Below are 279,514 nucleotides of genomic sequence, written 5' to 3' on the forward strand. Positions count from 1 at the left end.
ATGCCACACAGCCCATATGTCGTGTGAGGTGGTGCAAGCTGTAGGGTTGAGCCTAAACATCTTTTCTCTTTGTCACATCCAGGCAGGGTGCTGGGTGCTGGTGCAGATGATGGTGGCTGTGCATCCTCATGTGTAATGGTACAAGCCAGACTGTTGCTATGGTTTCAGTGGTAACGGATCAGGTTGTAGGAGGCAAACAACCCTTTGGAGAAATAAATCAGTGCTGCTTTGGGAAGGGATTATTAAATATTATTTTGTTATTATTATTGCTGCTTGTTTTGTTTCTGCAGCTGCTGGGGTTTTGTAGGGGTGGTAATTACAGTTTGTACAATGCTGCCTCCAGTCCTGTAACCACTGTTGGGCAGAGCCCGGGACTGGCTGATAACAGTCTCCGTGACAAATTCCCATTGACAATCCCACTGCTTCGCCAGCACCTGAGGTTAGTCTGGCTGCAGGTGCTACCCCACAGGAGGACAGTGTCTTCAGCCCATTGTACAGAAGGCAAAACCAAAGCGCAGAGCTGCAAAGGGGCTCACCAGGGTCTGCAGGGGTTCAGAGGCAGAATCAAAAGTCATCTGCGTGTCATGAATCTGAAGTCAGGGCTGTATTCATTTCATTCAGCTGAGCATCTCTCCAGTCTGTGTTAGCCGCTGCCCATAGGTGTAGTTCAACGATTTAGGCTGTTTTAGCCTTGGAAGAGTTTTATCCAAGATACTTCTTCACACTTTGGCTAGGATCTTGGCATGATCTGGCCCAGTGTTTCTAAGTGGGAACCTTTAATCCATCAGTAAATGGTGCATCCCTGCAGCAGCCTGTCACTGACCCTCTCACTGCTTATTTACCTCCATGTATGCTTATGAAAGAAAAATAAATGCTGAGGGATTACTTCCCTAATGCACAGGCCCGTGTGTGCATGCATGTAGTGCAGTATCTTACAAGTCCATCTCAGTAGTTTTTAGGTCTGAGAATGAAAGTTATAATGAGTAAAATATTGATTTCCCATAAAAGGGTTTTAATCAAATGCCCTGACACCCCAAGGGGGACAGAACTCTTCTACAACACCAAATTGCACTTCATACACCATCTATTTTTCAAACACTGTATAAATGAGCCTGCCCACTGCACATATGAGAGTTCCCAGATGTCATACATCACAGGGAATGGGGAGAGCTCTAAGGAGAGCCAGAGCTGTGTGGCTCAGGAAGGGCATGGTCTGGCAAACCACTGGGGAGCTATGGGGAAAGTGGGGCTTCTTATTTTGTCTGGCTGACCTGCAGCCCATGTAGAGGTATGACAGTGAAGTGCTTTCACAGGCCTTTGAAGTCCTCATGGACCTGTTTCTCCTGAAGTGAGGATATTTGGTTTTCCTTGTTGGGCACCAGCCAGGCATGCACTGTGTGAGGAGCAGGAGCCCAGTGTGGGGGGACATCAGCAGTGAGTGCTCCACCACACTGGAGGTGCTGTTACCACCAGCATCGCCCCACAAGACTTTTTACTTTCATAATACATTTGGCAGAGACCTCAGGATGCATTTTGTAAATGCTGGCTGGTAAAGGCAGGAGGAGAGAACCCTAAACCCCTGGGGCATGGGATTTTGCTGCTGTTGCCTGACAAAAGAGTTTCTCTCTGCATCTTGTCTGTTTAACATCTCTTCATATTAGAAACTTGCTGCCTTGCCCCCTAGCTCCTGAGACCCAAGGTGGATGTGCGTTCACACACAGCAAGCCCAGTAGCCTGCCCATGCAGCAGGTTCAACTCAGAGGTTTCTGAGATAGGTGGTTCCAGGACCCAGGGCTCGCCTCACCTTTACTATGAACTCTTAAGATCCCTTTCATTTATCTCTTTTATTTCAAATTGGATTAAATTTTGATCTCCAAGATCATAAGACTCCACTTTTTGGAAAGTGTCCAATACGCTTCTTGACTGATGGAAGTATGTCTATGTTGACTTCAGCTTACACTGGAAATCTCCTCACCAGGCCAGTCCTAATGTTATACAATTGGTGTGCCCCAACTTTTCTGCCAGTGTGAACTGTCATGACACAACTAAAGCCACCAGAGGTCCAGCAGCTTGCATCAGTAAAGCATCTGATCCACAGGTCTTGATACTTAGATTTCCAGTAGGTTTCTGTTTCTTGTATTTTCATCCATATTTTCATATTTTCATTAGTCATGAGAATCGTGTGTTTTGGAGGGGAACTTTTTAATAATAAAGTTCTGCTAGAAGCAATGTTTGTAGAGTAAGTTATGCAAAGGGAAGTATCAGGCTGCAGCCTCAGTCTCTTGCAGGGTTTGCCAGCCCTTGTGGTTCTGCCATGGGCCTCAGGTCTTAATTTCTTATAACCACAGTTCTTACAGGAATATCAGTTGTGAACATCTTCACTTGCAAAAGATCAGTAGTGTATTTCTGAATATTGAATAGTCAGCCTCAAGTGGCAGAAGGCCAATGCAAACAACTCAAAGATACCTTTTTAAATTGATCAAGAGTCCAAATTCTTCATGGGATTTTGGCTTGTGGAGGGAACTGGGAGATGATGGGATGGCAGAGATGGATCTGCATCCACGTTGCACAAGCAGGCTGGGAAAGGATGTTCAGTGTTTTGTCACTTCCCATAGCAGACCCAGGTATGGGATTGAGGTTTCAAAATGAAAGGGGTTGTCTATGCACTGTCCTCTCCTTGTACACAGCCAGAACATGAGGACTTGGGCAAGACACATGAGGTGAATGTGGAAAAAGAACATAGAGCTGAACTTAGGTGCCCAGCCCTGCCCACAGCTGCAGAGAGCCTGAAAGAGCCGCTCGGCCAGGGCAGGGAGCCCACATGAGGACAGTTGGGCTGCCCCAGCAGCCAGCACCAGCTCCCATGCCCACTCCAGCTCTGGCAACCCAGAGCTAGTGCAAACCACTTGTCTGCCCAAGCCATGTGGGATCGCAGGAAATACAAAGAGAGACTGGGTCAGGAAAACTGGCTCAAGAAATATATTTTCAAAACAACAAACAATAAATAGAATGAGCTACACAGCAAAAAAAAACCCTCTTGTTCTTACAAATACAACTCTTCGACCTAAAACTACAATGATTCTACCTAAAAGTACAAGAATTCTTCTTAAAATTACAAATGTTCTTCTTAAAAATACAACTCTTCTTCTTAAACCTATACCTATCCTACCTACAACTGTAATTCTTCTTCTGTAACCTACACCTATCCTACCTAAAACTGTAATTCTTCATCTTAAACCTACACCTATCCTATATAAAACTGTAATTATTCTTCTTAAACCTACACCTATCCTACCTATACCTACAATTCTTACGGAAAAACAACAATCTTCTGAAATAACAACAATCTTCTACGAAAAACAACTCTTCTTAAGAAAACTCCTTCAACCGCCGCAAACCTTCCATCTTCCATCTCCACCATCCCTGGAAAGAAGCAGCACAAGGTCATTTCAGTGAGGCTGCTGATGGTCATTGTGTTTGCCACACACACGCTGTTGAGAGAGGGACTTTGGCGTGGGGCTCAGGCCTGGCTGGGGCTGGGAGCCGGGCTCTGCACCATCAGAGTGGGCTCCCGTGCCCCAAAGGCAGCGCAGGGCAGCGCGGTGGTGGTGCTTGTGCTGCCAGGATGAGGCCAGCGGGCAGCGTGTCCCTGCAGCGGGGCTGTCGCACACAGCCCCAGCCCCAGCGCAGCAGCAGCCGACCCAGGCTGAGTGCCAGCAGTGGATGGGGGGCACGTGCTGCCTTACCACTGCTCAGTTGGTATCCATAGCCTCATCCTCCTCCATATCCACCTCCATCTCCTCCTCCTCCTTCTCATCTACCTCCATTGGTTGCACATGCAGCCCCAGTTGGGTCCCGCTGGTGGCCTGATCCTCCGGCTCTCGCAGGTGTTGGAATAGCCTAAGGCAAAAGGCAAGCAGAAGAGTGCATTGGTGCTGGCCTGACCAGCGGAGCGCAGGTGTGGGACAGGGCTCTGGGTACCCCGGTCCCCTCTCAGTGCCCGGGCAGAGCCGGGGGTCACTGGGGCCCCCCGCGGGCACATCCCCAGCAGGAGCTGGTGGGAGGCCGGGGGCTCCTTGTCCAGCAGCACCCACCAGCTCTGACATCCTGGAGCCTGCAGCCGGAGGATCATTTGGCGCCTGCGCTTCAGCACCTTGCAAGGAGGCAAGGGCTTGAGGACCTGGGAGAGCAGAGAGGGCAGGGGTGAGCGGCCGTGCTCCCAGCCTGAGGGGCCAGGGCACAGAGCCAGCCCCGCGCCTGCCTCAGCCCCCACCGGCTCCTTACTCTGGAAAGGCAGTCCTCTGCGTCCTCGCCTCCGCAAGGGCTGAGCTGGGCCACCAGCAGGACACGGGTGGTTTTCTTCTGGGGCTGCATGTGCTGGAGCAAATTGAGGTGCGAGGGGCAGGGCACAAGGCAATAGGGATGGGAACGAGCGGAAAGGGCTGGGAGCAGGGCAGAAGGGCAGAATGGGAGCAGGGCAGAAGGGCAGAATGGGAGTAGGGCAGAAGGGCAGAAAGGGAGCAGGGCAGAAGGGCAGAATGGGAGCAGGGCAGAAGGCACTGGTGGACAGAGGTGGGAGCACAGGAAAAGTGTGGGCTCAGGGCTGAAGGGCTGTGTTGGTGTCTGGGCACGGGCGGTTGCCCCCGTAACACTGGCCATGACAACACCCCAGAGTTCCAGAACTGCTGCGAGCAGGGGATGGGGACGAGCCCCAAAGGGGCTGCACCTCCGTGGGGGACATTGGGCAATCGTTACGTGACCCCCTAAGATGACAGAGACACTCTTGGGTGCTTAAATACTCAATACAATGGGTGAAGGCTGCGCTGGCCAAGCACACGTGGCCAGGAGCATCTCCTTTGCTCCTTCCCTGCCCCACAAGCAGTCAGTGAGCGAGCTGAGCAGTGTTCATGTGCTGCAGTTGCCATGTGTCCTTGGGCTTGGAATTCAGCCGTGCCCAGCCATGTTCTCCAGATGGGCTCATCAAGGCTGGGCCTGTGCGAGAACCTGCGCCCCACGTGCAGCAAAGGCTGCGAGGGCAGCACAAGATGTGGTGCCAGCAGCGTGTGTCCAGGGCTGCCTGCTTCAGCAGGGATCCGCAGCAGCTGCGTACCTTGAACTCGTGTGTCCCCGTCTGCATTTGCTCGCACACCTCATGCACGCAGCAGCTCCCCCTGCACCCTGCTGCCATTCTCCCGCTGCCAGCTCCCCCTCCCTCCCCGCTTGCAGGCTCCCACATGACAGCAGCGGCAGGTGACCCTGGCTCCAGCTGCAGCCGCCAACATCTGGTATCCCAAAGCAGCTGCGGCCCCAGACCCTCTTCCCACCCTGTGGGATGGGGACCAAGGGACTCACTGGCAGGAAGGGGTGCAAGGAGGTAAAAGGCTTGGTTTGGGCAGCAGCATCCAAGAGGATGCCAGGTGCAGGCTGCTCCCTGCAGTGACCTGAGCCTGGGCAGGCTGTGATCCTGTGATTCCATGAGTGATCCCTTGTACGTGGCCGTGTTTCCCCCAGCTTGAGGAGCAGCCCAAGAAGTTTTGGTCAGGTCTGGCACAGGCTGTGCCCTATGGCAGCACCAGGCCTGGGGCCCAGCAGCCACCAAGGAGTTGGTGTGAGCACCCTCACCTTAGGTCCCTTGCCTGTGCCCACCCCTGCCCACAGCTGCAGAGAGCCTGAAAGAGCCGCTCGGCCAGGGCAGGGAGCCCACATGAGGACAGTTGTTCCTTGTCATGGAGAAAGGCAAAACATTAAAGAGCTTTTGCAGCAGGAACTCCTCTCTCCCCACCTAGCATGGTCTGTTTGGTTCTTTGCTTTCTCCAGGAGGAATCAATCAGACTTAATACCCAGCTGGTTTCTGGAAGAACTGAAGGGAAACAGACTCAAAACGTAAGGAAAAATGTCAGCATTCAGATCACTGTGAGCATTCCAAATGGTCTGATTTAGACTTAGGTGGTGTCTAAGTCTTTGTTGTATGATCTGAATGGAGATCTGGATCTCTGTTTTGTCATTTCCTATATCTTGGATCTTCTCTGAACCTGTTCCCCCAGTCAAGTTTTTGACAGGGGCTACTAACTGATCCCCAAGTAGGGATTATGGCCTAACTGCAGACTAGTTTGGACTGATAACATATCCTCTCCTTCCACCACAAGAAGATAAAATCCTCTCTGGGTCTGGGGTTTGCTCTCTGCCAGCACAGTAGCAAAAGGGATTTCACTGCTGCTCAGGGCTCAGCTAACTTGGGAGGAGCTCCAACGTGATGCTGTTGACCCCGAGGTTCACACTTCAGGAAACAAACAGTGCAGTGGAGATTCAGATGAAAGCTTTGCCATTGGGAACCGTTTCAGGCATGTCTGGGAACCAGCCATTCTCAGCAACTTGCATTATTAGCTTTGTTTTCATTGCTTCTGTATTTGCTTTCCAACCTCTTCTTCTGCCTCACCTCATCTACAGTTGAGAATTTCCCATGTATTTATGATGCTTTGACTTAAATCACATCACCTTGGCTTTGTAGAAGGGAGCCAGAAAATACTAGCACTGGGGAATCAGTATTCTGGAGGTACACTGCTTGCTTTCCGAGTACTTATTTATGCATCCTGGAGGAGGTGAGGGTGTGCAGTGTCCGTGTCTCCTCGTCCTGCCAGGAGCATCCTCCCAGCTCAATATCACCCTCCGCATGGAGCTGGGTGCCCGTGACAGGGTTCTTCCAGGAGTTATCTGCTGTTGTTTTGATCAGAGCAGTTTGTCCTTTCCTGTCACATGTAATTTCTGTTATGATGGCTCATTTTTCTTGGCTGTAAATGGAATTGCAGAAAACAGGTAAGTTGTCTTGCTCTTCCCCACTGATGAATCATGCTGCCTTCCATCCCATGTAACGCTCTCTCGGTTCACTCTCGCCTCTGCTCCACAGTAAATACTCTTCTATTTCATTCAAAGCCTGGAAAGTTTTGTATGTGCTCTGCTAACTCACTCTGTCATTGCTATTAGAGCCAACAGAAACCGTGCCCAAAGGAGGAGCATCTCAGCCTCCTCTGACTCAGTGCATTTCTCTGCCCAGGCTGGAGCTGAGCACTGCTGGGTCTGTGCACATACTCAGGACACACTGGCAATGGGAGAGGCATGAGAACCACCCGCAGGGCTTGCACCCAAGGGAGAAGGGGACTCTGCTCAGCCAGTGATGGTCGGTGCCACTTGGCACTTGTAGTGGAGACACCGTGTTCATCTCACTTGTGGTAGAGGGTGCTGCCTCTCTGAAGCTAGAGCCCACCAGCACCCATTGCCTTCACACCACTATGCTCCCCAGGAGCCACCAGCAAGTCCTCTGCAACAGTGAAGGCTGCTTGGAAACTAGTAGGTGACAACCCTAGAAATAAATCAGGAGCAAGTCCTGGAAAGAGCAAAGTTACACCACTTCCAAAATTAGGGTAATGAAAGAGAGCACTGCTAGGGCATGGTTATAGTGATTATTGATTGTTCTGCGGGATTGAACTGCAGATCAGATCAGGAATTACAGCCCCTTTCTGCAATGCATAGTACAAGTGAACCAAGGGACAATCTGACTTCAAAAACCTTATGACCAGGTCAGGCTGTTGGGAACTGGAAGCCTCAGTGGAGCATCCTTGTTGGCTCTGTGGCTGGGATTTTGTAACTGAAACACCTGAAACCACTGAATTCCATTAACAGCCCTAATCTCTCTTAATTTCTTTCAGCTTCACCTAGGGCTTTTGAAGTATAAGTAGATTAACAGGTTTAATGCTCCAGTTCATACCTCCTGGCATGGACCTATTTTCATGAGGGTTTATGAAGCTGCAGGGGAGGCTGAACTGCGTAAAATGTATGTCACAATTTACACCTCTCTGCACCCCTGTTGCTGCTTTAAAATAGAATCTAAATTATCTGTTTGTAATGGGTTGGTTGTGTGGGTACACAGCTGAGAGACAAGGGCATCAGTGTGGCCTTGAAGTGCTGAGGGATGTTTAGCTCTGCTGCTGCTTTTAGCATTGGTGCTGTCTGGGACCATCAGTGGACAGATATTTCCTTCAGTGGGGTTGCACATAGCACACCTATGATTTGCACCAGGAGGAGACTTAATGCTGTGTTAACCACATGGGCTATTTCTCTTTTGATGTCCCATTTGGTGTTCACTCTGTACCAGAGTATCTGGATGTTGGATGTTCTTTATTAGCAGAATGTGTGACTCCAGTTCTGCTCTGCAAGGGGTAAGTTGGTTGCAGCTGGATACATCACAAATTAGTTTAACTGATTTGTTTATCAGGGTTTTTGCATGACTGTGACGCAACACCTCTCCTCCTCCTGATCCAGCCGCTGGAGTAACTCAGAGGAGCTCCAGGCCTTGTAGATGGTTGCAGTGCCACCACTGCAGTGCTCTGCCCTGGGACCATCTACCCCATGGCACAGAGACTCCAGATTCAGTTGCACCAACTTTCTATGGCTTGAGGAAATAACTGCATTAGGAGACAAGCCCTTCATCCACCCAAACCTTGTTTCCATTTGCTTTGCATCTCACAAGGATGGATTCTCCTTTCTGATGTATGCCAGCATTGTGTAGCTTGAGCAGAACGAGTCACCTGTAGTAAAGTACCTTTAGCCCTATGTGTATTAATCTCCCTTTTACCATCTTTGGTTTTCATGACAAATGCAAAGGAATCTGAACACTCTTTGGTATTAGGCTCATGCGTGGTGGTGGACACCAAACTCCAAGCATCTCTTCTGCACCAAGAGGTGCAGGGCTGTCAGAAGCACCCTTGGGACCTTGGCCATAAGTGATACACAAGCAGAGCAGATGCCTGCAGATGTTGGGGCCCTTTCAGACTGGCTCAGATGTATTGCAAACAGGGGGTTTGGTGCTGAGATCTGAAGTTTTGAGAGGGTTTCTAGAAGTGCTGTAGCTGTGAACAATCTTGGGTCTTCTTGTAGCTGTGCACAATCTTATTTTGTAGAGACAGCTCTACGAACCCATGAAAATGAGGCTTTCACTGGAGGCACATGCTGCCTGGCTTTCTGGTGATACAACATTATTTGGGGTGCACGGGTCAGTGGGGACTGAGGATGGAGAAAACCATGCTTGAAAGAGCCAGCACAGAAAGACACCTACACTGGGAATTGCTTCTCCTTCTGCAAGAGCTGCATTCAGGGCCAAGGAGAACAAGCCTGGGTAGAATGTCTTCTGGGAGGCTGTACCCAAGGCAGGAATCCTCCAGGCTCTGCAGGTTGCTCAGCATCACCCATCCTGCCCTTTCCTTTGATGGGTCTGTGCCTCATGAGAATGGAAAGGGAAAAAACGTTTTCTTGATTGTAAATCCTACTTTGGAAAGCCTTCAAGGGCTCTTTCCACCCCCTGCTTTTTATAGCCTCAGTTTTAACCAGGGCAGACCCAAGCTACCAGTTAGCATGGCAAACAGCACGTCCCTCCTGGGGCAGGGATGGGAGTGAAAGACAGCAGAAAGCTCAGCAGGGTGTTGCCAATACTGAACTATGTATGTGTATGCAAAACAAGATATCTGCACTTTACTCTTTCTGCAAGTGTTCCAGTGGGACTTTTTGCATGCTTTGGGAGTAGTGTTCAGCCTACCCTGAGATACAATTTTTAGTCAATGAACAGCTCATCTGGAAAAGTGCTTCCCAGCTTTACTCTAGCAGTGATAGAATCATAGAATCTTAGAATAGTTAGGATTGGAAAGGACCTCAAGATCATCTAGTTCCAACCCCCCTGCCATGGGCAGGGACACCACACACTAAACCATATCAGCCAAGGCCTCATCCAACCTGGTCTTGAACACTACCAGGGATGGAGCATTCACAACCTCCCTGGGCAACCCATTCCAGTACCTCACCACCCTAACAGTAAAGAATTTCTTCCTTATATCCAGTCTAAACCTCTGCTGTTTAAGTTTCAATCCGTTACCCCTTGTCCTACCACTACAGTCCCTAATGTGTAGTCCCTCCCCAGCATCCCTGTAGGCCCCCTTCCGATACTGGAAGGCTGCTATGAGGTCTCCATGCAGCCTTCTCTTCTCCAGGCTGAACAGCTCCAACTTTCTCAGCCTGTCTTCATATGGGAGGTGCTCCAGTCCCCTGATCATCCTCGTGGCCTCCTCTGGACTTGTTCTAACAGTGTGATTTCGTTGTTGTATTCATAACACCATATTCTCTACCCATCCCACTAAACCTATTCACTCTCTTCACCTAATTTGCAGAGGAGCAAATGAGGGATGCCTTTGTCTCTGCACCGTGTAAAATACACATTAGTACTTTCACATGGAACGAGCCAACCACTTTACTGGTCAAATAACCTTGCTTCAATATAAATTTTCCCACTTTCCTGTGGGAGAAAGTCCTCACTCTGTTCACTTTTTAAACATCCCTTGTAAATTAAGACCTTGGTATTTTTTAAAGCCTTTCCCTGCCTCATCTTCTGTAAACCTCTAATCCCTTTAATCTTTCCAGTCAGGAGATGTCCAGGCAGCAGGGAGCTTTGTAAAGGTGTGGAAATCTCACCAAATTCCTGTGCAATGCCCTGCTCCATGCTCTGGGTTGAGCCTGAGTTAGCCTCTGTGGCTCCCAAACCTCTCCTCTGGATCTTGCCTCTCCTTACCTGCTCTCAGGCTCTAAACCAGGTCTGTAATGCAGATGTACAGGTGAAGAAGATACTGTCTGCTCCTGCTCATGCATAGCACAAGAGACCTGTGCCATTCGTTGCAGCCCATTTGTTATCCCAAAGAGAAATTAAGCTGCAGGGTATATGCACTGCACATGCTGCTTCCCAAAAGTAGGGCTGTGATTGCATGCAGTTTGATATCACTGTGTATTTAGCACTTCATCTTCTGCTCTGCAGCCAGGAGGAACCACAGCTGAATTGATCCCAATGCAGGACTGTAGAGTGCAGGAAGAGATGGCATCACACAACGTTTCAAGCAGGAAAAAACCCAATGAAGTCATAATGGTAATTCACATATTCCCACTATATGTTTGCTAGTGATCTCAATGGAGCAGTGATAGTTAATTGCAGCAGGAACCAGTCTCTGTGTGGGCATGTAGGAGGGGAATTGTTCATGAGTCAGGAAAGGAGCAGCTCAAAGCACCCATCTTTATTGCATAGCCGGCCACGTGAAGTTTAAGCTAACAGGGTTTTGTTCATGCTGAATGAGAACTGAACCCTGAGTAAACACTGGAGTGTCTCTTCCCTGCTCAATTTTAGTGATACCAACAGCACCACTGGGGCTGGACTGAAATCAGGATTCATCTGGTGATAGCGACTGAATGAAAATGTGGATTTCATTTCAAAGAGAGTTGAAAGTAAGACCTGAACAACTTTTCATGGGAAAACAGCCAAAGGGGCACATTGTTATAGATTTTAGGACTCTAGATAAAGTGTTACAACTAACATTACCTTTAGCAAGCCAACGGGATCACATCCTGCCTGTGAAAGCATGTCCTGGTGGTAGTGAAGGGAGAGCTTGTCTGGCAGTGAAACAAATACAGCATGTGCATGAGCAGTCATGTGTATGGTAAGGTGCTGAATAAATTTATTAAATCAAATTATCCCCTAGTTTGACCACCTATACAAATAAGGCCCTGGGGTGGTTCTGGATGCCATAATGAACTAACACACAAACAGTAGCAGGCTTTTTAGGAAAATAATCCACCTTGCTTTAAAACCAGTAGAAGATTTATCAAAACAAGGAGTCTCTCAGGCTGATTACCCACATGATTAAGCATTTGTACCTTGTTTATCACCTCAGTTTGTCTAGTAGCTTCACCTTCAGTCACTGGCTGCTGTCATGGCTTGGTCTAGCAAATTGATAAATTCTCTTCTGCACTTGTGCTGTCCATCATTACAGCCCCTGGCCAAGCCACCAGGTATGTTCTTCTCTGTCAGCCAACAAAGATTTTGTAAAAAAAGAGTATTTTCCAATACTTGAGTAGCCCCAAATTGTCTGTGACTTCCTTGGATTTTGACCAGGAATTAGCAGGATTATCTGCCTCCCAAAAGCAATACCTGGTCTGATCACTCCAGGACTTCATAAGCCATTTGGGTCCAGTTAGTTTTCCACAATAAGCTCAAAAACTTCCCGTAGTTTCTGTGTCCAAAAGAGGGTGCCTTACCATGTGAATCTAGCCCATGTGTGCTCTGCTTCAGTACTATGCATTTTGCTGTGACCCACTCGCTTATTCATCTCACCTGCAGACAGCAGCGCTGATGGTTTAATGCCTTCCTCCAGATCATTAGTAAAGATAGAAAACAGGATGGGTGCAGAAACTGGCTGTGGTGGGGCCCTGACAGCAGCTGTGTGATGATGGTTGGAGAATTACCTGTTTAGCCGGGTCTTAATCCAAGCTGATGTTTTACTGTTCAGGTTTCTAGGGGAAACATGTGCCCCAAATCAAACATCTTAAAGAAGTCTGAATGTATTGATACTATTATTACCTCTATAAACCCAGCTTGGGATCTTATTGTAAAGTGATCTCCCTTTACTTTGACAAGGTGTATATTCCATAGATGTGAGCTGATTGGCACTAATGATCTTCCAGACATTATATATAGCAGCTATCACTGTCATCATTTGCATTTACAGGTTGCTTTTCATCAAGGTAATTTGCAGCAATGAGCAAATCTTCATGACTTTGTATTGAGCCCAAAAAGCAAGCCCTTTATGCTGATGTGGACTATGGCACATAGAGGTTAAAGATCATAGTGAAAGAGAGGATTCCTCCATGCTTTCCTATGTAAGTTGTTCTTGTGGGTGCTTCAGAGGGGAAGATTTTTACCTCCTTACATGAAGGATGATCAGCACCCTTAATAGAGAGCCCTCCCAGTTTTAGCCATCATCCCCAGCTGGAAGCCAGTTGCAGCGTATCTGAGCCATTGAAACAAGTTAAGATGTTAAATAACTGCAAAGGAAGTGACTGCAGTGATATTTACCCCTCTGTGCTCAGGAGCTATAGGTCAGCTGGCCAGGTAGCACTGTGGGAGAACTCCTCAGCAAAGCCAGAAAGAACACAACTGTTTATGAATTCTTCCTTTGAGAAAAAAAAAGTGATGTTTTAAATAGCCTCAAGTGATAAGAGCTGACTTGGTGCCCCATAAGCTGCAGGTATCAGAAAACAAGCCATCCTTTTTTCCCGTCACATCTCTGGTCCTTCCCAAATGCTCCCATGGGGCTCATTCAGCATTTACACATGAGCACTAACTAGAAGAATCAAGTGTGGGTTGGTTGGCCAGGGTTTATCTGTTTGGGTCAATAGCAGGTTTCCTGGGGAGGGGTTCATCATCCGCCACACTGGTGAAGTCCTGGGCATCTGAGTGCTAACATCAAGTCTTGAGCGGGTGTGAAAGATGCACGAGGCTCTCTCTGCAGCAGGAGCAATGTGGTGTCTGTGTTCCTAGGGGATGCAAATAATGCAGGCAAGCTCATCCAAGCAGGGCAGGGGGAGCTCAAGGTTATGAAAATTAAATCATTCTTTTGCTTTTCCAATGACTGCTACTGTTAAAATGAGTAATTGTGGAGCAGCCGTGTCCAGACAGATCTGTTGCTGCTCACAGTTCTTGGTGATAGTCAAAGATGCCCTACACAGCAAGGAAAGCAAACAGCAGCTGAAAGTCATGCTGGCTCGGGTGAGCGTTGGTAGACACAGACCCAGGCAGCCAGTTTTGCTGAGGAAAGATCAGATTTGATAAGGTAAAACAGGATAAAATATGGTTCAGAGGATAAATGCCTGCCTGCATGGTGAGGGAGGGTGAATGAAAGACAATCAGGCTTTGCATGTGAGATTGTCAGCCACACTCTTCAGGGGACCTGCAGGCAGTTCTTTGCACTGAGTGGGCACATTAGTCCTCTGCTGGTGTTACAGGCAGTGCTAGGTGTTGGCCAGTGCCAGATGCAGGATACAAGCTCCAGACACAGTCATGACTGCAGTCGCTGCTCTGGTTTGGTGAAGTGCTTTCACAGGCCTTTGAAGTCCTCATGGACCTGTTTCTCCTGAAGTGAGGATATTTGGTTTTCCTTGTTGGGCACCAGCCAGGCATGCACTGTGTGAGGAGCAGGAGCCCAGTGTGGGGGGACATCAGCAGTGAGTGCTCCACCACACTGGAGGTGCTGTTACCACCAGCATCGCCCCACAAGACTTTTTACTTTCATAATACATTTGGCAGAGACCTCAGGATGCATTTTGTAAATGCTGGCTGGTAAAGGCAGGAGGAGAGAACCCTAAACCCCTGGGGCATGGGATTTTGCTGCTGTTGCCTGACAAAAGGGTTTCTCTCTGCATCTTGTCTGTTTAACATCTCTTCATATTAGAAACTTGCTGTCTTGCCCCCTAGCTCCTGAGACCCAAGGTGGATGTGCGTTCACACACAGCAAGCCCAGTAGCCTGCCCATGCAGCAGGTTCAACTCAGAGGTTTCTGAGATAGGTGGTTCCAGGACCCAGGGCTCGCCTCACCTTTACTATGAACTCTTAAGATCCCTTTCATTTATCTCTTTTATTTCAATTTTGATCTCCAAGGTCATAAGACTCCACTTTTTGGAAAGTGTCCAATACGCTTCTTGACTGATGGAAGTATGTCTATGTTGACTTCAGCTTACACTGGAAATCTCCTCACCAGGCCAGTCCTAACGTTATACAATCGGTGTGCCCCAACTTTTCTGCCAGTGTGAACTGTCATGACACAACTAAAGCCACCAGAGGTCCAGCAGCTTGCATCAGTAAAGTATCTGATCCACAGTTCTTGATACTTAGATATCCAGTAGGTTTCTGTTTCTTGTATTTTCATCGATATTTTCATATTTTCATTAGTCATGAGAATCGTGTGTTTTGGAGGGGAACTTTTTAATAATAAAGTCATGCTAGAAGCAATGTTTGTTTTATGAATAAATGATTGTAGAGTAAGTTATGCAAAGGGAAGTATCAGGCTGCAGCCTCAGTCTCTTGCAGGGTTTGCCAGCCCTTGTGGTTCTGCCATGGGCCTCAGGTCTTAATTTCTTATAACCACAGTTCTTACAGGAATATCAGTTGTGAACATCTTCACTTGCAAAAGATCAGTAGTGTATTTCTGAATATTGAATAGTCAGCCTCAAGTGGCAGAAGGCCAATGCAAACAACTCAAAGATACCTTTTTAAATTGATCAAGAGTCCAAATTCTTCATGGGATTTTGGCTTGTGGAGGGAACTGGGAGATGATGGGATGGCAGAGATGGATCTGCATCCACGTTGCACAAGCAGGCTGGGAAAGGATGTTCAGTGTTTTGTCACTTCCCATGGCAGACCCAGGTATGGAATTGAGGTTTTAAAAATGAAAGGGGTTGTCTATGCACTGTCCTCTCCTTGTCCACAGCCAGAACATGAGGACTTGGGCAAGTCACTTGAGGTGAATGTGGAAAAAGAACATAGTGCTGAACTTAGGTGCCCAGCCCTGCCCACAGCTGCAGAGAGCCTGAAAGAGCTGCTCTGCCAGGGCAGGGAGCCCACATGAGGACAGTTGGGCTGCCCCAGCAGCCAGCACCAGCTCCCATGCCCACTCCAGCTCTGGCAACCCAGAGCTAGTGCAAACCACTTGTCTGCCCAAGCCATGTGGGATCGCAGGAAATACAAAGAGAGACTGGGTCAGGAAAACTGGCTCAAGAAATATATTTTCAAAACAACAAACAATAAATAGAATGAGCTACACAGCAAAAAAAAAACCCTCTTGTTCTTACAAATACAACTCTTCGACCTAAAACTACAATGATTCTACCTAAAAGTACAAGAATTCTTCTTAAAATTACAAATGTTCTTCTTAAAAATACAACTCTTCTTCTTAAACCTATACCTATCCTACCTACAACTGTAATTCTTCTTCTGTAACCTACACCTATCCTATATAAAACTGTAATTCTTCTTCTTAAACCTACACCTATCCTACCTAAAACTGTAATTCTTCATCTTAAACCTACACCTATCCTATATAAAACTGTAATTATTCTTCTTAAACCTACACCTATCCTACCTATACCTACAATTCTTACGGAAAAACAACAATCTTCTGAAATAACAACAATCTTCTACGAAAAACAACTCTTCTTAAGAAAACTCCTTCAACCGCCGCAAACCTTCCATCTTCCATCTCCACCATCCCTGGAAAGAAGCAGCACAAGGTCATTTCAGTGAGGCTGCTGATGGTCATTGTGTTTGCCACACACACGCTGTTGAGAGAGGGACTTTGGTGTGGGGCTCAGGCCTGGCTGGGGCTGGGAGCCGGGCTCTGCACCATCAGAGTGGGCTCCCGTGCCCCAAAGGCAGCGCAGGGCAGCGCGGTGGTGGTGCTTGTGCTGCCAGGATGAGGCCAGCGGGCAGCGTGTCCCTGCAGCGGGGCTGTCGCACACAGCCCCAGCCCCAGCGCGGCAGCAGCCGACCCAGGCTGAGTGCCAGCAGTGGATGGGGGGCACGTGCTGCCTTACCACTGCTCAGTTGGTATCCATAGCCTCATCCTCCTCCATATCCACCTCCATCTCCTCCTCCTCCTTCTCATCTACCTCCATTGGTTGCACATGCAGCCCCAGTTGGGTCCCGCTGGTGGCCTGATCCTCCGGCTCTCGCAGGTGTTGGAATAGCCTAAGGCAAAAGGCAAGCAGAAGAGTGCATTGGTGCTGCCCTGAGCAGCGGAGCGCAGGCGTGGGACAGGGCTCTGGGTACCCCGGTCCCCTCTCAGTGCCTGGGCAGAGCCGGGGGTCACTGGGGCCCCCACGGGCACATCCCCAGCAGGAGCTGGTGGGAGGCCGGGGGCTCCTTGTCCAGCAGCACCCACCAGCTCTGACATCCTGGCGCCTTCAGCCGGAGGATCATTTGGCGCCTGCGCTTCAGCACCTTGCAAGGAGGCAAGGGCTTGAGGACCTGGGAGAGCAGAGAGGGCAGGGGTGAGCGGCCGTGCTCCCAGCCTGCGGGGCCAGGGCACAGAGCCGGCCCCTCGCCTGCCTCGGCCCCCACCGGCTCCTTACTCTGGAAAGGCAGTCCTCTGCGTCCTCGCCTCCGCAAGGGCTGAGCTGGGCCACCAGCAGGACACGGGTGGTTTTCTTCTGGGGCTGCATGTGCTGGAGCAAATTGAGGTGCGAGGGGCAGGGCACAAGGCAATAGGGATGGGAACGAGCGGAAAGGGCTGGGAGCAGGGCAGAAGGGCAGAATGGGAGCAGGGCAGAAGGGCAGAATGGGAGTAGGGCAGAAGGGCAGAAAGGGAGCAGGGCAGAAGGGCAGAATGGGAGCAGGGCAGAAGGCACTGGTGGACAGAGGTGGGAGCACAGGAAAAGTGTGGGTTCAGGGCTGAAGGGCTGTGTTGGTGTCTGGGCACGGGCGGTTGCCCCCGTAACACTGGCCATGACAACACCCCAGAGTTCCAGAACTGCTGCGAGCAGGGGATGGGGACGAGCCCCAAAGGGGCTGCACCTCCGTGGGGGACATTGGGCAATCGTTACGTGACCCCCTAAGATGACAGAGACACTCTTGGGTGCTTAAATACTCAATACAATGGGTGAAGGCTGCGCTGGCCAAGCACGCGCGGCCAGGAGCATCTCCTTTGCTCCTTCCCTGCCCCACAAGCAGTCAGTGAGCGAGCTGAGCAGTGTTCATGTGCTGCAGTTGCCATGTGTCCTTGGGCTTGGAATTCAGCCGTGCCCAGCCATGTCCTCCAGATGGGCTCATCAAGGCTGGGCCTGTGCGAGAACCTGTGCCCCACGCGCAGCAAAGGCTGCGAGGGCAGCACAAGATGTGGTGCCAGCAGCGTGTGTCCAGGGCTGCCTGCTTCAGCAGGGATCCGCAGCAGCTGCGTACCTTGAACTCGTGTGTCCCCGTCTGCATTTGCTCACACACCTCATGCACGCAGCAGCTCCCCCTGCACCCTGCTGCCATTCTCCCGCTGCCAGCTCCCCCTCCCTCCCCGCTTGCAGGCTCCCACATGACAGCAGCGGCAGGTGACCCTGGCTCCAGCTGCAGCCGCCAACATCTGGTATCCCAAAGCAGCTGCGGCCCCAGACCCTCTTCCCACCCTGTGGGATGGGGACCAAGGGACTCACTGGCAGGAAGGGGTGCAAGGAGGTAAAAAGCTTGGTTTGGGCAGCAGCATCCAAGAGGATGCCAGGTGCAGGCTGCTCCCTGCAGTGACCTGAGCCTGGGCAGGCTGTGATCCTGCGATTCCATGAGTGATCCCTTGTACGTGGCCGTGTTTCCCCCAGCTTGAGGAGCAGCCCAAGAAGTTTTGGTCAGGTCTGGCACAGGCTGTGCCCTATGGCAGCACCAGGCCTGGGGCCCAGCAGCCACCAAGGAGTTGGTGTGAGCACCCTCACCTTAGGTCCCTTGCCCGTGCCCAGCCCTGCCCACAGCTGCAGAGAGCCTGAAAGAGCCGCTCGGCCAGGGCAGGGAGCCCACATGAGGACAGTTGTTCCTTGTCATGGAGAAAGGCAAAACATTAAAGAGCTTTTGCAGCAGGAACTCCTCTCTCCCCACCTAGCATGGTCTGTTTGGTTCTTTGCTTTCTCCAGGAGGAATCAATCAGACTTAATACCCAGCTGGTTTCTGGAAGAACTGAAGGGAAACAGACTCAAAACGTAAGGAAAAATGTCAGCATTCAGATCACTGTGAGCATTCCAAATGGTCTGATTTAGACTTAGGTGGTGTCTAAGTCTTTGTTGTATGATCTGAATGGAGATCTGGATCTCTGTTTTGTCATTTCCTATATCTTGGATCTTCTCTGAACCTGTTCCCCCAGTCAAGTTTTTGACAGGGGCTACTAACTGATCCCCAAGTAGGGATTATGGCCTAACTGCAGACTAGTTTGGACTGATAACATATCCTCTCCTTCCACCACAAGAAGATAAAATCCTCTCTGGGTCTGGGGTTTGCTCTCTGCCAGCACAGTAGCAAAAGGGATTTCACTGCTGCTCAGGGCTCAGCTAACTTGGGAGGAGCTCCAACGTGATGCTGTTGACCCCGAGGTTCACACTTCAGGAAACAAACAGTGCAGTGGAGATTCAGATGAAAGCTTTGCCATTGGGAACCGTTTCAGGCATGTCTGGGAACCAGCCATTCTCAGCAACTTGCATTATTAGCTTTGTTTTCATTGCTTCTGTATTTGCTTTCCAACCTCTTCTTCTGCCTCACCTCATCTACAGTTGAGAATTTCCCATGTATTTATGATGCTTTGACTTAAATCACATCACCTTGGCTTTGTAGAAGGGAGCCAGAAAATACTAGCACTGGGGAATCAGTATTCTGGAGGTACACTGCTTGCTTTCCGAGTACTTATTTATGCATCCTGGAGGAGGTGAGGGTGTGCAGTGTCCGTGTCTCCTCGTCCTGCCAGGAGCATCCTCCCAGCTCAATATCACCCTCCGCATGGAGCTGGGTGCCCGTGACAGGGTTCTTCCAGGAGTTATCTGCTGTTGTTTTGATCAGAGCAGTTTGTCCTTTCCTGTCACATGTAATTTCTGTTATGATGGCTCATTTTTCTTGGCTGTAAATGGAATTGCAGAAAACAGGTAAGTTGTCTTGCTCTTCCCCACTGATGAATCATGCTGCCTTCCATCCCATGTAACGCTCTCTCAGTTCACTCTCGCCTCTGCTCCACAGTAAATACTCTTCTATTTCATTCAAAGCCTGGAAAGTTTTGTATGTGCTCTGCTAACTCACTCTGTCATTGCTATTAGAGCCAACAGAAACCGTGCCCAAAGGAGGAGCATCTCAGCCTCCTCTGACTCAGTGCATTTCTCTGCCCAGGCTGGAGCTGAGCACTGCTGGGTCTGTGCACATACTCAGGACACACTGGCAATGGGAGAGGCATGAGAACCACCCGCAGGGCTTGCACCCAAGGGAGAAGGGGACTCTGCTCAGCCAGTGATGGTCGGTGCCACTTGGCACTTGTAGTGGAGACACCGTGTTCATCTCACTTGTGGTAGAGGGTGCTGCCTCTCTGAAGCTAGAGCCCACCAGCACCCATTGCCTTCACACCACTATGCTCCCCAGGAGCCACCAGCAAGTCCTCTGCAACAGTGAACAGTTCTTTGCACTGAGTGGGTACATTAGTCCTCTGCTGGTGTTACAGGCAGCGCTAGGTGTTGGCCAGTGCCAGATGCAGGATACAAGCTCCAGACACAGTCATGACTGCAGTCGCTGCTCTGGTTTGGTTCCTGTGGGACACCTTCAGTGGAGTCTCATAGAGAAAAGTTTGGAGAGAAACCCATCTCAAAGATTTTAGTAATAGGTATTGTTGCCTGGGAAAGCAAAGTTTGTCACTGTGAATGCTCCCTCCACCATGCCCAACAAATTAAAGCCAAACAGGCAGTAAACTTCCATGGGCCATTACCCCTCTCACATGGAGGTTAAGCGTGATGAGGGCCAAATTGACATTTAATGTGATCTAATTGATTTTATAAGCTGTTGTGTTAACAAGAAGCTCCGCAGTGTTTCCCTGGCATCACCCAGATAGTTTGGTAACACCTGATGCATGCCCTTCCCCTGCAGCAGATGAGCACTGAGAGTCACTGATAGGCATAGGCTTTGTGTGTAATCTGCACACTGGGGCTAGTCCCCAGGGCAAGGACAAGAGAAAGGATGCTACAGAGACCTGGCCAAGGCTGTATTGGGCTTTAAGCAATCTGCTCTAGTGGAAGGTGTCCCTGCCCATGGCAGGAGGTTGGAACTGGATGAGCTTTAAGGTCCCTTCCAACACAAACCAGGCTGGGATTCTGTGATGACCTGAAGAGCTCCTGTCTTCCTGCCATGACTCAGGGGCCAGTATCTTACCTGTATGACTGAGAGGAAGAGTGGTGCAGAAAAACTCTTCAGCATCCCATGGGAAGGGCAGGGTTGAGTAGCACATGTTGGTGGGAAGCTGCAGGGTGCCCAGAGAACTGGGCAGTTCTTGGTGCCAGCTTCATCAGAAGTGGCAGACAAGGCAGCACAGCACTTGGCACTAACTGTATCCTTTGCCACTGTGCTGCAAGCAAGAAAAATGAGCAAGCTATTTGTTCTATTTAGTTTTTGACTTGACTCTTGAGCTCTTCTGGCCCCATCCTGCCACCCAGTGCTGGTCATGTCTCAGTAACCCCAGCCCTCAGCTCCTGCAGCCCTTTAGTCTTGTCTCCCGCTTGGGAAGGCAGGTGTTGATCCAGCTCCCCAAAGGTTTGCCCAAGGCAACATTGAGGTTGATAAAGACCCATGCAGTAGCCAGTGATGCCCTGCATGCACTGAAGTGGTTTTAGTCCTGATTCCCTCTCAGCCTGGTGCCGTGAACCCTTCTGGCTCTGACTAACGGTCCCAGCAGCTGTGCAGGATATTTGAGTTGCTTTTCATTTATGGATTTGGTGGGTCCCTGGTAATTGGAACATGGCAACTTCTAACGTGTAACAGATGATATGGTGGTGGAGAGAATTTGTCATTGCTTCACTCCCCTGCAGCAAGAAGGGCTCATAAGTCACAGCTGACAAATCTTTTAATGACTTCTAAACTTCATTTACAGCAAAGAATGAGCATAATCAACAACAATGATGGGGTACTAATCATCTTGTATTATTAAAAAAGGGGTCGGTGCCTTTTGCCTCCTCTGTGGTAGCTTAACACTGTGAAGGGTGTTGCTCTCCTGGAGAAGGGCCGGCAGAGTGTGAAGGGATATAAATGGCGTCAACGGCTAGCCCCAGGAGTCCACACAGTCCACACATAATCAGGGTATGCAAGAGAGGCATGAGGATATTGATGGAGAATGAAAGCAGATGAGGTACTTTCATCTCTGGCTTTGATCCAACACTTGCTGACATCAGTGGGAAAATCACCAGATCATCTAAACCACACTAAACCATTATCACCCAAGGCTTCATCCAACCTGGCCTTGAACACTGCCAGGGATGGAGCATTCACAACCTCCCTGGGCAACCCATCCCAGTGCCTCACCACCCTAACAGTAAAGAATTTCTTCCTTAGATCCAATCTAAACCTCTGCTGTTTAAGTTTCAACCCGTTACCCCTTGTCCTATCACTACAGTCCCTAATGAAGACTCCCTCCCTAGCATCCCTGTAGGCCCCCTTCAGATACTGGAAGGCTGCTATGAGGTCTCCACACAGCCTTCTCTTCTCCAGGCTGAACAGCCCCAACTTTCTCAGGGTGTTGGGTGAGGAGAAGCTCCCCGTGACCCAGCTTCAGTGTATGCTTGAGCCCAGAACCCCCCATGTGCTGGGCTGCACCCCCAGAGCATGAGCAGCAGCTCAGGGAGGGGATCCTGCCCCTCTGCTGTGCTCTGGGGAGACCCCCCCTGCAGTCCTGATCCAGCTCTGGGGCAGCAGCACAAGAGGGACCTGGAGCTGCTGGAGAGAGTCCAGAGGAGGCCACAGAGATGCTGCGAGGGCTGGAGCAGCTCTGCTCTGGAGCCAGGTTGAGAGAGCTGGGCTGGGGCAGCCTGGACAAGAGAAGGCTCCTGAAGGGGAGACCTCAGAGCAGCTCCAGTGCCTAAAGGGGCTGCAGGAAACCTGGAGAGGGGCTTGGGACAAGGGCCTGTAGGGACAGGCCAAGGGGAATGGCTTTAACCTGCCAGAACAGGGGAGACTGAGATGAGCTCTTAGGCAGAAGCTCTTCCCTGTGAGGGTGCTGAGGCGCTGGCACAGGGTGCCCAGAGAAGCTGTGGCTGCCCCATCCCTGGCAGTGTTCAAGGCCAGGTTGGACACAGGGGCTTGGAGCAAGCTGCTCCAGTGGAAGGTGTCCTTGCCCATGGCAGGGGGTTGGAGCAAGATGGTCTTTAAGGTCCCTTCCAACCCAAAACATTTTATTCTACGGTACCAGTAAAGTTCAGGCTGACTGACAGCAAAATGTCTTCCATATAATTCTCCCAGGACCTTTCTCAACAAGCCTGAGAATTTGTTTTGCATATTCTGGGCTGGAAAACATGAAGGGAACTGGTGCTTGATTCTATTTCTATGATTCTATGACCTGCCACAGCTTCAATTACTTAGGTAAGATATATGAGCACTCTGGCCATGGCAGAAGCCATGGAGAGGAGCAACACAGTTGCATCACTATGCTCTTTGTTAGCTTCCAAGCTCCGCCCCAACTATTCAAACACAAATTCCATTCTGCTCTGTGTTTCAGTACCTAAAAAAAAATAAATCTGGCTCCCACATCTCCATCTCCACACAGCCAATTTTCAGCTCACAAAGCATGGAGGAACACTGTTTGTCTGCCTCCAAATACATGCCTGCATGCAGATACAAGGCAAAACTACCACCTTACTCTAGTACTCCAGCCTTAGCTGCTTACTTAGATTTCACTTAAGTACAAAACCCTATTGGCTCTGAACGCACAACTGCACTTCAAACTTACACCACCTTTACAAGCAGCAAGAAGTACTTGTGTTCACAACCAGCCTTGTGGCAAATTATATCCACTCTGAATGTGGGCTGGAAGGTAATTTAAAAACATTAAAAGCAAATCAACTCTACTCCTAAACACAGAACTTCTCATGCATCAGTGAGGTTATTCCACATCATTAAGAGTCTACAGCTCAGGATATTGCACTGAAATACTAGTTATCCAAACCTTCAGGATTTCATGCAGACTCAAAATACATCTTTAAGATATACCTATAAAGCTCTTCTGTGAGCTAGGAGAGCTCACAGGGTTGAATATTTATTGATTTACTAACTTCATCTTTTTGATCCAAATATACTTTAAGTGAAACTTCGTATTTAATGCACTAACTACAGCATAGCCATACTTTCTAAGGTATGTTAAAGGTATCTGACCCAGGAAAAAGCAAGCATTTAAAAACAGAAAGTATCATTGGCCTCAGCTATTTTCAGTGTGCCCCAATAGCAAGTCAGTGAAATGAAAAGGGAACTAGCATTTCTCCAAATGGTTTTACTTCCAACAGGAGAATGCCTATTTGCTAGAGAAAAAAACAATACAACAATAATGTTACAAGAGGCACTGATCCTGACTTTATTCACTTAAAGATACATCCAACATTAGTTATAGCTCACTTGAAATTCAAAATGCTTTTAAAAAACCAACCATAAATCCTCGATTTTTGCCTTACAGTGCTGTCAGGTTTTCAAATAGCAAGTAGATGACATCCCGGCAAGACTGTGTTCTGTATTAATATACATACAAAGATTGAAATTTGGTAGAAACACTTCAGTTTCTGGTATTTATGTTCAGCAAATGATGACGGTTTTCTCTGGGGAGGCTACTCTGCTTACCTGCAGGGATGGGTGCCCGGGTCCTGAGCTACTACACCATATCCTTGGCAATTCTAATGAAAACTGTCCCACTCAGGGTACCCAACAGGGACTTTTCTCCCTGGTTGCATCTTTGTACTTGGCAGCTGTAACAGAATCTCTACAGCACTAGAAGAAACTAGTTAGGACAGCACTGGGCATGTCCTCTAGTAGTGATAGTGGCTGCTAGCAAAGAGAAGTGCGCATCAGGAGCAAGAAGCATAATTTGTTAGTTTACAACTCAAACTACTTGGCAGTATCTTCTGTAAATTCAAGTTTTACATAAGACAGTGTGCTGCAGCCATCATAAAATGATGTTACTGATATTTAAGGTTTTTTGCTGCATTTAGTTATTCTTTTCAAAGTGAAGAGTGCAGGACTTAAACAGAAACATTTCTTCTCTTTTAGAAATTGCAAAATCGAGTACTATGACACTATGAAAGCTTACAGTACAGTTCAATTCTGTTAAAATTCAGCATCAATATGGTGTCTGAACTATTTCAGAGCTACATTCTGCCTGATAAAGCAGTTATCAACAAGTCCTGATGTCACTTTTTGTGCAAAATGCATCCCCTATAAATGTGACTATAAAAGCATGCACAGTTCTCTCAGGTTGGTGTATCACCCCTGTGGTTTTCTGTGACTGGTTTCTCTGTTCAATGACAGCCTAAACTAAAAATAAGCTTGTTATGTAAAAGCAAAATAACCTTTATCTTAAACTTTATTCTGGGTCTTGGACATAGTTTCAATTATATGATCTGCAGAACAACACACCAACTATTCCCATGAGCTGTTTAAAAGAGGAAACTGAAGGAAAAATCCAAATCATAGACACTCACTGTTATAGTATCTTTAATTTATCTTGTGTTTTACAGAACTCCGAATGGATTAAAAAGCACCTCCTCTCCCATCACGTTTCTTACAGTTGGTAAAATATATTCAATGAGCAAATGTATGTGAACAGCTTTGAGGATCTGCATCTTGCAAGGATTTCACAGACCAAAAGCCAAATTTCTTGTCATTTTTACAATCTTGTTTTAATACAATGGTAAATCCATTCCGATTGTAAACCTGTCCAGTCATATCTCCCCAGAACACTTCGCAAAATCCAGTGTTGATTAGCAGACTAGTTAGCTTTGGCACGGAGCTGTGCTCTCTTGCCTGTGACAGCCTGGAAACCAGTTTTGATGCTGGCGACAGAGCAGCGAGAGTGGCAGGTCTCACACTGCAAGAAATATAATCTGGTGTCCTTCTGTAGGATTGTGTCCGGTGACCGACACGTATGACAGGTGACATACTCCTCTGTAGAAAAGGAATTGAGTGGCAGTTAAAAGATCATGCATTGTCAGCAGACAAGTCACCACTTCTTCAGCCTTTAGTTTAACAGTTGCCTTAAAAGGCTGTTCAAGTGCATTTACTCAGAAGTGGCTTACTATGAAAATCACGGAGGCTGAGGCAACCTAAAAATTCCCTTTAGTTCCCAAGTTAATAAAGATTAGGTTTCAGATGGAACATTAAGTGCTGACACTGGTGCTTTAAAAACAACCACTAGTTAAGATTTCCCACTGGTGTTCCATAACTTCCTCTGCTGAAACAGCAACTCTGGGACAGAGAGAACATTAAAGAAGTACATTTTGTTACATATTACCTGTAGTACTTTGAACAGCAGTCTGTGACAGGCACAATGTATTTGTTAATTAGTGTGCACAACAAATTAAAATTAAACAGTTCAAGAACAAAAAATTAACATTAAAATTAACAATCACTGTTTTCCATAGTCTGCAATGCAAATAAATGAAAATCAGGAGCAAACAAGCAATTCCCAAATGTTCTTACTGTTTTCCTTGGTGTGTTTTAGTGCCAGGATAGAGTACAACCTGTGTGCTTATTAGAACCAGGATAGAACCACCTGTACTTGCATTATTCAATTATAAAGCTGCAACAAAGTTGTAGCTTCTTAACACAGAAACTCCACAGTATTCACACACACATGGGCCACTGGTCATCAAAAAGGCTCAGAGAAAATCAGTAATGGATAAAGGAGTTCTACTTACTGATATATCTTCTCAAGACATTTTCTATCTGTTTTTGCTGGAATCTCCCTTTGATTACAAGTTGGTTGTTACCATCTATTGAGCCACTAATTTGAAAGAAAAATCAATTACTTAATTTGCAGAAGATATCAAGCCATAAAAGAAGTCATGAAACAAGTGTAAACAACATGAAGCAAGATAATGATGCATTCTTCAAAGTAAAGTGTAAGCCAGAACTACATTGGGAAAAAACTGCAAAATTCTGAAGGCACTTAAAAGCCTACAGCAAGTTTTGCCCAAACATAACCCTCACTGAAGTAAAGGCAAACTCCAGCAGAGATCAGCTTCATAGTTAACCACATCAGAAGAGCTTTACAGAATTGGAAATTAATACCTGCTTAGAAGTGACCAAGACGACCCTCTAGTAAGGTTAATATGAATAGTAAGACCCTCTTCTAGCCATTTGGGTGTAGTAAGTTCAATTTTTTTTCACATTACGGTTTCTAAGTCATCTGGAGCTGAAGATATCTCAAAGCCCAATCAAACGGGCATTTGTTATACACGTGTTGCAATTAGACTCCTTGATTCTCTGTATTTACATATAACAACACTGTAGCCTACAAAAGAGCAATGACTAGACAACCAGAAAGTATACTACCACAGCATGAGATCTTCAATAAAGTTTCATGCTAAGACAGATGGATTTAACTGCTGCATTAGACAGAATAACTAGCAACAGGCCCCCAAGACCCACCATCAGGCAGTCAGGCATTCTCTCTTCCTTAGCTACCCGCCATTGGCCTCAGCTTGAAACAAGCCACAGAGACGTCCTCAGCAATTGTGACAAACAGCTCTGCCACCACAGCATCTTTGAGAAAGGTCCCAAAGAGGGAATTCAAAGCCTTATCCAGACTGTTCCCTGGGTATAGTTTGTCTCTGTACCTCTTCCCAAAGATGGTGTCTCTTCAATCACTCTGCACAGCATCTAAGTGCAGGGAACAAAAGCCTGAAGTACATATAGAAACCCAAGACAATGTGAACCATCCTGCCCTTGTTTCCGACATGCACAAACACATACACAGCCCAGTAGCCTTACCTTGTACCCAATTCTGCCAACAAAAATGCCAGGAGATGTTTTGGCTGACGATGTAATCTAAAAATAAAGTAAGAGTATGTTTAACCTTCCGCTTTCAGAGAAAACTGGTATTTACACAGGACTGGCAGGCTAAAATGACCTTAAATTATCAAATTTAAACAGAGGCAGTGTCAGAAGGCCTGCACCAAAGAGCATAGGCAGACAATGACTGAGAAAGCTGAACAGTCCACAATAAAAAAATAGCCACCACCACAACCCCACCCCCCATTATAGTAACTATTGAAAGTAAGTTTTCTATTTGAGATTTTTCCATTTTTACTCTCCAGTTCCCCTGCCATTCCTTGAAACAAGTACTACTAGCTATCCTTAAAAATTCACTTTAGTGTACTACCTAGCTCTTCAGTATGATTTTACCAGGACTATTTTCTGGTACACTTATGAAACAAACCCAGTATGGATTCCTGTAAGTACCCACCAAGAACAGAGCTGTCTTTGCAAGAAATAATTAAGACATAGAAAGCACTGCAGAAACCAGTGGCCAGGGGGAGGGTGGGGAAGGGGGAAATACTGATTTCCATAGCATTTACCAAGAGAAAAGTATTTGGAGCCAGCTCAAAGTATTTTCCGCACCCTCTTGCCCATGACTTGCAAATAAGTATCAGCTACACTTGACAGGAGGCAGTGAAATCACAAAAGGTTTAGTTTCAGTCCATGAGGCCCATGTAGCAAGTCTACCATTTTCATGATGTAAGTATAAAATAAGAAATTATCCAATAAACCACCTTCATAAGTATGTTCTCACAGAGAAATGCAGAAGCAATATGCAGTATGATTGAAATTACTGTGAGCTTACATCTGGTTTGCCATCCTCTGGCCAGGAAACATATACTCAACACAACAGCCAACAGCACAGAAAAGAGCATTTATCTGCTACTCCTGGGAGTAAAAAGGGAAACTTACAATTTGCAGATATCTGTGAAGTTGACAAAAGATGTTTTCTTGGTCCCTACTCTTACAACCTGCGGAGGCTTCATGACAAATTTCCGCTTTTCTCCAGCTACCATATCCGGGTTTTTTTCCCGCATGATGTTAAATACTCTATTGAGCAGCTGCCAAAAGAGGGATTCACATCAAGTTGAGTATCTTGTAGTTCTCAAATCAAGTATATCACTTCTAAAAAAACACCTGAAACAGTGTTCACAGTGAGTATTGGACTGTCTGCCCATTAGCATTTCCCCACATGCTTTTTTTAACACACGCTTCAAAATGTTCTGATAAATGCGAAACATAAAAGCCGTTTTCCCAAGCGCTTACTTCATATCTAGAGCCTATTAGCAGAGGTGTTTTAGCTATCACTAATATTGCCCTATACAAAAACAAACTGTGATATGAGCTTCTGACTACAAGTCGTTCAAGTTAGAAATAGGACATGAGCATAAGGCTCTGCTCTACTTTTGCACATCAATGTGGAAAAAGACTCTTGAACACTACCTCATCATATGTGTAGTCTCTTTCTGAGCCTGCCCATGCAGGTCCTGACTGAAGGCTAAAAGAAATTCCATCATCTTTTTTGCTATCTTCGTCCTCAAAAGCTGTAAAAGAAAGTTGGTATTCATTAACAAAAAAACAAAGGAGAAAAGAAACATTCTTTAACCTCCTGCTTACACCATTTCTAAAGGAGCAAACATCAAACAAGATTCCACTACGATGTGGACACAAGTCTTCTCTGTCTGCCTACTTCTGACACCAGCAGTTACAGAAAATTTGAAACAAAAAAGGCACTTTAACAGAACTTATTAATCTACAACATGGATTATGCTTCACTTTCAACATCACACTGAGCTAGATTACACCTTTACCTTCATCCTTCTCCATTATCTCATCTTCATCTGGAAACTTCACATTCTTCTTCTTCTTCTTTTTATTGCCCAGCATGATATCAAGGTCATCTTCAGGCTCTACTGCCTCTGGCGCATCTCCTTCAATTTTCAAGTCCTGCAAAGAAACAGTAACACTACAGTTCACAGTATTAAAACAAAAATTTCCATTGTACAGCATTAGAAATAATACTAGCAGCACACTGTATCAGATGAGTACTAATAATATTCATCACAATCCTGATACTACTGCACTACTACCATGAAGCAGGGCCAGAGTTTTACCTTCTGATCTAACTTTTGGCAGGTCAGCAACAAGGTCGTGCTATACTTACCTAGAGGCATCAGCTATTTTAGGGCACAAGAGAACAAAACACTCTACATGCCAGGCAGTAAGGTAAGGCACACCTGTGCTACTACCTGCAGCTAGTCCAACTTGCTATCACAATTCTGCACATGTACAGAACTCAGAGCAAGTATTTTGTTTGTCTGGAGCAGATCAGAGAGACATTTTCTTCCCCATAATGCAGAATCTAAAGAAGAGGTTTACGCATAACATTTTGCTGTCCTGTTGCTCTCTGGGCTTGCTAAGTACACTGACACATGGTACAAAAGCACAATCTGGAACAAAACTTGGGAAACAAAACTATTTCATACACCTTCTGGAACACAGAACAGTTGCTAATCACTTCTAAAGGAAACATCAGAGTAAAACCAGATTTTTTAGCAGATATATACCCTTTATTTAAAGGGCTGGCCTTTAAAGGACTATTCTGAGCATGCCTTCTAACATCCATTTATTTCTCTCACCCCAAAGACAATTAACCTTGATGCTAGTCAACACTTACTACAGAAGGCAGAATTACTTGCTCATTGTGCAGATCAGTTAGTTTTTTCACTCCCTGAAGGGGCAAATTGTTCAATAGAACATACTACATATGAAAGACATGGAGAAATCTAAGTGATGAACTGCACTAAGACACAATGACAGACTCAAAACAGCTCCTGCACTGCCAATCCTGAGAAAATGAAAGCAAGAAAGTTTTCAGCCATAGAGGAGATGGCCTAGTTATAGAAACAAACCTTTAAACCTTCTTCTGCTTCATCTATATCAAATATCTTTTTTGTTTTTTTCTTCTTTTTCTTTTGATTGAAGAAGTTTAAATCATCCAGGTCATCTGTTGCATCTAAAAACAGGATTGCCAAAAGAAGTGTAACTGCAGGAACAGTTTAGGCATTAAGGTTTTTAATTTACATCCAAATGTTCAAAACATTACAGTAAATGATAAGCAATGGTCTGTAGCCCTTACAAATATATCCTTCAGGTTTTAAAGAGGTCATTCCATCTACCCCAAATACCTCAATGCTATTTTACAGTTTCTGCATCTGCTAAGTGTATTTTCGTATTTTTTTGTGAAATGCTTAATCCTTCTTTCTGCTGTACAGGAGAAAGCAGTTACTTGACATTAGAGAAGCCTGAAAGAAAAGGAAACTGTAGGAGGAATGTACAGTTTCCCTGATCTACTGTAGGAGCCAATTTTACCAACAAACTGGATTTAAGTTAACAGCAATCCCTGAATCAGGTCATCTTAAGTGACACTGGCCTCAATTTAAAAAGCAAGGTTATATCCACAGTCACAAGCTTATTTTCTCAAAGATTCCAAAGAACACATTAGTTATCATACTTATAGTTATCCAAAACCCAGAAACCCTTTTAACCATATTTCTGTCACCCACACTATTGCTAAATTGTTCAAATGAAAACAACTGTAACTGGGGAATTACTGCAACAAACTGTGAGTGGAAGATTTAAAACTTCACGCTTACTTTAGGGATTCTCCAAATAGGCAGCAGGGTATTTATTACTCAAGCCTCCAAAAACTACAACCCCAGCATTATACACTGCGATGCCAAATTCTTGAACTGGGGCTCACAGTCTCAAAATACAGAAACACTACTTTTGAGAGTTTATCTGCATTGATTCACTTTACCTTTCTTCCTGCTGTCTTCTTCATCTGCTTCAACATCTTTGTCTTCTGTTGGCTCTGGTTCAACTTCTTTTGTTTCTGACTGCTGAGTCTCTTCCGCCTGTGTATCCCCTCCTTCCTCATCCAACATAAAGGGCTTCTTCTTTTTCTTCTTCTTCTTGCTCATAGTGGGATCAAAAATCATCTGTAAAAGTCAAAGAGTTCCTTAGCAGCATAATAATCACCTACCACTAAATATTTATTACACCCTTAAGTTTCTCTCATTCCTTCAGTTGCCCAAACTGTTTCTTGGTTTCAGTCCCCAGCAGGGACTTTTCTAGAGCTGTAACAACGTAATACAAGTTAGTTGACTCAAACCAGTGATTAGAGACTGCTTTAGGAACATTGCAGGCCCATCCCAAGGTATGACTGATGTGAAGAATTAACAAGGCCACTTGACAAAGTAGAGCTTCTGCTACTTCTCCTAGAATAGTCCAAGTTTCCTGCCATTTACTCACTAGTTCAGGTGAAAACATTGAAGTCTTTGACAGACCAGTTACCAACTACTTCTACATTTTACTACCACTATGGACTAGAGTTTTAAAGACTGTGCCAAGCAATCACTGAACCCCTCAGCATTAGGAAAAACTTCAAGCACATCTATACCCCTAGAGCCTGAAAAACCCAGAAGGGGCTGATGATACAGCAAGACCTGTATTGGCTCTCAGTGCTATGGAAGTAGCAACGGTCTTGTAATTTTCCCCCACAGGTGGGAAACAATCTCAGGTCAAGTGATTAAAGCTCTTAATGAGTTCTGTAGCCAGTGAAGCAGCTTCACTCAGCTAGGCTGACCGTGAAGAAGACACTAACCCCAAGACTCACTTTGAACCTATTCATCACCTGCAGACCTGGATATTTAACACATGAGCAATTCAGTTTTCCAACACAGGAACTTTTTGTACGTTTTTTTTTCCACTTAAGATGGGAGTCTGACATCATAGCCATTGGTCAGCTTTGTTACATACATCTGGCCATATTTTTACACCACTGTATATATTTAACACATTAAACCATTTTAGAGACTTTAATGAGACTCTTTCTCCAGTTTTGCTTATTAAGTAATTGAAGAGTGTTCTCAGAGACAGTTAAAATTCAGCATCACAAATACCCTCACTCCTCAAAATACCACCACTTCATCAGAGGAGCAGCTTTCCAACTTCTTGGTCTGTTGCAGCCTGACAGTCCAGCAGTTTCCCTCCCCACACAAACAATCTTTTCCTCACACTTGTCATTCTCCTATATACGGTATTCTAGTGATATTCTTCCAATTTTCTGAAACTTATATGTTTCATAAAGGCTCTGTTCAAGGAAGTAAACTGCACCTATGAGTGTATGAAGCACAGCATCATGGGACACTGACGCTTGAGGCATTCGAACTGCTGAGTGTGTTTTAGTGGAACACACAGTGCTAAAATGATTTTCAAAGCAGTTCTGCCAGAGGGTTCCCTCTGCTGCTCAGACATATCACACATGAATCATGTTCTTGTAATGCACAGTGATCAAAGAATATGCACAACCAGTTATACTGTCTGCTGCCTTCCTCTTGTAACCTCCACAGTCTGCTGAAACAGAAGGAAAGCTGTCTGCACCAGCAAGAGTACACAGCCTTGGGAGCAAGAACATGAGCACCACTTTCAAGATCATGACTCATTTCAAGGAAGCTTTGCAAGACTATGAAGAGTTTCATGTTTGCTTAGCCACATGAGAACATGTAAGATTATGTTTGGATCTTAATTTCTAAGAAAGAATCAGCCCACCAGTAACAAATCACTCTTCTCTGGGAAGAGAAAAACATCTTTCATTCTGAACCACCGTAAAGCATATCTTGTGTCTACGAGAGGCACTGTGTCTTCAGTAGTACCACACCTGAAATAACCTGAAGTTAACACACAAGGACAACTTCTGGATGCAGGAGATAGTTATAATGTTGAAAAAACAACGTAGCTGGCCTTGAAAAGTGCACTGCTCTGAAGGTCCACTCCATCCAGTCAGGTTAAGCCAAGCTTCTGCAAACTTAAGACCTAGTCATCACATGCTAACTGCTCTCAGAAAACTAATTTAGGAGTTCCACAACCTGAGAAGGAGGCCTGTGTTCATCAAGGCCTTCAATGAAAAAGCAGGGGTCTTGGGTCACACACACTTTAATAAATCATGATATAAACTAACCAGCCTGATAACCAACTAGCCTGTCATATGCCTTCCTGACATACACACGTCAGAAGTTTCTTTATTCCTAATGTCTGTGCAGTATGTTTGATGAGTCGAAGCACTATGATACCATTTAAGCACTGAAAAACTGTAGAAAGTTGCAGGCCCTTTGCTGAAAAGCCTGTAGCTCCCAACCCAAACACACCAAACCCATGCTTTTCCTGGGTAGACACAGCTACAAATTTCATTCTTGTTTCTGCCCTCAAAGCTAAATTCCTATACAGGGTCATCTGTAGACCACATAATTCCTTCTCATAGAAAGCTCTCTATATGCCTACTCCTTATTCCAAATGTCTACAGAGTCAAAATCCCAACTTAGAATCATAGAATAGCTAGGGTCGGAAAGGACCTTAAGATCATCCAGTTCCAACCCCCCTGCCATGGGCAGAGACACCTCACAATAAATCCCATTTCATCAGTCTGAACAAACATGCATGTCTACAGGCGTGTCTACAAAGCAGATAGCAACTCTGCCCTGATCAAGTTAGTTCAGGTATCCTTACACTATGCTGAGCTGATGTCTACAATGGAGCACAAAGTTATTAAGACCAATTAAGACTCAAACCCTCTGGCTGCTCAAAACAGCATTATTTGCTATTATTTCCTGAAGCTTCACAAAACTACAGGGCAAGAACTTCTAGAGATCTATAGGATTTTTAGCAAACCAAACAGGGCCTGTATTGCTTCTTCCGTGCCACACCTGGACAGTAGAGGTTTCTACCAGGGATTCTTGTACACACCTCTGAAAATTTTAAGCTACAGTCCAGTGCAACAAAAAAAGGTTTTGAAACATCTATACCAGTTCAAGGTGCAAGTCCGTCTTCATGTGTCTTCACCCTCCTCAACTTTATAGGTCAGTTGGCTTTAAAGCTGCACCAACTTAATGTCAGTAACAAACTATTTGGTTCTTAAGACCCCGAGATACAGAAGTTCCAGAAGGCCTATGCACTTACACATATATTAGCCAGAAGAACTAAGAGCAACACTTCAACTATGATATCTGTTACCAATTTTACTCTGTCAGACTGCTACATAAGCAATCCAGAGATGTAATTTTACTAACAGTGTTCAAGGCCAGGTTGGATGGGGCTCTGAGGAACCTGGTCTAGTGGAAGGTGTCCCTGCCCATGGCAGAAGGCTGGCACTGGATGAGCTTTAAGGTCCCTTCCAACCACAACCTTCCTGTGATTCTATACTAGGTATTCCTGATGATACCTCAATGTCAGAACAAATGCATTATGCAAGAAAAATAATTTTCCTGACAAAGTAAATCCAAACCAGAAACTAGATGAACTTCTTCATGGACCTGAGACAGAAAGCATCTGATGCAAGGATTCCTGGGTTTTAATTTCCAGAACCAGAGTGCAACCTAGGAATTAGAACAGCAGTTCCAAGGACATAATTAAGCATAAAAATGCTGTACATTCATTCTAGATGCTAAAGCAGCTGAATAAGTCAGTCCCAGCTACCATTAAGTAATTATTACACTAGTTCTCCTTTATTATGTAGGACATACCATGACTTGCCTGTGTCCAAGGCTAGAGCGATCACTTTGCTCAGAAGGGAACAAAACACACAGGTATTTTGAACAACACCAGAAAGAAGATACAAGAACAACAATAGCCATCTCAATCCAGTTTCCCACACACTATACAGTCACCCAGCCAGGGTGTTTATAATCTCATACATGAAAAGCTTTCCCCTTCTCCATAAGGGCAATAGAAATGAGGTTAGTAAACGTGCCAACACCTACAACACTTGAAAGACTTCTCAGACTGATGTATTTACTTCCCTGGAAGTGTGCCTGAGCAAACACCATCAGATGCGGAAAACCTGAAGTTACCGTCTGTTAAAAAGGAGATGTTTAGCTCTCAGGGTTAAAACACAAGATATTAAAACTTCAAATAGTCACAAGTAAGCTGACTAAATGCCATGTATCGCTAGAAGAGCGCGAAACACACTGAAAAAGGAGTGGCGGGGACCCTGCCTTCCTCCCCGGCCTCGCCCCGCAGAGGCGGCCTCCAGCAGAACTCGGGGACCTCCCGGCGGGCTCGGGGCCTCCGCACAAACCGCGGAGAAAGGCCACACCCGCGGCCAGGGGGAACCCGCAGCGAGCTGAGGCCGGGAGAACCCGGGGAAGGCGCCAGCCCCGCACCCGTCCGATCCTCAGCCCCCTCTGCTGGGGGCCGGCGCCTCCCAGTGGGGCTGCGGGACCCGCACACCGCCGCCCTCCCGAGCTCCGGGGAGCCGGCTCTGCACCAGGGGCGGGGGCCGCGCTCGCTGCCGGCTGCAGGCCTCAGGCCCGGTCGCCCACATGGCGGCGGCCCCGGACGCTGCGCAGGCCTCAGGCCTGGCTCCCCCGACTGCGGCGGTGGCTGCCGGGTCTCACCTCGTCGCCCGACATGGCTGCGGCCTGGCGCTGAGCGGGGCACAAGGAACAGGCGGAGCAGGGCACCGGACACCCGGAGATCAGCCGTTACCCGCGACCGCCGCGCTCGCCTCTTGCATCAGCGCTCCCCTCCCCCGCCGCCCGCGCCTGCGCGCCCGCCGCGGCGCCTCGCGGGAGTTGTCGTTCCCGGGCTGCGCCTGCGCCGCTGCCGGCTGCGGGAGGCGGGTGCTGAGGCCCGGCTCTGCCCGGGCCGTCGGGGCTGTCAGCTCAGCGCACCGCAGCTGGCCCGGCGGCAGGGTCCGGGGGTAGTCGGGCAGCGGTGGATGCTGGTGTGAGGCGGGGAGCAGCGGCGGCAGGGCCCTCAAGAAGTAGTGTGCTCTGAAGGAGCCCTTGCTGCTCACAGGGCCCCTCTTCCTGTGGTTTCTCGGGCCCAGGAAGCGCATTTTTCCCAGCTTTATGGCATACAAAAGCATGAAGGGAAAAGGAGGAACGAGAGAATGACTGAACAGAGGCAAGGGGGAGAATTGAGTGGTGGCTCTGATCCGAGCAGGGGGGAAATGCAGTACTGCTGTTTCCGTCATTAAAATAGCAGACCTACCTTGCTTCCTCAGAATTACAGGCTCCTTGGTGGAAGAAAGGACTTGAGGAGAGCGCCTGGTCCAACCTGCTTGCTCAGGAGCTGTAGCCAGAACAGGTTGCTCAGGACCTTGTCCTGCTGGGTTTTGGGTAACTCCAAGGATGGGGACACCACAACCTGTTCTACCATCTACATGAAGAAAATGGAGTTTCTATAAGGGGAATTTCCTATACTTCCACCTTGCCTGCTGCCCCTTGTCCTGTCATCCAGAAGAGTCTATCTCTTGTCTACTTTATTTCCCTCTGTGCACATTGATTAGATCCCCTCAGAGCCTTCTCTTTTATAGGTTTAACAGTCCAGGCTCTCAGCTTCTCATACATCACATGCTTTAATCCCTTTAGTCTTTCCTCATTCAATTTCCATAGTGCTAGCTAATACAAGAACATGACACTAATATACCACAGAATGACTTACGACAAAGTGTGTGTTAAAATTATGCCTCCCAAACAACTCTGATATCAAAAGGTCATCCATTTCATGCAAGAAAGTGTTAAAGCAGGGACATCCACCCAAATATTGTTAGGGGGTGTTCTACATTTTAATAGTTCCTGAACATTTGCATTCTTGGAGTTCTGTAACTTCCTATTGTGTGGTGTAAACTTGTACTATTCTTTTTACTAGTGGGAGATTTTACACACTATATAATTTAACTGTTTTTAGTCAGCTACAAGAAAAGAATGCCCATCTCGTCTGTCCTTGGTCTTTCTTTCACCCACCTTTTGTGCTTGCCTCAGCTGAAAATGAGGACACCCAGCATATTGTACACAAAGCCTTCAGTTTAGAGACATAATAGCACCCAGACAGGATCAGTTCTAGCTTTTCCTGGTATGACTACAATGCTTTTCTATTAAACCTCTGAAACACAAGTACAAAATATTACCTTTCTTGCTTACTTCAATACCAGCACATTCCCCTGGGGTTTTGCAGCATTTGTGTCTTTATTACTTGTATTATGTTGCAGAGATACCATAGATTGTCAGGTACTGCAGGCAGCTGTTATTCAATGCTGTTGATAAGTTGAGCAGACATGTTTGGTGTTGCTGTAACACTGAAGATGGTCTCCCACCAAATTCTTATTTTCTTCGCTGCAAGTGTTTGCTTCAGCATCCCTGTCGTATGAGACTGTTAATGCTGAAACAGTTCATTAGCATGAAGCTCATGGATTGGCAATGACCATACCTGCACTGACCTAACCACAGCCTGACACCCACCTCACCTCCAAAAGCTCACCCAGACCAGCCTCCTGTCCTGAAACAGGATAACCATATTTTTATATCACCCCAATTTCATTTGTCTAAGCTGGTCTTAAAACCCACCATGGACAGAGTTTCTCTTTGCAGCCTGTTCAGGTGCGGACAAAAACATGTCTTCATCTTCCTTGCTGTGATTTAATCCAATGCCTGTTGTACTGTCTGCTGAGGATGCAAAAGTTCACTGTTCTGTGTGTGACAACCCACAGACCTTTGGAATATCTGTGTGCCCATTCTTGTCTTGCCCCCACAGTCTTCTTTTTCAGAAGATGTAAATCCAACCCCTCCAACCTTTTTCACAAGAAGATAATTTTTTGTTCATTTCTCATTTTCATTGTTGTCTTCTGCGCCTCACTGACTTATGTACTTAAGCACAGTGCCCAATACTAGCCATAATACTTTCATTGGATACCTTGGTGGTACCAAATAGAGGAGCATAATTCCCCCAGTATCTCATCCATAATGTATCTGTTTATACATTCTAGAATAAACTTCACCATTTTGTCAGTAATAGTTGGGGACCAAGTATTGGTGATAAATGCCCTGAGATACCTGGTAATGACAAACCCCAGTATTTCCTCCTTTTGTGCTGCGTAATGTATAATACATAACATATAATGTTGTGCACATACATAATACACAATATTTGGAAAATACAAAAGGAAGAGCTGATGGGAGCTGCTGGAAGTGCTGTCCTGGAGTTATGACCTGATCTTCAGATAGAAACCAAAACACTATCTTTGAAGCTCCTGGCTGCAGACACTGCAACATCAAAGGCATGCCTGGGAATCAAGTTCTATTAATTTTAACCCCTCCACTGCTCACATTCAAGATGCAGAACTTCACGGTTCTGTTTTCTTCTTTGCTTTCCTTGTGAATTAAATAAGTTCCAGAAATTTAAGAGTGCTGCTGCATTACTTGTTTATTATTAGTTGTTACCAACTGCAACATTTGGCCAAGAACAGCTGGAACTAGTGCCTTTGATCTGCTACTTGGGTAAAAAGTCCCACATGAGTTTTTTGTTAGGAAGGCACAATCTAGGTTAAAGGATTTGCAGAAACACACAGTGTCATGACATATTAAAAAAGAGGCATATGATGCAGTAGAATTTTAACTTTACTAACTAAAATTCAGATACTTAAAGCTCATAAATTGGGTGCACTGGAATTGTATGCAGTTCTCCAAGTTGGAATCTGAAAGTGATGAGCAATCACAGCCTGGCATGAATAGACTTCAGCTGACACCCTGAACTGAGGGATGGCACAGTGAAAATCCCAGTCATGTGAAATACACTTGTGGGGGCTGTGGAGATGTCTTCCCCCTGAGTATTACCCACCCCTCCAGAAAAAGACCTTGCGAGTTTACTTCTCTGTGTTCTGAGCCCTGCTGTAGAGCTCCCTGTGGTGCTGAAGCCATACTTTCACACTGTGTCAGAAACTGAAAACATTGACATCTATTTTAAGCAGCTATTGCACACATAAACTATGACTAAAGCATGAGCATCACACATGGCTGTTTTCATCTGAGCTATGTTTGTGTGATTTCCTGAGGAGCAAAAGGAAGAATTTCATTCTGGCTGCTGTCAGGTGGTGGCCAAACATCTCTTTTTTTACAGAGGGGAGTTCTCTCTTCCATGGTGTTGGTGTGAGTCTGGGCACAATTTAAGCCTTATGTGAGCATTGAGTTTTAAAGCTGATTTTGCTTTACATTTTGTGTAAGACAGTTTTTACTAAGTCTATGCATAGCACTGAATTCTGTTCTCAGCAAGTAATTTCATGTTAGAATGTCTAGTCTAAAGATTGTTGTAGAATAAGTGAAATAAGCTGGGCTTAAACTCACTGACACAGGTTTAACCACTGCCCTTTTCTTGAGATAACCATAAGATAGAATTGTGGCCCTATGTCCACCCAAAAAAAATGAAACAGCAAGAAGAATCAATGGAAATCTTGAGCAAAAAAGTCTGTGCTTTTAGGGAAGCCTGAAAAATGGATGATGTAGGCTTGGTTTGGAGAAGTAGCTGTATGGAAAAGGATACCTTTCTAGTAAAGGAGCCCAGACAAACAGGACCCCTGTGAGAAGGCATCAGACAGAGGAAGCTCTCAGGACTTGATCGCAGCCTGGGGGTGAGGACAGAGAAGGATCTGCAGCACAGCCAAAAGCCAAGCTGACAGGGATGGGGGTGATAAGAGTTCTGGAGAAGGAATAGTCAAAAGGGGTGTCCTGGTTTGAGCAGCAGCAGTCATTTTTCTCCTTCTTGGTAGCTGGTGCAGTGCTGTGTTTTGACTTTCGGGCTGGGAACGGTTGCTGATAGCAAGTATGTTTTGAGTTACTGCTTGGGTGTTTGGTTTGTCCAAGGCCTTTTTTCTGAGCTCATGCTCTGCCAGGGAGGAGGGGAGGCTGGGAGGAAGGAGATACAAGACACCTGACCCAGGCTAGCCAAAGAGGTATTCCATACCATAGCACGTCATGCCCAGGATGTAACCGAGAGTTACCCGGAAGGGCTGGGGCTCTGGGGGGATGGAGGAGGTATCGGTTGGTGCTTGGTCAGGCAGGGTGGAGTGAGTTATGGGTCGGTGGCTGGTGAGGTGTTGTATTCTCTTCACTTATTATTGGCTTTATCATTATTATTTGTAGTAGTAGTGGCAGTAGTGATTTGTGTTATACCTTAGCTATTAAACTGTGCTAATCTCAACCCATGGGGGCTACATTCTTTGGATTCTCCTTCCTAACTCTCCGGGAGTTGGGGGAGCAAGGGGGGGAGTGAGTGAACGAGCTGTGTGGGATTGGTTTTAAACCACAACAAGGGGAAGGGAGGATTTCAAACCCTCCCTGTGGCCTTGCCCTACATTTCTTTTTGAATAGGCAAATTTGCATTTTAGTCAGGCCATTCATACAGTGGTGAAAGTTCTTCCCAAGGGGATATAGCCCTTGGTCAACATGCCTACTTTTGGGGTTTCTGCCAGCCCGCACTCTAGCATCATTCAGGTTGAGTGCAAGTTTTCTTCTTTCTGTCTTTCATCATGCTTTTATCTACCCAGCATGTGAATTCCTCAGTCACTTCAAAACCAGTCTCCAAATCCATCTTTACTCCTCTTTGTCACAGGAAAACATAGCAGTGCTTAGGCTGCTGATATGATAGATTCACTGATATTTTCTTCCTCATCTCTCTGCTGTTTCTTGTGCTTTTTCCTAATTTCTGTTATTAAATAATAAAATAGGTTCAACACTTGCTTTCTTTTGAGGCAAAGTGTTCAACAGTGTTTGGAGAGAAAACATTTAAAATCACTTCCAGAGGACTGTTAGATCACTTATGAGGAAGTGGAATGTGCCATAATTAGCCATCTTAAAATCCATTTTCCACTCCAAAAATGATCCTGTATTGTTGCAAACTGGAGTAAATAGTAGAACCACTCTCAAACAACCTAAAACAATTAAGGGAATGTTACGTTGCACTGCGGTTTGTGTGGAAACACACACAAAAGCAGAGCTTTGAGCCTCTTGGCAAAATTTTAAGCAGTAGGTTTAAATTAGGTAGTCACTTTTAGGCTGCTTGAGAAAGACACAAGCAGCATAAAAAAGGGTGAAAGCTATAGTTTAAAGCTGAACTTCATGGTAACTGACAGTCTGAGCAAAACAATAAGCCAAAGGCTGAAGTCTTAAAAGGGAAAACTGCATGCAGTTCTGTTATAGGAATATACCATGTCTGCTCTCTGGAATCCAGGAGAGAGTCAAGCTCTGGTCCTCCTTCCAGTCCATCTTTGCCTTGCTTTTCCCTTTCAAAACCTTTTAGTCTTTATTTCCTTTTGTTTTCTTTACACAAAGCATTTCTGTCCAAATGCTTTCTTGGGATGGGAGAAATCCGTATTTTCTCATGACCAGAGATTATTTTCCAAACCCTGCCACTATACAGTTATATAAAAAATTATCTTTTCCTGAAAGTCACACTCCCATGGCCAGTAGATGTATTTACTCCATGTGGAGCAATCACATCACCGTTGTCTTCTAGTAATGTCATGTGGCTTTTCTCCCAACTATAGTCCTAAAGAGACTTGATCCTGAGGACTGTAGTGCTTAAGGGCTTATTGAAAGTGGTTTACTACCAAAAAAGTGTTGTTCTTAACTAGGGTGTAACCCTGGCAATCAGGACCTCAGTGATACGTCTGTTTAAGCTGCTGATAGGTTGTTTGCTACTTCTCTGTGGTAGTGTTCCCTGGGATGATGGCTATCAACTGTCTCTATAGGGAGGAATAATAGAGACTGAGGTGATCATCACTTCCACTTGGACCATTTTCTTCCTGGACTGAGTTGTTCACTGAACCTTTTCCAGTATTCAACCCCAGATCATCTGTGAGTCAAGAAACAAGAGATTGCTTTCTTCCCTCCATTTCATGCCCTAAGGGATGGGAAATGCCCTCTGATATTGAAAGCCAGATGTCCAAAGTACATCATCCCTGTCGCTGCACTGTTCAGACAGTCTGCTCAGCTCTTTGTGTTGTCAGCTGAGAGAGGTCAAACAGTACAATGATTTCCAGGCAGAGATGGAGATGATATAACTAATTATAGATTAAATGATAGGTTGCATCAAGATTTACGATGAGACAGCAAGGTTGGTTGGCATGAAGTGATGAGAGTGTGTAGCTGGATTGAAGCTACATCTTTTGTCTCACAAAAAGGCATTTCATGTGGAGCTGCCCAAAGCACTATCATCCATCTGGCAGTCAGTCCCCACTGCAACCCTGAGCAGCAGCGCTGTGCCCGGCAAAGCACCTGCATGGAAGAGAAGGTTCTGCTGGGAAAGCCTGTGAAAGAGTACGTTCTGTCTGAGGAAAAGCCAGTTGCTCACCAGCATGACCCAGTGTCGGAATCTGCCCTTCGCCTGCACATTCTTCTCTCACCTCCCTCTATTTACCTCGTCGTCTCGTACCCTTGCATCCTGCATCCCTACAGATTGCGAGGAGGGAGACTCGCGCCCTGCCGTCGCCAGAGGGCGCGACGGGGATGGGCCGATGGCAGCTGCGGCCGCGCTCCCACCGTCATTCCCACGGGAAGAGCCAGAAAGCCTTGGAAAATAGCGAGACAACAGGAATTGCGGATCCAATGAAAGAGCTTCGGGGGAGCGGGGAGGCGGTGTTTGCTTTTCGTTGTTTTACCGAGATAAGCAAATGCACAATGAAACGTGGTCAGCCCCAACTAGTACACCCCATGGAAGACAGTGCTCAAAGTGCTTTGTAGGCGTCTGAAAAGTTCCAGGAGCCTCAGGCCTGTTTGGACAGTTTGCTTTTAGGGTAATATGAGGCAGGACATGTTGATGTCACGCAGGAGCCCCATTCCATTCCTCCTGCACCCTTTTTTGGGAGAGGGAATAAGCAGGGAGTATGGAAAAAGCAGGAGTATGGAAAAAATCCCATTTTTTTTCCAAAACACTGGAAGATGAGCCAGATCTCCCTTTAAATCTGCCAGAAAGAGCTAAATACAGAGATTTATGCTTGAAACCTTCTGCCCAATACTTGCAGAGGAAACTTTAAACACACCATTCACTATTTCAGATGGGGGGCTAAGGCAGGACTTACTTCTTCTAACTGCCCCCAACTCTGCTATTTTGAGCATGGTGTTTGTAAAGATTTTAGGTGCTTGCTAAACAAATCAGGTACTCTAATTCCACTGAAAACCATGGGTGCAGAGAGCCTAACTCTCTTGTGTCACAACTTAGAATCATAGAATCACAGATTGGTTTGGGTTGGAAGGGACCTTAAAGCTCATCCAGTTCCAGCTGCCTTCCATGGGCAGGGACACCTGCCACTAGAGCAGGTTGCTCTAAGCCCCATCCAGCCTGGCCTTCTGAACATTCTGCCTGAATAACTGTCCTTTGAAATTAAAAGCTTTATTCAGTGTGTGAGAAGTTCTCAGGTAGGAACTGTAGTCCTTGTATTGTAGCTTTTATAGTCAGATTTCTGCTTGCCTGATTTGGTAGCCATAATCTAGAGCCTGTCCAGGAGCTCCCTGGAAACCTAAAGCACATGCTGTTGCTGTTCCTCCTGTTGCTTTACATGACAGAAATCACAGACAAATCCATTTGGGAATGAAATAACATGCAGACAGAGGTTTTGCTAGATACTGTTTTCAATACAGATGGAAAATAGGAGAAGAAAGAGGGGAAACCCCTTTGGGCATCAAAAAAGCCATGAAACTGTGCACAGCCTGGACAAGCTCTAAATGATTGCAAGCAGGTGAAACAAGGCTTTGTCCTGAAAGCCAAGAGCATGGTTCATGTTCAGTCCTTCCTGTATACACAAGGACTTTGTGCCTTTGTACATGAGCAAAACTGCTTCAGTGCTACCTGTCTCCATCAGCATTTTTATCTCTTACAGAGATGCACAAACCACCTGCAAGATACCATTTGAAGAGGTGTCACTTTTTTCATTGAAGACTTCCCTACATTTGAGAGTCAATTGAGATAAAAGGCATTTAAAGCACTTGAGTAGAATGTCACTCAGGAAAAACTGTCAACACGTTTGATCAAGAATACCGCCATATGTACAAAAGATTTTAATAGCATCCTTTTCAACAAGGAGTAAGTGATAACCCAGTTGCCTGAAAACACTCCGTTCCATGTCTGCATTTCAAAAGCATGAAAGGTATGTCTAGAAACTATACAAGACCATAAGCAACCTTTTCCAGATCTGATGGAAATGCCACCTTCTCTCACAAGGTTTGATCAGGCAAATACAGGAAGTAAATGGATACACACAAGCATACAGCTTAGATTATTTTCTTATCATAGCCTCTTAACTGGAAGTAGACACATACCTCTTAGTGGTAATTTGCAATAGAGATCAACACAGGTTTTTAAACATTGGCACATCCAAATTTCATCTCAGTTCTGGAATCCAAAGTGCTGGAAAATAAAGATGAATCAATTAGATCTGTTTCTAAACTGACACATAGGCTCAGATCTGAATGCATGTAAACTTCAGCAGCAGTTTATCTTTCTGTTAGCCAGATTTATAAGTGATTGACTTAAACCCAATCAAAATAAATCTCTCATAAGGAAAAGGTGAATGCTAAGTGGGTTTAAAAACCCCATTTCAAGCAATCCACCATCTCACACAGGCCAAAGTGCAGTCTTGCCATTGTAACTGCACCAGCAATAGAAGTTTTGCAGGGACAAATGTACCGGTCAGACAAGATAACTGATTTCAGCATAAGCTGCACAAACAAAAGCATGAAGTAGGCTGTGGTAGGAAAATCAGAGGGATTAGTAAAAAATGCTATTGAGTCTTGTTTTAATTAACACATTATTGCACAAGCTAGGAAAGTTTTTCAAACACTGGAGCACTCAGCTGGGCTAAGTTACACTGTGCAACTCATCCACATTCCTAAAAGAATTTCTGTAGAGTTGTGGTTGTAAAATGGAGGCCCAGTGTCCTTCGTAGTTCTCTGATTCTTGGTACACAGGAAAAAGAAAGAAAAAAATGAAAAAAGAAAAAAGTGCTATTCTAAGCATACCGTAGCATTGCTTAAATATAAAGTTGTTGTTGCCTTCAGCATCCTGAAGGTCACTTGCTGGTCTTAACTGAAGGTTAATTCTTGTCAATCTGCCAATAAGGATCTGATTTTGATTCTGTGGATTATTTAGGTATCACAAAGTCCAAAGTAGTATTTAATTCCTTGATCTTATTTTCAAATGCGAATATAACAAAAACAAGCTGGAAATACCCTTCCTTCACAAGGTGAGAAAAACTGTTCAGTCAATAAAGATCAGCATATTTGGAAGGCTGACAGCATCACAGAGTCATAGAATGGTTGAGGCTGGAAAGGGTCACAGCGAGTCATCTTGTCCAACCTCCCTGCTCAAGCAGTGTCACCTAGAGCACATTGCTCACAACTGTGTCTAGACAGCTCTTGAGTATCTCCAGAGAAGAAGACTCCACAACCTGTCTGGGCATTCATTTAAGAGCAAATTCCTTAGCTTAATGCAAATCCACAGTGAGGATCAGAGCCACTCAGTAAATTGCAAAGGAGCTGATCTGGGTAATATGGGAATGGCTTCATTAGTCATACTATTTGATAGACTCAAGTGCTTTGGCAGTCACTGTCATGAATGATCAGAAAAAGACTTAAGACTCCCTGTGAGACTGTACATAGCAACATACCCTCTCAAACACAAAGAACATTGCTTTTTTGCCTTTAGAAACATGGAGCCAGAAGGAAACACTTGGGCTCTAAGGTACTGATGACATTGAGGCCATCTTGAAAGATCTTCAGATGCCTTGCAGAAGAAGCAGCACTTCACTTTCTGGGTTTCATATCCGCCATTACCTTGCTTCTCTGTACAACATGAAGAAAATGACCTCGGGCTGGACCTAATGGGACTCTCTGACCCTACTTTGATTTCCAGTCTCCCAATGCAGTGCATAAGCAGACCAGGAGCCTTGAAACCATACCACCATGATATGACCAAGGCAACAGTTCTGTCCCTCACAAATGTAGAGTCACAGCACTGGGGTTATGGGAAAGCAAATGGGCTCTGTTCTGCTGACATTTCATTTTGCCCCAGGCTATGAAAAGATACTAAGTGCCCTATTCCCATTAATTTCAGCACTGGAATATTGCTAACTCGGGTCTTTGCTTTTGCACTTTTCCCTTATCAACTCTTCTGTCCATAGGAGTAATGAATGTGTTGGAAGAAAGCCTGTTCCTAGGCATGTGTGTAGGTTGTGCTTATTGCTGCAGGACTTGCTGGTGCTCTACAGCTGCTGTAGCAGATATGCACAGTGGTCAGCCTTCACTGATGTTCTGGGTTCAGCAGTAGCAGTCATTTTTCTCCTTCTTGGTAGGTGGTGCAGCGCTGTGTTTTGACTTTCAGCCTGGAAACAGCACTGATAACACCAATGTTTTTAGTTGCTGCTCAGTCATGTTTACTCTGACCAAGGACTTTCTGAGTCTCATGCTCTGCCAGGGAGGAGGGGAAGCCGGGAGGAAGCAGAGAAAGGACACATAATCCAAACTAACCAAAGAGGTATTCCATACCACAGCACGTCATGCCCAGTATATAAACTGGGGGCAGTTACCCAGAAGGGTGAGATCACTGCTGGGATCGGGCTGGTTGGCAGGTGGTGAGCGGTTGTATTCTCTTCCTTTGTTATTTCCCTTATCATTATTATTATTGGTAGCAGCAGCAGTGGTTTGTGTTATACCTTAGTTACTGAAATCTTTGTATCTCAACCCGTGGGAGTTACATTCTTTTGATTTTTCTCCCCATCCCTCCAGGAGCTGAGGGAGGAAGGGGGGAGTGAGCGAGTGGCTGCGTGGGTCTGGTTTGCCAGCTGGGCTTAAACTATGACACCTGAGAATGAGCACTCACAAATGGGCAGTTGTTTAATTGTTCAATAATAATAAAAAAGAAGTAAGTAATCATTTTTTGAGTTATCCAAGAATTCAGATGGATCTCAAGTGATTGGGTGGGCAGTGCTGAAAAAGTGAAAAATAGCTTTGTAGAACAGCCAGGTGATTCAGCAATGCGACGAAACAGGATACATCTGATGAAGATCAGACATGGTTTTCTTTACAAACAACAATATTTTTAGACTGTTAGCTGCATAAAATCACTTACAAGCCCTTATTTCAGACCAACCTGTTTTCAAGATACTCGAAGAATTAAAAAATGTGTTGGTCTCAGAATGCTGCTTCTGTTTCTTAGAAGCAGACTGAAAAGAAATTCACAAAGGTGATTGTCTATAACCTGAGCATGCAGGGCATATCTATGTGTCGTGATAATAGGAAATTAAATCACTGTCAGTTCCCAAAGATTAGCATATTCTTAGAGCACTGATATGTGCTGTAACTCAGGGACACAGATGCTGGGCAGAAGATAACAGACAATAGAGCAGAGCAAGCACAAAGCAGGGAGCTGTTTTGAAAGAGGTAGCCAAGAAGGACAGAAGCTCCTGATGTCTGTTCTGTACAGAAAGAGCTGTGAGTCCCTGCTTTGTTGAAAGATTTAATCAATCAAATAATTGACTCAAGTCTTCTGTCTCTTGCAGTAATCAGTCTGCTGCCCTGAAGTTACTTCAGTATGCTGTCTATTGCTATCACTCCTTTTTCTTGGAGGAATGGACAGCCCTCTGTTTCATTTACAACTTCTGTTATTGCTGCAGCAATGAATAAACCAAACCACAGTAAATGGAAGGGATTAGCAAAGACAAAGATAAATAGAGCCTGCATACAAAAGTCATGATTAGCTCATTAGATCACTGTTAACTTCTGAGAAGTGTATTTCATTTGCCTCTGACACTTGCCTTTCCCTTGCACATGCCTCTCTTTTAAACACAATCTGGAACTTTCCCCCACCTACTGAGATGAACAAGTATGGGGTGGGTTGACCCTGTCAGGATGCCAGGTGCCTGCCAAAACTCCTGGAAGTGCCCAAGACTGCATCCATGTGCAGCAACCCATAGTGTGATTCATCAGATCAATTCCCTTGTGTTCACATGGCTTTTCATACTGTGGTCTCTGCAAACATGTAGGAAGATGACTCCTACCCTGAGAGATGTAGGAGCAAAGCTGTAGAGTAAGTCTGACCATTTTCTCTTTGGATTTGTCTTTCATCCATGTGTTTCATTCAGGTCTGATCCACAGGCATGAAGCCTGGAGTGTGGCAGTTGCTTTGATCCTGAAGCGATGGATGTGTTGGCCAGAACTCAAGTCAACAATGCGTCTCAGAAGCCAAGACCATCCTGCTAACAGCCCTCAGCCATTCCCAGGTGCCTGAATGCAGCTCACCCAGTCTTTGTCCACCCAAGACATTGCCCTGCAATCTGCCTGCTCTACCTGAAGTGGCATTAAAAGGAAAAGAGGTCAAATGATTGCTGTGTTTTTTTGACACATTGTGAAGTTAAGAAAATCCAAGTCAAAAGCTGCGCTCTTTGTGAACAGACAACAGCAGACAGATTGTAACTGGAGAACCTAGAGCAAAGTCTTCTGATATCACAAAATAAAAATCCCCTTTGATGGAGATAATTAAAGCCATCTTGCTGGAAGAAACTTGAATTTGTACTGGAAGTAGAAATAACATCTGGATCGCATACTGCCCTGGAAAAGTTCAACTCTTTCTACAATTCAAACAAATAGCAGATCTTCTTGAAACCATAGCTCCTTCCCACACACGTGCCGCCAATATTATATTTTAAACTTTGAAAAATTGCAACTCAATACAGTTTTACAGGAGATCTGAGAATTCCCAGCAAATGGTATTCAGCAGCTGGTAATGAAATCAATACCAAATTGGTTTTAAAGGAACAGTTTCATCGCTTTTGTTGTCATCTCTGGCCTCACAAGATAGCTTCTTGTTCTATCATTAGTACATATGTAATTTTAGTGGGGTTTAAGTGCAACTCAGAGTCCTTACAGAAGAAAGACAAACTGTTTAAGGAAAATTTGAGATAATTTACTCGTAGTAAGTACACTTCCCATACTCTGAAACTACTAACACTATATGAAAGGCAAAGACTTGATCTGTTTCCAGAGCATTATTTCTGCCCATAATAGGATCATGTCAGTGCAGAACTCCCCATTGTATGTTTCAAGCAGGATCCCTGCAATAACAGGTTCTTTTGATGATCTTTAACAACTATCACACCAGTGAAGCATGAAGATCAATAACCATCCATTCAGCCTTTGACCTCTAATGGAGCATTACTTCTGCCTCAAAATTTCGTCTTTTTGTCCGCTTTAGTATTTTTGTATTGCAATATAGAGACATTTTAGAGGGTGCTTTTGTGAATAAGAGACATACAGCTGAGAAACCAGACACCTGAGTAATTTAGGGAAAAGTAGCAAGCTGCCACACCTGCTAAGCTACTGTTCGCTAGACCACATCTACTAAATTGCAATAACTGTGTGTTTAGAAGTTTAGCCAATGGTAAGTGCAAAGTGATGCACTTCAGCTGAACATTCTCCAATGACAGATGAAGAAAGGCAGCAGCTTCATGGGTAGAGTGCACACACAATAGTCATTGTGCCTCAGTGATGCACAGTTTGCGATCGCCTGCTTGCAGAGTTAACTGCTTCAATTAATACTTCAGTCAAAGCAAGTCCTGAGAGGGGGGAAAAAGGATCCTTACAGTTGTTTAAGAGTCTTTCCAAACTCTTTACATCATCCTGCACCAGAGCCTGACTCCTCACAGGTACACATCAGCTCAGTGTATCCATACTGGTGGCTTCTTCTCAGCTCAGCCCTCACAGAAAGAGCATAACTTTTACTGAGTTTTCTAGTGCTGGTTTGTCTCATACTTACATCCAACAGCATTCATCTGTTTCAAGAATTCTACTCAAAACCAAATCAAACAAATGGAGAGGGACAAAATAGAGAATGTGAGCAAGAAACTACTCCTTTAAACTCACCAAAAGTTAAGAAGTACCTTATTCAAGTTTGTTTTAAGACAAGACTCATAATGTGTTTCTATGATGCTGTGGCAGCAACTAAACATTTTCAGAGGCTCTGCTATGGCTTTATACTGTGCTTAACCGGATTCTTGTGAAATGCCCAGGATGTTAAGCACTGAAATGACACTTTTTTCTAAAGCAGTTACAGAAATACAGACCAATGCAGAGCTGTATCTTCTCTGGCAGCTGTGCAGGAGTAACATTCAAGCTTCACGATATATCACCATTTGTCTTTGTTGGAAACCATACGTGGTGCACATGTAGCCATTTAATCTTTCTACTCATTTTATATTCACATCCTTGTAGTTGGATGCCAGGTGCTCACCTGGCATTACTGCTGTATTACTTCCTTTCCTCAACAGGACCGGGGAGAGAAAACATAGCAAAATACTATTTGGTCAAGGTAAGGACAGAGATCCCTCAGCAAAACAGACTTGACATTATTGCTGATCAAATCAGGGAAGGGTAATAATGAGAAATAAAACCAAGCCTTAAAACACCTTCCCCCAACCCTTCCCTTCTTCCCAGGCTCAGCCTCACTCCCAATTTTCTCTACTTGCTTCCCCCAAGTGGCACAAGGAGAGAGAGAATGAGGGCCATGGTAAGTGCATCACACACTGTCTCTGCCACTTTCTTCCTCACACTCTTTTGCTGCTCCAATATGGAGTCCCTCTGTCCTGGGTTCAGCAGTAGCAGTCATTTTTTCTCCTTCTTGGTAGCTGGTGCAGTGCTGTGTTTTGACTTTCGGGCTGGGAACGGTTGCTGATAGCAAGTATGTTTTGAGTTACTGCTCGGGTGTTTGGTTTGGCCAAGGACTTTTCTGAGCCTCATGCTCTGCCAGGGAAGGAGGGGAGGCCGGGAGGAAGCAGAGACAGGACACCTGACCCAGGCTAGCCAAAGAGGTATTCCATACCATAACACGTCATACCCAGGATGTAACTGAGAGTTACCCAGAAGGGCTGGGACCCTGGGGGATGGGAGAAGTATTGGTCGGTGCTCGGTCGGGCAGGGTGGGGTGAGTTATGGGTCAGTGGCTGGTGAGGTGTTGTATTCTCTTCACTTGTTATTTGCTTTATCATTATTACTATTATTAGTGGTAGCAGTAGTGATTTGTGTCATACCTTAGTTATTAAACTGTTCTTATCTCAACCCATGGGGGCTACATTCTTTGGATTCTCCTTCCCAGCCCTCTGGGAGTTGGGGGAGAAAGGGGGGGAGTGAGTGCACAAGATGTGCAGCTTGGTTTTAAACCACGACACCCTCCCATGAGAGGCAGTTCTCCATGAACTTCTTCAACATGAGTTCTTCCCATGGGCTGCAGTTCTTCATGAACAGCTCCAGCAGGTCCCTTTCATGGGGTCACAAGTCCAGCAGCAAACCTGCTCTAGTGTGGGCTCCTCTCTCCATGAGGCAACAGGTCCTGCCAGGACCCTGCTCCACTGTGGGCTTCCCACTGGGTCACAGCCTCCTTTGGGCATCCCCCTGCTCCAGCATGGGGTCCTCCATGTGCTTCAGGTGGATTTCTGCTGCACCATGGATGTCCATGGGCTGCAAGGGCACAGGCTGTCTCACCATCATCTATACCATTGCCTGCAGGGGAATCTCTGCTCAGGTGCATGGAGCACCTCCTCCGCTCCTCCTGTGCTGACCTCGATGTCTGCAGGGCTGTTCCTCTCACACATTCTCACTCCTCTCCTGCAGCTACTGTCACACAGACATTTTTTTCCCTGCTTAAATATGTTATTGCAGAGGTGCAACCTCCATCATTGATGGGCTCAGCCTTGGCCAGCAGCAGGTCTGTCTCGGAGCTATCTGGCACTGGCTCCATCAGGCCTGGGAGACCTCTCACACAAGCCACCCCTGTAGTTCCCCTAACTACCAAAACGTTGCAAAGCAAACCCAGTACAAAGCTTGACACCAATTTTCTCTGTTATAATTTTTACCAAGGGACAGTTAAGACAGCAAAACAACAGCAATGCTTTTCCCAGAAACACACCCAAGTGTGGAACAATGGCTTTCAACACCAAGAGGCTGTTGCAGGGTGCCAGCTTTAACCTTAACCTCAACCTCAGTGCAAATGAAAACCAAAGCTTGACAGGGCCTGATCTGTCAATCTGTCCCTCCCTAGGAGGCCCCTAGTCTGCGGGACAGAAAAGAATGGGGAAACAAAAAGCAGCTTTTGAAGATTTAAAGGGCTGTTGTGATTTATCCACTTCATAGGAGAGCTAGGGGCAGTCACAGCCTCATAGATTAGTCACAGCTGCATTAGTCATCATGAGCTGTCTCCTCCACAGAGGCTGTGGTGCTCTCACCCAGCTGCAGAGCAGCAGACCTGGCAGCCTGCTGCAATGGCTGAGTGCAGCTGCAGTGTTAGTGCTTCCCAAAGGAAAACAGACAAAACCACTCCACTTCCAGGCCGTGAAGATTTTAAGTTCAAAAGACGGGAACCAGAACAGACCAAGAAGCAACACTCACCTTTGTGCCTCGTGGTCTTTAGCTCTTTAGCAAACATTTATCAGGCTGATGTGGAAATCTCTCCCATGCAGAATCTGTCCCCTGAAAGCATATTGTTTATCATAGGATCTCTGCCACCATGAGCATTTACGATAGCAAAATTAAACTCAACTTTCAGAATTGCTCATTTTTATTATTCTAGTGCAGTCCAAGAAAGTCTGCATTTCAGAAACAGGAGCATTACAAAGTTGTTTAGCAGTTTTGTAACTGCCATCCCTCTCTGAGAATCACGCGCTTTGTCCTAGCTTTAGGAGATTCATTCTTTATTCCCCAGCAGAGTAGAAAATCTTGCAGTTGGCTTGGTACTAAGGCAAATGGAAGCTTCTCTGATGACAGGGAACTGCCTGACACCTTGATGGGGGCGTGAAAATATTTTCCATGCTTTGTTGGCAACTTCTCATTTTATTATCCTACATTCTCCCAAGTCTTAGAGCTTATTTAATTATTTTATCATTCTAAAGAATGTAAACATTTGTGTATTCACCATACAGATACACATACATACTGGTACAGTGAAATATATGTAATTTTTCATGTCTATGCAGGTGAGGCTTTGTGTTCTTTCTTCCCTCTATGATTTGTCTTGAGAAAATCGTGTGATCGTAACACAGTGCCTGTTCAGAGCTGTGCTCTGACGATTGCTATAGATCCTCTCATTTTGTACGTCTTTCTTCCTTCTTGCCTATTTGTCACTCCAAGGTATCTGGGAATGCTTTTGCTGGGCCTTGAGACACCAAAACACCAGTCCCATGTAATCACGTATTGTCCTGTGCTTCTGGCAGATCTGCTTCTCCACTGAAGTGATGCTTTGCCCTGGAATTTCTTTGCATAAGAGCGTACAAAGAGCATCACATGTCAGACTTACTCTGGGAAAACTGTGGTGTGATGCTGTCCAGAGTTGTGCAGCATCATTAGCTCCTACCATTCACTTCCATGGAAATTTGGGGTGCTTATCTACATTAACAGACAAAACATGCATAAAAAATGGGCAGGGAGTGGGGTGCAACAGAAGGCTTTGGAAATCCCTTCCTGTTCAGCCCAGATGCATGGATCTTTTGGTAAGGCTGCAGAAGGTGCCTGGCAGTGACAGTGCAGGTCCTTGCTGTGTAGACTCAGTAATCCCAAAAGGTGGCCCAATTTAGGAGAAATATAACTTCATTACTCAGCAAGGGGGTTTTCTAGATGCGTTTAGGTGATGCCTTGCTCAGCCTTCTTTTTTCATATTCCTGACTTTTTTAACTTATGTTCCTTCATTTTTGTTTTTTCCACTTCACAGCTTGTACTTGGAATGCTCCTGCTCCTCCATTAGTTTTGCCTAGTTTAAAATTCTATAAATGACATTTATGATAATCTGCAACTCTGAAGAGAATGAAGGAGCTTGCAAGTTGCTGTGATAGCCCTGGCATTGTTTTAAGGAGCAAGAATGAGAGAGACACCCCATACTTACAGTGTGAGAGATGGAACAAGATGACACATCTGTACTGGACAAAGAACTTTGGATTTCTTTGCCAAAAATGCAACCTTCAAAAGGAAGACTTCAGAAGAGAGATCTTAGAGATGGGAAAATAACATGCTTAAGGAAACTCTAAATATAATGAGAGGAAGCCAGAAACAGGAATGACTGATTTAGATAACACAAGGACTTGGTAAGGCAGATAGCCCTTCTGTCTTGAAGTTATTGGGTGTAATTTACCACATCTGCAAGCGCTCAGGCAAAAAACAGTTCTTGTGATTATCTTCTTACATCTAGTCAGGTTTTCTCTCACTGTTGTGGTTTAAACCCAACCACACAGTCTCTTTCTCCCCCCACCCTCCTCCCCCAACTCCCAAAGAGCTGGGGAGGAGAATCAAAAGAATGTAGCTCCCACAGGCTGAGATAAGAACAGTTTAATAACTAAGGTATAACACAAACCACTACTGGTACTACCAATAATAATAATAAAGATAAAGGAAATAACAAGTGAAGAGAATACAACACCTTACCACCCACCAACCGACAACTTACCCCACCCCGCCCAACCGAGCACCGACCAATACCTCCTCCAGCCCCCAGAGAACTAGCCTTCCCGGGTAACTCTCCATTACATCCTGAGCATGACAAGCTATGGTATGGAATACCTCTTTGGCAAGCTTGGGTCAGGTGTTCTGTCTCTCCTTCCTCCTGGCCTCCCTCCTCCCTGGCAGAGCATGAGGCTCAGAAAGTCCTTGGACAAGCCGAACATTTGAACAGTAACTAAAAACATTGGTGCTATCAGCACTGTTCCCAGGCTGAAAGTCAAAACATAGTGCTGCACCAGCTATCAAGAAGGACTTTGACTGCTACTGCTGAACCAAGGACAGTATCCACCCCTTATTCCATACCATTCACATCATGCTCAGATCCCACAGTTTCAATATACCATCACTCTTATCTCAGTGCACTCTTACCTCAGTGCATGGACCAGTCCATATAATGCTGCTGAGTCCATCCTTCCATGATGTCAGGCTCCATCTCTTGTAGCAGTCTTTCAGAGCATTAGAGGCTGTGTGCAGTGTTCACACTCGTGCATAACCTGGACAATAGTGTCCATTGCTAAGTCCACCTCTCGATCATGAGTCTGTCTTTATGTTGCATCTCTGCCTTGATGGCCTGAAGTGTCATGGGCCCACCAGGCTCAAAATAATTCACTGTCCCCTTCAGCAGTTTTCTGCAGCTTGTTGCTGGGGACTCCATACAGCTGCCTTCCATCTCTGACACTTCCAAAGCACTGGAGGGGCCCAGTGGACTAGATAGTTGCCCACACTGTCCCACACACCCTGCCACTCATGACTGTCCAGCCTTGGGGAAAGTCTTCTGTTCCTCCTATATCGTTGTCTAGCCCTAGACAAGACCCAAACCCAACTCTGCTTAACTTTTGAGATCAGACAAAATGGTCATGGGTAAAACACACTCTGTGTGTGTGCCAACATGCTGATCCCCATCACAATCAGCAGGCAGGTCCCAAGGGCACCCAAAAGCCATTCAAAACCTTCAGAACTCTCAGCTGCTGCTGCTGCACTTTTCACTGGGGCTGATGTAGCTGCCGTGCTTGCCAGCTCTCCCACCACCAGCTTCTCCTTTCCTGAGTCCAGATCTTCCTCCTCTGCCTTGCTGGGAAGTGCTGCATGGTCTCCTGCATCCTCCTGGGGCTCGGCAGGTGACTTCCGGGGGGCGCTCTCAGCCATCGTGGGGCTGGGCTTGGCCATGGGGCTCAGCTCCTCGGCGGGGCTCGGCTCCTCCACGGGGCTTGGCTCCTCCGCCTCCTTCTGCTCTTCGCCTGCCCTGAATTCCTCCACCTGCAGCCACTCCCTCCCGGCCTCTGGTCCCGCTCCTGCCACCGCTTGGGCCCCAGAGCTGCTCTCCCGGGCCACTTCGGCCGCCGCTGGCTCCCGAGGCAGCCGCTTCTCAGCTCCCTGCAGCCTCACGCAGACGGAGGCGAGGACACGGGCCAGGACAGTGAAGAGCAGCGGAATGGCCTGGTACAAGACCATGGTCACATCCATCCCACCCTGCTGCCAGAGCCCGCCCATATTACAAGTCATTGCCATAAAGTACAGTGAAACAAGAACCTTAGCCCAAGCCCCACAGTTGATAAACACTAATACAGTAAATACCGGCTCCAAGTAAGTTACTACATTCTGAAACTGTGAGTTCAAGAGAAATAGCTTTGAGAGCCAATAAATCAGCACTGTGACAAGGGACTTAATCCAGTCAGATCTGTCATTATCTCAACCCTTCAGGCCCCACGTTGGGCATCAAAAAGTACTGTCCTGGTTTAAAACCAACCATACAGTCTCTTTCTCAAAGAACCCTCTCCCCCCCCCCCTTCTCCCCCAACTCCCGAAGACTTGGGAAGGAGAATTAAAAGAATGTAGCTCCCACGGGCTGAGATAAGAACAGTTTAATAACTAAGGTATAACATAAACCACTACTGCTACCACCAATAATAAAAATAATGATAAAGGAAATAACAAGTGAAGAGAATACAACACCTCACCACCCACTGAACAATAACTCACCCCACCCTGCCCGACCGAGCACTGACCGATACCTCCTCCAACCCCTGCAGAGAACTAGCCTTTCCGGGTAACTCTCCGTTACATCCTGAGCATGACATGCTGTGGTATGGAATACCTCTTTGGCTAGTTTGGGTCAGGTGTCCTGTCTCTGCTTCCTCCCAGCTTCCCCTCCTCCCTGGCTGAGCATGAGACTCACAAAGTCCTTGGCCAGACCAAACGTTTGAGCAGTAACTAAAAAAACATAGGTGCTATCAGCACCATTCCCAGGCTGAAAGTCAAAACACAGCGTTGCACCACCTACCAAGAAGGAGAAAAATGACTGCTACTGCTGAACCTAGGACACCCACTAATTGCCCTTTGCTGATTTTCAAATGCTTTTCAACGGCTCTTCAAAGCAAAGGGCTAAGAAATCCCTGTCAGACACTCCATGATGAAAACAAGTTCACCATCTTGTTTTTTTTCCACTCAGGAAACTCAACATTTTGTAATCATTTATCATACAATCATAGAATAGTTAGGGTTGGAAAGGACCTTAAGATGGGCAGGGATGCCTCACACTTGATTTAGTCACCCATGACTCCATCCAATCTGGCTCTGAACACTGCCAGGGACAGAACATTTACCACTTCTTTGGGCAACCCATTCCAGTGCCTCACCACCCTAATGGTAAGGAATTTCTTCCTTATATCCAATCTAAACTGCCCCTGTTTAAGTTTGAAACCGTTACCCCTTGTCCTATCACTACAGTCCTAATGAATAGTCCCTCCCCAGCATCCCTATAGCCCCCTTCAGATACTGGAAGGCTGCTATGAGGTCTCCACACAGCCTTCTCTTCTCCAGGCTGAACAGCCCCAACTTTCTCAGCCTGTCTTCATATTGGAGGTGCTCCAGTCCCTGATCACCCTCGTGGCCTCCTCTGGACTTGTTCTAACAGTTCCATGTCCCTTTTATGTTGAGGACACCAGAACTGCACACAATACTCCAATAGAGCTCTCATGAGAGCAGAGTAGAGGGGCAGGATCACCTCCTTCGACCTGCTGGTCACACTCCTTTTGATGCAGCCCAGGATACAGTTGGCTTTCTGGGCTGCGAGAACACGCTGAAGCCATCTCATGTTCATTTTCTCATCAACAAACACCCCCAAGTCCTTCTCCGCAGGGCTGCTCTGAATCTCTTCTCTGCCAACCTGTAGCTGTGAAAAGAAGAAAAGAAAGAAATATGAATCAAGGGTGCAATGTACATTCTTTCCCAATATTTGCATATGCTAATAAAACAGCATCATTGATCACAAATAATACAATAAAAAGCATCTGTCTGCCCTTCACTCAGTTTCATACATCATTAGGAACTGTAAAATTTGGGTGTCTACGCTTGTAAAAGTCACAGAAAACTATTGAGTTTCTGGACAATTTTTCTGTTATGATCAAATTTTGTGTAGTAATTCTTTTGGGTTTGAACAAACATTTCATTTCTTTGTAATGAAGGATTTCAAAAGCAAACAGTTCTTCAGACAGTCACATCTTTTCTTCTAATAGGCTTTATGAGGGTATGAAAAAGTCTGCATGAGGTTTCTATAACAAAGAAATAATTCTGAGTTATAAACAGAATGACCTTGAATATGAAACTTGATTTTCAAGTTGAGCCAAAGCTGAACAGCTTCAATATTCATTCCTCCCTTAACTGCATTCTATTCTCTGCAATTTTGACCACACTATTTCCTTCAACACAAGCCTAACCAAAGCTTTATTTGTTACAAATTCATGGAAAGAGAGCCATTAGAAGATAATAAATGTTTCTGACTAAAAATACTCTAAGTTCCAACAGATGTAAATGTTTAGCCCAACAAATAATGAAAAAGATGAAAATAGCGAAGTTTCCAGAAGTTCCTATCATTGAAATGTCTTTCACGCATTTGTTACATAAAGTGTAAAGGTACAGCTATGCTAATTCATCAGTAAATTCCAGTTAGAAATTAAGTAAAACAACAGGTGGGAATATGACAGACTTACGTATTGTGCCTATTATTGTGAAAACAGAGTATCTAAATGTAAGAGGAAGGGAAGATACAAACAAGTGAAAGGCAACAGCTTTGAAACAGATGAACAGTGTTTTATTACCTCAATACAGTAAATTTGCTACTTATAGTAATGAAATAAAACTGTAGTCAAGAGCTTAACAGGATCCAGAAAAGGGCTTGAAACAGCAAGATTAAGAAGATATTTGTATTCAGCAGAAAAGGACAGACATTCAGTATAGGACTGAGGAATTCAGTTCCAAGCCTCCTCATTGTGTCACCATGAAGTTTCTCTGACCTGAATGAGTCACTAGCCCAGGACAGTAGTAGTTATGTAGTTATGTAGTTATAAATGATGTGCCTGCTGACCTTTATGTATTTTATTCTTTCTTTGGATAAGGAAACAGCGTTGCCTCACTGTCTGTAGTATCTCCTGGATGACTGATTTCACAGTTGCAGCATTACTAATGCATCATCTGGAATTTTCAAATAGGATGCTGTAGTTGCATCCTTCACTGGATGCACTCAAGTCCAGTCAGGTTATTCAAAGCAATGGGTGACATGTAAAAGTGACTCTTTCAAATTTCTGCTGAGTATTAGAGAGAAAAGAGGAAATGTTCTGTTCCTGATGCAGAGGTCAGAGAATGGAGAACAGAAGCATGTAAAAAAGCAAGATGCAACTAAGTAAAAAAAGGCAAGACCTGTGCACCACCCAAGGTTACCCAAAACGTAGCATGGAAGCCCTTTACTGTTAACTGCTCACTCTTAAATGTTTGCCCTTTAAATCTTGCATTTCAAAAGAATGGGAAAAGTGGGTTTTATAGCTTAAACAAGGGATTAAGTCAGCATATTATGCACATTGCACATTATTTACAAAGGATGTAGCAACCTTACCTCCATGTTTATAAAATACTTTATGATGTAATATCCCTTCCAGTTGATTTTCTAATGCAATTGTCAGAGCTTGAATAAGGCTGAGCCAAAAACACACTGTTATTCTTGAGATGTATGGGGGAAAAGCACAGGAGGGGATCAAACCGTCAGTATTGACTGACCAGCAATAAATCTGCAATACAATTCATTCTTGTTTACTGGGATACAGCACCTTGAAGCATATTTTTATCTGTAGTACAGAAAAGTTTCAACAATCACAGCAATCACAGCTGAAAAATAGCTAATCTTGGGAAGTCATCTAGTGCAAATGACCCCAGTCATTCAGACTGTTGTCTCCCAGTCACAAGAACCTGTGGAAAAGGCAGAGCCTACAACAAACTGTATCAGTATATATATATCTGCACAGTATATGTGTCAGTATATATATATCTGCACACCTATATTGACTTATATCAGTACAGATTTTTTAAATCCAAATCCATACAGAAGACTAGTGAGAGGGAATGGAAGCAGACACAAAGAAAGAAATGAAGGGTGAAAACAAAGAAACAACAAGGAAAGACAAGATGCATTTTTCTGTACTGAATGTAAAGACCAGCAGATTGGAGAATCTAATGAATTCTTGGACAGGAAGGGAAGAGAGAAAAAAATCTGTGACCTTAAAAACAAACACTGGGGAAAACAAATCTAGCTGCAAAGGTTTTTCTTCTGCCCTAATCATCTACTGGTTTCCCCATATCTACACCTAATTTTAGAGCCTGTCTCAGCCACTTCATATGTGAGAAATGTGAATGAAAATGACATTTCAGTTTCAGTTTTATTGCTTGCCACCTCACGTGTGGTCCTATTACAAATCTGAAACAGCAACATCTAAAACTGAACCAGTGTGCTCTCTTGTTAAGGTTTGATAGAAGTGTCTTGGCACCTGTAGGTCAACAGTGCTGGTCCTGCTTTCCATGTACTTCTTCCAGGAAAAAGCCAGGAAAGATCTAAATGTCATAAATAATTGTCTGCTCTTCTTAAGGGACTGTAGTAGAAATAATCACCTTCCTCACACTTTAAAATGGATCTAGGGCAAGAATAGGCTGTTATACACAGTACAGTGCTATTGGGGCAGCACTGGCAGGAAGCAGGAGGGGAACCACATGTGGCTACTCAAAGGCTTGGTAGATCTGTAGCTATTTAGATGTTGGGCTGCTGTTCTGCCTGGTATGGCTCATATAGTCGATCTTTAACAGATTCACTTAGATTAGAAACAAAATACTAGCTGGGTAAAAGTTTTGACAGCTTTTGTTGATATTTCATCCAAGAGAAACTTCTTGCCTGAGGTACAGGACAGGGACAAAATAAAATCACTTTAAATCCAGCAAATGTGCTTCCAATTGTATGTATTTGAAATTGAAATTTGTAAGTAGGAGAAAATTATGTACATAGCTTTATAGTTCAGCCTGCAAGAATTCATTAAGCTGAACTGAATTTAAGCCATTTAAATTAAGATCTATACAGGCACTAATGCAGTTTAGCTGCCCTGTTTTAAATTAAGATGTTAGTTCTTTTCTCAGGTGACTCCTGAGATTGACAGGACTGTTTGCTCTTTTGAGGACTTTATTGTGCAGTTATAAATGTGAAGGCTTTAGCTTCATTCATATTCCCAATTCCTTAATAATTCTACTTAATTTTGCAGCCAAAAGAAACAAAACAAGACCTAAGGGGGGGCCCTTCCAAGGCAGGAGAGAATAGCAATAGCTTGGGCTGTGCCTGGAAACAGGTAGGACTTTACAATTTGCCAGCATGGGACTATGGGTTTGTTGGGGTTTGGAGGTTTTGTTGTTTGGGTTTTTTTAAAGGAGTAACTGAGAAACAGTGGAAGGAGAAACAAACACCATAAATTTAAGGTATGGCACAACAACCTACACATGGATACTCAGGTATTCTTATTCAGGTATACTCATGCTTCTTATTCATGATGCAAGGGTGAGGGCAATAGTCTTAAATTTCATGAGGGGATTTTGTTTTCCTCCCATGAAGGGATTAGGTTCTCTAAGAAAGCAAAGAACATTCACAGTAATTTATGTCTGCTGCTGTCCTTCCCCTGAATGCTGCTCTATGCCATGGGTATTGCTGGAGAGCTGGACAATAGCACCCAATAACTAACTTCATTCACAGCCTTCTTGCTGACACAAGACCTTTACACCCATATTTCTCATGTTACCATAAACACTGCTCACGCTGGCACAGCCAGTATTGCCTCTCAGTTGGCAGGCAGTCTCATAGTCATTGAAATGACAGTGGGGATGTTTCTGCAAAGAATTTTGTTGTGAAGGGAGGTTGTGAATGCTCCATCCCTGGCAGTGTTCAAGGCCAGGTTGGATGAAGCCTTGGGTGATATGATTTAGTGTGAGGTGTCCCTGCCCGTGGCAGGGGGGTTGGAACTGGATGCTCTTAAGGTCCTTTCCAACCCTAACTATTCTATGATTTTATGATTCTAATTTCAAGTTTTGGGGTTCAAAGGCCTGTGGAGGACAGACCAACCTGATTCAGGTAAGCCTCACACATCATCGCTGGAGTGAGGCTGTGAGCACGTTTCAAGAAGAGGCCCTTTGAAGTCCAGTTCTACTCCCAGGCATTTTATTTTGCTCTGTACTAGGTACGACTTTTCCCAACTTGCTTTTAATACTGTTTCTGTAACTATAGCTAACATCTGTTTAATTCACTTGTTAACTTCTTTGTGAGTGATCATGAAACACTACATGTACATATGAAACATGGGCTTTGTCAGTCTAGGATAATTTTTCCTGGATCCAGATGATGAAAGGAAAACACACCTGGGTAATGTGAAATACTTGGGTAATCTGAGTAAAGCTCTACTGCTGTCCGTGGATAGAAAAGACAGACTTATACCAACACTGCTTTGCAGTAGGGTGAGTAATGCATTTTCCAAGTTTGTTACTTACTAAGTTTATTACTTATGTGGTAAGTATAATCACCAAGTTTATTACTGGGTGTTGAAACTGGATGATCTTCAAGGTCCCTTCCAACTCAAACCATTTTACGATTCCATGATTACACTTAACCATTTTAACCCAGACACTATGACAGTTAGGACTACCATCATATCTTTTTTTGTTACAAAAGCTGTTGTTTGGTGCATAATAGCATTTGATCTTAAAATTTATTAATTAAAGTGTTTTGGATACTAATTCCTACATTAGAGATGAAATTAGAATTATTAATAAACAAACAAACAGATATTAGCTGATAAGCCTTGCTGTCTGCTTTCAGGATGTGCCAAATGGGATCCTTACAGGCATGTGGCATTGTACAACTACTCCATGCTCTAATATGCCTCTGTGGGTGGGCTTCCAGCTTTTCACTGTGGCCAAGGGTTGTTTTGACTTTCTGTGTGACAGAAGATGAGGATGTTTTTTGTTAAATCCAGTATTAATTTCTTAATTCATTTAAGTTTGGTTTGGTTTTCCCCAAACAGGCTAGAGGCAGAAATTCTTGTTCTTAATCTCTTAATCCTCTGGCAGGCTGTTGGCATTAGGCTGTGCACAAAATATTCTGGTTCCTCTTCTGAAGCCAACATGTACTTCAGTAGGTCGAATTTATTTGGATTTTGCTGTGTATCCAGTAGCAGATTCAAGCTTAATAGCTCTTGTAGCCCCACTTAATGGAGGTTGGTAGCTGGGTGCCCAGCATTATGGTGATGGGCACACCAGTACCCAGCACCATCCTGAGCTCTTTATTGCCCCATCACCTTGTAAATTCACTGTACCTGCAGGGCACTCTCTGTAGTCCACAGGCACTGGTGAAGCAGATGAGGGACATCCCTACTCCGGAACTGGTGTGGTGGAGGCTCACCTTCCCTTTCTTTCATCCTAATCTCTGTCAAGGATCAAATAGGACATATCCTAATATTTGTCTCATCCTCCCAAACCTCCAAGGCCATTTCCGTATGTGAACTCATGTTTGCTGCTGTTGCAGATCCGTTGCTGTGTTATTTATCTAATTCCATCCCTCCTTTCAGTCACCCTCCTGTTCTGTCCTTCCCTGAGGAAAAGTGTCAGAGAGATATAGTAGCAAAGGCCATTCCTATTTGTTACAGTTCACTTTTTGTTGGCTATGCTCTTTATTTCACAGCCTGTTCTTCCCTAACCCAAAGCTTCTAACACATCCCATGCTACTCCCACATCTACTCACCCTAAGGCTAGACACATGGACACATTCCTGGGGTCAGTCCACCTACTGAAGTTGTTTTAAATGCCGTCTAGTTATAATTTGAAGCCTACCCAGCTCTTATTTAAAAGACCACAGACAGAAGCTTTAAGTCCCAGATATATCTCTGTGCTTTCGTTGGACTTGTGCTTTAGATGTTTTATTTTTTTCTTTCTTGCTTTTGAAGCTCTCGTAGCACACTGCCCATGTGTTATCCTAGGAGCTTCATGTAATTCGGTTCTTACGACCGCTGGGTCAGAAGGAGTAGCTTTGCCTTGGCGGGGCTCTCTGGGTCACTCACAGTTAAGCTGCCTTCCTCACCTACCAGAGGATATAATACATAGGTTTTTGCTTAAAGGACTTAAGAACTGCTGAGCCACAGCTTTTGATTGTTTGGGGATCAGCTCAGCAGTAACTCTTCTCTGAAACAGACTTTGATTTATTGATTATGAGTATTTGGCACTTTGATTTCTTGGAAAATATCAGCTGTAGGTGGCAGTTTCATGTTTCTGCTTGTCATTCCCCTCTCTGCTTTTATAGTAGCCCAGAGCTCCAGGATTCATTCAAATGCTTTTCAGTCTCCAGCACTGGACCTATCACTGCAGCAAAGGCCTGACTATGGAGATTAAGTTCTAGTCTACATTTTTTCAAACCATGCAGCTGCTCACAGTTTCTGGTGTCACTCCTGCCTTTCCACAGATGTGGTGGGCTCAGAAACAGCTTGTGAACAATCACTGTGGGTTCTGCTGCCAGATTTTTCCTGTAGAACTGTTGCTTGGCTATTGGTTCCTTGATTCATATTTAAGAAATTGATTATCCCAGCTCCACTTTAAGTACCCTCTGTGCATCCTTCCTCTCTGACAGCTTCCATGTTTTCCCAGCAGTTTTGCAGCTTCATTCAGAACATGTTTCTATATGCTTATGAAAGTGTCATGTAGTTGAAGTCTTACTAGGACAAGACATGTGACAGTGCTGCTTAGCCATAGCCACAAGGGCTTATCAGCTTGCCACAGCTGCTTTGGTAGCATCTTGTAGAAAACTGGTGGAAACGCAACTGATTCTTTCCCCACCTCCTTGATGGTTAGGGCTGGTTACTGCCTGGTCACAGCCAGTCTTCTCCATCTCCTCAAATTTACATATATTGAGCCCACATGATGTGAAAATCTTGAGCTAACTTTCCTCTTGCATGCTCATTTCATCATGGCAAGATTTCAGCCATCTTTATATAGTAAGCTGTCTAATTACAATTAGACATTTTTGTGAAAACTGAAGCAATATAGTCACTAAAAACTTCAATTTCACAGTTTTAGGTGGGACACCAGTATTCCTCTTGGACTTGGGCTTTGTAGTAATATTCTTGGAGGTATTTTCTTGTTGTAGGTTTGGTCCTTTATAAGCTATATCCCACTTTGGCCTTCTGAATTTTCTTCATGCTAGTCTTTCATAATGTCCTTTGTAAGTTGTCCTAGTGTCCACTTCATCTGTAGTAAAAAGACTGTAAATCAGACAAACTGGTTCCTTATTACACTTGTCTTAGCTGCGCACTGTACTAGCTTTAGTTTCTGTCTTTAATATTGCTTCTTTAAGAAATGGTAAATTCATGTTCCATCCTCTTCCCTTTGCCTTCTCCAAGGCCCTACCTCTCAGTTCCTTGAATTCTTGGAGGTTTATTACATGTGTTCCCCCTCACCCTGTTTTTCTACCCTCAGTTCCAAGAATCACGAATTTGACTGCTGAAGTTATGAAATAGCTGGTTTTAAATGCAGGGATGCACACACTAACTTGTGACAGCCAAACACTCATTTCACTGCACTCTTCTGTACTTACCCAGTGCAACGTTAGCCTTTTCTTCCCCCTGTTGCCAGCTCTAGGGAAGGCTTCCTAGACCAGGAAAGCAGGGAAAAGCATCAAAACAGTGGGTAAAATTCACAGAACATTACTAGCTGGAAAGGACTCCTGGCTAGTCCACAACACTGAGAAACAAAGGCTATCAGGCATGTTTTAATATAAAGCTCTGTTGTACATTCATGTGCAGTTCTCAGCCCAGATGGGTCACTGACATCCCCCATACCTTTCAGGAGTCCTTTGACAAGTCCCCAGAATAACAGCAACCTTCCCCACCTAAAATACCACCATTTTCTTGAACATGACGGTGTAACTGCACCACCATCCCAGCCCCAGCAGCAAGTGTGCCACTTCCAGGCTTAAAGCCACCTTAACCACCTTAACCACCACAGCCCTGATATTGAAGATCTAGGGAAGATGATCATGCAGGTTTCCTTTTCTGACAGGAGTTCTGAAACTATGAGAGATTACGTGCTGGTCATGCCATATTTGCATAATGCAATCTCTGCACTTGGTGATGCAGGACTTCTCCAGAACCAGCACCCAATCTGTTAAATTCTGAATTGCCTCCTCTGCCACACATGTATTCATCCTTGTCTCACCAGCAGAACATACTACTGTCAACACTTCTTCCACTCTGCCTTACAATCTGATCTCTCCCCTTTCTTTGTAGTGCACTATGTGTAACAACCAACAGGCTGAGCTGCCGGCAGTTAATTCAGTCAAGATGCCAGTTGATAATACACTCCCACAGGAGCTGAGAAAGACCAGCCAAGCTCTTCTACAGTAGACTGGAACTGAATGTGTGGGTCAACGAAGAGACAGCAAGTACAGCATGAATCACAACAAAAGCATAGCCTAATTTCATACCAGTTCCAGCCCAGGGCAGGCTGTATCCACTTGCTCTGGGAAAGCCAACATTTTATTCTGTGATGGAGATAAATCCCAGGCGGGGACATCTAAATCCACAGCTGTTGCAGATAATCTCAAGGTAGCAGGTCAACCTCTGGTTTCCTTTTGTCCCCATCTGGTGCACAGCTGGAGATAACACTTACAGCTCTTGGGCCTCCCTAGTTCAAAGTCAGCCTTACAAAAAAGTCTTTTGCACCTTTTATCTGGAACAGTTTCATGTTCAGAAGAACAGCAAAGCAGGGCAGACACTATCAGCACTAACAGACCAGACTGACCCTCTGCATACACATGTTGAGTGGCTTCACAACATCCTGTCCTCAAAGAATAGCTACAGCCCATGAATTTGCTGGGAGGGTTTTAAGTCATCCAAAAAAGAGGCTAAGAAGGTAACAATTCACTGTACTTCAGCCTATCTAGCAGCCAGCTAGCACAGGCCCAACAGCAGTATTCAGCCTTAGATGCTTCCATCATCCTAAGGCCAGGCTCCCTGCTGCAAAGAGCCAAGAGCAGCTTCCCCAGGGAGAGATTCAGAGCACACTGTTAGGTGCTGGCTGCTACATGGGGAGGCCTGATTTAAACACATCTTCTGTTACCTCCCTACCAACAGTACCTCCTAGCTTTCAGGTTCTCATTGCTTTAACTGTAAAAAAATAATATCAGCCTTGTTCACTGCAAGAATATTTGGCCAACCAGTATGCCCTAACTCCCAGAAGGCAATATCGGATTAAGAACATTCAAATTCTTCTGAACAATAGCAATAGTGAAAGCCCTGTGCTGACAAGAAAGAACTAGATTTCTTAGTAAAAGAGGCTTAATGTCTTTCAAATGAGTCCTTTAAATCTGCTGCTTCTTTTTAACTACACCACTAACAGGCCAAAGATGAGAACTAGCAACTGTGGGTTTTGCATTGCACACAAAGAAATTGTTTGTGTATTTAAAAAAAACATTTTGATGAGTTAAATGGAGACAGATTCTCACTGGCTTTCTCCCAGAAAATCTCTATTGCTTTTAAAATTTGCCAACCTGAGGAAAATAACCCTAACAAAGAGATTTTGTGTTGGTCTCCCTTACACTCATGTAGGAACACAAGGCTTTGTGAGGACACCAATCCTAATCTGGTTTCGAGGCACTGTCATGTAAAATAGATAGATGATACTAGTGACTTCCAAATGTCTTTGAGGGGCACTAAAGGTGAAGGGCACAGGTGAACATCAGAGAGACTTGGAGGCTGCTAAGTCACGTTTATAGCATCAGGAAGCAACTGTCTCTGTTGAAGCTTTCCCACAGAATGCTATTCTATGCTATGAATATTGCTTTCCTGGTCACTAAAAATGAATCTGGGGCATTTGTTGCCTCTATCACTAGCAGACAGACAGTGCATAGAATACTATCTTAATTTGATTTCCTCTAAACTTGTCTTAAGTTGCAGAACACGTCAATATTTAAATTATATTCTACCTGAAAATATATAGAATGTGCTATAAAATATCTGCTTTTAAAAGCTGAGCAGAAAAATGTGTGCATTCCTAATGGTAAACTACTCATAAATATCATAGTAACATAAATGTAACTGGGTAGAGCTGATCTTAATCAATCATCTCACCGTCCAGAGAGTTGTTTTATGAAATGGCTTTATTTTTTCTCAGATTTAGACTGCATTTTATCCTACTGGCTTTGAATCATCACAATCATTTCCCTTCATAATTTCTAAGTTAGACCGGTTGACCAGTATCTCCCTGGAGAACTTACTGCCTCCTTATTTAGTATGCTTTCTGCTTAGGCTGCAATTCTACTCTGTATCCTGAGTCTCAGTATTGCCTGTCTTGCCATTCAGCTTTGCTTTCCTGTTGTGTTTGGGTTTTGTTTTTTAAGACTTTTCCTTTCTTCCATCTCTTTATCACACCTACCTTTGCTTATCAACAACGCTGAAAATCAAAGTCAACATTCAGTTGGCAGGCCATGTCCAAATTGCCTTCCGTATTTCTTTAATATCACTGTTGCTTCCTTTCACCTGTTTCAGTTTACATAATTGAGTAATCTCTCATCATCTAGGAAAATATTCTTTACAAGTTTTATTTCATCAACTTCAGGCAAATACTGCAACTACACCCTGCAGAATTGTAACATCTTTAAAATACAAGGGTCTCATTTTCCATGTCTCTTGGATTTATGGCATTGCTTAAACTACCAAAGAAGCAGAAAAAGTGGTTTTCTACCGACATTTATAGTAATTTTTTAACTCAGTTTTGTAAAGACGCTGGGGAAGCAATTTGGTAAGAACATAAGAACATCATACATTATTTTATTTTAGTGGTCACTCAGATTGAAGTGTTTACAATGTGCAATATTCATATGGATCATCAGTTTTATTTGTTTCATGTTATAAGCAGATCGTAACAAAGTCTAAGATAAAGTAAACCATCAACAATATTAAATGTTTCAAAGCACAAAAAGGCACCTAGTCATAACTCTAATAAATAAAAAAATCAATGTTTCCATGTTTTGCTTAGGCTTTCTTTCTTTCTGTGTTTTCCCAAGTATTATTTATTTACAATGTGTCAAAAGATGAGACAATACATTCCTCTTACTGACGAAATGCAAGCTACAGTTAAATTGTACGTTTTTGCTCAGTGTGACAGCTGAAGTTGTCTGACCCTGTTCCACATGTTTGTGCATAAAAGCAGTCCATGTCTTAAGAGACTGTTGGGTTTTGTTCTTTTCTGAAAACAGTATCAGAGTCTGAATCATCAAATGGGTTTGTGAAAGACATAAAAATGTGTCTGGTTTTTTAATAACACATCTTGGGAAAAAAAAAAAAAGAAGAAAGAGTTGTCAGGTAGAATTGTACTTACCTGATTAGGAATAGTGGGTTTTCTATATTTTCCATTAAGCTGAAGAAAAAAAACCCTTGTTGACAGAGATAGACATTTCAGCTCCTAGATGAGCCAAAAAAGGACAGATTCTCCCAATGTTGCAGACCTCAATTTTTTACATAGAATGCAGAATATATGTATATATAAGACATGTATATATATGCATATATGACATGTATATATAAGTATATGTATACATGTCTATATATGTATACATGTCTATATATGTATACATGTACATATATAAGTACATGTATGCATGTACTGGAATGGGTTGCCCAGGGAGGTTGTGAATACTCCATCCCTGGCAGTGTTCAAGACCAGGGTGGATGAAGCCCTGGGTGATATGGTTTAGTGTGAGGTGTCCCTGCCCATGGCAGGGGGGTTGGAACTGGATGATCTTAAGGTCCTTTCCAACCCTAACTATTCTAAGACGCTATGATATATAAGTATATATATAAATATATATACTTCTATGAAGTATATGTAAGACATGACAGAGGTGTAGAATAAGTACTGACAGAAATGGAAATCTTACTTTTCTGTGAAAAATGAGAACTTTCAACATACATAATTCAGAAAGGATCTTCCATTAACATTGTTTTTTAATAACCTGAAAATTAAAGGCTTATGTGTTTACCATAGTTATCTCTGCTACTGTCATGGTTTTGTATTTCAACCACCTATTTGTTGTAACAGCTTGTTATAGCATTTGGAAACTGCAGTGCACTTGCAATTTATCATTAGATCTTCTTTTTCCTGGAAATTTATATGTACTGAACAGGTAGAAGGGCATATGGAGATGCACCTGATTTTTTTTCTGCTGAAGGAAATTCATGCTACCTCTAGCATGTAACAGGCCAGTCACTGCCAGTCACAGTTTGAAGGGGCTGTGAGCTGTTAAGAAGCTGGTCTTAGAATCATAGAATCCCACACTAGTTTGAGTTGGAAAGGACCTTAAGATCAGTTCCAACCCCCTGCCTCAAACTACACCATGGCTCTGTCCAACTTGGTCTTGAACACTGCCAGGCATGGAGCATTTGCCACATCTCTGGGCAGCCTGTGCCAGCAACGCTACACCCTGCCAGTAAAGAACTTAATCCTTATATCTAACCTGAACTTCCGCTGTTGAAGTGTAAACCCTTCACCACTTGTCCAATCGCTACAGTCCCTGATGAAGACTCCCTCTCTTCCATCTACCAGCAGTGAAAAAGTCTGTCTGTATTGGATATATTCTGAATGTTTACGAGTGTAAGACCATAAGATAAACACAGTGAGAGGCATTCTTAGGCAACACAGCAGAAATCACCCTTGACTTTTTTTGTTATTGGAACAAAAGAAAGCAAAACAAACCAAAACAAGGTCAATGTAATGTGGCAAATTGTTTCACAGCTTGTGACAAACCACTTCTGAGCAGTTTTTAAATATAACCTTTCAATTAAAAAAAGCCACAGTGACTAATTTTCCTAAGGGTAGGAGTCCAGATTTCTGTCTTCCCACTTACATAAAAGCAGATGTCACCTATCTGTTGTGTGCAGTGGGAGACATGCTAGTCCATAATGCAGGGGCACCATTTTTACATATCATAAACAGCTGCTTGCTGACTCAGATAGCCAGCAAAAGAGTACTGAGTTGTGCATAGCAGTTGGTCAGGCTGTCAGGTCTGAAGAGCCAGTCTATTGCAGCAATCTGTATGTGCAACCCTTGAATTCCTGCAGAACAAATAAAGGAGGTATGATTGTGGACAAAAAAAACCCACATCACAGTTCTGTGCTAAATAAGTGAGTTGTGACAGTCTCAAATAGATAAAATATTTAGATAAAAGCCAATGGAACACTGCAATTAAAGAAACTAAACTGTGATGGGACAAGAATCAAGTGCAAGCCTGGACACTAGTTTTTAGCAGCAGTGGCTTATAAGCATCTAAATTACTTAAGATTTTACCATTGTATTTCTGACTGCTAGTCCTGGAGGAACTGGAGAGAATATAGGGAGGAACTGAAGCTCACTGCGTTTTTCTGTTTCTCTGTATTGCCCAAGGGAAAGAGGGAAACAAATTGAAATCTTTCCCTGAGCTATTATAAAAAAAAAACCCAAACCTCAAACAAACAAACAAAAAAAAAAAACAACCACAAAGATGAAATAAGAGAAGAAAAAGGAAACAGTTGAAATAAGTACAAACACCTAAAATTACTGCAGTATTCCACATTTCCATCCTTATTCTGGATGATTTCTTTGATCCTGCTTATTTTCAGATGAAGCCAAGCAGTAGATACATATCCTTGGTCCCTGCTGTATTCCAAGTGTATCCTGAAGGTCTCATAGAAGCAGATGGATACACTCAGTTTTGCACTTGGAAGAAGGGGATTATGCCATGCAGAGTTTTCCCTTTAATTTGAATCTGGCCCACAGAGAGGCTGCATAGCTGCAAGCTGTAGCCACTATTCAGATATACTGATTATTTTGTTCCTGTGTTCAAACTGCAGCATTTTTCACTGTCACCTGGCACAGCAATGACACATCTTGAAAATGAAACCTCCTAATCCCACCAGATTCCAAAATAAAGTGAGCAAAAATTGCTTTTCTTTCTCCTCAGCCTTTTCAATGTAACCAAATTGAAGCCAAAGTTCTCTTCAGTCAGAGCATTCAAGAGGGGACTGATTTGTTAACTGGCTTAATTTTAAACATGCTAACTGCTTTGTTTTCTAGAGGAAAACCAGGCAACTTTGAGATTTGTACCAGGTACTTACTTTTGTTTTTAGAGTTCCTGTAACTGCAAGTGGTTGGGAATCAGCAGATCTTGCCTGTTGCCATCACTGCATTTCCACATAAAAGTCACTGCACCACTCTGTCTCCTTTTCCCTATTGTTACAGTTGCTGAATTCTCTTTGGAAAGCATTTTGCAATCTAGTGGCAAAAGATTATATATGTAAGAGATTATTATCTGTGGCAGTGTGTATCCCCCTGTTCTTTTCTGTTTAAGCAATAGCCACCAGCAGTGGTCCTTTGATGGATGCGCCTCACTTAAGTTGGACTCTGGGAAGACAAAAACATGTTACAACCTCTTGTGATAACAACACAATAGGAAAGAGCTGTTAATCTTGCTCAACAGCTGGGCATGAGCCAAGTGAAATACAGTTATTAAGCAAGTATGAGCCAACCATCCTACTCCATAAATAGTGGACAGCCCTGGGTCAGAGGAGCTCTCCTGTACAGCAGCAGGCTGCACATCAGGATCTCCCCTGCAGCAGTGACACCTGTCAAGTTATTCCTTGAGGTTGAGAGAATCCTTATCACATCAGATACTTGGTAAGTGAATTGGCAATGAGTGCGTTGAAACTTTGAAATCTTTGATCTTCTGTCTTAGATCTTTTGCATCTTAAATGATGCAAAGGATTGATAGTGCTCATGTAATCCTTTAGACACATCATCAGTAGGGTAGTAATTCTGCTCAGTACAAGAGGAACCGCAGACTCAGACCCCTGGTGCATGCGCTTGGCTGAGGAGCCACTGGCACGAGGCTCCCATCTGTGGGCTTAGGACAGAACACCTCTAGGTCAGAATCCTGCCTGACGTAGCGATACCGCAGCGCTGCCGGCGCCTCGGTGGGCTCACGATAGTGGTCACTGGAGATTGACCCAGGAAATGACAGTCTTGCTCAGAACATAGGAGAAGAAAAACCCCTATCTTCAAACCCGGGCAGATGGAGCTCGTCCAGCCCTGTATGGTCTGCCATCTAAGAGAAGGACACTTATAAAACCTACAACCTGTGGACTTTGCTGTCACCATCCTAGCTCGCTAGGCTGTGGCAGTTCAACCTCAGGTGTAAACGGTGGGGCCAGTTCTGCTCACGCTGCCCTCACCTAACAAATCCACTGCGCAGGCTGGCAGGACTCGCTCTCACTTGTCAGTATGGACAGGTGAGGGTCGAATCAGTAGGTGACAAGTGCATGGGAAGCTGCAGATCCAACCTTGCATGTGGGCAGATCAGCACATGGATAGCTAGAGAGTGCTCAGGAGATGATAGTCCTGGTCGGACACTGCCTGACTGCCTAAGCACCCTTTTCCAACCAGATTTGCATATCCCACATGCCCTTGGTCATCATGCTTGTAGTAAGTGTGGTTAAAGCCCTTCCCGAAATCTTCGCTCGCAAAGCCAAGCCATCACTCAATCAATCCTTTAGACATAAACCATTGGGCAACTCTGAGATCACGCCTGGATCCAGCCACACCTAACCTCCCCTCAGAAAGGAGTTTAGAACTTCTGAACTGCATGACTCAACAGAGGGTCTCACTGACAGAAGCCAGTCTGATGTCCCCAAGATGCCAGGTATATGGAAAATCCACCCTTACAGAAGGGAAAAATCCTGTGCTAATTAGGGAGCAAGAAGAGATCTAGACTCCTATGAAAGAACAATTAGGGTGGCTCCTTCATCCAAAGGGAACGGTGCCCACATTACCAAAAAGAGAGAGAGAGAGTGGAAAAAAACACTTTATGCCAAAAACTTTAAACCTTTCAAATTTACAGCAATTCCTCAGATCACAAACCTCCCTTTGTTTGGGGGGGGGGGGGGGGGGAATCCCCCCTCAAACTCACCTAAATTCCTTCTTATCAGGTCTGTGTTTGTGCAGGGCACAGAAGCACCTCTCAAAAAAAACCAACACATGCAACTGTGAGATGCTCAGGAGGGGGAGTTAGGGGATTCAGGTAAAAAGGCTTTGAGAGCAGCATACACTTGCTTTACATTATTGTGCAATAGTCCTCATTACTGAAATATCAGTGTGCAGAACAGAACTGCCTGGTGAGTCCAGCCAAGCAAGACCTTGTTGGAGAGTGTCATCTGACTAAAAGGGATAAAGTGGAGCCATCCAATGGTGGGGTTTTTTGCCTCAGTGTTTAATAAGACTGAAAGACCTTGGGCTGCTGGAACTGCCTAACTGGAAGACCACAAGTGTGGAGACAGTGACTTGCCACTTGTAGACACTGAAATAGTCAGGGACCAGCTGCACCAGCAGAATGTTCACAAGTTCATGGGGTCTGATGGGATTCACTCCAGAGTACTGAAGGAGCTAGCACATGTTATGGCAGGATCACTCTCAATCATCTGCCAAAGGTCTTGGGAGTCTGGGAAGGTCCATGGTGGGACAAGAGGAAATGGCCTCAGCTTGCATCAGGGAAGTTTATATTGTGCATTAGGAAAAATTTCTTCCCCAGAAGGGCTGTCAAGTGCTAGAACAGGATGCCCAGACAACTGGTGGTGTCCCGATCCTTGGAGGTATTAGAACACATGTAGATGTGGCACTGAAGGACATGGTTCAGTGGTGGATTTGGCAGTCCTGAGGTAACAGTCAGATTCAATGATTTTCCAACCTAACAGATTCTAAACCAAATGAAAATAATGTGGAAAGGCTACATAAATAAAACAGAACAATCACCCGAAGACTACATATGGTCCTTCTGAATACATAGATACAGACTGAAATAGTTAGCAGAACTTGTAACAAAAGTGTTGACAGAAATAGGAAAATTGGTATAAACGGCCTTTTCTATTTATAATCGTTTCCAGGAAACAAGCAACAATAGAACTTGCTTGGATTTAAGAAATTTAGCGTTCACGTGAATAACAAATGCGTATGTAACTGTTACCAATAGCCTATTCAGTTTCATAATGATGATAATTGTGGTATTGCTTCAAGATGAGCTCAAATACAGCACTTCCAGATGATATAGCATAGGTAGAAGTTCTTAGTGGGGCTGCAACAGCTATGGATTGTAATGCAGCTCAGCAGCAACAGATACATGGAGGAACACAGTCAACACTTGTGAACCCAGCATATATGCACATTGCAGAGGTTTTAATTTAGTCCTGCTCTAATCTGGTGCCATGACCTGAATGGCAGTTAGAGGTTGGAGTCTGAGTGCATTAGGTGGGCTCCTGGTCTAAGCCTGTGGGCACAGTTTTACTTGGGAAGAGCCCAGTGGCTGCAATGTAAAGCCAATGGGTAAGGAATGGAGTCTATCAGGAGATCTCCTTCAAAAGTGTACTCTTGGTTTGGACTAAGACACTTATGTAGGTACGTGCTTTATTTCACACCTACACTAAACATGTAGATGTTGACATAATTGCCTTGTCTTCATTAGATCCAGAATCTTACATGAAGTTTTAGTAGATACTCTGTTTCTTACTACTCCTTTCAGGAAGAAAAATACTTGAAAGTTGCTCTGAATTATTATGGAGAACTTTGATTAGCTATAGTCTACCTGGATTGTCAGTAACCATGAGGAGGGAATATGCAAGCTGCATCCCAGCTAAATCTGTTCCTTATTCAACTTCCAAAAAAAGTCCTTTAGAAACCAAGTCAATGCCCTTTGGTCCAAAACTAATAAAAAAGACAGATAGCCAGCACTTCACTTAAGTGACTTCTTACTTTTTCACCCACTACCATCAGTGTAAAATAAAACTATTGGATCCCAGCATGATTTTAGGATGACAAATGTGATTCTGTAGTCAGAAATAGGGTTTTACACAACTGTCATGTAATTCCATGTCTATTACTTACATATGCAGCTCCCTTACTACTTCCAGGAGAAAGTTACCCTGCCAGCACCACTCCTTTAAAATGTTTTCCAGGTACAAAATTCCAGGCAGGCTTGAAGTCCATTTGAGAAGACAGGCTTATGGCTAACCTGCTACACCACAATACCTGGGGTCACATTCTCTGTTATTTGCATCATCCAGCCACAGGGATAAATCTGGCACCATCATACAGGTAGCCCAGTTGCAGTGCCATGAGAAGAGGAGGGGAAAGTACCAGAGGAGCAAACCACCATTATGATTTATCTCAGCTGCTTTCCTTGAATATCATTTGTTCCTGCCGCTGCTGGAGAGAGTACCAGGGTAGGCAGACAGTCAGTCTGCCCTGGTGAGCATTTCTTGGTTTCTGATGCTCATAGAACCTAATGTCTTGGGAGGCATCAAGAACAGGGCTCCATTGAAGGGCTGGCTTTCTGGGACTCAGCACTTCTAGTGCCAAGGTCTGAAGCTAATCCTCTTCTTTTTTTCACTTCTCTTTTTAAGCAATTCAAATGTAAAGTTTTTGTTTATGTGTATTAGTACATGTTCCAACAAGTCTGTTTGGAGAGATTACAGGTGGGCTGATCTACAGATGAGCTACTAACTTAGATACACCTTGGAATTACATAGAGGGATACCATGAAAACACAAATTCAGGTTTTTCAGGGAAAAAGCACGAAAATTACTGAAAAGAGATGGTTAGACCATGACTTCTTCCCTCTGCTTACAAGTGTCTGACCTTGACTGAGACTGTATTGAATCCTGCCATTGGCAATCGCATGCAGATATCACACAAAGGTAGGTTGGTCCTAATTAACAAAGCTTAAGTGGCATTACAGGAAGAGAAAATCAAATAAACTAAATGCAACCTGAAGAATAAAGAAGTCAATACTACTCGGTGTGCCTTATGGTCTGAAGGTGCATCAGAGCTGTGGAGACTGACACAGAAATGACATTAGCAGAAATTCCTATCTCAGCAATCTTTCTTAGAGGAGAATTTCAAAGGAGGTATGCAAGGAGCTGGAGGAAGAAAGGAGACCAATCTGACCAAGCTGCAGCAGCAGCTCAGAGATATTTTCCTTCCTTTCCTTCAAGATGGATTTTTTTCCCTCCTCTTTTCCCAGTATTTATACACAACCTCCTCTTCTGCCTGTTAACCAAAGAAGAATGCAGTAGAGCTTATACCTTTCCCACTTGCTTGTTCTCTGAGCTTGGATATCTGTCACTCCCTTTTTAAAAGAAGTTAGGTTTCATTGCCTGATCTTTAGGCCAAAACAACATAATTAAACAATAAGGGCTTTTCAGAAATCGAGCTTATGCCATTTGAGACCTGACAAATAGTATCACAAGAAATAATTATTTTAATCTGAAGTTCAAAATACAGACCATTTCTTCCTTACCAGTTTTTGCTGGCTTAAAGGTGTTAGTTGCAGTGATTAATCGGAGCTAATTGTGAGCTGTTGTTGACACTTGTTCATACGTTAACAATAAACTATTACAGCAGCTCACACTATGAAGTTGTTTTCTATTGCAGAGAGAAGGATGTACTCTAGCAAAAAGACTTTTTCTCTGAAAGCCTTATTCTGGAGGAAGAGGGAAAATATCCCGCAAAACTGCTAACAATAAAAGAACAGCAAAACATTTAGGGTCATTGTTCCAAAAACAGCACAAAAACCAAGGCAAGAAGTCATCAAAAAAGTAGGCAAGAAGTCATCAGAACCTGTCAGTGTTTTGGAGAGTGTTTATTGCAATTAATATATTCCTGCAAAATATTTTGGTTTTATCAAGGTAGCGTTTTCTGATCCATTGACACATAATAGACACAATCTGGTTCTTTCCTCCTTTTCAGTGCATCTGACAAGCCAAGTTCCTGGAAACCCTGTGCTTCAAAATTCTTCCTTACAAAAAGCATAAAATAAATCTGTTTATGACATTACTGCTTGATCTAATAATTCCATTCTTGCTCTTTTAAAAACACAATTAGTGAAGAACAGCAGACTATAAAATTCTATCAGAAGACAAGATGATGTGCAGGTAAACACACAAAAGAAAAGTGTCTTAAGAACGGGAGTGGAAAATAATAACAATTACAGACTTTCTTCTGTGAGCCCAGGGAGTCATAAACACTGGGTTACCTGGCAAGGCAGCAGTAACAGCTGCAGTAACAGCCTCAACATTGGCTTTCCAACAAGTTTTCTTTTCAGGAAATACTCTAAATCCTTGTGTGATGGGTGCATTGAAGTGAACACCTATTTATCTTTAAATCTGGCAAACACACGATGATAAAATGACCTGATCTGTCATTTTTAAGGCATTTTAAAAAATATGCCTTGCAATGTCAAAATTTTGCTCAAGCTGCCTGTTTGGCTGAGAATGAGTACAAACACTGTCCCTTCCTTCCTCTATTCCTGCCCCAGCAAGTTAATGAAGAAGCATTTTTTTCTTCCTTTCCTTTTCCTAGACTACTTGAAATGAAGCATTTATGAACATCATGGCCAAGGCAAATGGACTATTTCATTACCAGTTGCAGAACATATTCCACATTTTCTATTTTCACAAGGAAAAACTAAATTTTGTGCATTTCTTGTCTCAATTTTTCAAGTTCAATAAATACAATGAAAATAATTAATCTACCTACTAGCCAGAAGTAAAAGAAATAAGAGCTGTTGTGCTAATGTTTCACTTGAAATTGCTTTCTTTTATGGGCTTTTAACTTCTCGCAAACTTGAACTTCACAGATCCAATGAATGTCACAATCATTAAGTCATTAACATCGATGCAGATATACTGGGGATGTCTGGCACATCGTATTATGACAGACAGAATATTGCACATCCAGACTTCACAGTCCTGAAATCTGTTTGCTGGAGTACTATAGCATTGAAAGCTTCTGTGGTGATCCTGGGGTTTCTAACAGCAGCTTCAATGTGGCACTCCACCTCTGCTGCATTTATGACTCAGCTAAAGAGTGCTACTTTAAACAACATCCCACAGTATATTATATCTCAACTTGTAGTAGACACAGGTCACATATAGCCACTTCAGAAGCTCACTTGCAGAGCAACCCACCACAGTCTAGAACTTCATGCTTGCCCTGCCTGCATTTTCTACTGTTCTCAGTCAAAACAGAGGTTTCAGCTTTGTTAATGACTTCTCTTGATGCTTAATTATCTTTCAATTGCTGCTATGATGGTGGTGCCTTCAGGAGTAAGAGTAATTTCAGTAGTACCTACCTGCTGCTGAAACAATGTTTAAAATACCTATGATTTCATTGTGATTTTTGAGCTCTTTTTCCACTTTGGGTATCAGTCTTTGCAGATAGATAATTATATGAAGATCATTACTACAGATGAATGCTCTTACTCCCATAACTCTTCCTCTCCATAGCAGTAACCACAGCTTTTCCCTCTTCCTCACCTCAAGCTGTCTGGTTTTAGTCTTTGAACTATGGGCATTTCAATGCTGTAAGTTAGGTATAACGGGAGATTTTCTCATCTCTTTGTATTAGATCAGATAAGGCAGACAGAAGACATAAAAGATAATACTAGGTCAAAAGTACACCCAAAACATTGAAATCAGGGACTGATGGATGCAATCTGGATGCAATCTGTTCTCCAGCAGGGAACACTCCTGATGATTAAGCTAATATCCAGTTTCTTCCTCCCTACACTCATGAACATTGATACATTTGAAAAAGTGTTTGTTTAGAACTAAATCTCATCCACAGTTCACATCACACAAGATTTTTCAGTTAAAACATACCAAAGAATTCTATAAATCTTGTTTTCAGACCTAATTCATTTAATTTTTATATGAGTTCACATCACTGACTTTCTTTAACTACTTATGTGTTCAAACAACACAAAAAAGCTTTCTGTGAAACTAAAGATGCTAACGAATGACAGACACCATGAACCCAGTGCTCATAACTACATCCACCAAAGATAAGGGCTATAGTTATGTGACTGTTATGTGAGCATTACAGCGAACATAACCCTGCAAAAACACACCAACACATGCCTCCATGTTTATGAGCCAGTTCTCAGTAATGTCCCTTCAGTAATAAACTAGGCTTCAAAATTCAAGACTCAGCCTCGCTATAATCAACAGGAACAACTTAGGGAACACATTTTTAGAGTAAAGAGCTTTTCTAGTTTTGAAGTAGGATCAATCTTGACTACAAATTGAAGCCAGACTACCCAGTAAAACAAGACAAAAGCATAACTTTGGAAAGGAGCCATCAGAGCAATTTAAACATGCAATAGACTCGTTATCACCTGAAGTTTTTATGGCATCTAGGCACTCAGATGATTGAGGAGCAAACTGCTGTCATATGGCAATACAAAGCTTTGACCTGTCAACAGCCTTGATTTTCAGAAGCAATGACTATCAGTAATTCTGTCATGTGTCCATGAACACGGAGGTGCTCAACAGCAATAAAATCTAGATACTTGTCTCCCAACAGTTTTTTTCCTATTAATACAACTAGTGGTCATGCATGACTATGCTAGCAGGCTTCAAGAAAACCTTTCGACTTACTAGCATTCTTGTGTCAAAAAAGTCGAGCTAAATAAGAAACCACTAATGTCCAGTCCATGCCTCTAATTACATCCTCTGTGAACATACACATTATTTGATAGTATAATGATAGGATAATTAATTGGTAATATAGCAGGTGAAAAATTTGTAACCTCTTAAAAAAAAGTAGATAGAAAGCTGTGATAATTAAAATAAGTAAAGTATCACTTTAATAATAGCCCCTTTTAAGTTCAGTTACCTGTTTAATGCTTCAGGGGGGAAAAAATCCCAAAGAAAAAAGAAAAAATCACATTAGGTTACAATTAAAAATTTCCACTTTGAACATGAAAACCAGCAAGGAATACATCAAACTCACCAAGACTTAAGCTTTAGGCTTTGAAAAGTCTGCTCCTTAAATTATCACTTTGTACTGATGGATGCTGTTGTAATGAGGCCAGTGGTCATCTGGAAGAGGACATATTTTAAATAAGTTACTCATATTCCTTTAGGAATTCCAGACTTACTCAGAGAGGACTGGAAGCTGTGCTGTAAATGAGTAGTTTCACTGCCCATTTTGCTGCTGTCTCAGATTCTTTTCCTGAAAGGGGACAATACAGAGCTGGCAAGTACTCAGGAAAGGTGAGAGAGATGCAACAGGATCTACACCCCTTCTTCACAAGGGCCTGTAGGGACAGGACAAGGGGAACAGCTTTAACCTGCCAGAACAGGGGAGACTGAGATGAGCTCTTAGGCAGAAGCTCTTCCCTGTGAGGGTGCTGAGGCGCTGGCACAGGGTGCCCAGAGAAGCTGTGGCTGCCCCATCCCTGGCAGTGCTCAAGGCCAGGTTGGACACAGGGGCTTGGAGCAAGCTGCTCCAGTGGAAGGTGTCCCTGCCCATGTCAGGGGTTGGAACTGGATGAGCTTCAAGGTCCCCTCCAACACAAACCAGTCTGGGGTTTTGTGATTTCAGCAAAACTTACTTCCTACTTCAACTGAAGGGGGTGGGGGAAAATAACCAAATAAACCCCCAAATCCACAGCACACTTTGATTTGAACCGCTTTGTTGTGACAATAATTGGGCTGATGGCAGCACAGTGACTGTGAAGCTGGGCTTAAGGAACAGTCAGCAAATGCTGATAGCTAAATTATCTTTTTGAGATCAAAATTTTGATTACTTGAGAGAGTAATGGACATGGGCCGCAATGAAAAGGCCAGACAGTGCAGCTCTCTGCCCTCATCCCTATGCCATCCCGCCCCCATAGCTCTCACTGCACTAGGTTAATAAGATACTTGGTGAAGAGCAAACACGCTATTTACCCTGTCAAAGAAGAAAAATTCAGACTAAGAATGAAACATGAAAATTCAGAATAAGTATTTGTCCCATGGGTATTGCTGAGAGACCTGAAGCTTTCAAAAGGACATAGAACTGAACTAAAGCTTAGTACCTGCACAGCATGACTTTAGGAAAAGGAACATACTTCCAGCAGCAAGTTAATAGTAACAATTTGTTAGGCTTTGAGCAGAGTCTCTTAATTTGCTGCAGCATGGCTTCCAGAGCCACCGCTGGTGCTGCTGGGGCAGGTCCCACACATTTCAGCTGCCAAGATTTCATTTTAACCCTTTTGCAAAGCCTCATCCAAGTGTGCTTCCGAAGAGGCAAGACAGATTTTTCTAAATACACAAACACATCAGAAAGGCTTTCAGGTTTTTGTTTTTAAGACTGAAGCCTTCATAATGTATATGAACAACAAATATATATCCCCATCAAGCAATAATTTGCAGTGAAGAAGCTACTTGTAAACATTGAACGATTTCAGGGTTTGCTTATTTACATACCCAGGTACCAATGAAGAAGGGACAACAAAAGCAGCACTCATTTCCCAGATGTCGCACTACTGAATACAGTTTTTGAATTATACATTCCTTGCACAGATACTGTAAAATTCTCTCTTTTCCACAGTTAGACTGCACTGTGTCCCTTCCAGATGTTGTCCTACTGTGGTACATGTTCAGTTCTCAGCTGCCATCTGCAAGCAGATGTTTCTCTTCATGCTATAGTTTATAAATACCTTGCCTTCAGCAGAAATTTAAGCAGTATATTTGAAGTTCAAAGAACTGCTTTATTCTTTTTCTGTTTTGTGATTTCTATCTTTGGGAAGAAGCAGAGAACCATGATTTCTTTATCCTTCAATTCATGCTTCATAGAAAATCCCTCATTAGCACTCAGTTTTATTACAAAACTGACTGAAAGCTTACATTTTTACTCTTTTCATGGTTTAACCACAGTCAGCAACTAAGTACCAGTACTATTCACTCATTCCCACCCTGGTGGGATGATAAGAACTGGGAGAAAGCAAAACCACACAGATTAAAATAAGAACAGTTTAATAATGAACTAATGAAAAATGTAATAATAATAATAACAGCAACAATAATAATGGAGATGGAGGAATAATAATAATAAATAAAAATAAAAATTTTCAAAATAAAAATAATAATAAAAAGAGAGAGAGGAATAGAACCCAGGAAATAGAAGTGATGCAAAATACAGTTGCTAACCACCTACTGACCAACACCCAGCCTGACCCAAGCAGTGAGTGGGGACTCCTGGCCAACTCCCCCGAGTTTCTATACTGGGCATGACATGCTGTGGTATGGAATACCCCTTTGACTAGTTTGGGTCAGCTGTCCTGTCTCTGCTCCCTCCTGGCTCCTTGTGCCCCCCTCGCTGACAGAACATGAGACTGAAAAGTCCTTGATCGGGATTAGTACTACTGAGCAACAGCTAAACCATGAGTGTGCTATCAGCGTTATCTGCGCACTAAATCCAGAGCACAGCAGTGCACCAGCTACCAGGACGAAAAATAACTGTACCCTTGCCAAAACCAGAACAAGTCTGTAAATTTGCAATCAATGATCAAGTTTTAAAATGCATATTTAAAAAACTTGAACTTGTCTTCTTTTACGTAAGCACACACAGAACAGTAGGGGACTGGTATAAAAACTCAGATAAATAATACAGGAGTAATTTTATTTGTTGCGTGCTACTGTCTTGATCCCACAAACCCCTTTATAAGGTGGGCCATACATTCCCATCTCCATGACAATTAATTTCTTTTAAAACTTGATTAAAAACAAGCCTTGCTTTTCTTTAGGTATAAAGTTTATTTATTTTCCCCCTGCTATTCCTATTAATTCTGAAGTTAATAACAACCAAGTACCTTGAATTCAGCAAGAATTTTCTGCAGAAAACAATGTGTTTTTTTCACCAGAAGTATAAATGTTATGAAATATTTTCATTCTTTTTTTTTTAATTTTTTGTGTATTATTTTGTTATTTCTATTCAAATCTACACAATAAATACTTTAAAGCTGTGGTAGAGTGAATTTGCTGTTATTTGTAAATGGAAAAATTTACTGTTCTTAAATATTTAGATCACTTCTATATTCGGGAAAATATTGCAACTTCTCAAATGCTCAGGTTTGTAAAATGCTAATTCTGAAAGTTTGGGCTTAAAACCGAGTCATTATTTCCTAAAGTTGAAGCTGTGTCCATGCAAACAAAAAAATAGAAAGTTCTGCAAATACTTGAGGTCTGCTCAACTGAGGTTCCAGTCCCTGCAGAAATAAATATACAACTGCTGGATTAGAGTCCCTACAGACAACTTCTTTAAGTGAAACACAGGAACTACCTCCACACATTAACTTTTGATGTCACTGCAGTTGCTTTGGAATCTAAAAATGTTGGTTTCATGTAGTCAGAGAGATGGTAAGTCACGAGCATATTTCCTCCAAAAATGGCCAATGTTTCTCATATTTATCAGCTATTGTGTATTGCACTGAAACATTCAGTCATAGTAAGTCAGACAATGGTGTTTGAGGAAATCAACCTGTTTGCGGACCATTTATGAAAAGAAGCATGACTAACTGGACCAGGTCATAAAATCAAATGCTGCCTTCTCTGTAGACCACCAGGAAATCCTTATCTGTTGGGTATCTTATAAAAATTTAACAGTGCCCAACTTTTAGGTTTCCCTTTCCACCCTTAAACCCATGCAAACACACACAAACTTGAATCCCATTCCAGAGCTCAGGTGCTCTTGGGTTATAAACCTCAGCAATTCCAAAGGCATGAAGTCTGGGACAATACAAGTGTAAATTACATTTCATAATCAGAATAAATACAACCAGAACAATCTGAAAGCATGTTTTTTATAGCTTCTAAACAGTTTTACAAGCTTCACCTCTACAAAGCATCGAACAAGAGAACTGTAGAACAAACATGCTTATATAGAAACATATAGTTAGTTATTAGCTAGCTAATTAGTTAGGATGGTTAGTTAGGTGCTCTATTTTTGCTTGGGTTGGGGTTTTCTTTCAAGCTCTGCTTCTTTGAAGTACACTATAGCCTGCACTGTATAGGCATCTTGCTCAGGTTTATGCTGACAGCTTAACTGGATGGCTTTTCTGACCTCCTTTTTCTTTTCTGTTCTCCTCCCCCCCCCATTGCAAATCAAGCTTTTATGTCTGAAAAATATCTGTGTTCTTGCCAAGTCAATAAACTTCAGCCAGAATCAGAATTTGTGAGCTTCTTTCTCTCCCTGCATAAAGGTTACACAGGCAAGCTATACCACAATGTCAGTCATGCTCGTTCATCTGGCTGAACATTGTCCAGAGTCTCAAAAGAAATGAGAGTATTGGTCTGTGTTCTTTTATCTTTCCTTTTAAAACAGACAGAAGAAAAAGCCACAAACCTCAGTATTTCCAGCAAAAGCAGTGAGCACATGCACCACTGGTGATGCTTTTAAACAGCCAAAGTCTGCCGGAGCAGGAAAGGTTCTTTTCCTTATTTCAACACACTGATCACCAGATGAGGGTAATATCATGATCTATTTAATACTAATTTGGTTGGATTTATTTCTGATTGCCACACCACAATTAGAGATGCATAGGTGTGTTAAATAGAAACTGACTTTTGTGGATGAGGGGAGAGCAGAGAATGCTGTCTATCACACTGTTCTTGTGTCCAAGTTAGAACAATACAGTCTGGATAGTTGGAAAACTAGATAAGTACAAAAATGGCTGAATGGTTGAGCTGAGACAGTAGTGCTAATAGGTCATGCACCACCCGAAGATCAGTAACAAATGGAATACTGGAACATGTCCTGTTTGGTATCTTTGTCAGTGACTTGGAGGAGGCAACAGAGCACTTGCTGTTGCAGTATTGTCAGGGGCATGGTGGCCATCCAGAAGGACCTAGACAGGTTGGAGAAATGGGCCAAGAAAAACCTTGTGAAAAGGTTTGTGAAAACCTTGTGAAGCAAGGACAAATGCGAAGTCCTGCAGTTGGGATGGAATAACCACTTGCAATACTATAGGCTGGGGACAGGCTAGCTGGGGAACAGCTTTCCTGGAAAAGACCTGGAGATGTCTTGGTTGTCTCTATCTGTCTGACAAGCAATACAGCAACTTACCTGCTCAGACTGCATTTCTGATCATCCTACGCTTTCAATCGGTGAAAATTCTACCTGCACATAAAGCTTCTACCTACCTAGAAGCTTTATGTGCAGTTCAAGCAATGGAACAGCTCTAAAAAGGAAAGGAACCCCTATGACCTTCATGCTTCCTTGTCAGACTCTAGATCTATTCCTCCTAAAAAAAAAAATAAAAAAAAAATTAAAATAAAATTGTCTTTTGTTCTGAGCACAGAGATGGTACTGAGCTCTATGTGCTTTTCATGGGAAGTTGGTATTTGCCTTCCTCCTTGGGGCAAGAGAGACAACCTAGACAAAGCACTGCAACATTTAATAAACTCAAGCCCTTAAGGAAATAGAAATAAAACAAAAAAAGTGTCGCTTCTTATTAAGAGAATAACAATAAAGTATTGACTTCTTTGTAAAGAACCAAAGTACAAAACCAAAGAGCATTCTTAGTCTATGAACTGTTTCTAAAGAACTTGACGGATTTTTGCCATGAAACCCTCCCCTCAGATTCAAAGTCTGCACTATTTCAAACTTTCAAATTATAAGGAGATGAAACCTCCCATCTATAAGTCAGCTTTAAAGAAGAACTTCATGTAACATCTGGAGGAAAATGTGGCCTTCCCATAGCAGGGTTTCAAACACCAGAATTTATCCATCCTAGATCTAAGAGGATAAAGGCCAGGTGCTGCTATGGATACTGAGCCTAAAATGGTGGTAGCATTTTCCTTCCCTTGCCTTTTTCAAGCACTCAGGTCTTTAATAAACCTTGATAAATTAAGCCTTTCAAAACTTGGTCCAAAAATATTTCATTTTAAGAATTAATAAAATGGGTTAAACATTGTTCTGGATCCTAGGAAGACTGTAGAATCAATAAATTAAGATGGTAATTCCACTTTCTGAATGCATACAACTAACACCAACTAGTTCTGTATCTGGAGACTCAGTCTTTGAAGTTTTTCTGCACTTCAGTAACTACCTACATTGTCAGACAGCCAAATTCTTGTAAGTCTCACAGTTTTCATAGAAAGAACATAAGCACAGATACCCACACACATAATGAGCATTTTCTAGACATCGTCTTACAGAACTAGATATTATAATACTACTTTTTTACTGCTCAACATCTAACATAAAACATGTTAGTCTTACTCTTTACTCCTTCATTAATGAGCAGACATTTATTTATCCTTTCCAAAATGTTTTCTGTGAAAACAAAGCTATCTGTATTAGTTGAATTGTTTGAATTATTCATTGCAAGTTGTCTGTGCAGTATTATTTTTTATTTGCATATTACTATGGACATCTGCAAATGGTCTTTTTTCCAGTGATGAAAAACTGATATTTCCAGAGCATGAGTCATCTAACCGGTATCAGATGTTCCTTTTAGGAAAAGGTAAATGCACTGTTAATGCACTGTTTTCTGTCTTTTGGCAGTGAAACAGTTGTGGGCTAACTAGTTTAGTTGTTGGCATCTACATTTAGTTAAAGGAATTCTATCCATAAGGACTGCAGCTTCTGACTGAAAACTAAATATTTCTACCTGCTGTTTTAAAAGCTCCAGATAAAGAGACTAGTACCCATGACTCAGTTGTAGACATTACGTTCAAAGCAAGGGAACTTCACCTAGAAATTCTGAGGTTGGCCTCTTGTCTCCAGAGCAATAGACCTCTCACCAATAAGTCTAAAGCATGACCTCAGACAATTCATTGCATCAAACAATGCTATTGAGGCAAGAGATAAAACTTTCTATTCCTGTGGGAATACAGGTAACCTGTCAACTTCTGGTACATGAATATCACAGAGAGACTGTGTCAAATGTTGTATATAGGGCTCCAAGTCCATGGTCTGTCACCATTCTCCTGATATCTTTGATAAGAGCATATGAGAGACCTTCCCATCGCAGATCTTGATCCTGCACATACACTACCGGGAAAGGACACAATACATCTACATCCCCTGCTCTTCTTGCTTCTCCCTTTACAGCTCCCCATTTATCATGAGGATCTGGGGGATATAAATCAGGCTCCTTTTCCAGATCAATAGGCCCTGAGTCAAAAGGACCATCCACATCAGCATCAGAACTATCAGGTAACAGAATCACAGGAGCAGCAACAGCAGTCTGAGGAATGTGCAGAGGCTCCTCATATATGTGTTCTGGAGTTCCATTTGTATCAGTCATGTCTGCATTATCAAGTGCAACTAAAACATTTTCTCCTGCAGGCTTCAGGTGATCTGAGAGTACTGTAATAGAGTCAGTTTGTGAAAGATTATCATTCGCTACCCGCAGCTGAAGAGAGCACAAGGCAGAAAAAAATGATGCTCCAAGTAATTAAATTATCAGGATTAATGTCATGGTCATTAGATTGTACAGTCTGTAACTGTTGTCCAACATACTTCCAATCTCGTATTTTATAAGAGCCTGTAAAAGGGTACCAAGGACAATTGCATCCTACCCATAACAGCAAAAGAGTCACTTTCAGGGGGGACACACAATACCCTTGCTCCTTCGTAATCCACATCAACATTTGGTGATGTAATTGCTGGGATTTAGTTACAGTGTGCCCCATTATGTTACCCTGGTCGCTTCCGTAACCCGTGCAAAATACCTGCAGGGAAGGATGGAAGCACTGTTCTCTCTCCCATCCTGCTCTCTGGGGGTACTTCGCTTGGTGAGTGAAGAGTCCCTGTTCAGGCACCATTTGCACTGAAGTATGAGACAGAGACAGTGTACGTGTGCAGACTGAAGCATTTCTGAGTTTCTTGCCATATTTATACAAAGTCACACAAGCATTATCATGTGTTTTTATACTAGCTAAGCTTTGATCAGTTCCAACACTGTAATTAACATTACCTTTGTTTATCAGCTAATGTCCACCCATACAGGGTATGCTGTATACCAGCATTTGTTATTCACATCTATGATGTTTTATGGCTGTTCTGGTTATATCTCTCACATCTTCAACTGTCTGAGGTTTTTGGCAGATCTCCTATATTCCCACATATTCCTACTAGGCTTGCATGGGACACACAACATTGGGCTCCATGTGAAATGTGCTCATAACAGAGAATAAAGAAACTCAACTGCTGAGCAAATACCTTACCTGTGAGGAATATTAGCTGGCTTATACATAGACTTCCATATTTATGATCTCCTTGTTTAAGCAGACACTAACAAAGCTGTACTGAGTCCCATGAGAGCCCATATTTGTAAACTAACATAAAAAAACAAATAAAGAAACAGAAATTATCAAATTACATACTTTGTATACATTAGTATGCAACTGCTTTATAGGTGAAATCAGTATCTTTCAGACTTTCATATTCTGCCTCAGAAACATGGGTACCACTGAGATGAAAAATGCTTTAACCAAGAAAATAGATCTGGTTTTAGTGCTATAATCATGTGTGTTTTTAGCTACTGACTTTTTCCATTACAAATGGGAAATTTTTCATAAGGTTAAAAAAAAGAAGAAATATAACCCTATGATACAAGTTCTATTCCTAAAGCGTCATACACTTGTTAACCTTTTTTGCCTTTCTTTTTTTTATTTTTTTGCTGTTTAGCAAACAGTTTGGATACAGTACAATACTAAACATAATTGCCATAATTGGAAGAGCAGTAAAATAATATGTATTCTGTGAGCAGGAAGAGACAACCAAAATTAACTCAGTCTATCAAACCATACACAGGTAATCACAGTGCAATATAAAAATTAGCATAGCATTTTATAGGTGTGCAAAAGAAAACCACTGTAAAACTCCTACTAGATAAAATCAGAGCATTTGTTGAAAATACCAAGTCCAGTGAAACATCTGCTAAGTAAAGTGTTTTTACCATATCTGGTGGGCTGCATGCCCTGTTTTCTCACTGCAGTTTGAATTCAGGTGGAAGATAGGGAAGAAATGTTCAAGAAAGTAGGGAATTGCTGTGGATTTCCTAGAGCTGACAATCTATTCAGTACAGATACTTCCAGTTAGAGTGCCTGCAACCAGGGAAATGGCTGTGCATGTATAATTTATAAACAGCAAGAAGATACTATCTGTGCTGTCTGCTGTTCATGGACGTCATGGGGTACTGGGAGGACCAGTATGTCCCAGACATTAGGCACTCCAACTGGACAGGGAGCTGCAGCTCTGCTCACACTGCCTAACACCAGGAAGAGAGCTGTGCCTGTGCAAACCTGCCTCTTCTCACTTACAGCTGACTGCTCCCTGGGTGTCACTCCCAAATTTCTGACCACAACTTTCTGGCCAGGAATACAGGAACCCTGTCCTAAACAATAGGAGAACAGCAGATTTAATTCATTCACTCAGTCAGCAAAAATGTTAAACTTCCCTTTAATTAAATTTACCATATTAATTTTATAGTTTCTGATCATTTACAGAAAGGGAAACCATGTGTTTCCTAGCTGACTGGCTTGAGCACTCAAGCTGCCATGTACAAACTTAATGTGAGACTTTTGTTTTTACATCAAAACACTAAGGGAGGACCTGACACCAGCCATAGAAGCATCATAATATCTTGGGAACAGCTAACATTTTTTCCATAGTCACAAAAGGAACCAAGTATTCTTTTCTCCTATTTCAAACTTTTCATTAAATGAACTTCAACCTTATGGATGACACTAGTTGTAAATAAGACTTACAAGCCTAGCAATCATCTGGAAGTCCAGAGAACCATACCCCATTCAAAGAGCCCCTATGGGAACACATCTGGTTGTCTTCTAGTGAGGAGGCAAAGAGGATCATATTCAGTTCACTTTACAGAAGACCTTTGGCTCTTAGAAGAGCTGGATGATGAATAGAAGATATAAATGTAGAAATGCTTCAGAAAGGCACTTTATGTCTGTTCTGTCTGGGAGACATGTCTGGTGTCCTGCGGATGTCAAAGGTGATTCCTTCACTGTATCAGCACTATCTGACGCAGGTGATGAGTGTGTTATGAGGTGCAAGAGAGGTCCCTGGGCTGCACAGCCCTCTGCCCATAGTACTTACACAGTTGCACAACTCTTTTACGATGCTTCATGCATTGTCCCATTCCAAGATGCAAGTGCTTTTAACACCTGGCAGTGCTGTCATCCCAGTCAACTACTGCAACCTCTGATGGAGCCAACAGCAATAGTGTCTGCCAGTTGCTTAGCATAACATATTTAGAGAAAATGTCAAACTGTGGATCAGCCACTTCTCATCTAACTTCCCATGTGCTCATCTAACTTCTATGTCTAATTTAAGCTGAAGGAAACAATCCCTGTCCCTTTGTCTTACAGCAGATTTTAGAATAAAGCAGTTACTTAATTTGCCTTCTGTTCTGATGGTACTGCAAGCATATTTGTACCTAGTTTTTCCACATATGCAATGACTTGAACAGCCATGTCCAAACCAGGTCTGTGCCTAACACACCAATTTTAACCCTCCTGATGACTGATTGCCAGGATTCCATAAGAGGACTCCTTGAGGCCTCCTAGCCTCGTCTCCACTGGGGGTAGGTGCACTGCTGGAAATGTTTTATCTGGACAAAAAGCCACCCAGCAACACTCACCTGGGAGGAACCCCGTCCAGTGCTGGAGCAGTGCAGCTGCAGGGAGATCATTAGGAGCTACCTGGCCCTCAGGGCAAAGTATTAGCCACCTTTATATGCAATAGCATTATAACATGCTGCACTAGATACCAAACAATTACCCCAGAGTTTGTATTTGACAAATGCACATATACGTGTCCAGAATATTGGCTTCAAGGAGTACATTTTCATCTTCACTCAGATGGTGCCCTTCCACCTTGCAGAACTCATTTTGAATGTCTGGTATCCAGCTGTAGTGTTGGGCAACTGAACTGATTAAGACACCTCAATGTCACAGGCTTGTGAAGGCAAAAATTATTCAGACAAAAAAGGGTTTGTCCTGTACAGCATTGAAAAGAAATATATACCCTACAATAAGAGCTGTGTTGGGTCCTGGAACAAATTACTGTATTTCTTTAATGACAAGGCACTGAAGTTTCCTCTGCAATATACTGCTTTCTCTGAATGAATAATTCTTAGTAAGACTTCTGGTATATGTTTTATTGGGATGCTATTTTTTCTTAGTGATCCCACTCTAATTAGAAAGAAAAGTAGGCAAAGGTAGAAAATACTGCAGGAAGAACTGTTCAAAAAGGACAGGCAATATAGGGTGTCCTGGCCATAAAGATTTTACTGGTTAGTCTTCAAGAAAGTGCAAAGGTAAGAGCCTTCTTGCAGAACTTCACAGGGCTGTGGAGTTAATTAGGCCATCGTGAAAAGAAAAAACACATTTCCCCTCATTTTAGAGTTGGTCCTGTGTGTCCATTTACAATGAGGTTTTTCACACTGGTATTATTAGGAGTTTCTACACCAGCTACAAAGAACCTTGAGATCAAAATTTACAGACGGTTTAAAAATGACAACTCTATCTGGACCTGTTAAATTCAATCACTTGAAGATCTGGTCCTAAGTATATTACTTAGTGCTAAATATTGTCAGTTGTAGGTGAACCAAAAGAACTGGCTGGCTGGCCTCATGCAGAGTTGTGGTCAATGGCTCAGTGTCCAGCTGGAGACCAGTAACGAGTGGTGTCCCTCAGGGATCGGTGTTGGGACCATTCTTGTTTAACACCTTTGTCAGTGACGTGGACAGTGAGATATAGTGCGCCCTCAGAAAGTTTGATGGTGACATCAAGCTGTGTGGTTCAGTTGACACACTGGAGGCAAGGAATGCCATCCAGAGGGACCTTGACATGCTTGTGAGGTGGGCTGATGCCAGCCTTGTGAGGTTTAACCATGACAAGTGCAAGGTCCTACACCTGGGTCAGAGCAATCCCAGGCACAGCTACAGGTTGGGCAGAGAAGAGATTCAGAGCAGTCCTGCAGAGAAGGACTTGGGGATGTTGGTCAATGAGAAAATGTACATGAGACGGCTTCAGCGTGTTCTCGCAGCCCAGAAAGCAACTGTATCCTGGGCTGCATCAAAAGGAGTGTGACCAGCAGGTCGAAGGAGGTGATCCTGCCCCTCTACTCTGTTCTCATGAGAGCTCTATTGGAGTATTGTGCGCAGTTCTGGTGTCCTCAACATAAAAAGGACATGGAACTGTTAGAACAAGTCCAGAGGAGGCCACGAGGGTGATCAGGGGGCTGGAGCACCTCCCATATGAAGACAGGCTGAGAAAGTTGGGGCTGTTCAGCCTGGAAAAGAGAAGGCTGCGTGGAGACCTCATAGCAGCCTTCCAGTATCTGAAGGGGGCTATAGGGATGCTGGGGAGGGACTATTCATTAGGACTGTAGTGATAGGACAAGGGGTAACGGTTTCAAACTTAAACAGGGGCAGTTTAGACTGGATATAAGGAAGAAATCCCTTACTGTAAGGGTGGTGAGGCACTGGAATGGGTTGCTCAGGGAGGTTGTGAATGCTCCAGCATTCACTGTGAATGCAGTGTTCAAGGCCAGGCTGGACAGAGCCTTGGGTGACATGGTTTAGTGGGAGGCGTCCCTGCCCATGGCAGAGGTTCTTTCCAGCCCTAACTATTCTATGATTCTATGAATAGATTGCTTACATGAGTGGTTTCAGTCTCCATGCTTAGCACTGACTGACATGCTCTCACAGCTGTGTGTGGTACATTCTGGCCTGTGAAAAGCACAGCTCTCCTTGAGCAATGCTTTCAGCCTAGTACTGTCATGTCACCTGTAAAAATAAATATCAACTATTTTTCATGCCATAAAAGTTAAAAGAAAGTTTTCAAGACTGTACAATGCTTATTCAGGCTTAATAATTGCTTAGTAAAAATTTCAATTCAAATAAATGTACCCTTACACTTAAGAAATGCAGAATTGCTGAAAGAGAAATGCAAGAGGAAAACCTACCCCAGTCTCTGTTAGCAGAGGCAGATGGACCATGTGTCAAGCAAGGCTTGCAGAATGTCATATCCAGCCATCTGGCAAGCAGTAATTGGTTTGGGTGCCGTAGCTCCAGACTTCTTCCTCTCTCTTTGTCCTGGCATCATCCCTTTGATTCACATTAATACAAGATCCATTTGGTTGCTGCTCCCAGTCCTTGACATGCACAAAGGAGGACAATGACCCAGAAGACAGAGAGAAAAAGCAGTACAATTCTTGCAGTACCTGCATCTTTCTTTTCTGTATCACTTGTACATACAAAACACCTCATGAATCAGACTGTATAAAAAGCCATGGGATCCTCCACATGCTCACCAACACATGAGGCTTTTGGCTACATCCCTGAAGCCCACAATCAGCAGAACCTAGGAAAAGCCTTGATGCAGGACATGGCTACTGTTTAGCCCATGGCCCTCAACATTTTCAGCACAATGATGGCTGATACACCACCATCACAGCAGCAACAAGATGCTAACCGTGCATTCCAACCAGACACCCATACAATCACAGTGTTTGTTATGGTAGCTTCATGCATCAGATTGCTGGCCTACATGGATGGACAAGTCAGACCCTCTTCTGCAATACTTGACCATGCTGTGTCCCTGCCCCATCTTCTGCCTCCAGGCCATGATAGTGTGGTACTTCTTTACTTTAGGAGTGGGAGCCAGAGCATGGCTGCACTCTTCCTCCTCTTCCCTTAGCCATTAGTCTTCTTCCATTTCCTGAGCAGGTGGCTGGAGTTGAGCTGCAGCATATATGGGATCAGTGAGTGCTCTGGGAATGCAAGGAAAGGAAATGGTTTCCAACTGTAGAAGTGGATAAAAGAGAAGCAACCCCAAGACCTCAGTTACACATTGTACTACAAGCATATGTCATCCTTGGCAGAAGAGCTCTGGGGCTAAATCAGAAGCTCCTGGCAAAGAAACCAAGCAAAGGAACCCAGCAAAGGAGCCAGCAAGAGGTATTTACTTTCTCTAAAGTCTCCCAAAGCTCATTAACCTTTTTTAATCCCTCCCAAATTTGACAGAAACCCAGCACTCAGTAGCTTGATTTTAGCCTTGGATGCTCAAATGTTCTGGTGGTGTTGCCCAAAGAGGACTCTGTCTCACAAGGCCATGAAACCTCATGCCCCTGGATGAGGCAAAGTATCTAGTTAGCAAAACCTAATTTTTGGGTGGGTGGGTGTTCTTTTGGAAAACCTGGAAACCCCATTAAGCCACACATGATGCTACTTCATGCCTCCAAAAAAGAAGGTACCTAACCAGTCAGCTTCCCTCTATGGTGGGTCTGTAGAAGTAACCTGCTATCAAGACTATACTGAATATAGTCTCCAGTCCAGCACTTCAGCTATCACTTTAAAGCCTGGCTGGAAGTGCATTCTTCTCAGCTACATGGCTGAGGTGAGTAAATGATTTGTTATTTAAGTGGATGTTTTGCTTTTATTAATAAACTTTTTATTTTTCACAGTTTTTCTAAATTACAACAAAATATTTAAAGAAGATACAGTTCCTGAGAGAACTGTACACGTGATATGAATTTGTTTTGCAAGCTAAAATGAAAATACAGAGACTCTGCTTATGTGTATACATAAATAGATATTTATCATATACTTTCAAAATAATAGCACTGGCCAGTTGAAATATGAGTAACTACCCACCGGTGTTTGTGAAATAAAACATGAATATATTAACAATGGAGATAATGAGTTTTAGTTAAATGAAAATACCAATTTCTGCAATTCTTCTTTAGGAGCAAGATAGTGTTTTCTGCTTTTTAAATTATCCAGTTGCCTGTAGAAATTGGATAGTTAAGACTTATAAATATCTTTTCATATGAAACACGTTTTCACTTCTTTTAGAGTTTTGTCTCATATTTGCCTCAAATTCTTTATATTATAGGAGAAAAATGGTTTCTTTATTGTGGGGAGTTAAATCTTGTTTTCTGTTTCAGGAGTGATTTCCCTGACTGTTAGATCATTTTTTTCCAGCTATTTCCCAAATGTTTTGTAGCCCCCTTCCAGGATCAGCAGCTCTTATTTATATGCATTATGCATCATATGTACATATTTATACAATATAATTTTACAATGTGCATAAACTTCTGAATCCCGTAAACTCTGATGGCAGTAACAAGGATCAGATGTCTCTTTCTTGTATAGAAAATAAGCATGTGGGAGTGCTGATATTTGCAGAATTTAATGGACAGGTCATAAATATGATGCTTGATTGTGTGTGTTCAGTGCTGTGGCTCTCACACAAATGCCAGAGAAGTTTTACACTTTAAGATTCATTCTATCAAGTTTCCAAGAATGTTCACTCCATTTGTTACAGGAAGATATGTAGCTCAGAGAGGTAACTTTTCGTAAGGCTATAAGTTTAACAATTTGCATTTCCAGTTGCTTTAAGTTTTAAAAGGAAGAAAAAATTATTCTAATGCTGGTTTGGTAAGGGATTTTTCTCCCTCCCTTTCAAAATGTACCAATTTATCTGAAACGATAGAGCAGCACTACCGAGAACTGTCCATTACAAAATGTTGCAGCAGACAGAAATATTGGAACATTAATTGAATATTTTGGGCTACTTAAAATCCTTTTCTGTGGTTAGTTAGAAAGTAAATGTAATAGAACAGTTAAAATTCCTTTAGGATTTTCCAAGATATGCACAGCACATTTTGTTTTAATGTTTAGGTACATTTGTCAAAGCACAGTCAATCATTAAGGCGTGAAAAAAGTTATGGCTGTAGTATGAATCAACAAAGCTATGCATGTAGAATGTTACATATTTAATTAAAATACTATTTCTCCTTTCATGAGTTGGTCATGTCTATGCAATTTAAAATCAAAGAATAGAATATTTAATGTAAAATACTGAAGCACTTCCTAAACCTTGTTTTACATATGTAAAATACATGTGTGTACTGTATATAACTTACATTTTGAGGCATAGCGATGAACCATTCAGTTTGGCAGTGATCAGATATACGGAAGAATGCCAAAGAGTAACAAAAAACCCTTCCCTAAAAACAGTTAGAATTTAAAATCCTGAAACTGTATCACAGACGCAATCAGAGCAGAAACAGATGCAACAAGTAACATACCTAGAAAATATTACTGGCAGTAGTTATTATATATCTAACACCTTTATGTCACCACTGTCTCTTTCTTTCCTGCATTATTCCTAATGATCTGCTCTTTTGGTTTTGCTCTTGCTGTCTTTATTTTCCAGGCAAGTGAAGAAACTTCTAATTAAGGACACAAAACCTCTAAAGTTTTACCACTTACTTCCATGAAAGCAGGAGAAAGCCAGATTGATTTACAACACAAATGTGAAATAGTCTTCAGTTAAAGCCCTTTCAAATTAGGTACAAAAGAAAAAATAAAAATTAGGGTTAACTATTCACTGATGGTTGCCATTATTAAATAAACATAATTAAAGATTGTATGGATTATTTTCCCAAAGATTTTTAAATTAATTTTTTGCCTACGATTGTTCCAGTCCAAAATCTTTGACTTTTTCAATATTTCTATGATCAATATACTCACTATATTTGTCTTCTCTGAGAAATAAAGCATTTAAATTGCAAACGATATTCATACCTTTTATTTCTCACAAGGAAATAAGGTCACATCTCGCTGAAAGAATTTAGATCATCATATGAGCGAAAGACAATGCACGTTACAAAATTCTCAGCAATAGATGGGAAGAAGAGAGTGTATGATAATCATGACCATAGCACATTAAATTGTGAGGGAAGGTAGAGCAATAAACTAGCACTAACTTGTAGCCATGTGTGGATTTTCTCCTTTTGACGGCTTCCAGTGACATAGGATTGTTTGATTTCTCAGATCTGAGGATAAACCATTAAGTACCACACCTCTCAAGCCTAAAGATAAGACATTCTTCTGAATTGATGTAGTATTCTTTACCAAAATGTAAAGCAGCTATTCAGAATGTTATACTCAAAGGCACAAATCACATGGATTTCACTTCTATCATTCACGTGTCACCACTCCAAATGCTAATGTTTACCTGAATGTTCTCCAAATATGACCATATTCTCAATTACTTATTACAGGATACTCGTCTAATTTTATAGCAGAGTTAGCAGCAAGAAAAGTGCCTCTGAAATAATAATGATCTTATACTGCCTTCCACCAAAGCCAAGTGTGCATAAAGCAGTACTTCTGATTTTTGTTACATCTATTCCCACAAAAAAGCAAGAACTAGATCAGATATAATCTATTTAACCAAGTGATCTGTTTTCAGGCACAATCAGGACCTCACATTTAATACAATGAGAAGCCTCACTGAGAGATGATAGCCCTTTTGCAAAGGAACTCTTTCATAGCTGATTGTATTGTTCAGACCTCATCCTATCATGATGTTACAGAATTTCATTAGTCTATTTTTAATTATTTCTATCATTTTTTTCATGTAAGGCTAAGGATTTACTTGTCTGTAATAGTGAGTTCAGTTTTTGAAATACTGGGTACAAAAGGTGCGTATTTCCACTCTGTTGTTCATCCTACTCAAAGATTTTTGTTACTTGCCAGTTATTTCATATTTGCGTTCCCAGATCACACTGCATCTGAACATTATAAAGATTTCTAATGAGAAAATGTCCGATTAGACACGTCATAGATTAAAATTGATTCAGAAAGCTTACAGGAGTTTTGAAGTATGGCAACAACCCAGAGAGGTTTTCTCATCCTCACACTGTATTGCTGCCCAGACACGTTATTTCTCCTTTTAGAAGTGAGCAGCATGTTCGTGTGAATTCTGTAATTGTCCATCCAGATGGACATTCCAGCAAATATATTTACATCACCTGCTGATATTAACATGTCACAGAGAACCTCCTTCCTATGAGAACCAGTGAAGAATAGAGAAGAGCACCTGAAAAGATCAAAAAGAAGAAATGGAAATAGCAGGTAGAAAAAGAAGTGTGGGAAGACAAAGTAACTCCTGCAAATAACAGCAACTTTCATTTTTAGCTGCGCTTCTAAGTTTCTTATTCATGTATTGATAAAAACACATTAAGACAAGTTGCAAAGGCTTTCAGAATAGCAGTAGTTTCCTGATAAAAGCATTTGCAATGGAAAAAGAGGTAAATAAATTATAAGTGTTACATTCTTGTACCATATAAATGCGGCAAACCAAGGACTGATCAGGCTGATTTCTCCCACACAAACATAACTTCAAAATCAAAGTGACATTACCAAGAGGCATCTGGTCTCATAAACCCATGAAAGACATCAAATCCTATTACAAGGTAGCATGAGACAGTTAAAAAATACAATCTGTGACTATCCACAGACTAATTCACTTGAGTTTTCAGATGATGGATGCACACTGATCCTTGTCTGAATTGCAAACAGACCACATGCACATCTGAAACAGGAGAAAAACTCCTCATGTCTCTTCCCAGCCCTAATGCAAATAATAATGTCTGCAGAAAGATGTACATGTGAAGAGGGCACCATGTACAGGTTAGAGGGATGCATGTAAGTCAGGAGTCACACAACGATACATGTTGGAGATAACAAAGAGGGATGCAGGTATGGTGAGGGAGCCAGATGAAATTATGAGAAGATGGAGAGAATGACAAATGGGGGAAATGACAGGGAACAAAAAGAATAGATAATAAAAAAAAATAAGGTGGATGAAGGAAAGACAGAAGAGCGCCTGAAAACATCAAAGGGAGGACAAGGAAATAGCAGATAGGAAAAGAAGTGTGGGAAGACAAATGTCATAGAGGAATATATTCATGAGACAGTACAGAAGAGAAGCCAAGATGTGCCAGTTATGGAAAGAGGAAATAAAGGGTGAAAAAAAGGAAAAGCAAAATAAATACCTGCATTTTTCTGTAAACTTACAACAGTAGAAAATATAATGAGCCGAACAGGGAGAAAAGGAAAATCTGACTGAGATAAAACATAATGGAAAGACACACAAATGTGCACACACCCCAAATTTTTCATAGGGCTACATTTGCTGATACTGCGAATGCAAACCAGGCTTCCTTCAACCTGGCTTCCAGACAACCTAAACCACCCTCCAGAGTGAGAGCTGAGTTTCATAGTTTCATTTCAAAGCAGCACAGGACAAGTCCCTGGAATTTCTTTTTTTTCTTTTTTTCTTTTTTTTTTAATGAGAAAACTGTTTATATCCCATAAATATCTACAATAATATAACAAGATGTAAGTTCAGTGCCTCAGGGCTGGAATAGAAGCTGGATCTGGCCCTAATTCAGGTAACAGCAGTGTCTGAAAAATCGGTTTTCCTTTATGGGCAATTTTGACTAAGTTATTTCTTATTTCAAATGGAAAACGAAACATAAAATCAGAACACCTTTAACTTGAACACTTGAAATAGAGTAAGAATAGCATTTTCAAAAGAAAAGAAATTGCTAATGCTGTAAATTGCCCTACAGATATCAGCACATAAAGTTTTGCAATAAAAATTCTTTCCATTGTAAAATTTGGTTGCTATTAATTATTTCATGTAATAAGTGGCAACTTTAACAACATAGAACATTCCAGTCCTCTAAAATTCAAACCATTCTACCACTAAGTAAGCGTATCACTTCATATTTATCACCTAACGAAAGTGAAGTAACACAAGAAGAAAGCAAGAGAAAAAGGTCTGGTCTTTCAAAAGCCTCCAAAATGTTATGTTCTGGCAAGCCTGTCTTCCTCTTGCTGTTCTAAGTTTCTTCTCAGAGCTACTCTGAGAAGCTTCTCGGAGCACCATGCATTTATTTTTGCTCACCATGTTCACCTCTATCTGGTCCCTCAGACGTTGCCTCTCAAGCATCTCAAGCACATTCAGGTAACACACAGAAGACAGATTTCCCCCCACCCCCCCCATTTCTGATTGCTGGACGTATCTTTCCACAGGAACTCTGTCAACTGAAGTGATTCCAGGTTCCAAGCTAACAACCAGGATGCTTTTTGGAAAAGCAAAGGCGAAGAACTGTGCATTTTCTTTAGTTGGAAAAGAAATCCCTGAATATTCTGCAATATAATTTTACTCAGATATTAACACCAAACATGATAGTTTCTGAAAAATTTTTGGTCTTTGCTATATTTGTCTGTAACAACAGGTGAGAAACATTCAAACTGGAGTTAGGTACTTAAATTGGTGTCACAAAATTTAGGTAAGGTTATCTATACACATTTTAAATCAAATGGGGAAACTATGCCCCAGACTAAGTTTTCAGTTAGGTGTTTGGAGGATTACAAAAGCAAAATGGCCTATGCCTGTAAGATTGCCCCAAGTATTCCAGTCTTCATGGTACATGTCATTATATTCCTAACAGTATGCTTAATAAATAACTGATTATTTGTGTATCCCTTAGGCGAGTCCTTGTACATTCCTGCTGGCTTACAAAGCACAGAGGCTTGGCCACAAGAGGCTGGTTTCACATTAAAAACTTAGCTCCTTAGCACATCTTTCCACTGTTACTGCCATACTACAGTGGCAAAAACAGTAAAAAAAACATTAAGAGAACATTAGAAACATGCATCTTTGTTACTTCTTTGATTCTGTAATGATGTAGATATTAAATTCTTAAATAGTACTTCTTTGAAGGCATTCAGAAATCTTCATTTGACAATACCAGGGCCGGGAATAGGAAAACACATTTCTTCAAATTTTTATTACAAAAAGCGACATCTTGAATGACAAAGTTTTACTTTGAATTAAAAAGTTATTCATTTTGGAACAGAAAGATGTTAATAGCCCTTTTACACCCTAGTGGGGTTTACTTTAACTGCTCAAACTCTACACTAGTGCTATTGTTTACTGTGGTACTAATACTTTTTAGCATCATATTTGCATAGTAATATTATATGGCTACATAAATCTTCTATGAAAAGATGATTTTTGGTCAAATTTTATTCTCCAACTAGAATAATCTCCATGGAAATCTGGAGTTGTTGCATTATGACTTAAGTAAAACTCGACTTCTGTCTATGAAAAAAATTATCTTAAATCAGGAAAACGTACAAGCCCATGGTCACTGTTAAGTCTTTGAATAACTTTACTCACTTTAATAGATTACATACTGTCCCGGGTTCAGCAGTAGCAGTCATTTTTCTCCTTAGTAGCTGGTGCAGTGCTGTGGTTTTGACTTCCAGCACGGGAACAGCATTGATAACATTGGTTTTAGTTACTGCTTAGTAATGTTTAGCCTAACCAAGGACTTTCTGAGTCTCATGTCTGCCAGGGAGGAGGGGAAGCCGGGAGGAAGCAGAAACAGGACACCTGACCCAAACTAGCCAAAGAGGTATTCCATACCACAGCACGTCATGCCTACTATATAAACTAGGGGCAGCTACCCTGAAGGGTTAGATCACTGCTGGGGTCGGGCTGGGTGTCAATCAGCAGGTGGTGAACGGTTGTATTCTCTTCACTTGTTATTTCCCTTATCATCATTATTATTGGTGGTAGCAGTAGTGGTTTGTGTTATATCTTATTTACTGGACTGTTCTTATCTTAACCTGTGGGAGTTAGGTTCTTTTGATTCTCCTCCCCATCCTTCTGGGAGCAGGGGGCAGAAAAGGGGGGGAGTGAGAGAGCTGCTGCATGGTTCTGAGTTACAGCTGGGCTTAAACCACGACATGTACATACAGCACACAGTTACTTGCTTTTTGTCCCCTTGGTCTCTTATCATTCATATGTGTATCAAAACCTTTCATAATTTGCAAGATCATGGTCTATTCATTGCTTTGTTTCACTATGGAAGAGGAGAATTGAAGCTGTATAACACTGGGAAAGCAAAACCCCAGTCCAAAAAATTGAGAAATGTGTTTCTAATGGAGCCTACTGTTTCTAATCAGCCTACTTACAGAATAGCCATACTGTTAGCAACAGGAGATTCTTAGGAAATCAGTCATTACAGATATTCAGGCCAATCACAAGAGCACAGTATTTTAAGCCAAGTAAACAAGCGGCTGCTGTCAGTGAAGAGTTGTGGTAATTTACTAAAAATGAAGAAGAAAGAAGAAATCCGTGATTAAATATATGGAAACTGAAAGCCTTCAAACATGTCAAAAAATATACGACTTTCTAGAAAGCACTAAAAACCAAAAGACAGCTTCACAATCTGTTAGTGCTTTAAATGTGGAGTAGTAAAAGAAAAGTGAATTTTTAAACTTTTGATGTTTACAAAATTTTCCAGTGTGGGGGATGTAAGGAGGGGCTCCAGCTTCAAAGCAGCAATTCCCATGGCCCTACACTGTTTTCAAAAGTTTCACGTCCTATAAAGTCAGCTCATATTACCTTAGCATTGCTCACCTAAATGACAACATTTGGGGGAAGGCTACTAAGGAAAAAAAAATCAGTAAAAAGACCTTACAAAAGAGCGTTTTTTTCTAACCCAAGAATAGTCTTGATATGATCCTGAAGGAATACTGAAAATCAAACCTCATAAAAATAGCGTTGTTGATCACACAGAGAAATGCAAAGGGGCTGCAGTTTTATTTCAAATCAGGGCCTTTCCCTCCCTCCACCTCCCTCCACATCTTTTTTCATACAAACACATTTGAGGCTGTTAAATCAAATTTGATCAGTTGTCTTCCAAAACACCATTGACACTTCATCATTTATTCAAATCTGAAACTTGTGGTGCCATGGACTGCAAACATGAGCTGTCTTGTCAGTGGCCAAATAGCTTAATGATTACTTATTTAACTAATTACTATTTAACTAATTAACTTATTACTAACTATTCCTTTGCACAGAACTTAATCAATCAGGTATAAAAAAAAAAACCCAAGCCCATGGCACATATGATGTGCACATGACTGTAAAAATCGCAAACTAAAAATATTAATATACCGTTGAAATGTATAATTAAAGCTACGGAATTATAAAGGGACATGATATGTTTTGAGTTATTGAGTCCACATTCTGATAAACTTATCTGGGTTTAGTCCATGCAGTTATCAAGCTTAAGGAAAAAGCCTTTCCTCCTGTAAGTTTTTACTTTTAGTTACTCCAGAAGACTCCTTCATTGGAGTGGAGTTCATCAAAGAAAAATTGCTATTCTCACACTTAGGAAACTGCTGAGGAGCTGCTTGCATATTTATAATGCTCTTGCTAGAGAGTGAGACTGTCAGAGAAGGAAACTTGCCAGTTATGAGCCCTGAACAAGTCCTAAAGAGCACAGCAGATTTTATCTGCAGGTCTTTTCAGTTTTTCCCTATTATTTCCCTTTTGCTACCTGAGTGACAAAAGAAAAATGAGCTGCCATCAGTTGAAAATGCCTCTGCCAGAAGACTGCTGGATCAAGACTGTTCTGTGGTTCTAAAATGCGGAGAAAAAGGAGGGGCTGGAGGTCAACTTTCCAAAAGATTTTTTTTTTCAGAGCAACAGTAAAAGAGGGAAGGAAAAAAAAAAAAAAAAAAAAAGCACTGAGAAAGAGCTGAAACTCAAGTAGAAAAGCATGGACTGTCCATCTTGGCTATAATTTTGTCAGCTAAAATTTAGTAATTGCTTCTGCATTGCTTTCGGGAGGAGGTGATCTTTAAAAGCAGGCTGCTCAGCACTCAAATGGGACTACTCCAAAAGATTTGCCTATATTCTCTACAGATCAGCAGAACAAGGGAGACCAGCTGCATAGATTTTCCCTAGGGCCTGATGAATAGGACAACAACTTACTGTTTCGGTAGGACCAAAACATTTAAACTCTTCTACAGGGCATTTAACTTCCACTTTGTTGCTTAGACTTAAAAAGATTGCATCTTACTTCTACAAGGCACTGGGTATATTTAACTTCATTACTCTCAAATTACTCCTGCAAATATCCCACACTAGTCTGAGAAAGAGTAAAATTTTAAGACTCTCTTAACTTGGGTTTTTAACTTTATGCTCTCCTGAGTTTACTCGCTCCAATTTTCTGTTCAACTTCAAATTCTTCTTTTCCAGTATTGCCCATGCTTTTTGATTGTTTTGATTCTATTTGGTGTTTCTGGCTTTTCAGGATTTTGTTGTAAATTTTTTTTAGTTTAGCCTTCTTGTGTCAAAGCTTCTTTCTGAAATGATTTGAAATCTTATATTATCTCTATATGCTCTTTTATTGTGTGATTGCAATGTTAACAAAGTATATTTCCTAAGCTGTATTTTTACACTGCTTCAATTGGTTAGCTGAATTATTTTTTACCCCATCCAAGTAAGGTAAACAATTACTCTAAATATTGAAACAAAAACATTATTATAACTCCTGAAAATTTTAAGTGTTTGGATTTACTTTTGGGACTAATAATATTTCTCTTCAAGCTTCAGACTGTAACTGTTTTTCGAATTTGCACTTAAGTTCTCTTTATAGCATGTCACAAAAAACTAATTCTGCAGTACAGAATTGGACATATCCAAGTGTCTAATCCTCCATTAATATTCATGATATTCTATAATTCTGTGCAAGTGTAGCAAGCAACATTTGCTTTTATTAATTAACAAAATATGAAGAATTATTTATGATGGCCATTGGCAATATTAGTATTTCTCTTCCAGCCCATATATCTACCACATTTCTATCAATTGCATAGTAACTGCAGTGACTAGAAAATGAACAACTGTTAATTTCTGTTAATTTTATTACATTTGTTATTTTACTATAGGAGTGCGTTTCTTACTGGTTTTTTAATTCTACATTTTTCACTACTTCGTTTCTCCTCATACATTATTTAGCTCTCTTTTTCTTTTGACATTCAGCTATGCAGTGAAAACTGTGTTTAAAAGTGCCTTTGTTGCTTTGCTGTTTGTTTCATACTGTGTGGACCATCTTCTTAATATCAGAAACACTTCTGATTGCAACAGTAAGGGCTCTTTAGAGATGTTATTTGACTGCAAAGTTAACCCCTGCCCTTCAGAGTTGCATGCATTTTATTTCGATAGTTTGAAGTCTCCCTGCTCTACATTCTGGGCAGTTTTATTCACAGCCTCTCTCAAAAAGGTCTTTTGAGGTTGTTAGATTTCAGGCAGGGAGATTTTGTGGTTTGATCTTGGTTGTTTGTTAGTTTGGGGGGATTTTGTTTGTTGGTTTTTTGAAAAGAACATGTCTCGGCTTATCTTTCTAAATATCGAAGTTGCACTTCTTTATCTGCCAGTTTACAGAATCATTATTTTTAATCCATTGAACTGGCTCAGAAAGCTTTCATGAGCATTCTAAATGCGAAAATATACAAGTGATCACAGATAGGAAGGGTAACCAGGGAAAAATGTCAATTTACTGAAAACTGGAAAGGAATTTTGCCAGCTTCGATATAGGTTCTTACCTTTAGTTTTCCCTTTAATCTGTTACACATGAACTGACTCATAAACAGAGCTACATGTAGGAATTAACCCCCAGTATTTTGCTGAGTAAAGACCCACTAAAATCCTTTACTAGGCTAGTTAACATCATGTTAAATATTTCTACCACATGGGCATGTACACTTAGTTAACATGTGTACATGCCCATGTGGTAGAAATATTTACATAGAAGAAATGTTGCATAACCTTTATTTCAAAGTTTAAAAAAAAAAGGAGGGCAAATTTAATGGAAAACCTCACTGAATTCTTCAATCATGTTTGCTTATGAAATTTGTTTTTCAAATCCCTCTATTTCTCTTCACTCTTCTTTGATCGGGTGATTAAAATTTCATTTAATTATAAATGTGTTGGAGTTATAAGGCAGTAGAAGGAAGCACTGATCAGTGCTCTCACTGCACCTTTTTCATTTGCTTCTCTCTGCATTTTTATGCTCATACCATGAAAAAAATCTGAGATGCATTCTCACCTACAAATACTTAGGAAGACACGGTGTTAATAATTATATTTAATTAAGCATTTCAAATTTGTTCAACATAATTTAAACCATTTAGCAAAATATTAAGTTTTCATCCTGTCAATAAAAGTATCCCTGTCAAAAATGCCTAAACTTTGTGCACACATAGAAGCCTGTTTCTGTTCTTCCTGCAGAGTATGTTTTTAAGTGGATATGACACTTTTCAAAGGTGTCTGGAACTGAGGTATTGCCTGTGCCGGTGTAAAGCAACCCTGAAATAAGAAGTTGTGCTCAGAGCAGCAGGAAGTCCAGCTGCTGATGGTGGCAGGTATGCTTTTACAGACACCTCTGTGAAAGCTGCAGCTTCTAATGAGACCCATGTTTCTCAGTGGTGGGAATATATTTGCTTAAAAGAAAAATCAGAAAGATGCCCCGTTCCACTGTGGGAAACTATCTGCAATGGCCCACAGTGAACCACCAGTTGTAACACACGCTGAAATTAAACAAAGCTCTGTGTGAAGCAGATCTAGTTCAATCCTGTGATGTATTAAAACAATAAGTTAGAAAGAAACCATAAAGACCACTTTCTGAGCCCAAAGCATGCAGATTCTACAAAGACTTATTACTGTCCTGGATTCAGCAGTAGCAGTCAGTTTTCTCCTTCTTAGTAGCTGGTGCAATGCTGTGTTTTTGACTTTCAGCCTGGGAACAATGCTGATAACACCGATGTTTTTAGTTGTTGCTAAGTAATGCTTACTTCAACCAAGGACATCCTCAATCTCATGCTCTGCCAGGAAGAGATGCTCTGCTCTGTCATGTCTTAAACACAGCAATTACCTATCCTGGTTTTTATACAGAGTGGCAGAGAAACAACGTTGGTTGGGTCACCTGAAAGTGATACATCTTGCTTTTCAGGGGATTTCATGCATTTTTTCAATGCATGAAAAAGAAGTTCATTGCAACTACTGCATATTATATAAAGAAATATTATTTAGGAATTCACCCCGAGCTTTCTATCACTTTCATGGTGACTTTCAAATTTTGTTGTTTCAGTGTATGCTTTCTCAAACTTTTGAATGGATTGCACCAGCAGGTCTGGCTCAAAGCCTGACACAAGGTAAATACGATTTATTTTCCTAGAGCTAAAGAGGTTTCAGAAATCTCAAGATTAAAGAAAAAAGTACCAAGACGCTTTGAAATAAATAAGCAGAGAGGTACGTTAAGTTGGTAGGAAAACTATAGTGCCACAACCCTAAAGCAATCTCTTTGAAGTAAGCACCCATACTCTTGGCACATACTCAGAGACCTGTAAATTCATATATTAAACTGAAAGTTTAATTATTTGTTAGTACATGACATGGACAATGATGTAATTTCCAGCAATTCTGCTTAAAAAAATTTATTTCTTAATTTAAAAACAAAAAAAAGTTAAAATTCTATTTTAAGTTTCTATAGTAGAAAACTCCTATCAGCCTTTGGATAGATGTTCTAAAGCAGTGAGCCTAAATAGTTTAGATCTTGCAAGCTTTTTAGACCTGGCTTCTACTTCCAGTAACTTCATGTCATTATACCTTGTCATGTTGATTTAAAACCCTTCTGTCACCCCATCCTTGTTCCAACCACACCAAGTATGCTCAGGAACTGAGACACTCTACAGTTTCTCTTTGGTATTAAAGAGATTGAGCTTTGAGAGCTCTTTTTAGACATACTTTTCTATTCCTTTGATAATTTTTACAGTTTATCCCTACTTTCCACTCAATTATTGGTGTTCTTGGAGTACCTTCCAGAGACAGCTATAGCATTCTCAAATATTTATTCTCTCTCCTATTGAAGTTGGTCCAATTTTCTCATTTCAGAGCTACATTAGCACTTTCGACAGCAGTGTTACACTGTGAGATCATTTCCACCACAACCCCCAAACCCTTTGAAGTCACTTCTTCCCAGAAGAGTATTTCCCAATTACTTTTTAACTCAGATGTTTGTCTATAATTTTTTTCATTTTTAGTTGAGTTATTTTCCTGTGGGTAGTTTATCAATTAACACATATCTTCCAGGCATTTGTCTTCATACTTACTTCCCACTTATGGGCGACACATGGATTTCCCTTCTATGAAGAAAGCTGTGCCACTCAACACTTTGTAGATCTAGTCCAGATCTCTCATTGATCTTGTGTAGATAACCGAGACTGTTCCAATGTCTTTCTTCCATATGGTACACGATGTCTGATTCACCGATGCCACATTCTTCTGTCACAGATAAGAACAATGCAATTGAACTTATTTTCTATTTCTTCATTACAAAAAAGGGCACATAAGTGCCACAATTTAATTTGCATTAACTAGCTGCAAACTTTCATGACTCCAACTGTTATTATTTGCCATTGCCACAATCAGGATAACATAAGCTTGCTCAGATGTGAAAGGAATATCCAGAAACCACCTTTTCCCCCTCATAGCCATCAGTAACCATAACAGAACAGGCCCTCCTCCTCCCCCCCTTCATTACTTTTGCAGCTGTGGCAAGCCAACATGTGTCACCAATATGCAAGCTGTACGTTCAGGCAGAAATTATGCCTGTTGCCAAAGATTAACATGATCTGAACCCCTTAGTTTACGAGTTCAAGAATATAGGCAAGCAGAAGAGCAGTATATTTAGCAGATCCATTACACATGGAAAACAAATAAAAGATGTTTATCATTTTTTCTTAAATTTAGACTTATGTCTTAGCCCCTTCAAGTTTCCGTTTTGCAGATACTTCTGCCATCAGCTAAGGAGTAATTCTTGCCTTCTCCATGGCATCCAAGGGAAGCAGGTAGCCCCTGAGGAGGCCTATCCCAGCCCTTCCTTGTTACAGCTACACCGTATCAAAGCCGGCCTCCAGAACATGCAGCCAAATGGCCAAGAGTGGGGAAGAGGCTGTTGGTGCACTCGGGATCCCAGCAGTCTCTCAGATAAAACAGCCCGGACTGATCAGCAAGTCTGATCACTGTAGCTGTACCCCATCATCTACGCATGTACTGCACAGTAGGAAACACTACCAACTAACGTTACATCACCTATTACTCATTTTGCTTTCCATTCACTACAAATAGGTATCATATGGAACTCAGCACTTCTTCCTGTTCCATTAACTTCACTGGGGAAACTCTCTGTCCTCTGACTTTCAAGCAAGTGGCTTAAAATTAATCAGCAGGAAAAGCCAGAGAGAGGTTTCATTTTGGTCTTACCATCAGATATAAATCACCCATTGCTCTCATTTATCACATTGCCATCATCACCAGAAGGATTATTGTTGTTACTGAAGCTAATCCACCATCAGCCTTCACCAATCACAGATCAAATATCTCATAACTCATATCCTATTAAACAAAAAAACTTCACCTCTTAGATGATTGTAACATAAAAGTCAAATTGTTCCTGAATTATACATTCAAATAGAAAAAAAAACTAAGACAATACAGGGTTTATAGTGAATACAAATAGGAAATCTCCCATATCCATGACTGTAAAACCTATATCTAGTCATGCAGAGAAAAAGAGAAGATGGATGTGTTTAAGAAGTAATGTCCTTTAATCAAAACAATATGTAAGCTCTTACAACATAATAAGAGGTGAAGTATTTCATATAGTTCTTTCTCTGAAAAGTGACCATGGAACAACAATAGTTTCAGAGGTTCCTTCTTTCCTAGTCCTCAAAGATAGACACTTTGCCAGTTCCCCATCTTTGGGGGATTCTCCTAGAGGCAGTTCCATAGACCTGGAAATAATTATAACTTATATTTCTCCCAGATAAGACAGAAAAAGACTTAAACATTCAGAAAATGAGAGACATACCAGAACACTTAAAGAGCGCTTTATAAAGTGCCTTAAATCCCAGTACAAAGGCAGGAGTACATTTTGAAACAATCAGAGAGTCCTGTTCCTGAGCCTCAAACAACCTGAATAAAATATTATAAGGTTGATGTTAGTAAAAATAAACCAGAACACTAGAATTATTTTAAAACAGGAAGCAAACTGATAATCTCTGGGAGGCAGATTAAATTCTAAGCAGGCCCTGTAGAGTGCACTGAAGATAAGCCCACCTAATAATGCATCTATTACATGGTAGCATATGACTTGAACGCAAACCAAAAGTAACAACACAGAAAAGGCAAAAGTTTAAAAAAAATAAATCAAAAATCCATTCACTGTTAGGGCAAAACCTGATATTAAAATCACTTTACCTTCCACCAGTCAATCAGAAGACAGGTACTGAAGCAGTTTAAACTCAACTGATCTAAAATAACTTGCCACAAAGCATTGAACATGCTGGCTGATGGACAGCGAGCTTCTCATAAATAAGATGTACATTCAGCACAGAGAGCTCAGCACTCCTTCCCACTGTAGTCCTTAGGCAGGAATCCAGGATTCCTTCTGCAACCTGTGGACTGATTGATTGATCAATCAGTCTGTCTGTCCACCCACCCCCTGCATCCCACCCCCCCACTCCCAGTTCCACCAGTATGGGTTTCATCCCATACTAGTGAAATCAGTTGCTTCTTTGAAAGAAGACTGGATAACAAACTGTTATGCTGGTGAAGCTGGATGGGAAGTTGATTTTCAATAAGACAGGGAATAGCTAGATAATTGTCAATAACTTAAATGACTACATGGACAGTAAGGCCATCGTATATAGAATCATAGAATAGTTAGGGTTGCAAAGGACCTCAGGATTATCTAGTTCCAACCGCCCTGCCATGGGCAGGGACACCTCATACTAAAATTCATTCATATGCTTTGGCTTGACTTAGATCCTAGAAAAAAATTGGAGTAGAAAATAGAGAATGTGATTAAAAATTACTAGAGTTGATTAGGGAGATTGTCATCAGCAAAGTTGTTAAAGGAACTCTACCTCTGCTTCTAATGAAAACTTAGACAACTGAACAGAAGAACCATGTGGATAACTGGAGAACTGGGACAAAAGTATTTTACAATTAGTAATTGTATGGGCTCAACATGTTCACCTGAGATGGGAGACTATTAGGAAGCAACCTGTTCATCTAAACACTTCTCAGGAGGGAAAAACCAAGAAAACAAAAGCATTTTCCACAGTGAAGAGGAAGGTTTAGAACAATTCAGTTCCTAGAAACTGAAATAAAATAGACTAATAAATTACCAGGCACTTTCTCACTTGATTTAATTAAGAATTAAGCAGTGAAAACCAGATCGGGCCTATAGCCTGTCATAGAAGAAGTCAGATTGGATGACCACGATGGTCTTGTTTGCTTTTGTAAGCCTGTAGCTTCCTTACAATTTTGCTCACTCCTAGATATTTAGCAGCACATTCTTTATCCAGTTCTACTGTGGGGGTTTCTGGCTACTTAAGAGCTCTTCTAAATCATGAGTTCAATAGTCACTTCTAACTCCATTGTAATCATACAGTAGCAAGCACAACAGGTCTGTTACAGGGAGAATTCAGGAAACGATTTCCAAGAACCACACCAATTATACTGATCACTACAAGTAGGCATAAAAAATGCTAATTCCCTAGGCCTTTTCCACTTGGATTGAACAACAGTTCCCATCATTCAGAGTTACTTTTTTTGGCATTAGTTGTGTCTTTCTATTATTACAGTCTAGTTTTAGTTTCAAAAACTCTATGTGGCACCTACTCTAACATCCGTAAGAAAGCTGAGACAAGGATCCAAGCCTTTGTTTTATATACACCATCACACTCTGTAGTTTTTAAGAGGGTGTAATTTTGTTTGGGTTTTTGTGGTTTGTTTTGTTTGTTGGGGGTTTTTTATCTGTGTTTATTTTGAATATGAGAAGTGCATAGCAGACTGACTGACAAACATGTCCAATTCATTCCTAAGTACCTCTGAATTTGGAGACTGCATAATTATCTCCAGGTAAGCTATTCCAGTGCTTCTCTATCCGCAGCCTTGGAAAGGTTTTCCGTATGTCTTTTTTAACCTTTTCTCCTGTAATTCAAACCTCTGCTTGTTGCCCTGTCCATCCTGAACAAAGAAGCCAGTACCTGAGCAGCTAGAGATGGCTCTGAATAAGCAATAGAAGAGAGGAGAGCAAGCAGTGAATTTGATCCATAAAGCACTGTTTCTAGGCATAAAACAAGATCCCTTTTTTCTAATTATTTTTATGCTTATCGAAGTGTAAATAAAACATTCTCATATTTGTCATCAGCATGTATGGGGGAATGGAGGTCTGCACCACTTTCCATGTTAAGTTATGTCAGGTGCAGTATAAAAGATTAGGTGTATAGGACACTGATAGATCTCAGGTAATGACATCTTGTAATAATTTCATTATTCTTTCATGGTATTCATTCTAATTTAAATTCATTTTTGCTCCACATGGATATGACCAACATTGGATGCTATGCTCTAAAGTAAGACCAGTGTCTGCATACAATATTAAATGCTTTTGTATTTCTGTTACAAATACCTTCCTTGATACACCCTAGAATTGGATTTGCTTTTCTTCACAGCTGCATCGTATTGTCCCCCTCAGTCATGCTATGATCAATACAGCCAGATCTTCCCCTTCTATCATTTGAAATCCAGAAGCCATTAACTTCAGAAATATTTGTTCTCAAGCTGAAATGTTTGAACTTGGCCTCTGCACTGTTGCATCTCATACAGTTCCACTGCTTCATTCCTCAGGGTTATCCAGCTGGACATGATAAGAACAAGGCAGGGAAACAACAAAAAAGTGCAAAGGAAAAAGAAAGAGAATTTTACCTAAAAGAAGCTCTGTTCCAAAAGCAACAGGGCACAGGGGATCACTGAAAATTAAAGAAAACAGAACGTAGAACCAGAAAATAGAAATAAAAGGTGTAGGGGAGCAAAAAGGGCAAACTGAGTAAAATAACTTCAAAAAAAAGTTAGATTTAAACTTGCACAGAAGCTTAACATACTACAACAAACACTACACATCTCTGCACAAGAATTCATACAAGTAAACTGTCTGTGATTTTGGTATGGAGAAACTAGGGAAAAGACAGTGCCCTTTGTGCTAGGAATACTTGGGAATTAAAAAATAAAAATAAAAGTTACACAGAAGACCAGAGATAGGAGTCTGGAAGAAAGAACAGAAAGAATCAGAATGAACTGAGAGAAGACCTTCAATACCACTTGCTATTTTACTTTAGTCAATAGTATTTTATAGCTTTGTTTTCATTTTAAAGGAGAAAAGAAGCAGAAATTTGGATGCAACACACTGGCATCCCATGAAAACTTTAATCCTAGAAATTCATTGTTTATTATTGTTTATTATTGTCATATATTGTTTAAAAACAAGTTACAATTGAACCATTTAATACAGATAAGGATTTAAATCCGTTCTGTGAAAAGGAAAGCTGAGGGTTTAGGTGACCTGGTCACAGCAAGGAGGAACTTGGTGTCCTGCCATCACCCCATGCAAGGGTCTCCCACAGGCAGAAGGAGCAGGTGCTTGTTTGGCAGCAGCTTGAGTAGATTGGTGAAATCCCTGAGACAAAGGTATGTAACCACTGCTCTTGTCCTGCAGTGCAGGCTCCAGGGAGATTTCTGTAAAGCAAAAGGGAAAAAATATAGGCTAGAGGAGAAACTTAGCTGATAGCACTAAGCAGGGTATTAGAGGACAACTATTAGAATAGGCTCAACCGTTGCCCTTGAAAGAAAAAAGACTTGGAACTAAATTTGCTTGAACTCTGAAAAAGGTTGTTCTTCAGCTACAGACATGTCTATCTTCATAGAGAACATATGGATCATTTCTTAATCAAACTGAGGATATATTTAGACCTAAGCTCCACAGCTGCATGCTTTGCTTTCTTTTTTAGCAAACCGAAATGCAAAGGTAGAACATGAAATAATGAACAAGTTATCAGACTGGAACAGATTCTTAAAGCACAGAGCCTGTTTTCCACAATCAGAGGCATTTTTTTTTAAGAGGGACTATGTTAGGTTAGAATGGAAGATGCCCAGAAAAAAGTACACAAATTGGAAAAGCAAATAGCGATATTGCTCCTGGCCCTGAATTAACATAAAATAGATACTGGGAAAAAGTAAAATAAAAAAATAAATTAAAAATAAAAAAGGAGCAAGAAACATTGAGTCTTATAAATATGAAATTATGTTCAGAACAACTGCAGTAGCTGTTATTGTTTGTGTAAAATGCATTTATGCAATGATATTTAGTAGTTCTGTACAAGGGATCCACATAAACGTAAATCTGTATTCCTGATTCAATGTAAAAATTCATAAGTAAGTGGAATTCATCTTGCTCTCATGGCTTCCAGAACTTAAATACTGTGGTAAGTATAAATGCAAGTGATTTGAACTAACAAAAAACAAATCCTGCAGAGATATGCTGATGCAAGTAGGGCTGGCAGTATCCAAGAAAGTTATCTGCAAGAAGGTTGTCTGCAACAGCTGATCAAGAAAGGAAGAGGAGAGAATTCAGTACTGCAGGATAATGTTGTCCCAAAGCCCATACATTTATAGTGGAAATTAATAAATTCAGGCTGCAATTACAAAGAAATTTAATTTCTGTGTGGAAAGTAAGGAGGGACATCTAGAAGGTCTTTACTATTGAATAACGAGGTCTACCTAGTCTTGGACCTACAAAGAGATGAACACGTACTGATTGTGGGGATAACAGCTACCCAGTGTCAGCAATAGCAACCCATTGCTAAAGGACCATCAAATCTGAGGTTGTCATTACTCACTAGAGAGCTGTGAACCAGAGCTGGTCTCTGACTCTTCTGAAGGTCCTTGTGGATACTTAGCCTTGCAATGTGTGAAAAGTCTTAAGGGTGTGTGTGAAACCTGTCTGGAGCAAAAAGCAATCTAGAAGGGATTTTCTTCTGTCAAAATCACAAGTAACCATGCTCCTTTAGAATGGCAGACAACTTGCTTCCCAAATACATAATACTCTCGTAGTTTCTTTTAATCAACGCTGACAGTTGGTGGGTTTTTTCTTTACCTTAGAAATTTTTTCTTTACTTAGAAATTCAGAGTTTCAATCATAGATGGAAATTTCTCTGCTGAGGTGGTAAATTAAGTAAACTTTTATGCTTAACACTAGTTAAGGAATGATTAGACCTTTAGTTTCCAGATAGATTCCCTCAACAGTTGTCAGGATAGCATGCTAAAATATTTGCTGCAGCCAATTGTTTTTCCATACATTCCCTTGCACTTATACTATAGAAGTTAACTGAGCATTTCTCAGCAGAAGAGATCCCATCCCTGCTCCATCCCTGGTGGTGTTCAAGGCCAGGTTGGACAGAGCCTTGGGTGATACGGTTCAGTGTGAGGTGTCCCTGTCCATGGCAGGGGGGTTGGAACTGAATGAGCTTAAGATCCTTTCCAACCCTAACAATTCTATGATTCTATGCCATTTCCCTTTTGGTCACCGTTTCTTTGCTGAAACCTGATGGCTGAGATAGGATTGCTACTGAGACTGGATAACCCAGTTCTCAGTGACCATGAAATTATCACTCACAACTAATCACTCAGTCATTCTATTAACCTTCACATTTAACTTCCTAACCTTCTTTAGTCTCTCTTCACCTTAAAATCTCAACATCTTTCAAGGCATCCACTAGTTCTTGCTTTTTTCCTCGCCTTCCTTCTTTTTCTACCCTATCCATTTCAAAATGGGAGCAGTACAGCCACAGAGTGTAAGTGAAGATTTGTCAGCGAGTTACTGAGTAGTTTAACACAGTTTTCAGTATTTTATACTTTTTTGTTCACATAATTTAACATTTTACTTTTCTAAGCAGCTGTTTTCAGCTATTTATAACGATGCTGATTTATTTATGAGTTAGTCCTAATTTTTCAGACCACCTAAGAAAACTTGTCCCATGCCAGTGTTTATGGCAGACTTCATGTATGATTGTCTCAAACTGTTCACTCTGTTGTTGTGTGAGAATAAATCTCCAAATAGAATGAAATCAGCTATGACAGGAAATATAGTTCCTCTTAAAAGTGTTGAATGTACAATGTGATTCTGGGGAAATAAAATTTCCACATGGAGACTTTAAATATGACATCACAAAAAAATAGTTTAAAAAGAGACAAAAGCTCTTTCACATCACCTGTCATGCTTGTGAGAGCTATCAATGCTTGTGAGAGCTATCAATACAGCTAAGTATTAAAATACCTTATTTACAGATCAAATATAATAAGCCAAAGCACAAATGAAATGGCATAAAAAAGGGTACTATAATCTCTGATGATCTGTAGCATAGAACCCCAGACTGTTTTGAGTTGGAAGGGACCTTAAAGCTCATCCAGTTCCAACCCCTGCCATGGGCAGGGACACCTTCCACTGGAGCAGCTTGCTCCAAGCCCTGTCCAACCTGGCCTTGAGCACTGCCAGGGATGGGGCAGCCACAGCTTCTCTGGGAACCCTGTGCCAGCGCCTCAGCACCCTGTTATAGAATGATAAATTGAGGTCAGACTCAGTTAAAGCTCCACCGACATCACCTACATGTCCGGGATGTCAAATGGATTTATCACTATTCTGCTGATTCTTGAAGTTTATGGCCAGTGATCCAAAGTTCACATTCACCTAACAAGGGATGGCTCTCAACCTCCAGGAGTTCCCTTGGATGTTGTCCCAACCCAAGGGGTCAGTCCACAACAGCAGACTCACTGCTCTGAGGAGAAGCGACTCCAAATGGTTGCCCAAGGGGCTCCATTCGCACCCTACTTGAATCCAATGGTGAGGTACCCCCTGTTAGCTCAGGACCCAACTTCTTCTCTCTGTGGGGGGAAGCTTTGGTGGGCTTTTGCCAGGTCTTTGTCTGGGCTTTGGCCAAGGGGGTGCACCTGCCATACACCTTCATCATAGAACATTCCTTCCTTCCCTGTATGCCTCTATCCTGTGAAAATAAGCATACATGAATGTTAAGCAACCTAATATTTTTTAAGTAATGATGTATTTTATTTGACCAGCTACACACCTGGAAAGCATAGACAAGCTTTTGGGCACACAAGACCATTAGTCAGCTCTATTGTTTTTTTAATTTTAAGCATATACCTAGAATATGAACATCACCAGCGATACTCAGGTTGGTACAACTAGTTACATAAATAGAAGTTCTAATTAAAACTGGAAAGATTATGGTTGTGACCTAAAATGTTATCTGCATATAAAACTGTGTACTAGAACAGTCTCTAGAAAGCATCGATCAGGTCTGGGCATCTTGTGTGAAAGGCAAGTGAAAAACAATAAAAAAAGTATCTCTTCTTAATACAAAAAAAAAGATAAAACCAGATCAGGGGTCCTGACCTAGGAAATATTTTCACACACTTCACATTAGACACAGGCAACTACCACATGTGAAAGGTTGAACATCTCTAGAAGAGTTTACAAGATCAGACCATGTGAAAATGAAAACAGATGTGCCATAGCTGGGAGGAAAACCCCACAATTTAATCATCCCAGCAGATTTTCATGGCAGGATTTGTTCCTTTCATTTATGGGTTTTTTTTTCTCCTAAAGGAGATGCACTCTCTCATGCAGTAGGTGATTTGTGATCAAATTAAAGAATACTCCCAGCTCCTATAACAAAAAGATGTCAATCCACTGTCACAACTATGGGACAGCTTGGGTTTCAACTTTATACCAGCTTTGAACTACACCAGCTGGATATAATTTTGAAATACAGACACAGCAGCACTCAGACCTTCATGAGTTCCCTCCTCCTTTGGAGTAAAACTCCAGACTAAGACACATTTATTTTTGTTGTGGCTCACACAGATGTCTAAATGACAAAGGATCCAGCACATGTGTCCCCACAAATCCTAATAGAGTCCTAATACATCTGAGTGGATTTCCTCATGGCACAGCTATAACCAGCAATGAAAGCACCATTGATGTACCCAGCAGTGATCTGTTAAGTCAGCATGGCCTGTAGAACAGACTGTTTGAGAAATGAGCCCAAGCACTTGGAATTAGAGGTCTAATATTTGACATCTCACAAGGAAGAGTGGGTCAGTGAAGGCTGTAAAAGCAAATGTAACAGAGATTCAGTTTACGAGCCCAGACCTCCCCCGTGTGCTGGGCTGCACCCCCAGAGCATGAGCAGCAGCTCAGGGAGGGAATCCTGCCCCTCTGCTGTGCTCTGGGGAGATCCCCCCCTGCAGCCCTGATCCAGCTCTGGGGCAGCAGCACAAGAGGGACATGAAGCTGTTGGAGCAAGTCCAGAGGAGGCCACGGAGATGCTGTGAGGGCTGGAGCAGCTCTGCTCTGGAGCCAGGCTGAGAGAGCTGGGCTGGGGCAGCCTGGACAAGAGAAGGCTCCTGAAGGGGAGACCTCAGAGCAGCTCCAGGGCCTAAAGGGGCTGCAGGAAACCTGGAGAGGGGCTTGGGACAAGGGCCTGTAGGGACAGGCCAAGGGGAATGGCTTTAACCTGCCAGAACAGGGGAGACTGAGATGAGCTCTTAGGCAGAAGCTCTTCCCTGTGAGGGTGCTGAGGCGCTGGCACAGGGTGCCCAGAGAAGCTGTGGCTGTCCCATCCCTGGCAGTGTTCAAGGCCAGGTTGGACACAGGGGCTTGGAGCAAGCTGCTCCAGTGGAAGGTGTCCCTGCCCGTGGCAGGGGTTGGAACTGGATGAGCTTTAAGGTCCTTTCCAATTCAAACCAGTCTGGGTTTCTATGAAAAGTTACCCATAAATCTGGAGGCTGGCAGTGCCTGCGGGGGAAGATTGCCATAACTCTGACTCAGCACAAAATTAATACACATGGAAATAAATATCAACCTCAAACTTCAACAGCATGAGGAATCTACAGGAAAAGGAGACCAGGGTGATACACTGTGTACCCTGTATGCCTACACTGTCACACACAGGTTGGCCAGGGCCAGTGGCTGTCTTCTGCTATAGCCACATCCTGCAAAGCTCTGGTCTCTCCATAAGTATGTTCAAATCCCACAGACTTCATTACATCTTAAAATTTATTAAGTACATACTAAACCTTAAGGCCATAAGGCTTTACAGCATTGGGCCTTTTGTAATTTGCTTGAGTTATGACTATGATTTACTATGGGATCAGAACAGCCACCTCAGTGTGTAATAGAACAAGCTATTTCTTAATTCTAAATGGAAAAAAATAATTTGTGGGGGGTTAAAATTATTAATTTTCTGGGTTTTGTAAAAAGGATATTCTGTGAACAATCTGATTTATGTAATTGAGCTGGTCAAAACTGGCAGAAGTTCCTCTCCCCTGGTTCATACAATAAAAAAGAGCATGAAACTCCATGCTGAGAGCTCAGAGCTTTTGGGAAAACAAACATTTTGGGAACAGAATCCTTGGAAAAAAAGAAAAAACACCTAAGGGAGGTATATTTGAGATAGCATCTTTCAACTAGATCACAGCAAAGTTAGCTATTGTGGTACTAGAGGCAAAGTGCTGGAAACAAAAGAATAGTTAAAAGCAGGTTGCTAAACCTGCACAACATTGTGGCACACCTTTACTAAGATTCCTCTCCTTGTGTCTCTCTTACATGCAGGTTTTGACCAACTTTGGTTTTCGTGACAATGGAACTTTTCCTCCCTGTGATGGAAAGGAAGAACCTCTTCCTAAGCCTATTGATCTGCTACAGTTTGTTCAGAGCTGCCGATCATCACATGGTAATTGAAGAGAAGACAGATTGCAGCCTGCCAAGAAACAACAAAATGAATTTCTCAGATCTCCCACCCATCTCCATAACAGGTGAGTGAAATCTGCCATTCACTCCCAAAGCAACAAGATTTGCAGAAAATAGAGTTGTCAATTGGGATTGACAGTTTACTGCAACTTTGTGGTTTCCTACAGCTGCCTTGGCAGCATGCAGAACTGCAATGGCAATGCAGCCACAGTATCCCAGACTGTAAGTCTTGTGTGTTGAAGTGTTTTTCTGTTAATACAGGCATTAATCTTCCTTTGACAGTTTAGTGCAAATGGAAGAAGTTAACATAACTTGGGGTTTTTAGGTTCTGCTCTTGTGGCAGAGAAATCAGCAGGTCTCCAATAACCTTAATTTGCCTGTGGGACAAGTGATCTTTAAGCAAGGGGGAAAAAAAGCACTGCAAGGGAGAGCCAGAGGTCTTCTATGTATCTATAATAGGACCAGGTATGTCCCTGTCATTACTGACAGGTGACCATCTGGCCTGTTAGGGAAGAACCATATTAGGGCAATCCTTAACTATTTTCTTCACAACATTTCTTCCTACGGTCTGCTGTAAATATTTCCATGTAATTTAAGCCCACTTCTTTCTTTCAAGAAACAGGTATTTGTGGATAATCAGTTGCAGAACATCCTTCATATGGTATCAACAGTTCAATAATTCAAAAAATAAAGCTTATTTTATCCTTCTTATAGGCTTTTAGGACTTCTCCTTCAAAAAGGTTGGTTTCTTATCTTGTTTCCTGTATTTCCCCTGTACTCTTCCTCAGGACCATGTTTCTTTAAGGAGAAACTGTTACCCCACACATGCATTTCCTATGAAATCTGAGCCTCTCAATCCTGAGTTAACTCCAGGTTGTTCAGTTGCATGTTTATTAAAGCCTGTGCTGAGAGGCCTCTCAGGCCACAACATTTCAGGGTCCTTGTGATCCTAACAGCCTTCACTCTGACACTTCTAATAACTTTTTTATTCCAGTTAAATTCTGAGAGATAAAATATATTCACATCAGCTGATTTCTACATTCTCACAAAAATGTGCCTGTCCTTAAACACTCATTCTTCTCCTACATGCATACAAATGGAATGAACATTTGACACTGAAAACAAGAATAATTCAAAAGAATAGATCTTGGCATAAGACTCACCTATTACGTAGCCTGCTTGTCTTGGCTCATTATTCCAAAACAGAAAACACAGATGCAAACCCCACTGTAACTCCATTGGCCAGTACTGCACTCACTTTCTTGAGGTACAAGGCATTTCCAGAGGTATCCCAAGGCCTTTCTTGCTCACTTGCTCAAAGATGAGAGGCCAGCCTGATCCTCCACTATCCACACCCAAAGAAGAGTGGAGAAATCACAAAGTGAGAAAACTGAGACACATCATTCTTCTTTTTTCCTCATTCAATGAATCTGACCTAAGTTTTGAAATCGTTTCTTCTGGAGCTGAAATAGCACATGCTGTTTCTGGGTGTGTAATGTGTAGCCACATTACCTCTATCATTTATTAACTAAAATAATTGGATTATGACTTGATTAATTATAAATTAATCAAAAGAATTCATTAATGCATGGCATTTGAAGGGCATTTGAAAGTAGATGGAGAAAGAAGGTGCAGCAGGAAGGACACGGGCTGACACTGTTTTGGGGTTCAGGTTCCGAGATCAAGGGACATTCTAGCCCTGCTGAGAGCAGGAGGATGGCAGCAGATCCCATCATTTTCACTGAAGTCAGCTGGGAATAGCATCCCCTGTCTCAATCCTCATATAGAATCATAGAATCACAGAATGGTTTGGGTTGGAAAGGACCTTAAGCTCATCCAGTTGCAACCCCCTGCCATGGGCAGGGACACCACACACTAGACCATGTCACCCAAGTCTCTGTACAACCTGGCCCTGGGCACTGCCAGGGATGGAGCATTCACAACTTCCTTGAGCAACCTGTGCCAGTGTGAGCAACCTGTTCCAGAATTGTGAGGCATACCTGGAGGCAAATGAATGCACATTTTCTGGGCTCTGTGCATTACGCAGCAGCTGGATGAAGAAATGCAGCTGTGCCCTTCACGGTGCTGGGAGTTGAAATGAATGAGAAGAGTTGCTACGTGGAGAGAAACTGCCTTGGATACAATCCTGCAGAGGATGGAAACAAGTCAAAATGGGAGAAACTAATGCAAACAGGGGAAAACAGCTGGAAATAGCAGCCAGGCAGAAGTGGGAAGGGCAGGGGCAGAGGTGGCTACTCCAGCTCTGCTACTGCTCACTCTGACTACAGCCACAGCAAAACCCCTGCAACACTCAGGAGGAAGGATGGAGTCACATGTGGTAATATATATTGCAACAGAAGTTTCACAGCAAAAGGCTGACAAGCTGCTCTCACCACCACAGAAACAATTAATTTAGAGCAAGTATTAAGAGAGTGCTTAAATCACCACAGCATCCTCTCCCTTCCTCATACTGTCAATTTATTTATAATTCATCAGTTATAATTTATTTTATGAAACACATAACTGATTTCTGTATAAGCTAACAGAAAAAAACTTCTTGTCAGCTTGATTTAAACATTTTGGATAGAGCTTCCTATCTCAGTGACATCCTATACCAAGCACTGTTCCTTCTGGTTCGCCACACAAAACAGAGACTGATGTTACATCTCAGGTTTTAAATCTTGCTGTAGCCATACTTGAGTAGCAAAAGCCATTTGCAATCAGCTGTTTACACACCTGTCAATCAATCACAGTGCTCACGGTACCAAAAGATGATGTGTCTGGCTCAAATTCAACAGAACACATGGCTGGAGCTGAATCACAACTTGAAAGGCAAGTATGGGTTGTGCATCAACTAACACCAACTAGTCAAGCATGCAATAGTCTAACTAAAACACACTTTCATAGCACCTCAAACCACAGCTCTATCAACAGGGGTTAGAGGTGTGTGCTGTCAATATTTTCAGAACCCTGTATTACATCTTCCTCTGATGTCACAGATGGGATCTGTAAAGAGCTGGCCAGTTGAGCAGCTGTTGGAAACACAGCAGGTAGAGTATAAGGAATGTGAGATTAGAGGCCAGTTGGGAAAAGCAGGTTTTTACCCAACCCAGAGGAACTATAGAAAAGACAATCACATCGTTCACCTGTCAAAAAATGCACCTCTCTATTTCTCTCCCGTCTGCCCACTGACCATCATTTTCTCCTTTACCGAATTCCTTGGAGTAATTAAAGTGCATTTACATCACACCATTTAACTGAATGTTATCAAAGCAGTTTTATAAGCAAAGCAATCCAGAAAATCCTGTACCATTGTACCATAGAAAGATAATGTAGAATTAAATGGCTCACAAGCATTTTGGTTAACACCAGAAAGTTTTAAAAGGCAGTATAACAAAGCCAGTAATCTGTCAGCTGGAAATGGATCTAAACCACTAATGCTGATTAGTGTAATGCTTTTCTAAGATGTGCTCTTATTAAGTTATAATAACTCTACATGCTTGAAGCATAGTTTTTCCTCCCTCTGTTAGAGATGTATAACCTTAACTACAGTGATGCAAGCATAGTAAATGAAACCTCCCAAACTAGAACAAAATTTGCATTCTTTATTCTGCAATTCTGTAAATTTTGGCAATTATTAAATATTCAAAAGTATTTTATAGCAAGTACTGGAATAGACACGGAGCCAGTGTTCATCGGTGGGTGCATGTAAGTTTTTCATCCTAATCATCCTGACATACAAGGAGTGCTTATTACAGACCTCACACGTGTAGAACAGAGGTATCAAAAGAAGTGTAACAGATTAGTGAGGTAGAAATTCTTCCCGTGTTAGATCTCCAGATAAGTCTGAGTCATGGAGATTATATACAGTGATAAATAGGACTGGTGCTGATGTGATAATAGTAACAACTGCAGTAAATGCTGTTAGCCCTCAGGGGATAACATGTTCTAACATCAAATACTAGTTATTTCATCTAAGGAATAAAAGGTTACATAAGGCATAGTCTGAACACACACACACACAGGGTTTATCAGATCCAAGATACAACTCTGCATTCACAGACCTTCAAAGTTACAGGTTATGAAATACCTGTAATACAAGTTATGAAACTTGAAATACAAGTTATGAAACACCTTTGCAAGTGATGTTTTGGAAGGGAGAAAAAGGAACAAAGAACTGAAGAACAAAAAGTGGCATCATACAGATGAAGAACTTATGCCAAATCAACAAAGCATTTTTTTGCTTGTGCAAACCAGCATACTCTTCTTAATTTCTGCCAAAATTATTCAGGCAACACCATCTTTTAACAGAAAAAGTGTGTAATTCTGAAGGTTTTTCCTGGTTTTGTTCAAGTGACTGAAGTGCCGTCATCTTTTACAAAGATTTACATTTCTGAAATTTTTTGTTTTCTTTGTTTGCATCTGACCAAGCAGGGTGTAAAGCAGCCCTCCTAAAACACAGACATCATGAGTGCCTTTCTGCTTCACATGAGCAGCAGTGTGAGTTCAGACACATGATATCTGAGTGAGGATGGCTCCTAGAGATGAATGTCTCCACTGCAAAACATGCAGTGATGAGGTGGAAATGCAAGTTATCTGCTTCCTCTTGCACAAAAATAGTATTGAGTGTCTCAAATAACACGCTGTAGAATTGATTTAATGTTATGTTGTGCTGTTCTCTTTGAAGATTTAACTAAAAGATCCCAGAAAGTCAGCAGGAAAGAGGCAGAGATCAGGAAATCTTCCAAGGTAGGTGGCTGTTCAGAAAACATTGTTGAATTAGGATGGTTTCTCATTTCTATACTCCTCCTCAATGCATTCATTTGCAAGGTGCTTATGGCCATTCCCCAATTTAAATAATTTGTATACAGTTTGAAGCTCTTAATACTGTCAAAAGAGATGCAAAACACTAATGGTAGAAAGGAAACTATGTGGATTAATCAGAGGTTATTGTCTGGGCTTGAGGGGTCTTGTTAGTTTTGATTTTGCTTTCATTTTTTACAGTCCTCTCTTACACAACAGGTTCTTTAACCTTGAGCTAGTTTAAGTATTTGTAAAATCATTCAGGCATCTGCTGCTCAAGGGCACAAACTCACTATCTGCTGGTTTTTACCTGCAGGTGCCAAAAACTTAAAGTACAGGCATAGAAAGAAGGTGGTATTTGGTTGAATGTTAACTAGTAATTTTATCACACCAGTAGATTCAAATTAATAGATTTCCTTCATGTGATGTTGCCTGTAGGAATGTGAAGTATTACATGGACTGGACTCCTCTATTTTAATGATTGTATAGCAAAGTAGAAAACAGCATTTTTACATTGTTATTAATATGGTATGATAGCCATTTATAGCCAAATCAGTCATTGCTGCAACCAGAAGCTTTTAGAGCTACTTCTTTTCCATTTTAATTGGTATCTCATGTGGTTAACCTTCTCTGAAACACTTCTAAAACTCCCAGAACCAGCCAGGTTGAAATGGGCCTCATGACATCATTTAGTTCCACTTTCAGCTCAAAGCAGGGCATTTTTGTCATCAAACACTGTCAAAGTATTTTAGCTTAAAAGCACCTAAGGCACTTGGAGACCTCAGAACATTTTACCTTAAAATTGAAACTCCTGAGAAACTACCAGGCTGAAAAAGTACATGAGGTGCCTGCAGCTGGAGAGCCCCGGAGTTTCTCCCAGGTCCCAGGCACATGCTGATCAGCCCAAACCTTTCCACCTTTCCAAATCACAGATGGAAAAGCAGCACTCGTTGGGTAGGCTGAAAGATCTTTTTCAGCTCACTTACCTGTGTCAGTAGTTAAAGATTCTCATGCACAAATCTAATGCACAAAAGATTACTGAGCTGCAAAGGCAGCTTGAGAAACAAACTGTGAGAGGTAGAGCATTGCCAAGTCACCTCCCCTCTCTCCCAGCTTCACAGCTCAGGAAACAATGTGGGTACCAGCTCCAGAGATTGGCAGGGAGGTTTCATTCTCTTATTTGAAACCTTTGGGGATCCAAGGGAAATTATTTACTTTGTTCTACTGATGTCATTGTCTTTGCATACTCTTGTGTCCCTTTCTTCACTGCTGCCACATTCTTCCCTACAGATCATTTTCCACTGCTCTATCCAGTCATGTTTCTAATTGCTTAAAACAGGGAAACATCTTGCTCAGGCCACTGTTTCTCATGATCCTACCCCACCACATTTCTATATTGCTACTAATACAGGTCTCACTGCTACCAACTGCCTACTCACCTCAAGCCAGGAGCTCCCATGGTTCACTTTGCCCCTATGCTTTGTTCTGACCCATACTCATTTTACATTTCTATGAATTTTCATGTCTTTTCATCTAGAAAAAAGCTGGACCAAAGACATCTCTGAAACCAAGGCCCACACCAGCTGCTGACTGCGTGCCAGACTTCAAAACCTGCAAACCACACTTGAATTCGTGTTGTAACTACTGTGCTTTTTGCAGATGCCGAATTTTCCAGACAATCTGCAAATGTCTCATGTTAAATCCAAAGTGCTAAAGACAGACTGGGAACACAACAGGGCTTCTGTCTTTCAATTAGCTTCTCACGTGTAGATTTCAAATTGCCCCATGTGTGTAGCAATCAAAGTAGAGAGCTTTGAAGCTGGCAGCTTGCATTTGCCCTTCTTAAAATTAAATGGATAATGTTGGGGTTTTTTTCCATTGGGTTAAGGCTACCACAAGGACAGCATAGCACCAGTTTCCAGCACAGACAATACCGTGGTGAAAGTTCACGTTTCAGGGTTAATTCCCTTTCCAGGCATTCAGCAAAAATCAGGATGAGAATTTATATAGGTTGCTCTACCTGAAAAGACAGACCCAAAACAATAAGGCAATTTTTTAGTCATCTTCAGCTGAGCATCAGTACATCCACCTCCAGGGTTTTACTCATTCTACCATTAACCAGTATCTCCAAGGTGTATAATATACTGGTATACTTGAACCCTGAATGTATCTGTGCCTCATGACTTCCCCAGTTGTATCCATAGGAATTTTCTAATGCTCTGTGTGGGTCTAATTGAGAGGCAATTTCTTTACTAATTTATTTCTAAGCACAGCTGAGGGCTACAGAAATCTTCCAGGCAGGCAAAGATGACAGAGAAGACACTCTGAAGGGGCTCAAGCCATATGAACTCTTTTTTCTTCTAATAATCAATCCAAAGCTCAGAGCTCAGAACAGAAGTCAGATTTTGACAGAAATATTTCTTCACAGAATATTTCAAGTTAAAAGGACCCATAAGGATCAGTGTGTCCAAGTCCCTGCTCCTCATAGGATCAGCTAAAACTAAACCATATGATGAAGAGCATTGTGCAGATGCTTCTTGAACTCTGACAGGCTTGGTGCTGTTACCACTGCCTGTTCCAGGGGCTGACCACCCTCCCAGTGAAGAACCTTTCCCTAATGTCCAATCAGAACTTCCCGTGACATAGCTTTATGCCATTTCCTGTCACTGGTCACCTGAGAGAGATCAGCATCTCCTTCCTGTGAGAAAGGGCACCCCTCAGCTTTCCTTCTCCAAGTCAGGTGGCCTCAGCTGCTCCTCTTAAGCCTTGCCTTCAAGACATTTCACCACCTTGGTCACCCTCCTCTGGACACACACTCCAATAGTCTGATGTCCTCCTTCTATTGAGGTGCCTAGAGCTGTACACAGGACTCGAGGTGGGGCTCACACTGCTGCGGTGTAGAGAGGAACAATCACTGCCCTTACCAGCTTGTTGTGCTGTGCTTGATGCACCTCAGGACACAATTGGCCCTTTGGGTTTGACAGGGCATACTGTTGACTTACACTCAATTTGTGACCAACCTGAATTGCCAGAGCTCTTTCCACAGGGCTTCTTTCCAGCCTCTTATCCACCAGTGTTAACATAACCAGGATTGCCCTGTCCCAGGTACAGAATCAAGCACTTGCTGTCATTAAATGCCATGCAGTCAGTGGTTGCCCAGCTCTCTAGCCGGACCAGATCTATCTGTAAGGCCTCTCTATACCCTCTTGGGAATCCACAGCTCCTCCTAGTTTAGTATAATGGGCAAATTTACATAATGTACAGTCAATTCCTGTGCCCAGATCATTTATAGAAACATCAAAGAGCACTGGCACTAAAATTGAGCCCTGGGGAACCCTATAGGTGAGTGGCTGCCAGCCTGATGGACCTCCATTTACTATAACTCCCTGAGTGGGACCTGTAAGGCCTGGTCACCCAATGTATGCTGCATGCTGGACATTTTATCCAGAAGGATACTGTGACAGTATAAAAAGGTTTGCTAAAATCCAAACCACCACATTTACTGGCTTCCCTTGATCAGCTAGAAAGATGACCTTGTCACAAAAGCAGGGCGACCTAGAGCTGGTTGCCCAGGACCACATCCATATGGCTTTTGAATATCTCCAAGGAGGGAGTTCCACAACCTTCCTGGGCAACCTGGACACTGTACTCCAGGTGTGGCCTTACCAGTGGTGAGCAGAGGGGAAGGATCACCTTGACCTGCCAGCAACAGAGCCTAACATAGCCCAGGACACCATTTGCCTTCTTTGCTGCAAGGACACATTGCAGGCTCATGTTCACCTTGGTGTTCTCCAGAAGACCCAGACCCTTTTCTGCAAAGCTGCTTTGCAGCTCAGTGGCCCAAACAGATATTCCTGGCTGGGGTTGTTCCTCCCCTGATGCAGAACTTTGCCCTTCTCCTTGTTGAAGTGCATGAGGCTCCTGTCAATCCATTTCTCCAGGCTGTCAAGGCCCCTCTGGATGGCAGCTTATCAGCCACTCCTTCAAGTTGTGTGTCACATGCAGACTTGCTGAAGGTACACTCCATCCCATCATCCAGATCATCTATGAAGATGTTAGTCACAGTTTGCAGCTGTTAGCTGAAGAAATGGAAAGTGCCGAAGAGCCATAACGAGGAGCTGGAGATGAAGAAGCAAAACCAACAAAGTACAGGGTGGTGCATGTATGCAATGAAGGAAAAAGAAAGACCCTTTCATATGAGAATAAGGGGTGTGGTTTTTAACACATATGAACATACTTTTCAGTATAGCATTTATGCATAGAGCATTTCCACAAATTTAACTTCTTAATAAGTCTTTTTTGTAACTGGAATTTATTAGAAAGAAGTTATGCTTTCTTTGACATTCATCTATTGCACCAAAGAATATATATAACCAAGTACTCTGAAATTGTTATTAGCCTTAGTAATTTCACTTTCCTGGGTAAAGATCATGTTGTATTGATAGGACACAGAAATCAGTAAAACATGTACACCTAATACTTTCTTCCTATATTTAGCTTGAACAGATATTTATATGAGGAGTCGCTCGTAAGTGTGAGAGTTCCCTAAGGGACCTATTTGAAATTTCATCAGCACACAGATAATAAAACAGAAACATAACAAAGATGAAGTGTTTAATTTGCAGTTGTCACATACCAAAATGTCTCCACTGAAAACTTACTGGAATTCAAGCTTAGAGACAGACCCAGTAATGCTCTGTGACAGAGTAATTTTTTCCTAGAGAATAATGGGATTTTCACCCTAATAGAATTTAGAATTCTACGCCTAGTAGAATTTAGCACAAATAAATCTCTATTAGCTTTTCCAGCTATTGGCCTATCTTGCGTGAATTTAAAACAGATACTGTATTTTCCCATCCAAAGTCCTGACTTGATTTCTTATTGTCACATGCAATGACCATAAAATCTAAGTTTATCCTGATGGATAAAACATATGGTAGAATTAAGATGTTAATGACCATGCCAAACTAAATGCCTCTTGGTTTTCCACACTAATTACTGAAACTGGGAGACCCAAGAGGGAAAGCAAACACTGCACATATCAGACTCTGGGACCTTCTCACAAAAGGAAAGATTTTACGGAAGGTAGCACAATTTTGTCCAAGTTCTATAGATGAGTCATCCGTATTGTGATGCTGCTCTGGCTGAGGGTGATGAGAGATTCAATAAAGTCCCTCTGAGATACAAAGATAGTGCTAATCTCATGATGAAATTAATTATAGGAGAAACAGATGGAGATTTGAATAACCAAACTGAGGAGCCAAGGAAGAACTTGTTCATGCCATGGACAAAGCTGACTCTGTAGGAGCTCTGTTTCACAGTGCAAAAATAATATCATGCTAGTCCTACAGTAAACATTCTTCTTGGCATACTATGGGACACACTATTTGTGAGATATTGCAGTCTTCAGGTCACCCACCATATGGGTGTAGACAGTAAATGATATCCAATGCCAATTCAAAAAATCATAAAACCATAACATTTTTCATCAAAGCATTTCAAGTTGAATTAGACCATTCTGTGGCCAAAGAGACTCCATAAACACCCCAAATAGACTAATTCTGCATTTGTTCACACCCAGCGTTCTATTCAACTCCAAGAGACATGACAGAGCTGCAGAATCAGTGCTGAAAACCAAAACAATTACAAAGGCACTCTCCTAACACATGAGCACTTCACATTTACTTCTGTCTACTGCTGAGCTGTGAACTGCTACCCTTCTGGACAGCCTTCTCCACAAAGGGATCTCAGCACATAGAAGAAATGCATGGGATGGCCTGCTATAGTTACTGCACTGCAAAATCCCTGTAATACCTGGAACAGGTTTGTCACAGACACCTAATTTCCAGAGCTGAAAGTGCACAGCAAACAGCTGCTCATTTCCAAAAAAGAAACATAATCTTAGATTTTTATAGTACATTTAACAGTTGAAATAATAACTTCTTGTGTCAGATGCAAAACCACCCAAATCACTGTATGCTTTTCTAGATGTGGGGATGAGACAAAATCCCATGTCACTTTTGATGAGCACCCCACCAAAGGCAATAAGTGAAGTCACCCAGCCTGCTAAAGGCTACACTTAGCAAGTCACAATACAGTCATCATTCTGCAACTGGGGCACCACAAGTGGGAACACACATGGGCAATGTTGAATCTTGGCGCTCTGTGAGTGGTTCTTTCATCTCTGTTCATACAGTCTCCACTCTGAGCTGCTTCAGCTTTTATTTTGCCAGAATCCAAACTCTGCTGGGTATTTTTCAATGGCATCATCAGCTCCTGTCAATACAGGTATAACACAAAGCATCGGAACCCTAACAATAGACCTGCAGCAATACAATACATTGGAACATGAACAATAGGCTTCACTCTTAATAGCTCCTTAAGCCTGCAAAATGGAATCAAAATTTTATGGCTCCTATGTAACTAACCAGGTTAGTTACACAGCCAGCTACAGGACCTGTTGTAACATCCAAGTACTTGTAACATGCTTAGTGCCATTCTTAAACCAATGAAAAAGACAGCAACCTGAGCTAGAAAGCTCCAGAGATCATGAGATGCTCTGCTGATAACTTACCTAACATGCTTTAACAGTGCTTCCAATTCCTTCAGATCCAACTATATATTGAGGATCATAAAGTGAGCAGGAGCTTGCAGCTCTCTTACTGATAAGCTACTTTCACTGACCAACTGTAAGAGAAGTTTAACACTTGAAGAGGATTTGGTGGAATTTTCTTCACCTTCCCCAGCAAATTGCCTTGATTTGGAAGACAAGACACCCAGTCTTGACATCCGTCAGCCAGGCATGCTGGACTAATTTGGGTTTTTCTGGTCCTCCAGAATCAACACAGGTATTTTCTGCTTCTTGCAGACTTATATTTGAAGAAGCTAAGAAGACGGATATGAAAATTTGCCCCTTTCCCCCACCTCGGTACCTGCCTTTCATAAAAGGACCAGTTCAGCAGCATCAGCATAAGAGCCCAGTGCTATCTTACACACATCAGGAACACCCATGCAAGGCTGGAAGATGCTACATGGGACCTATACAAGACCATCCTTATCTGGAGCAGCAGCACAAGTCCAGAGACACACTCAGCCACCTGAAAGGCAGTTGACAAGAAACTGCACATGAGCTGGCTTCAGTGTGCACTCGCAGCCCAGAAACCAACCGTATCCAGGGCTGCATCAAAAGGAGCGTGACCAGTAGGTCAAAGGAGGTGATCCTGCCCCTCTACTCTGCTCTTGTAAGACCCCCCTTGCAGCACTGTGTGCAGTTCTGGTGTCCTCAACATAAGAATGACATGGAGATGTTGGAGCAAGTCCAGTGGAGGGTGATGAGGATGATCTGAAACACCTCCTGTATGGAGACAGGCTGAGAACACTGGTGCTGTTCAATCTGGAGAAGAGAGGCTGCATGGAGACCTCAGAGCAGCTTCCAGTCTATGAAGGGACTACAAGGATGCTGGAGAGGGACTCTTTATCAGAGACTGAAGCAATAGGACAAGGGGTGATAGGTTTGAACTGAAACAGGGGAAGTTCAGGTTAGATATAAGGAAGAAGTTCTTCACTGTGAGGGTGCTGAGGCACTGGCACAGGGTGCCCAGAGAAGCTGTGGCTGCACCATCCCTGGCAGTGTTCAAGGCCAGGTTGGACAGAGCCTTGGGCAACACGATCTACTGTGAGGAGTCCCTGCCCATGGCAGGGGTTGGAACTGGATGAGCTGAAGTTCCTTTCCCACCAAAACCATTCTATGATACTATGATTCTAGGAGCAATCACTCACTCTCCAAATGCCCTTCTTAAACTTGTGGTGTGTGCAGATTACTTTCTGAGGCAATACAACTATTTTACTGGCAAACCTCTCAGATGATATGCAGATGGCCAACACACCACTAAGTCCCTCTCCTGCCTCTCCCAGAAGAAAAGGGAGGCTTTAGGCATTCCTGCAGTGAAATGAAAAAATTGCTGTGTGGCATATGCACATGTATTTCTATCCAGGAAATCCTTTCAGATGAAATCCTGGTATGCAACAGGGGAGTCCTTAAATGCCTGCAATATTGTCATAGCACAGTTCACATGTGGCATTCATTTAATACATGTAAAGGCAGAATAGACAAAAGTATACCCTCCCTGGTGATCCAGTGCAGGCCCCTTTGAATCAGTGGAAATTTTCTATTGACTTTAATATACTTTGACAGCCATCTTCATTGCTCTCTCTCTACCACCACACCAGGTGGTTTTAGCTAAGAACAGTGTTCTGGAGGTACCCTTGTTATTTCTGGCAGTTTTCATCAACTGAACTGTCATTTGTGATCTCATATGGGCTTCCCCTCACTCTGCACAGCTGCCTCCAGTAGGTAAATGACAATATGATACAACTTAACAACAGTAATAGCCATAAATTGACCATCAGAATTACACAGTCTCACTCTTCCCTGTGTTCTATAACAAACAAGTGGCATTAAAAAAAGACCCAAACAAAAACTTAACAAATTCATTAAAGGCTAATGGTCTTCTACCTGTTGGTGAAAGATAGCAATTCTTTAAGTCTTCCAGAAAGGACATGGGAGCAGATGCATTTAAAGTAATTCAACAGCCAGGGGTCTCTCAGTCTGAAAAGGCCTCAGAAATACCTGAAAGATCCAGATCACTTGAAGCTAGCAGGTTTTAGTATTTAAAAGACCTCATTACTATAAAGCTGTGACTCAATTCATAATAAATTCTCCATTTGGGAAGCAAATATTTCAAACACTAAACGAGCATATCAGGTTTAGTTCTCTTTAATCTTTTCAACATGTTCAACAACCCTCCATCACAACAGCTTTCTTCTAAGTGCAAGGGTTTAGTCAGAGATGCCAATCCTTACCTACAAACCAGCATCCTGTCGACAGGTCAGACAATCTTGCAGGCAAAAGGCTTCAGTGTCAAAATGAGTCAGTTTTGGCAGTGTTATAAAAGTGTTCAGGTGCTAATAAAATACATATAGGAATCAAGTTTCGGAGGGGAGGAAAACCAGGACCACCACTGTCGTGGTTTAAACCAAGTCCCCCAACTCCCGGAGAGTTAGGAAGGAGAATCCAAAGAATGTAGCCCCCACGGATTGAGATAAGAACGGTTTAATTGCTAAGGCATAACACAAAACCCCTACTGCCATTTACTACTACAAATAATAATGATACAGCAAACAGCAAGTGAAAAGAATACAACACTCCACCAGCCACCGACCCATAACTCACTCCACCCTGCCTGGCCGAGCACCGCGTGCTCCCTCCTCCATTTTCCTCTAGAGCTCTACCCCTCCAGCTCTCTCTTTCCCAGTATGCATACTGGGCATCACGTGCTATGGTATGGAATACCTCATTGCCTAGCCTGGGTCAGGTGTCCTGTCTCTCCTTCCTCCCGGCCTCCCCTCCTCCCCCTGGCTGGAAAAAACCTTGAACAAAAACACCCTCAAAACATGCTCAAACCATGACATTATCCACCCCTTATTCCATACCATTCACGTCATGCCCAGATCCCACATTTCCAATACACCATCACTCTTAAGTCCACCCCTCGATCATGACACATCTCTATGTTGCATCTCTGGACTGATAGCCTGAAGTATCTGGGCCCACCAGGCTCAAAATCATTCACCGTCCCCTTCAGCAGTTCTACAGCTTGCTGCTGGGGACTCCATACAGCTGCCTTCCACCTCCAATGCTTCCAAAGCACTGGAGGGGCCCAGTGGATCAGATACCTGGCCATACTGTCCCACATGCCCTGCCACTCATGACTGTCCAGCCTTGGGAACAGTCTACTGGTGCTCCTATATCCTTGTCTAACCCTAGACAAGACCCAAACCTGACTCTGCTTAACTTTTGGGATCAGACAAAATGATTGTGGATAGAACACACACTGTGTGTGTGCCACCATGCTGATCCCTATCACAATCATCAGGCAGGTCCCAAGGGCACCCAAAAGCCATTCATAACCGTCAGAACTCTCAGGTGCTGATGCTGCACTTGTCACTGGGGCTGATGTAGCTGCCCTGCTTGCCAGCTCTCCCACCACCAGCTTCTCTTCTCCCAAGTCTGGATCTTCCTCCTCTGCCTTGCTGGGAAATGCTGCCTGGTCTCCTGCGTCCTGCTGGGGCTCAGCGGGTGACTTCTGGGGAATTTTCTCGGACGCTGCGGCGTTCAGAACAGCGGCGGGACTCGGTTTCTCCTCTGCCTTGCTGGGAAGTGCTGCGTGGTCTCCTGCATCCTGCTGGGGGTCGGCGGGCGACTTCCGGGGGACACTCTCAGCCGTCGGAGGGTCGGGAACGGCCGCGGGACTCACCTCCCCTGCTGCCTGGTCCTGCTGCTCAGCTACCGCCCTGCTCCGCTCCTCCCCCGCCTGCTCCCGCTGCTCTGCCACAGCCGTTTGGCTCCCCGTGCCGCTCTCCCTGGCAGCCTCAGCTGCCGGCAGCTCCCGGGGCCGCTCCTTCCCGGCTTCACGCAGCCTCACACAGACGACGACGAGGATAAGGACAAGGACGGTGAAGAGCAGCGGGACGGCCTGGTACAAGTCCAAGTCCACGGCCACGTCCATCCCCCCCTGCTGCCGGAGCTCCACCGTATTACAAGCCTCCAACACAAAGTACAGTGAAACAAAAACTTTAGCCCAAGCCCCATGATCGACAAACACAAACACATCCAATCCATACACAAAGTACCCGGCAAAATCCCGAAACAGCGAGATCCAGAGAAAAACCTCTAAGAGCCAATAAATCAGCATTGTGACAAGAGACCATAAATCCGCTCAGATCTGTTCTTATCTCAAACCCTCGGGCCCCACGTTGGGCGCCAAAAAATGTCATGGTTTAAACCAAGTCCCCCAACTCCCGGAGAGTTAGGAAGGAGAATCCAAAGAATGTAGCCCCCATGGATTGAGATAAGAACGGTTTGTCTTACCGTTTTGCATAACACAAAACCCCTACTGCCATTTACTACTACAAATAATAATGATACAGCAAACAGCAAGTGAAAAGAATACAACACTCCACCAGCCACCGACCCATAACTCACTCCACCCTGCCTGGCCGAGCACCGCGTGCTCCCTCCTCCATTTTCCTCTAGAGCTCTACCCCTCCAGCTCTCTCTTTCCCAGTATGCATACTGGGCATCACATGCTATGGTATGGAATACCTCATTGCCTAGCCTGGGTCAGGTGTCCTGTCTCTCCTTCCTCCCGGCCTCCCCTCCTCCACCTGGCTGGAAAAAACCTTGAACAAAAACACCCTCAAAACATGCTCAAACCATGACAACCACACATTTGTTCTGAGTAGAAACAAAGTTAATAATGCAAAACAGATACCTACAATAAGCAGTGGCACAAAAAATCTAAAACCAAACAATCTGGGTGTCAGGCTGATTACTAACATTTAAGGTGCTTGCAATACTGCAACTAAGATGTTGTTCAATTTACTTCTAACATGTTGCTGTTCCACCAGGGAAAAGGAGCACATGCCTATGAATGTGGCCTATTTAATATTCCCTTATGGAAATTACTTCCCAGTTGATGATACCATTTACTACACTTATCTTAACAAAACAGCCCCAAAGGCTAAAAAGCACTACTGGCTTCTGAGAAAGTTTGTATCATCTTCAAGAACGACTGCTACGAGAACAAGCTCAGTCACGAAACAGTCACCACTGGGATAATTTACCCATCCTTTGCTCTTGGCTCATAGAGATCCGTATTTCCTAGGGTTATCTGTAGGCCTCCATCAATCTCCACTTCACAGAACATCTAGCCATGCCAAAAAACACACACAACAGGGCCTAGCAAGACTGCAAAGCAGACTGGTACTTTTTAAAAATCATGGAGACTAGTGTATCTGCTTCAGATAAATGGAGAAAAATGTACAGCCTGTACTCTTTTATCACTTCTGACTCAACAGGGGAGGAAAAACAGAGGCAAAAGTTGCCATATATAAAAAAATAGTATTTTCACTGGTAACATTAATAGAAAATTAATCTGAAAGACATTTGAGGAAATACATGATTACTCTTTTTGACCAAATCAGAGAGCTGTCTACAATCATCACTAATTTCATTTTACCACGAGGTTCAATCACTTTGCAGGGGCAGAGCTCGAAGACTCATCACCATCCTGGGACAGCCCAACCACATTCAAGGCCAGTGGAAATTACTGAAGATGTTTAAAATCAAACTGAAATTGGACATAGCATTAAACAAGAACTTTTCCCAGTGTGGTAACCAGGTCTAGTTTACAACTACTTTATTAATAGGGGTTTTAAACCCTGATCTAATAAAAAATCCCTGATAAAATTAGTGGCTAGGAATGGATAAATTTGAGGAACAGCTATAAACTAGAGTGGATTTAGGCATTTCCCAGTTCTCCACCAGTGTTTGCCAGTATGTTGGGAGCAAGGGGCCAGAAGCAGAGCTGCAATCTGAGTCCTATTTTGTGGAAAAGAGCACATTACCTGTCCACATTGCTCTGACATCCAGTACACACTTTCCCAAACTGGACCTCATTCATGCACAGTTAGAAATCTCACTTCTATTTTTGCCTTTCAAAATAAGCCTGCAAACAAGACTAGAGGAGGAAGCCAATGAACTGGAAGCAGTGCAGGCTGCTCTAAGACTTACTACATTTTCTCATCCAGGTTGAGGACATGAGCCTGATGAACACTGCAGTGGAGCAGCCTCCTCACAGAACCTTTCACAGAAAACATATGCAAGGTTACTGTTAAGTGTATCACCCATACACCAGAACTGAGTATCACAAACTTGAGACTGAAACTTGCATTTCTTCCCACTTCACAATCTCATCCCATCTCTGTATTCGCAATACAGTGCAATAACCCTGGGATCCTGCGTTTCAGATCCAGAGAGCCTGTGGCTCACATATCACTCTAAGTGACATCTTCTGTGCAAAGTCATGAAAGTGAGAAAAGCTGTAGACTGTCACTGTCCTATGACTCACCATGCCACATGTGGAATGCCATGAACTGACACAGGAAAGAGGGTTTCAGTGCTGGGCTCTCTTCAGTGCTATTGTTCTTCATTCATCAGCTCCTACTGAAACCACTGTAAGATAATCACAGTAGGACTGACAGATCTTGTTCATGAAATCAAGATGTTAAACCACAGGCTATGCTGAATACTGAATTAATTGCATGTAGATTAAAGACAAAAAAAAGAGAAAACAGCTAAAAAAAAGTTGTAAATAATGTAGCAAAACTCTCAGTAACAGCTCTTGCCAATAAAAAGTCAGCAAGCAAAAAGGCTAATTGATTTCACAAAATCACTTAGTTTGGAAGGTTTATCAAGTCTAACCATTAGCCCAGCATTGCCAAGCACACCACTAAACCATGTCCCTCAGTGCCACATAGAATCATAGAATAGTTGGGGTTGGAAAGGACCTTAAGATCATTAAGTTCCAACCCCTCTGCCATGGGCAGGGACACCTCACACTAAACCACCCAAGGCTTCATCCAACCTGGCCTTGAACACTGCCAGGGATGGAGCATTCACAACCTCCCTGAGCAACCCATTCCAGCACCTCACTACTCCTACAATAAAGAATTTCTTCCTTATATCCAATCTAAACTTCCCCTGTCTAAGTTTTAACCCATAACCCCTTGTCCTGTCACTACAGTCCCTAATGAATAGTCCCTCACCAGCATCCTTACGGGCCCCCCTTCAGACACTGGAAGGCTGCTATGAGGTCTCCACGCAGCCTTCTCTTCTCCAGGCTGAACAGCCCCAACTTTCTCAGCCTGTCTTCATATGGGAGGGGCTCCAGTCCTGTGATCATCCTCATGGTCTCCTCTGGACTTGTTCCAACAGTTCCATGTCCCTTTTATGTTGAGGACACCAGAACTGCACACAATACTCCAATAGAGGTCTCATGAGAGCAGAGTAGAGGGGCAGGATCACCTCCTTTGACCTGCTGGTCACGCTCCTTTTGATGCAGCCCAGGATACAGTTGCTTTCTGGGCTGCGAGCGCACACTGAAGCCATCTCATGTTCATTTTCTCATCGACCAACACCCCCAAGTCCTTCTCCGCAGGGCTGCTCTGAATCTCTTCTCTGCCAACCTGTAGCTGTGCCTGGGATTGCTCTGACCCAGGTGTAGGACCTTGCACTTGTCATGGTTAAACTTCACAAGGTTGGCATCAGCCCACCTCACAAGTGTGTCAAGGTCCCTCTGGATGGCATTCCTTCCCTCCAGTGTGTCAACTGAATCACACAGCTTGGTGTCATCAACAAACTCACTGAGGCCACACTCAATCCCACTGTCCATGTTACTGACAAAAATGTTAAACAAGACTGGTCCCAACACTGATCCCTGAGGGACACCACTCATTACTGGTCTCCAGCTGGACACTGAGCCATTGACCACAAGTCTTTGAGTGCGACCATCCAGCCAGTTCTTTATCCACTGAGTGGTCCACCTATCAAATTGATGTCTCTCCAATTTAGAAACAAGGATGTTGTGTGGGACAGTGTCAAATGCTTTGCACAAGTCCAGGTAGATGACATCAGCTGCTCCACACCTGTCCATCAGTTCCGTAGCCCCATCATAGAAGGCCACCAAATTGGTCAGGCAGGATTTCCCCTTAGTGAAGCCATGCTGGCTGTCACCAAGCACCTTGTTGTTTTTCATGTGCCCTAGCATGCCTTCCAGGAGAATCTGCTCCCAGATTTGCCAGGCACAGAAATGAGACTGACTGGTCTGTAATCCCCTGGGTCATCCATTTTCCCCTTCTTGAAAATGGGGGTTATATTTCCCTTTTTCCAGTCATCAAGAACTTCACCTGACTGCCATGATTTTTCAAATTTGATGGCCAGTGGCTTTGCAACTTCATTTGCCAGCTCCTTCAGGACCCGCAGATGGATTTCATCAGGTCCCATGGACTTGTGTACATTCAGGTTTTTAAGATGGTCTCGAACCAGATCCTCATGTACAGTGGGCCCAAGGTCTAGGTTTTCACAGTCCCTGTGTCCGCCTTCCAAGACTTCGGTGGGGCAGTCAGAGCCTTTGCCAGTGAAGACCGAGGCAAAGAAATCATTCAGAACCTCAGCCTGCTCCAAATCCTGTGTAGCCAGTTCTCCTGATAGCTTCCAGAGGGGGCCTACATTGTCCCTAATCTGTTTTTTATTTGCTATATACCTACAGAATCCCTTCCTGTTACCCTTAACATCCCTAGCCAAGTTTAGCTCTAAGTGGGCCTCAGCTTTCCTAACCTGGTGCCTAGCTTCCCGGACAACATCCCTGTATTCATCCCAGGCCACCTGTCCTTGCTTCCACCTTTTATAAACCTCTTTTTTTCTTGTGAATTTTTCTCAGCAGCTCCTTCTCCACCCAAGGAGGTCTCCTGACCCTCCTGCTGCACTTCCTTCTGGTCGGGATGCAACACTCCTGAGCTTGTAGCAGGTGATCCTTGAATATTAACCAAGAGTCTTGGGCCCCCCTGCCCTCCAGGGCTATATCCCATGGAACCTTACTAAGCAGGTTGCTGAAGAGGCCAAAGTCTGCTCTCTTGAAGTCCAGGGCAGTGAGCTTGCTGCACGCTCTTCTCACTGTCCTGAGGACCTCAAATTTGACCATCTCATGATCACTGCAACCCAGGCTGCCCTGGAGCATCACATTTCCAATGAGCCCTTCCCTGTTGGTGAGCACGAGGTCAAGCAGGGCACCTCTTCTTGTCAGCTCCTCTATTGCTTGCAGAAGGAAGTTGTCTTCCACACAATTGAGGAACCTCCTGGATTGCTTGTGCCGGGCTGTACTGTCGCTCCGACAGATATCAGAGTGGTTGAAGTCCCTCATGAGAACAAGGGCCTGCGAGTGTGAGGCTTTTCCTTTCTGTAGAGTTCTTCATCCACAGGTTCCTCTTGATCAGGCGGTCTGTAACAGATCCCCACAGTAACGTCTCCCAAAGCTGTTTTCCCCTTAACCCTGACCCACAAACTCTCTGTTAACTGATCATCTGTCCCCAGACAGAGTTCCATACTCTCCAGCCTATCCCTAACATAAAGGGCAACTCCCCCTCCCCTCCTACCGGGCCTGTCTTATCTAAAAAGCCCGTAACCTTCCATTCCAACACTCCAGTCATAGAAGCCATCCCATGTTTCTGTGATGCCTATTATATCATATCCCTGTAGATGTGCCCACATCTCTAATTCCTCTTGTTTGTTCCCCATGCTATGGGCATTTGTATAGAGGCATCTGAACCAAGCTCCACATGGGGCCGGCTCATTGGCTGGAGTGGCTGGAATATCAGTACATTGCTCCAAGCATTTATTATAGGGGCTGGCAACTGACTGGGTGTGTTGAGATGGAATCACATCTAGTTTAAAGCATCCTTGACCAGTCTGGCAAGCCTCCCAGCAAAGCCACTCTTCCCCTTCTTTATCAGAGCAGCTCCACCAGCCCCCAGCAGACCTGGCCTACAAACATGGGTCCCATGTTCAAGACACCCAAATCCTTGACTATGGCACCACCCTTTTAACCATTTGTTAACCTGTCCAATCCTCCTTGCCTTTGGAAGGTCCCCCCTGTGTCCTGGAGAATTGTCAAAAAGACTATCTGAGCTCCAGAGCCCCTGACCACCTCCCCCAGAGCTCTGTAGTCCTTCTTTATACTCCTCAGGCTACTACTATCTATATCCCTAGCACCCACATGTATCACTAGAAGCGGGTAATAGTCCGTGGGACTTCCTAGAGCAGGCAGCCTCTCCGCAACATCCCTGATCCGTGCCCAGGTAGGCAACACACCTCCCTTGTGACTGGGTCAGGATGACAGATGAGCACTTCTGTCCCTTTCAAAGTAGAGTCCCCTGCTACTACAACCTGCTGCTTTTTCCTGGCAGCACCAGTAGAGATCTTCTGTACCAGTGCCCCAGCCGGGTGTTTCTGGTGCGAGTGCATTTCATCATTAGCCCCTGCAGGACAGCAAAGTTGTTCTGGGTGCGGAGAACAGCTTTAGGAGGAAGCCCCTTGCTTTTAATTGCTCTCTTCCTCCTTTTGTTGTTTTTTTTTTTCCTGTTACTATTTCCCAGCTTCCCGGGTTAACGTCCTTCTTCTTTCTTTCATGAGCTACAGGGGATGCTTGAGGCTCCTTCGCAGTCTGGGGCTGCAGCAAGCAGTCCTGCTTCCTCTCAGCTTCCCTGACATCTTTCAGCCTATTGAGAGCATCCCGCAGCTCAGCCCCTGCAGCAGGACCTTCACCAGGGAGCACTGAGTGCAGCCCTGCCCATTCTGCACCTTTCCCTCACCAGACCAGTGCAGGCACTTTCTACACTCCAAGCTCTGCACGGCAGCCTCCCGTCTTATCAGCTCTGTCTGGGTGCCTACGCTGGCCACCGCCGGGGCAGCCAGGGCATTGCTCCCAGAGCGGGCCCTGGTCATACGGCGAGTGCTCCCCATTCCGCTCGCCTGCCCACGAACTGCAATGCAAACTGCCTCCACCCACCCTATGTGCCCGCCCTGGTCGCCACGCTCCCTGGGGCAGGTTTTTACCCACTCCGGACTGGTGCCGCTCCTCCTGGCTCCGCCCCTGAGTCCCTGCTCGCGTCAGCGGAGCTGCCGGCTCCTGGGGAAGTCCTGTCAAGGGCTTGAGGCTCCCTTGGTGGCTCTTGTCGCTCTGAGTTGAAGCTCCTGGACACTGATCTCCCCCTGCTCAATGTACACATCTTTTCAATAGCTGCAGGGGTGGTGATTCTGCCACTTCCCTGGGCAGCCTGTTCTAACACTTGACAACCCTTTTGGTGAAGAAATTTTTCCTAATGCCAAATCTAAACCTCCTCTTGTGCAACTTGAAGTTATTTCCCCTTGTCCCATTTCTTGCTGGCTGGGAGAAGAGGCTAACTCCCATCTCACTCCATCCTCCTGTCAGGCAGTTGTAGAGATCGATAAGGTCCCCCCCTGAGCTTTCGCTTCTCCAGACTAAACCCCCCAAGGTCCCTCAGCTGTTTCCCATCACACCTGTGCTCCAGGCCCACTCCAGCACCTCAGGGTCTCTCTTGTAGTGAGGGACCCAGAACTGAACACAGGGTTCAAACTAAGGCCCCCACCAGTGCTGAGTACAGGAGGACTGCCCTAGTCCTGCTGGCCATGCTGTTACTGATACAGGCTAGGATGCTGATGACCTTCTTAGCTACCTTCAATAGGAATCAGACATCTGTAGAAAATTAACAGGGAATAAGGACATGAGACAACAATATATATTTGATGACGCCTGTTCAGGAAGAGCCTGCTGAGCTGTACCTTAACAACAACTACAATGCACAGAAGCAGATGAACAAAAATATCTAACCCTCTCTTGTGTTAACACTGCCAATTCCCAAACCAGACTTTTGACAGGCACTGGGTGCAGTGTTTCTGCTACAGTCAGCGCTAAACCACAACTACACTGCAGGCTGTGGAAGGAACAGAAATTCTGTCAATGGTTTTATTAGGATCTGTGTTTGATCATCCTCTTCAACCAATAAAACAGAAGATCTAGAAGGATATATTCCAAATATAGATTTTGTATTTTATCACTTCAAACCATGTTTCACACAAATTCCCGCACTGTTAATTTGCTGAAACTACTGTATTTTCAGCAGTAAATCAGACTTTGGAGAGTTTGATCAATGACCATGCTCTGCTAGGCAGTACTTGACAGTTCCTCCTCACAGTAATGCTTTAGCACCCTTGCCCAGAGCCTCTGCAATGCAGGTGAACTGTTTCAGACCTGGTCAAGCTGCTAGTGTCTGGACACTTCCATCAGGATTCATAGACAAATCAGGGTAGCAGATCAGGCCATTCTTTTGTTTTTCTTTACCCTCATTACAGATTGCTTGCAGAATTCATCTGTTTAATGGGTAGAGAAATCTGTGTATATATAAACACACACACAGTTGGTTTCCCTTGGAAAGACTTGAGGATTTGTTGTTCTTGGAGCTCTTGTGAAGTCTAGTAAATGTTTGGCTCAGGGGCAGCAGCTCCTGAGTTTCAGAAAGTGTTTCTAGTGAGAGATTCTGTGTGTAAAACTGTGCCTGGAGAGTCCAATGCAAAATCTGAACTCTGCCCCTCTGGCATCTGCTGGAAGGGTAGTAGGTTTGTGCACAAGCAATGCAGATTTATGGAGACCATCAGAGCCAACTTCTTAACACAAGTATCAATGAGCCAAGTAAGGGAGATGCTGCTGGATCTGTTACTCAGAAAAACTAAAAAACTGTTTAGAGATGGAAAGGAGGAGGCAGTCTTTCTCCAGAGACTGTGAAATGTAAGGTCCCTGCCTGCCCACACAGCAAAGCAGCCAAACTTTATCCAGAGCTGTACCAAGAAAATCAGATCCAGCAGATCAAGAGAAAGGATCTTTATCTTGTTTGGTACTTTAACAACACCTGTACCATTTTCACTCCCCAGTATAATAATGACACCGACATACCTGAAAGCAACCATCTGAGTACAGGGGACCACCAAGATGATGAGGGAACTGAAGCACAGAGACTAAACTTGGGTTTATCCAACCTAGATGAAAGTAAAAGGGAATTTATTGCTACCTATGACTACCTAATGCAAGCCTGTAATGAAGATGGAAGTAGATACTTCTCAGAGGAATAAAATGAGAAGCAATGAACATAGGCTGCAGCATAGGAAACTCCAGTTAAATGTACAGAAAAATATTTTCATCTAGAATGTGGTCAAATATTGGGAGACAAGCCTAAGGAGGTTTGTGATCTCTGTCCCCAGAGACAACCAAAACTCACACGGGCAAGCTGCTGTCCCCCCTGATATGATTTGCCCTGGTATGAGAACAGAGATGAACCAGGGATTTCCAGGTAGTCATTCCAACTAAATTATTCTGTGAATTCATGATCGAAGTCCAACAGCAGAATTACAACTCTGTATTTCAGAATAGCAGCTGTTCAGCTGAGAAACAGATGTAGAGAAGCCAAAGCCTAGCTCTGGAAACTAATGAAAGATAACACCCAGTCCTTGTTTCTATTGTATCTGCTTTACAATGACATTTTGTCATCATTGTGCTCTGTGACAGAAGGTGACCACCACCTACATTTAGATGTGTACTACAACTGTGTATAGCTCAGTGTATATATGCAAGTTTAAAAGATAACCCTCACTACTGATTATTGAATCATTTATAGCAGCTTTGTGGGACCCAAATTCAAACTGGTACTTTTTAGAGGTCAACACAAAACAAAGCAATGAAAAAATGTTGCATCCAGATTAACACATTGTGTACTAATCCCTCTTCTTCTTCCTCCAGCAGCTCATACACTACACCATCAGTTTTAATTGCTCACTGACATCACACTTGGTGCTTGGATGAATGAATCTCAGAGCACTTGAAGCATGCTTTATCATACCAAACCTTTCATCTTCTTGCATCTGGAAACAGAAGTAGCCTCCTGTATACTACTCACTGCTGAACGGTGTCGAGAGAGGACTTTCATGACATATTGAGATAAGCATGTGGTGAGAGGGGGAAGAGTGTTTTTCCTGCAAGATTCAACCCCTCAAATATTTAAGTAACCTGAGGAGTAGCTTTTCCCAGCTAATGCATATGATGCAGGCTAGCCACAGCACTGGCTTTTGCCTTGAGGAAACCCCATGTAGATACATTACATATTTTCGGTAGCTTCAGGATCATATAGATCCATGGCAAAATCCAAAGCATCTCACTATAAAAACCAAATCAGGCCACAGGCAGATCTTTAATAAAAGCACTTTTGAGTCAGTGACAAACAAGATACAGCAGACATGAAAACTCAAAAAAAATCAAGTTAGGGGTAGAAGTGTGCTGCTGATGTTTCCAGAGGATTGAACAAGGTCCCTAAACCTAACCATCCCCTCAGTGGCTTCTCAGCCATTCACAACACAGTAGAAGGCTGCTAAAAAAAGTCACTCTTGCCTCACCCCTCTTCAAGTTGGTATGGAAGAAGCACAGAAAGTCAGTGTTCAAGCAAAAACTGATGGAGTAAATTAACCCAGAAAAAAAAAAAACCCCAAAACCTCCAATTCTAATCTCAGAGTAGGAGGCTAAGTTGATTTGACAGGAGACCAAACAACGTACACTCCTCCTTACTTCCTCCAGATTCACATGCACTTCAGTTAGGGCACCTTTGTGGAGAGAACCCTGACACTGCCAGCCTCCTAATGTTACGGATGCACCTAATTCAGCAGGGCATGTCAGAAAGAATCTCCCTCTAGAAACCGTTCCCCATCTTACTCGTTGGCCGCTCTAGAGGTTGTCATATATTTGACAAGACTACACATTTTCATTTAGCAATATTCTGTCCTGCTCCCCTTAATGTGATATTAAAAGCCAATAAAAATTGTTATTGTGAAAAGGATCCTATACATTAGCCAAGTAACCAATTCAATTCCAAGAGTCAGAGTGATCCACTTAAATAAACAAGGCCCTGATGCTCCTTTGGCGAGGGGAGAAGTTCTGCAGCACTGGGAGGATAACGGCAAAGGACTTGCTCTCAGAAGCCCAGCACACACAAGCTTTGGAAGGTTGTATCCCTGCTTTGGTCTATGGGTAGTGCCACCTGCTCAGTATCTGTAGTGGTCTGGCTTGAATGGCCCATCTCTTGATAAGCCTAGGTATTTGGCCTGTTTGTCACTCAGCTTTGTCAGCTTCACACATAGTTTCTCCAGATGAGCAGCAGCCACAGCTTCATCCAGCTGGAAAACAAAATATTGAGGTGAGAATTTTAGCAGAAAAAGTTAGTTCAGGAAGTCATGGCAAACAGTGAGACAAGTATGTGACAAATATGTAACAGCTACATGGAGGACTTTGACTAACACAGACAAACAGCCAGACAGCTCTTTTCTGGCCAACATACCTCACCTGCTTAAGCACAGAGGTATCTGCTTTCAGCACAGGATTGCATTTATATGGAAAAGGCCCATGCTTTTGAGGGAGTAAAATTAAGCTTAAAATGAGACAGAGGACTCAATTAAGTCAATTTCTATCTTATTAATACAATCACATCCCTCCAACAAGTAAAGAACACAGATAATCTGTTCAGAGACAAGAATATTCAACTGAGTAGAATGATAAAGCCCCAGTCACGTTTCCACTATGAAGGCACCTCGACAAACTAGGCTGTCATCTTAAAGCTTCAAATAAATTTAGAGAAGGATGTGGGGGGTGTTGGTTGACCAGAAGCTCCCCATGATCCAGCTTCAGTGTGTGCTTGAGCCCAGAGCCCTCCCATGTGCTGGGCTGCACCCCCAGAGTGTGAGCAGCAGCTCAGGGAGGGGATTCTGCCCCTCTGATGTGCTCTGGGGAGACCCCCCCTGCAGCCCTGATCCAGCTCTGGGGCAGCAGCACAAGAGGGACGTGGAGCTGCTGGAGGGAGGTCAGAGGAGGCCACGGAGATGCTGCAAGGGCTGGAGCAGCTCTGCTCTGGAGCCAGGCTGAGAGAGCTGGGCTGGGGCAGACTGGACAAGAGAAGGCTCCTGAAGGGGAGACCTCAGAGCAGCTCCAGTGCCTAAAGGGGCTCCAAGAAACCTGGAGAGAGAGTATCTAGAAATACGTGAAAATAATGTTTGGGATTTCTGAGTACTTCATGTTTTATGGGATGTCCTAATATAGGGCTTCTGACAAAGGCCTGTAGGGACAGGACAAGGGGGAAGGGCTTTAACCTGACAGAGGGGACACTGAGATGAGCTCTTAGGCAGAAGCTCTTCCCTGTGAGGATGCTGAGGCGCTGGCACAGGGTGCCCAGAGAAGCTGTGGCTGCCCCATCCCTGGTAGTGTTCAAGGCCAGGTTGGACACAGGGGCTTGGAGCAACCTGCTCTAGTGGAAGGTGTCCCTGCCCATAGGAGGGGTTGGAACTGGATGAGCTTTAAGGTCCCTTCCAACCCAAGCCATTCTATGATTCTGCAAGTTCTAATACTAGAAGAATGCATCTCCTTTCCAGATATCCCCATCTAAGGAGTACACGTATTAAGTAATTCATTCCATAATCATTAATTCAGCAAGAATGCTATTATCTATTGGCAATGTCTTCATTAAAGAAAAAAGCCAAGGTTGGCTGCAGGACATCGGCTCAGAAATCTTGATATACTTTACCCCACAAGTGCAAGGCAGACACACAAACTCAAACGACAGAAAAAATATGTAACCTACAAATATTAAGTATTACAGGGGATAGGTACAAGAGTCCAAACCACTAGAGTAACAAACTAGCTGCTATGTCAGAGGATAATGTAAGAGCCATAAAGGATATTCAAAGATAGAAAGGATAGCCCTAAGAAGAGGTCAACTGCTGCTACAACAGAAGGACAAGTTTTACCAACATTTGTAATTCCTGAAAAGTACGAGTAATCATTGCTAAAGAAACAGAGAAGCTAAGTTTAAATTCCAGCAGCACAGGAAAGACTGGCAGTATTTGCCCCATACAAGTTAAATACATGCCAAAGGTTGCAATATATTTGAAGGGCAATAAATCAACAAAACAATCAAGGGCAAGATCTTCAGCTTGTGTGAAACATCACGTCCTAAATGATTCAGTAGTTAGTCCTAGATTTCCCAATCAAAGGGAGTGTAGCAACTACCTTGAAATGATCCCATTGCAACAAACCAGATAAAAAGCTACTGTACAGAGTATCATTATATAGAGTGTAATTTGCTGCAGCCCAACCTGCTCATAGTAATATGAAACTGAAAACCTCTCCTGAGCACCACCACAGCCAAAGATGTACAAGGCAAAATTAAAAACACAAGATGAAGTGCTTGAAGAACATGGAAGTGAACCATGAAAGCTACTGAACACTAAATTAGAGTCAGGAAAAAAATCACAAAAGAAAAAGCCAACTGGAAGGACTGTGTTTAGAAGGGACACAAGTCCTGAAGCTTAGTAGATCCTGCCAAAAGAACCAAAAGAGGGTTAAAAATGGAATGCATATCTGGTTGACTAGAGTGACAGGTGACAATCCAATGAGTGTATTTTCCAGCAAGTTAAAGACAAGTTACACCCACTTGAAAAACAACTGAGTCCCAGACATTCCCAGATCAGGTTCCCAAACTGCAGCAGAGAGAAGTTGTTTCAGAGCTGCTTCAGCTTGGGCCCATCAAGATTTAGATGAAAAGCTACACAAATTTAGATGAAAGTAAGCTGACACTATCCTGGTTTTGTCTGGGATAAAGTTAATTTCTTTCTTCTGCCTATCTTTAGTTGATTTTGACAAGGCAAATCTTTTGTTCTTAGAAATTCTCTATGGAGAGCAGAGGGTAAAAAAAACACTTTATGAACATGAAGAGACCACTGCTATATGATCCACTAACACGCAACCCCGTTTCCAAGTAATTGATCTGGGCATTATTTCTCATTTCCAGTTCAAGTACACTAAAATTGTTATTCAGGAAAAGTATGAAGCCACATTTTATTAGCATTGCACTATTATTTTCAAGACAATTGTCAACAAAACTTTTCCTTTGAAGTTGATGTGTCAGCTTGCTGATCAACTCCCATGCTGTATTTCTGGTATGCTTTCATTAACATGGTTTTGGAAGCTTAAGTCCTTCAGCAAGCACTCCATAAGTAAGCTCAAACATATACATCTCACTTCCCAAATGAAAACTATTTTCACATTTAATCTCACAAGTGGTTTCATTCCAAAGGCAATTGAATTTAACTCCAGCATCTTTTTAAATGACTATCTCAAGTTCTCAGGTTCTTTTGGAAAACTAAGGCCAGGTTCATTTTCTAAAAAGAATTTTTGAGTTATGACATGATCCAGATTTTTCTAAGAACACAGAGTGATAAGTTTGAAGGGAAACCTGAGGGAATCTGTCATGAATATTTTGTGATAGTATTAGGACTGGGTTCTGATAAGCTCTGCTCAGGTGCAAATGGAACCCAGCAGAAGTGATTCCTAGTTCCATTCTGGCTTCAACTCTGCCCGCTAGACTTCAGTGCTGGATGGGTGTATGAAAGCTTGCTGTGAATACTGACATTCAGCAGGAGGAACAAGTTGGTTAGAAGAAGCTCCTTACTACCCTGAAACAGCACAGGGCTTCCCAGAACCTTAGGGAAGAGCCCCAGGTCAAGCCAAAAAGGGACTGAACATTACTATCACAGGACAGGCAAGTCCCAGTTCTGCACAACATGTAAGCCACAGAAACCAGCCCACTTCAGACTCAGCAACACAAAGCCAAGCATTTGCAAATCGACAAAAGCTCCTTGCAACAGTATTCAGTAGGAAAATGAACTCAAGGACAAACGAAACAAATGTACATGATCCCATCTGAAGTTGACTTCCTTACAAGTTTGCATCTTCCTGGTATTCTAACTCACCTTCTTTGGCAGGAAATGGACTCCAACAGCGTATTTGTCACTATTGGTCCACAGCTCAATCTGTGCCAGCACCTGGTTGGTGAAGGAGTTGCTCATAACAAAGCTGGGGTGACCCATGGCACAGCCCAAGTTGACCAGTCGCCCCTCTGCTAGCAGTATAATGTGACGGCCATTCCTCAGTGTATAACGATCCACCTGGGTGGGAAAACACAAGAGCATTGCTAGGTCAGGGTAAATACAGCATTTTAAATCATATAAAGCTTTGTGGGCTTCCTTGCAATTCAGAAGTACACTTGCAATACAGACTGATAAAATTAAGACATCATGTTTCTCAATTTCTCACCAATGTTTGTGAAGCTCACAGCTACTTTGGAATTTGCACATGAATTTCAGCATCTGCTTTTCATATTGAACCAGTTACCTAGTTAATGGGGCTTTTCCACATATGTGTTGCCTCAGATGGCTGTGGTGGGAAGCATGCTGCTGGCAGTAAAATGCAGTTCATATATGCCTAATTGTAACAAATGGTGTGGAAAGACTGGAGACAAGAGGGATGATACCTCAGCATCAAACAGTTCAGAGCCTTTGCATCTCACACAGGGGTAAAAGCCAGAGTCCTCAGCCTGCTGAAACTGCTCCCATGTAACCCTTCCCACTCTGAAAAGGCCAATGATCTACAGTATAACAAGCAGCTGTCCTAGCTTCTGCTGCACCCCCCTTCTTGCTGTCAGGGGGGCCAAAGACATAGTCCTCCATTCAGACTGATTTCCAAGCTATGTTGGGGACAACAGGACTCTGCACATAGAATCAAGTCTCAGATGAGCTAAGGAGAAGGCTCTCAGCTATATAAGAGTCCCACACAATTCAGGACACAATGTCACTTAACATGTGCCTCAATTGTCCGGGCCAGATTATGCTCCTGCAATGTTAAAGTTAACTCTGCTTCTCATCTATACCAGTCGCTAGCTATTCTCTCCCTTGTCTTTGCCCCTGTAGGAGGTTACAATATTAAGGGCCAGAATCAAGCATCAATATGGGCTATAAGTTACAAAAAAATTCAGTACTCATTAGTATTTATTGGTCATGTTACACCAACCACAAGGGAGTAAAGCAAACCTTTAGAAAGACTTAAGAGCTAGTCAACAACCAACCTTGGACAATGGTTAATGTTTTAGACCACTTAGGCTGTCATAGCAGAGCAACTGTGAAATACTTAAAAGGGTTCCTCCCCACAGCTGTATTTATACTTTTAGTCTTAAAGTTATTTAATGTGAAGCAAACCACCCAGCACTCAATTTTAGTCTTAAAGCTTTGGCCTATAAGTTAAAAGCCATGTGGGATGAAGCTTTAATCGAAACAGTACTGTCTTCTGAAAAGCTCATCTTTGTGCAGGTCCCTTAGCAGAGATGGAATAAGTAAACCAATAGAAATAATTTTATTGAACAGGTATTTTGCCTTCAGAGCAGGTCTGTGCCTCCACCTGTCTTCCTCAGTAATGCTTCAACCACAGCATTGTTTCTATTTCTTGGGTTCATAACACAAATTGGTTTTTGAGCATAGATGGTGACAGTAAGCACCCCAAACAGAAGCCCTAAACAATACTCTTACTTTCTCCTGTCCAAGGGCAGGACAGCAAGGTAGGGTTAGTAAGAACTCTCTCCACTTAGCAGCTGCAATATTGCTGATTCCTCACTGTGGGCCACCAGTGACAGTGCTCGGTCCATCCAAAAAATACCATATGGGTTACTGTAAGATTATGAGAGGAAGAAATGAAACAAAGAAGGAAGCACTCATAAGGAAGAGCACTAAAAACCCCGAGAACAGCTACAAGATTGTATTTAAGATTTTACTTACAAGGTAGCAGTTGAGTACCTTTTCAGTTTTAAAGTCTGGGTGCTTTAGATGTCAAAATGTTATACCCATATAATATCCACACAACTTGCACCTGGCCAGCTGCTCACTTGGGCAGGGAATCACATACTTCCAGCGGCTCCTAACATGACTCAATCAGTGCACAGGGTAACACAGAAAATGCAATTAATGTATTCCTTCAGAAATAAATACCAAATAGCAGTGGTACCACCAGAGGCTTAAATCAGAACTGTGGAAACACATCTCATCTACAGACAGATAAACAGGTTGATTCATAAGCTCAAGAAATTGCTGTGGAAATAGAATTCAAGTTATCCAAGCATTAAGTTCATCTCCACACTTAAATACCTCCTCCCTTTCCCTGTCAGCATTTAGCTGCTCTGGACCTCCTGGCTGCTTTGCACTTCCATCCACATCATGATACAAATAATTTATTTTCAGAGGCAAAGTTTATTGATCCCACCCTGATGCTTCCTTTCCCTCTAGAGCTGAACTTGAACTACTCATCAGTTTCTAATACCAGAGCACAGCTGCAGAGGGCTGCAGTGCAAAAACCATATTCAAAACAACCTGCCAGCTCTTCAGCACTATTTCCTCCTTAACTGTACTTTGAAAGCAACAGGTGAGTCAGCATGGCACAGTGTTTTCCTTTCCCAAGTATTAAACACTTCTTACACCAGCTCACTGCCTGTAAATGGAGACCATATGGTACTGAAAACTACCATGTGAGACGCTTCCACAACTACTCTGTACCTCTAGCTGAAGTCTAGCAACCCTTAGCTCCAGTACTGATCCTCTGATCAAAAGACAGATGTATTCCCAGGAGGTTAGAGATTTTTTGCTCTTGACTTCTATTCCCCTCCCTGCTACAAGATACAGAAAAAAGTTGACAGATCTTTAAGTATTCGGAGAGTTAGTACTTGGTATTATAAAACATAAGATACCTCACTCAGAACACTGATGTAGAAAACACACCTGTTATTCTAAGGATAAGCACAACATCTCACTCTTTTAACAAAGGCCTAGCCTCCCACTGAGGTCCCCAAGGGACTAGGGACAAGATAACCACAAAAGCATCCCTTTGATGAATCTGAGCAACAAAACTGAGAAACCAGCAATGGTCTGTGGCAAAGTGGTAATTTCCTTCCCAGATTTCAGTGTAAGAGCAATTCTATCAATTATTATAATGAGTCTTCAACTGCTGCCTTGAGAAAGACATGCAGATGAATTCACATACAGGTGGAGAGGGACAGAAGCTGCAGGATACTGGCTGTGTGGAGACCTCATAGCAGCCTTCCAGTATCGGAAGGGGGCCTGTAAGGAGAAGCTTGTTTTGAAACCTAAATTTAACATATGTCCTGGAAGAGTTAAACAATTGCAGCAAATTTCTACTTTTAATTAGTTTCAAGCATGAAATTTGGAATTCTGAAGTCACACTTTGCTTTCCACTCCTGCTTCTCCCTCTTTTGGAACACGTATGCTCTTAGGATGTGTATTAGTCCATTCCTGTTCAACTGCCAAGCCACCATGCCTATCAGGAACAGAGAATGAAAAAGAATACTGAAGCTTTTCCACAGCAGAACTTGTTCACATAATACTTCCTCAGCAGGTACTTCCTCACCTTGGAATGCAGGTCTGAAGTTTTTAGGGACAGCAAATCTAAACAGACACAAAATGAAGCATAGGGATATACCACTATTAGAGCACATAGTATTAAGTACACCAATAAGAGCCCAACTGGGGACTCAGACTAGTTAGCAGTGCTTCAGATTCACTGGTCAAAGTCAGCAAAACCCAAGGACTAACCTGAATCAGATCAGCTTTTATTGGGCTTGGCAGTGTACACATCTATAGACCATCCTCAGTTCAGCAAAGCTTCCAACACACAGAATGGCCATGGAAGATCAGGTTCACCTCTGGCAACCAGTAGATGGGAAGGAAAAGCCCAAGAGGAGGCCAAGGGTAAAATGCTATTTCCTTCAGTAAATTCTCTCGGCTTCACTACCCGTGCATCAAGCAGAGGGAGAGGTGACCTACTCAGAGCTGTGAGATCTTTACCTTTTACAAGCTTTAGGTGATTTCTTTCAAACAGGTAGGTTTTCAGCATTAAACCACATGGATGACCTTGACCCCAATTCCACCCTTTTGAAACAGTAATATTCTGGTTTTAACCAGAAACTTGTTACAGGTTTCATACCTCAGACTATACTGCATCTCACTGTACCAAATAAATCTGTGACATACTGGATCCTTCAACAAAAGGACTACCTCTGCCAATAGTGACACCATTTTTCACATGGTCTTTAGGAGCCACACTGAATGGCCATGTGCAGGTAGTCTGTATTTTACCACACCAGCATTCAAGTTGGCCTTCAACAACATTTACTTTCTGAGCAATCCCAGTTCTAGTTTTAAAACCTGAGCTTGCAGAAAGCAAACAGCCAGCTACAGGCTCCTCTAAGGCAAGAGCTGCTGGGCAAAATCAGCTCCACATTAAGGTCCTGAGCAAGAACAGACTTGAGCATAATGAGAACTTGAGGGCATAACTTCATACATTCAAGCTGAGCCCACGCAGGGTGCCCCAACACCAAACACAATCCTGAAAAATCTCTCAACTGTTTAGTAACAGTTTGATGTGGGTAGCCAATAAGCCACAGGGGAGCTATGAAAATCAGAAGGGCAGATTAGGATCTATCATGTATGCATGCTTGGGTGTGGCATTTTAAAAAAGTAGAAAACCTGTCCCAGAATCCTGCTATCAGCAAGCACACTCCCTCCTTAAAAGTCAGCTAGAAGTCCCATGGTAAGACAGACAAAGCCTGGTTTGCATTATGTTATATTCTCCCTCAAAGCTGGTGTTACAAACCAGTTTTGATTTAGTTTAGTTTCTCTGCTTTGACACAAAGCTGAAAAGCTGAAATTTTAGATCCTCATTTCCCTACTGTCATAGTTTAAGTGCAGCCAGTAACTCAGAACCATGCAGCCTCTCACTCACTTCCCCTCTCCTTCCCAACCCCACTCCCAGAGGGATGGGAAGGAGAACCAAAAGAACATAAATCCCATGGGTTGAGATAAGAACAGTCCTGTAACTAAGGTACCATATAAAACCACTACTGCTACCACCACTAATAATAATAATAAGGGAACTAAGAAAGAATATAAAGCTAAAAGGGAAAAAGGGAAATAAAACAATAAACACAAAGGATGTACAATACAACTGCTCACCACCCACTGACTGATCCCCAGCCTGACCTGAGCAGCAATCTGGGCCTCCTGGGTAACTCCCCCCAGTTTCTATACCGGGCACAAAGAGCTGTGGTATGGAATATCACTTTGGTTAGTTGGGGTTAGGTGTCCTGTCTCTGCTTCCTCCTGGCTTCTTGCGCCCTTCCTCACTGGCAGAGCATGAGACTGAAACATCCTCAAATGGAGTAAGCATTACTTAGCAACAACTAAAAACATCAATGTGTTATCAGCACTGTGTGCTCAGAGTCAAAAACAGAGCACTGCACCAGCTACTAAAAAGGACAAAAATGACTGTCACCTGAACTCAGGATACCTATGTAGCTGCAGCTTTGAAATAAATACATGGTGGAACTGCAAGCTGAGGAAGGATAACACATCTGGCCTTGTCTGCCCACGCACAGACTTCTGCTCTGGATTCTAAAATGAAGCCACTTTGAAGAGAAGTCTGAGTCAGGCAGAGCTCCAGATAGGCTTTCCTGAAGCTTCTGACTAAAAAATCCCTTTGAAAACAGAGGTGTGAATTCTTAACCTTGTCAGAACCCCAGAATTCCCCTGATATCCACGCTAATCCTGGCACACAGAACCAAGACCAAGATTGCTCTGGTGCAGAGCACTGCATGAACAAGCAGCTTTGAGAAGAAACCAGGCAACATAAGGGCTCAGTTCTTAAGTTTCATATGGTCTCTACGGTCTGTTCTAGCTTGCTTTTTGAAACTCAACTATGGTATTGGTTTTAGCTCAGGACTATCAAAGAAAGCACACTTCTACATCTCCTCGCCTTACCACAAATGTCAAAGCTGACTTCCTATAAGGAATCAACTTGAGGCAATTAATTACACAGCCACCACCAAGTGGTAGGCTCCTGTTTGTCAAGGAAGTGGGAACACAAGGAGAAAAATGCATCCACATGCTGTGCACCTGGGCACTGGCTGGAACCAGCTATGTTTATACCAACACAAGAATACGTCATGAAGCTTGTTCCAGTTTAACTGGGGAAGAGCAGAGTAGAAACTCCATTCTGATCAGCCCAGAGGAACACTGGCTTCCAAGAAAGCTAGAAACACAAAGTACCTCCAGAGAAATACCTCCCTTTCTGGAAACAGACACTGAGTAGATATTGCTTTTTGAGCAGCAGAGCTTGCACAAGGGCTGCCTCACCTGAGGTTTAACATTCACCGCCTCTACTGCATTTTCATTCAGCCATTTTGCATCAACTTCCACATCAAAATGGCCAATATTACACACTATGGCATCATCTTTCATCTGCTCAAAGTGCCTGCAAAAAAAAAATAAAATAAAAATTTACATTCAAAGTTAATGCACAAAAAAAATTCTTCAGCAAAAGAAGATGCTCTGGTCCATAGCTCTGTTCAAGGAGAAATGCTAAGTGCTCACTGATTGCATTTGACTTCTTTAAGATGTGTGGCTCTGGTAATCTTGCAGGCATGAAAAGTCTACTGGAAAAACTTCTCCAGCTTCTAGAGAAGGAAACTTCCCAGAGATACAAGAGGTTATTGAGGAGAAAATATTTTCCCAGTATGAAAAGTAAAACCACTGTAACTGGTCAAACGTGAAGTATGTTTACTCACAGATGGAATCACTTTCAACCTTTACCTACCTCCTTTCTTCATATTTAGCTGTCCTAACACAGAATATTCTGGAGAATAAGAGCATCAGAGCTATTTATCCCTCTACACCTTTTGTTTCCCCATCATCACATGCTGCAAGAGAAGAACAACTGCAACATGGCAGCATCCAACTGAACTGAAAGACCAAAGCCCTAGTTTCTCACTAAATAGATACTAAATTCTGATGTCCTGCAATGATAATGTGTGCTAACCCTCACCATATTGCTGACAAGTTATGACTGTATTTTAAACCAATCTAACTGTACAGGTATGCTTTCACCAAAGCAAGTGGCTAGACCGTACCTGCCCTGAACAATGTCAGTACAGCCAGTGGTGGTAACAAAGATATTGCCTTCTTTGCAGGCCTCCTCCATGGTTGTAACTTCATAACCTGAAAAGAGAAAATGTTATTCCTCTATCCACCACAAGCACTTATTAAAAAATGAGATACAGTATTTCAAGTAGAAAAGTATGGAGAAAGAAGAGTCTGTCCCACAACCCAACCTATGGAGGATGCAAAGTATAAGCATACTTGTCTTACTAAATACAAACATAGCATCAAAATCTCTACCCCTCACTCATTTCCAGTCCGTAGATCTATACATTCAATGTCTTATGTCCCCTGGTGTAGTATCTGGCACAGCACTCAAACTGGATTCGGGGGTCAAGTTTGCAAAGGGAAGTACACCCACAACACCTGCAGGTTTTAGTCAGGTATGGAAAGAAATGGGATAAACTGGTACTAAGTATAATTACACAGTCACTCACATGAAGAGAAGGAGCACAGCAGGAAAGGCAGAGAGCATGGCATTTTAATGCATGCTGGAGGTTAGACTGATACAACCTGAAGATAATAAAGCCATCCTAAAGCAGGCTTGCCATGTTATGACATAGTGGCCCTACCCCACTACAGCCTCTATATCCTTGACTGCAAAGACATCTTCAAGGCCTACACTAATAAACTCCTTCCTTAACTGCCAGGAAAGAATTCCTACAGGTAAACTGGAGTCACCCTCAACAGGGATGGAGTTGAAACCCACTAAAACTTCCTTGGCCAGCTGTCACTTGTTGCTCTACACTGACACACAGACACCTCTGTCACATGCACTAATTTCTGCACCTCCTTTAGTTATTACCTTCCATGGCTGCCTGCAGTGCATTGATGGGATCAATTTCAGTGATGATGACTCTGGCTCCAAAGCTCCGCAGGGCCTGAGCACAGCCTTTGCCCACATCACCATAACCTGCCACAACTGCTACTTTCCCAGCAATCATGACATCTGTCGCACGCTTGATGCCATCAATTAGGGACTCTCTGCAACCATAAAGGTTATCGAACTTGCTCTGAGGAAGAGAAAGGAACAGTTTCAGAACAGATGCAAGTAAAAATTCTTTAAAGAAACAACTGACTCATGTTTGTTATACAAACCAGGATGCTGTGTACACAGGCAGGTCTGAGCTCCTTAACCAGATGTTCACCAGTTCTTTGCTGCTTTTTATCAGACAATGAACTGAACAAGCAGACAAAAAAACCAATGCCAGCAGAATATCTGAACAACTTATTATCATCTTTGCAAGACACATGCACCCTGAAGAAGCAGCAAGGTGCCCACATTAACCATGAGAAATTGGTTCCTGCAGTCCAGGAAGATCAAAATAGCATCTTCTACCAGGAACAGTTACACTAATGCTGCCAGAGTGCTCAGATTTAGAAAAATCCAGGAAGGAGCCATTCACAACACTGGTTCCTCCAACCAAAGACCCCTGGGGATTTCATCTCCTAAAGCCCCATTGCAGAACAGCCCCCTTCCGTAACATTAACACAAGCTTAACAGCCAGACCTCCAAATCAAAGCTCCTATGCTAAGTCAAATGACAAATAATACTCCATTTGAACATGGAACTAACCTCAGAAACATGTTGTTGTACTGATTTTTGTAGTGCTCCTGTCTTTTATCTTTGGGCCCTTTGTTCTGACCAGGAGTGTGGGCTGTATAAACAGATTTGATTATCTGAAGAGCTACAGAAGTCAAGAAGTTAAAACCATCTGGCTACCAAAGTTGTGTTATACTTCCCAAGACAGGGTATAAAGAACTTACCACTCACAACAAAATTCTGGTCTCAAAGCTTGCCCTGCTGGTGCTATCAAGCATGTGTAAGGTGATGTTATAGTTTGGTATTCAGTCTACAGCTTACAATTTTTTTTACAATAAAAGCACAAATTCCACAGTTATATAGATTTGTAATAAAAACAAAAATAAAAACCCTGTGACTATGACTCCAATACATCATCTGAGTATCCACCACCTACCTGTGGGCTTTAAGCTACTCAAGAGTGAGGACATGTCCCTTGCCATAGAAACTGTACCCCAGGAGCCATGATTTCCATAGGTGTTTTCACATTGAGATGTAGAAGAATGCATGTCTTTACATATAAAAAAAGCTCTTTATGTTCTGAAAATATGGCACTTCCCATTAAAGACACCATGGGCTCACTTCAAGGGTATGGCAAAAATCTGTCCAGTACCAGACCAAGAATAGCTCAGCAAGAGAAGGAATACTTGCACGGAAATGCTGACATCCCCACACCAAACTGGTCAGACAGCAGAACATAGCAGAAAGGCTCTAGATGCATTACCTTGGTGACAGAGTCATTTACATTGATAGCTGGCACTTTCAGGGTCCCATTGGCCTTCATCTTGTACAGGTTGTGAACTCCAGTGGTTGTCTCTTCTGAAATACCTCTAATTCCTGTGGGGAGAATAAAAGGATTCACCTTAGTTGGAGTTGACAGTGTTGCAAACCAACACATCCAAGCACTGGAAGCATACTCCAAAGACCTAACAAACCCTTTGCAGGAAGCAGGGAAGAGGTAAGAATCCTCATTTTGGTCCACAAACAGTAGTTTGAAACTTCAAGCAAGCTTCTTGCCCCATAAGGCAATTAAAAGAGCAGGACAAAATATTCTTTGGAGGAATAGAAGGGACCAGCTCAAGACCCAGACCTCCAGCTGAGCCACTGGCTTTGCCCAGGCTTTGCCCAGAGGATAATCAAAGCTGTTGGCCATGGACAGGGACAACTTCCACTAGACCAGGTTGCTCCAAACCCAGTCCAACCTGGTCCCAAACACTTCAAACAGAATTTGTACCAGTCTCAATGGAGTTTAAAAGCCATTACATTTCCCTTTTCCTTCCCAGAGCACCAGGTTGAAGCACTGGCACTCTGTCACAAGAAGGAAATGAGACCAACTAAGCCAGAAGTAAACAGAGCTTGACATTAGGCTGATTTATTCCCAGAGGTCTGTAATCCCAAACCTCACACCAAGCCTACAGTACCTGCACTTCCCAGAGGGTTACCTGAAGAGAGAATAAATTCAGGCTTCAGTAGTTAGGACTTGCTTAGAGGGGACAGAACAGTTTAAAGAACATTGCCTCATGCACAGTTAAATAGTAGTTAAGTTACCCAAAAGTATCAATATCCCAGTGCAACTGCTTAGATCAAGTACAATCATCCCTATGTGAAGGAAATCTGGGGGAGGTAACAGCAGAAACCTCCAATTCAAACCTGTTCCCTCTCTCCTCAGGTCTATCTGGCAACCAGGAGACATACTTACCCTTCAAAAGGTCTCCAGGCTGACTTTCCTAAGCTTAGTGCAATTTTAAAAGTCTGCTAAGTGAACCTCACATCACACACACCAGCAGGTTCTCTTCTCTGAAGACCACCTGCCTGCTGCCCCCAGGTGACATTTATAATTGGTCTAAACTGCTTTGCAACTCCACTGAAAGTCCTGCCTACACCACACAATTTCAATGCCAGAGTGACTTCAGTGACTGCAAAGGGCCTACACTAAGGAAAAGGTTGAATTATTTTGAAAAAGCCTTGCTAAGCACTTTGCTCCCCTGTATTTCTTACCTGGTCAATGAGCAAGTCTGCATCAATGGATCACAAGTGATTCAATCTTCTCTATCCTTTCTCAATAGCAGCCTTCTGCACAGATGCCAGAGACCTCCTTTGCACAAGTTCAGATGACTTTCTACTTTGTTCAGTTCTACTTCAACCACTCCTACCTTTATCTTACTTTTAAGGGCATTTAATTTAGTGGAATAAGCCCAAAGTAACAAGGCCATTCTGCCCTCCAACAGCAGGCATGATGAGAGAGAGGAAGCTTGCTGAGCATTTCCACGCAGCTATTTAACACATCTCCTAGTTGAAGTAGGCTTGAATAGCCCTACTTTCAACTGTTAGTTGCACACTAGTACTGAGATAACTTCTATTTAAATTAGAAGATGCTGAATCTTGGAAGACAGGCAGTTCTCTTTGAAATTAGCCCAGAAAACTTGTTCAGCCTTTAATGACAAGTATCCTTTTCAGATCCTGCATGCCAAAACGCCTCCTCTGCTCACAATAAAGGCTTTCCACACACTGTGCGTGCTCTTCTAATGTTGCTTTTGTCCTGCCTCTCACCCAAAGACGTAAAATATCACCACAAGCCCTTAGGATATATTAGCCTCTGTTACCATCAAGATAATAAAACCAGATGCTACACAGCTTCACTTAAGCAGTGTTTGCAGCAAAGGGCTACGCACAGAACTTCATTAAATGAGATCAAGACTACTCAGTGGTACCATTCTGGAAGTTTTGCTGTTTCTAAGGAGCAATGGACTGGAAGGTTGAGCAGATCAAGTTCTGTCACACTCCAGAGATCAGTCTTTAATTAGTTTACTAAATTAAAAGCGCATACTGCACACATTCTGACACATATGTCATCCTGTCTAGACTCTAAAAATACAGTAGAAAAGCCATCCCCATGAATTCAGGGAGCAATCCCAGGCAGCAGGGACGTTTATCATCAGTGGCAGACTAAAGATGGATGGCCAAGACAGGAGACACTTCAACAGCCACTGCCCTGCTGCACCATACTATACTAGTCCCTTCCACACCGGGACCACACAAGTAAGAAGGAGCAAAGGGCTGCAGGGGACAAAACAGCAGACAGCAGGAAGGACTGAAGTGTGAAAAGAGGTCAGCACAAGGACCCCAAAGAACAGGGACATCAACTGAAGTGCTTCATGTGCATGGCAAAGAAGCAACTTTGCAAAACAGAGTATGAATGTGGAAAATGCATGGTTTTTTGGCCTCTGACAATACCAGGAAGACAGAGAGGCATGATCAGTTGTGGTATGGCAGGAACAAAAGAGATCATGAGCATCAGACAGCAGCAATCTAGACAGAAGACCTTCAGCAGAAGAGAAGATCTCGGTAAGGCTGAGCAGACACCAATGAAAACTTCTCATTACAGTTCAAATAAGATGTTGACTGTTGGATTACTAGGGACATCAGGCTGAGGATGAAGGAGAAACTGAGGCCTGTCACACAGAAGCAGCTTCCTCTCTTCCTGCTTCCCCTACCCACATTAGCACATGGATGGGGAGCAGCTCACACAGCCATATCCATGGGTTGCCACCTTCAAAGTTTCCCCCATAGCTTCCTCTTAAAGCAGTGCAAGAATAAGCACTGATCCAGAAGGTTTATACCTCACCTCCATGGACCTAGAATGAATATTAGTACACCGCACTGTATCAGTATAATCTCCACCCCGTATCACTTTCCAATGTTCTTCACATCCCAGATCAAGCATGCTCTTTAGCAACACTGGGTGTCTGTAGCTTGCAGCAGCACAGATGATGGACACTGGGAGAGCTCAGGAGAAACCATGCTTCATGTCTGAGAGGCACAGATCAGCTCCTGCAGTTCATGCCAAATTCTATTCAGATAAATCCTTTTACATAAACATGTGCCAGTAACACCACACTGATCTGTTTTTAGTTTCACTAACTTATACTGAAGATAACTTAAAGCAAGAGCCCCAATCCTGACTCCATCAGCATCTTGACTGACAAACTGGATGAGTCAATGCCTTGTAGTTTATAAGGTAGAAAATTTTCCCCTTTCCAAGAAAGGTTACAAGTTGCCATGACTTCATCCAGAAGTGTGCTAAGATGATGAGGAAGAAAAAGCATTAATGGTAAAAATACTAACTGCAAGCAGACATTGAAAAATTCTAAAACCCAGCCCATTTCCAGGACGGCTGGAAGCCTTGGCAAGCCAGCTGTACCACTGGTAAAGGTTATGGGCACTGTGAAGGATGGCCAGGACAGGTCACTGCACTTATATACTAAAAAGCAGAGATGGGAGCAGCTCCTGCAGGTAAGATGCTTTAGTCTTGGCTGGTAAGCAGTTTACATAGACTCATAGCCTGTTTGCACATGCCTGTCTCTACCCCACCCACAGAGACTGCATAAACAGCCTCCAAAGCAGAACTGTGCCTGACAAAGCAAAATAGCACTCACCTTTCAAGAGCTGTGGGTATTTGGTATGAACTAGATTGGTAAGATCTCCACCATCATCCAAAATCATGTTGAGGGGCTGCCCATCCTTGAAGTATAGGGTCTGCTCAATGCACCACAAATATTCCTCATCTGTCTCCCCTTTCCAGGCAAACACTATACAAGAACAAACACACAGTTAGCCAGTTTCTTACTCAGCATGTGGTAAAGCAGCCAAAAGAAGATTTCATCAGCAGCTCTCAGAAGCAGACAGATTATTACCTGTGTCTGCAGGTCAGTAGAGACATTTGAATTGAAAAAAGGATTTCAAAATGAGCAGGAATGAAATCACATTGCTTTCCGTTCCAGGGCACAAACTTGGTCAAATTTTGAGGCTTCACTGCTCTCTTTATCCTTCTTCCATGTTAAGACAGAGAAGGAAAAGCAAACCATACATCCATAACACCCACATGCTCCCCTAATACACCCTATCTTATTAGGAAGTAGAAATAGCCACTAGATATATCTATATAGACAAACAAAACCACAACTACAGCATTTTCTAGCACAGCAGAAAAGAGGGACTAAAATTCAGCACCAAACTCATCAGCAACTTTTAAACTTTAGCCTCTAGCACAGCACCAAAATCCAAGCTACCATGCCTTGTCTGCTTGTAATAGGGTATATTTCTGTATCAGTACATCTGCCATCAGCAACATGCTACAACCTCTAGCATGCTATATCTAGCAGTATTTCTGCCTTTCCAGGCTTTGTACTGGATTCATACTATACTTCAGCCTCAGTGGTATTCAGTCCATTCAAACATATATTAGGCATGACTTACACACCCCAACATTTGGCTAAATTCTCATGTTTTCCACTGTTCACACAGAAAATTAACCTAGAGCTATGAAGAGCCAATCATACAATTGCCCATTCTGAAGGGGCAAATCAGTATCTCATATTGTATCCAAAGGATCAGCAGCCCTCCAGTTTCTTGTAAATTCAGTATGTGAAGTGCAGTATTAACAAAAAGAGCAAATTCCACAGAACAAGGATACCAAGGGGAGAGGTCAAAAACTTAGACAAAAACTGCACCTGTAAACTGCTCTTCAGTTGAGTTTTGGGTGTTGAGAGCAGTGAGGAAGTCAATGTCCTAACATCAGATTTAGAGTCCCATCTGGTCCTTTGACATCAGATGCCAGAGACAGGCAGAGGACATGTTACCTGCAGCTAGTAATGAAGGGACCACTTTCTTCTCTTACCTTAGAATGGACACAGCTGGGAAGGACTTGTGGCACTATTGAATTATATGAAAACCACCTCCCAAAGCAAAGAAAAAAAAAAACCCAGGCTGTCAGAAATCAGATCTAACCTCTGCAAACATCCAGGCTCAAGCTATGCAGCTCCCAGCACAGAGCTAGGAGGACTGCATGACCTTAAGCCAAGTAACACAGCAGACAGCTTAATGCATCCTCAAGGACTGCCTCTTTATTGGAAGGTGACAGTAACAGCAGCATCCTGATGAAGTGCTTCAGGCACATTAGGCAGCAACACAGCTGGCCTAGATCTAGTCTAAAAATACCTTGAGGATTGACACTGTCACTGTAACATATCACACTACCATCAAGGTCCCTTCCCCAATCCCTATTTAGCACCAAAGCTTGCTGGAAATGACCAAACACTACCATCTACACACACCTAAACACTAGTTCATTTAATTACCCAAGCCCATTCAATCAGCTTAATGATCAGGCTTAAAGCTGGTAATATCCAGCCAGGCTCCTTCATAGCCCAACATCAGCCACTGTTAGGAGTGCTACACACAGTCTGATGCAAAGCTCATATCAAATGCCCTGTTTGGTAACAATCACTACTTTTGATGGGCTACTTCTATCCTGAAGCTTGTTCAGAAGAGCTTGTTTTGTAGTTTGATTTAGCTGGAACAGGGAGTACACCCCAACTCAGAGCCAAATTAGAACACGAAAAACTTACCAGGGATACCAGCTTTTGCAATAGCAGCTGCAGCATGATCCTGCGTGGAGAAAATGTTGCAGCTTGACCATTGTACCTGGAAAACAACCCAAGTTTTGTTTGCTGAACAAAGTTCTGAGATATCAGGAACTCTCTTCCAGATACAGGAGGTAAAAAGAGGGCAAGAGCAGAAAGGCATATTAGTGCAGGTATCTTGCCTTTCTTAGTAGCTCTGAAAGGTTAAGGTGAAAATAAAGTATGTGACTAGGCCTGAGGAAATAATGTCACTTGAGAAGAGAATATAATGGAGCTTTAGCTGTGCTGCATATTCGTTCATGAGAGCTTATACATGAGACCTTATTCATAAGAGCTTCTGCCAGGCAGCCAGAGCATACAGTCAGCTATAGATCTGCAGGAAGTGCACAGTAGGTGGGTTTTAGAAAGTTTTGGTCAATGAAGTTCAGATTTTCAGAACAACCAGATAGCAAGTGTGCACTGAGGGATATGGATATGCAGCAACACACCTGCTGGCACTCAGAAGGGTCAGAAATGCAGCTGAAACTACACTTGATCAAACAGGCATTCTCCCAAGATTATGCTCACCCACCTCCCTCTCTGTGCTCCAGTCACAGAAGCTTTTCCAGCTGAGCTAAGCATTTTCCACACTAGGCTCAGGCACCTAGAAAAGCAACAGCATATTGCTGAGTTGCATTGAAAAGTATCTACATACTTACTGCACCTCCCTAACAGGCACAAAACCCATCACACCCCAGAGCCACACACAAGCTCTCACTGCAGGGCTGACTGGCAGGTTTTTGCATGCTTATTTGTAACAGAGCTCGACGAAAGAGCAATAAGGCATAATCCTTCAGCCTGTTTCCAGATACTCATCCCACTTTATCAATAATTGACACTTCAAAGTAAGGGCTGCAGTAAGAAGCACCTCATCTGAGCCTATATAATGCATTTTTAGTACCATTTTTGAACTTAGGCACTCTGAGGGAGAGAGTATTTATTCTATCTTTGCTAACCTAGCCAAAAAAGAGGTACCAAGATAACTATGCTGCAGTGAACTACATGGTCATTCTGTAGGACATCATTTCATCAGTTTCACTTCTCCCTCTTGGCCACCGAAGTTCTGGCAGAACAGACAAACCAAGGCTGAATCCAAACCCAAGTTAAAGGCTAAACTAAATAAATGCAATTCTAAACTAAAGAAATGCAAGCATTGGGAAAAGGAAAGAGCTAACATGACAGCAGACACCATAAAGCATAACCATGCTTATGCACTTAGGCTTAGAAGAACCAAATCTCTGCAGGTACTTCCCTGAATGACTTGGATGAATCCCACACACTAATTGGGGATTGTGATTAGAATAAAACAGCTTGGCAGTGTTCAGGTAAGCACACAGCTTCTGCCCAGGCCAGCCAGGCTGACACACAGCAACCAACAGCAGCAGCAAGGAGCTTCCCAAATTCCAGTGGCTACTGCTTTCTTTTAAATCCTGCAGAGGGACAAGAGTTCCATATACAGAGTAGCTGGCATAAAGCCAGGACTAGCTCCACACAGCTCTCTTTCAGTACTGCATCATTTACAACTATGGAACAGCCCTGAACAGGCTGAAGAACACCTGCACAACAGCAGGTACCTACCTTGCCCAGGCTGACCTGACATATTTCCACTTTTTGAGGAAATGCCTTAGTTGCTACAAAGAAAGCTTCCCTTTCTCCCAGTGCCTTTTGATCAGCATGACACTGCTCAACTCATTCGGCAATTCACAGGGAGGGATCCATACAGAGCACCTCTGGGCAGCCTGAGTTCAGGCAGCTAAACTTCTGGAAGGAACTTCAGATCACATACATACTTAACATAATTCATCATCAGGTTCCAGTCGGCTCCCTGCTGCTCAGCATGTGAGCTATGTGAATTGTGCTCAGATGCCTGACTCTCCTCATGCCCTGTAAAATGAACACTCAGCAGTGATGTCTGGACTTCAGCCAGCAAGCCAGGCAGAGGACACCACAGAGTAAATGGCTTACAGGTATCTCAGTATTTCATATGGACCAGGGTAACTGGTCCATAGTCACACATATTCATATAGTCACATATATATTCACATAGTCACACAAATTCAAAGCCACTGGAGTCCCCAGTCATTGATCACTGAGCTGCACTGCCTCGGTGTTGTTTTCCTGAACAGCTAAAGGGCCAGCACAAGCTCTTCAGAAGCTTCACTGTTTTTTTGCTGACTTTACCAGGGCACAGTGTTGCTCTTAATACAGGCTAATCTGTGCTGGAGGCTGTCACTGAGCTTCCACATTAGTTGCAACAACACTACATGCCAGAGCACAACACCACTCAGTGGTACCAGCTTTCAGCACTGCTGCTCAGGGTGCTGTACACATAACTGCTGGAGCCACTACAGCAAGCAACGAAGCCCAGAACAGCTTGTCCAGAGGAAAGACACATACCACATCCCAGAGGTGTATGTAGAACAGGTGACAGGCTTTTTGCTTTAGGACAGAAGACATAATCCATCCACCTGGGGACTGCAGCACAGTCTGTTACAAAAATTACAGCCAATTGCCAAAAGCCCTAAGTTACTTATATAAGCAGAAGCAGTACCCTAGGCAGAGCATTATCTAAGAGCACACTAAAGGAGAAACTCAGAGGGCACTTCACCTCAGCTCCCAGCTTGATAAGGGTCTCTATGAGAACTGCTGTCTGCACAGTCATGTGAAGGCAACCGGCGATACGTGCACCTTTCAGTGGCTTTGATGCAGCATACATCTCCCGCATCTTCATCAGCCCTGGCATCTCATTCTCTGCAATCTCAATGGCCTTGCGACCCCAGTCTGCAAGGCTGATGTCAGCTGCAAGAGAAGGACAGTTGTCAGAGTTGAAATAGCAAGGACTCGGGTATCTGTTCATACTCTTGTGGGTATGCGCTGGCCCTAACAGCTGAACTGAACAACCAGCAACAGCTAACAGATGGAGCTGGGCAAACAGACCCTATTCCAGTTACTCCCTGGTTTTTCACTATGGTACACAGGCTTTCAAACAAGTTTAGAGCTAACTTAACAGCCTCTCTGGAAAAAGTGTGCTGCTGTATGAGCATATTCATCAACTTGATCTAACACGCAGACATTCCAAGGGCCTTTAATTTGGTAAGCCCCAGCCTTAAGTGTTCCTCCTTGCAGAGACTGCCCAAGGGCCTGACACCTCTTAGATATTTACTGTAACAGGATTAAGACACACATGGAGGGGCTGCTGGTATGGCAATAGCTTCCCCACATTTTAGCACAGAAAGCATGGTAGCTGCCAAGTGCACCAGCAGCTGAGTCCAGCCCAGCTGTTCCTCTTAAGAGCTGTGCTGCAGGATTTCTACCCCCTTATGCCCACAAAGATTATTTTCAAGGCACCACAACTACCTTAAATACAAGTCTACATCTGCTTTATAAAAAGGATCTGGAGTAGAAAAGTCCAGGGAAAAAAAAATGAAAAGACTTCCAAGATGCTAACTTGCAGTAGAAAATACTGTGCTCACCATGGATGCCTGACTCCAGCCCTGAAAAGGCAAGGGTCAAACAGCTAATGCTAGGTGCATGCATCACTCTGCAGCATCAGCCAGTACACAGTGGCCCTCTTGTTTGATTGGCTCTTTCAGGCATATCAGAAGCTTACCTTTTCATTACGAAACATGGTCAGATAGTTTTATTTCACCTACCTGGTGAACACAGGCTATTGAAAGCACTTGAGAACACCAGGCAGGTCCTCAGAGTCAGACTGTGTGTGTAATACAGACAAGCTTATTGCATTTTGCTCCTGAATGAAGCCTGGAGGCCACTGAAACCACTGCATCCGCTTCAGCCGACTGGTGCTCAGCTGTTACACCAAGGGGAGACTGCAAAAACCCACAGCAGGGGAAGGGCCATGGAAACAATTCTATCAGGAGAGGGAGATCTTGAATCTCACCCCTCTTAAGGGTTCCGTAGCTTTACCAGGGCTGCTTAAAAAAAAGCCACCAAAACAACAAATAAAGCTGCCAGTATTTAATCCATAACCTCCAGGCTAAAGGAGTTATAAATCTCAGCCTTATAGGCCAATGTTCTTCTCTTTGAATTTAGCCTTCAAGGAGCACACAACTCTGTAGAAAAATTAGGGGGGTTTTGTTGGTTTTGGTTTTTTTTCTCTGTGGAGCTTCAGGTCTACACAAACACCCGCCAAAACCCTTCGGGAAGCGTGCCGCACAGGCCCCAGATTCAAACACACTTTCACGTCCGGAGCGAAAGCCAGTCCAGGCGGAGCTGGAAGCAGAGCAGAGGCCGTGGGCCCCGGGACAGGAGAGCAGCGGAACGCCGGCTTGAAGAGCCGCTGCAGGAAGGGCCGACAGCTCCAGAGCGACGGGCATAGCCCGCGGAGCCCCGATCCTTCCCCGCGGGTGATCGACAGCACACGCGGCGCCGCGGCCGCCTGCCCTCCGCGGCGGCACGGCCAGCGGGCTGCTGCCATCTTCCCCCCGCGGCAGCATCCAACCGCGGCTCCCGGCACGGTGCTGCGGCAGCAGGCCAGGCCCGAAGCACTGCACTTGCCCCGGCCGCGGGGCTCGCACTCACCCACTTTGTACTGCAGCCTGTCCGACATGCTGGCGACTAGCGGCAGCCGGCGAGGAAGCAGGTAACGGCTCCAAGCGCGCCTTAAGTAGAGGCGGTGCCTCCGCCTGCGCGGGGCGGGGCTTGGCTGGCCTGGGCTGGGCTGGGCTGCGCCAGGGCCCGGCCGCTACGAGCGAGAGGGGACCGGGCGGCCCAACCGCATGGGCCCGCCGGGAGCCCGCCTACCCGCGGCCAGGCGGGCCTCAGATCCCCCTGGAGCCCGGACCACCCTCAAAAGCTGCCCCCCCGGTACCACCGTAGGCTCCAGAGGCCTCCTCTGCTCCGGGGCCAGACCCAGACCCAGACCCATGCCAGTGCACGGCCGGCTCTGATACCTGGAGCGATCTTGCCACCCACCACCACGGGTGCCAAGACAGGCTTTGGAGCTGAACAGGATCAGAGCGGGGCTGGGGGCTCTGCCAGGACAGGCATGGAATCATGGAAGAACAGAATACCAGGTTGGAAGGGGCCTTAATGATCGTATAGTCCAACTTTTCTAGACAAGCATGATATAGACCAGATGCCACAGCACCCTGTCTAGCTGAATCTTCATGGTGTCCAGTGTTGGGGAATCCACCAGTTCCCTGGGGAGATTATTCCAATGGCCCTGGTCCCCAGTATGAGGCCTGGCCATGGAGACACGGTGGGCCAGCACACCTGTCCCTCTCTATGGGAGGTTCTCTGAATGACCCCATGAGTTGGTCAGTGTAAGCAGTTACTCTGGTGTGTGGACCCTTTGTTGCAGCAGGGCTGAGGGCAGCGTACAGCTCAGGCAGTGGCGCCTGTGAGGCTTGGCAGCGTGCTGGTGAGATGCCATGTGGACAAAGCTGAGGCACGTGAGCTGCTCTGTTTGCCTGGACCTTGGACTTGGCTGCAGCCCACTGCTCTTTCCAGCCTGCTACTGGTTTGCCAGGTGCAGGGCAGGAATGGCACAGGCAGGCCTGCTGGTCCTTGCCCCCTGCCGCAGCCAATGCTTGCTGGGGACACAGGAGGCAGAGCCCTGCTTCAGCCTTGCCTGGGGGTCACGCACAGACTTGCTCTAGTTCCAGAATATGGAATACTGTTGTGGTTTAACTCCCATCCAGCAACTAAGCCCCGCAAAGCTGCTTGCTGGCTCCCCCCACAGTGGAATGGGGGACAGAATCAGAAGACTAAAAGTGAGAAAACTCTTGGGTTGAGGTAAAACCAGTTTAATAGGTAAAGCAAAAGCTGCTCACACAAGCAGAGTAAACCAAGGAATTCATTCACTAATTCCTATGGGCAGGCAGGTATTCAGCCATCTCTACCACATGTATCAGTGGCTTGGGAAGACAAACACCATCGCTCCGAATTTCCGTCCTTGTCCCTCTTCCCCCAGCTTCATATGTGGAGCCTGATGCTGTATGGTGTGGAATATCGCTTGATCAGTCGGGGTCAGCTGTCCCATCTCTGTCTCCTGCAAATTTATTTGTGCACCCTTGGTCCAATTGCCGGTGGAGTGGTATGAAGAGCAGAAAAGGCCTTGATTCCGTAAGCACACTAAAAGGTCTCTGTATCGTCAACACTGTTTCCAGCACAAACCCAAAACATAGCCCCATACTAGCTACTGTGAAGAAAATTATCCCAGCCACAACCAGCACAAATACATTTTTCATAAGCCTCAGTCATAAACTGAGGTAAACTTTGAAACCAGCATGTTATGTACCTTTTATCTGTGAAAACAGTTAAAAGTGAGGATTTCCTCATACTTACACAGAAATTCCCCCTGAATCATCTTGCAAAGTTTGGAATAGTTCTCAGTGCAGAGTTCACCCCGAGACCCCAGCTCACAGTACTCTCCAAAAATAAGGCTTGATATCTGTTAACCTGAGTAGCAGCTGATCTCAGTCCTACAGGGAACAGTCCACAGAGAAAGGCAAAAGTCCCAGTGGGAATCTGTAGCTCTTCATCCAGAACATACGCAAGTGATAAAGTTTGTGTTTGATATTTGGAGCTCTGCAGGCACACTGGCATATCTGATACCACACCAAAGAGTTCTGTAACTCCCAAAGGAGTAGCGTGTCTATTCCCCTGGACAGGTTCATCTAACTCAGTCATGCTTTCACTGGGTTACATGACCCACCTTCTTGTCACAGCTCAAATCACTGGCTCACAGCAGCAGGACAGGAGTTCAGGCTCTGGCCATCTTGTCTGAGACACTGGGGTTGCATCACTGGCAGACTGCAGTTTCTGTGTGCTCCTGCACACCTACCTCTGACAATGGGCAAGCAGGAGACTTCTGACAGCTCTACTTTATGCAGCATGACCTAAGGGCAACAAAATGCTCCAGACATGCCTTGCATTAGGTGTCAGCCACAGCTTCTCCAGTAAACTGTGTTGTCAGTTATAGTCAGTGTCCTTGGGTACTAACTCATGGCAACCCATACACAAAATGTCCTTCCTAACTAATGAGCAAGACCAGGACAAAGACATCATTTCATATAACTCCCACCAATTTCAGCTCAAGGCATACTGCTCTGCGAAGGCTGAAAGGACCAGCACCTTCCCACAGCTACATGAAAGAGTAGGTGGCAAGAGCTGACAGCATTTAGTAAAGGAGGACGGATTAGCTCCACCTAGCGTGAAGGTGCTCCAACGCAGATATTCTCAAGGAGTGCTTAAAGACAAGTCACGCTAGCGGCATGGTTTACCCCAGTCCTCTGATGTAGGAGATTGATGCCTCATAGCACTGTATTGTACTACATCTTAATGTATCAGTAGTCAGTGCACTGACTATTCGTATGTACCCTGGTCCTTTCATTGTTGCTGTCAGTGGTAGATTTGGGTCACCAGATGGCACAAGATGGCACAAAATGGAGGGAATAGGATGTAGTGAAGAAAAGGGAACAGGAAAAAGAACAAAAAATTACGAAAAACACTACCTAACAGAGCATATGAAACTACAGAATGTTATTCATGTTGTACATCCTGTGACTGTTTCTTTTACTGTAGTAGTTCAAGTGGGGATGTTCTGGGTTGTAAATTTAAATATCTCACAGTCACTGAAAATTGTGAAACAGACAAAAAAAAAACCCTTAAAAAAGAGAATATTACATTTCTTCAGAATTACTTAAAAAAAAAAAAGGTTTAGGTTTAAACCTGGCATGGCTGGGAGATGCTGCAAATTTCAAGGCTAGGAGAAAACATCAGTCTAAGCTTCTGATAATACAGGTACTTCACACAGGTACCCCATACAAAGCCAGGTGGTTGCTTGACTGGACAATTAATCTATTATGTACAGTATAAGAAGAATTTCATGCAATCTGAATTGTTGGGTTTTTTTTAATAAAAGAATGTCCATAATTTGTTTACTGACCTTCGAAAATGCCAAATACTCTGACAAAACAAACCCTGCATGTCTCAAAAGGATACCCACAAACAATGAGAACATTATATTCTGTACCTCAGCTCACCCATACCCAGAAACTGCAGACAACGGTTTCACTTTCCCACAAACTTATATACACATTGTAAAGATTTCTGCCTGTGAAACACTGTGATATTGTGGTGGCAGCGTTCAGGAGCACCCTGAATAGGAAACTAGTGTTGTTTTGCCCTGCATAGAGGTTTGGTGAGGAGTGAAGAAGAATACCCATAGTGAATGACGCAGATGAAAGAGGTGTTGCGTAATGACTGTTCCAGCAAGGACAAGCCGTTCTGTGCAGTGAGGCAGGTACAGTGATGATCCAGTTGGATTTTATCATGGTAAATGTCACATGGTACCTAATGAAGGTTTTAACAGTGATGCCATTGCTGGCATCTTCTAAGTGCAGTGCTTTGCTCTGTAGCTTCATGACTTGTGAGGGCCCAAGAAAGCAGCTGAAAGCTGCAGCAGCCTTCTTACATGCAGGCTGCATGACTCACACTGCTAATTTAGCTTAGCAGGGGTCCCATGTGGATGAGAGCCCTTGTTCTTTGTGCCTTATATTGGCTTTAATATAGTGCTGTTATGGGCAGCATAGACATAGGTTTATATTACTCACAAACATGTTACAGCTCTCTCTGCAATTAAACTCTCCCTACCTGCCTCAAGCATAAATTCTGAGACATGTATTGCCTCGTGGGTTTGCACAAAGCCCTTCACAATGTGATTTCCTGACTGCTATCATCTTGTGCAGCAACACACAGTAACACCACTGGGAATATAGCTCAGTTAATACCATCTCAAGCCACAGCAACATTTATACTACTGTAGCAAGCATTAGCATTATGATACCATGATAACACCATTTGCCCCAGTGATATTAAGTTCAACACATTCCAGATTCTGCTGTGAATTTTCCACTTTCTCCACACCTCTCCTCAGCAGAGGCTTCTGCACTTCACCAGGTCCTGGTTCTGTGTTGCTGGTACCATCCACTTTCCATCATAGACTGCCCAACAGAGGGCAGAGGGAGCCTTCGTTTAGTCTTCCAGATGAAGGAGGACCAGCAGCAGTTTGGTGTGATCAAGCTGGTGCCTTTTGGAGGAGTATGGTTAGTCCAAGGGTTGAAAGGAGGCTAGGTTCTGTGGCAAGAACACTATAAATTATTTACTTGTGAACATGCTGTCTTTACACACAAGTGCAAGCATGAACTGAAGCAAGAGCTAGAAGATAATAAATTAACTGCTGTGAAGTTTGGACTGATTCTACCTCTTGCCTCTTATTTTCCTTAGAGCCCCAACATGAGAAAAAACACCAGGTTTGTTTCTTAGAGAAACCCTTAAGCCAGCCTGCTACACAAGAGGCTGGTTCAGACCCTGAAGCTCTGGGTTGGTGGTAAGTCAGTATGACATTGCCTTCTCCTCCCTCTCGCAGTTGTAGCAAGCATGAGCATAACATGAACTGAGGACCAAGCCCTGAGTCTTGTAGAGCAAGTTTAGCCAAGTAAATTCTCCCTTAATCCAGCATGGGAAATTATGAGCACTGCAGCTGGTATGTTAATGGTATGCGATGGGACTGGTACAGCAACCTTCCTGTCCCTTGTTGTTACTCACCTTAAGTCTGTAATTCAGCTGCCTGGTTACTAAGTGCACAGTGAGCATAAGAAAGGCTGGATGAAATAAGTCGAGTGAATGAGTAAGATTACTACTCAGCAAGGAATATTCAAAGCCAGGGCCTGTTACCTTCCCTGCAGTTCAAGACTGGAGCTTTGGTTCAGAGTTCTTGTACAGAAGTGTAATGCTGCAGCTTCAAGGGACAGACAGGCTTATTGAAACACACAACTTCACCTCTTACTCAACAGAATTGTTAGCTTGGGTTGTTTTTTTCTTTTTAGAGGAGGACATTGGGGTATCCTGGTACAAGGAACTACATAAGGTAAAGAAGGTACAGACTCCTGAAGCTGATACTTTTCAAGAATTCACAATGGAAACCAATTTGTTTGCTTTACTTGGCTTTGGATCAAGCCCCGAGTATTTAAAACATACCTTCTCCCTTTGTACTACTTTTAACATTACACAGCTTTTTATCAGCATCTGTTCTGCTCTGGAATGCAAGTTGATTTATACCAGAGAAATTTGCAAGGAGGTAAACCACTCAGGGCATGAGTCAGCCTTTCTGATGTTGACAATTTAAAACTATATAAAATGAGGAAGGTTATCAGGGTGGGACAGGAACAAACCTGGGTCTAAACAAGATAACGTCTCTTTCTACTAGCATCTCCATTTCAAAAACTCTTCTCAAAGAGCCTGGCAGAAACAGGCATCCCACTATCACCGACACTGAGCAAATGCATGTGTTCTCATCCTTTAAGAGTTCTAGATGCAGCATTCAGACAGCAAAGGTGTAACCAGAACCCAAGTAGTACCCACAGGTGCCCTGCCTATCTGCCATGCTGTCTCACCACAGGCCAGGCTGATCTGAAGGCTGTTAGCAAGGTCTTGGTGTAGGCAGTGATTTACAGTATCATGTTCTTCAGTCCCAGGGAAAAATAATATTCAGCCTTTTGTGTGGGGAAAAGAGCAACAATTTTCCCAGTATCTTGTCCTTCCTTTAAAACAGATACATACCATGGCTGTGTCATTTCCGTTCTCAAGACACCTAATCACTCCCTCACAGTTCTCTGATTATGCACTGTAAAGCAATTGAGTAATAAAACACTTAATTAAACAGCCACGTCTTTGTTTTACCCTTTAATTAGATTACTTGGAAATAATAATTTCTTACCAACCTGAACATTTCATTCTGCAGATAACAGGAAGTAATTTATCTTTTCCCACTGATACTTTCAGAAATCTCAAGTCAAATTAATCAATTCTGATTTTAAAGTCAATTAGAAATAGATAAACTCTGATTCCACATTTATCTTCATGAGTGATATCATGAATTCAGACTCTGATAACAAGGCAGCATAGCAAAAATCTTTTTTTTAGAGTTGACAATTTCAAGATTTTATTAAATCAAAATTTTATTTATAAATATTTATTAAATCAAATCTGTTTTTTAAAAATGAAGCACTTGCTGCAATACTTACCTACATAAAAAAAAGCTCCAGAAGACTTATTTATAAAATTTACTTTATAGTTTTTTATAAAGTGATTTGAAATCCAGTTATGAAAAATTACATGAAACCAAAATATTCCTGCATTTATAAATCACCAACTTTGCAGAGAGAAGTGTTAAGCCACTGTCAAAAGATTTAAAATAGCTTAGCAGCTAATGAATGCTGATGACATCTGATGATTATTCAAGTCACTTTGTGATATTTGCTTGGGGCTGTGTCTAGCCCAAAGTAGGTAAGCATTCACACTAGCAAAATTCTTTCCATGGGGAGATGGTCACTGTGGTCCCTTCAGTAGCAGGATCAGCTTTATGTTGTCGACTTATATAGCATTACTACACTAAGGTCCTAAATGAAGGTAGACAAAAACCTCGGGAAACTCAACAGCTAGTTCTGTATCTGGGAGGGAGTAACCCCAAGGCTGCATTGGTGATTAGAATATTGTTACTTACAATAGCCCAATTGAGAATAAATGCTATACGTATTTTACCACAAGAAACAATCTGTGTCATAGTGACCTTGAAATCTCTACTGGAGTGAGCAAGAACGAAAAAAAAAGTTATGACTATTATTATCTCTCAGAAATTAACTCCCAGAAGCAATGCTTGAGTGTATAAAACTTAGCAAACCTGGAAAGCTATAAAGCATGCACAGCTTTTCTAGAATGCCCTTGTACAAGATCATTCTGGAAACAGTAGATAACTTTCCTAAACTGCTGGAGTTCTTAACACTCAAAAGAAAGCTACAACAGAGAATAGCAAGAAAATTCCATCCTCCCTGAGTATCTTGTAGTTATAGAAAGTATAAGGAAAAAAGAAAATAATCAAATAGTCTTCCCTTTTCCCCAGATAAGCAAACAAAAGAAAGATAAAGCCTTGGATATGTAGCTCTTCTGCCACTCAGTTATATTCATTTGTGCTTGCCATATTGTTCTGGTGTCAATTAATTATCTGTTATTCCAGGTCACTACCAGGCTATGATTTTTAACAGGGAAAATGATCTCTGAAAGAGTGTGAATGTGAAGACTGCTCTGTGTTCATCCTGTCCTGGCAAGCATAGACTAATCATAGTCTGTGCACCTGGAATGCATTCTTTTTCTCATGAATTTTGCAGAGCAGATGGCACCAGTGGAACTTGACTGGAGGCATCAAAAGCTGAAAAATAAAGAGATTGGGGTTGCTGGTGTTGAACAACAATCATTTTTTCTGAAATGTCAATTACAAAAGGAGAAAAAAAATAGTAACAGAGAGGACAACTTGTGCGGTGTCCTTGAAAAAAGTCACTTATTAATTCACATCTGCTTTAGCAACCTTTACCTTGTAAACCTGTAAACCAGTAAGACAAAATCAGAGACTTCAAATGGCCACACTCCCCTAAGGATATACGTACATCTCCTGAATTTAATAGTAGTCACCTGTATGTGTACTTGGAGTAGCATTCAGCTTCTTCATGCAAACTCTAAAGTTCATATTAATTCAGACAGCTGAGGTAAGAGGTCATAGTACACCTAGCTTCAATGTTCCTTCAGCTTTGGGAATCAAACCACAGGCAATCTGCAAAAACAAGCCCAGTGTTATGTATCAGATGGAAGATAGAGCAAATACACTATAAGAGAAACCCAGCTATGCAGATGTGGAACTCCAGCTGAAGTTAGCCTGAGCTTTACTGTCCTGCCAGGCAGGAATCCATACCATAGCAATGAATGAGAGATGACTTTATGTCAGTGATGCAGGAGAGAGAAATATCTGTTAAGTAAGGCTTTCAGAACTCATTAATTGGAATGGGCCATTTAAATATGTAACTATAAATGTATGTGTATGTGGTCAAATATCTGTAAAGGAAGATAAAGATTTAAAAGCGCATAGAAAAACTTTAAAGAATAACCAACCAAACAACCAAATCTCCAGAATTTATTTGAGCTGTTCAGTTTGTTTGGTTCCTATACTGGGCTATAACCCTGGCTTCAAACTTGCTTCCCAGGGATGCACACCTTCTGGCAAAGCCACACACTTCTAACTCCTCAGCACTCACAGGCTCTGACCAAGCAGCCAGTGTTGTTCTATGCTGGAATTAAAGGGATTCCTTTGCTTGAAGTTATATGCATATATACCTTGGTCAGTCATAACTGCAGAGGGCTAACTGGCATGCAAACATGTATGTTATTCTGTTAGGGGAAAACAATCTGAGCTGTTTTCTTGCTTAGGCCTTATCAACAGAAACAGTCATTTAATTGCAGCTATGGAATCTTTCTTATTGGAGTTTATGCATGAGGCAGGAAAAGAAGATGGATTTTTACATCCCTACCAGTTGTAAGAAAATGCTAAACTTTGCATTTGTAAAGTGTGCAATTTCCCTGAAACATTAGCAAAGATATTCTCTTACTCTTTGAAAATAACGGACTCTTTTCTCTGATTTCACTGCATGGAAACTGAACACTCTTATTCCTTTCTGTCAAAAGAGGAAGTGTATCTTAATTCCCATGTATTCACTTATGCAATGATGCATTCTAGTTAAGAAAAAGTACACTTGAAACAAGGGTTTATGTAAAGGTTAAGTAATATTAATGGGTTAAGTGCATACACTAAACCCACAAAACCATGACTGTATGGCCAAAGCCCACACTACCACTCATATCCCATTTGCCTGTTTGTAAGAAACTCAGATTACCCATGTGCAATACGAACTCACTTCTCTAAACAAGGTAACAAGGTTTTATTAAGGGACAAATTCAATAAAGCAAAAGGAAACAGCGCTGGGCGCATGACCATAGCCAGAGGCCCAAGTGATCAGTATTTGTTACAGGTTTATATACTTTCACAATTCCACTAGTCACATACATATTCATAATCCCTGCATATAGGCAGGGAACATTATAATTAAGTCCAGTAATTTATTATCATAAGTCTCCTCCTCTTGGCATCTGCGCACTCCTCTTCAATAATTGTGGGCAGGGGTCTTGAGGATGAAGTAAGCAGTCTTCCTCATGTGAGTAGGGGTCTTCAAGATGAAGTAAGCAGTCTTCCTCACAGTGTGCTTTTCACCTTTGGCCCAGTTGGATGCCCCAGTAATCACACAACTCGCTAAAACCAGCCAGATCTGTAATTATTCTAATAACAAAGATTTAAAACAGTGTGACCTTCCTGCAAGATTTATAGCAGGACGGGCAGACAAGGAGTATCCCAGGCTAGCAGATGTTTGGGAGGCTCTGTCTCTGAACTAACTGATAAGTACAAGGATGGTGTGAAATAACTCTTTCATGCATAGTGGGGTCACTAAATCTTGTTATCTCACCACAGACTTACAACACAAACATTGTTCTTTAAAGATATTTTAGAGGACCAGTGTGAAACAGTTAACTCACATTTAGTGGGGCCACTAAATTCCACAGGCTAACAACATAAACAGTGTTCTCTTTCTATAACGTAAGTTAAGCTAAAAAGTACTTTAACTCTATATTTTACAGGCATTAGCTTTTCTTCTATCAAGCATGCAAACCTCCCCCCCCCCCTTTTCTTCTTTTTAACTTTACAGATTCTTCTACTATATGACTCCGGTTTCCTCATGTCTTTATTGAGCTTTGGTTTTGTTACTATAAACTTGTATAGTTATATGCAGAAAACCACACCTATGATTTGCGAAAGCCAATACATTTATGTGTTTATCACACCCAGAATGTCCCTTTGTGCTATCAGAAATTTCCCATTAGTGTTGCTGTGATAACCCAGCACTGCCAGTGGCTTGTTAAGGTGTTCTTGTAACTTTAGCAGAGCATTAGCCTAACCTGCGGGGCTGCTTTGGTGATCAATAATCACTGTAGCGTGTGTAGAGTGGGTCCAGAGAAGGGAATTGAGCTGGTACAGGGCCTGGAGCACAAGAGAGATGGGGAATGGCTGAGGGACCTGAGAGGTTCAGTCTGGAGAAGGCTCAGGGGGGACCTGATGGCTCCCTAAAACTACCTGAGAGGAGGATGGAGCCAGGAGGGGCTGGTTTCTGTTCCCAAGGAACAAGGGATGGGACAAGAGGAAACGGCCTCAAGCTGCACCAGGGCAGGTTTAGATGGAGCTGAGGAACAATTCCTTCCCCAGAGGGTGCTCAGGCATTGGAACAGGCTGCCCAGGGCAGGGCTGGAGCCACTGTCCCTGGAAGCGTTCACACCCCGTGTAGACGATGCCCTCAGTGCCATGGATTAGTGGTGGCCTTGGCAGTGCTGGGGCAATGGTTGGACTTGGTGAGCTTAGAGGTCTTTTCCAACCGAGCTGATGCTATGATTTAATATTCTATGTACGTGCTGTGTGTACATACACACACAGTCCTTTCCAGGGCCCTGGCCCATATGGTTTCTGCGGCAGGTGAGGTGATGAGCAGGCCCAAGCGGCTCCCTGACGCTCCGGGCAGCCCCACGGCCAAACCCCAGTGTTGTACCAGGCACAGAGTGCAGCAGAGCACTCGGTGACGCCACCACCACAGCCCGCGCACACAACACGCGCAGCCCCCGAACCGGAAATCAGGCACCGCCAGCCAGGCCGACCCGCCGCGCCGGTCCCACCGCGGAGCACGCCGGGAACTGTAGTCACGGAACGGCAGTGGCCGCCAAGGGACTCGGCGCATGCGCAGCTCCTGCCCGACTTTGCGAAGTCGCTGCCTCAGGCCGGGCTGGAGACGCTGCCATCTTGGCCGGGGAGCGGAGCAGCTGCTGCGCCCGTGCCCGGTGAGGGAGCGGGGTCCGCGCCGCGGGCGGGGCGGGCAGCGGGAGGCGGTGGCGGGCACGCTGGGGTCGGGGCTCTGCGGGCTCGGCAGAGCGCGCCGTTCCCTAGCGCTTCCCTCGGCGGCCGTGGCGAGGCAGGGGGGCTAGAGGGACCCCGGCGGGCGTAGGCCTGGCTGCTTGAGGGGTTTCTAGTCCCGGGAGGGCCTCGTTGAGGGAGCCTCTCTCCGCCAGCGCTGCTACCCAAGGCCCTGGCGGGTGTAGGTCTTGGGCCGGAGGTAGGACTGGGACGGCAGCGTCATTCTCTCCCCGGGGCATGGGGCGGCGGTGCCGGGACCCCGGCGCTACCCTGCGAGGGCTTCCTGGCTCTGCCGCCCTTTTGCCGATGTTGCCGGCCTGCGCTGGGGAGCCCCTTCCTTCCGGCGGCTTGAGGCACCTGCCGGACCCCGGGCTGGTGGGGCCCCTGTTTCCTTTATCTCTGCATCGCTTGCTCCCGTTGTCCCCATCAGTATTTGCCCCTGCCACCTTTTCCAGGCTCCGTGTCGCCGAGATTAACCTCGAAACCTTCACCCTCTTTGGGCTCTGGGAATTCGCTCCCGTCAGAGGCTTTGTTTTGCGGCAGTTGGTCAGTAACGCAGCCTTCTCAAGCCTTCGTATTTAGGTTCTCTGAAGAGCGCGTCCCTCTCCGTCCTGGGGCCCCTCTAGTTCACGCTGCAGCCTCTTTGCGAGGCTTCACTGCCTTTGTCTCGTCAGGGTACAGCCGTACCTTGAAGTAATGCTTCCCAGTGATAAAGCATGGCTGTAGCTGGAGGTTTATACTGAACTGTGTTCGCTCTTGTAAACACAGCAGAATGGCAGTGCTGGTGCCACCGCTCTATTTTGGAAACACGGACAAGTTCCAGCCGTTACACCTCTTGCTTCCAAAGAGGGTGTCTTTGACCTTGTGTAGCAGTAGTATCCAGATAAAAGCAGAAGATGGTGTTTGAGTATGCCTTTAGTGGCTCTGATAGGCAAAAATTCAGCTGTAACTTGTGATGTTAAATGGCAAAAAGAACCTTCAGATCTGTGTGATGCAGAGGGAAAGGCAGCTGTAGCATCTGAGATATCTGTTATCATTTTGTGCCATCCTTTACCCTTGAAGCTTCAGAAAATATCCCCAGCAAAGTGTGTCTATAGTTTAGTTACAGACATAGAAGTCAGAAATGAGGGTAGTTTAGACCGTATTTTCTCAATATATTATTGCTTATTTTAGTGAGTTTCTCATAATTTTGTTTGGTGTCTGCTACCCTGACACTCATCCTTTTCAAAGGGAAAAGTAGAGAAATATAGATACTTGTATACAGTATACTTACGACAATCACTCTGGAGGGTATGACAGTAGATCCAGCTCTGCTTGCTTGTATTTACCTGAAATAAGGCATAGATGTTTAAAAATGAAATATGAACTGCAGACTTAGATTCTGAGGATTGTAGTGCTTAGAAAAAAACTAATTAAAAAACCCCAAACAAAACAACCCAAAAAGCCCCAAACCCACAAAAACCCAACAACCAAGTTTAAACTCTTCTCTCACAGTGAAAGTCTGGAGCAGTTCTGGTGTAATGCCAGTTACATTGCTCTTTGCTACAGCCATTTGAATCTAAACTTGCTCTAGTGTGCATTGTTAGTTGTAGTGTCTGACAGTTTTAATCAGTGCACTGAACGCATTCACCTCCCAGTGATCAGTGAAATAATATGTAGCATTCTGATCCAAAGTGAATTTTCTTGTCTTCAAAGGAAAGACCTGATACAGTGCATGTACAAGATGATGTTGCAGTGGAAAATAACTGAGACTTCTGAGTGCTAACTTTGAAAGCTTCTTACAGATTAAACAGTTACTTTGGGGCTTAAGAGAGATTGAGAGAAGATTATTTACATGAATTTATTAGTTAAGTGGCATCACCTTGATTTCTTCCCTCAATTTTCTCTCCCCCATTAAAGTTCTGTTTCTTCTGTGGTGGAACAGATGTGAAATATGAAGTTGTTGTGTTTCCTTGTTTCTGAGTTTCAGAATGGTTTGAGAAAGTTAACTACAGAACAAATAAGAAGACAGGTAGTAACATAGCATGATATTTCACTTGTAGAGTTGAAATTAATAGTTGTTTCTAGGCAAGCTCGCCTTAGCATTGCTTGAAAAATATTTCATGAGAGGTGTACAAAATCAATTAATTTTCTTCTGTTGTAGAGCATATGCAATGGATAAGTGGCTTCTCAACAGTATTATCAGTGGATAGCATCTAAATGAACGTATTTTGTAAATTTAAGCTGTTTATACCAAGTGGTAAATCTGTTCAACCATAGTAAAGTGTTTTTCATGTTATTTTTCAGTTGATTTCTGCTTAAAAGCGAGGAAAAGAGTCTGTAGGGTTAGAGCAGAGGATAAACCCTTTGCAAATGGTAATGGTGAAACTTCTGGGAGTGTGGTTTATTGTGAAGTCTTTCTGTTTGGCTAGCCAGTAATGTTCCTTGTCAGTCCGCTGTGCTTACATGTAATTGAAGGAACTACTTTGTGCCCTTACACCTAAGGAAAGTGAATACGTGTGCATAACCTAGAGGAGAGTATTTGTCTCAGTTGCTGCCTGTAACCCTACTTTGGCCAGCTACAGAAGCACTTTGAAGTGTGTGGTTACCTTGGAAGACAAAATAGACAAGCTATGATTATAGTCTAGCTTGGAAGGGTTCTGTTTTTTCTAGTTACTTATTTTTTACTGTCTCATAAATTAAGTATTTTTAACAATTTTATGCAATCCCACTTGGGCTTGATTTGACTGTTATATGAGCTAATTCTGTGTCCGCAGTTTGGAGAGGGAAAGGTAGTTTTCCTTCTTCATTTCTCTTATCTGTTTATCCCTCTTTTCTGAAGAATAAAGCAATATGGACTTGAACATTTTCTGTAAGAGACTGACATTCTGGTTTTACTTGCTGTAGTGCAGAGTTGCTGCAGTTGAAGGATTGATCTTTTTCTTCATAAGAATTTGAAATTGCACTCAATAGAAATGACAGGATTGTGACAAATTGGGAAAGAATATTTTAAAGCAGCCAAGGCCCTATTTTGTATGACCAGCTCTTCAGTTATGCTGGCAATTTCTGCTTTTACTATACACGGGCATAGAACAAACTTCCTGGTAAAACATCAAGGGCAGATTTTTACCCCTGTCTCTGAGGAAATGCGATACTAGATCTTGTTATGCTGGTTATTCAAATCGTTTTTTAAACTTGGCAGTATGTTAATATGCTGTTCTCTCTCTTTTCTAAGTTTTATTACAGTCCTCCCATTTAGAAACTGATAATGCCTGCTTTCCACCCACCTGCCTGAGCTATTCTAAACCATGCTGGTAGGAGAGACCTATTGTTTCGGGCATGAGAAGAACTACTTGCATGCTTGCATTTAGATCATTGATTTTTGAAGTTCAGAGTTTAGACTCAAATGGTATTGTTGGTAAGCAGGAAAAGGTCCGTCCTCTTCAGGTGGATTGTTAAAGTTTTATTGTGTGGAACCTTGTTTCTAGTCAAGGAAAAGTGAAACTTGGGTAACTTACCTTTTACCCAAAATGTGCAAATCTTGTGTTTGGACTTGGATAGGTGATGATACAGAAGCTGGAGCTTTCAAGAAGAGGGTGTTAATCTCCTTGAAATCTTTATGCTCTGTTTTCTGTTCTTTAGAGGCCTAGTTTTTTGTCAAGGGTATCCTTTCAGTAGACTTTTTCTCAGTCTTAGCTCGATACGTGGTTATCTTTTTAAAAGCTTGATGCTAAGGAAAAGAAAGATCAGTTAAGGTTTAAAGCAATCTTAAATAGAAAAAGACATAGTAAAGGCAGGTTTATAATCTGGTTCTCTTTTATTCTTTTATTCATCAAGTGGATAGCCATTTGCAATTAAATATCCATCAAGAATATAATTTGTGACTGGGAGCATGTTCATTTACTTAAAAATAAAATGGGCTCTTTGATTCCTTTAGTTTCATGTGATTGTGATGGATCTTTTGCCAGTACAAGTAATTTGTAAGTGATTACTCCCTTTCTAGCTTTGTCTTGTCCAGTGCAGTGAGAAAAGCTAATGAAGACTGGGTGCTGAGCAAGCTGAAGAAATCCTGAGACATGGAAGAGCCGATTGTGTTAATTTTTAACATACTTTTGGTCAATAATCATTCTAGTGCCTGCCCCTATCCCCAGTGCTGTCTTTTAATTATATATTAATAATAATTATTCTTGCTTGATAGAGTGCTCAGATATCCAAATATTACTTCTTCACTGATGGTTTCATAAACATTTGAATGGATTAAGACCTGTTGCTCCAAATACTGCATTTGTATGTACTTTTCTGACACCTTGGATCTTGCTCTGCCAGTGCCATGAGCTGGTTTTCATTTATTTGCAGAGTGGCTGGCTGGAGTGAGCTGATTCTTTATAAGGATTCTTCAGCTTTAAAGAGTTTTTACTTTGGCTTGTCAGAGTTGAACTAATTGACCATTGGATCACTGATTAAATTCTTTTCACAGGGTTTACCTCTGTAAGTGCCTTGTGTTTATGTGTATGTGTGTATTTTCTACCACTGTAAATACATAATTTCAGAGACTAGAGAAGAAAGACTGGGATTAATATATAAAAATGTTAATGAGATGATAATGTGCTTGGTCCAATCTTTAACCAGGCTTAATAACCTTTGTAAAAGTGGGGAGCTGCATATTTTCACTAGATTTTACCTGTAGTTGGACACCTGTTACTGTCTCTTCAAGTTGTGACTTCCTGGGGTGATCCTGCATACCAAGGGCACATCACCCTATAATGGAAGTGAGGAAAAAGAAAATACAGGAGCTTAGAAGGTAAAAAGTTAACAGTGTGACACTGGCTTGTTTTCTGTGTAAGGATAGCAAGGCTGCCTCTGTTCTTCAGTGTACACAATTCATCCAGGGCACATGTTGTCATCAATGATGTAGTTCTCAAAGCAGCTTCTTATTCCAGTTGTTTGAAAGGGAAGAATGGGTATAATGATAACAGGAAAGAGGAGGGTTTAGGAAGGAGGAGGGTTTAGGAAAGCACTCTGACCACTTTCCTTCTATAGCTATCCAGACTAAATAGCTGTCACCTGAGCTTTTGGGGTTGTTTTACGTTGTGTTATTTAGTTTATTTTAATTCCATTCAAAAGTGTTCATCACCTGAAGCTGAAGATACAGAGGAAGACTTAACAGTGGGCAGTACTCCTGCAGATAATGGGCATACTCCATTTTGTGCGTGATAAAATAACATGATACTCTAAAGTGTTAGGATATCTTTGCCTTCTGCAAATGTAGCACGTGCTGTGTATTTAAAATGACCGATTTCCAGAGCAGTGCTACATTTGTTAAACATTTGCTTGAACCAGATCTAGTTCAGGTCAATGAATAAGTGATCACAAGGTGAGGGTGTTCTCATTGTTCTTTTTGTGCACCATCGGATCAGTGTGTTTAACCCCTCTTTTGAAACCTAACTTGGGTGAGTGTATTTGTTCTGTGTTAAAACCTGTTGCCATTGCTGGTGGATTATTTAGGTATTCTCAGTGGTGTAAAAGTTTTAAACATAGTCCTGTGAGTTGTGGTATATCATTACTTTCTTCTTTTCCCTTTCTTCCCACCCCAGTCAGGCCCTCAAAACTATGAGACTTACAGCATTAGTGACAACTTGAATTAGTAAAGCAAAGGTGACACTTAAGAATAGCCTTGCTTTCACCTGAGATGTCAATGTCTGAACAAAATAATGCTGTTCCCAATGGTGATGTTAGAGGTGAAAATGCTCTCAGATTAACGTGTGTTCACCTTAAAGCTGTGAACTTCCCAGTAGACACTATGTTTGACTGTAGAAGATACAAACAAAATGAATGCACAGTTAAGGGTGGACAATGTGGGAGTTAAGAGGGCAGGGACTTTGTAGACAGTAATGATAGGGATAGGATCTATCTATAGAGAAAGCCCATACCACAGCTGGGATTGCTTTGCTTTTTGATCTTTCACTTCCTATTTTTAAAATGGTAAACTCTGTATTTTGTATTTCTGCTGTCACAATTTATAATCAAATACAGGAATGTTTTTATGCGTTACAAGCTAAATAAAACTTGTCTGAACAAAATTGTCAGACCTCACACGTAGACTCAGGATTTGCACCTGGAAGACTCCTGTGCTGATTAAGGAGGTCATTATGCAGCATTATGACCCTATAGACTTTTACTCTAGTATGTGTGTACCTTCTTGGTTTGCCAAGTTTTGCATGAACATGTAAGCCATGAAGGAGTGTATGTATGGTGTAGTAAGTGCATTCACACTGTATTACACTCCTTATATAGGACAGTTTGTCAGGGCATGCAAAGTATGCCTATTTTATTAAAAATAAAACTAAAACTAGTTTTTCAGTTCTCAGGAACTCTGGGCTTCTCTTCTTCCTGAGTATTTACTGAATTTAAAGAGGTCATTGCGTGTCAGTTCAGTGGCAGAATTGGCACAAAGATGGGAACTAGGAGTCCCCATGTGTGACTAGGAGGAACATGAAGAGGAAGGTGGAAGACTCTTTCAGCAGTATCAGACTGCTACAGTAGGACTGTGTGCTCCTGTGATAACTGTGCTGCTGTCATTCTTACTGTGCACTTACCTCTGGCTCACTGTCAAGTTTCAGTTTAGGAGGCAGTTCTAAGCTTCTTCACGTACCTGTGGGCTTTAAGTTGTGTCCTTGCAGTATGGTGATTCCCTGGGAGTTGAAGGATGCAATTAAAACTTGTTGTTAGCAGATAAACCTCTTTTAAGTGTGCTGTTGTCAGTTCTTCATAGAAGATCTGGGGCGTAAAGACTGAAACTTTCAGTCAAGGATTTTATTTATTGCTACAGTTGGAAGTCCTGGGTTTCAGAGTCCAAAGGTTTCAGAAGAGAACCCTACTTTATCTTCTGATAAAGGGCAAAAGGGTTTCAGGGTAGTCCCACAAAACCCCAGTTAAGTGGAAGTGCTGAGACTATTGAAATAGTGGTGCAGTTCTAATCCATCTTTTTCCTATAATTTCTGTTTTATTTTTCAGAGGCATGGGCTGGAATGTAACAAGCAGTTGAATGTTGCGGGGTTGGGGTGATTTTGTTGTCCCCTCCTGGCTATGCTTTCCTGTTGCCATCTGGTCACTTGCAAAAGATTCCCAGGAACCAGGTGGTGGACTTCTGTTGGAATTAGAAAGCATGAAGATGATTCCTCTGGAACATGCGATGGCGCTTGCAGCAATTTGCAGTTCTAAAAAAGACAGTGACCCATAGCAGACTTTCAGCTTTCTTGTTGTTTACTTAATCATCTCAATTTCCCCCTCACCCTCCCAGAAATTCTCATTTCCATTACATCTTTTGGCTTCGTGTATTTTACTTTAGTAAGGCATAATTTAGGTTGGAAATAGGCAAACTTTATTTCCAGCTGGCTCTGAATTTAACACATGGGAATATTACTTCATTTTGTTGCAAATACTAGATTTCCAGTTCTAGTTTCTTTGCTTATTTGTAATACATAAGAGTATTCAGAGAAGCAGCTTATTTTTCTGGTGGGGCAGTATATGTACATTCTTACCTTGGTAATTGTAAGAATTTCAGTGCATTGAGTACATTACTTCTTGTTCTTACAGCTGAGTCCAAGTTAATCAAGAGGAACTGTATCTTCTCCTGTCTGATTTGTTAAAGCAAGTACAAGCAGCAAATGACAAAGAACTTTCTTTTTCAAGAGATTTCAAATAATCAGCAAAGCTCAGGTTTGTGATTGCCACTGGTAGTAGAGAATGAAGCAGTTGTTTGAGCCTTGCCAGGCTGAGTTGCAGATCTGTGCAGTCTGTTTTGGCTTAGTTTATTGCTTGGATACCTCCAGTGACAGTCTGTTCAGCAAAATAGTTTTTGTTGGGCCATAATCGTTTGCCAGTATCTTTCTGCTAATATTTCTATGGCCCTTTTTATCTGTGTTCGTGAGATGTGCCTGGGGATCTCTTCATCATTACTGCCCCAGAGAGAGGCACCTTCATACAGGTGTACGGCACTTCCTCATTGCTGTTGAACAGCCTTTGAAAACAAGGTGTGTTGCATGTTGCACAGTTCTGAACAGAACATGCTAAAGAACCATGTTAAGGTTAGTATAGGTAACAGCTTTGTTCTGTGGTTGAAGAATATCTTAACAGGTGACAGGATCTGGTTTTGGTTCTGGGTTTCTAGACTGCTAGTAAACAATATCCTTTCAAAAGGCTTCTTTTAAAAACAATCTTTAAATTAACTGTAATAGTGAGTGGAGTTGTTAGCAATGATTACAAGTAATAGTGTAATTTAGTGGTCAGGCTTTCTATTTCCATCCCCACAGAGTTAAAAACTTTATGTATCTTTGTTTGAATAAGGGTGTGTATGAGCCACTAAATATTCAATAAAGTGCTGCAAATGGAATGGGGAAATATGTTGGAGCAAGCACTGAGCTGTAAACGAGAAGAAAAACTAATGGCTGGAGATTACAAAGCCCTGAGTAGATTGTGTCCTCTGTTAGGAACTGAATATATAACTTTTTCTGAAGTGATTTGTTCTAAAGCTGCAAGGTAGATGGTGGAACAGAAGGTGGTGGCCTTGTATTTTATTCTGTTGTGAGAGCTGATAATATAGAGGTTGCTTCTTACTGACACTTCAGAAGTAATACCTTTGAAATACAGTTAAAAATAGCTACGATATAAAACCAGTAGTTTTCTTCTGATGCCAAAGCACAAAATAAGCAGTCAGAGTAGTTAAAGCGCAAGTGGTTCTCCAATAGATCTGCCAGTCTTCTAGCTCTCTTTCCATGAGCATCAAAAGAAGTTCTGCAGTTTCTGAAGTTTGTTTATGAAGGTTAATGATTTCCTCCTTTTTAATTGGGAAATAACATAAAACTGTCATGTGAACTGTGATGCTCTGTGGTATTTTTGTAATAATGAGATAAGGGAGCTAAATGTATGCACTGGGAACTGTAAAATGAGTGAAAGTTAGTAGATATGTTAAAAACATAAGGCTAAAGTGGTAGAGCAGCACACTGATGTGAATTTTTCAGTTTGGTATGCAGCTGTATTGTGCCTCCACAATCAAAATACCTGTATATGTCACTGGGATTTTTTGGCAGTATCATTGTTTGGTTTTTATATCGTAAGAGAAACTTCATTGCCATTCTTTTTCACTGAGTTTTGGATTAATTTATACAGATATGTTGGAAACTTTGAGAAGCTCTTAGGGGATCAGCATCCTTTAAGTGACACAGCAGTCCAAATTTGTTATACACAGGATATTTTTAGTGTAATTTGATTGTAAGTGCTGCAGAGATGGGGACAGAGGCTTTATCATGTGTAAGAGAGATATGGAGCAACATATCGTTTACTGTCCACATTTGCTCTGGAAAGTTACTGTGATATGAGTTAAAATGAAGGAAATTCTTAAAGATATGAATAGCTTGACACCTGCCATCGGCAAAGTTAAATGTCTTTTTGTATAAACAGGATATCAACTGTTATATTCAATAACTTACCCACCTCTGATGTTATGTAAATAATGAAGGTATACTTCAGGCTGCAAGGCAGCACTATGTGACTGTTTTGTGAAGTTTCTTACCATGGCAAAAGAAAATTGCAGTAAGACAGGAATCAATGTGCATATGAAGTGTAAAATGGCACATGGGTTTATTCCTTTTCAGGTGCAGAACTTTGCACTTCCTTTTATGGAACTTCTGTTTCATCAACATATTTGCTGAGGGTGGGCTTGGTGCCATTGTCCAGCTGATAAACGGAGTTGCACTGTGTTGGCCAAGTGTGTACCCTGACTACAGCACTAAGGATTGGCCTTTAGCTGAGTGGTATCCTGCTGACCACAGCCCTTGAGTCTTGCAGCTCAACTAGGTTTTCAGTTCACCCCGTGGTTCTGTCTGACCCATATGTTGTTTTGTCTGCAAGGATGTTGTATGAGACAGTGTCAAAGGTAGCTAGCATCCACTGCTGTCACTGCTGTTTCTCATCATAGAAAGCTGTCAGTTTTGCCAAAAATTATTTCCCCTTCATAAATCCATGCTGACTAATCCAAATCACCTGCTGCCCAGAATATGTTAATAAATGGTTCTGATGAGAATTTGCTCCCTGACCTTCCCTGGGATTGAGAGGGGACTGACCAGACTGTAGTTTCTTGGGTCGTTAGTCTTGTTCTTTTGACGAAAGATGTGACGTATACCTTTTTCAGTACCTGGGAATGGGGGGAGTCACTCAGAGGAGCTGAGTGACCTTTTCAGTTTTGCGTGGCAGTTGGGCTTCACCGAGCTCAAACTTCAGAGGTTTATCACAAATGTTGGTTTTGGCAAATTATTTTCTTTAGCACACATAATGGGGGGAAAAAATATAGTTTTAGCTTAATACTTCCTTAAATGTATCCCTCTTGTAAAAAGAAACATTTGTTTTTGCATGGTAGCGATACCCAGTTACTGGTTTTACTTCCACATGAAACAAGTAGTTCTGTGGTCCATCCCATTGCTGAGGTCTCAGAGAAACACTATCTCTTAGCCTATTTGCAGACGCAAGTACTTCGTGCATTAGTCATTCAGGTTAAATAGATACATGCTTTAAATGCAGTCAATCTGTTTGTCTAAGAGGATTCTTATTTATTTAGTTTTAACTGCTGTGGTTATGTCCAGTAGTTTTGCAGGAAAATTTTCTAGCCTTTTTTTTTTTGTGTAGAAGAAGGGGAAAAAGCAATGATGGAGAGTGGGGAACTTTGGGGTTTCCTTTTTGTTTTTTTATAAAGAAAAACATTCTGTGGAAGAATCTGCTCTGAAGCTGTCAAAACAGAGTGAAAGGCAGAGGTCCTGACACAAAGTGACTAAGCATAATCATGCATGAAAATACTTTACATCCACGAACTGAGAATTAATGCAATAGAATGAGCTAGTCAGTGAACCTAACTTAGAGCTGTGGAGGTTTTCCATGTGGCTAGCATGCATGCCACAGAGGAGCAGGGGAACAGGAAACAGGGAAGGCAGCTGCATTAGTGTTTTAATTGTTTTTACGTGGACAAGGAATCCACTTTGGAAATGAATCACCTGATTGTTCTCCTCGCAGACTGTGCTTTGGTTTGACTTGTGGTGAAGCTTGGGTCAGGGAAGCTGACTTGCTTCTGCATAAAACTAAACTGGCAGCTGCAGTCGCACTGGTGTGGGGCTGTGGGATCAGAGTAAAGCTGTTCCAGAAATCAAACTCCAGAAATGTGTACAGTGTTGGTATTGGGGCTGCAGACTCCTCTTACTATCTACCCCCTGTGCTCTTACATTTTGCTAGTTGCTGATGTGGACATGGCCACAGCAAGTCTGGTTAAGGAAGGTACAGTGAGAGTTTAAAGCCTGTCAGCACTGGAAAAAGGCTATTGCCATTCTAAAAGATGCTATAACAGTAAAGAGACAAGTCAACTACAGTATTTGAGAGGTGTGTACAAGGAACTTTGAGAAAGATTCTAGTACAACGGCTCTGTAATAAAAGAGGAATCTGTTTTGGCAGGTATTTCCCTCAGTGAAGCTTAGGAGCCATGAGACAGTGCAATAAGCTAATATGACCTAAAAAGGAATAGACCTATTTTTAAATACAACTTTTAGAAAGGAATTATTTTAGTTTCCCTTGAATGTGTGCAGTAGGAACATATGTATAAAATGAAGCAGGAAGAGTCTTCAGGAAGAAAAAAAAAAATGAACCAAAAAGAAACCTAAAATGAAAGAGAAACATTTACGTGGATTTTCATTAACGAAAGGTATATGTAAACACACATCCAAAGGTATTAGAGGAATACCTGTTACATTCCCTAACCCTGGAATTACTTTTGGAAAACAGTGAGATGGAGAATGGTTCAGAAGGAGTTAGATTAGAATCTCTTAGTCTTTCAACTGAGAGCCTTAGAAAATGAATATACAAACATATATGTACAAATGTGCTGGAAAAATAATTGCACATTTAAGAATGAAATCATAAAATAAATCTTGTCATATAGTTCTAAAAAAATGCAATTATTACCTTTGCCCTCTGATTTTAGTAAAGCAATTTGATTTATAGTTTGCATGAAGTCTTGAAAGAAGTAAATTATATTAACTGAGAAATATCTCATGAGATGGAAGTTGTAGTTGAATGTGACAAGAAGGTGGCTGTTTGGGGTAGAAGAGGCTGTTCTCTTTGGAGTTCCCCTGTTCCCTGTTTATTCACTCTATCCATATTATTGCAAATACTGAGAGGAATTGAATTTCTAAGGAATTAATCTTTAGATACCTTCATATTTTAACTTTCATGTTAAATATGGTTTGTTTTTCTTGATACATTTCAGTAGCTGTGGCAGGGACATGCAGAAGGCTCAGTGTGAGGTGTTTGTGCACATTTATGCATTAGCATATGTGTTAGTGTGAAACTACAGTGTTGCTCACTGTCATTATATTGAGAAATTTGAACATAAATATACATAGGAAAGTTCTGAGAGAGAAGATACAAATGCTGTTTGACAGTTGGTTAGACTGTGTTCAGAAATGTCTGAGAGTAAAACCAAACTCTCCTCATCCTGTGTGTGTGTCTTTGTACCCCAACTTTAAATCAGTGTCTGTTGTGTATAATTTGTTTCCTTGTCTGTCATTCTCTGACCACTTCATAACAGGCAAAAATTTGTTTTATGGTGTGGTATTTTTATCTTGGCAGGTTTTGTTCATTTGTTTTATGTGGAGCAACTTTTAATCATTGAGTATGTTTGTTTGAAATATGGTAATGTTAATTTGTGTTTTTTCTCACTATTTCTGATAACTTGCATTTCAGAAGAACTGTTAAAATTGCAAACAGATGGATAAATTGCAAAAAGATGGATAAAAGGGTGGTGATTTGAGGTATCTCTTCCAGGCAATCATCAGTTGATAAATTACAAGTATGAAAATTGCTTAAGGGAATAAAAATAACTTACAATTGTGACTTAAAATTTTTGTTCTGGGTGATAACATTAGGATTATTTCATTGCCCTAATTAAAAATCAATTTAATAACATGCATAAAGTGGCTTATGGCTTGTGGATTTTTGTGTCCATCTCTTCTCATTACCGTATCACATAGCTAATGCAGTCATAAGTGGAGGCTTCCAGATAAATTCTTTCCTTCCTCTTCCATAATAACAGGCAGGAAGAGACTTCGGTGAAGTTCTTCAGAGGATTTCCTTTTCATCTTTCATAGTAAGGTCTAGAATAACCTGTTGCAGTCACCAGCATTAATATCTGAGATGCTCAAGACTGGGGTTTTGCTTTGTAGGAACCTCTTAGCCTTGGAGCCAGCTGAAGCATTAATGTAGCTGTGGGGCAATATAAGATTTGTATAGAGCAAACAGAACATAAATATTCCTGCTTTTGGTAACTCTGTTTTGTAACTCTTTTGGACTCCATCTCTTCAATACTTCTTTGTGCTCAGAGCTCTCTGTTGCGATTAAAATATGAGTAGTGCTGAGAAACAATCTCTGAATTACAAAACGAATTCATGTATTTCTGATCAGATAGAGTGTTAGGGTACAATCTTCCGTAGGTAAAGTGTAACCAAGGTTGCATGCTGCAGAATATTAGTTTGATGAAACAGCTGCAATTCAAAACACAATTCAAAGCAAATACTAAATGCTTTTGGCTATCTGCTTGGTGTACTGATAGTTCACAGTTACCAGTGACTGCTCATAACCACCTGGCCACACCACCAGCTTTTCCCTTGAGAAAATTCTCCTCCAAGGTTACCACGGGAAAATATTTATACTTTTGAAGTACTTTCTTTTAAAAACCTGGAAATCTAACAATGTTCCTTTTTTAAAGTGAAATATAAAAGAGGGTTTTGCTTGTTAGGGCTCTGTCAGCACATGTCTACCAATGCCATTGCTTCAGTCTTTGTAATTGTCTTGTCTTCTCTGAGGAAGGATGTCCCTGAAGTTACAGCACAGTTTATTTTTAACCTGTATTTACACCAAGCTCCATGTAGGACATGGTTCACAGTGCAAGGAAGTGGAAGAATAAAAAAACCCGCTGTAATTAATTTTTACAAGATTTAGAAGTTCTGAATGCTAAAAGTTGACGCTTTTTTTTTTTTTTTAAGAGATGTCTAACGGTCCAAATAACAGGAATAATGTAAGGTCAGATGAACTTCGGTATTTGGAAGTGCTAAAAGGGTATTTGCCTATGTACTCCATTGTGGAGTCCCTCCCATAGGATACAATACTTAACAAACTTCTCCAGTGTGGGGCTTTCCCATGGGCTGTGGTTCTTCAAGAACTTTTCCAGCATGGGTCCTTTCCATGGGATGCAGTCATTGAGGAGCACACTCCAGTGTAGGTGCCCATGGACCACAAGTGCTGCCAGCAAACCTCTTCCTGCGTGGGCTTCTTTCATAGAATCATAGAATAGTTAGGGTTGGAAAGGACCTCAAGATCACCTAGTTCCAACCACCCACCATGAGCAGGGATACCTCACAGTAAACCATGTCACCCAAGGCTTTGTCCAGCCTGGCCTTGAACACTGCCAGGAATGGAGCATTCACAACTTCCCTGAGCAAACCATTCCAGTACCTCACCACCCTAACAGTAAAGAATTTCTTCCTTATATCCAATCTAAACTTCCCCTGTTTAAGTTTTAACCCTTTACCCATTGTCCTACCACTACAGTCCCTAATGAATAGTCCATCCCCAGCATCCCTATAGCCCCCCTTCAGATGCTGGAAGGCTGCTATGAGGTCTCCACGCAGCCTTCTCTTCTCCAGGCTGAACAGCCCCAACTTTCTTAGCCTGTCTTCATACAGGAGGTGCTCCAGTTCCACGATCATCCTCGTGGCCTCCTCTGGACTTTCTCCAACAGTTCCATGTCCTTTTTATGTTGAGGACACCAGAACTGCACACAATACTCCAAGTGGGATCTCATGAGAGCAGAGTAGAATCATAGAATCATAGAATAGTTAGGGTTGGACAGGACCTTAAGATCATCTAGTTCCAAACCCCCTGCCATGGGCAGGGACACCTCAGACTAAACCATATCACCCAAGGCTTCATCCAACCTGGCCTTGAACACTGCCAGGGATGGAGCATTCACAACCCCCCTGAGCAACCCATTCCAGCACCTCACTACTCCTACAATAAAGAATTTCTTCCTTATATCCAATCTAAACCTCTGCTGTTTAAGTTTCAACCCATTACCCCTTGTCCTATCACTACAGTCCCTAATGAATAGTCCCTCCCCAGCATCCCTGTAGGCCCCCTTCAGATACTGGAAGGCTGCTATGAGGTCTCCATGCAGCCTTCTCTTCTCCAGGCTGAACAGCCCTGACTTTCTCAGCCTGTCTTCATATGGGAGGTGCTCCAGCCCCTGATCATCTTCATGGCCCTCCTCTGGACTTGTTCCAACAGTTCTATGTCCTTCTTATGTTGAGGACACCAGACCTGCAAACAGTGCTACAAGTTGGGTCTCATGAGAGCAGAGTAGAGGGGCAGGATCACCTCCTTTGACCTGCTGGTCACACGTCTTTCGATGCAGCCCAGGATACAGTTGGCTTTCTGGGCTGTAAGCGCACACTGAAGCTGGCTCATGTTCATTTTCTCATTGACCGACACCCCCAAGTCCTTCTCCGCAGGGCTGCACTAGATTTCCTTTTTGCCCAACCTGTAGCTGTGCCTGGGATTGCTCCATGATCACCTCCTTTGACTTGCTGGTCACACTCCTTTTGATGCAGCCCAGGACATGGTTGGCTTTCTGGGCTGCGAGTGTACACTGCTGGCTTATGTTCAATTTTTTATCGACCGACACTCCCAAGTCTTTCTTCTTAGGGCTGCTCTGAGTCTCTTCTCTGCCCAACCTGTAGCTGTGCCTGAGATTGCTCCAACACAGGTGTAAGACCTTGCACTTGTCATAGTTAAACTTCATAAGGTTGGCATCAGCCCACCTTACAAGGTGGACTGCAGCCTCCTGCCGGGACCCTGCTCTGCATAGGCTGCAGCTTCCTTTGGGGCATATCTGCCTGTTTCACTGGGGTCATCCATGGTCTGCAGGGGACAGCCATGGTGTTCTCCACAGGCTGGAGGGGAATCTCTGCTCTGATGCCTGATAACACCACCTCCCCTGTGGAGACAGTGTTCACACAGGAGAATGGATATTTGGTACATGAACTCTGAATAACTCTGAAAGATACAGCAAGGCCATGAGAGGCCTGAGGAAGCTTAAGCAAGCAAGATAAGAAGCTGGAATTCACTGAGTTATGAGAACTGTGGACTGTTGGCAAGCGTTCGAGGTCAAGTTCTCACACCTGTGCTTAACCAATTATATGTTAGGCACTAAGGGTCTTCAAGACAAGTATCCAATCATGATATGCCAAATTGCTGTAGGTGTGTGTAAGCAATAGTATATAAGGAGTTAATGCTTTGCAATAAATGGCTTTTGGTCTGATCATATTGATCTCTGACTGAGTCCATTCCGTAGAACTCCCCTACTTCTTTCTTCATTGACCTTGGAGTCTGCAGAGTTGTTTCTCTCACATTTTCTCACTCCTCTCCAACACAGCTGCTGCACAGTGGTTTTTACCCTTTCTTAACTGTGTTATTGCAGAGTCACTTCCAGCATCTCTGATGGGCTTAGCTGGGGCCAGTGGTGGGTGTTATGGAGCTGGCTTTCTCCAGCATTGAACAACTCCTGGCCTTTTCTCGCAGTGGCTACCCCTGCAGGGTCCCTGCTACCAAATGCCACACAAATCCAATAAAGCCACCTACTATGGAGATAGGTTTGGGGCTAAATTTGGTAAGTTGTCTTTGATAAATAAGAACATTGTGTACTCATTGCTTTCAGGGGTTTGATACTCCATCAAGAAATGGCAACCAACAGCTGTTTCACAATCTTGTTATATAGGATAAGCTTCCACAAGAGGGGACCCAGGAAAATAGTTTTGCCCATCACGAAATAGATAAAAGAGCACAAACCCTTGTAAACCAACTTTGCGTTGTCAGCCCATAGTAACACATGGGTATTTCCAGCCACAAAAAGAATAGGCTGGAATATCTGGTTTCTTGACAGAAAAACATTGTCTTGCTTTGTGAGTAGCAAGGTGACTGCTTCCATTCCAGTCCACTGATCAGAACATAGATCAGGTGTGCACAACCACTAAAAGCATTCTCCTGAATCCTTATCACACAAATATTAGGATGAAGTATAGTTCGGAGTCAGTGCAGTATTGTGTTGAAACTATATTATTGCAAAATCTTTTTTAACAAGAGTTTAAAAGGCTAAAATAAGTTTCTAAAAGCAGTGATTTGTAAGGGGTTAATCCAGTTACTGTCCAGTTAATACCAATGAATCCAACAGTTTAAAAATCTTATTGTTTGTCATAGCATGATTCAAGTTTTGCTCTCTTCTCTGTCTTCCTAAAAGCAGTTTAATTCTCTCTGCTGTGGGTTAACATGTGTACCAAGTTTAATATATCTTGTTTTCCAACAGTGGTATTTAAGAACCAGGCATTTTAAATATTGCTCTATTTCTAAGATTACAGCAGTTCAGCCAGTTTTGGCTTAGTGGTTTGCATATATGAATTGTTGTCCTCTTTGAAATGTATTGTACCATGAGAAGGAAATGGCTGAAATAAAAATAGACCATCTCTTTGTTTTTACAAATGGTTTTAATTCTCTCATGCAGCTCTCTGCAGTGGCTTTCCTTGCCAGGCTTCTTGGAAGCAAGCAAAAGGCATATGATGTTCATGTACACTTTTGTCTTTTGTTCCTCTCTTAAGCATTTCTTACAAGTCGGTGAAAGCTACATCCTTTTAGTCAGGAAGGAAATTCATTGGCAACTTAACGCGAGTTGGTAGCAAAGCCTGTTCTGTCCCTTTCGTCCTGCCTGCTACAGTCTTAGCCTGAGAAGAGCTTGCGGTTGGGGAATTGCTAATGCACTGCTGAAAGGGAAGAAACTGTCAAACTACTCAATTCCCCCCTCCGCACCCCTTTTAATGTTGTATTTTGCAGTACTGTTTCTTTATATGTCTTTTTTTCCAGTTGTTGAATATCAAATGCCATCTGTATGTAGAAAGAAGTCCTGTGAAGTATTTCTGCCAAGGGGCAGGTTATACAGGCAGGCTTCTTGGTGCACAGGGATGCTAATGAATGAATTCTCTGTAATTTTGTTGTCTTTGGTTTGAGAGGCCTGAAGACATAGTTTAATTTGGATTGCAGACAGTGCTGTTGGAAGCATTTTTGTCTGCACGTTGAAGTTGATGGACCAGTTCTATCTTCACAGTTTGCATAAGGAATGCTGGTGATCCCTGGTATTGAGGCAAAAGCTACAGTGTGAATATCATGGGGTGTCTGGCCACAACATTTCCAGAGTTATTCTGTCTTTCCTCAGGCAATCTCTTTGTTTTGATAGTAAGGTTAAATGTTTTTCAGCTCTTTCAACTTAGAAACTGTGGATTCCAAAGAGTTTCGCATGTTTGGTTCTCTTTTGAAGTGGTACTTAGCAAACCCAAGGAATTGGTGCTGAGGATTAATGTTGCATAATTAATTGTCCCAGTGCTTTTAGGAAGGTGTTTAAGGCTGTGAATCTGTAGTTCCTCAGTCTTTGCTACTATCATTTTAAATATGTTCATAACACAGCATAGAGCCATCTTCTGATGCTATTGTAGATTATTAGTAGGGTGTCTGACTGATCATTTATATTGTGTATGAGGTTGATGGAAATTAGTATGACAAATCCCAGTGAGACTTTACAGGAAGGGAATGTGGTATTTACTTCTAAAGTCTCAGTTTAATTTTACTCACTCCATTCGTTCTCTCCTACACATCATTTCCTCTTTTCTCTCACACTTGTGTACTCACAAGCACCAGGACATTTGTGTGTTGAGGTGGTATAGTCAGTGTCTCTTAGGTGCAATGTGGAACTGATGGTATCTATCAGCTGTTTGTCATGCTTTTGGGTTCCCTTTGGTGACAACCTACTTTATAGGTGGATATTTTACATCCCATGGGAGTTAAGATTTTTTAAGCTTAGTCTTTTGCTTTAGAATCTGGCTTACTTCAGCCTTCATAAATCTAAAGTAAGGGCTTAAGTTGGTTTTTTATTCCTTATTTGGAATATCCATATCCTTGTAGTTTCAGTACGTTTTTCTGCTGTGCTAATAGGAAAAGGAAGGATGTATGTGATGTAATGTAATCCTGCTGGCACTCTCTTTAACCCACAAGTTCCTTTGCTGGCCAGTCATCTGTGTCTTATCGGAATGAAGGCGTCCTGGTCTTGACGCAAACACTCAGAGAAGAAGTGTGCTTTGTTATCAATAAAAGCTATTATTTTAACCATTTTTGCTGTTTTTTCAGGTTTATACATGCATGTTTTCATTCCTCCTTAGCTCACACTAATGTTAACATCTCCATTACAGTTGTCTACAAGGTATGTTTACCTGTAGCAGAAAAACATCCAATTCAGGATAACAGTTACCCAGATAATCTCACTCATAAGATTATACATACATACATATATATATATATATATATATATATGTATCTGTTGCAGAAGATAAAAGGAGATATGACTTCTGACTTTGAAATACCGCTGTACTTCAAAAGTGTGTAGAAATAAAAGCCTGTAAGCAGATGGAACAAGAAAGTGGTTCTTGTGTTGAGCCAAAAGTACAATGGCTCATATCTATTGTATATATAAATTAGATAGGGGGGAAAATGTAAAATACACTTTTTAAGTTGACACAATGGGGGAAGTTTCTACTTCAATGTCAAGGATTTCTCATTAGCAAGCCCACAGTAGGGAAAGGACTACAGTTGCACACCTCTTCTCTTATGGTTCTTGGTTTATCTATCTTGCTTTCCCCTTGTTGCAGCCTCTGAAGGTCATGTCACTTGGGTTGCTTCCCAAAGTGATTAAATTGTATTTCCCATAAATATATTTTTACTTAGTCTATTGACTTGGGTCAAGTGTTGTCTTTGAGTCTGCATCTCACTCATTCTTACCAAAGCAGCTGCCTTTTTGTGGCTTTGTCAATAGTTTAAGAGTGTGTGCAGTAGAGAGGTGTGCATGTGGTGCTGGGTCTAACCTGGGGAATACTTTTTGTGATAGCAGTGGAGATGTGTCAACACCAGCTCAGCAGTTCAGCCTAGAGTCTCGGGCTGGTTTCCAGTATGGTCTGCATTTCACAGCTGTTCAACAGGCCATTTAGCCTTCTGGATTTTAAATTTCAGCAGATGTATTATGGCACAGACTACTTTGATTTTTACTGCCTTTCTAGTGAATAGGCATAGTGCTGCTCATATGCAGGAATGGCCATTCTGCTGTTAAAACCCTCTGTTTCCATTCTTTATATAAATATCTCTTGATGCAGACCTCATAATTGCTTCCCTTTCCAACGTGTACTCAACACTCTTATAATATATGTCTATCCTTTTCTTCCTGGTTGATTACTCAGCAGTTTCTTTTTTTCTGTGTCTTGTTACTTATTTGGACAAAACTGACCATGTCCTTGAAACTTATTTTAGGGGAAAAAAAATTATAAAAAAGTCAAACAATAAAACCAGCTCTGTCACAGCCCTTTTTAGTTTAAAGATGAAACTTGAACAGGTAAAGTAACTGCAAATTTGCTTAACAAGTAAGTTGACAAGCTAGCTGGCTCTCCCTGGGCTTACTGAGTGATTACAGCTGATGTTTGAGAGAACTTTTCCACAATACTCATGCCTTCAGTGAAAAAGAGGCTTCAGTGTTCTGGGGGAAGGAGGGGAAGCGTTTGTATTTTATTTCTCGCACACAAAGAAGGGCGATATCAGTGTGAACAGGTGCCTCTGAACTTGCTCTGAAATACCTAATCTCATCTCTTCTTAACTGTATGTAATTCCCATCCCTGTTGATAAAAATAACTGTTGTAAAGGGGACATGTTATAGCTTATGTATTTTTTTCAAACAAAACTTTGCATATTTTGCACTTTCCCCAGAAGCCTGTATTCCTGGGTTACACAGTGGGGTTGTCAAAACCATTGTTACTAGCTGGGGTAAGTAAGCTTTTTCATAATGCAGTGATGTTTTTTACTGGGTTGAACCAGCAAATGCACTTTGGATTGGGAAGCCTGTGAAGAGCAGGTTAGCCTCTTTTGTAAATGAATTACTAAACTTGAGGCTTACAGCAGACAATAATGTGCAATTATTTCAGTAGTTTTTAAATTACAAAGAGCATGTGCCAACATATTTTCAGAGCTATGCATGTATAATACATAGTCACGGGGTTTCATTCTGATCCAGTTGTCTCTTCTATTCTTTGAAATAAATAGGAAACAGTATTACCCTCCTCAGTAAGCCAGTTATTTAACATGAATCCCATCACTGAATAAAGTCACTGTAAGTTAAATTCCTGTAATGCTCTGAAGGTCTCTCAAGTCTTTGGAAGCATTTTATTTTGATGTGTACTCCCTGATTCTGTAAGGTAAGAAGTTTCTTCCCACCTCTTCCCTCACTTTAACCAAAAAGCACTCAAAGCTGCACTCAAAGTGCTCCCTACTCTTTCTCCTGATTTCTTAAAAGAAAAACATGAGGATCATACCTTTCTGCATCCCCTTTTCTGAAAGTGTTCGTAGCATCTGGGCTGCACTCCGCTAGAATGCCTTCATTATTCCACACCACTCTCACAAAAAAAAAAATCTGGTGATGAAGTTCGCCGTCTTGGATTAAAATGCCACTGCAGATGATGTAGTTTGGCCTGGCAGCATCTGGTCATGCCATAGGGGTGGCTTCTGAGAAAGCTCACTACTTAGAGGTTGAATTCAAAGAGCTGAATCCCAAAAGGATGCATGCCCTGAATTTCCTACTGTGAGGGAGATTTATTTTCAGGCATGCTCAGACTTGCCTGAGTACAAACACTGGCATATGCAATAATGAAGCTGAGTGTAATTTATCTAATGATCTACACATTATGGGAGCATGTTATAAAACCAGACCTCCTACCTAACTGGGAGTAAGTGTGCAGCCACCGAAGAAATTCAGGCAAATGTTTGAAAAGTTTCTTTTTAATGACAAGAAGATGTTAATTCTATATTATTCTGTATTATATCTTTTTATGTACCATATTATATCTTTTTATATGCCAGATAATTTGTTTTGTTCATTTCTGAAGAAATTCTACTTATCCTTCTCTGAGTGTTTGTTGTGCTGCCCTGCTCTCTCTGTCACAGCCTTCAAACCTTGCAACTAGTATTTCTAAGTTGCAAACTCTGTCAGGTTTCTTGGAAAACGGTAGCAACATCCCAGGGCAAAAATGGCAATATAAGCAATAACATCATGTAAACCAAAGCAAAACCAGGGAGAAAGAACCCGAATGCACAAACTCAAATCAAATCCCTAAATATGTATGAAGACGTGTGTAACTTTCTACTGCAGAAAAACCACTTGCGTGTACATTCTGGGTTTGTGGAAGTACTTTTTGCATTACAGTGAATTATAAAGCAGGCATAGCTACTCTATAATGATTTCTCAGAGTATAGTTTTGCTCAGAAAATGATTATGACATAATTTAAAAGCAGTCATTGAGCTCATTTCCACTGGCAAGAGTTCTGAAAGTCTCATACAGTTAAAATGCTTGTTGGTGTTCACACATGATGGCCCTTCACATCCAGTTGCTGACAGAACTGCTTGTCTTAAGTAATTTTATTTTCACAGAATCCTGAATGTGTTTTCTATTGTAATAAAACCAAATGACAATATCTTGATAATGATTTCAGAGTGTATGTTCTCTTATTTTTGTGATTAAGTTTCTAAGCAGCCCTAGGCTGGTTTTGAGTTGAAATCCTATGCAGTGCTACTTTTAAAGATAGCTCTTAATACAGTAGTTTCTTACCAAAGAGACTTAATTTGTGTATTTGTTATATAAACAAAAGAGGAGCTAAATGCTAAAAATTAAGCTTAAATACAGAAATCAGATGGATATGTGTGACTTGAGGAGTTTATTGTGTTTTGCAATCTCTTTGTGTAGTGTCTCTAAGTGTAGTTCATTAATCATCACAGATCCATATTTGACTAATGAATGTATTTTAGCCTTGTTTCCTAAGAAAATAAGGTGTATACAATTCCACCTGCTGATCCTGTTCAGCTCGTCCCCTTTTCCTGTGTGTTGCACTACAGACATTGATACTTGCTGATATACTCCAGCAATAAAGTGAGGGAGATGGAGGTGTCAAAGTTGGTTAAATTTCTGAGTTATAAAAATCTGGACAGAGTATATGTATATGTGCATGGTAGGGAAAAAGGTTGGAAAAGGCTTAGATTAGTGCCTAGCTGAGAGAGAAGCTGCAGTGTGAGTTCAGCTCTTCCTTGCTGGGTGCCTGGCATGGGACCAGGGATTCTGTTTGCTCAGTATTTTTCAGCTGGTGATCAAGAAGAGCAAAAAAGCTGTTGGAGTTGAGGTGTTTGAAAACATGAGAAATAGGCTGTTGAAGTACAAGTAGTTTGTTGCTTTCTGCTTCTTTTCTTGGAACTCTTTTTTTTCCTGGTTAACCATTGGAGCTTGCTTTAAATGAGGAGCTGCTGGATATTGGCAAGTGTGTAATAAAGTAAGACTCCAAAGTTTGATTGCTCAGAAATAATTAGAAATGTTATGGCAGCTGGGAGAACTCAATAATCAAGGCCACATTGGACTGGCCTTGAGCAGCCTGGTCCAGTGGAAGGTGTCCCTGCCAATGGCAGGGGATTTGAAGTGGATGAGCTTTAAGGTCCCTTCCAACCCAAACCAGTCTGGTATTCTATGTGTAATGTAGTTTCTTTTCTTCTAGAAGCACTGGGAGGCAACAGGTTCTTTAAGTTGTACCAAGATAGTTGTTAGTGAAAACCATGTCTCGCTCCTTATGTGCTTGCATGTGTACATGTGGTAACTCAGCAAATGTTGCAGGACAGTCACTGCAGATGTTATTAAGCTGCTAGGAGTTTTTCTGCCTATTCTCAAGATGGTGAAATATTAATAAAGTCGTTTTAATGAGTGTATTTTCAAGCTTAGAAATGAAAGTGAGCTTTAGCCCATGCTCCTGAACAGATGTTGTATGCTATATTTGCCTACTATATGACTTCAGTTAGAAATTATCACCTTTAGTAATTGCATTTGTATTCTGGGCAGTGTTATTTCTCCAGGTGGAAAATAGAAGCTCCTCTGTAAATGCAAACTCCTTGAGGCTATCCTGCATGTCTGTGTTGGTCATGGTGCTGTTCAGCTGCTTTTTTAAAGTATAAAGGATACCTAGTGAGTTCAGTAGAAGGATCAGAATGAGAATCTTCCATTAAATCTTCTACATTTAGACTACTTTTGAAATACTGATTTTAAAAGCTTTTTTACTTGAGGAGGATTTGTGTGATTTCCATCTGGAATCTAGCAATGAACAGTACTGAACTCCACTGATAACACTACATACTGTTGCAGCAAGTGATTAGTACTCTTTTTGGTGGTGTCAAGTTCTCCAGTAATTCAGTATCAGTAAGCTGTAGGATGCAAAAACTTCCCATTCTTCTTATCCCATTGGAAGCTACCTGTGGAATTATCAGTTTCATAGTAGTGGTCACAGGATATAGATTGCAACCTCTAAAAAGAAAGTTGCCGTATTCACACCTGGTCTCCTTCTACAAGTGATGTTGTGCACGTGGAGGGCAAGGTTAGACCGCTTGTAGTGTTATTAGTCCATTCACATGTGTATAGCCTTTTGTGCTCAAGGTACAGATATTAGCGTGGTAGTTTCCTTGGTGGAAAGAATATAGTGTGCAAAAAATTACCTGGGAGCTGGCAAGTGGTATTTGATCTGTTCTGGGGTTCCAGTTTGGCGGCTGACCATGTGCAGCGATGGGCTGGGAGACATATGCATACCAAATAGCCAACCCCTTGGCAAGAGCAGCTGAGTGGGAACCCAAAGAGAGAGGGGTCAGACACAGAGGTTGATGAATGGGTTTCTGGTAGGTTATGACCACAGAACACAATGAGGAGGGAGTACAGCATGAGAGGGATGCAGTAAGTTGTAACCAGCGGGTAATTTGGAGTTTTCAAGAACCCATTCTTTTTCCATTAGGTAATCTGCCGTAGAAGTTTATATTTAGTTTAGTTGGTAAGGGATATTGAGCGAAAATGTGTCCAAAAAATGAGTAGGAGACAATGATGCATATTGTACACTTTTTCTCCCCCTGCTTCCCAAAACCAATACTGAATTGAATGAAGTTCAAAGAGTACTAGGAATATCTGCGTGCGTTGGTGCTAGGAGTCCAGCCTAGCATCAGATAGCACGCACTACCACACCAGTGTGAGGACTGGGGTGTGATAAGAGGTCAGGTTGAGCTCAGATGAAAGGTATCTTACCCTCTTTCAAAAGTGATCTCTTTCCTCTCTTAGTTAAGTGCTTTGTAGAATTACAGCCCCTCACTGTTGACTTGATCTGAGTTAATTCTGAGAGATACAGAAATGGGTTTGTTTATTTAAATTTGAAATCCACTTTTTAATTGAATCATTCATTTTCAGTCTTTTTCCTATGCTTGTGGGTTGTTTGGTTGGTTTTTTAATATATAACCAAGTAGTACTTGACATGGGCAGCTAAATTTGCCCAGGACTTACGACATCGAAATAGGCTGATACTTTCAGACATAAGAGGTACAGCAAACTTTGCAATGAGAATGTCATTTCCTCTCAGTTACCTGACAAATGGAAAGGACAAAATCAAAAGATCTCTTTTGCATAGGACATGAATATTTACAGATCGTGTAATAGTAGAGACTAAGCCCTTTGTAATCCATTTTCTGGACTGTGGGGGAAATGCAAAGGAACTAGAAAAAAAGCATGGTGGGTTTGTTTGCAGTATAATGTATCTACATGCCAAAAACCAGATTATTTAATTTCTGAGTTTCTGAGGATTCAAATGTTTACGTTGTGTCTTCATCCAGATTCAAGATCCAGCCCATATTATGGCTGGCAGTGGGTCCAGATCAGGACCATCCAGTGGGTTATCCATGAAATCACAGCTTCAGATTACTGGTAAGCCTTTTGAAAGGAAATCTCTCTTCTGGTTAGAAACATAGAAGTGTTTTTGTTCTGACAATAAATTGCAAGTCACTAGTATGTTGTATTTCGGGGACTTTGGGGTTGCACAAAACCTAAGAAAACTGCATAGTAAAACTGAAGGTGTCTTGCCATCGTTACTTGACAGCTGTTTTATTCAGGATTTTATCTAAAATGCATAAAAAAAGGAGTAACTGTTTTTAAATACTGTTAAGTAAATTGTACAGAACAGTCTTCTGAAATGTAATCCTGTACTATGATACTTCTTTCAGTTGGCACTTGACATAATATCAAATCCAGCATTTACTCCTAACAATCTCAAGCTAAGTGAATGTAAACTGCCGTTCATTAAATTTGACTTATTGTTTCTCCCTTGTGATATGTTTTGGTGGCCACCGTTATAAAGGAGCTTTAATAAACATATTGGTAAAAATACTGATGTAGTTGATCACCTGTGGATTGCATCGGAATGGATTTGCCTGCCATGCTTTGCTTTTTCAGTGCCCCACCAACAGAGTAGCTGTTGAAACTTAATTCTCAAGTTTTACTCACTCTAACAAACTTTACTGAAGCATAAAAACTGAAACCTGGGCATATGAGATCTGTGGATATAAATAGGTCTAGGTTTAGAAGTGTCAAGGGTATATTTTGAATGTTCAGCGTGGAAGATCTGTGGGTATATGCAGACATTTCACAATGTTGATATTATGGGGATGAAAAGAATTGTCAAAAATAGATGGGAAAGCTTTAGCTAGAAAGAAGGTTGGAATTGAGTAAGTTGTACTGGCTGGCTCTAGCTGTCACCTTGAGGTCACAAGCTTGTTTTTTCTCAGTGGGCCGTGAGTATTTAAGAGAAATCTTGTTCCTACATGTTGATACTGGAGAGAAAAAAAGGAAGAGGTTTGGGAGGGGGTACATCCTTTACATAGCTATGAAGAGCAGACTTAAGGATTGAAGTGGTGATTGCTTACTCTGTTAAAGACCTGTGACTCACATAAAGTAAAATGAAAGAAATGGCTTTGTTTAGAAATGAGACTGTTAAGATATTTGCGTGATTCTCAGTTTGTGAGAAGTTGAGCCCTAGTCTGCAAGCAAACTATTTCCTGTGCAAGCAGGAGTTATTTTATCTGTAAACAACACCTGCCCTACCCTCAGCTCCCTGTTACGCTGTCTTCACTAGATTTAAATCAACTTTCAGGTTGTCTGGTTGAGAACAAACCTTGAAAGTAGGTACAAGACTGCTGATTTGTGCTGCCTCAAAGTAGGTTTTGATGTCTTTGAGATAGCAATGTTAAGGCATGAGATACTGTAGTATAGAATTACTGGAGACATGAGGGGAAGGCAAGGGGAACTATTTGTGAGAATTAATGTTAGCTAACTGGAGTTAATTTCTGTAAGATGTCTTGTAATAGAGAAAGAGTTTCCCTTGAGAGCAGTTCAGAGCAGTTTATACTAAGCTACTTGTCTAAATCTCTCAAGGAGCAGAGACTATAAAGGGAATCTAGGTAGATTAGCCATATGGGCTTGAATTAGTCCTCTTTTTTTAAGGATGTAGTGCAGCTGAGGTGAGTGACAAAAACCCAGGAGACCAAGTTGTTATTTGTTAGAACAGAGTGGACTTCACTGCCCAATTGGAAATATCTTAAGTACTGAAATTTGTATTAAATAGTGGCTTGTGAGTTTAGGGTTATGAAGGAACCCAAGAACACTCCTGATTCAAGAGCCAAAGGTCAAGGGTAGACTGGTGTATGCACATACTGCTTTGGCTACATGGAGGCAGCATAGCCATGGGTGTTTGGAAAGACAGGAGTGTTACAGTCAGCGCTGTTTAGTGTTTAAAAACAAACAGAAAATCAAATCACCAAAACAAACAAACAAACAAAACACCAAGACATATGTGCCTGTTTATGTTCATCCCCATTCCTGTCCTGTGTGTTGTACCATGTGTTCTGTCTGTCCCCACCTCAAACCTCTAGAGCAGCAAGTCAGAGAATCATATCTTAGAATCAGAGAGTGGTTTGTGTTGGAAGGGACCTTAAAGCTCATCCAGTTCCAACCCCTGCCATGGGCAGGGACACCTTCCACTAGAGCAGGTTGCTCCAAGCTGTGTCCAACCTGGCCTTGAGCACTCCCGGAGATGGGGCAGCCACAGCTTCTCTGAGCACCCTGTGCCAGCGCCTCAGCACCCTCACAGGGAAGAGCTTCTGCCTAAGAGCTCATCTCAGTCTCCCCTCTTGTCAGGTTAAAGCCATTCCCCTTGGCCTGTCTCTACAGGCCCTTGTAAAAAGTCACTCTCCAGATTTCTTATAGGACCCCTTCTAGATCATTAGAATCATAGAATCATTGAATAGTTAGGGTTGGATCATCTAGTTCCAACCCCCCTGCCACGGGCAGGGACACCTCACACTTAACCATGCCACCCAAGGCTTCGTCCAGCCTGGCCTTGAACACTGAGCATTCACAACTTCCCTGAGCAACCCATTCCGCCTATCCAACTGATGTCTCTCCAATTTAGAGACAAGGATGTTGTGTGGGACAGTGTCGAACGCTTTGCACAAGTCCAGGTAGATGCCATCAACTGCTCTACCCCTGTCCATCAGTTCTGTAGCCCCATCATAGAAGACCACCAAATTGGTCAGGCAGGATCTCCCCTTAGTGAAGCCTTGCTGGCTGTCACCAAGCACCTTGTTGTTTTTCATGTGCCTTAGCATGCCTTCCAGGAGAATCTGCCCCAAGATTTTGCCAGGCACAGAGGTGAGGCTGACTTGTCTGTAGTTCCCTGGGTCATCCATTTTCCCCTTCTTGAAAATGGGGGTTATATTTCCCTTTTACCAGTCATTGGGAACTTCACCTGACTGCCATGATTTAGAAAAAAATAGCCACTCAGAATTTGCCTTTAACTTTTCTGTAAGTTTGCATTGATACAGAACATTTAACACAAACTTATTTTTCTTAATTACGTTTTCTTCACCAGAAGTGGTGGCAGTTTTCCATGATTCCTTAGTGAAGAAGACAGAGCATGTTAATGAGCTTTTTAATGAGCAAATGTAATAAACTCCTGGAATTCTCTTGGCTGGTGATAGGATGAGGTTGTAGAAGACATTTTCTACTTTCAACACCTAAGCCCTTTTGTGGATCTTATACTGATTATTGTTAGTTATAGTGTCTGATCCTACAGAAGTGCTGTTGCATGTTTTATGCATATGTGAATTATAGCATCATATGAAATGATCTGGAGTGCAAGAGCATTTTTGTCCATCTAACGTAGATTGTTTTTCCTTGAGTGTGTTTGTCAGGCAATATGATACTTGAATACTGAAGCACACAACTGAAAAATACTGTTTGCAATTGAAATCTTATTGAGTAAATTACTTTTTTTTTCTCTACAGTTATTTCAGCAAAACTCAAAGAAAAAAACAAATGGTTTGGACCCAGCCCTTACGTGGAAGTCTCCGTAGATGGACAGTCAAAGAAGACAGAAAAATGCAACAATACAAACAGCCCAAAGTGGAAACAGCATCTTACAGTGTAGGTTCCATGCTTTTGTTTTCCAGTTTACTAGAGCAAAGTTAATGCAAATGACAGTGAACTTCAGGTTTGTGTTTTTAAGCCAGGCATTCAGTGTTATATGAAGTGGAGATATTTGTATTAACTTCTGGAGCAAATATCTTAGAATTGTACATCACAGAATCACAGACTGGTTTGGGTTGAAAGAGACTTAAAATTCATCCAGTTCCAATCCCCTGCCACAGACAGGGACACCTTTCACTTGACCAGGTTGCTCCAAGCCCTGTCCAGCCAATACTGATATCAATTTCTTTGTCTGTTGTAAGTCTTCTCAAAACTCAAGGGAGCACAAGGGGCAGGTGAATACTTAATCTCTGAGAGCAACTTTCTAGGAAAAAAGTTTTGTGAGTCTCTTCTGTAGTATGAGCTCTCCAATGATGGTCATTGTTCTGCTGTTGCCAGAATACTTTTAAGAAGGACAAGTTAAAAATCCAGGCTTTTTGGTTTCTCTGATCACTGGGAGAGCTCCATTATTCTCCAGGATATGCTTTATTCACATGCACTTTCTCACCTGCCATCATCTTGCTACAGAAGATTTGGTTAAATTTAGCAGTTCTGAAATAAGCATGTTTTGATTTGGCTTGTTTTGGAGCTAGAGGGAGGAGGATATGAGTAACTGCTGTGACAGCAAATCTCTCCCTGTGCACGTGTTTCTTCTCCGGTAGGGGCTTTCCCTGTACATTACTGTTAGCATGGGTCTGGAGTGGAAGGTCTGACCACATATGTAATCCTTGATCAAGAGCTTCCAGGTTTAGGGAGTAACACTGCTTTTCTAGGTAACACATTTTTCTAGGAGCAGAGGTCAACAAATTCAGACTGTCTGTGTTTGGCAGAGGCTGCAATATTGTGGTTTTATGACCTTATCAGCCCACAAGTGTTTTCAGGGGGAACTAAGGCTCTTGTTTGGTCTATGGGGAGGCTGATATTGTGGCTGGTTGTACTGTGTCTGCTCTCTGGAAGGTATCTTTCCAGTTTATAGCACCATGCGTTGAATGAAATTCAGATTGTTGTATCACTAAACCAAGTAAAAATGTAAGAAAAGCCTCAGAGAAGTGAAAGGGGTTAGAAATAAATGATTAAATTCTTTGAATTACTTGATTTTGAATAAAGGGAAACTGTTGTGATAGTTTGGTCCATAAGCGTCTTTTTTGATAGTAAACCTGGAACCAATTCTCACGACATTATCAAATTAGCACACTGTAGAAGTAATATATCCTACTCCTGGAGATGGTGAGGGGACCTTATGAATTGTGAAGTCATGGGAGAGATAATGTGTTCTTCTGGTCCCAGGAAATGCATTGTGAAGCCAGAAGTACACTAGTAAAATGCTAAATACTTTTGTATACATTCATTTATGTATACATTGTATACATACATGTATACAATGCTAAATACTTTTGTATACATTCCTACTCTGTCAGAATGCAATGTAAGTATGTGCCACCTTATGAGGGGAGCAGTCATTCCAAAAATAATTCTGGGGATTTCTGAGTACTTCACATTTTATGGAGTGTTCTAATATGGGGCTTTTGATAAGAGCCTGTAGGGACAGGACAAGGGGGAATGGCTGTAAGCTGCCAGAGTGGAGATTGAGATGAGCTCTTAGGCAGAAGCTCTTCCCTGGGAGGGTGCTGAGGTGCTGGCACAGGGTGCCCAGAGAAGCTGTGGCTGCCCCGTCCCTGGCAGTGTTCAAAGCCAGCTTAGATGGGACTTGGAGTAACCTGTGGCAGGGTATTTGACCTGGGTGATATTTAAGGTCCCTTCCAATACAAACCAGTCTGTGATTCTGTGATTTTCTTCTTTCATAACCTCTACAGAAAGCAAATATGGTGTCTTCCCACTGTGTGAAAAATTCTCACATCAGGGTATGCAAATACTGAACACTCATGAAATGTGAATCTGCAAGAATCAGTCTGGTTTTTATAATCCTGGTTACGCTTGGATGCAAATTGTGAGCTGATAGTTTTTCTGTAGGTATATCCCTTGAAATAGTCATAGTAAAAAACATAGTTTCTGAACAGCTTTGCAACAGTCTTGTGTTTAAGTGACAACCTGCATACTAGGGTGTGATAGAAATGGTGTGATGTTAACCACTGCTGTTTCTTCGTTTTTCAGTGATTTTAAGCAGCAGTAGACTGGTCAGTTCATCCATTTCACCTGCCAACAAATGGCCTTACTCAGTGCTTAACTTTTTCTTTTCAGAATTGTCACTCCTGTAAGTAAATTAAACTTTCGAGTCTGGAGCCATCAAACTTTAAAATCTGATGTCCTTCTGGGAAGTGCTACTCTGGATATCCAAGAGACTTTGAAATCAAACAGTATGAAACGTAAGTGCTGTGTGCAACTCTGTAGATGACCTATAAGGTTTCCTTTTGTGGCTACAGGCTGCATTTATGATCTTCCTTCCAGTTTTTAGTGTCCTCTTATTTCATTATAGACAGGCTACTATGGTGCCATTGAAAACCTGGTATTCTTCACTTTACTGGTCTGTGCAAGAGGGAAAATCTAGTTAAAGAAAAATGTTTCCTTTTATATAGCTTAAAAATCAAACTGAGATCTTCTTAATGTTAGGAAATGTATAAAGTTATTTTTGTTCTAAATAGTTTTTCATGCATCTCAGAAGCAGTTAGCTTTTAGGAACTTTGTACATCCTAGGAAGGTTGAAAGAAATGTGGAATTCTGCACCCCTGGTACAGAATTTCTGTTGCGACAGCATAAAGCTTTGTGCTGTCACACTTAAGTTCTGTCCTTTTAAAGAAGTGTTTGCTTCTCAGCTTCCAGATGTGGGCACTATAAATGCAGCCTGTTGATAGCAGTGTAATAAGGTGTTGTCCTGCCAAAGTGTTACCGCCCTGCTGAATCTGAGTGAAAATTACCCAAGGGGACCTGCATTGTTGTCTATGACACCTGATATCCTGCTGTAGTCACTGCATTTGTGTTTCAAACTATTTCATCAAGGACTGAAAAGCAGCTATTTACCCTGAAAATACCTTTGGTCAGGGGATATGATGGAAAATCTTCATGTTCTAAATGTGAATATTGATGTCATTAAGTAAATGTAAAATATTTTAATCAGACAATAGAATTGATACCTGCTTCATATAAGGTTAATTCCATTTCCTAACTACAGGCTTTTGAAGACAGGTGTATTAATTGCTTTAGAACTGTGAACAGAAACATGAGACTCAATCTCTGCTGTGATGATAATCCTTTCATTAGCCAACAACAAGCTTATGCTTCAACTTTCTCCTTTTTATAGAAATAGTAACTTTTCCCTGACATCTGGAAATGATTAATTTTATCACAAAACCCAGAAAACATTATGAAGAGACAGATCAGTAGTGCTGGGGTTTGTTTTGGTCTTTTTTTCCCCTTGATCACTGCGTTCTAATAATGGCTTTTTGAATAAAATGTACTTTTTTGTCATGTAGTAAGATAAATCCCTGTTCTTCTCTGTACCTTTTCAGTTGAGCAGGTAGTGGTGACATTGCATCTTGTTGGTGATAGAGAACCAGCAGAAGTAGTAGGAGATTTGTCTGTCTGTCTAGATGGCATGCAGGTAGATCCAGAGCTCCTAACCAATGGTGATGCCTCAAGTACAAGAAGTAAGTAATTTTCAATTCAAATGTCTTCTACATATGTATACCAGATGGGTATACAAAGGTGGTTTTTGTTTTTTTCTGGAGTCTTTAACACAATGTTTTAATAATAACAGCAGCGGTTTCTATAACTTCCTGTTTGTAGAGACCAGAACTCTTACACACTTTTATTTGAGGTGGATTCATGGTCCATAGCGAAGATTTTCAGCCTTACTGTAATGAAAAGAAGATCAACATCTTTATTTTTTGGCCATTGTTAACATATCTAGCAATCACAAATTGTAATGAAACCCTCAGCTTCCCTGAATGTTTAATAACATCAGGGGAATAAACAGAAAAGTATATAAAGGAAGTTAGTTTAATAATCCTCATCATCATCAGTACTCTGCTCACTGGGAGACTTGGGTTTATATTTGTTTTTCTTAAAATATCTCATTTAAATAAATGTTTTCATAGACTTTGTTCCCTGTGGAGTGCTGCAGAGAGGGATCCACAGTTCTGTTTAGTTGGTGCCTTCAGTTTCAGATAGTTAGTATGAGTTTTAACTGAAGATCTTGAATACATGTAAAAATGTGGAATTGCATTAAAATAAAAAGTAACGGGGTTTAATTCCACTGGTGCAGGACAGGAAATGGAGCATTTCTGAGGGTACTGTACATTGCAGAATAGAAACAGATAAGAGATTATTTCTGCAGAAGGCAGCATTGGAGGGACTGTGTCCTGCAGCAACTGGCTAGGCAGCCATCTGGCAATTTCTAGGCTTCTGCAATTTTTTTAAAGCACTAGAAAACGTTGCTTTGAGATTCCACCTGAGTATCATAGGAAAATGGAATTAACACACAAGCTCTGTGACCATTATTTCTTAAAGCGTTCTTTGTGTCTTGTTAAAAAGATCAATCAGATATTCTGATTTGTAAGTAAAAAACAATGCTGGGTTATGTGGGGTTGTAGAGCAGGGCTGAGGTGTGTTGATGTGATGTTGTATGAAAGTAACAGATACTCCTCTTCTGCAATACCTGGTTTTCATCCATGCGTTCTTCCATTTCCTGAAATTCACTGACTGAGAAAAAGGTGCTAGCGGGTCGAAAAAGGCAGTGGAATTGAGTACTGTCATAGTTTTGGCCTTGACAGTGAACACAGACATTGATATATCAAGTCAGAAGTTCAGCAGAGGGTTTTTGCATAATCAGGGCACTGGAACACATGGGGAAAGAGTTAAATCTTAAAGTAGTCTTAACATGTTCTTATTGTACAGGCTAAAGGGACCTGCAGGCAAATACATTGTTTAAAATCACTTCCGTGCTGAGCTTGCTAACAGCACATTATCATTGGTCTTTATGTGTCTTTGCCTTAGATCTGTGCATAGCTCCTATCAGAACTGATAACTAACTTCTTTGTTAACGACATTTGTTTAACTCTGTGTAAATAAAGTAATTGTGCTGTCTACGTGAATGAGCAATTCTGTGCTACATATTCAAGCCTTGGAAATGCTGGCACAAAAGGCAAATATTTCCAAGCTGGCTGAATAAGCACTTGCAAAATGTTTGCAAATCTAGGCTGAGCTGCTATAATTCTGTTTCGAGTGCAGCCAGATTTTGTACCTCCTTGAATTATTTTATGCTAAATACTTTGCAGAGAAAGGGAAGGGTACAGGCTAGAATGCTCTAGGAGATAAAGCCCCTGTAATTGCTTGCTAGCAGAAGCAGAGAGAAGATTGTAGAGAAGTTCTTGCCCTTCTTGCTCTGCCTGTCATTGTCAAAAGAAAATATGAAAAGTCAGCTCCACTTGAAGAATGATGAACACTGCTTGATACTGCTACAAAGGCAGGAGTCAGTTACTGAACTCTGCATGTGTTTAGAAATTTTCATAAGGTCAAATGATAACCTGTTATTCCATCCAGAAGGTGAAAATATTACAGTGGCAGTGGTTAAAAAATAGATATACACAGACAGACATATAAAGACATGCAAAGTGTGTACAGTTTTTTAATAAGACAGTAAATAAACAGTGCATAGCATACCATCTCCATATTTGAAAGAAATGTGAACATTATAAACTTGCTTCTTTTCTTGGAAATTATTCAGAATGTTGCTTATACTTCTGTTGTCTTTTTCTTTGTGGTATTTAAGGTCCTACACAGAGTGATAGCTCCAAAGCAAGGAATGATACACGGTAAGGTGCTTTTCCTCTTGTTTTTTATCCTGCCTTTTAGTGTTTGCAGTTTTGAAAGAGGAATTGTATGTTCTGTGAAGAAGACAATCAAAAAACATCAGAGTATACCCTATAACAGTGTATATTAAAATCTGAGCATTTCAGATTCTAACCCCTAAACAAAAATACTGTACCATTGTGCATTCACAAAAAAATCCCACTGATGAGTAAAAGGCACTGGTTATTTTTGCACTGTTCTGTTTTATAGCATGGAGCTATCAGAATTATATTTAGCTTTGTTAAGAAGATCCCAAAAGCTCTAGCAGTTGCAGTGTTTGTTTTAAGGTCGATATTGGATTATGTACCCTGCTGTTTGGTAGGATAAAAGTATGACCATACTCAATGGTGGATTAACCTGCAGTGAGCACCGTGCCACTTCAATTAGTTCCCAGCACTGCAAGCATTTTAAGGATCTGTACAATGCACAGCACTCTTAGGTGACATCTGGAGTGCTAAGTTAAAGTCACTGTTTTTAATAGGTCATAACTCTTAGTTATGTTGGCTGAAGTGTTCCCATGAAAGCTTATTTTTGTTCTGCTTGCTTTTCATGCTCACTAAAATGTTTCTGTGCTTGGGTGTTCAGAATGCCTGAGTACATAACAGTAATAATAGCTGATTTGGGTTTAGTACCAACCAACAGGGGTTTTGGTGTCACTAAAGGTCCATTTTGAGGATCATGTAAATGTACTGTAGAGATAGGACATGGGGTAATGGGTTTAACCTAAAACAGGGGAAGTTCAGGTTAGATATAATGAAGTTCTTTACTATGAGGGTGGTGAGGCAGTGGAAGAGCCTGTCCACAGAGGTGGTAAATGCTCCATCCCTGGCAGTGTTGAAGGCCAGGTTGGATAGAGCCCTGGGCAACATGGTCTTATGTAAGATGTCCCTGGCCATGGCAGAGGTTCAGAAGTAGATGACCTTAAAATCCTTTCCAACCCAAACCATTCCATGATCTGGAATATGACTAGCAGTGGCTATTGTTACATGTAGAATAATGTTTTGATATGCATTGATATACCTTAAGCCAACTGGTCAAATACACTAGAGATAAAAGGTTAGACTTTTGACTTCAGTGTTCAAACAGCAGCAATATGGTTTCTGACACTGAGGTTACAACTCTTCCAAACTTCAGATCACTCATGATTTGTATATGTTTTCATAGTCATTTCCTCTGGGGTTGGTATGAATTATATGAACCACACCTGGTGTAGAGAAAAAGTGTTTGACCAACCCCAGTTCCTCTGCGGTTGATGTGATATGGTATGAATTATGTGAACCACACCTGATACAGAGAAAAATGATAATGAGGTCAGATGTACTTAATGTACGTGATTCTGCTTGATCTTCTGTGACTTGGGATTTACTTTGGCTTACCTGTGGTTGATTTTGTGTACAGTTAAAGGAAGGTCATTTTGGAGGTACTGAGCTGAAACCTTAATCCATGGTTTCATTCCTGATGGTCTCTGTACTTGACCTGCCAATCCACTTGGATTTTAGTTGATAATCTTTTTATTTTACTCAACATACTTTGAATATAAAATGCTTTTAAATTAAAGGTGTAGATACCTGTAACTCTGCGTAAGGAGCTACATCAGAATAATACACTGCTAAGGAAAACTGAATCATAGAATAGCACAGAATGGGTAAATACTTCTATTTCATAATTCTTAAGTTTCTTAATTCTTGTAAAATTGAGAAACTTATATTCATAACTGTTAGTCAAAACTTTAATGCTTAGTACTAAATTCTCCAGCCCTTTCCAGAATTCAGCTTAGGAGAAAAACTGTGTATGTGTAATAGTTTTCTAATGGAGCATTCTGTGTCCTTTGAGCATCTGCTAGCCCTGTGGAGCAACACATGCAGGCTGTTCTCAGGTCATGCTCAACTTCCTATCTCATTAGAGACAGGTGGAATTCATCGGTGGAAATAGCTGAGCAGCAACATCCAGAGCCTGGGCCTAAGGCAGGTGTATTGAGTTGGGAAATGAAAGAGGAGATTTCAGTGACAGATGTTACATACATCTATTGCACAACCTCTTTATCAGTTGAGGTTTCATACACATCAGGAGATAAACTTAGCATGCTTATACAGATGTATAGGTTTCTATTATTATTATGAATGCAAGAGTCTAGTCTAGTCAAAATTGTTATGTTCTAGTGTCTTTCATAAAGTTTAATGTCATCCATACCCTATTAGAACAGTTTTTGTTTCTGTCTTTTCCTGCAAAAGGACTAACTCAAATGGCCTTGAAAGTGGTGAAGATGCTTCTCCCAGTGAAAACAAGACTGTTAATGGCAGTGATTCTCCATTACTCACAAATGGAAGCTGCAAACCTTCAAGACCTCCGAGGCCTGCCAGACCACCTCCACCCACGCCCCGCAGACCCACTTCACTAGCTGGTATGTGTGCTAGGGGCAGGCAGTAATTTCAAAGCTGTACATTCTTTTGATAAACATAGTAGTTTGATGCTGACTTTTAACTACATTTTTAATGGTAAATTCCTTGGCAGATAACTTCAGAGGGACTATATTTTAGCTTGCATTCAGTACATATTGTTTAATCAATGTTCCTATTAGAAATTTCTTGTTTCCATGTCTGCTAAGTAAAGATTGCAATGATGCTGCCACATGTAATGGAGCTTACACCAAAAGAACACAACTGAATGCTATTACTGCTCTAAAATATTCACTGAGTTTGAGAAGAAATCTACTGAAGGGCTCACAGAATTGTCTCAAGTTAATAATACTGGGTTTTGAAATACTACTTATTAGTTTCTACCAATTTAGCTAAATTCTGTGAAACAGCAGCACTTAAAACATTCATTACTCTCTTGCACTCAAATAGATAGGTTGGGTGGTTGTTTTTTTTTAATTTTTTTATTATCTGATAATTTAAAAACTACAAAACTTTAGTCCTGATAAAGTTAGTTAATGTTTTTAGGGTAACTCCTTCGCCCTCATACACTGCAGTCTTCCAGCAGTCTCATTATTACAGTTGATAGATGCTGAATCTGGATGGAAAACTGTAATACAGTAATGATGTTTAAAGATGAACCCAGTGTAGGTCAGTAATAAGGCCTGACTTGTATACAACCTTTAATCCCACCCACCAAAAGGCATTAAGAAAAAAAGAAAGAACATGTTTAAAGAACATTTTGTCCTCCCATTCTGGTAATTTCTTTCCATGTGATACCAAATCTCTTCTTGAAAATTTGTTTATGATCGTTTAAATTATTATTTAAAATAATAAATGGAAAATAATGCAATCATCAATGCAAGAAAGTAGGTTTTTGTTTATAGTCATTTAGTGTTTACAGGATGTATACAGCTTACTTTGGTAAATACTACCTATTCTATCAGGAATGTCAAAATCCTGCCCTTGATAGCAGTTCGTGGATTAAAGCATCTTTATGAAGTGAGACAAAATTGCTTTTGAATTACTGTTTGTATAAAGTGTGCAACGTAGCTGTATGTGTGGGCTTTGAGATACCAGTTCTTGCGTGTTTACTTTTGTGATTTACAACCTCTAAAATAGATTGATGATAAATACCAGCTGAGGATAAATACCAGCTGACGATAAATACCGGCTGACAATGCTTTATCTTCTGTCTTTGATATCTTTGACATCGTAGCAAGTGCAAATGGTGCTTCAACCACATCCACAGAGAACGATGGGGCCAGTGCAGGATCACTGGCAGGTCCAGCTGCAAATACGTCTTCCGAGCAGAGCCCTGAGGGGGCAACAACAGGGGCAACAGCAGCAACAACAACAGCTCCTGCAACTGCTGCACTCGCCACACCTCCAGTATCAAGACAAATCCAGCCAGTAAATCCTCCACCTCAGGCAGTTACTACAGTCAGTCAAGGTCCTCTTCCACCTGGGTATGACATTATTATTATTATTATTATTATTATTATTGTTTTTGTTATTCCACCTGGGTATGACTTTTTATTATATTTATTTATTTATTATTATTATTATTATTATTATTATGGTGTTTCTGGCTTACTTTATTTTACTTACAGCAGGTAAGTCAATATTACAAAGTATTTATAACATCTGCCTTTTGCTGCGTAACAGAAATCCTTCCCTCAGTACTAATTTGGAGGTTTTAATAATTGTTTTGTCTGGTGGGCCTTCTGGTGTGGTTTAGTCAAGAAAATAATTAATCTTTTGGATATCTTTGATACTTGTCATATTTTCCCATGTCAATTAAATATAGAAGTTAGTGTGACAGCTTGCTGTCTTTAAGTTAGAATGAAGTCAGATATGTAGAGGAAAAGCTACTATTGCCTTGCATATTCTGCAGCATATCCTGAAGGTTTGGACTTCATACTGCAGCTCTTGGGAGTAGTATGGGCTCACTATTTGTGTTTCAGGCTCTTATGAAATTTACTAGATGGATGGTTTGTTGCTGCAAAGCTGTCACTTAGTTTCTAAATTTAAACAAAGTTTCTGAACTCTTTGAGAGATGGAAAGCAAAAGCTTCCTAATGTGAATGGTGCAATTGGTGAAGTTTCTGCCTTAATTTGCAGGCAGTTGAATCAGAAAGTAGGAAAATGCTGCATTGCCTCTCTGCCTTACAGGGAAACTGTGAAATATAAAAGCAGTCTTGAAAACACTGATTGTTGCTTGACCATTTGATTTCAACAGAAATGGCAGATTAGCATGCTTTTGTTCCTGTGGTGTTAACCTCTGATGCAAATACAGGTGTAAGGCAGTATTGCAGATGCTGCATATGCAGAAAATGTGACCAGTGCCCTTATCATGAACTCTGCAGAGTTGCATATTGTGAGGATTTAAATTGAATTAATGTTACTTTGAAAGGGGATTATGCTCTACAGATGAGGATATCCAATAGGTTATTGATATATTTGATATTGAATGCAAATCTTTGCTTGGTTGCTTGCTAAAACTCTATATGTAGGCATGAACTTCAGCTTCAATTTCCCACAAACTGAAAGTGGTCACATAAAATGCTTTTATATTCTAGTTGACACAGAATTACCTTTGCTATGACCATTGTACCACAATGTACAGCGTTTTGGTGCATCTTGTGAAGCATGTGTGAATTTCAAGCATTATATTTAGAAATAAGCATTTTATGAAAACAAGCATTTCTCATCTTTATACTGAAGATAAATGGTTGGATCTGGAGACAGATAAAAATGCTGTTTTGTTTTTCAGTTGGGAGCAAAGAGTAGATCAACACGGTCGAGTATACTATGTAGATCATGTTGAAAAAAGAACAACGTGGGATCGCCCAGAGCCTCTTCCTCCAAGGTGAGCTAGGAGAAGTCACAGGATGTCAGGATTTTGCAGAAATTGATTGACAGTTTACTAAAGCTAGAAAGCATGTTTGTAAAGAGAGATGTGAACCTAGTGCTAACAGTTGCTCCAGGTTGTCTCCCAGAAGCGCTGCAAAAATGCATAGTATTCATTGTGGAGAAGACTTGAAACTCAGAAGTAACAGAATCTGAGTTTTCTATCAAAGGTTAAGCAAGTGCATCTTTACTGAGAAATGGAATTAAGTTAAAGACAGTAGACATCCCCAGTTGTAAAAGAGAACCAAACCACAGAAAGTATTTTGGGATTGAGGTAACTGTCTGTTTGAACAAGAATGCCCTTGGTTGCCTCTTTATCCTGAAGCTACTGTTTGCAGCCTCTCCAAAGGTTCCTAGCTGCTAATTTACTCTTATAAAGCTTTGGTGATGATTTGGTTATTATATTTGGTTATTTGGCTTTTTGAGCTGTTGGCATCCAAGCAGCCTGGGATGTTAGTCTCTACATGGAAGCAGTTTTACTCTGATGCCTTTCATTCATACTCACATGGTTCACACACTAAACAGAATTATGAAGTAAAAATATGTGAAATAGTAAAGAGAACTTGATACTAAAGAACAAGAACTGGCAGTCTCATAACGGGAACCCACCTTTCATACTCAATGTATTTTGAACTCTGAGGGGTTTGACTAGTGATTCAGGTGTTAGCATTTTCATTCAAGTTTTATCAGTAGTACTGATTTCATCTGAACTGAAAACAATAATGAAAAAGAAATAAAAGAACCAAACCAAAACCCAGTGCCCACACCTTCCTTTTTCACCAAGTCAGAGTGTACAGCCCAAACTGTCAGAGGGCTTGCTGCCTTTTAGGAGAAGCCAGCAGACCATAGTCATATGGGTTGGGCATCATAAAAGCAGTAATGACAGTTTAGTATTGTCAGTGGTTTGTGTAGCTCTTAAACTGTTTCAAAAAATCCTGGAAATGTAGTAAACAGAATGAGTCTGTCTTAGGATAGTAAGCAACAAAGTAAAGGTTGTTCCCTTCAAACAATTTTAGCTTTTTCATACTTTTAGTGGAGGGTAAAAAGGAACAAAGATGCCTGTTGATGAGCCTGTGCTTTATATGCACTTCCAATATACTGCCTGTTGCCTAAAAGTGCTTCTGAGCCCTTCAAATTGTCTGACATTGAGAACTGTTGCTTGTAATTCTTTTAAAAGCTGGGAGCGACGAGTTGACAACATGGGGAGAATTTATTACGTTGACCACTTCACAAGAACAACAACGTGGCAGAGACCAACGTTAGAGTCTGTCCGGAATTACGAGCAGTGGCAGCTTCAGCGCAGTCAGCTTCAAGGAGCTATGCAGCAGTTTAACCAGAGGTTTATATACGGGGTAAGGAATATAATGGTAAAAAATTGGAAAGATTGAGAGAGGCATCTTTTCAAATTTTCAACCCATCAGTCTCTCTTTTGCATGTTAGAAGTGTATTTGGGGTTTGGCAATGCTTGTGGGTGACTCTTCCCCATAAAGTCACTGCACTTTATTATGGGTTATTCTTTATGATAATATAGTGTCTTTGTGTGTGTAGCATAGCAGGAGGTACTAATTGATGACCTTTGTTCATGTCCTCACAATGACTGCAAGCAGCACATGTGCAATGGTTTTTATTTGTCAGCTGAGTATAGGTGGTGTTCTTTGATAAACTTTATGTACAATATTGATAAAAGCCATTGGTTCAAAACAAACTACAGCTTAGTAATAAAGCTGGTTTGTTTGTATTATGTCTTGAATTGTCTTTGCCAAAGATCTGGAAGGTAAGCAAGCTCACAGGACATGTACTTCTGTTTTGCATATAATCACAGTAATAATAATAAGCACAATGAATGTTATGAAAGCAGGGAAACTGAAAATAATCTTTGCAGAGCCTTAAATCCATTGTTTACCTCTGATGAATAGCAGACTTAGGGTAACTTCAGCTCATACTACTAGTTTATCAAGAATGGTGTATGTTCTAGATTTGGTGTATGTGTAGAGAATAAAAATGGACCTCATAAATGCGGGTAGGGAGGAGTGTGCTGAGGGCAGGACTGAAAAGGGTTGCTTTCTGATTGTTTTGGATGCTACTGTACTAATTTTCCTCTGTGTATGCAGGGGAACTAAACAAAGAATAATTATTTTCTTGGCACTAGAGTTAATGAAGCATGCCAAGGGCTGCAAAATAGGCCCTCTGTGTGGAGAAAAATAAACTGTTGGCATCTTACCTTATTTGTAACATTTACAAAAATGCATTTTCTTCAATAATTCATGATGCCTATGGTATAACATCTGGAAAGCAAATGACTAGTCATTTTGTTTGTGTAACTTGCAGAACCAGGACTTTTCATCGACACAGAACAAAGAGTTTGATCCTCTTGGCCCTCTGCCACATGGATGGGGTAAGACTGACTTGCAGGTGTTTTGTAATGCAGTGTAATTAAACAATAAAACATATTTCTGCCAAATTAGTTTGTCAGCTGTTCTAGGCTCTTAAAATTAAATCTAATCAAATGTGCTGTTAGAACAGAGTCCTGACAAGGATGTGCAGTTTCTAAGTGGATTAGAAACCATAAAGTATTCTGGTTTAGTCCCCTTCTCAAGGGAAATAATAGCTGCGTTCACACTGTCACCCTTTTTTTACCCCTGTCATTAGACAGGATTCCTGCTCCCCCCCCCATCCCTTTCCTGCCAAGTCAGACTTGACATCCCCTCTAAATCAGACTGCCAAATTCTCACTCCAAGCCAATTTGTGGAGCCTTTTCTTATTGGTCTGAAAATCTAACTAATTTCTGGTGTGACTATGAAGAAGATACAAGAATGCAGGTTTCATGATACATAGGCAAAGTTCTCAGAGTTATGTAATTTAAAGCAAGTAATTACTTGGCAGAGTTAGACCTGGACTTTTGGCTCTGGTTTTCGAACAGAACTATTCCTATAGTTGTGCTTTGTGGCACATATATAATATTTCAAAGAAAGTTCCTTAGGCTGCCGTTACCTAGAAAACAACCCAGGGAAGTTGTGAATGCTCCATCCCTGGCAGTGTTCAAGGCCAGGTTGGGTGAAGACTTGGGTGATATGTTTTAGTGTGAGGTGTCCCTGCCCATGGCAGGGGGGTTGGAATTAGATGATCTTAAGGTCCTTTCCAGCCCTAGCTATTCTATGATTCTGTGATTCTAAAACTGAGTTTCTCATCGTGTTGAGTTCCGCTATCAGTGTGACTTGTAGACAAGTGTCTACTTCCTGATCTCCTGTAAAATGAAGCATTTTGCCTGTGATAGCCAGATTTTGGCCTGAAGATAGAGGCTGTGGCTGGGTCCGTTGACTGATTTTATTTATTTTATTTGATGTAATCTCAGCAATGCATTAAGCAGATACTGATTTTTATTCTCCCCTCCCCCTTTTGCATCTTTTCAGAAAAGAGAACTGACAGCAATGGCAGGGTGTATTTTGTCAACCACAACACAAGGATCACTCAGTGGGAAGATCCCAGGAGTCAGGGGTAAGAAATGAGTTGCAGCTTTGTGTCAGTTTGGAATGAAAATGTAGCAAAGTGTAGAGCTAGGAAATGCAGCCCACAACTGAAGTATTGACTGTCTTACACACTGCAAGCAGCCTATTGAAATATTAAAAGGTACTAGCCAAAATGTAGCTGTCAAAATATTACGTAGTAATGGTAAAATTGCCAGGGAAGTCTTGCTCAGTAACAATAAGTTCATTCTCCAGAACAGCTCCTACTTACTCTGAAACATGTGTCTAAACATTTGTATCATTGGGGGTAGGATGTCTTTTATACAGGGATGGATGGGATAGTGCAGAGGATCCTCAATAAGGATTTGATTATTTCCTAGCTAGTAAATAGCTAAGAGGCAGGAAGAAATAAAACTTGAAAAACTGCAGCCCACCACCTCACACCTTTTAAAAAGGTGGAGGGAGAGGCATAGAGAGCTTGAGGCGCTACTGAAAGTGATGGAGTACTGTTTATTTTGGGCTTTGGTCACCCTGAGTCTCTGGAGCAAGGCAGGTTATGAAATAAGGGTGAGGGATGTTCAATCCCAGCTCTTCCTGTTTGAACTGAAAACTTCATTTAGTGAAGCAACTTCATCTGTTCTCTGTAGAGGAGTAAGAAGGGGGGTGGGGGAGGGAAAGCCAAGTACATGTGGAGGGCTAATAGGTGTAGCCAGAGGTGACAACTTTTACATCCCAGTCACCTCTGGGGCTGTGTGTGCGTGGAGAATACTGTTAATACAACCCAACAACCATGTGTGCTGGCTTCACAGTTAGAAGCATGGTTCTACAATGTAATTCTGTAGAGGGAAGTCACTGTGAGAACACTTCGAAGTGGTGATGCTCAGGTCTTCCAAATATATTGAAATCTATTTTTGTTTATACCAGACTTGAGGTGAAAGTTGTTGAATAATTCTAAAAGATCAATATTTGCGTTTTCTTCTATTTTTGCCATTCTGAAACTTTTTTGGATGCTGTGATTGCACATGAGGTACCAAATGCTGCCTAGTAAAATTAAGTCAGTTTTCAAGTAAAAGTCTATAGTTAGAAGACAAAATTATGTTGTTTAATGGAGGAACATTGCTAAACCTTGCTGACATTTTTCTCTTAAACTTCCATTTGCCCTTACTCAAGGTAGTGCAGTCAAATGAGCTAATGTTTATTTGAACAGTCATCTTGGCCTAATTGAGAACTCACTTGAAAAATTGAGAGGGGGAAAAAAGAATAAATATTGAATGCAAAGTTTCTCTCTCACTCTGTAGTTTTTCTAGATCTGACACAATTTTTAATGTGTCAGGTATTGCTCTTATGACTGAATGTATAAAGTTGATCAATTACCATGTGTTTTTCTATTGTATCCATAGTCAATTAAATGAGAAACCTTTACCAGAGGGCTGGGAAATGCGATTTACTGTGGATGGTATTCCATATTTTGTGGATCACAATAGAAGAACCACTACATACATAGATCCCCGCACTGGCAAGTCTGCTCTGTAAGTGTTTTGACTTTCAAAGGCTTAGTGTCATGTTGAGTTCAGCACTTGCTATTTTTAAAAGGTTTTTCTCTCCTTTTTGTGTGCAGGAAGTTTTATGTGTAGTAAGGTTTGTTAATTTTCTGGGTTTATTTCATCCACTGATAACTGTCCCTGAAGAAGGCAGTGTCTTGAACACTTGAGAATCCTTCTTGCCAAGCAGTATACAAGAAGTAAGGGTCGTGGAGGAGCTTCACCAGTACTGTTGATGACCAGATCCCTTCCTTGCAGATACAAGTCTGTCTGTCTTTGACTTTTAGAGACCAGGATGGACTTAAAACCAGAATTTAAGTCCCAGCTTTAATTAACTGAATGTTATCCCATCCTTATTGTTAGATTCTTCTTTACAATTAATAATCAGATACTGTGTAAAAGTAGTGTGTGTGCACTCCACAGTGGAGAAAACTTTTTTATAGTTTAACAGCAAAAAAAAACACACCTCAGAATCAAAAAATGTAAATAAGAAGCTTCCAACTAGATAGCACCTAAACCACTGTAAAATCAATACAGATGCAGGCATTTACTTACATTACAAAACCACTTTTGAAATTTATTTGTTTGTTCTCCTTTTGGTTCCAGAGACAATGGACCCCAGATAGCTTATGTGCGTGATTTCAAGGCAAAGGTCCATTATTTCAGATTCTGGTGTCAGGTATGGATTCATCACTTGGGAGTATTTGTTAGCATTTTTGGGTTTTGCTTACATGCTTTAAATGAACTCCTTTGATACCTTGCAAATGAAAGTAATCAAACTACTTTAATATTAAAGGTGAGTTAAAGTAGGAAGGAGTAAATACAGGATGTATATGAACTCATCTAAAGTTTAATGTAGGTAACCCAAGGCTTTGAAACTTCTAGAATAAAAAAGTAGCTAAACTGATGTTTTCTTTTAAATTTGGGGGGGGGTGTTCAGAATAATACTTTCTTTTTGTTGTTAATAAGTGAATACAGGGAGATGCAGAATTTTTATAGTTAATATTACTTTCTGCACAAATATAAACATCTGGAAGAAAATGCAGGGCATGTGACTCAGAACATGCATGTCTAAACATTGGAGAATATGTGCTGTAACATCAGATTCCAGAGTGTCAGTCTTGATCCTCTAAACTCAATGTGTATCAAGAGATAAAGTAACCTGATATTGAGGAAAAAGTCTCAGGTTTGAATATTCCAGCTTTCAAGAGTCAATGAATTATCGTTGGAAAACCAGAATAGACTAGCCTAACTTTTCACTTTGATTTTGGCACAGAGTAGCCTAAATTTTCTCATTTTTTTATTCTTTATTAAACTAGAATGTTATTGATCTTGATGTTTTCTGCTGTCTTGTAAGAGTATAGTATTTGAACCTGTTGTAAGCAGGCTCTAGGGACATGAATATCTCACTGTAGATACCAGTAGTGGAAGCAGTTTCTTGGAGTAAATGAAAACAATTGCTGGGTTTGTTTTATGTGGATTAGTAAAATTCAACTGTACTTCCTAAAGCAACATATACTACAATTATTAACTGCATTAATTATTAACTACTTCCTAAAGTAATATATACTACAATACAATTAACTACAAATAACAGTACAAACACAGTATTAAAAACTTCAAATGATTGTATACTTCACCTCTGAAAATTTCATTTCAGCAACTGGCAATGCCACAGCACATAAAAATTACAGTGAGCAGAAAAACATTATTCGAGGATTCGTTTCAACAGGTATTGTACTAAAACTTGTTAGTAGTGGCCATGAGAAGTTGAGTTGATGAAATTTGTTGTCTTGTGTCACTCTTGAACCCTTGCCATCTTGTTAATGTTATTTTAAGTGAGAGTTAACTACTAGATTAATACTTAGGATACATTCATACTTCTATATTTAAAGATCATGCTAAAATGTAAAGTTCTGGCTTCAAAGACTGATTCATCTGACAGAGAAGGTGTTTATCTTTTTTTTCCCTCAGAATTCTTTAAAACCTGAGTTAATTTGAGGGGAGTGCTGCAGCAGAGCAACAGCTTTGTTGTATTAGCGTGGGCTGTGTACCAAAATATATCAAGTTGATCTTAGTCTGGGTGTTACAAAGATCCTGGGTCTTCAAATGAGTAATGAAATGGTTAAAAGGAACACAAAATACTAATTCTGTTTAGATTCTTAGTAGCAGAATTCTTGTTAATGTCGATAAACCTATAAACCATGGTTAAAATTTGTTCCTATACAGTATTTCTAGGAGCTTTTGAATTTTACTTTATGAATGTTCATTGTGGCAATAAATCCCTCATTGCTGGTTAAATTGAAGCCAAAAGCAGCTCTTTGTCAGTTTGATAAGATAGATAGAAACAGGCTTGGAAGAGCATGGAATGATTCATCTTGGCCACTTCTTTATTTTTCTGATTTAAAAGTAATCTAAGAAACTTAAATCTGGCTAGGGACAGAGGAAGCTAAAAGTCCCTATCTTCTTAAGTTTTTCTTATTCCCTATAGGTCTTCAGGTTTCATTCCTTGCAGGAATTATCACAGATGTGTCAAGCCAGGAAATGTGAACAAATAGAACAGTGTGTTTTGAGCCAAATATATTCTAACATAAGGATTAATAATGTTTTCTTGTTCAAATTACTGTAAACTGGCTTAGCAGAAGCAAGAGGCAGTGCAGTTGGCTAGTGATGCCAACTGCCTTCTCATTTGGAGCAGTGATGCCTTTAAATAAAAAGGGGTAGAAAGGGGCAAAATAAATCCTGTAACTGAAAACTAGCTCCAGCTTTATTTCTGCATATGGGCTTGGTGTTTTTACAGTAACTGTGGAGGTAATGAAATTATGCTGTACTGGAAAGAATCAAGTGAGATTATGTAATTCTGTAAACATCAGCAAACCAAGGTTTCCTTAGGAAAGCAGGGTGCTGATCCATAGTTTAGATGGCATCATTGCAGAGACCCAAGTTAGTGTTTTATATTTGTTAGTCATCATTTGCAATATCTCTGCTAGGATTATAAATTTTTTTTTGTGTTGATTAATACAGATATCCAGGAGAGATATTAAAATGCAAATCTTGACCCCAATTCCATGCCTTTTGTGGCAAAATTTGAGGTTCTTGGACACAAAAAGCATCATGTAAAGTTTCTTCATGTAAACCTCTGACAATTGACCAAATCAGCATAATTACAAATTTGGTCATGGTATTAGACCCACGATTAGTGAAGTTCCTTAGACAGGCTGCTGGCCTCAGTCTCCCAGGTCTTTAATATCAGAATTATTATTTATTTTTTTCTTTTACATATCTTTAATGTATGGAAGTAGATTTGCAGTGATGCATCCAGTGGCATGAACATTCCGTAAGCATGTACTTCACACACTCATAATTCTTTTTATGTTCTGCATTATTAAATGCTATATTGCTTGATAGCAAATAGTAGTAAGTCTAGGCAGTGCTGACAGCTGTTCTCTTAAAAAGAATTGATTGTTTTTCTTTCACTAAGATAATGAGCTTCAGCCCTCAGGATCTAAGGAGACGCTTATGGGTCATTTTCCCTGGTGAAGAAGGCTTAGATTATGGAGGTGTTGCAAGGTAAACTAGCCTGAAATGGCAAGTTAAACTTTTTTCTGCATTGTTGGTGTGAAGACTTCCCCAAAGTAGATACTTAAACTGAAGTGCTTTCAAAATATTAGTGAAGTTCATTCCTTATCTTCCTTCAGAATATCTGAGGAAGACAGTTCCTTAAGATGTGTATGCATGTCTTAAAACTGCATGAAATTATTTCCAGCTTTTATTAGGAATTACTTTGTGCATCTCTGATCATTGAGGTGATTAATCTACTGAATGAGAGTAAGCCTTCGGCACAACAGTACGTGTCAAAGTAGAGGTTTATTGAAAAAGTGAGTGGAAGTCTACTTTCAAGTCAAAAGTTTACAGGAATGTAACTGAGAAGTACATATATGAATTGACATTCACTAAATCGCTCAAGTTTAAATCGGTGGTAGACTTTTAATCATCTTATTTAGATAAGGCTGTTTTTGTATCAAAACCACTGACAGTTGTATATCATTGTAATTTTGCATATAATAATTTGTCGTAGTGTCAATTTGGTTTCAGTTTGGTCTAATGGACTTCCTGGTAAAGAGGTTGGACTGCCTGTCTCTGTGCCAACAAGTGCCTAAGGCGACCTGAGCTAGCTAAAGTAATTTCTAATTTAATTTATTTTGAAATGTGTTTTTGTTTGTGTGATTTCAGGGAATGGTTCTTTCTATTGTCTCATGAAGTTTTGAACCCAATGTATTGCCTGTTTGAATATGCAGGGAAAGATAACTATTGCTTACAAATAAACCCAGCCTCTTACATTAATCCAGACCATCTGAAATACTTCCGATTTATTGGAAGATTCATTGCCATGGTAAGTTCAAAAGTAGAAGGGGTTCTCTCCTGTAATTTTTCTTTAAACTAATCATAGACTGGTTTGGGTTGAAAGGGACCTTAAGATCATCTAATTCCAACCCCACTGCCATGGGCAGGAACACTTCACACTAGACCATGTCGCCCAAGCCTCTGTCCAGCTTGGCCTTGAACACTGCCAAGGATGGGGCATTTACCACTTCTTTGGACAGCCTTTTCCAGTGCCCCACCACCTGCACTTCTCACCTCACCACCTTCACCACTTCTTCCTGATATCTAACCTAAATCTCTGTAATTTAGTTTAAACCTATCAACCCTTGTCCTATCGCTACAGTCCTTAATGAATAGTACCTCTCCAGCATCCCTGTAGGCCCCCTTCAGATACTGGAAGGCTGCTATGAGGTCTCCATGCAGCCTTCTCTTCTCCAGGCTGAACAGCCCCAACTTTCTCAGCCTGTCTTCATATGGGAGGTGCTCCAGTCCTCTGACCATCCTCGTGGCCTCCTCTGGACTTGTTCCAACAGTTCCATGTCCTTCTTATATTGAGGACACCAGACCTGCAAACAGTGCTACAAGTTGGGTCTCACGAGAGCAGAGTAGAGGGGCAGGATCACCTCCTTTGACCTGCTGGTCACACGTCTTTCGATGCAGCCCAGGATACGGTTGGCTTTCTGGGCTGTAAGCGCACACTGAAGCTGGCTCATGTTCATTTTCTCATTGACCGACACCCCCAAGTCCTTCTCCACAGGGCTGCACTAAATTTCCTTTTTGCCCAACCTGTAGCTGTGCCTGGGGTTGCTCTGACCCAGGTGTAGGACCTTGCACTTTGCACTGCTGAACTTCATGAGGTTGTCATTGGCCCACCCCTCAGGCGTGTCAGGGTCCGTCTGGATCCCATCCCTTCCCTCAGGCATATCATCAGATGAATAATTGATTTATTTTTTAATTGAAACTGTTAACCAGGTGTTTGGTTATAACTGCTGTTGGTATAAGTTAATTCAGTTTATTGGCAGTCATGATGTTCAAGGTTGTTTTAATTCTTTGGCTGTCAAGATGTCATTGGTGCATAGTACAGAATGTTGTCTTATTAAATATTAAATCATCCTTTGCATTATTTTGTCTGTTTTCATGTTCTTCAGGCTTTGTTCCATGGAAAATTCATTGACACTGGTTTCTCTCTGCCGTTCTACAAACGTATCTTAAACAAGCCAGTAGGACTCAAGGATTTAGAATCTGTTGACCCAGAGTTTTACAACTCTCTCATCTGGGTAAAGTGAGTTTGACATGCTTTTGTTCTTGAAATAGCAATATAATGGTTTTTATTTTCACTTATGCCAGGAAGCAGGTGTTAAATCTATTATCACTGGAAATATACCAATTGCAGAGCAGTACTGGAGTTTTCCTGTAATTTTAAATGCACAGATAACTTGATAATGCAAAACCCTTTTTGGTTCATTGAATAATCTGCACAGCCTCTTGCATTGTATTTTTGCTGGTTTAAAATAAACCTAGCTAGACATTCTACCAATGTGGCAGTCTTGAACAGTGTTACAAATATAAAATGGCCTGAGCAAATTCCACTGAAACTTATCAGGTAACTGATGAAATCAGCAAAAATCCATTCAGTGTTTCTTTCTAGTACCTGCCTGAATTAGAGAAAAGTGTACAATAATATGAGGTGAACAACTGTAGTTATTCTTCCATGTATGCATTGTCAATCATCTGTCCCCTCTACATTCATACTGTTTGGTGTCCTCATTTTCCACCGCTTTGCATATTTCTCTCCAGAGAGCAGCAAGCATAAAGGATTTGGAGTTTTTAGAACATTATTTTGGAATTACCTGTTAAAAGTATTTTCAGAAATAATTTTTAAAACCCCTTAGGTCTAAAGTGTTGTCATTCTGTCCTGATTAGATAATAACAGCACTCAAGGGTGTTGTAGTCCATGGTTGATGTTTGCCATCTGTTTCAATAACAAAGGTGATTTTCCTGTCCTAGCAGTTAAAAAAAAAAGACAAATTCAGTTAAAAATAGTAAAAACAATTTAGCAGAAAAAAATAGTATTTTTTATATGACTGGAGAGAGAAACCATTTTACTTAAGAATCATACAAAGCCAGAATAGTTTTAAAGATGCTTTGAAAAATTTCTGAAAGCTGTGGGGATAGATTGGTTTTAGAAGTGCAGAAATAAACACAAAAGACAGGGTTATTACCTCTCATAATGGTGAATCATGGAAGCATTCTCTTGAATGAAGGAAGGGGGTGGGGGAAACAGCTTTACAAGATGTTTACAAATTGAGATAGGGATTTTGAGTTGGTTTTCCAACAGCAGCATGTTGTGTACTCAATGTATGTGCTGCTAAAAAGTGTAATGAGTTAAAATTCCGTTAAGAAAACTTTAAATAGTTGCTATTTGAATAAAGATGCTACAAAACTGATGCATGCAGTTAAGGGTATGAAAATTCCGGAGAAAGTCTTTCAGACCTTTGATGGGTGCACATTGACCTTGAGGCAGAGAGACTCAAACTTCATGTGTAGTGCTGCTGAGCCTGCTTAGCTGTAATTGCTGATGAATGTGGTCTCTAAGGAAATGGCTGCAAATTTGTAGGGGGAAAAAAAGTCATGTCTGTCAGGGCAGACATAATTTTGTTTCTCACCAAAAAACAAATTTTGGCACTTGCCAGGATGCTTTCAGTACTTGTGAATGAATGGTGCTTCTCCCATTAGGTGGCTCTTTGTCTTGTTCCCACAACTTTGAAAATGTCACAGATTGAGTGGATCTGGAAGGGACCTCTAGAGGTCACCTAGTCAAACTTGTCTGCTCAGACTGAGCTAGAGCAGGTAGCTTTCATTTTAAAAGGAAGGGGTGATTTTATTTCATCATCCGTCCATCTGAAGCCTGCCTTCCACATCTGAGATGTCCTGCAATAGCATGTGTTTTGGAAAGATCAAGTTCAGAAGCACTATTGCATCATGGAGCTAGATAAACCACAGCAGTGTTAAGACTGACATTTCTGTGTTGTGGTTGAGGACAGATATCTTGATTGTTGCACTGCATTTTTGGGGGGAAATGGTCATAAAAGCCTCTGCATATGCAAGTGATTCTTCACTTTACAGAAGCATCCATCAACATATAGTTTTGTACCTGTTATTCTCCTAGTTATTAACACCTATAAAGAGAACAGAATTTATTTGAGTGATGTTTCTTGGCTACAGATTCCTTCTATGTGAAAATTTCGAAGAATTCTCTTTAGCAAGAGTATTTGTACTTAGTTACCTTGGGAGCTTTGAACATTTTAGTATATGCTTACAAGATTGTCTCATATATAATATCTACTGGAGTTGAAGGTAATTAAGTAAGCATTTAACTAAGTCCTAGTTGCTTCTTACTGCTATTATCTGACAAAGTGACAGCTGCTGTTTAACACTGTCCTTACATTACCTGTTAGAAGAAGCAGTCATTCAATGAAACATGCAAAAATGTCATTACTTTAAAAGTTTCTGTATTCTATAAATGTTCCACAGATGTTAGGAGGTGGCTTGTCAGCCTTGTGATGGGTAAATTTAAGGGTACAACTGATGAAAAATTTCTGATCAGGAGTACAATCCGTTTATGCATGTTAGTGCAGTGAGTCAGTACTGCTTGCAAAACCATAATGATTGTGTAAGGAATGTTTCCTTATCCTGATTATCTAGCTCCAACCCTTTTTTCTTAAGGTTCTTCATACCCATCTCCTCTACTGAGTACAAGGTCTTGACACAGTTATTAAAAGTCATATTTTTTCCTAACAGAGAGAATGATATTGAAGAATGTGGCTTGGAAATGTTTTTCTCAGTTGATAAAGAAATTCTAGGTGAAATCAAAAGCCATGATTTGAAGCCAAATGGTAGCAACATTCTGGTCACAGAAGAAAACAAAGAAGAATACATTAGGTAAGAATACAAGAAGATTTTAAAAATACTCTCATCTTAGTCTTTTTTTCTTTACTTCTAGCAAGACAAGATAGTCAAAACTCTATAGGAAGCATTGCTAAAATTCTGTCTCTGAGTAATTGCTGATGTTGGGCAACAGGTGGCCATTGTTTGGATATCATATTTGAAAGAATATTGATAGGAATAAAGTTTCTAAAATCCACTTCTCCCAGAGTTTGCAGAAGGTTCACTTTTTTTCCTAGGGATATTTAAGTTTAGCAGAACATCACGACACCAAAAGTGAATGTCAGATACTTAATGAAACTGTTGCTTATGTTTAATATTAGAATGATATTGCTTCGTAGCCTGCTGATATTCTGCCCAGCCTCTTATGTTGGGATGTTTTTAAACTCAAGAATATTTTTGTGATGCTTCTTATTTTTTTAGAGATACTTGGTAGGTTTTTTTTTACTTGCTGCTTTTACTTGAAGTGGTCTTGTAGCATAATTAGGTCTTGGCATTTGCAACAGCATCACAAGTTCTATTGTCATAAAGGATTGCATTTGCAGTACCAGGATGCGTTAAAGCAGTAAGTTGAGAAGAGCCTGAGTGCGATGAAAGAACAGAAATGTAAACAGTGACCTGCTTTGTCCTGAGATATTCCCTTCTTCCTCAGTGTGCAGCAGTACATAAGCTCTGCTTTAAGGTGTGAACTTCAACATATAAACATGGAGGACGTGTTTGCAAAACAACAAAAAATCACACTGCAGGCACAAAACAAACTGAATCACAGTGAACTTTTTTCCTCCCTTCCTTACATTGTATTCCATGAAGGCTCCTTTCACAGGAAGGGGTGAGGGAGGAGGGAGTGGATTTTGTTTCTGTCACATGAGTAATCTGAAGACATTTCAGTGATTCACAGAAAAGGTAGCAGTTGCAGAACAAACACTCTGTCATTTTGCAGTTTTTCAAAGTACTAATATTGGGGTAGAAAATAGGAAGAGATCTGCAGAAACCCATTCTCTTTTAGTTTTTAAGAACCCAGAGAGAGCACAGATTCCATTTTCACTCCTGTTTTCCTGTCTTACTCTTAAGTCCTGATTTAAGTCCCCAGAGTTTCTAGGACAGAAATCAGAAAATATCTCCTTTAGACTCCATTTCTCCTGACAGGTTAGGCTTGAATTCAGCATAATATCTGTTTCTCCCTGGGTTCAGGGTCTTCAGGTCTCCTGCCTGCTTCCCCCCCTTTTATTAATGGAGAGTGGAGTTTCTGCCAAAGAGCAAAGTTTCATGATTAACAGAAACAAATATGGAACTTTCCAAATGGACATAGTAATTTCTTGGTAAACTAGCAGTCCTACTTATGCTCTCCAGTGCAACTTGACCTAGTTTTTACCTTTTCATGGATAATGGCTTGAGATTTCTCGGGAGAATAGTAGACAAATACAGCTCTGCATCTTTTTCTTTCTTCAGATACCTAGGGACTGCTGTGCTCTCACTAATATAATCAGTGAATAGATGCTGCCTCTTCTTTGAGTCTAAAATACTTTTGTAGCAGAATGGTTGGAAACATAAGGGTTTAACTTAAAGAAAAAACAAAGTCACTTGCAGAGAGTAAAGGTAACTAATCAAATTATACAATGCTCTATCCCCAGAACTTTCTAGACTTTCCATATTGTAACTACGCTCACAGTTCATCTCAAAATAAGCTAACAAAGATGTGGACATTGGTTAGCACAGGCAGCTTAAATCATCTTTATGTATCTCTTTCTACAGGCTAGTAGCAGAATGGAGACTTTCCCGAGGTGTTGAGGAGCAGACACAGGCTTTCTTTGAAGGCTTCAATGAAATTCTGCCACAACAGTATCTGCAGTATTTTGATGCTAAAGAACTGGAGGTAAAGGATTGTTTGGCGGTTGCTGCATCCAGGTCATTACACATAAAATACTCAAACTCCAGTCATTAGGTCTGAAGAGCAGAACTTGCCAAGGCTGACAATAAAGGACATGTGAGGGAAACTGGATGGAGTGTATTGGATTAGTGTGTTTCCCTTCACTTATGTTTTTGCAACCTACTTACATGTTTCTAAAGCCTAAGATTTTGCCAGTAGACATTTCTTATGTCGAGTTGCTTTTGTAATCCTCAGCAATTTGATTTGCCTGTGTTCAAAGAGTAAGTAACTTGACAGAAAGGGAGATGAAAAACAGATATACAATGGATGATCCCATATAGCTCGGACCAGGTTCTAGGTGATTTTAATCTCAAAATTGCAATTTCTAAAGCATCTGTTCAATTTAGAAAGATAAAAACATAAGACCCAAGACATCCTGTTCCAAACAGAGGACTGTATGGCTGGGCAGTGATAAACTGTTCCTGGCTTGAATGTCTACATGCAATTGTTCCACTTATCATGATACAGATGCTTTCTGTTTTGAGGCTTCTCCAAATACACATCATGAGCAGACATCATTCTTTGTTGCAGAAGTTTTGGGCGTAAAGTTTAAAATTAAAACCAAGTATATTATCAGTGTAGATGCTTCTAAGTATGGGTGCACTTGATGTTCAGTTTTTCTACATGGGCAGTCACAGAAGGAAAGTCATTAATTTGTGTTTATTTTCCTTTTTCCACCCTCAAGGTTCTTCTCTGTGGAATGCAAGAAATTGATTTGAATGACTGGCAGAGACACACCATCTACAGGCACTACACCAGGACCAGCAGGCAGATAGTGTGGTTCTGGCAGGTTTGTAGACTTTGCTTTGTTCTCAGACCTACAGAAGTTGCCTACCACAGAAAAGTTACTGAAAATGTCTGTAGTGTGTACACACAGGCCTTGTTACTGCTAATCCAGCCATTTGTAAATCATGTAAATTGCCTGTTGTAGATGGTGATGATGTGGAAATCTGACTATCAATTCTATCCCTAAATGTTTATTTCAATTGCTACTTTTCAGTTTGTGAAAGAAATAGATAATGAGAAGAGAATGAGACTCTTGCAGTTTGTTACTGGAACATGCAGATTACCAGTGGGAGGCTTTGCTGACCTCATGGGTATGTATAAATAATCCCTCTGATGCATTAGATATGATTTTTAAAAGAACTGATTTGCAAATTTATGAACACTTTAATAATTTTTATATTAATGCTGTTTTGTAAGCCCTGCATATATTTGAGCTGTGATGGAAAAAGAGGTGGAGGGGATGTTTACACCTAGTGTATTGACTTTCAAAGTCACTTCAAATTCATGCATTTCACCACATGCATACTTTGAGCTAGACAGAGTTGTGTAGTGAAGGACAGATGTCTTTTATTGGTGTGAGTAATGGCAATCTTGTGTTTAAGCCTTTAACACTTCAGTTGTAGTATCTTACCTACTGATGCAACAGTGGCTAGACCTTGTTTATCTCAATTTGTTACAGGGAGCAACGGACCCCAGAAATTTTGTATTGAAAAAGTTGGCAAGGAAAACTGGTTACCTAGAAGTCATACCTGGTGAGTATGTAACAAACCAAACTATTGCTGCTGTCCTTGTTTTGCTGAAGGCAATCTACTTTGAGATTGTAGTACATGGTAATATACTTCACTGGTTGAGGCTGCGTGAGAGCAAACAGCAAGTTATACCAATAAGCCAGCTGAACTGCTGAAGGACTGGTAGGGAGTAGATTCCATTGTAGATTCCATGGATTTACTTATTACTGAAAACTTACAGTAGTAAGCAATACTGTCTAAAGAGAGGGGATTGATCTTTAGTAATCACTGCGCTCTATCTTCATAGTGAAGTAGCCACATTCATGTCCCTCCCATGTATCGGGTGAGTAAATCCACGTGTCAAATGTGAATGATGACTCTAGTTAACCAACGAGGGAAAGTTCATGAAAACCCATCCCTAGCACACTGCATTTCTGACTGTTCAGCTCTTGAACTCTTAACTTTTGCTCTCAAAAGTACATAAATTTATGTTGGAGTCTGCTTTTCCAAGGATATAAAGCCAGGTATCTATGTACACAGCAAAAAGTTTAATTAGTTATATTTATATTGGATTTTTTGTGATGATTTAATTTTTTTTACTATGCAAGTTTTTTTTTTTATTTTCAGTTTCAATCGCTTAGACCTTCCACCCTATAAGAATTACGAGCAGTTGAAGGAAAAGCTGTTGTTTGCAATTGAAGAAACAGAAGGATTTGGGCAAGAATAGCTAAAATTTGCACCTTGAAGAATGTGAACTCAACCCAATGTCTGGTCTTCACTTCTGCTTGTTGCACACTTCATTGTAAAGTAGACTTGACTTGGATTTATTTAACAATACTAATGTGTAAGTAAGTGGATGTTATCCTGAGGTTTTATCCACAGTAACTCTGGATTTCTACTGAGCACTTTCAGAAATCAAATGAGCAATCAGATATGGCTACAAATGAATTCTGACCTATGTAGAGGTTTTAATACAGCTTTGGGCTCTGCTTTGGTTTACCATTCATTAATTAGAATGTGTCCTTAACAACTGACAGATTTTTACCGATAGTTTTGTCTTTCCTTTTTAGTAGCATTTTTTGCTACTGATGCACTGGGAAGTTCATTGGTAGCTGCAGTGCTGCAGCAGCATCCTAAGCCTCTTTCAGCAGTGTTGTAGAGCCAGCCTGTCAATGAGCAAATCCATCACTTCAGCCCTTTTTTCTATCTCACGTGTGACCAGACTGTTTTTTTCCTGCCTGGAGTCTGCTCACATGCCAGCTGGACTCAAGCTGCTGCTTAAGGGGATGTCAAACTGTGGCACAAATCCAGGGCAAAGCCTTGCTTTGTTTTTTTTTTCCTAATTCTGCTAATTTCAGCAAAACAGCCACCCGCCCAAAGTTGTTGGAACCTTTCTGTGTGCCCTTGGAAGAGTTCTGATCTTTTTTTTCTGTGTAACACATTTAAGTTTAAATCATTATTAACACTGTGGTACTTCACTTGTTTTGCAAAAGACAAGACCACCTGGGATTGCACTGATTCCATGTAGATTCCTGTTTGCAGACTGATGTTTCTTGTTAACAGTGTTAATGGACGTTATTGTCAGTGTTATTTACATGTTGCAGTCAGTTGCTCTGATGGCTCTTGCATTCTCAGAACGAGGTACCAAACAACTGGAGTCAGAAAATGATAGTACTTAGCATTTTTTTGGTGATGAACTGATGGCTAAGACTGAGAGGATGAGAAAATTCAGACAGGAATTACAGGTCTTTGAAAAGCTGGAGCATCAGTGAATAGTTCCATAAAGACTGAAATTCACATTTTTGAGAGAGTTTTCTAAGCTAATTCATTGCTTGTAGCTAGTAACCTTTGTAGTGAGTTCCTATTGGATTAATAACATCTTTTACTTCCTTTTAGAATCTGTTAATACTCAGTTCTCTTCTGGTTTACAATAACATTTTGCATTTTAACTGCTCCTTTAGACTGAATGCACTTTTTGGGTATGGTCAGCTCCTTCCCTGTGTGAAGGGAGGAAAGCAAACTTCAGTGAGCTGAGCTGGTAGCCATGGTAGGAGATGTGACAATTGAAGCACCATGTAGCACGTACTAAAGCATAATGCAGCTCAAAGCATTGGACCAGGAGCTGGTTTTAAGAGGTTTTTGGATATGGGAGCCAAAACAGGACAGTGGGAAACTGTAAAACTGAACTTCTATTCTTGAAAAGAGCATTTCTTTCCTCTTGTCCCTTTTGTCTAAACTAAAGAGGGAAGAACTGGATCAGGACTAAGAACCACCAGGGCACTGCAGGTTTTAACCGAGTTGTTTGGGTTGTACAAAGAGATGCTTACTGGAAGGCAGGATTCTCAGCCTGTAGAGTGAACAGGTCTTTTGTCATACATATTCTAGGAAAGGCATGGGAAAGGGTTTCTAATGACACAGAAATGACTCTCTCTTACAGTTCCATTGCTGGTAGAACCAGTCTGACTTCATGGGTTTACTAGGAGAAAAATCTGCCAATTTTAGAAAGATTTGATGGATTTCTTATAGAGTACACAGCTCACAAGGAGGAAAAAAAAAAAGCCTTATAAATATATTCTGTTTGTATGAATTCGTACAATGAAAGGTAGTTATCTAACATATTTCCAAGAGAGATTAAATTAAGCAAGATAATGCAAGATTAAGCTATGACAAATAGTCTGTGTTCTGCATAATGCTTTATGATTCATGTAGGGAACCTAGAACTATTGTTAATGTATAAATATCACCCAAAAGGCTTTCAGCCCTATATTTTTAAACTAAAGAATAGTTATAATTGAAATAGCCTTAGCCCTAGTTCTATAGGGTGTGGCTGTTGAATATTTTTATGGTTGAAATGTTTAGTTCAGGACAAGGTAAATGCTTGTATATATTTTTGCAGTCCGGGATTCCACGTATTCCATTTTTCTTTAATTTAAATGGCATGTTTATATGTCTTTTTCTGCTGTACTAGGATGGGGGAAAGGGGACTGGATATCCCAAACACCAGACAGGATTTTAAAAGATAAAGAAATAAAAAATAAAGAATCCATTGGGAGGGAGGAAGAGGGGGAAAATAATCTGTTAAACCTGGGGTTGGCCAAAATAGACAGAGTTAAAGTAAATGTCTCGTGTAAAACTGGTGACATTTCTGAAGTAGGAGGTTAAGATTCCTCAGCCAGTTTGCTCTGTCAGCATAGGGAATGTGAACAAATCTGTTCAGCTTTTACAGCATGTTGTGTAGAAATAAAAAGGACTTTATATGAGCCGCTGGTGCAGTTCTGCTCTTTATGGGGAGCTGGTGAAAGAAGATGGAGCTGAGCCCAGAGCATCCTGAAGCCCAGATCACAGGTTGTGAGGAACTGGGCTTCCAAGTAGCATTTTCAGCAGATGAATGAATTTGTCTCCCATCCAGCTGCTTGAGCAACCCAAACTGCATAAATTCATAGTATGTCACAGTGCGGGTTCTGCCAATGCAGGTAACTGCCAATTGATACCTGTTCCTTCAGTATTAAAAATAACTGGTATTTAGAGTTTTCCCTTGGGAGAATGACATGACCAAATGAAATGCTGAGCTGCTGATGGAAGAAGTAACAAAGCCTTGTTGCTCTGGCCAGCTGAAGAAATGTTAATATACTAATGAAATGCACAGGAAATACATCATGTCTTCATATGATCTAGAATAGAAATTGTTCCAGTCAAGATGCTGGCATTTAAAAGGAAGGGGCTTTATTATTCTGAGGAAATTAAAAAAAAAAGGTAAAGTTTGTATGATTTTCTTTTCTGCATTTTTATTACATGCTGCACAGGATTTGTAAATGCGGCTCTCTGGTATATTGGTATCTCCAGCCCCCTTTTTATGGTGTCTTTTCATTTTTTTCAAGAATCACTGTTTGTGTATATGTGCTCTAGTGAACTCATCTATAAACTGGGATCAGCAGCACTGGATTGTAAAATACTGTACTGAAATTCCTTGTTGAAGTTTCCTTGCATTGTAATTTCAAATACTCAGGTAACTGTAACAGTATCTCAGTAAGTCAAATACTTTTATAAAACTACTTAAAGAGCTGGAGGTTTCGTTGTTTGCTGTGTGTTACAAACCATCCATGTGCCAAAGAACTGCCTGTGTGCTTTTGTGGGGGGGAGGCATGAGGCTGCCTGAATAACAACCATGAAAGAGCAAGCTGGAAGAGACCTCATGGTTCATCAGGTCGAACCTTTATAGGCAAAGCATGAGCTGGATGAGAAGTCCCAATCCTCTGCACAGCCCAAACTTAGTACTCTCCAGTTCTGAGAAATCTGGGCTGATTGTGGCACAGTGAAAGAGCAAGGGAGATGGTCCTGGCAACGTGGAGCTGGCCACTGCAGCGTTCAACCAGTTTCTCGTCTATGTAAGCACACAAGTGTGTTTCAATGATCACAAGAGGTAAACTTACGATTGCCCCATGTCCCCCATGAAGCTGCAACCCTGTCAGGGCTTGTCCCTGTCCCCTGCTGTGCAGCAGCTCCTGAACTCCGGTGTCATGGGGCTGTGATGTTGCAGCCCGTGTCCCACCGGCAACTGGCCGTTACCAGTGAGACGCACAACACGGACCTTCGCCCCTGCACCCTACACCTGTCCTGCCCTCCCTCTGACTCTTCCTGGACCACAAGCCCTTCTGCCCTGCTACCAGCCATTTTGTCCTGCTGCCTGCTGTAGTCCCTGGTTCCCTGCCCCATGGTCCCCAACCCGGTGCCACCATGCAGCCCCACGGGAAGACCACCCTGGTCCTGCTGGCAGCACAGCCCAGCCCTTGCCGGAGCGAGGAGGCAAAGACCTGCGTGTGCAGAGTAAGGAGCCTCTGGGTGCCAAGGCAGGCGCTGCGCTGGGTCTGTGCCCGGGTCCCGCAGGCTGGGAGCACGGCCGCTCACCCCTGCCCTCTCTGCTCTCCCAGGTCCTCGAGCCCTTGCCGCCCCGCAAGGTGCTGAAGCGCAGCCGCCGAAGGATCCTCCGGCTGCGGGCACCAGGATGTCAGAGCTGGTGGGTGCTGCTGGACAAGGAGCCCCTGGCCTCACACCAGCTCCTGCTGGAGCAAGGGCCCCATTGCCCTGCCCGGCCAGTGAGAGTGGGCCGGGTACCCAGAGACCCGTCCCACTGCTCTGCTCTGCTCTGCTCTGCTGCCCAGGACAGCACCAACGCACTCTTTTGCTCGCCTTTTGCCTTAGGCTGTTCCAATACACGCTAGAGCTGGAGGATGAGGCTGCCAGCAGGATCCATGTGGGGCTGCAGGAGGAGGAGGAGGACATGGATGTCGACATCCATTTTGAGGAGGAGGAGGAGATGGGGGTGGAGTGAGCAGCGATAAGGCGGCACGCACCCCCATCCACTGCTGGCAGTGAGGGTGGCTCGGCTGCAGGGACACGGTGCCCAGTGCCCTCGTCCTGGCGCCACAAGCGCCACCACAACCGCTGCCCTGCGCTGCCTCTGGGCCACGCGAGCCACATCTCATCGCGCAGAGCCCGGCTCCCAGCCCCAGCAGCAGACTCAGGCTCTCCCCAGCGTGTCCCAGGCTGCGGCAAGCACAATGACCATCACAGCCTCACTGAAATGACCTTGCGCTGCTTGCATCCAGGGACGACCGAGATGGGCGTCTTCACGGAGCAGGAGGACGGTTTAAGAAGACTTGCTGGGTTTTCAGGAGATTTGTAGTTTTTACAGTTTTAGTTTTGTAGTTGTGGTTTTTAGCAGAAGAGGGTTTTTTTGTAAAAGACTTGAAGTTAATAGAAGAGTTGCAGTTTGTAGGTTGGGGTTTAATGTAGGGTAGTTGTAGTTTGGTGTTAGAAGAGATGTTTTGTTGAGTTTTTATGTTGTTGTTCGCTGTTCTGTAAATACATTTCTTGATTTTCTTCTGACCCAAGATCTCTTTCTGTTTGCTGTGAGCACACACAAATGGCATTGGCAGACAAGTGGCTTCCACTTGCTCCGGGTTCCTGGGGCTGGAGGGGGCCGCTACTGGTGGCAATGCGTGTTGGAGCACCTCAGACGCCTCGCATGGGCTCCGTGCCCTGGCAGAGCGGCTCTTTCAGGCTCTGCAGCTGTGGGCAGTGCTGGGCACGGGCAAGGGACCAAAGGTGAGAGTTCTCACACCGACCCCTTGGCAGCTGCAGGGCCCCTGGCCCGGTGCTGCCATCGGGCACAGCCTGTGCCAGCACTGACCGAGGTTTCTGGGGCTGTTCCTCAAGCTGCGGGAAAGACGGCCACAAACGAGGAATCGGTCATGGAATCACAGAACCACAGTGTGCCCAGGCCCAGGTTGCTGCGGGGAGCAGCCTACACCCTGCCTGCAATTGGATCCTGCTGCCCAAACCGAGTCTTTTACCTCCTTCCATCTCCCTCTGCCGAGACCCCTTGTCCCGACTGCCCACGTTGGAAGAGGTTTTGGGGACGGAGGTTCCTACGGATACCAGAGGTTGGGAGGCTGCAGCTGGGTCAGGGTCACCGCCGGTGCTGTCATGTGGGGACCCAGCAAATGGGGATGGAGGGGGCTCTTCCCAGAGGGAACTGGCAGCGCAGTGCAGGGGGAGCTGCTGCGTGCATGCGGTGTGCGTGCAAATGCAGACGAGGACATGCGAGCTCAAGGTCCGGAGCTCTTGCAGACCCCTCCTGAAGCAGGCAGCCCTGGACACACGCTGCTGGCACCACATCTTGTGCTGCCCTCGCAGCCTTCTCTGCGTGTGGGCACAGCTTCTCGCGTGAGCTCACCCGTGACAGGCTCGGCTGGAGGACGTGGCCACGCAGTCGAGTCCTGCTGCCGCCTGCATCCCGCAGTTGAGCAGGGCTGACTTCCACCCCCATGGACGCATTCCAGCTGCAGTACATCAGCACTGCTCAGCTTGCTCCTGGGCTGATTGTGGCACAGTGAAAGAGCAAGGGAGATGGTCCTGGCAACGTGGAGCTGGCCACTGCAGCGTTCAACCAGTTTCTCGTCTACGTAAGCACACAAGTGTGTTTCAATGATCACAAGAGGTAAACTTACGATTGCCTCATGTCCCCCATGAAGCTGCAACCCTGTCAGGGCTTGTCCCTGTCCCCTGCTGTGCAGCAGCTCCTGAACTTCGGTGTCATGGGGCTGTGATGTTGCAGCCAGTGTCCCACCGGCAACTGCCGGTTACCAGTGAGACGCACAACACGGACCTTCGCCCCTGCACCCTACACCTGTCCTGCCCTCCCTCTGACTCTTCCTGGACCACAAGCCCTTCTGCCCTGCTACCAGCCATTTTGTCCTGCTGCCTGCTGTAGTCCCTGGTTCCCTGCCCCATGGTCCCCAACACAGTGCCACCATACAGCCCCACGGGAAGACCACCCTGGTCCTGCTGGCAGCACAGCCCAGCCCTTGCCGGAGCGAGGAGGCAAAGACCTGCGGGTGCAGAGTAAGGAGCCTCTGGGTGCCAAGGCAGGCGCTGCGCTGGGTCTGTGCCCGGGTCCCGCAGGCTGGGAGCACGGCCGCTCACCCCTGCCCTCTCTGCTCTCCCAGGTCCTCGAGCCCTTGCCGCCCCGCAAGGTGCTGAAGCGCAGCCGCCGAAGGATCCTCCGGCTGCGGGCACCAGGATGTCAGAGCTGGTGGGTGCTGCTGGACAAGGAGCCCCTGGCCTCACACCAGCTCCTGCTGGAGCAAGGGCCCCATTGCCCTGCCCGGCCAGTGAGAGTGGGCCGGGTACCCAGAGACCCGTCCCACTGCTCTGCTCTGCTCTGCTCTGCTGCCCAGGACAGCACCAACGCACTCTTTTGCTCGCCTTTTGCCTTAGGCTGTTCCAATACACGCTAGAGCTGGAGGATGAGGCTGCCAGCAGGATCCATGTGGGGCTGCAGGAGGAGGAGGAGGACATGGATGTCGACATCCATTTTGAGGAGGAGGAGGAGATGGGGGTGGAGTGAGCAGCGATAAGGCGGCACGCACCCCCATCCACTGCTGGCAGTGAGGGTGGCTCGGCTGCAGGGACACGGTGCCCAGTGCCCTCGTCCTGGCGCCACAAGCGCCACCACACCGCTGCCCTGCGCTGCCTCTGGGCCACGCGAGCCACATCTCATCGCGCAGAGCCCGGCTCCCAGCCCCAGCGGCAGACTCAGGCTCTCCCCAGCGTGTCCCAGGCTGCGGCAAGCACAATGACCATCACAGCCTCACTGAAATGACCTTGCGCTGCTTGCATCCAGGGACGACCGAGATGGGCGTCTTCACGGAGCAGGAGGATGGTTTAAGAAGACTTGCTGGGTTTTCAGGAGATTTGTAGTTTTTACAGTTTTAGTTTTGTAGTTGTGGTTTTTAGCAGAAGAGGGTTTTTTTGTAAAAGACTTGAAGTTAATAGAAGAGTTGCAGTTTGTAGGTTGGGGTTTAATGTAGGGTAGTTGTAGTTTGGTGTTAGACGAGATGTTTTGTTGAGTTTTTATGTTGTTGTTCGCTGTTCTGTAAATACATTTCTTGATTTTCTTCTGACCCAAGATCTCTTTCTGTTTGCTGTGAGCACACACAAATGGCATTGGCAGACAAGTGGCTTCCACTTGCTCCGGGTTCCTGGCGCTGGAGGGGGCAGCTACTGGTGGCAATGCGTGTTGGAGCACCTCAGACGCCTCGCATGGGCTCCGTGCCCTGGCAGAGCGGCTCTTTCAGGCTCTGCAGCTGTGGGCAGTGCTGGGCACGGGCAAGGGACCAAAGGTGAGAGTTCTCACACCGACCCCTTGGCAGCTGCAGGGCCCCTGGCCCGGTGCTGCCATTGGGCACAGCCTGTGCCAGTGCTGACCGAGGTTTCTGGGGCTGTTCCTCAAGCTGCAGGAAACATGGCCACAGAATCACAGAACACCAGGTTGAAAATGGTGTTTCAGTATTATGTGGGTAACCTTTCTATGTGAAGCACTAGCCAGAGATAATTTCCTAGAAATTTTCATGTTCAAATATTAACACATCCATTGCTGAAGACTCGATCACTGCCCTGGGAAGCCTATTCTAATGGGTGATTGTTCTCTGCTGTATAAAGATTTCCTCCTTGTTTTTGTCCTGTGATAAACACATAAATGTATTGGCTTTCGCAAATCATAGATGTGATTATGTTTATATAACTATACAAGTTTGTAGTAACAAAACCAAAGCTCAATAAAGACATAAGATGAGCAAACCGGAGTCATATAGTAGAAGAATCTGTAAAGTTAAAAAGAAGAAAAGGGGGGGGGAAGGTTTGCATGCTTGATAGAAGAAAAGCTAATGCCTATAAAATATAAAGTACTTTTTAGCTTAAGTTAGGTTGTAGAAAGAGAACAATGTTTATGTTGTTAGCCTGTGGAATTTAGTGGCCCCACTAAATGTGAGTTAACTCTTTCACACTGGTCCTCTAAAATATCTTTAGTTTTAAAGAACAATGTTTGTGTTGTAAGTCTGTGGTGAGATAACAAGATTTAGTGACCCCACTATGCATGAAAGAGTTATTTCACACCATCCTTATACTTATCAGTTAGTTCAGAGACAGAGCCTCCCAAACATCTGCTAGCCTGGGATACTCCTTGTCTGCCCGTCCTGCTATAAATCTTGCAGGAAGGTCACACTGTTTCAGATCTTTGTTATTAGAATAATTACAGATCTGGCTGGTTTTAGCGAGTTGTGTAATTACTGGGGTGTCAAACTGGGCCAAAGGTGAAAAGCACACTGTGAGGAAGACTGCTTACTTCATCTTGAAGACCCCTACTCACATGAGGAAGACTGCTTACTTCATCCTCAAGATCCCTGCCCACAATTACTGAAGAGCAGTGCGCAGATGCCAAGAGAAGGAGACTTATGATAATAAATTACTGGACTTAATTATAATGTTCCCTGCCTATATGCAGGGATTATGAATATGTATGTGACTAATGGAATTGTAAAAGTATATAAACCTGTAACAAATACTGATCACTTGTGCCTCTGGCTACGGTCATGCACGCAGCGCTGTTTCCTTTTGCTTTATTGACTTTGTCCCTTAATAAAACCTTGTTACCTTGTTTAGAGAAGTGGATTCGTATTTCACAGTCCCCCGAAGATTAACTTGTACCCATTACTCCTCCCCACATTCCTTGTATATACGGATTCTTCTTTATAGCCACCCTTTAACTATTGTAAGATATTGATAACATCTGCCTTGAGCCTTCATTTCTGAAGGCTTCCCTCACATACTGCGCAGTCTTTGACGTATCTTCTTGACCCTTCTGTGGACCCTCTCCTGCCCATCCACATCTTTTCCTTATAGTGAGGACTAAAACATAACACACTGCTCCAGGTGTCGCAGCCCTCTCCTCTCACTGTAGTTATGTGAGGGAAGAACCGTTGTGCTTTCACCAGGAGCTCAACAGCCCAACCGCGCACCCACCGCCTTCACCTCACGAACACCCGCCCTTACGAGCGCTTCCGGGCTGCGCGCAGGCGCAGCGCGCCGAGCCGTGACGGGGCGGTGGCTGCTCAAGATGGTGGGTGAGGGAGCGGCGGTCCTGCTCGGGTCGGTGCTGGGCTGTGGGGGCGGGGTCCCTGTGGTGCCGTGGGACGGGTGCTTGTAGTGCGGCTGCCGTGGGGGAAACGCCGTTTTCGTGAGGCGGAGATGTGCGGCCCTGGGACCGCCCGGGCCAGCGGGGCTGCCTCATCCTGTCGGCGACTGGGCCGAGCGGTGTCCGGCCCCTTCCGAAGCGCGGCGCGGCTGTGGGCAGCTCTTGGGTCTCTCTCCGCTTTTTCTCGATCCCCCCAGCTGGGTTCGGGTTTGGGATTTACGCTCGGAACGCGTGGGTGCGGCCCTGTTCGTGTTCAGTGGGTGCTTTCCCCGGAGGTTTGTTTTAGATCTTAGGCAGAAACTGTTCCCTATGAGGGTGCTGAGGCGCTGGCACAGGGTGCCCAGAGAAGCTGTGGCTGCCCCATCCCTGACAGTGTTCAAGGCCAGGCTGGATGGGGGCTTGGAGCAAGCTGCTCCAGTGGAAGGTGTCCCTGCCTATGGGAGCTTTAAGATCCCTTCCAACCCCGGCCACTCAGTGATTCTATGATCATCTTGCAGCTATTCCAGCACAAATCATAATTATATATACATGACATTTATTAATTGTTTTTTTTACCTTATTTGTGGTTGTTCTTAGCATTCATTTGGTAAAAGGGAAGGTGGTCTTGCACTCAGAATGTATCTTCTACTTTTCATAACTTCCATGTATATTTTCATACATGATTTTTATTTGACAGCTAAATTGCAGCAGTCTGACTAAGCAAATCTAATAATCTAGTTGCAAGCTTACAGCAAGGAGCTGATGTGGGAAGTTGCAGGAGGGTTGGGAAAGATTAGAGGGAGTTCTTCAATATTGTAATCACAGAGGAGTGAAGAGCAAAGACAGAAACCAGCTGAAAAGACTGTACAGAAAAAGTAGTGTCAGTGCAGGTGCTTAGCTGTGTAGAACAGTGTAGGTGGTATGTGCCTGATTCATCTTTGTGTGGCTTTATTTTCAGGCACAGTGTTAGAAAGCTTGGTGGAAGGCAAACATCAGCTGTAATTTTCTCTTGATTTGTGCTTTCTCTGTTTGCAGGCTGAGGTGGAAGAAACACTGAAACGAATTCAGAGCCAAAAGGGAGTGCAGGGAATCATTGTTGTGAACTCGGAAGGTATGGTGTCATTCTCGCTTTGCTGAGATACAACTAGTTCCAAGTGTGCACTTTTAAGAGCTGCTTATTGTTATACTTGTGTTTAGGCTACGTTCTATCTTTAGTAAAGATATGCCTGTAACCAAAACCAGGCAGTAGTTAGGTTACAAGAGAAAACTCAATTCTCATTTCTTCTTTTCTGCAAGTTCACTTTGTTATTTTAGAAAATAAATTCATTAAAAAATTTTGCAAAAGCTTAGAAATACTTGACTTATGCTAGTGTCTGAGACTGTTCTGTCAAAGCCTTTATTAGTAGCACTAAAAGAGCTCCTGACATTGCAGTCTTGCTGCTGTGCATGCCCAGAATGCTGCTGTTTTGGTGGACTTGAGCTGTCTGATGCTTGTGGCCTCATGAGACTCATAAGCTTGGTGTCTTTGAAGAGTCCAACAGAGCAGACTCATCCAGCGCACTCTGAATATACCATGAGCAGCCCAACTTCTTAATATTGTGTAATTATCAATTTAATTTGAATATTTCCTAGAAATAATCCTTAAAAAAGATGACGGGTAGTGAAATCACTGTCTCAGTAAGTGTTCACAAACTGTGCAGACTAGGCCCTTAAGGACATGGTTTAGTGGTGGCCTTGGCAGTACTGGGGTAGAGGTTGGACTTCAAGATCTTAAAGGTCTTTTCCAACCTAGCTGATCCTATGATTCTATATATGAATATTTTGAAGACCAGGTCATTGCAATGCTTGTATGCAGCTTGTGTCCCTGCTCACTGCTTTTTCATGGTCATGAATGATGGATTGTGCTGTCCAGGCTGAAGCTGTGCTTATTTGAACATCCATCTGCAGCAGGTTTTCTGCCATGACAGAAATTTGGTAGTTGGCTACTGCATTCTTCTGACACGAGAGCTGAATTTTGGCTGGCCTTTTGTGGGAAAACATGTCTAATGGGTGACAGAAGCATAAGAGTGGGTCTGCCCTCTTGGTTGGTGCACAGGGACCTCGCAGGACTGCCTCAACTCTTAGAATGTTGGAGCCTCATCTTTGTAACAGTATGGTGCAGCAGGTGATGTCCTCTACAGTCAGTGCTGATACCAGCCTGGCTTACTTGAATATCTTTTAACTGTGAGGTTCAGGAGCCTTTCTGATAGGAAAAGAAGTTCCCAGTTAGGAGAACAAAACTGGAACATTTGTATTTCTTCCCCCCCAACCCCCCCGAATTTATTTTTGTTACTATTTATTTATAAGTCTCATAAATAAATGAAAAAGCAACAGTAGAGCACTGACAGTACTAGAAGTAAGTAGTTCTTCTCACTTACACCTGTGGTTCCAGATCTTAGCCTTTCCACATCTTATTTCTGTTCAAGTTCTTCCTTTAAGCCTTTAAAAAGACCACTTCTAGTCCCTGTGTAGGGACAGTATCTGCTAGGATAAATAGCCACACCAGCTGGACTTGGTGATGCCCAAGGCAGAGTTAGGTCTGGAGTTTTGTCGCTGACCTTTCCTGTCCCCTGTTCCTTGCAGGTATTCCTATTAAAAGTACTATGGACAACTCCACAACAATTCAGTATGCAGGTCTCATGCACAGCTTCATCATGAAGGCGAGGAGCACTGTGCGAGACATCGATCCCCAGAATGACCTCACCTTCCTAAGGATTCGCTCCAAGAAAAATGAGATCATGGTAGCACCAGGTAAAAGTGGAGACAAAGAAGGCATCAGGAAATCCAGCAGAATTCTGTTCTCATGAGTTTGATGCTGTCAGCCTGAGAGAAAAGTTCTGCCTGCTGCTCTGTTCATACTGTGTAATCTCTTATTTACCAAGAAGCTGTTCTGCTTTCTTCAAGGTTGAAACTGATCATTGACTTAAGTTTGCTTTTTTCATGTTTGAATGTGGGAAATTTCCTTGTTTCATCTTGTTCAAAGTAGAAAGTTCTGAGAGCATGTTGCATCCTCTCATGCTTTGTGTCTTTCCTTTACAACACAAGAGTTATAAAGGAATGTGTTTTGAGAATAGTTTCAGTTCAGCACTGTAGGCTAAGTGATAAAGCAAAGCAATCCAATAGATCTTTCCAGATCAGAGAAGTGTAATAGGGCATATTGTAGCTGTAGAATCACAGAATTGGAATGGTTTGGGTTGGAAGAGACCTTAAAGCTCATCCAGTTCCAACCCCCTGCCACAGGCAGGGACACTTTCCACTAGACGAGGTTGCTCGAAGCCCCATCCAGCCTGGCCTTGAGCACTGCCAGGGATGGGGCAGCCACAGCTTCTCTGGGCACCCTGTGCCAGTGCCTCAGAACCCTCACAGGAAAGAGTTTTGTCCTAATATCCAGTCTCAGTCTCCCCTCTGGCAAGTTAAAGCCCTTCCCCCTTGTCCTGTCCCTACAGGCCTTTGTCCAAAGCCCTTCTCCAGGTTTTCTGTAGCCCTTTTAGGTGCTGGGAGCTGCTCTAAGGTCTTTCTGGAACCTTTTCTTCAGGCTGAACAAGCCCAGCTCTCAGCCTTTCTCCAGAGCAGAGCTGCTCCAGACCTTGCAGCATCTCTGTGGCCTCTGGATTCGCTCGACTCTGAACTGATTTGTGTAGTCAGGAGTTGTACATTTACATCAGCAGCAACCTTTTTTTTTTTTCAGGAAACATCCTTTTTTATTTAATCAAATTACAGAATGGGAAGCAACGAATTCACTAATGTGGCAGGAACTTAGCTTTGCTCTTCCACGCTGTGCTGTCTCTGTGGTGAGCTTGTGCTGATGTGAGGCAGAGGAGACTGCAGTTGCAGTAGGGTGCTCTGCAGGGACTGGCCAGGCAGATATTAAGGCAGGCTCTGTTGTTTATGCTGAAACAGGCTTTTTTCACCAGAGAGGAAGGAGCATTGCTCCAGCAAAAACGTAGCTACAGTCACTGCAGCCCAGCAGCTTGCCTGTGAGATAGAGGAAATCACCATCTTGCACCACTGATTTTGATTCCATCACTGCATATGCCAGTTACTATTACTTCCTAGCCACAAACTGAGTTAAGTTCAGTTGCCTTGGGAGCATGCAATTCTTAAATCTGATGCCTTCTCTCCGTAAGACTCAAAAATAAATGACCTGACATGACAGGCCTGTTTTGCTCAGTGAGAATGAATGTCAGAACTTTACAGTTCCCACAGCATACCAGGGAGATATAAAAAAATGTTGAGTTTTACTGTTGCTGTGAAAAAATACCAACAATGAAAGAGTAATTTATTTCTTTTTCTCTCCAGATAAAGACTACTTCCTGATTGTCATCCAGAATCCAACTGAATGATTCCACTGACCTGGTCTGTTTTTTCCCTTTGCCCAACTGTTGTTTGTTATTTCTTTATTTTTTTTTTATTTAATGGTAAAGAGTAAAGCATTTGTGTGCACTCTGCTGTGCCACTCCAGTAATGTCTGGGAAAACAAAAGTGGGTGGTTTTGTTGTTTACAAACAGAAAACGTGGCTTTTGGTTTTTTTTTGTATTGCAAATCACTTTGAGGAGTTGGTGAATTAGAATCAAGCAGTAAAAAATGCAACAGATTCTTTTAATAGTTAGCAAGATAATGTAATAAAATTCTAATAATGTTCTAAAAAGGATGATTCTCTGTATATTCCTGTACTTCTGTAACCACTATTTGAGATAGGCTTTGACACTATGACTTCCAAATGACTGTAAATATGAAACTTGCCTGTCCTCTAGTTCTGTCTTACTCTGTTGACAAGTTAGTTTGACACAAAGTATGACCATATCAGATTAAAAAGTGTCATCAGTGACTTCTGTGTTTTCCTTCTGAAGATTTTCATTATGCTCAGGATTGATCGAGGGTTTCTTCAGAATGTAGAACCTTCCTTGGACTATTTTTACTCATCTGTTGCTTTCTTCAAATAACTATTAGTTGTATATGCATTGCACTCACAATCGTGTTGTATGTTGGAGCATTTTCCTACCACTTTGTTTCAGGCAGAAGTCTTGTGGCTAAGGCCATCAAGACTGTTGGTGCTCTCCTGCTGTCACAGTTCAGTAGACAATTTGGTATGTTCCTTCAGTGTTTTTTTATTGATGGCCATTAAGGAAAAAAATGGTCATCTGATTCATGTACAATACTAAAGGGGTTATTTTTGTTGCCTCAAAAGAGCTTTGTAATGGCACGCAAAGTTCAAGAATTTGTGCAGAATGTCTGCATTCAAGATGTTTGTCACTTGTGTGTCAGATACAGCTCTGGCTTGTACTGAAGAGTCATAGTGATGTGCAGAACACTGTAGCCCAGATTCAGAAATTATGCCTGTTGCCTTGCTCTGCATTTTCCTTGTGCAGCCAACTGCTACAGCAGGAGCAATGCTTGGGGAACTGGATTCTTCCCCAGTCTCATGTATCCCACAGAGAAAGGGTGCCTGCAGGTAGTGCAGCTGCTTCCTCACAGATCTGGTCCCAAACTTCTTGTTGTAAAAGTGTTTTACTAGCATGAAAAAGAATTTCTCTGCAAGTGCATGTGAGCAGAGAGGCACAGCCTGCAGGCATGACACGTACTGTTCAGTTAAAGAACCTTGACTGAGTAACTGCAGTTTTCTGTTCTTGTGCTGATGAGGGATCACTCCTGAGTCATGTACCTGTCAGCAGAAGTGACTAGCTCATGTTTAGCCCTGTTCTTTCAAAATTACAAGCAGTAGTAGGAACGTGTGATACGGTCCAGTATTACACTGAGGAATAGACTAAGAATTTATGGGTGATCTCAGCAGGCTGGGGATAGTCGGCTGGGGACAGTCCAGCTGACAGGCTGCAGTGCAGTTTTGGAATCTTTAGTACAAATGTCACTTGGACACTTTTTTGGATTTCAGAGCACAAGGTGATAAGGTGGGTATGTGGTGACTCAAACCTTTATGTTCAGCATTTTTATGTGCATTTTCAGACTTAGGTATTAATTAATAGACCATGTCTAATTTTTTTTTAGGTAGGTATGACCAGGAAGCAGAGAAATGCTTTCTGAGATCTGTAAGGTGCCCAGTCCTGCAGCATCAGGGTAGGGTGCTTTATAGTAGTTCAGGTAGCTGAGCTGTCATCCTGCAAAGAAGTGACTGACATAAACATCCCCCTCCTGGACACAGGAATACTCACACAGCATGTGTTCAGTGTCCCTGTTATTACTAAGTTTTGGTTTAAGCCATGCCATCAAACCAGTAAATAGGGTCTGAAATCATGCTCTGTGTTTGGAGTAGTCCCTGATACACAGCAGCTTATACAGCGCTCGTGAGCTATAATGACGTAGTTGAATACTGTCTTCAAGTAAATGCCCTCTAGCAAGTTCAAGCCTCTGGATAACAATGGAACAGTGAGGAAAGGCAGAAGAAGAACGTGACTTCAGTTGTCTATCTTTGTTGTTCATAGCCAGAGAAATGCTTCCTTGGAGGTAGTGACCTGCTTTCCCTGGTAGGTGGCAGTGTTACCCTTTTGAACAGCGAAGAATTTCTTTAGTACCATGAATTCCTTTGGACAATTCCTTAAGGATAGCTGCCCTACAAGTGGGTTGGTGTCATATCTGACTCTGGGACAGAGTGTTGAAGTGTTATTTTTTTTTTAAACAAACAAGCTGTAGAACCACAGTCGTGCCCTTTTTCTGCATTGTGTTGAGACTATAAACTTGGAATAATATTATGGATGTCTTGCTCTGTGATGATTGATTGGGGCTTGGGAGCTGGTTTGGGGGCGTTTATGTTTTATTTTTCAAGGACTGTTAGCAGTCTGACTTGAAATAGGAATTTGAATAATGGGGTCTTGAAGAAAGTGGTTTTGGAGTCTGTCAAATCCATCTGATCAGAGCAAGGCCTTGCTTAAGCCATGCTAGTGCTACTTCCATACCAGCATTCAAAGTTAATTCAGTATTTTTCTTCTGAAAAAGGGGAAGGGTAGATGAGGCTGAAGAACAACAGTTTACATGTAAGTAATTACCATGGAGACAAAGTGGCTTATTTGGATCTGGAGCATCAGAGAGTCTCAGAGATCTGACTGGAAGCAATTCCTCTGTATGCAAGTTCGGATTTCACTGTATGCAAGAAGGATTTCACTTTTCCTGAGGTACCATAAAGAGGGTCAAGAAAGAGGTGGGATGAAGTTTGACTTCTTGTCCTGTTTGCTGAGGCTGGGCTAGTTACCTGTATGGTAATATTATTGTCTAATTGAGAAAGAGCAGGAAAATAAGCATTATAGTTCTTTTTTTCTAGACAGAAATCATGACGAAGTGGTTCAAAGGAGGACACGAATAACCTTTGTGATCCGCCCCTTAGTGCTGCTTTGAGTTGTGGTTGGAGGCTGGCCTAATTGGAGAAGCCTGTTGTGGTGGATTCCTCTCTGAAGGCAGAGGAGGCATCTGCTGCTGAGATGTGGAAACCAATCCCTAATGCATTAATGAGCTCATGGTTGAGGGATGGCTCTGAGCTGTGAACAGCAGCACTTGAGGCCCAAGGACATGCTCTCTTGTGCTGATTCTGCTCCGAGGTAAGGCTCTGGCAGAGGAATGAAGGTGATAACATATTCACACTGTCAGAGCTAGGCCTGTAGAGGCTCATCTGTGGATCTGAGAGCAGCTCTTTTAAGCTGCTTCAGCTTGTGTTTGCTGCAGCACCCTCCTAAGCAGCCCTGTCTGCCTGAGGTGGCTGAGCTCTGTGCAGCACTCCACCAACAGAGCATTTATGTTTGATCTTGTCTAAACACTGTTATGTATAGCTACACCTTTAGGGGATGAAAGTCTGGCATAGATAGTTACACAATATAGGCTTGCCTTATGTTGGAAGAGCTAGAGCAGCTCTTTGAACCAGAATGATGTGTAGGAAGAGCTGTGACAGCTGGGGTGTGCAGGGGCAGCAAGCCTGAGCATCAATACCATTTCTGTTGACAAAAATACACTTCCTTTACCAGCACTGCAGGATTCCTTCATGGAGATTTCCCTCCACTTAGCAAGGTTTCACAAGCACCTAGAGGTACTAATTATCAGTGGTGTTTACCATGTAGGAATGCTGTCATGTGTAAACCTGGTTGTTGATCACAGGTCATGTTAGGACAGCTTGCTGCTGCTGGGTTGATATGGCTGGTTTCTGCTATCTTCTCAAAACCTTTGACTGATTCAGGGTTTTTTTGATACAAAGTGCACCTCCTTAAATAAGTTTTGCCAACAACATCAGTATGAACAGGCACAAGAGGTATTAGTGTGTGCAAGAATTTTCAGGAAGGCTGAGGGCTGAAGGAGGGAGTGTATAAATCATACTCTGCTGTATTAGAAGTAGAACTTCCTTGATCCATGTCCCATTTCTGTAAGTACATTAACATTCTGGAAGCTCCAGAGCTTCCATGAACCAGAGTCTTTTCTCCAGCTCCAGGTGTATGAATAATCTGTGGAATCATAATCCCAGTCCTGCACTGTCAGTCTGCATGGATAAAATCAGGGATCAAATAACTAAATTTTAAGTTCCCATGCCTCTCATCAGAAAGGGGTTCATTCACACTTTATAACAATAGTAATAAAACTGCCTTGCCTGAGGATGCTGTCTGTAAAGTTGACCACCTTGCCATGCCTCATTCAACGTTACTGCTTTCCCTTATGTGTTTTCTGATTAAAAGGACCTGTATTGGAAACATCTCTACTTGTATCTTAATTATAAAAGTGACTCTGAAGAGTCTTCCATACACGTCTGTGTTTGTTTAACTACTGCTACTGCCTGGTCAAGGAAAATCCATGATTTTAGCCATTAAAGTAATTGTTCCTTTCTTGGAGAGCTCTGAGAAAAGAATTTGATTACACTTAAACCTACTTTTAATTGGTGTCTCTTTCAATAATTGGAGCAGGTTTTAACAGATGCTTTTTTTTTACTGAGGCTGTACTTAATCCTTTAATATTCTGCATTCATTTATGTTTTGTGCCAGTTCACTGTAAGCAATGAAATACTGTGTTGGCAGAACACGGCTTTGGTTGCAGTGTACATACATTGAGGAGGGGTGTTAAACACTGTTCTCAATGGAATGCTGACATTCTGTGTGGTTTTGGTTCATTTATTCAGAAATAGCCTGCCCTATTTGTAATCTTTAAAATATTCAGAATAAATGCAGCTCTGAATGCAGAAAACGAGACTCATTAGCTGGGAAATGATGGAGGCAGCCATGGGAATTGCCCGTATCCAGTGACCTCGATGGGATCGGTTTGTGTCAGGGTTTGTGCGCTGTGGAAGCTCAGAACTGGGCCCATGGTCTGTGGGACACATGCGGACCCTTCCTCGTAGTGCCGGCGGTGGCGCTGGAAGCAGCAGTGCCGCTGGGACCACGCTGGAGCCGGGATCTCCAGAAGCAGCAGCCAGCATGCGCTGGAGTCACGACACCTCCATCCCTCGGTCACCTCCGACGGCCGCAGCCCGGGGCTAGTGCGGAGCAAGGCTGGAGGTCAGCGGCTGCTCGGGTCAGCTCGGGCAGAACCGCACTGCTACCGGTGCTCCTGCGTCCCGGCACAGCGGGAGGGGGCGGGCGGGGCTCTTCCCTCCCCCAACGTGAGCCAAGCCCCGCCCCGTCGGGCGTGTCGCGGTGACGTCAGTGACCCACTCCGCCGCAGCGCCCTCGCAGGCCGCGCCGCCACAGGAGCCGCTCGCCGGCCCCGCCGCCCTGGCCGCCATGCCGTCGGACCGGCCCTTCAAGCAGCGCCGCACCTTCGGTGAGCCGGGCTGGGGGTCCCCGCGGGGCCGGGGGCTTGGCCTCCGCCGGGCTCCGCGGAAAGGGGCGGGCGGTGCCGCGGCCGCCGTGCGGTGATGTCATCCCTGCCGCTGGTCTTCGGGGGGCGGGCGTGGGAGCTGGTGGAGGGGCCGGGGGAGCGTCGGGGGCCCCCCTATGTACCGAGCCCCGAGCGCGGGCAGCGCTGCGCCCTGCCGGGGTTAATGGGGTGCTGGAGCACAGGTTCGGTCGCTGCCCCTCGATGAGCTCCGTTTTTATAAAGCACAGGATAACAAAAAGGGCCACAGGACCACGGTGTGTGTGGGGGGGGCGGCTGCTGGAGAACGCGAGTGTGGTTGCTGAGCTGTCACCCTCCTGTGTCATGTCTTGCGTATGCATCCACCCGAGGAATTGGGGTGACTGTGGTGGGGTGTCGGCTACAAGGAGCTCTGAAGTCTGCAGGGCGAGAGTAGGAGTCAGGAGGTAAGTATTTTTAGATCTAGCTGGTATTTAAGGCCTCTTCCAGTCCAAACCTTCTGCGATTCTTGTTTCACTCCTGCCCTGGGTCCAGTCTTTACACTTTGGACTGTCAGAGCACGATGACCTCTTCAAAAATTACCTTCCATCCTCCCCATCTCCTTAAGCTTAGAGTAGTTATTGTTTCAAGAATTTGATATACCCTCTCTTGTTGTTCTTGACACCAAAAGAATTAATGCTCCTGTCACACCCATCCCTTTGTTAAAGTACATGGTGGGGAAGCTCAAAATGTAAACTCAAACTGACGAGACGGTGACCACATAAGTTCCCAGATTGGATTGTCAGATCCGGTAATGAAATCAGATGAAACATCAGCTGCTGTTTCGCCTGACCTTTGCCAGCTGGCATTGGGAAAGGTCCATGTTTCTGGCAAGTTACATCCCAAGGGAGCTATTGGTTGAGCATTACTGCCTGAATAATGCTGAAATAGGTGTATTCATGCCAGAAGAGACCTTGATTTGTGTCGAATGCTGTCCAAAGGCAGGTGAGGGCGTGCTTCCTATGTTAGCTTTAAAACTGGAGCTTTTTCCTGCTGATCCAACCCCTCATTGCTCTCTTGGAAACTGTAAATATTTGGTAATTTATTGGCACAGCCTTCCAGGCCTTGAATGCTTATGCAGCCTTCTCCTGCCACAGCGACTGAGCCAAGGGAATGTGCACAAACAAGGGAAGTCTGGATGCCCTGGGACGCTTGTTTGGACCATGCTTTGTACCCTGTTTTGTTCTCTTGAGCTATGTATTAAAAGGAGTCCTAGTAAGTCTTTAGTGGCCCTTAGTAACTACCTGCTGTTAAACTGGTGAGAATCAGCTTATTATTGTCAGGAGGAACCTGGTTTGTCATTGCAGGTTGCTCAGGCTTTGTATGAGCCAGAAGGAAAACAAAATCCGAGGCTCAGAGTAGTTGAAAGAAAGCAGGATTAAAATAGCCTGGGAGGGAAGGAGGGGGTGAGGGAGTTTGGTGCCGGCAACTGCAGGTGCTCCTTGTTTCTGTGTACTTTCCTCTGCCCTTTTGCTCTCTCAGCTGACTGGTCTGCAGAGCTCAGCCAAGAGGAGGGGAAGGAGGAGGAGGAGGCCTGGCAGCCCACACAGTTGCTTTGGGTCAGGGCTGGAGTTGCTCAGTTGGAGAAAGTAAATACAGCTTGTTTTTGTCTTCAAATCATTACACAACGGGCAGGAAGTGATTGTTTACGATGCAGTTGGAGAGGGCTGATGGAAAACATCAGCAGTGACGCTGTACCCTCAGCAGGGCTTGATTTTTAAGGCTTCAAAACTTTACAGAAGTGGAGTAGTTCTAAAAACAACCAGACAAAAGGCAGTCAGGAATGTGGCTGTTTACAAATGGCACCCAGGCTCCAGGTTCACAGCAAGTGGCTTGCTTAGGTCTTGTTCTGCCACCCCATAGTGAAGATTCTACTTTCCTAAGTGCATGTTTTCCCCCATTTTGTATTTTTGAGATTTTTTTTTTCATTATCTCCTTCTGCTTGTTCATCTCCTTTTCCTTGGGTATATTCTGAATAAAATTCACCATTGAGGATGTGAAAAAGGGACTGACTGGGAAACACCAGGGCTTTGAGTCAGCGTGTGTGGAGAGCACCGAGAGCTGACCTCTCCTGTGATTTGCAGTGCTGTTAGTGGTGACAGGGTGATGCTCTGTGACCTGGTTCTGTCTTTGGCATGTCTGTAGCAGAGCATCTTTGGTCTGGGTGCATGGGGGTAAAATCCAACAGTAACCCTCTGCATTCATGTGGTGAGCCTGGCTGTAGCCACTGAGGTGGTTGTCTTCTGTTTAGTCAGATCCTTCATAGGAGCCCAGAACAATTCCCAGAATAAAGCTGTGGTTTGTGTCAGAGGAACAGGGTGTCCTGGCTGCAGCGAGCATGCAGCATCCTGACAACACCATTGTGCTTCCTGTAAAGACAGGAGTCTTCAGGAGTGTTGGGCAGTGCTTGCGCCTCCCACTGCTCTTGAAGGGGTTGTTTGGAATTGGCTGCTCCCTATTGCAAGGCTGACAAGAGGCTTCAAGCTTTGTTTTCAATGCAGTGCTCAGCCAGTCTGGTGGCAGCCATGGACCTTAAACCTAGACCAATAGGCTCACTCAGTGCCAGCTGGCCTCGTGCCCCAGCATCCTGCTGAAATGGAGGCACTTGCAGTGAGACACATACGCTGTGTCCTGTTGGGCAGCTGGAGCCCTTGGCTAGGTGACAAACTTAGAGGTTTAACCTTAGCCTTTCTGGGTGGAGTATTCTCATCCCAGGCTCAGCACTCTGGGAGAGCTGCTTTTAGTTCTGGGAAGCCACCTCTCTGTAAAGGAAAGGCAGCACTAGATGATAGCAGTGTGTGAAGCTTTAGGGAAGAGTGTGGCCTTCTCTGGGGACTCACCTTAGTATAAGCTGTGTTTATGAGTTGAAAGACCAGCAGTGGATGAGTTGTCATGTCTCACACACCATCCTGTGCTTGTCATAACAGTTTTGCCTGTTGGTGGCTTGAAAGAGTGTCTTGATGTGAGGTTGGTTAATCAGTCAGTTTGTCCTCGATTCTGTGCTTGCAGTAGTCATGCTCTACCAGTTGTGCTTTAAGAGCTGTGCTTCCTTGAAGTTAGGCTGCTGCTGCAAGTTGATGCTTAGTTGCCTGTCTTGTATTAATTACTGAGAACAGTCTGTGATGTGTTTTGATGTGTGGTTAATTATCAGTGTTAAAGAAAATGCTGGTATGAGAAGAAATGAACAAACATCCAGAGTTAATGCCAGCTAGACATGGAGACCACAAATACTGTTTTTTTAAATTATTCTTCTTTTATATAACAAAACTGACTGGCAGCCAGGATAATAAAACCTGCGTGTCCTTTGCTTTTACTTAATTCTTTCTTCACTACAAGAACTTCAGGTATCCCCTTGAGCCAGGAAGGTGGAGACTGATTAATCTGGAGTCTTGCTGCCTGTCATCAGGTAGCCATGAGCCACAGACAAGTCACCTCCATTGGCTTCTATGTTCCTTCCTTGGCCAGACCCAGAGTCCCCTGGGAGGTGTCACCCTCTTACGTGATGTTCTGTGGTTGACCTGCAGTGCAAAAAGACTCTTGACTCTGGTCCTGCAGTTGTTTGTTGCCTTTTGTCTTCAGAAGGCAGTTTGGAAATAGGCTGTGAGAGACAATAAAGGAGTAAAGTTTAAGACTCTTGTGTCTGGCACATCTCTCCAAATAGACTCTGCAAATCTGTGCATGTCCAGGCCTGTTTGTGCACAAATAGCAATGTCCTGGGCTTTGCAAACTCTCTTTGTGCATGCACATGTGGTGTTCTGCATTAAAACACAGTTCTGCCAGGAGTGCCACTTCTTTGAGCAATTTGAAGTGTTGTGAGTAGTTCTGAGAAATTTGAGTGCATTTTTCCTGTCTTAGAGGCTTAAAATTGCAAAGGTTGTCAAGACAGAAGAAAAGGTCAACCAAAAGCTAGAGGGAAGCCCTCACAGAGGACAGTCTCTCCTGAGGCTCATGCAGAGGGAACTTGCTGTTCTTTTTCCAAGGCTAGTGAACTGTGATTAAACACTGAGCAAAATAAACCCATTCCTTATCTGGAGCTCTGATGTAAGTACTCAGTATGCCATCCAAACATGGCACAGAAGGTATTGCCCATTTGCCTCCCATGCTCAGGAGGTGTAGTGAGTTGAAAGCCCTGTTTAAAGCTGTTTGAATGCTGGAGGCCCACTGCTCATCTTGCACGGCCCCTGGCAGGGGTGACATGGTACTGTGCATCCAGAGAGCATAGGTCTTGACATGAATTTAGACTTCATGGTTGTTCTGCAGCTCTGCTTAGTCACGAGCTGAGTCCTTATCATGGATTTGCCTGATACAAATACTCATTCCTGGAGTCAGGTTCAATTATATTTGGATATATTTTGAAACTGAAAAAAAAAAAAAAGAAGAAGATGGTTCCTGTTTGTCTTTTAAAACCCATTGTCAAGCGGCCAGGAAGATTGGGATACCCAAATAACCAGACTGCCGAGATCTCTCTGCACTCTCAGGGCTCTAGGAGCTGGGCATTCAGAAATCCTGCCAGACATTAAACATCTTGTAATGAAGTTGTAACAACAAAAGGGATAGTTCTGCAAACCTCATCAGTTGCTCCACGTTCACGTTCATACCTTCCTGTGACAGCAGAGCACCAGGCTCTACCTACACCATGTTGCAGAGACACACTTTGTATCAGACATGAAGTTCAGTGTAGTTTTGGTCCCAGGTCATTCATTCTGTCCAGAGCCCTCTCTTTGCAGACAGAAGAACTAAAATACAACCAATGATCAGAATCACAGTCAGGTTTCTGCATTGCTCCTGTCCTATGTAGCCTGAGACAACAGCCTTTTCTTAGCAGCAAGGACAGCCTTCACAGGACACAGCTGGCCTCCTGAGCTCTGCCCTCCTTTCCTGGATGTGGAGTCTGCTCTTGTTCCTCCTGCAGTGCCACAGGCCTGTGAACCAGCCCTCCACCATGGGGCAAGGACAGGTGAGGTCAGCTGTGGTGTGAGCCATGGACACATACACGGGGTGCACTTCCTGGTGGTGAGAGGAGTCGGCCTTAGGGTGGTGTGACACCACAGAAATATTTATGGATGTTCATCTGGAATGATCTGCATAACTTCCCTGTGTCTTGAGCAGTTGCCAGCTCATCCCAGACATGCCCTGATTTCAAACCATCCAGTTCCTCCTCACAGAAACTCTCCTGGAGAGAGGACCAGCTTCCAGCAACCCTCTGCCCTGGGACAGACCACAGCAGCTTCTTGAAGAACCATGTTCATTTTTGTATCTGCTTCAGTTGTGAGGTGGATCCACCCCTAAGCTGGCTGCCAGTGTCTTGTGGAGGGTGGTGAGAAAGCCACAGGGCTGGCAGCCTGATGCCAGTGGCAGGGATATCCGCACACTCCCTTCATGCCATGGAGGGGTGGACCAGGAGTTGTGGCATGTGGGACCACAGGGAGAGACAATAACTGACTTGGTGAATTTCTGCTCTTTGCTTTCCACACACAGCTCTTGCTCAGCTCAGGAGCTGTTGACCTGGTAGCACATTGATGACGTTTCCAGGTGGGTTTTTTTCTTCATGGTGTTTTCTTAACAGCATTCCTGTTGGTCACAGGCAACAGGGCTGGTTGTAGAGTCCATCTGCTGCCCCAGGGCACTACCAGTGTTTGTCCAGTGTCTCCTAAAAAATGCTGTCCATCATACAACTGCATTGCTGGAGAACTTGCCATGTGTTTTCCTTCTGTTCCACCATCTGTACTTTCTGTCTGATTAAACTGTTTTGCATCCAGGGCTGTTCTTATGTCCTGTGTCTGCACAGCACCCAGCACATCACTCTCCCATAGCACACATTACTGGACACTGCTGATAAAATGGTTCATGTTTGGAAAGCCTGGCTTAAATTTTTCTGCTGTTCTTAACTGCCATAACCAGCTCATCCCTCATTGCCATGGGATACATGGTGTGCCCACGTCTTTGGGAGAACAGCTTGGGAAGGACCTCAGTTAAGAAAAACAGCTGAGATTCTGGTGTTTTGGGCAATTTGCAAGCTTTGCTGTGGGTACTTAACAGTTGAAACAGCAGTTGGAGGAGAAACAGGCAATTTCTGTGGCATGTGTAATGCTACAAAAATACTCCTGCCTTTCATAGGCCCCAGCAGTGAATTTTTGCTAGGAATAACTAATGGAAAGGGTGTGGTTTTTATCTTGCTGCCATCTTGAGCTCTCACATCCTGGCAGTGAGGAGAAGCCTAGCTTCCCTCGCAGCAGATGTGGAGCAGGCACAGTGCTATTCCCTCTGTGTGCAGGTCAGGAATCTTGCCTCAGCTCTTCTGTCCCATCCTGCTTGGAGGCCCTGAGCTGCTGTAATCAGGTGTTTTAGCAAGGAGGGGCCAGAGAAAAAAATGCAGATAGGGACTGGCTTGTACAAACAGCTGTGGGTCCCTTTACATATAGGCTTAGGATTAACTGTGGCCAGGTGCTACAGGAAAGGGGAAAGTCTTAACCTCAAATAGCACAGTTGTAATTTGGGAGCTACAGAAGAAGCACAAGGCTTGTAAAGTCAGAGCTGCCATGTACAAAGTGTGAGTGTGAAGGTACTGCTAGTGGCAGGATGGAGGGAGCAACCTGCCTGCAGTGCTGTACGTGGCATGAGCCTGAGTGCCAGGCTGGCATCTCCACCATGTCTCTCTTGAGACCCCTTTAGTGGTTTTCTCTTTATTTCTGTGTCCTAGACTACAGATACATGAAATTAAAGGTGGTGTTTATAGCCATTCTTTGCTATTTGATGTTGAAGACGCTGATGTGAGACAAAGGATCAACCTCTAGCTCCCACTCCCAGCTGAGGAGGTTGTGGGTGACCATCACCTACTTCCTGCAGATCTCTAGCACCTGAACTGTGTTGTGCACGGAAACTACCTTTGCACAGCATCTGAGGCAGGATAGATTCTCTTGATTCCCAAGCCTGTCTGGTTGGACCTCCAAACAAAGGTTGGATGATGGGACTGAGTGCACTCCTTAGCAGAGCTTCCAATGGCCTGGAAACTTCTGCCTGGATCTTGGGGCATCTGAACAGCTTAGGTGGGGTTGATCCCAGCTGCCTTCAAGAATGAAGTTTCTGAAATAGGCATCCCCTGGGCAGAGGAAGAAGAGCTTAGGTGCTTGTAGCTGCAATCACACATACCTGCTGAAGGGATCCTGCAGCCCTTTGGGTAAAGCAGCACCAGCTGTCATTGCCTTGTGGTAACCTGCAGATCAGCCTCCTCACACAAGGAATGCAAAAGCTCTGCACACATCTGACCTAAGGGACCAGGTCCTGGGCACATGGCAGGTCTTAAAGAGTGGGTCAGGGGACCGTATGTCAGGCTTGAGGCTGGTTGAGAGCTTTGTTACTCATGGCTGCTGGCCTTGATTCCTGCTGAGCGTAGAGGCAGCGAGACCTGGAAGAAACCCTTGAGCTGGAGTTGGTGGTGCTTCCAGGGAGCACGGTGGGCTCCCTCTTGATGCATGCACTTGGATGCTCTGAGGTTATGTATATCACTAGCCATCGTAACAAGCAAAGGCTGACAACTTACCTTCAGCAAATTGCTTCTCAGACCTTTTTCGTAATTATGCAGAAAAAGTTCTGTGACCCTACAGGGAAATGCATGATGTCTGGGGGGCTCATCCACATGGCCATCTAACCAGAGAGCCAGAGGCCAGATGGCCGTCTTACCAGATATGACCCAGAATAGGGTGGATACTGAAGCATGGACTCTCCAGCCATGAGGACACAGCTTTCTGCAGGCTCTGTTAATACCCAGCAAGTCTGAGCCTAAAGTGCTTATGCTGGTAAGTGTTGTCCACTCGTGCTCTGGATCTCTAGCCTTTCAGATGCTGTCCTGTGTGTTGGCTGCTTGTGTGCTTGATGCTGACATTGTGTCCTTCAGCCATTGCTGTACCAGTGTCACATGCAGTGCTGATTGCTGCCTAACTCCTTGCTGATTTTGGACCTCAGGGGAAAATTACCTGGACAAGGATAAATCTGGATGCCCTGGAGCACTGGATATGGTGAAAATGAAACATGGGGAACTACATCTTCAGTCACAAAACCCCAAACAAAAATACCTGAATTTTCCATCAAATCCAAATAATCTTGCTTTGTCTTGCTAGCCCATGGAGTCCTACGGTAGAAAAGTTTGGCAATTCCTAGCAGAGAGATAATTTCCCTTCATTATCTTAAAAAGATAATTAAGTACTTAAAAGCCTCTGTGATCTGGTGACTTTATAGTTGTGTCCCAAAAGAAACTCCAGTCTGTTCCCAAAGTAGCATCTAACCAATTTCAATTTATAAGAAATAGGATTTTAGCAAGTTGTTAGGGAAGAAATGCTTAATATTTGTGGGGAGAAAACACAAACACATGCACTTATCCTGCCCTATCCTGGTAGGTTGTGAGGAACTGGGGCTGTGTGAAGCAGTTCAGGTGGGTCAGGCTTGAAGAGAGTGCTGCGCCAGTGACAGGAGGATCCCATCACAGATCCTGCAAGACCCAGATCTTGCTTTTCGAGGTGGTCCTCAGTTGTTGGCCTTCACCCCTGGCTTTACCTGCTGTGATCCACGAAACTGCTTCCCTAGGGTGCTTCAGATGAGCTGTTGTAGGCTGTGAAGCACTACCCAGGGTAATGGTAATGCAAAGGAGGAGCATAGGTCTGTAGTGTCACAGGAAGAGCACACACAGGCATAGCTGATCCTGGCAGGGTTTTGTCCTCTGTTTCCTGCTGCTTTGGATTGTGGTAAGTGGAGGGCTCTCTGGTAAAACAATGAAGGGGGCATTTGAATTTCTTCTGTAAGCTCAAAGAGCATACAGGCTTTTATGTGCTGCCTGTTGTCTGTGACAGACATGAACTCTGGAGGAAAATGGGTTGGGAAGTGTAAGAGCAACTGCAGGAAGAAAGATCTTCTGGTACCTGGGTCATCTCCTTGCTTAAGTTTTATTTCCTGTTTCCACAACAGGTCTAGAAGTACTTTCTGTCAGGCCAATAGCTGTTGTAGGTCTGTGATAGTGAAGGAGCCCTCCTTGGCAAGGTGTATCTCTTTTGGGCTGAGGCATTGTGCCAGATAGTGCTTGGAAGTGTACAAAGGGCAGAAGGAAATGGCTAAAACCCAGCCGCAGTTAGAAACTCCTTTACTCTGGGGAAGCATCCAGGAGACACAAGGAGCCTGAACTTCCAGAGCTGAGCTCCTAAAGCTGTGCTGCTGCCCAGCACTGATGGCCATGAGCTGCATTCGCTTAAGGCAGATGTAAGAATACATAGAACCATGAGCTGCATTTGCTTAAGGCAGATGTAAGAATACAGTTTTGTTCTTTGTGGGCTCACTTCAGTCATTTAGTTTCCATGTGTGTTGCCCAGTTTTACTGGGCAGGATAGTATGTCCCTGCCTTTGGAGGTGACTGGGGTGGTAGGAAGCCATGAAGGTCTGATCACTGAAGCTGACATCTCCTGACCACCTTTCTGCTGCAAACTAGTCAGAAAAGGCCTGATGAGCAAATGTGCATTTCTTTAGCAGTGTCCCTCTTTGTCTGTGGTTTGCAGGGTGGTTACCCTGGATTTGCCTGAGCTCGCACAGCCACGTGTTTCTAACTCTACTTCTTCACTTCTTTCTCTGCAGCGGATCGTTGTAAAGAAGTGCAGCAGATCCGAGAGCAGCATCCCAACAAAATCCCGGTAAGTTGTTCCCATTGTTCTGTATTAGCCTTTGTTCTCATGACCCCTCTATGCTGCTGCTGGATTGCCTCCACCAGCCAGCCACAGAGTTTACAAAACCTTGTTCTGCAGAATCAATACAGGATGCTCCATAAGCCTCGCATGCCTGGTGCATGCCAGCTGCATTCTGAGCAATGCAAAGTGCAGCCTTTCTCCTACGCTTCACACCTGCCCTAGAGGCAAGGAGCTGATTTGATCTCAAATCTCCTTCCAAGCTAATACAGCATTGTGTGGATTGGGTTTTGTTTGTTTTCTGTAGTAGCTACTTGGCTTTTCCTGGATAACCTGGTAAGGATTTGTCTGCATCTGCCCAGAGAAAGATGTACGAGATGATCTTTGCTGTTCTGAAAGCAGAGACCCTGTTAGGATAATTCACACCACAACCAAATGGTCACACACTTTCTGTGCTTTCCCATTACCTGATGTTGCCATGTGCTCCATGAAGACTCCATGAATTGACTCCAGTTCTTCCTGTCCATGTCAGACTTAATGTGCTGGCTTGTATCTTTGGCTGTGAGTGTGCTTGTGATGTCCTAGTATTTACTTCTCTTCCTGAGAAGATGGAGAACTTAGTGAAATAATATACTTGGGAATTGCTTGAGTTAGTATTTGCAATACCGTAGCATGTATGACCAAAAAGTGGGATGTGTCCCTAGTTCAGCTTGCCCAGCATTGGATTAGAATTACATACAATCAATATTTAGCCTTCAAGGCTTAATGTCTCAAACTGCTCTTGGCACATAATAGTCCATTCCTGCTTTTCTATTGATTCCAGCACAGCATCTTCTAGCAAAAATAATTATTTTGCTTCCTTCTTTTCCACATGCTGTCAGCTCAGTAGAGCTGACCTTTGCAGCACAGTGAATACCAGTATGCTATATCATCTGCACACTTACTGATCACTGCTTTTAACATGAATTTCATGGCATCAGGCTAGGTCTGCATTTCTCTGGAGTTGTGGCAGAGCTAATTACAATGCCTTAAGCTCTAGCAATAAAGACAGGCTAGAAATAAGTTGTACATAAAATATACACACATATATCAAGTGCCTGTACACAAATGTGTGTTGCTTGGGAAATGAACGGGAGGAGCCAGAGCTCTGCATCCACATGCAGAATTTTACCAGCCTTGCTGAACCATGGTGGGAGAGTTGAGCTGGAGTGCTCTTTGTGTTGGGGTCAACCACCACACATCCGAGGAGAAGACTTCTGTGTCATCAGGGTCCATCCACTGGTGTGGATGTCAGGGGAGCTGTATGTGTGAAGGATTAGCCATGGCAGAGACCTGGGCCTTCCTGGTAATCTCTTTGTTCAGTGGCCCTGGTACCTGTGAAGTCCTGGTCTCAGGTAGACCTTGACATCAAGTTTGATGCCGTCTCTACTCTTTCACATAGCAAAGTTCCTGCAAGTCCACTGTATGTTGCTTTCAGTGCTTGGGCTGAGCAAAGCCTCATACTGCAACATTGTGCAGCACGTAGCTGTGGGTCTTAGCAGTGCAGTGCAGCAAATTGGCTGTAGGAAGGTCTTGTTTCAAGAAGGCACTTGGAATTGGCAAAGAGATTTGAACCCACAAACCAGAGGGAGTTGGGGAGAAGATGGCCCAGGTCACACCCTTATTGCTGCAGAAAGCACAGCAAACTGTGCTGCAGCTGCTGCCATCGTCCTGCATTCCAGTTTCCACTCAGAACCCTTGAGTGAGTCAGTTTTTGCTGTGACAAAGGGACAGGGTGATTTGCAGCATGCATGGCCTGGCTTTGTGCTTAGGGAAGGGCATCTCTGTCTCGTCTCCAGAGCAGGCTGAGGAAGAGGCTGTGCCACATACACATGTACTGGGAGAGAGCTGGTGGGACAGCCCTCTCTGGGCTCCTGTGAGGAGCTGTTCTGAGGAGCTGTTAGACCCAGTGTCCAGACCTGACATGACCAGAACACCTTTGGAGAGGGTTATTGTCAATATTGCCATTAAAGTACCTTTGCCCTGCTCAGCTGGAGGGGGACAGTGTGAAACTATTGGTGCTCTCTGTGTCTGTGTGAGTGCTCTGTGTGTCTGTGATGATCTCTGTGTCTGGCCATGTGTATGTATGTGTTACATGCATTTGCCTGCACGTGCCTACTGGGAATACATTCTGTGCCTTGCTGCTGGTTGAACCTGGACACATGGAGCAGTGGCAGCTTTTCCTCTCTTAGGCTGCTAGATCTAGCCCCATTCCCTACCAAAATCATTTTCTACCACTTCACACTGGCTCCAGAACAGCAGTTCAGTTTATAAATGCTGCTGAAGCCCCCTCTGTGATGGGATCAGGACTCAAGGCTCTGCCCTGAGCCTTTCCACTGGTGCCCAGCTCATGTTATTTCTGCAGAGACCTGTGGTGGCGTCTCACCACACCAAGATCAGTGTCCCACATGGAGTAACCTTTTGGCATGAGGCAGCAGCTTGGAATATGATGCAGGAGGAGAGGTGGCTTTGTATATAAGCCCTATGGCCACAGGGATGTAATATTAGCATTTGATCATGCATTTCCCTCCAAGCTGGACAAGAACGTTTTGTCCATTGGCCACCTGTTCCCATAGCTAGTTACCCAAATAGCAGCTCATGTTCTTGGAAACAAACTCCTGGAGCTATTTTACACGAGAGGCCCTCTCTCTGTTCAGGACACAAGGCAGCTGCTGCTTTAACAGCCTGGACATCCTTCTCGGCCCATTCTTGGACTAATTGAGAGGCTTTCCTTTGTGGGATGGACCTAGCTGGTAATGAGAGATGTCTGCTTCTGTTCCTGCTAGATGCAAGTGAGAAGTGAGGCATAGCCCCACTGTACAGGACCCTTCCTGCATGGAAAGGTTGCTACAGAGCTGCCTTTTTGTACCTCTGTTTCTCAGTGGCCAGAGCAGTGTCCGTGTATGTGGCTGCTGTGAGTGCCCAGCCCCTTGGGATTGTTCGTCCCCTCAGAGCCAAAATGCTCGTATGTCCAAGCAAGACAAATGAAATACAATAGGATGGTTCTGTTTCTCTTTGTCTTTACCCTTCTTCTACAGGGAGGAAGGGATGTTTGCAGGTTGGTGAGAGGCATCCCGATGCATGCTATAACCTGTTGCAGAAAATCATTCTTTCATCAGCTCCCTGTCTTGCACAGGGGCTGGAGGAGCAATACTTGTCTTTCTCTGGTCTTTTTCTCTGGTATTCTTGCTGAGTATCAAGAGGAGGTATGTCCAATGTGAGAATACATTGGTGGACTCCTGGGCGCTTTCATATGCTCCTTGCCTGGCCCTCGGGCTCCTGGGTTCCCCTTGCGTGAGCTCTGCCCACGATGGGTTCCTGGGACGCTCTGAGTGCAGAGTTCTCGCCCAGGTGCCTCACCGCCCCCCCTCGCCCGGGAGCTGCCTGCGGTGTAGCTGTGCCCATCCCAGCGCTCCAGGGAACTCCTCAGGCATTCCCAGCTCACCGGTGGTACCGCAGCATCCCAGCCAGTGCCTGATTTGGCTTTGGTGTGGACAGGCGGCAGGAGTTAAGCTGCTGCTGCTGGTAGAGGCTGGTGTGTGTCAACAGCTGATTAATGGAAAGGGAAATAGTGTTGTCAGAGGTTCTCCTGATCCTTTCGGCTCCACAGAGCCATCTTGTGGGGATCCTGGTCCCTGCATGCTGCTCATTACCCAAAGGCAATTGCAGTCTCCCAGATATTTTTGGAAAAGACCTGGGAAGATGATTTATAGAACTCCTTATAGTGAAAAATAATGTTGAGTCTCAACTCAGTGAGGACAGTGAACTGATTAGGATACAAATGTCTTTCTGTGGAGAAAATAAGTAGGTATTGGAGAGATGCGAGTCAGAGTATCACTGTAATGGAATGGATTGAGCTTTATAAGTGATATCATTACTTATTTTAACTGCCTGCCACCTTATTCCTTGCAATAAAAATAGGACATTTCCAAGCTGGTTTAGAATGGCAATTGTAGCTGTCAGCAGACTCCTTAACAGAATAAGTTCATTAATTATAATAGAAGGAGAACTGAACAGAAACCATTGTTTAGCCCTTTCAGAATGTGGTAGGAGCTTTCCCAGGCAAGACCTCCTAGAGGGGCGGACAAGCTGGGCTCTGCCCATGGTGGCACTGTGCTATTGAAAGCTCACCATACAGTTCATCTCTTGTGGAGTCCATGAGTCTGCACACTGGAGTGTTAAAGTAAGGAGAGGGACTGGCAAAATCCAAAGTCCCCCTTTCTGAAGGAAAGCGTTGGGTGGCTTCACAGCGATTTCTAAAAACTATAAATATTATAAGCTATTATAACAAATATTATAAACTAAAACCTCAGAATACTCTTTGGGAATATCCACAGCTCTTCCTGAGCAAGCAGGTTGATGCTGAACAGCAGCAGCCCAGAGCTGTGGTTGAAAAGGGAAGGAAAATGTCTCCAGCTGTACACCATGAGTTCAGTCCTTAGCTCAAGCCAGTAAAACTTATGGTTTTGGTTAGTCTGAAAGTGATGTTAAAATAAACCTAACTCCTCTGCCGTATCTCCTGCATGTCAGGGAGGTAGCTCAATCAGTCCACTAATACCAACTGTTTCTCAGGCAGCCAGAGCAATTGGTGCTTTAGTTCACTTATCTTGGATGCTTTCCATTGTCTGGCTCAAGCAGAGATGAGTTTTTGCTGAAGAGCTGTCTGCAGCCAGCCTGACGGCCACTGCTTGTGTCTTTCTGTTATGTTTCCCTAGGAGGGTGAAGCAAAGTAGGGCCTCACCTTAACTTTCCTGTTTGTGTAGTTTGATTTGTGCTTGACCTTGAGGCCAGTGCTTGGGGTGCTGTGAACTGTGGCTGACCCTACCATTGTCTTTCTCCCCAGGTCATCATTGAACGCTATAAAGGGGAGAAACAGCTGCCAGTGTTGGACAAGACAAAGTTCCTTGTCCCAGACCATGTAAACATGAGTGAATTGGTCAAAATAATCCGGTGAGTGTGGTGGCTGCAGCTGGTGTGCTGTGAACCTGTCCTTGCCCATGGGCCTTGAACGCAGTCCGTGGGGTGAGAATGAGGCAGAGGCACCTGCTGAGGGTTGGGATGGGGACATGACAACCATAGCAGCCTTGTTTTGTGGTACAGACTGTTTGGGGTGGGGGGAGACAGGTTCTTAGAATCTAAGTGAAGGACTCTGACCTCTCTCATAGGGAGCTGATGAGGGGGACTCCAATCACCTTTGTTTATAGAATCATAGAATACTAGCATGGTTTGGGTTGGAAGGGACCTTAAGGTCATCTAGTTCCAGCCCCACTGCCATGGGCAGGGATGCCTCCATATCCTCATGCAACACACCTGTCTGCTTTGCCCTTGTCAGTAGCACTTGGAGAAAGGGGTTTGCAGCGTCGTGCCCCTGGAGGCCTTGGAGCCCCAACCAGCTCCACTGAGCTCTAAACACCATGTCCTGAGCCTGTGGAGAAGGTCCCAGCTCTGCATACCTGGCCCCATGTGAACAGTGTTGCTGGGGGGGAGGCAGAACATGCTGTGGCTTGATCCCAGCCCTCCTGCCCTTGCCCCCACAGGCGTCGCCTGCAGCTGAATCCCACCCAGGCTTTCTTCCTGCTGGTGAACCAGCACAGCATGGTGAGTGTGTCTACCCCCATCTCGGAGATCTACGAGCAAGAGAAGGATGAGGACGGCTTCCTCTACATGGTCTATGCTTCCCAGGAGACCTTTGGCTACTGAAGCCTGTTAAGAGGTGGCATGTGGAGACAGATGAACTGTGGCATGCAGGCCCCTGGCCTTGGAAAACGACACAAACAGAGGCTGGCAAGAGGACTGTGCTGAGTCCCTTTCTCTCCCTCTCTCCCCTTCCCATCACCCTCTCACCAAAGAGGCTCGTGGCATGTGTTTGACTCTCACAACCCTTCCCCTCTGTGTAGATCAGTCCCGCTCCCTCCACACACATGCACCCACATGAAGACACTTGTGTGTGCACATGTGCAGCCTCGGCTTCCCATCACATCCCCTTGGTGTAACCTGCAGCTGCTCTCACTGTGCTCTGTATGTGTGTGTGTTTGTAGCCTGCTGCCAAGACAGCTCAGCCAGGGATGGAGAGAGGACAGGACACTGTCCCCTTGGCTTCCAGCACAGGGAGAGGAGCCACCTCCCCTCCAAGACACTAATGAAGGGCAGGAGGTCTGCAAAAGCAGCAAAAGATGTTCCCATTGCTCCCCAGTTTTAATTGATTTAATTACACCCATATCAGATTCTTGGTGCTACTGAGTAGATGTAGGCGTCTCTATAGGACTGTGGATAATGTATATCCTTTAGATTTATTTTATTGTTTTCTCATTTGTGGTTTGGTTTTGGGTTTTTTTAGGGATAGATTGGAATGGGGAGAGGGGGTTAATCTTTCCTGTATTCTGTAGGTAAATAAATCAAGCTTCATTGCACTTTAAAGCATAGTAGATGTCAGAGTGGAACTTACTTTTAATTTATACAGGTTTGCCATATATAGCGCTGCTCCTCTGTTGACAGTTGTACCTAGATTGTCTTTGGGGTTTTGTTTTTAATAAAACTGATTTCCCTTCTCTCTGTCTGCCCATTGCATGCAATTTTTCAGTCTCTGTGTGGCAAAGAGTTCATTCAAGGAATGTACTGATTTATATTTGCTATGTTCCTGTTCCTGTTTCTCATGTATTATACCAAAAAAAATGTATATGGTAAAATCCCACCTGGTTTAATCTATACAAAGGTATATATATATAAATATATATATAAAATAAACATAAATTCAAGTCGTGTCTTGTAGGAATGTTCTGTTTCCATCTTGTTTGTCCATGTTAATGTCCCCAGTATCCGCTAAGAGTGATGAAGATGCAAGTAGATTTGGGGATCTTTTTACCAGCACAACCACACCCGCAGCTTTATTTGATTCTATGACCAGAAGTGGGCTGAACCACTTCTCCTTCACCTGCTGTACACCCAGGGGAGAAGGGGCACATTCCTGCCTCACTAACAATTCCTTAATAGACATCCTGCCGATCACACCAATTTAAATGTCACAGAGCCAATAAACTGAGGCCAAATGAAATTTATTGTTCAGACTCAGTTAAAGCTCCACTGACATCACCTACAGATCCAGGATGTCACATGGATTCATCACTACTCTGCTGATTCTTGAAGTTTATGGCCAGTGATCCAAAGTGCACATTCACCAAACAAGGGAGGACTCTCAGCCTCCAGGAGTTCCCTTGGATGGTGTCCTGACCCAAGGGGACAGTCCCCAGTGGCAGACCCACTGTTCCAAGAAGGAGCAACTCCAAATGGCTGCCCAAGGGGCTCCATTTGCACCCTATTTTAATCTTATTAGTGGTCAGATACAGTGAGGTACTGCCTGTTAGCTCACGACCCAACTTCCTTACCCTTGTACCTGCTGCCCACCACCAGGTGCAAATGATGAGATGCTGTCAGTGGCCAGCAGCCAGGCCACAGCACAGAACGTGGTGATGTGACAACACAGGAAGTGGCACAAGATGGCCCAGTGCAGCAACATGGTAACGCTGTGATGGCCCAGTGGGTGACTTCTCTATAAAGCTGAGTGCTGGGAAGACCATCTGCAGTGACTTGCTGAGGGCACACTCAATCCCACTGTCCATGTCACCGACAAAGATGTTAAACAAGACCTGTCCCAACACCAATCCCTGAGGGACACCACTCGTTACTGGTCTCTAATTGGACATTGAGCTGTTGACTACAACTCTTTGTGTGCAGCCATCCAGCCAGTTCTTTATCCACCAATGGTCCATCTGTCAGATCTATGTCCCTCCAGTTCAGAGACAAGGATGTCACTGGGACAGTGTTGAATGCTTTGCGTAAGTCCAGGTAGATGACATCAATTGCTATGCCCAAAGATCTGAATCGTCCATTTCCATAGTTCTCTTATTTTTAAAGACACATTGGCATTTTCAATTCCCAGCCCTTACAGTCCATGGGCAACTCATAAGTATGAGAATACTTTCCACAGTGCTGTTGTTGAATTCTTATGCAAGATCAGTGGTTTCACAGCCAACCCACTGATTCTGTGTAAGTTCCCAGCTGCGGGTGAGTCAGTCTCTGCGGTGGTGGATGTTCCCTCAGTGGCAGGAAGGTTTCCTGGTTCCCACTTCCAGTCTGGCTGCAGCTTTTAGGTGGGAGTGATGGACTCAAGTTGATTTTTCCTTCATCTTTACTGCTGAGAAAGGTTAGCAATAACAGAAATGGTGCCTCCTCCCAAGGAAAGAAGTTGTATTTTGTTTTGTTTTGTGTACTTTCCCCCAAACACTGATTCCCTGGATTGGAGGGGTGCAGATCCCCTTCTAGAGGTACTGGTTTCAGTACCTCAGCTGTGCCTGGTCCTGACTGGATTTTAATAATTTCTGAACCTGTAAAACACACCCAGCCACATCTTTATTTCCTGATAATAAAATGTGTATTTCATAGGGAGACAGTCTTCTTGTTTGTTGAGGTCCTTATTAAATATTTATGAAGGCTTAATAGTGGCTGCAGGACACAGGTACCTATTTGACTCCAGCATAAATCCCTGGTGAATCAGTTTCTAGCACTGTCTGGGTTAGTGCAGCAGTCCCAAAAGGCACTACATAGTGATGCATTTTTGCTGTGAAAATTGGGTATTGCTTTGGTAAAATAGGAAGGTTTTCAATACCTGATTTCCATATTCCCTGCAAATCTTTGATCACTTCATACCTCTTCATAGAGTCAATTTCTTCAGCAGGAAGAGTCAAACGTATCTTTTCTGGAGCAGGCAACATCAGATTGCACTGGTGTTTGTGGTTCATACAGCTGTTGTGCTGCAGCTTTAGTGGCAGTATCTGTGAGACTATTCCTTATCCTTTTGTCCTCCTGCGGGTATGAGCTGGTGAATGATAGCAAGTTTCTCTGGAACTGTAAGACTTTTAACAGTTCAGTATTTTGAGCAGCATTTCATGTTTCACTAGAAGTATAAACCCACACAGCTTTCATTACTGCCTAGTAGCATGGCATACTCCAAATGCATATTGAGAATCAGTCATTTCTTTGGCCAGCTGACAGGCCTTTGTTGATTCAATTAATTCCACTGCTTGTGCACTCCATTTCAGCCTGAATGTGAAGCCTCCACTACTCCATTCACTGTACTTATTGAATAACCCATAACAATTGCTGTTCAGACAATACAAAGACCCATCTACATATAGTTCCAGCTTGGGATCTAGAAATGGCACATCTGTTAAATCTCCTCAAGCCTTTTCAGCTTCACAGGTTACTACACAATCGTGATACGGAGTTCCTTGCCCTGGTAAATGGAGTAGAATAACAAACAGAGTTCAGTGTATGACACTGCTTAAGGGTGATGTTTGCCATCATTAGGAGAAACAGCTGATAGCGATGAGCTATGCTGTGGTGACATTCCCTGTATAAATTGTACCATCACAAGATGTCCAAGTACTTGATTTTTTCACTCCTTTCAAGCAGGACTGCTGCGTCAGCAGTCACACAGAGGCAGGAAACACGTCCCTGAGCTACCACATCTGGCTGACTTGAATAAGTTGCAATTAGTTGCTGCTGTTCCAACAACAACTCAAAGGCTTTGAGTTATCCCTGAGGATGGGGGAGAATGTTTTTCTGGATTTTAGTAAGGCTTTTGATACTGTTCCTCAGAGCATCCTGCTGGCAGGATGTCCAACTGTGTCATGTCCTTCACATCCAACTGTGACATGAGCAGGTGCACGCTGCACTGGATGAAGAATTGGCTGAACCTCTAAACCCCAACGTCTTCACTGTTTCTCTGGAGGAGCAGCAGCACCTTCTGGCCCGGGATTCCAGCACAGCAACTCCTCCAGGTCTGAGCACATCCCCGGTGCACTGACGTGTGCTGCACGGCTCACATGTGCAGCCAAACTGCCCATGTGCCAGGCTGGCTGTGGTGGCATGCTCAAGGATTCCTGTCCAAGCAGACATGAAATCAAACTCCTGGTCTCAGCATGACCAAGTTAATGACAGAGCAAGAAATGTGCTTCGTGGCACAGCATCTCTCACCCCCCAGAAGTCCTGATAAAACAGTTTATTAGGCACGTGTGGCAATGCAGACTGCTCCCTCACACCCTCTGAACAAAATGAGGCTGGGCTGGGGTTCTGCTACCCACAAACTTCAGCTGCCACCACGAGGTGCCATTCGTGGTCCCGAGGGAAACAGAGAGAAATGGAGGGTGACAAAGCCCCTGGGTCTCTGAGGTAACAGAGAAACCGCTGGGTTCACCCCTCATAAGCACACTAGCTCCTTCCAGACAGGCATGGCTTGAGGGCAGGAGCACTGTCCAGCAGACTGCCAGCCCCACTCCTCCCCTTCTCCGCAGGCTCCTTGTGAGGTGCACTCGGCCGCCCTCCTGCGCCTCCACACACCTCTGGAGATCGCCAGGCCGCGGCCAGAGCTAGCGCGAGGCAGCCCTGGTAGGGAGCTGGACCTCTGAGAACAGGAAACAGCCTCGTCGTGAGGGAAGA

General features: G+C 42.9%; 6 protein-coding genes across 9 annotated transcripts; 4 read left to right on the forward strand and 2 right to left on the reverse strand.

The window, feature by feature from the left end:
- Window positions 1-23,936: 23,936 nt before the first annotated feature.
- On the reverse strand, window positions 23,937-36,543 carry EIF2S2 (eukaryotic translation initiation factor 2 subunit beta). Of its 2 annotated transcripts, none has more exons than XM_031047632.2 (9): window positions 36,467-36,543; window positions 31,236-31,416; window positions 30,328-30,431; window positions 29,227-29,362; window positions 28,859-28,959; window positions 28,328-28,476; window positions 27,368-27,424; window positions 26,293-26,378; window positions 23,937-25,540 (listed from the first exon to the last, which is right to left on the reverse strand). In XM_031047632.2, exons 2-9 carry the CDS (start codon window positions 31,414-31,416, stop codon window positions 25,365-25,367), a joined length of 990 nt encoding a protein of 329 aa, XP_030903492.1. In that variant the 5' UTR covers window positions 36,467-36,543; the 3' UTR covers window positions 23,937-25,364. The 2 variants fall into 2 exon arrangements, with proteins under 2 accessions (XP_030903492.1, XP_005147577.1); XM_005147520.3 differs by lacking the exon at window positions 36,467-36,543 and adding an exon at window positions 35,869-36,020.
- Window positions 36,544-72,686: 36,143 nt separating this feature from the next.
- Window positions 72,687-130,000, forward strand: ASIP (agouti signaling protein). Of its 2 annotated transcripts, none has more exons than XM_031047665.2 (4): window positions 72,687-72,816; window positions 120,253-120,455; window positions 125,078-125,139; window positions 126,731-130,000. In XM_031047665.2, the coding sequence occupies exons 2-4, from the start codon at window positions 120,281-120,283 to the stop codon at window positions 126,905-126,907; spliced, it is 414 nt and encodes a 137-aa protein (XP_030903525.1). In that variant the 5' UTR covers window positions 72,687-72,816; window positions 120,253-120,280; the 3' UTR covers window positions 126,908-130,000. The 2 variants fall into 2 exon arrangements, with proteins under 2 accessions (XP_030903525.1, XP_005147578.1); XM_005147521.4 differs by lacking the exon at window positions 72,687-72,816 and adding an exon at window positions 104,408-104,655.
- A 15,889-nt stretch (window positions 130,001-145,889) lies between these two features.
- AHCY (adenosylhomocysteinase) lies at window positions 145,890-170,266 on the reverse strand. Its single transcript, XM_005147522.4, has 10 exons — window positions 170,171-170,266; window positions 168,237-168,427; window positions 165,575-165,650; window positions 163,604-163,756; window positions 159,892-160,004; window positions 158,391-158,598; window positions 157,558-157,645; window positions 156,785-156,902; window positions 150,509-150,703; window positions 145,890-146,884 (listed from the first exon to the last, which is right to left on the reverse strand). Exons 1-10 carry the CDS (start codon window positions 170,196-170,198, stop codon window positions 146,753-146,755), a joined length of 1,302 nt encoding a protein of 433 aa, XP_005147579.1. The 5' UTR covers window positions 170,199-170,266; the 3' UTR covers window positions 145,890-146,752.
- Window positions 170,267-181,350: 11,084 nt separating this feature from the next.
- Window positions 181,351-243,015, forward strand: ITCH (itchy E3 ubiquitin protein ligase). The gene is made up of 24 exons (XM_005147523.4): window positions 181,351-181,414; window positions 207,364-207,454; window positions 210,868-211,006; window positions 213,248-213,372; window positions 214,513-214,650; window positions 216,774-216,816; window positions 219,085-219,254; window positions 220,487-220,736; window positions 222,043-222,138; window positions 223,357-223,531; window positions 224,508-224,574; window positions 225,590-225,674; window positions 227,044-227,172; window positions 227,791-227,863; window positions 228,845-228,916; window positions 230,666-230,754; window positions 231,418-231,577; window positions 232,716-232,849; window positions 235,369-235,509; window positions 237,265-237,385; window positions 238,125-238,229; window positions 238,440-238,536; window positions 238,905-238,977; window positions 239,581-243,015. Exons 2-24 carry the CDS (start codon window positions 207,385-207,387, stop codon window positions 239,678-239,680), a joined length of 2,652 nt encoding a protein of 883 aa, XP_005147580.1. The 5' UTR covers window positions 181,351-181,414; window positions 207,364-207,384; the 3' UTR covers window positions 239,681-243,015.
- Window positions 243,016-249,362: 6,347 nt separating this feature from the next.
- On the forward strand, window positions 249,363-258,237 carry DYNLRB1 (dynein light chain roadblock-type 1). 2 transcript variants are annotated; one of them, XM_005147524.3, is made up of 4 exons: window positions 249,363-249,412; window positions 250,502-250,577; window positions 252,089-252,256; window positions 253,805-258,237. In XM_005147524.3, the coding sequence occupies exons 1-4, from the start codon at window positions 249,410-249,412 to the stop codon at window positions 253,846-253,848; spliced, it is 291 nt and encodes a 96-aa protein (XP_005147581.1). In that variant the 5' UTR covers window positions 249,363-249,409; the 3' UTR covers window positions 253,849-258,237. The 2 variants fall into 2 exon arrangements, with proteins under 2 accessions (XP_005147581.1, XP_030903512.1); XM_031047652.2 differs by lacking the exon at window positions 249,363-249,412 and adding an exon at window positions 249,419-249,441.
- An 890-nt stretch (window positions 258,238-259,127) lies between these two features.
- Window positions 259,128-275,568, forward strand: MAP1LC3A (microtubule associated protein 1 light chain 3 alpha). Its single transcript, XM_034066781.1, has 4 exons — window positions 259,128-259,247; window positions 268,935-268,990; window positions 273,864-273,970; window positions 274,558-275,568. The coding sequence occupies exons 1-4, from the start codon at window positions 259,208-259,210 to the stop codon at window positions 274,718-274,720; spliced, it is 366 nt and encodes a 121-aa protein (XP_033922672.1). The 5' UTR covers window positions 259,128-259,207; the 3' UTR covers window positions 274,721-275,568.
- Window positions 275,569-279,514: the final 3,946 nt, after the last annotated feature.

This window comes from Melopsittacus undulatus, chromosome 10 (genome assembly GCF_012275295.1).
Source record: "Melopsittacus undulatus isolate bMelUnd1 chromosome 10, bMelUnd1.mat.Z, whole genome shotgun sequence".
Classification (NCBI taxonomy): Eukaryota; Metazoa; Chordata; class Aves; order Psittaciformes; family Psittaculidae; genus Melopsittacus; species Melopsittacus undulatus.

Coding starts and splice junctions, on each gene's coding strand:
- EIF2S2 (XM_005147520.3), bottom strand. Junction 29,363..30,327: donor AAGCAGAAGAAGGTTTAAAG/GTTTGTTTCTAT, acceptor GTTTCTTTGCAG/GACTTGAAAATTGAAGGAGA. Junction 26,379..27,367: donor TTGGCAGAATTGGGTACAAG/GTAAGGCTACTG, acceptor CTTTCAAATTAG/TGGCTCAATAGATGGTAACA.
- ASIP (XM_031047665.2), top strand. CDS start 120,281: ATGGAACTTTTCCTCCCTGTGATGGAAAGGAAGAACCTCTTCCTAAGC. Junction 120,456..125,077: donor CCCACCCATCTCCATAACAG/GTGAGTGAAATC, acceptor TTCTCTTTGAAG/ATTTAACTAAAAGATCCCAG. Junction 125,140..126,730: donor AGATCAGGAAATCTTCCAAG/GTAGGTGGCTGT, acceptor CTTTTCATCTAG/AAAAAAGCTGGACCAAAGAC.
- ITCH (XM_005147523.4), top strand. CDS start 207,385: ATGGCTGGCAGTGGGTCCAGATCAGGACCATCCAGTGGGTTATCCATG. Junction 222,139..223,356: donor CCAGAGCCTCTTCCTCCAAG/GTGAGCTAGGAG, acceptor TTCTTTTAAAAG/CTGGGAGCGACGAGTTGACA. Junction 223,532..224,507: donor ACCAGAGGTTTATATACGGG/GTAAGGAATATA, acceptor TGTAACTTGCAG/AACCAGGACTTTTCATCGAC.
- DYNLRB1 (XM_005147524.3), top strand. Junction 250,578..252,088: donor CATTGTTGTGAACTCGGAAG/GTATGGTGTCAT, acceptor TGTTCCTTGCAG/GTATTCCTATTAAAAGTACT. Junction 252,257..253,804: donor TGAGATCATGGTAGCACCAG/GTAAAAGTGGAG, acceptor TTTTCTCTCCAG/ATAAAGACTACTTCCTGATT.
- MAP1LC3A (XM_034066781.1), top strand. CDS start 259,208: ATGCCGTCGGACCGGCCCTTCAAGCAGCGCCGCACCTTCG. Junction 268,991..273,863: donor AGCATCCCAACAAAATCCCG/GTAAGTTGTTCC, acceptor CTTTCTCCCCAG/GTCATCATTGAACGCTATAA. Junction 273,971..274,557: donor GAATTGGTCAAAATAATCCG/GTGAGTGTGGTG, acceptor TTGCCCCCACAG/GCGTCGCCTGCAGCTGAATC.
- AHCY (XM_005147522.4), bottom strand. CDS start 170,198: ATGTCGGACAGGCTGCAGTACAAAGTGG. Junction 158,599..159,891: donor TAAATGACTCTGTCACCAAG/GTAATGCATCTA, acceptor TCTCTTCCTCAG/AGCAAGTTCGATAACCTTTA. Junction 157,646..158,390: donor ACTGCAGGCAGCCATGGAAG/GTAATAACTAAA, acceptor TTCTCTTTTCAG/GTTATGAAGTTACAACCATG.